The sequence below is a fragment of the Vigna umbellata genome, chromosome 5, assembly GCF_029865625.1.
Source record: "Vigna umbellata cultivar VRB3 chromosome 5, Vumbellata_1.0, whole genome shotgun sequence".
NCBI lineage: Eukaryota > Viridiplantae > Streptophyta > Magnoliopsida > Fabales > Fabaceae > Vigna > Vigna umbellata.
The window spans coordinates 62,687,620-62,975,977 of NC_142169.1; the positions used below are offsets into that span (position 1 = coordinate 62,687,620).

Here is a 288,358-nt window from a genome sequence, read left to right on the forward strand (position 1 = left end):
AATCTCATACAATCGAGATATAAAACATTTTCTGAATCATCTTTCAATGAATCATATACGCATGTTTGAAGAAATTTGTCTTCTTTAATATCTTAAATCATATCTTCCATGCGATCCTCATAATCTAGATTGTACTTTTGACCTTGAATATAGTTAGAAGGTGTGCAACTTCACCATACCAGGTCCACATTGTATAACTCTTTAAGATACCATCACATAGAAAATGTTCTCACATCAACTTAATTTCTTATCTCTTTTGTTCAAACAATTAACACAAGGACAATAATACTTTCTATTCAAGGCAGTTCCATAACGTTGAGCAAATTGTAGAAATTCTTCATTGCCATTCTCATACAAATCACTTATTCGAATCACATTCATCCATTACTACACAACATGAGAACTTGGTTTAACATATCTAACGTTTTACACTAAAACTATCTCAACTACATTTTGAGTTTTTTATATATCTAAGAATGATATATTAATACCATATCAACCATATATTATTATCAAAGCTACTTCGTGACCATTGTGCAAAGGAACTTCAACGAAAGAGTCGTATGTGGTGGTGTGGTGTGGTTGGATTGATGCAACAACATAGGCAGAGCGACAGTCCAATGCAACAGCGATGGTCCAATGGAGGTTGGTGATGAATGAAGCAGCGTAATGGAGATATGGCTCTTAGTTGGCGACGGAAAGCTAGGAGCCAAATGGTTTGGTGAAGTGCGAAGATAATGATGGTGAACAATGGAGGTGCGAGAGATAAGAGGAGGAACTTGACGAAAAATAAAAGAGATTTCATGCCTGGATAAAAAGAAGACACATTAAATCGGTTGTATTTTTGGCTGATCTAATACATGAATATTAGATCAATATTTTCAAAACTATCATCATATTTTGCACTACATTTATTCTTACACAACCAATTTAATAAGATGTTTTAGTATCCCTATTTTTTACTTAAAATTTATTTTGACAAAATCTATTATACCTAGTAATTTCTCACACCATCAAGATAATTTATTAGTTACATGTGATTTTGTTTATAAATAAATATTTAATTTTTTGTTATCTAGTTTGACCTATCTATTAGTTTGGTATTATTAATATATAATTTGTATAAATGAAATTTTCTGTTTAGACAAGTATCTAAACCTTGTCTAATAACATGCTTATAACAACAACTCATAAATTTTAGTAACATCAAATACAGTTTCATATTTTGTATTAACACTGTTTTTCCCATCGTTTTGGTTCTCAGTATCACATGAACACATTGTAAAAGGACATTATGTAGCTCTTATAATGTGCTAAATTAGGTATTTCCTTGATGGTTAACAAACATATTTTGAACTAGTTTAACTAATATAATAGAATCTTAAATATTTTTTAAAATTCAAAAACCATTTTAAATTTTTGGATTGAAATAATAATTTACTGATTTTAAATATATCCTTACATTAATATAGTAAGTGTATATTTTTTGGCACATAAAAATGTAAAATTTAACCTCATACGGCCGAAAACCTTTGCCGCCTAACTTTTATTTTAAATTTTCACCTGTTTATTAGATTTTTTTCCGCTACGTTTACAAAATTTATTATCACTATTATTTCTTCTAATAATAGTTTCTTTAATTTAATTCAGAAAATTCTAACTTTATTTAAAAAATGTAAACCCAATTGCACTAACTCCATCCACTATACAAACATGTTACTGCTAGTACATAAGGTGATTTCAAAAATTTAATAAAAAAAATGATTACTATGATGGTTGTAAATTAAAAGTTATTACACTTTAATTAGCAAAATCTTACACGTGATTAACGGTCGACGTCAAATCGACGCAGCAAGCGTGGGTACTTAAACAAATAAAGTGGATTTGATTTGAAACTAACATCAAAACAACTGTTATTCATCGCATGAATGTTTAACAGTTGTTCATGTTACATTAAATACTTAAAAAAACTAAGTATTTTCAATGCTATGAAATTCAGAAAGACATTCATTTATGTTCAAGATTTCACATTAGTTAAAAATAAAGTTAAATTATAATATAAATATATCAAATATTTATTTTCTAAACCGTTTTAGTACTGATTAATAAGTCAAATTTAAAGTCGATATCAGAGCTTTATCTTAACCTAGATTTAGGTTTATATCTTAATTTTCTTGTTTCTACTATTTGATATATTCTCAATCTGAATGTACAATTTTCTTATATAAGATAATGTATTAAATATTTTACATCAATTACAAATGACACCAATAGTTTTTTTCTTAATTAATGGACCATACATTAGTTGCATAGCAAGCATATTTTTTTTTTCACTTATATTATGGAAATCTAGATTACTTGCATATGAAAGCATATTCTTTTCCCACTTATATTTTGGAAGTGTTGTTCTTAAAAGATCCATAGAGGAAAATGTGAGGTTGAGGAAGATTAAGCAAGGGCAATAATGCAAATGGGGTTTAAGAAAAATTGAAAAGAGATGAGGCGAGGCATCAAAAGACTAAAGGGAATTATTAGGAAACATGTTTTAAGAAAAAAAAGCAGAGAATGATTAAGGTTTGTAAGTGTGTTAGGGATTGATGATGAGTTTGGTTTGGTTTTTGAAAATGATGAACTACAGTTAGTCCCACAAGCTAAGTTGCATCCTTATTCCTTGAAATCCATAATGAAAGACTCTTACCCATCAATCAACTAGCCAGCAGAGACTGTTGTTTTCTCTACTCATTGAAGTGACTTCATTTGTTGTAGAGCAAAAGAATGGATTTCACTAAAGTTTTTGGATTTGACAAGACTAAAGCCAATAACTTAGCTTCAGACAAATTTAAAGTTGTCTCCATTATCAATAGATTCAAGACAAACCCTCCACTACACCTCCACACTCATCTTTTGCTAATCATAACATGCATTTCAGTATATTTCACATTAACATGCAAACATTACAAGACTTTTATCTTCATGTATTTTGGACCATATATGAAAAGATTACAAGACTTTAACCCCTCACCTATGTTATCATAAAATCCTTTGAAGATATGAATCATGATTTAACCCTCCTAAGAATAAAATCTTCCTACTTTACCACTTTTTTTAATCACATCAGGCTGCAACTTTTTCTATTTACATGAGATACTGTTTTCCTATTTTCTCGGGGCATATCACTATATAGAGACACATTATATCCTTGTACAATTCAGTGTGAAACTCCTTTGCTATTTTCAGCATTTGGCACGTTTTAGTAGGTATTAATCACCATTCACAACCACTGAGAAACAAGGACAACAAGATAGGAATATATAAGAGCATAGAATAATTTCAGATCTAATAACGATCATAACATCTCAAATGGATTACTTCTTATGCTACCACTTTCCTTTATAAACAGAGTTTCAGCCACTTGCATATGCATTTCTACGTACTATTCATATTACACTTTCTAAACCAAATATTAACTATCAAAGTGCCCTTCTACAGGACCTTCCTCTCCCTCCACAACAACATACTTTGAAGAATCTACTGTCACCAATTACTTTTAATCATTGCATAGGAAAATTGCAAAAACCACTCAGAATATATATTATCCGACAAATCATTCTTAGTTCACATTGTTAACCTCCTTCACCACAAAACATACTAAATTTCAACATTTGTCTTACTTTCATAATTAATCTCTACAATTAGACAGATTTTTTCTTTCACTGTTGGTTAGTAAACACTCTTGATGCTCTATTCTATCTCACTCGTATGTATATATATAACTTTATAAAATTATAATTTCAATATTTAGAAAATAGTCACATTACTTAATATAATATTTAAAAGTGTTTAAATTTTTTTATTAAGTAATACATTTATAAATATGTGAATTATGTAAAATTTAAAATAAATAATCACTATAGTATAAATATCATGAAATTCAACTGTTAGATTCATTAAATTTGCATTTTATAAAAAAAAATGTTCCAGGTGTTTGTGTGTCTATATATATATATACACACACACACATGTCTATTGTGTATGAAGTAAAAGGAAGTTTTAGCAACAGTTTCCGAGAGTAAATGAAACACTTTCACTTAATCTTAGTAAGAAAAGGAACCCTGACAGCATAAAATCAGTTCCTTATGATATGGAGCAGGGAAGATATCCTTAAAATGGATTAGAAAATCTTATAATGTTAGAAGTATGTGCAAAACTTACTTCTATCAGAACAATGTACCATGATATCTGCTATCGATATTTGCATATTCGTGTTCCAGATTCCGATTGCTCAAATAGTACGTCTGTTTTTCTTTTCTCACTTCAAAGGTTTTAGAAACCTACAATATTTAAACTAATATCGTATTAGAAAGGAAAAAAAAAAAGATTAGGTATTTCTTTATGTATACAATACCATAACTAAAAGATAGTGTGAATTTTCTTTGACTTTTCTGTTTGATCTTCTTTTGAGTTTGATTTTTCTGTAATTATTTTCAGTTAAATTAAATTATCTGCTATGCTGTATGCATACTCTTTTGTATGCCATTACACACAACCTCAGCGGTAGAAACTAGCATTGTAATAATTATTTAGCCAAAAAGGAAAAGATGAAAAAAGGTCAAAGAGCAGGTACAGTTTATGAACATACACACACTGTAGGGTTTTCATATAAGTTTTGGATTTAGGTGTTGGTATTGGTCAGGCAAAATAAACTCTTCAACTTAAAATATATATACCCAAAATAAACATGCATAGAAGCATGAAATAAAACATCTAGGTTTTAACATAGTTGTTACAAAATCTGATTTTTATTATACACTACGTGATCTCTAACATCATGTTTCATATATATATTGCGTTTTCCAAACTTATTATTATATTTAAACGAATGGAGGATTGTACATATAATTATAAATATTCATGCACAAATAGGCGAGCATGCACATGCGAAATGATTAAATGCCAACCTCGTTTTGCTGGATTTTATTATGAAAACTACGGATGCTAACAGATAAGAACCAGTATATAAAATGACAATAATTTTGAATGATAGAACAATAGAATCAAAATGTAATTAATAACTAGTGTAAGAAACAAATAAAGTAATCTCATCTCATTCAAAACAATGAACATGAGTTGGTGGATAATAAAAAACAGAAAGCCGAGGAACCAAAGCATGCATTTCCCTCTCACGTCACACATCCTAGAAATGACTGATATGAAAAGTCAAGCTCTATATTATAGTATTATATAATATAATATAACTTAACTTTAACCCTATATTTATATATATATATTCTTTTGTCTTCTTTCATAAAATTCATCTCAGCAAGCAAATCTGTGATCTCTCTCTTTTCTTTTTTTCACTTTGTATGGAAAAGCCCACATGACAAAGGGTGTGGTGTGGCTTTTAAATAATTTTTCCCACTTGAAAAGATGAAAGGGCTAGTCCCATCCCATTATCATCATCAATCTACTCACTGAGCTTTCGAGTCATGTCTATAGTGAATGTACTTCTTTTAACTGTTGCAACCTTCTGTTCCTCAGCTTTCTGTCCCATCCACCAATATTCCAAAAGGAATGTGGGACTCCTTGAGTTTGCTTCCAATCAACCAGCACTCTCTTTTTTTTCACTCTACTAATTTATCTCCCTGACTGTTCTGGTAAATAACAAGAAAAAGAAAAGGTAGTAAGCAGAAAAAGTGGAGATCTCTCACACCCTCCCCCACATCACACATTTTTCAAACCAAACACGAAAGAGCATAACATGACCTTCAATGATATTTGCACCTCCAAATGAAACTTAAAAGGATGATATTAAGGTGTTTTTTGAGGGAGGTGCTGCATGCCTTTTTCTAGGTCTTGTTATAACCTTCTCTTTGCATTAGGCTCTTCAAATGAACCGGTGTTTGTGCTGGTATTGTTGTCTCCTGACCAGTCAAACAGATGGAATGGATCCAAGGCTTTGGATTCTTCCCTTTGATCATCAGCCGCACCAAAACCTTGGGTAAACAGAATATCCAGCGGGTCAGCTTCTATTTCTCCCAACTCAGCAAAGAAGTCCTCAGATTGATTATTACTCTGATCCATCAAACAAGGCTTGTAAGGGAGTCCATCACTGAACTCTCCCTCATCCATCTCAAACTGCTTCTCTATGTCCTCCATATTCTCTTCCTTCACAGATGCACTGTTCGCTGATGAGTTCCCAGCAACAACTGGAGACATATTGCCCTCACTGTTGTTGCTCTCCTGCTGCTGCTGCTCATCCTTTGCTTTTGATATTGTGCTCTTTTGGGGGTTTGACGCTTCTGAGCTCTTTGAATTTCCAGCATTGTTCTTGGATGGCTGTGACCTGGTCGAACCAGCCAGAGCATTTCTTTGAGTTGGCCATGGATGGTTGTGCTCTGATGTGTATGTAATAACCAACATGTTTGGGTCTGTTCTGCTCCGCTCAACTTGCTTCCTCGCAGAGCAACCCTTTGAGCTGCTGCATCTGTAGTAACCCCTGATAGATATAACCACAAGAGAACGATGTATAATAAGAAAAACCATAACAACACCCCAGATGAAAATGAGAGAAAACCAAGACCTATAATAACATCACGATGATGCAAAAACCCCTTCATTAACAATCTCTTGTTCGTTTGTGCAAACTCATTCAATTGACCTAAAAGGCGGTTGTATGAAAATCCTCATTAGATTTCAAAGGGTACCGTCACTGCTCTCCAATGAATTCGGTTCAACTTAATTATTTAAATGAACCATTTGCTTTTGTTGGCAGTTTTTTAAAAGAACTTAAAGAAAACGACGAATCTTTAACCAGACGTGTGCTCGTAGTGATTTTTCTCTAATAAAAAATTGGGTAAAGAAAGCCTTCTGAATGGGAAAGCCTTTAGCCTAGTTGTTTTTTAAACCTCGAAGTGTGACCGGTCCATATTTAATGGTCAAGATTAAAAATATAAATAAACATCGAAGAAATTAACACGATACATGTATAGTAAGCTACAAAAAATTGAGTATATGGGGGGGAGAGAAGTTGTGATCTATATTTTGTGCAGTGTGGCCAATATATACCCACAGTGATATTATTCCTAAAATATCCAATCTTACAGAGAATAATATATCAATCGTATACCTAAGGCTAAAGTATGAGGCTAACCTGGGATAAGGTGAACCTTTAATGGGTTTCTGACCATATTTTCTCCAAGCCCACAAATCTGACGGAACAACCTCTCCAGTTTGTCTGCTGTTTGCAGCTGCTGGTGCAGGAATACAAACAACCTTTTTGGCCTGGTTCTTCCTGCAGCAATTACAACAATAACACATCAAATTAACTTTAACTCTGACCAAACAAGCATGATATGAGCAAGAAATAAGAATATTACAAAGAGAAATAGAATATTCGAGAATAAGCATGAGATCAGGCCGTTTTAATTTGGCTTCGAACGAAGGAATACGGTTCTGTGTGATGAAAATGAGGATAAAAGGAATAGGAATTTTCAGGTGGTTTAAGATAAGTTGGGTGAAAGCTAAGTGTGTGACTGTTATTGTGTGCGTGACACGCCGAGCTAACTCTACTTTTCAGGTGGATTAAAGCCTACGAAAAGCCTCAATGAATAAACCATGTTTAGTTAGTCTCATGACAATGAAACTACTGTTTCTCATTCTGAGCAGCTACCTAGCTTAACTGGGCCAGTCAACGGAACCGATTTGGAAAGCGCAAGAAAAGGAACACGAGTACCTAACTCATGCCAAACCCTACTTTCTCTCTACAGTACAAACTTCACCGTAGCCACTTTCATAAAATTTCACCCCACCGCACCTTAAAAAAATCAAAAGTATGTGATTCATAATTTATGACGACCCCATGAAATTAATACACACGAGCATAAACTAAGTTTAGTTCTGTGAAGATATTAATTAGCCAAGCAATATCTTATTATTCTGACCTTCGTTTAAGACCCGGATTCCGTGGAGACGAGATCTGCACTCCTATGGTGTCCACAAGGCAATCCTTGGAGGAGTTCGCAGTAACCATGTTGGGTGAAACAACAGCAGGAGGTTTAATTGCCCTTGGAGAAGGTGCCACCGCTGTGGTGGAATCATAGGGTGAGACCGGTAACTTTGCATTGGGAGAGATCTGAATCATGTTGGAGAATATGTTTTTACAAGGTCTTCTCATGTCATGCTCCTCGAGAATCTTGTGTGCAGCAAAAACAGTGGTGCTAGTATTAGTATTAGTACTGGTACTAACAGCAGAAGCACCAAAACTCGCAGCTGCTTCTTCCAAGCCCCCAGTGAAGTAGGAAGAAGCGGAAGGCATGTCAAGCTCCTGAAGGAAGGGATCTCTCATGGTGGAGAAGGGATCACCAAAGTTGGTGAGTCCTCTGGGGTCTTGAAGCACAGAAGAGAAGGTGATGGGATCAGAAGAAGAAGAAGAAGAAGAGAAGTGTTGGTGCCAGTGATCATTACGAGAGAGGGTGTGAGTAATAGTATGGTGATGAGATGTGGTAGGTAATTCAACAGATGAAGTGCCTGTGCTGCAGCTGCTGCTGCCACCACCACCACCACCATATGCTCCACCACTGGCTCGGACTATGTCAGTTAAATCACCTTGGTAATTGTCCATGATTATTGGCCCAAAGATGCAGCTGCACATGCTTTTTCTCTTCCTATTAGTGGAACAAGAGATTGTTGTTCAAGTATAAGGAGGGAGAAGGTTGTGTCTGTGACATGTTTGGGAGCATAAATGATGGAGATATGTTGGTGCCTGAGAGAATAAGAGAGAGAGAAAAAGAGATGAAATTGTAGGAATTTTGTTGGGTGTGTGAGGAGGTAGGTTGGGAGGATTAAGAAGGGGTTGTGAGAAGAAAGGCTTTCTCCTGGGAAGATGGGATTTTGGCTGTTAAGAAGCAAGAAAAAGCAAATTAAGGAACAGGTTTTTGGAGGTTGAAACTGATTGTTCCTCTCAATAACAAACAAAAGAGAATGGGTTTATAGAGAGAGAGAGACAGAGACGCTGACTTTTCACACAAAACAGCTCCATTCCATACGCAACATCAGGAGAGAGAAGGAATTTTAAATCACAAAAACTGCTTCGACTAATAAAATACCACAACTCTTGAGCTGGGACATTTATCAAACACCATCTAAGGCTCTATTTTTTCCCACTCTTTTCTTTATAACTTATAAATATATTCTCCCTTCTGTCCTTCTCCAAAATATTAATAACAAAACCCCTCTCATTTCAATACCATCAAATACGCCTATTAATCAACACAACATCTTTTTATTTAATACTTAGATTCAAATCCCACTTCAACATATATAAAAATATCACATGTTTTAGATACTTGTATTTTTTTAGTATATATAAATCATCAACAAGTAGTCAATATATAAGAAGTTATTAAATTTTAAATCTCACAAATATATAAAATAATTGTAATTGTAATAATACAAGTGTGAAAACTTGTTAGATATTACAATTATGATAGAATTAGGGCGAAATCAATAATGAATAAAAAAAAAAGAATGGTGTTCTAAGGAAAATAAAACAATGGAGAAGAAACAAAAGATGCGGCAAGTAGCCGCATTTCGCGGAGAAACGTTTCGAGGCATTCAATAATCTGAGTCTCCCGTTTCTTTCCGTAAGGAAAGAATGTTTTAGCGTGGCACCAATCTATGTGTCTCTTCTTCCTTTCTCACACACCATTACCCTCTTCTTAAAATCATTCCATTTTTTTTTTCTTTTTTCTCTTCAAAACAACATTTTCTTTTTCACTCTATCCATTTTAGGAAATACCCTTTTCTTTTTAATAAATATATTCTTTAAATTTTGCAACTATTAATGGGAATGTTCACGCGCCTTGGAATTTTGCAACTTTAAATCTCCAAAACACAATCATCAATGTTTGAGTGAAGCAACTCAAGAGTGAAGAAGTGCTTTATTAGAAGGTTTTACGATCGTGTTTAATTTGGTATTACCATATTTAGTTAAACATGTGATCGCATAAGGTCCTATCACGTACCGTTCGACGGGAATAAGAAAATTAATTTTGTGTCCTTGGAATTGGACTACATTAATTAAAATTGTGCATGTGCTACATGTAAAAGTAATAAAGATATTAAACTATAAGATATATATTTTTTTTTTTACGAAAAATATGAAAATTTGTGGCCCTATATCAGAATAGATTAGATGTTTGATGATACGTGTCTTACGTTAGGTATAAAGTCTATGAACTCTGAAAGGACGTATGAAAAGTGTCATTTTTTTCATGTAAAATTTATTATCATATTAATTGCATTGTACATTCATTATTATGCTTCGCAATTATAGCACAAAAAATCTACTTAGTCGTCCAATCAGATTCCATTAATAATTATTTAAATTAAAGCTTTAGTGCCATTCTTAATCACTTTTATCTCTTACTTTCGTTTTCTTTAGCATGGTAAATGCGTATTCATTTGTATTGATAATTGAACATGATTATATTATATCAATAAATACAGTATTTTTACCAAGTTATTATCTAATTAATTATTATACATTATTGTGTATATGCTAGATTATTAACTTTGTTCTATGAATAAACGAAACAAATACAATAAAATATGAAAAACTTAACCCTTTTTTTTGTTTTGTTGAATGAAACATTTTACATAGGTTAAAAGATTGGATGGGTAAAATATAAATGTCATTTTCAAAAACATGCATAGCATGGCTGCATTATTCAAATGCAGATTCATGGAAGACATCATGATCATGATTGTTAATACATAATCCAAGTGCTATGAAACTTATATACATACGCAAAATGTTCAATTACTATCAAAGCCATGTTCAGTAAAGTCCTTTTTCTGGCTTTTCAACAATTTTGCAAATGCAGTCACTATCCTTTTCTTTCTCCATCTGCTCTGTCTCTCTCTATCCATTTTATATGTAATTAGATTATAACTTTACTTTTTTTAAGGATGGAAAATTGATAATTTTAAACGAAACTTAATCATTGAATAATCTAACTTTAACAATCAACTGATTTTATATTCAATGTCGCGAAGGGGTTCAAAAAGTTTAAAAATTATATAGTTTTTGCTGGGATTACTTTCATGTTTTATGTTATTTTCATAATTAAATTAAAATTATTGTCTTTTATTTGTATGTCCTTTCAACCAAATTAAAATTTGACATTTAATTAGAAATTACTTTCTTTCTTGATTATATTATGTGAAAGGATTTTCCAGCTAGCTTAACGCATTAGTATTCTATGAATTGATGCACTTGTGGTAATAGACTTATTAAAGTGTATATTTTTGTTAAAAAAAACAGTTTATAATTTTTTTGTGTGGTGTTACATAAATTATTCGTATACTTGTCCATTGTCCTTTCATATTCTGTGCTTAGTACTCTTTAATTATCTTGAAGTAACTTTTGATTTATATAAAGTAAACAAATGAGCTCTTATATTTTAAAATTAGTAAGTGGGATTCTAATTATAAAATTTCAATTTTATAATTAGATCTAATATTAAAGTTTTGAATACATGATAGATTTTCAAAATGATACATGGTCTTTCAAACATGGAACATGGAACAATCAGAATGATACATGGTCTTTCAAACGATAAATTTTTTAAATTCCTTTTCCTCAAACAAAAAAAAATCTATAACATAAAACTAAGACAAAATATATTGTTTATAAAATATGTATTTGGATTTTAATTATGTCCGTTGATTATCTGATTAAGTATAAACACAAATATTTTCATATAAAAAATATTATACATGCTAATTTATTTTAGGTCTTTCATAAGCAAGTACAGTTCTTTTATACCTTATCTGAATAGTTTTCTTTAAACCCTAACTTTTTTAAAACTATTTATTAAAACCTTTTAATAAAGTATTCTCTGTAAAGAGTAATATTTTATTTAAAAAATGTCTCTTATTGTATAAAAAATAATAGTGTTTTACAATACTTTTTTCTCTCTAGAAAATAAACATTAGCTCAACTTTTTTAAACTATTCTCTGGAAAATTTATTAAATTTGCAGTTTCTATTTTTCGATTACACGAGATGATTTGTAGTTTTTAATAGAAAAATTGTACGAGATGGTTGGTAATTTTTATCAAAAAAATTGTACGAGAAAGTTTGGCATTTTTATCAGAAAAGTTGTATAAATGTTTGCATTTTTTGTAAAAAAAATTATTTGTTGAGTAAAAATATTTTTTTAAACAAATAATTTTTGGTTGAATATTCGTTATATACACTTTCAAGTGCCGAATAACTTTAAATTTCTAATGTGTTTTTATTTAAATTTATACTCTTATTTGTGAGTGTGTGTCTGTTACAAGAAATTATTTTCTTATTACGTGAATAGAACAACAATGGTGGAGATGACAACTTCTCTACAAAAAGAAATGTGAAAAGGAATGAAAGAGGAAGAGAATACAAGTTCTCTACAGTGAGACAATGCAACAAGGAGATGGAACAAGAAGATGACCAGAGTGTAAAATTTCATAAAAATTAACCTTAAGCATATGTTTATACTTCAATTTTAAAAATAACTGAAACCTAAACCTCTACTAAAAAATAAAATAAAAAATAACACTGACCTTTTTAAAATCAATGGAAACTTTTAAGCCTAAGCATATATAAGGTTCGATCCTTATGAGAATCAAACTCTAAACATTTTCAATAATTTCAAAAGTACCATCACGTTTTTGCCCTGTTGTGTCTTAGGTTTCGCTTTATTGTTAATTAATCTAATGCCATTAATAAATGGGACCAAATGGATCTGTTCATAAAACATTAGGCAGGAAAAAAAATAGAAACAAAAATAATTATAAATCTAAATACATGAATCAAATTACTAATTAAACTTAAAAATAAATTAAATAAAGTAACTAAGCTAATAACATGCAAGAGATTAAAAAACCCCAATCATAATCATTTTGTAAGATTATTTAAAACATCCTAAAAATTATTTTTAAAAACAATAGTCTTCTAAGATTACAGTATAAAATTATGTACTTTTAAGAGATTTAATTAATAATTTGGTCTCTATATTTAGTCAAATAATTCATCTTGGTGTCTATATTTTTTTTATTCAATTAAATCCTAATATATTTTAAATAGAACAAATTTGGTCATTTATTAAATTGTGTCAATTGAAATTTGTCATTTGTCAAAATCTAAATCATCTTTTACTTTGAAACCATTATTGGTTTGACATGTGACACTTTTAAAATTTTGATACATGACACCTTATATATTTTGACACGTAGAATTTATGAATGTTATTAACTTAAATTTAATAGAAAAGAAGTTGATTTTATTTATCATTGAAACTCGATTAAGTAAAAGAATATATGAACAAAAGTGAATCACAAATCTAATTATAAACACCAAATTACTAACTAAACATTTAAAAAAAAATTAAAAAATTGCAACTACTGAACAATCTTAATCTGACAAACATTTGTACAAATTTTTATTGAAAAGCAAAAATGATATATTGTGTATATAACTTTTTTTTTCTTTTATCCTAGAAAATGATTAGAAAATTTGTGGTATTTTAAAAGGTGTGGACAGGGATTTGTGTGTTCATGATAGAAGAAGAGTTTTTTACGAAGGTGAAGAAGTAGTGACAGATAAATGAGGTATTATGTAGATACTGAGTCATGGTGATCCCAGTGAGTGATTGTAGCTATTGAATTAAGAATCGTTTTAGACGTCAGGAATGAATTATATAGTATTAATTAATATTGAAATATATTATCTGGAAGCAAAGTTTTTGTAAGCACATAAAGACAATGAAATTGAAGAGCACCAATGAGTAAATGGCTTTGAGCTTTAGAACATTCAGGTCCACTTACTTGATTCAAAGTCAAAATGAGCTGACTTTCCAGGCCACATGGAAAATTCATTTGAATTTTCTCTTGGTGGAGACAAGTTCTATCTTTGGAAATAAACTATTTCAGAAGCTAATGGGAATCAGGGTCGCTTTTTTCATTATCTTCTGAGGTCACAATTTGCAAGGTAGCTTGCGATACAAGTAGAATTAATAAGAGCCAATTCTTGAGGCTTTTTGTGGACAATTAATCAAACATCTAAAAGTGATTATGATGAGATTGCAGGATTATGCAATATAACTAGGAACTAATAATATACTATGTCGGAATGATAAAGGACAAGGATTATAAAATTGAGAAAAGCATAATCTAAGTTTTATAAACATAAATTAGGTTTTGTGTTATCCTTAAAGAGTCGTATTAACGTCGACTTTGCCGTTTGTTTGATTCCAAAAGTTATGCACATAGTCTTGCGAACGAACACGTTCAAAGATGATGCTCCAAGAATCATTTTGTTGATAAAATGATCCAAGCATGATAAGACACTTTCGAAGGCTCTAATTTTATTTTATCTTTTTTACTTTGGAGAAGGACGTTTCGAAACGTTTCTCTCTCTTTTTTTTTCTGGTTTGTGTGCAAATTTTTTATACGAGCCATGATGTGGGCATGTTGTGGGGACAAAGGGTGGTCTGAATTTTGTTTATAATTTGAAAGGTTCAAGTTTTCAATGGACCAATGATCGTGGAGAGAATCACCGACCCCTTATGTTTGATGAGACATTTTGAGAATCTACTACATATATATAGGTAAGACAACTATTACCCCCTACCTATGTTTCTTTCTCTCTCTTCTCAAGTTGTCACTGCATTTTTATTTTCCTATCATATGCTCCAAAACAACCACTATTATGCCAACTACATCTTCCACTGTTCATCACCCATACTCTTTTCCATACTTCATTAGCCTTCAAATCGAGGTGTAATCCAGTCCCAACAATAATCATCACTCCAGACAACATTTCCTATACTTGTACTATAATCACTACTATAACCTTAGCATCGCATTCTCATATATATCTACACATTCAAACACTCAAACACTCAAACTCCATTTTAAAAATAATAATTCTCACACCAACACAAGTCATTTCCCATTGTGCCATATGCTGTATGTGATTTGGCAAAGGGTTTAATACGTAAGATAATTAACCATGCTGAGATAAGTTGCTTGTCACCTGTGCATTTTGAACAATTCCACTCACGTGCTTCATTCTTTATTCTAATCACATTGCAATACATCATGTATATGTAATCATGAATTGCCTTTTCTTTTCTAATGCTCATGTTGCAATGGCAACAGAAATTGACCTAGTTCTATAGCCATGTGGCCGAATGCTTTAGATTGTGTTTTTTTTCATACACACCATATTCAAGTTATTGATTTCAAGGTTCTAATTTCAGTTAGGGCAAGCATTTTCACCTCTTCCTCCATCATTATTCTTTGAAATAGTTTTGGAAATTTTACGTATGATAATGTTCTACAAACTATATGTTATCGTTTCTCTACGTGTACTTTCCTTGAGAAAAAAAGAAGATAATTTAATAGACCGTGTCCCTCATTTTTTTCTCCCGAGTTTGGAATTTATGATTATGAGAAGAATTTTAATAGCGTGGAGTCAAATAAAATATATTTTTGAAGTCGTTTTAATTTTCTCATAATTCTTACTTGACAAGACAGATTGATCAGTATTTAACTCTTTCGCAGACACGTTTTTATATGAGCAATTTTATAATCTGACACTAACCTAGATCCAATCATCAATTAATGAAGGTTCACTTTGCGAATGGTTACGATGTTTGTTTGGGAAATGTGATAACGGTGAGATTTTGTTGTGGTTTTAGTTCACATTTAACACTAATTAAAGTTAAGTAAATATTTTAAATATCTTTTTTATATTATTGAAGAAATATTTATAGACTTTTAATGACTTTTGTAACGTTTTAATATTCAACATGACAAAAACACACTTAATAGTTTAAAATATACTATGTTAATTAGATGGTCCTATGAAAAACCAAAGGTTGAAACATGTCTCTGTAATCGGATCTGTAATTCAAGTAATGAAGTTCAAGAAGTTTTGGTAATTAAATAATATTAAAATGCGTAATATCGTAATTTTATGATATTAATCTTTTTAAAATGTTATTTTATGAATTTTAACTTATAAAATACACATAAATTACTAAATAAAGAAATATTTATAATTAAAACACTACTGAGTACATTCTTTTTATTTGACTAAAACTCATTAAAAATTACAGTTTAAGCTGCTATTCATTATTTAATAAGGTTCACTTATGATTCTATAATATTAATTTTAATCAATATAACAAGAGGCGAATGTGTTGATAGAAGTGTCTTAAAAATAGTGTATTGATATAACTCGTCAAATATATAAACAGCATAAGATATTTTAATCATAGTACTCGTATGCAAGTTTAAAAATATACAAGAATATTCACTAACAATAATAAGTTCATATCTAAAATAACATATATCGTATGTTGATTTTTTTATAAAAAAAATTAAATTCGTATGTATTAATATATTTTTTTATCCTAGAGAACTTTCATGTTTTGATCACTTTTTTAAAGTAGCTAAAGTTGTGATTTTACTTATAGACCAAATACGCTATTTTTTTTCTCCAAAATCGATCTATCTGGTTTCAAAATTATTATTATAATTGAACAAATAGTTGGAAGTGATACAGTAATTTGATTTCGATAACTTTTTTTATATATAAAAAAATTCAACGAATCCAATCTTTAACAGTTAGATTGAATCAATTATTAGTTTTCCTTTTGTTTGAAGAGAATATAATAAATACAATATCAAATACAGGATAAAAAAATCGTAATATTAAACATCTCATAATATAAATGCCAATATAATCCCAAACGAAACTCAACAACTACATACAGCAAATCCCTTCCTTTTTTTTTTCATAAACTTTTAACTCATTTTTTGTTCTATCAACTATATATAAAAATTAATTCCTCAGTGTAAAACATAGAGTTAATAGAATAGTAAACAAACATAAATTTCAAACAAACTAAATTAAATAATAACACAAAAAATACATTAACAGAAATTTTAAAAAACATCTCATTATCATGCAAATAAAAAGAGATGATAATTTCAAAATAAAATTATACATATTTATAAGTTTAATTTGAATTAAAAAATTTGTAAATTGAATTTGTTACCCTCTAAGATTTAACCTCGTCAAGAAAAGACAAAAAGGAGAATGAGGGCATCTCTCTTCCTTTATGTGGCAAAAGATAACGAAATATAAAAACTGAAAATGTGTAATAGAACGTTGATTCTAGGGTTCTACCTATATTGATGTTATGAAAGTATAGTATATACCCTAATAACATTCACTTAGATATAAAGCAATGGAGTGATTTGAAGGGATTAAAAGTTGTCGTTTGAAATGAAGAAGTTGTTTAATAGTAGGGTTAGTAATTAATTAAGGAATCAATATAATAGAGAGGTATCTTGTGAAATGTAAATTATGGATTGAGTTGAGAGAAACACGTTCCTGCATGACAGGCCAATGACACACAGATCCCAGAAAGCAACAAAATAAAAGTGGGATTCTCTGATGAACACTTTTGTCTTGCCACGACCAATCAGCCTAGCATGTGAAGCAGGCCTATAATTTAATGATAGAGAAGGAAGATTAAATAATAGATTAATTACTTAAATAATTAAGATTGAGGAAATAATAGTATAGAAAGAATGACTGGTAGGGGTGTTAAAATGGCAACCCTTGACACTGGCTTAACACTGCCACTTTCCCATTAAATAATGTTGTTGTTGATGTTGGCAGTGGCTGTGTGCGTTGATGGGCACACCCAAGGCCCATCACGCCTCCATGCGTCACTTCTCTCCATCCTGGCCCTCCAAATCCACGCCTCTCATCATGCACGCCAACTGTTTGAGCTTTCGAACAAGTCACCAACGCCTTCTAATGCACCACCACTACTTCTATTTTCTTCCAAACTCTTTTTCTTTTTCCGTTTACAATCAACTTCAATTAATTCAAACAGATTCCATAAAACCATCCACTTCCTTCATTTCATATTCTTCTTCCTAGTCTGCACTGACTAGGTTCTACACCCACACTGTTCCCTACTTTTCCATCATCTTATGCTATTGTTTCACCCTTCGTGAATTGCTCTCTTCCCTTTCTACTTGTTATGTTCATTTTACATTTTCATTCTATAAAATTCCTAATTTTATGTTTTTATTCTTCATATATGTCCACACTTTCTAAAAAATTTCTATACATTAGATTTTGCATATTTTTAAAGATGATATTGATATTTTGTTTCCATAGATTCCACGTATCAACTATCTACACTCCCCATCCATAACATATTTCTTTATGGCTTATCAGACGTGTTTTATATTTTAATAACTATTTTATAATTAAATAAGTTTTAAGTTTAACTTATTAATTAATTTATAAAATAATATTTATAAATTATAAATTAATCTTATATTTATTTTATGTGAAACTTTTAACTGGTTCGCAATTTTCTCTTAATGTTAACATAAGATACATTATGCAAAATATTTATTAGAACACATCTTGACATGTCAATTAAATACATTCATTTCACGTTATTAATTTGTAAAATGGTATAATGTAATTGACGAAATAAAACCATTATTACGATCCATAACGTGTCATTTGAGTATTAAAGTTACTATCCATAAACTATAAAAACAAAAAATAGTGAATTTTCTGCATTACAAATACCTTGCAACTATGCCATTTTAATCACGGACACCTTATCTTCTCCATCAACTCACTCCCACTATCTTCCTCTGTCAAATATTATCCTTTAATGTCTTTCATAAATGATTCAAGTCGAAGGTTTTTCAAATGTCCCATTTCCATCTATCACGGTGTTTAAAAACTTAAACTAAATTTAAATGTTGAAGGTTTTTCAAATGATGTTCTCTTCCAAAAAATGTTGATCCATCTTTTTGAATGATATGAAGCATCATATAAAAGTTTTGCCCGAAGAATTATTAATAAGCCATGATTATTGCCTAGTTAGCATGTGAATTATAGTAGAAAGTTGGTGTAGATAGGGTGTGTTTTGTTCGTCCTAATTTGCACTTTAGAAGGAGTGAGTTCAATTTATAATTAAGAAGAAAGAAGGCAATAGGAAAAAGACAAAATCACTTTATATCTGATGGGGGTGGGGTTCTTGCACCCGACCACCAACCACAGTGCCTACTTATTAGGCTTAGCTGTAGAATTTCATGTACCATCGACACACACGTACATTAATTCTCTAACATAAAACCCCCCAAAACAATATTTCAACACTCACGTATATCATATATGTTATATATAAATAATTAATGTTCGTGATCACCACACACGTTTCGCTTCTTCATCTATCGTAATTTTCTTTGGGTATTAACATTATTTATATATCATTTGCCATAATTATAATTATCTTTGATTACTTGAAAGACTTAAAGAAAGGGTAAAGCAAGCAATTGAGTATAGAAATGTGGTTAGGTTAAGTTGATGAAGATGAGGATCTTAGTTCATAAGAGATGCACATTGGGAGTTGCAAAATAAGATCCCTTCCATGTGAGCAATCTTAATTTAAAGTTTTATACAATTAATATTTTGGGAGTCGTTTAGAGATCCTATGCCACAAGCCTTTAAGTGCATTTCAAGCTCTCAAGAAAAACCCACGTATACTCTTTCTTCACATCTCTTTGTCTTTTCTATTCTCTCACACACAACTAAAACAATTTAGACCGAGGAAGCACGTTAGCAACTAGCTTCTAAGCTATTTTAATTAGATATTAGTAGCCTAAGATATTGGATTATGAACTTCACATAATCATTTATCATTTGGGTCATCTCAATTGAAAAGACAACACATCTTTTTAAAGGAAATATCTAAGTTTATCATGCTCTCATTAATGACAACAACTGTTTAATGATCCAACCCTACTTAATTCCTTTTGCTTATACCATTAGGTTTCCTTGTCTGATCTGCACGTTTTTTTCGAATGACAGAAGCTCTGCGGATTTAAATTTTGTTCGATCGAATAAAAAATTAACTTTTCTTACTTCTATTTGTTGTGTATCATTTAATGAAAATTATTATTTTGTAAATTGATATTAAAAATTCACGGATCATATGACTTATTTTATATTTCTTAATTGCATTCGTAATATATACAGAGTGTTTTATGCTCTTGTGTAGTTGCATTTAATTGTGCATGTGCTTCAACCTAATTTAAGTGATGGAACGCGGCCATCTTGTAAATTTTATTAAAATATAAGGAACAAGTAGTATATTTGAAAATTCACTAAAACAATGGACATTAATGTTGAGGGATTAAATTAAAATAAAGTTTTTTTTATAAAGTGGGTTTTTGTCTGCACACTTTATATTTGAAATGGGCCAAGCTAAATGGGCTGAACCATCAATCAGTTTAGCTGAAAATCCGTTTTGAAATTCATTTGATTTGCTTAGAATAGTTTTCCTCGATGTTTTGCGTTCAACTAATGAAAAGTTTCTGTAGAGAGTCTCATGCACACATTTGATTTTTAGCTAGCACTAACTATAATGCTTCTAAACCTAAAAGCAATAACTAGTTATTGGTAACCCACGTTGGAGTGTTTTTCAACATGAAAATCAAACATGTTCTTCCTCTTAGTAGTAACAAGTATATATTCTACTTTTCTTTTTAACACCAAAAACTTTAATCAAATAAATAGAAAAAAATTGTTGAAAAAATAGTATTATTATACTACTACCACATACAAAAACTCTTCACTTCTAATTATGTAAACTCTCACTACTTATTATTCTTCAAACTGTGATGGCTATAAACTCTTCACTTCTAATTGTATTATTAACTAAATTTTAATGTGAAATTAAAATTAGTTTATCTTTTAAACTTTGATATATTTGGATCTACAACTTTAAAAAATAAATCAATATAATCTTTTTAAATTTAATTATGTTAAACTTGTTGTGTTAAATGTTTTTTTGAAAAAAAATGTATCAAATAGTGTAAACAATTTAAATATTATCAAATGACTTATAAACGATGACCACAATAAAGTAACTCAATCATCACTGCAACTGAAGACGCAACGACAACTATAAATACAGGATGTTAGAGACTATAATGATGCACTTGAATCCTAGTTGACGATGGAGAAACTATAAACGATGATGTCTGAATCCTAGTTGACGATAGAGACTATAAACAATGATGACTTGATGACGAAGAACGAGCTCTCTTCCATGAGCAATGAAAAGGTTGTGCAAAAACTTTAAGAAAACCAAGAGCGAACTGTGTTGTTTGGAAAAATGAAAAGGTTAAGCAAAAAGTTTTGAAAAATTTGGGTGTAAGATATTTGGGAGAGGAGAGAAATGTCAGAAAAAATGAAATTTTCTTATAAGAGGTTTGAGAAAGGAAGAAAATATGATAGATAGAAAAATTTCAATGTAAGAAGAAAGTTAAAAGAATTAAAATTGTATTTTAATCTCTGGAGTTCATAACATTTTCAAAGCACATTATTATCGATTTTGTGAAAGGTTTTTATAACCCCACAAAATAACCTCACTAAAATACCAACTTTTTTTTTATAGTAAACATGTTTGATAAATAAATAAAATTTAACATAATTAGATTAGAAATATTATATTAATATATTTGAAAAGTTGTAAAAAAGTTATCAAAAAAAGTTGTTAAAAAAACTTTTTTCATTGGACCATGATATTTTAACAACTTTTTTTAACAATTTTTTGACAATAAATTATGTGTCACTATTTTATTGGTTCATATATTTGAAACAGACCAATCACAAGCTATTACATAAGCGGTTGTAAAAAAGTTGTAAGAAAAAATTATTAAAAAAACTTTTTCATACTGAGAACTTATGTACATGCAATGTTTGGAAACTTCTTGAGTAAACAAAAGCAAACCCTAATAGTGTAGACAACTACGAGGTATCATGTGTGCGAAATGATAGGAATACCCCTTTATAAGTTGGTTATATAATAAACATCATTGTATGTGCTATTTAATATCAAATGCTTCTTATAAAAATTATGAGATAATATTGTATATTGTGTGCAATATATATGCTGTCTAACTTATATATGTTTTCTGTAAAAAAAGAAACTATCTTTTCTACTATGGTGCAAATTCATCCTCAACAATTATTTAAATGGATAGTTTTATTTTAAAATAAATTACAGAGATGAGAAACTCGTACTAAACTGACACGATTTCATATTGAAAAAAGTTTAATGCTAACACAAATTCTTACTTCTGAAAGTAAAATTATTTTAGCTTTCTATGTAAATAATGAAATTATGGATCACACATTACTTAACTTAAGATTAATCAAATTATAATAAAGTCATTCATATTTATGGTTATCTGAATGCTAAAATCGTGCTATTCTCACACAACTTCATTAACTAGTCGGGATCCTCTATGCTGGTTTTGTATTTTTAAACATTAAATTATAGTGATCGAAATTATCCATTCAGTGATAAACAAAAATCAGAATCTCTACTCTTCTTCAACATGCATTGGTTCAAACTGTATTCATTTCTAAATAAAATTGTAACTAGAACTATACCCATGTCTATTTCCCTATTATACTTTTATTAAATTAATATTTACCTATTATTTTATTACAAATAAGATATTGACAAAAAAAAATATAGAGAAAGTAAAAATGGTATAACGAAGTTAAATATTTTAATGTTATATTTTAACAACATACAGAAATTTAATTGTGATTAATTATATGTATAACTTCAAATTATATAACGTGGAATTATCTCTGTATGTTTTCTTTTTTGTATTTTAAAACTACCAACGCAAAGGGTCCAATAAAGAAGAAATCATGAAAGCTCACAAGAACTTTAACTAATGAAATGGTTTCGGGTGTTGCTCCCTCCACCACCACACCTTTCTCCTTCCACCTCCCATTTATTATTTTGTCCTTAAGTAAAATTTTATTTTTAGGGTTATTATTTTTTAATTTTATCCATTCACAACCTATTTCACTAATAACCTATTCTAGTCCCCGTACATGAGTAAAATACTTTTCTTTCATTTTAACATTATATTTCTTCCTCTCTTTCTTTCGTCGGTGTGAGATACTACAAGTTGCAAAGGTTGGTGGTGGTGGAAAGAATTATCAAGCAGTCTCCCTCTCGTGGTGCAGTGCCGCTCTCGTGGTGCAGTGTCGCTCTCGTGATGCAGTGTGTTGCTTCCTCCAGGTGCGTATTCGAATAAACCTTCAAATAAAACCCTAAAATAAAAAAACGTAACCTTTAAACAGAGGTGACATCCTTCAACGGATGTCAACATCCTTCAACGGATGTCAACATCCGTTTAAGGTAAAACGGATGTCGACATTAGTTTTTTTTTAAATGGATGTTGACATCCGTTGAAGGATGTCACCTCCGTTTAAAGGTTACGTTTTTTATTTTAGGGTTTGTTTTATTAGTTTATTCTTTATTTTGAAAATATTTTAATAATTTAATTTAAATGTGTAAGGAAAAGGAAGAAGAAAGAAACTGAGGAGAAGTGAAACGGAGAAGACAAATAGGATTGGAGAGTAAAACAGAAGACAAATTGTTAAACGAGAGATGAAAAGACTAGGTGTAGGAAGTAAAGTAGAAGAACTAGGTTTGAAATAAATTAAAATAATAAAAGTAAAAAATTTTAATCTGAGAATATAATTGGAATTAAAAAAAATTGAAAAAATGTAGGGAGAAAGGTGTGGTGGGGAAGGGAGCAACACCCAATGGTTTCAACCGTGTTGGTAAAAAAAGCCGCCATCTCAAGCCCAAACGTAACAATAAAACAGGGAAACTAAAAGTAAGATTTTAACAGATAAAATTGAGATAAAAAAAACTCAATGTATCGAAGAGGATTTGGATTCTTTTTAATTTTCTACGTCTTTCAAAAATTTGGCTCACGCTCTTTTATTCTGAAGTAAATATTCTAAAATATAATTTTCGGATTATTGTACATGGTAAATACATATATATGTTAGTTGATAGACATATAATTTTATATCACTGTACATGGTATATACATTTCTAAAGACCTTTTATAAAATTTCTTTAAATTCATGGTCTATTCGAACAGTACTGATCTGGAAAGCACAAGGAACACAAGAACCTAACTCATCCCAAACCCTACTTTCTCTCTAAAACTTCACCGTGATAACTTCCACAAAATTTCATTCCAGCCGTTTTTAAAAAAATAAATTAAAAGTATGTGATTCGTAATTTATGATGCCCCATGAAATATTTATCATTGTGAGGAGGGTGAGTAACAGTATGGTGATTGGATATGGTAGGTAACTCAGAAGATGAAGTGCATGTGCTCCAGCAGCTGCTGCTACCATATGCTCCACCATTGGCTCGTCGGACTGTCAGTTAAATGGCCTTGGTAGTTGTCCCCGATTATTGGCCCAACAATGCTGCTGCACACGCTTTTTCTGTTCCTAATATCGGAACAAGAACTTGGTGTTCAAGTCTGAGGAAGAAGGGTGTTCGTGTGACATGTTTTGGAGCATAGATGATGGATATGTTGGTTGCTTGATAGAATCAGTGAGACCCATGCAATTGTAGGAATTTTGTTTGGTGTGTGAGTAGGTAGATTGGGGGGATTACGAAGGGGGAGTGAAAAAGAAAGGCTTTCTCCTAGGAAGAAGGCTTTTGGCGGCTGTTAAGCAAGAAAAAGAAAATTGAGGAATTTCATGTTTACCTCAAGTCTGCCTTTATAAATCTTCACATAACCTGTTCCAAAGAGCAACTTGTCATATCATGTCCCCTTTCATTTAGATTATTTGAATCTAAATCCAATTCTGCATTACAATTATAAAATCGATTCTTCACCCTCCTGTTCCTTAAAATCACTTCTGATTCCTTCATCAACTTGATGTACTTCTTCCTTACCCTCAATAGAGGATGCTTCTCAATAGCTGAGTTACTTCTGTAAGCTTCCTTTAGAATGACTGTACAGGTTTTGTTCCTGAAAGATAGATAAAACATATGGGGATGTCGCTCAAACGCTTTATGCACTTTCTGTGGCAAACCAAAATACTTCTTGAGGCAAAACAACTTCTTCCTCTCGGCTGAATGCTCAACAAAAAGGGAAAGTAGTTCATGAAGAACTCCTACAAGTCTTTTCTCAACTATGTCACTATTTCGATGGAAGCTTGAAATATCATCATAAGGTGAAATATAAGGAAGCTTCTGAAATTCATTTAGCCAGTTCTCAATTTTTGTCCTCAACCGTAAACCCTTTGATGGGTAAAATGGAAATTCAATGGCTTCCATTGGACCCCCAGTGTACAAACCTCTTTTCATGGCATTTTTCTCCATTGCAGAATAAATCTTTTCTCCACTGTCAAGAGTCAACCCTTTCAATCCATCTTCCATCTCTATAAACTTGAAAGATTCATCAAGATTTTGCTCAGGGTACTGCAGAAAATCATTAGGCAACCCCAAATACCACTGCATCCCTTGAATTATCTTCAAAGGTAGCACATTCTCTCTGGTCATCAATATCATCTTCCTCAACCTGGCCTTTAACTCCCCTCTGCATTCTTCATATACTCTCTTCTCATCCTTGTCAATCTCAGCAGCTTCCGGTGTCAACCTGAACCAAGGAAGATTGTATTTGGGACCAGTAAACTCCTCAAAGATGGACGGATATTGCCTCAGAAATCTTGCAACCTTCACGGGCACATCTAACTCTAACCCCCTCTTTGACACAGTGGAGATAGGAATGCACCCATTGGGATCCCGGACAATGCAGTTTTTCAGGGCAATGATAGGCTTGAGCTGAATGGACTCATGGATGTGCTCAATTGAGTCAAAGTACGAATCCTTTTTCCATTTCATATACACATTCACATAACTGTACCTCTGGAAGTTCAAGAAGGGAAGACTCTGGACCTTGTATTTATAGGAGAGTTTAACTGCTTTGGCTGTAGATTTCTTAAAGTTGAAAATCATGGAGAGAAAACTTCAAGGAAAAGTTTCTAATGAGATGAACGATGAAGCTAATAAAAATATATGGGTTTGTGATTGAAAACTACTCCTTGAGAGAGCGCATTATTATTGACTAGGAAGAGAGAGAAAGAGGGCTAGACCTGATGAAGATTAAGGAAAAGGTAATGATCAGGTAAAAATTAGAACAAAAGAACAAACCTCTATAACAATAATGGAACTATGATCGCAAAATAGTTAACAAACATGATGCACATTCCAAACAGAGCCAAAGCCTAGAAGCAATTGTCAGCTAACAGAGGAAATACTACACGTTAATTCTTCCTTTCAAAGCTCCACCATATTAAACTACTCCGTTCAGCCCTCTCATCTTCACTATGTAAACAACACCAGAATTTTCTTTATCCAGAAAAAGTATACTACTTCACCAAACTCATTTCTATGTATTGAACCATTCAAAATTTCTGCACCATTAAAACAAGTAACTCTACACTTAATTCTTCACCAAACAGCATGTACTCATTTTTTCTGAACTAAAAACAGCAAGCTAAAACAGCAACTATTTCTACTCTTAAATCTGGACCAAAAACAATTATTGAGTCAGCTCTACAAACTGAATTTCAGAAACCAAGTCCCAGCAGTAGACGTTAATCCCAAGGTATCATTCAATTTAGCAACACGCATAAATGAAGTAAATAACATCCAGGATTCATCCAATTAAAACCACTATGAGGAAAGCTAGAAATTACACCCTCAACTACTGCCCGTTTAATTAAAGTAAAAAAAAAAAAAAATTTCCTAAGTAGGCTAGAATCAAATCTGCACCGGCAGATTTCTAGACTTCACGTTTCAAGGTTCGAAACTGTTTTTTTCTTTTTCTTTTTACATCTAAACCTCACTGCCCCAAGGCCAATAAAACACTTATTTCATACATGAACTTTCAATCCAAAGATATGCATTTGATTAGATATACCACCATTTATTGCACCAATTAGATAATAAGTCAGAATAATAAAACCAGAGAATACTTCCTAAGAGGAATAATGGCTGCATCAATTTTATAGGGAAATAAATACAACAATACTAGATAGCGAATTTCAAGTGAAAAGGTCATATGAGATATATCAAGCAGGTATCAACCCACGAAGAAGCACATATGCACTGGATGAGGCAGGGCTTACCAACTAGGGCCAACAAGTAATACTCAGGTGGACACCACTGTCACCATAACCCCTATATCCTATTCAGTTTTGGCTTTATTGCAACAGTTTGGCATGATTTACTATTTGAATCAGAATAGAGGCAGTAAGGCATGGCCAATATACTCACCACAATTACTGCATACTGCTCCCAATACCAGTATACGTATACTTCTCAGCCCACTGACCAACTGTATTATTCTAAAAACCCAAAATTCAATACTTAGAAGATCCATTTATGAGATACCAGGTTGGTGTATGTATCACTTTTCAAGTCTGCACCATAGGTCCTACTAGGAAACTCATTTATACTACATTCTACCTCACTATGCTTAATTAACTAAGGTTTATATTGTTGGGTCTATCGAGAAGGAAGTTCACCGGAGAAATACAAACACCAATGACATCTGAGCCCAACCATATGAGGGATTGACACCACTCTTTACCAAAAACCTTAAGGTTATGGGTTAATGGGTCTTTTACCTTTATATAATATGCTCTACTTTCTCATTTCTATCCAACGTGGGACTGACTCACACTTGGATTTCCAACATATATATATATATATATATATATATATATATATATATATATATATATATATATATATATATATATATGCTGAATTAGGTACCGTAACCAACTCTGCAGGGATTCTCCATCTCAGTCAGAAATTCCTAGCACCTTGAGTGTATACATCTAACTCCAATTTTCTAACCACATTTCTGCTATACTATACTATTCTCCCTATCAGACCAGTCAATTGCACTCACTCAATATTTACATACCTTAAAGCATTACTATACCCTGTCTATTTGGCTAACTACCAACTCTGCATAACATCCTTCCTTTCACAGATTCTTTCATAAGTCACAGCCAAAATGAATCACAATCACCCATTAAAATTCACTCTTATCAATTCTAACAACCTACCAAGTCAGACGTATAGTTCAATAGCTAAAAGGCAGGCCTCCACATAACAAGTCTAAACTGCTACCAAGTATATAAACAACTGATGATCAAAGTTCGACTGCCATATGAGTTTGTAAGGTTGATTAATAATAGCCTTAATTACTTCTAAGCACACTAGCCACCACACCTGTTAGTTACCGTATCAGCCCCTGTATCAATTGCATCAAGTATTTCCCACGGTTCTCTAAACTTTACACTATATCAGATAGCACCTTAAACATCTAAAGGAAAACTAATTAACCTAGAGAAAGAAAGACTATTCCAAGTCTCGTTCTATTCATAATCGGCGTTATATGTTTTCCAAACTAGAAACCTACTCAGATGCTTAGACACACCACCACCAGCTTACCTCACGGTTTGACCATCAACCAAACCCCTGTTTAATCCCTTCCCTTCACCAACCTAACAACAAGACTGTTTCAAAATCACTAAAACAGAAGGGATGTAATTCTGCACCAGAAACCAGTGTGTGAAAATTAATTGCTACTATCTTACTAGTCATACGAAAACCTAACCCTTCATATCAGCAAGTTGATTGTTTTTGCTGAGTAGAATGAGAATATAAATATACCACACGTTGCACAAGACAGACATTCTTTCGGACCAGCAAAGTTTGCATTAGGGGCTTAATATTCTCGTACATATTTCATGCTGAAAGGATTTTTCGGAATATATAAACAAAGTACAATATGGTTCATGTCCACTAACACTTTTCATTGTCACTATCAATTACACCCCATATAAACCATAAGTAATCCAAGTGAGAAAAAGTTATCGGAAAATGGAGAATTTGAGTCTAAAAGCAACAGTGGAACAAAAGAATCCAACAAATTAATATTAAGTTACTTGCTAAGAATTTTGATTACATTTACATGCCAACCATTCTAGTAAAAAGCCAAATGAGCCTACCTTAGTTCGAGCCCGGCGTTCGCTGGTACTTTAATTGTGCAATCTAGATTAGTTCAGCCGGTGCAAACACGGATCTCTGCTTCTTCGCTTCCTGGGCCAAAAGCAGTGCAGTCTCTGACTTGGTCTTAGAATCGTAAGTTTCAGCTCGTTCCCTTTATTATTCTACCACTACAATGCACGCCAAACATCATCAACCCTGACCAACATGTCTTCTGAATTCATTAAGAGACATCTACTTTTATTAAAGTTTCTGTAGATAAATGGAATCAAGCGTAAATGGACAAAGTGTACCTCTGAAGAAGCCACGAACCTGCGATACTCTTAACAGAAAGGGCAAAGTGAGAAATTAATGGGAAAGTGAAAAGAAATTTTCAAAAGCCAAAGAGGACAAAGGAAAAACCATTACCAATTGGAAGCTGCGATTGACAGCTGAATATTCGAAGAGAGAAATGGAGAGAAATTGGAAGCTGCTATTAACACAGGGCAAAGAAAGCTATTTTACAGAGATGAAGATTTGAAAAGAAATGTTGGGGAGCGAGCAGAACAAGAGAGAGGAGTGACAAATTTTAGCTTCGGAAGAATGAAAAAGGGGATTTGTGAAAAAATAAGGACAGAAATGAAATTCAGCGAGCTTCATTGAAAAACCCCAGACACTTAAACCTGTTTAAACCGACATGCTACGTAAAGATGAATTTAACTGGATTTAAAAATAAAATTTGTTTTATTACTTTTAAAAGAATGTGTTTTTGAAAATGTAATTAGTCAAAATTTGTACGTAATTTAATTGAAGTGATAGATAATTTTTTTTAATAAATAATAAAAATAATTTATCAAATTACTCTTAATAATAAAAGTAACATGAAATAATTTTTAGATAAATGAAATTTTCTTTTTTTAAATTGTTATCCAATAATTTTTTTAAAAAAACTAATAATAGTAATAAATAAAAAGTAAATGGTAAAAAAAATATTTAAATATAAATTATTATAGTATATTATTATTCTTTATTCTTTATTATTTATTATTATTATTATAATAAGTCTGAAATGCATTAAAATAAAAAATCGATTCTCATATTCGAATGGATTCTCCCACTTATGGAATTGGTTCCTTTTTTATGAGATTGATTCTCATCTCACACGAACCACTCCAAAGTTCATACCGTTTAATAATGTATTGTTGGATGCACACTAAATCAATCTCTTCACACCTAAAAGTTAGTTACTACACATTTAATTTAATTTTGCTCTAGCCAAGTTGGTTGTTTTCTTTTCTTGGTTCCTAGGCAGCCACGCTTCAAGGTTTTGTGTCCATCAAAAACACTTTGCAAGCAAGATAAGAGCTTTACTCTTTCTTTTGATGTTACTATGATATTGCATTTGCCGCCAACCCAATACTTTTTTATGGCATCACATTCTCCGCGATTTCTATCACTCACCCGAAGGGCCTTTTCTTCGTCTTCTTCTTCCTCTCTAGGAGGGGTTTCTATGGTTCAAGGAGCTTCAAGAGGAATTGGCCTTGAATTTGTGAGATTTTTTCCTTTCTTTTCTTACTTCTGCATCACCCATTGCTTTCATACAATCTGGGCATGCCCACATTGTCGAAATTTTATCTTAGTGTCTGCATCGTAGTATCAGAAAGAGGAGAAATTGCTTTTCGCCTTTAAGCTTTTTACTTCTCTAAGTATTAAACCAGTAATTACTGTAATTGGGCCCTTAAATATAGTTATACAAGAGACATTAGGATGCTCAACCCATATAGATATAGCAAATATTGTCATTGTAGTTAATTTATGGTACATTTCAAAAGCAGAAGAAGTCTGTTTTAGTTTATCCATTTTTCTTAAGAGCCCAATATCAATGAATTAATTACAAGTTAATGATTTTTTTCTAGAATGACAACTGACCTTTCCATAATCTTCAGCAGTGTCGTGCAATCTGTACAGTATATTTGTTTATTAATAAGGCTACGCAATTTGTTGTTTTGGCAAACAGATAATACATGAACTTAATTTTTCATTTGAAAAGCTTAAAGCAATCTGTGATGGCTTATCCTTTGATTCGCCTCCACTGGCTCCACATGTCAGTGGAGTTATCAAGAATCTTGGTTGTGACATTTATCAATTCTTTTTCTGAAACAGTTTTAACACTGCTTTCAGTTTCTTCCATCTGCAGGTAAAACAACTTCTAGAGAACGATGATAAAGAGCGTGTTATTGCTACTTGCCGTAATCCTAGTGCATCAACTGGGCTTATCCATCTGAAAGATAAATTTGCTGATCGACTTAGAATTTTGCCATTGGATTTGACTGTTGAAAGTTCAATTGAGGTTTGCTTCCTTTCCCTAAATCGTTTTCCTCTTCATTTGCTCCGACATAATCATAGCTTAAGATTTTAGACACCAAGAGGAAACTTCAAGCCTTTTTTGTTCTTCCTTTCTTCCCAGTCTCTGTGCATTTTTAAGGTTACCTAGTTACAGGGTTAGATGGTAGGTTCTGTGAAGGTCAATATAGATATTATAAAAACACTATTTAAACCTAAATGGTATTGCACATGTCCATCCTTATCTTTTTGTCAGCTTCAATATAGGAGCTAGAGTTAAGGGAAAATTAGCAAATCTGATGGCCTTTTCTTTCTAAGACTGATGTTAGGAAATTCAACTGTTATCACCTGTTATTGTTATTAAGGATGGATGTTATGTTATGGAGGCATGCCACGATTTGTATTTTAAGGGGAATGGGTTGTGGTGATAGATGAGGGTGGGTGGGTGCAATTTTCATTTTTGACCGTGTTTACATTCAAAAACATAATTAATGAAATTATAGTTCCTGATTATGAGTTCAGACAGTTCACTGTTGGATTTAAATAATTCCAAACTCGTTAGTGACTTAAGATCTGTATATTCATAATATTTCAGGCATCTGCTTTGTCAATAAAAGATACATATGGCCGTCTAAACCTTCTCATTAATGCGTCTGGCATTCTTTCAATACCTGAGATAATTCATCCAGGTAAAAACTAACATGTTTCTTTCTTTGGTATTGCACTAATAATATCCACTGCCTACAGTAGCATACTGTAAGTTTTAAGGTCCTAAAATCTCTGATTGCTGTATAAGCTTTTCTGCTCATGTATCCCCCAGCCCCTCTAAAGGAAAAAAAATAAACTGAAGGGTAAAATATGGAAAGATAAAGAACAAATTATTAGCAGATTTATGTAAAACGGGAAGAAAAGAATTTGCTCCTACAAAGAAGGAAGTGTAAATGGAGACTAGTAATATTAAACTATGAGCTAAATTAGAGAGCTATTATCTTGTTTTGAGTTTATGCTTCTTACAAATACCAGGCAGCTGATTATATTAGTTATCTGTACAAGTACAGAAACAACACTGAACAAAGTGGAGAAATCATCTTTGATGCTTGCTTATGAGGTTAACGCAGTGGGTCCAATCTTAGTTATCAAGGTAACATCAATCCAATTTTCATTCCAGAAGTTATTTATTTATCTATTAATGATGGTTTTAGAAGTAAATTTCTTTATGTGTGAGGCGTTATTCATGATTAAAAAAACCTATTTCGCACCATATTGAGGCCCAATAAGCTCCATCCTGCATTTGTGTAATTCACTCAGTTATGTAATTCATTCCTTCCATAGCAGACAAAATATTACCGATTGTCCACAATAATTTTTCTTTAAATATTACCTTATTTTTGTAATTTTATGCAATAATTACAACATTGGCATTTATCCTTGTTTGTGTCTATGTTCGTTAGTGTTCCTTTATCTTTGATTAATGTATGAATATGTCTTCAATAATTTGAGTCAATAATTTTTATCCAATTCTGTCAATTTTAAAACCAGCACATGTGGCCTCTTCTAAAAGTGGGAGGTGGCAATGGAACTGGAAGAAGTACTGCAGTTGTGGCTAGTTTGAGTGCAAGGGTTGCATCTATTGGGGACAATCGTCTTGGTGGCTGGCATTCTTATCGATCTTCAAAGGCTGCTCTTAATCAATGTATGACTTCGTTATTATTGTTATTATCTTTGTCATGAGATTTTCAATATTATAAGTCTAACTCATTGAATCTTACATATGCCTCTGATTATGGTACTACTAAACACATAATCAAGTCCTGTACTAGTGTATTAGAACTATTACACATGACTCATCCAATGTCACCTACAAGGATCTGGCATGATCCAACTGTTCATCATGAATCCTGCAAATCTTCGGATTTCCGTAACATTCTACAATGCTACAACTGCAATTATCATCTAAAAGCACACACTATGTTCTGTTACACTGATCACTTTGGATGCTGATGACAAGGCATTTCTTCAGTTTGACAGTGTATGCGTGTAATTCTAATAAATACTTGTTCTGCATTGGCGGAGAAGTATAAATCAAATGATTTTGCAATTGTAGAAGCTGTTTGAAATGGTAATATTTACAATCTTCACCCTTTAATTCCAACAGTATCGAAGACTGTCTCCTTGGAATTCGCAAGAAAGAAGGATCCAATTACATGCATTCTACTGCATCCTGGTACGGTTGACACAGATCTCTCTAAGCCTTTTCAGAGAAATATTCCCCCAGACAGGATCTTCAGCAAAGAATTCTCAGTCCAGAAGCTGCTTAGCATCATTAACAATGTGAAGAGCCATGACAATGGCAAGTTCTTTGCCTGGGATGGTCAAGAAATACCCTGGTAACCTGTCATAACATATAAGAAATATATCGATAAGAACCACAGCTACTCTAAAGACAAAATAGTATTTCATAAAATTCATTGATTCATGGATGTTTGTGGAATATGAAAGAAAGATAGATACTTTTTTCTTCACTTCGAAAAGGGTTTGTATTATATTTGCAATGCAATCACTAAAGTAAATAAAATTCTTCACTTTTACTTTCAGTCATTTGATGGCCTGTTATCGTGTTCTGATACCTACTCTCAATGTATATCATCTTTTTTTATTATACAATATAACAATGAACTCAATAGTTGAAACGAGAATTGAAACATAACTACTAAGTTTTAACCGAGTAAAAAGTGAAAGGTAAACAATTGATAATCCAATGTCATAAAAGAATAAAAGAAAAAAAGATAAAAAGAAAAAGTAGTGTTTGAATTATGGTGTGTAAAATAAGATTTAATCAAGTTCTAAGTACCTCATTAAATTGAATATTGTCAATTATGTCCCTTATCTAACTTTTTTATTTTATTAAGTTCTCAAAATATTTTTATTTTTGAATTCAACTCAGTTTTCTTTCTCTTATATTCTCCAATACACTTGTTAATTCGTCTTTAGAGAGGACATGTGCAATCACATCCATGACCGTCAGATCAAATTATAGATAACTTAGACAAAATTAAAAAATATTTTAAATACTTAATAACTTCTTCTAATAAAAATTTAATTAAAAGTATTTAAATTCATTAGATACTTTAAACTTAATATGTATTGAAATAATATTGATTAACAGGTTTAAATCCTAATTATTTCAATAGAACTTTAGAGAATAATCAGGTAAGTTCATGTACAATATGTTAGTCTCTTTTTTAATGTTAAATAATCACCATTTATATTATGATAAAAAAAGGTAATATTCTTCTTATGTCATCTCAAAGTTGAATATACATTGGTTTGATTTCAAGCCAAAAAAAAAAGGTAATATTCTTCTTATGTCTTCTTCTTATTACAACATGTATGAAACTCTTTATGATATGATGGTGTTGTAAAAAGGCAATAACTATAAATTAACTATTTTCTTTTTATTTTTTTCTAACAATTAAACTGTTTAAATTACTTACTAAAGATTAATTTTGTAGGTAACATCTCCGATATTTTTCATATAAATAAATTTATATATATATATATATATATATATATATATATATATATATAAGTAAATATCTCCAATTTAACCAACTCAAAATTACATCCACCTACAAAGTAATATTTTATTAATAATAAACTCATAATGTGAGTAATCTCTCATAATAGATGTTCTAAAGTTGCTAATAAACTCTTTAGCTTAGTTGATTGAAAATGTCTTGGTAATTTTTATCATATCTATATTGAAAAGTGTTTTAGAAAAATAGTGAATTATGGAAGGGTATATATGTTTGGATTTAAGTTTAGTAAACAGTTTTATAAATTTAAATCCATAATATTGAATTGTAATGCACCAAACGAAGAAAAAAAAACGTGTTTGCTTGTTTACAGTAAAGTACATTTTATTAAGTTTAATTTAAAATTGTTCGTTATGATTTAATCAAGTTATAAATTTTCTACGTTACTTCTGATTAATCTGTTTAATGCTAAGTCCTTTATTAGTTTTTTAGAAACCACTTTTACTATACCATATTTAAGTTACTTTTATTAATGGGCATAAACTGTTTCAGAATAACATAAATAGTTTAATTGTTATGTGTGTTATTTTAATTTCTGAAATAGTTACTTCACATTTCACATCTATAAAATAGAAAATGGAATCAACATTTCTTAATAAACCTTGGAATAAGTAAAGATTCAACACAAGACAAGATCAATGGCTACTCTAATCGGTGCAAATGATTCTTCTCCCATTGAAGACGCTCAAAATATCAAGAATGCATGCAAAGGTTATATTTTTCCAATTTTATGTTTCTTTATGTAACTTTTATGGTGCATATATAGTATGCTTCTCTTGCACAATATACACATACATCACCATACTATATGTCTCAATGAGAAAAATCAATATATTAACCATACTTTTTTTCAAAAATCTCTTCAAAAAATTAAGTAAAAAAAATCATAAATATTAAACTTAAAGTTTTTTTTATATATATAGAAATATTGTGTAAGATCTTTTATTTGAACAAACTAACTTTATATATCACGTTCATGAGTGTAGAAACTAACTTGTGAAGACATCTAAGCATGTTTTGTTTCCAATAATGCATGATTCACAGGATTGGGGACAGATGAAGCAACCCTTATATTCATACTGGCACACCGAAATGTTAGTGAAAGGAAGCTTGTGAGGGAGGCTTATGAAGAAATTTATCATGAAGATCTTATCCAACAACTCAAATCTGAACTTTCAGGAAGTTTTCAGGTCAAACTATATTACAATTCATTGCATTATAGTTTTTTAAATATAGGTGCAAGATGAAGTAACTTGATCATTATCTTTTTCATTTTGAATAACATCAAACTTTTTGGATACATGTATCTGATAACTGACATTGTCATTGGTAAATATGATACCTGAATTAAAATCAGAGAGGTATTTGCAATTGGACGATGGATCCAGCCGAAAGAGATGCTGCATTCATTAAGGAAACACTGAAAAAGGAGTATGTGGATTACAAAGTAATTATTGAGATTGCTTGCACAAGAACTTCTGAAGAGTTTTTGGCTGTGAAGCGTTCATACCAACTCCTGTACAAGCATTGTCTCGAAGAAGATGTGGCCTCCAAAACAATTGGTGATATTCGTAGAGTAAGTCCAATTTTACAACAAAGCATTGTCATGCTTTTATGAATTTTGCTCTTGTCTTATGATTCCTTTATATGCAGTTGTTGGTTGCAGTTGTAAGCATACATAGGTATGAAGGAGAGGAGTATGACGAGAGTCTGGCCCATTTGGAAGCAAACATTCTCCATGATGCAATTGAGAAGAAGGCTTTCAATGATGAAGAAATCATAAGAATTTTATGCACAAGAAGCAAGAAGCAGCTATCTGCAACTTTTAGTACCTTCAGAAACACTTATGGCACAACAATCACCAAGGTAATATGTTGTGTTTATTCCATTTAGTTTTGCTCTTGAAGATTAGCAAACTCATAAAGTATATGAAAGTAACCATACATTGGCATTCTTGTGCAAATTTGTAGGGATTATCATCTGATCCAAGTGATGGATACATGGTAACACTGCGTACTACCATTCGTTGCATTAAGAACCCTAGAAGATACTTGGCAAAGGTAGCAATAGAGTCATCAAATTCTCTAGTTTATGGTTTATGTTAAATAAGTTGTATTGATGATGTATTCACTGAATTAATTAGGTGTTAGGGTACGCCTTGAATGATTTGATAGCTGAAGAGAATGCATTGAGCCGTGTTATCATCACTCGAGCAGAGAAGGATTTAAATGAAATCAGTGACATTTACTTCAAGAGAAATGGTGTCACACTTCATAATTCTGTGGCCAAGAAGACATCAGGAAATTACAAGACTTTTCTTCTTGCTTTGTTAAGAAAAAATTCAGTTTAATCTATTTATGTTTAGGGTTGGCATGAGTTCATAAAATTATGTTTATCTTTAATCCACTCTGTTAAATAAATTATCAAATCATTATCTTCAGTTGAATAAAATTTATTAATCTTTCTTTGTCCATTTTCTGGTAACATTTTCCACCATTCCAGTATTTTCAAGTCCTCAAGAACATGTTCATCAATTATATAAGAATTATATAAGTAAATCACTTTTTTCTAATAATAATCGTAAGATGGCATATTTTATATTTATTTGATATATAATACAAAGGCAAGATGGTGATAAAAAAAATTTTATTTTTCAAAAATTAAAAAATAAAAAGTATAAAAGAATAATATTAAATAAATGTAAAAAATTATGTGTATAAAAATATATTTTTTTAATAATATGTATAAAAGTGAGATCATTTAGAGGTAAAGGTGGAATGTTGACTTCTCAAAACTTTTCTCTCCCTCTGATTTTTTTTTTAATATTTTCTAAAAGATAGGGCTATTTTGACATCTAAAACTATTTTACTGTAATTTATTAATTGTATTTGTAATATTTTTTCTCCACTAACGATTCATTATCATACATTAATATTATTAAAGAATTATCTTTCACTGATTCTCAAGTGCTTTTAGAATTTTGAAACTATAAATTTCCTTTTTCAAGTTACAACACTTCCTCCCTACAAAAGTTTTATCTTTTAAAATATATTAAGTGGATAGGCCGTGGCTATTCAATGGTAAAAGATAAATGCTATCATCTCTTCCATCTATCATTATCCTTTCCAAAGATTATTATTATCTCTTTTAAGATAATAATATATTTTTTTATTATTCATTAAAATCAATTCAAAAGTATAATAAGAAAACTTTAGAATAAAAGGTTAATTTAAGACTCATTTTTTTTGTATTTTTAATAAATTTAAAAGATGTTAGAGAAAAAAAAGCTAAAATGATTATCAGATTTTTATAAAAAAATTTAATTAGATTCTTAATTTTTATTTAGTTGAATTTATTTTTTAATTTCTAAAAAGATTCAATTATATCTTTTATATTAAACTAACGTTTTTAGATTTATGTTATAATTTTTACATCAAATTAATTTTAATTTAATTTTAATTTTAATTTAATTTTAATTTTAATTTTAAAATAAAATTATTTAATGTATAGATTGTAATGAAAATATAATATTAATATTTCCATAATTAAATTATTTAAAAACATTAAATGATTAAATTGAATAAAATAAACTACTACATAGTCTCAACCAAAATCCAAATATAAGTGTTATCATTATTATTTATGAAAATTGAAAAATTCAATTACATGTCATTGGATGAATTATATTATACTGATAACACAACAATTCTATAATTTCTTCTGAAAAATGTCTTATTAATATTTTTATAAATTAAACCCATTTTATTCCATTTTAATATTTTACTATATCTCTGTTTTTATCTAACACCACACTCTTTCTAACACATTCTACTTTTTGTTGAAATTTATTCAAAGTTAGTAAAAGAACAAAGATAATAAAGAGACCTACACAAATTTCTACTTTCTAATAAATATAAGTCAACAATAAAAATTAGAAGTGTTATAAAATATGATGCAAAAGAAAAAACAAGTTTTGTAATGTAAAAAGTTAATTTAACCTTTTGCTTTTTAAATTTGGCAGTGTTAACACAGTTTGATAAAGTGTACACTTTCACAATTTGATTAAGAAGAATATGTATATATTAATTATTAATTTAAATCTGAGTCCAGTTTATCTTAATTAGGTTGTTGTGTTCTATATATGTTTTGGATTGAGCTATGTCTACAATGTACAGTATTTGTTAGCAATTTATTTATAACAGTATTTCCGTAGAAATTGATGTTTTATAACTGGTGCAAAGATTTGACATAGTTGTTTACGAATACTCAAGTTTATTCCAAGTTGAATGCAAACATTCTATTCATGAGTAGCTAATAGCAAATGGAACATAGATTTATATAAAACTTAGTTTATTCAAACAGTTGGATAAAACTGAAAAGACAGCAACAAAAGACAAATGCTTGACAGACTATCTAGATCCCTGCTTTTATTTGAAGGGAAGCTTGCAGATATATAGCTTCTTATGAAGAAGAGCCATTGTCACATGCTTCCACTCTTCCATGCAAAGGATCTTGCACACCAAATTTACTTCACTTTCTTGATCCTTGCCAGGCAGTTGTCAATGGGCCTTGTGTGAGGAAGGAATTTCATGGGAGCAAGTGGATTAACCTGTTCAAGCCTGAAAAAATAACAACATTTGTCAACACAAGTAGAATGAATGAAGTAATAGATGTAATAAGGTTGAGTGGATTAAGGATGGGGAAAATGTTTACTGGTAGCCCAGCAGAAAATGATGAAGGAAAACTGAGATTTCCAGCTTGGCAAGATCATTCCCAGGACAAAGTCTAGTTCCTGCTCCAAAGGGAAGAAATTCTCCAGCCTTGCGCACCTCCTATCATTTATGGATCATCATTAATCAATAAAATAGTCAAAAACACAGAACCATACGTTAATCTGTTCATTTCAAATGTATAGATTGAATCTTTCCAACTTACACTAAATCTCTCAGGATCAAATTCCTTAGGATTAGGATATATAGTGGGATCAAGGTGAACAGACCTAAACCACGTCATTACTTTCCAACCTTTTGGAACCAGGTAACCTGTAAGATCAAAATCCATGCAAGTGTATTAATGAATAACATGTTCTATGAAAAAAAAAAAACAAGCATATCAGGTGTATCACTACAAAACTCAGAATCCAACTATAACAAGTACATAATTGTATGTTCTATGAACTAACCATTGATATTGACATCATTTTTGGTAACCCGAAAGACCATTAGTGAGAATGTGATTATCCGCATTGTTTCATCAACCACCTTTGCAATGTTAAACAAATCAAAAAAGATATATCATATAATCACAAGACATCAATTATAGTTGAAAGTAACCTTTAATCAACCATATGTATTGTACCTTGGATAGATATTCCATCTTCCGAACTTCTGCAAGTGTCAACCCTTTCTGTGTTGGAGGCCTTTTCCTTAAAATTTCTTCTTGTTCTTCCTGTTCAAACAAATGAACAATGCTAAGATAAATATGAATTTGTTGGGTTAAGGTAAGGGTAGGACACAGAGACCTATCCAGGTTGATATTATAAGTACACGTGAGTTGATGATAATGAAGAAATTTGGTACATAGTTGATACCTTAGCCTTCTTGAAATATTCTGGGTGCCTTTGGAGGAAATAGGTTGCCCATGTAGTAATATGTCCAGAGGATTCATGACCAGCATTCAAGTACATCAACATGATATCAATCACATCTTGGTCACCCAATTTTTTTCCATTTTCATCTTCAGCATCAATCAGAGCATCCATCATATCTTTGGGCTTTTTGCCAGGTAATCTTTCCCTCCTTTCACTTCTTCTTTTATCCACAACAGATTGAAATATGGCCACAAGATTATTCCTTGCCTAAAATTAAAAATCAAAATTAAACCATAAGATATTGGCTTGCATCTAAAGAGGAAGTTCAGGAAGGTGATAAAAACAAAGTTACCTTGAGAGCTGTATGGAAGGCAAATCCAGGAATGTTAATTCTCATGGCTCTAACTCCATAGTTGAGTTTGGTGTATTCTTTTTCCAAACTCTCCATTACTAAGTCACTTTCTGCACCTAGAAAAATGTGTATAATGACTTTGAAAGTAAGCCTGCGCATCTCAGTCAAAAACTCAATGTTTCCCATGGTAGTCCATTTCTCCAGTGAACCTTTGACAACTTCTTCAATAAATGTAATGTAAACAGAGAGAGCTTCATAACCATTGATGGAAGCAGATGTTAGACGCCTAAGGCGTCTGTGTTCATCATAGGGTATTGAAATGAAAGATTTTTCTCCCATAAGCTCTACCGTGGAACGAGGCCATCCAGGTTCGAAGTTGTCATCATCTGTCAACACCTTTTTGCATGTTTCTGGGGTTGTCACGATTACACTTGGTTTTCCAAACATCAACACCTTGTATATCCCAGTCTTTCCATACCTGCATTGTTCAATGCATTCAAAAATGTTACAAGTAATTGACATTCATTATAATAGTGGGGTTTGATGCCATTTGAGGTGAGAAGTCAACAATATTAAAAACTGTGAAAATCAGGTTATATTTATAAAGCCATAAAATAGTTGACAGCTGTTAAATAATTAGAAGTCAAAGAAAAGGTACTAATAAATGCAATATCTAATACAATTTTTTCAAAGAATTTTCTAAAAAACTGCATCCATTTTTTGGTTTTAGCAAAATAAGCACAGTTTTGTTTGAGTCCCTCAGAGTGACACAAGAAGACAAAAACCACCGGAACAATGTTTATGTTGCTGGTGTTTGAATTGGGCTGGACCACCTTAATCAGAAGATGGTGAGAGGCCCACATTCACATGCTGTCTTTTACGTGTTAGGATAAACGTCAAAAACAAAACACAGACAAATGAATGTATGCTTTCCAACACAAGTAAATTAATGATGCTGATATAAGATTTCAAAAGATGAGAAAAATTCATGTGTGAACTACAACAGAATACAAAATCATTCAAAATAGACTTTACACTCTGAAGCAAAAACAATATTTTGATCAAGGAATTAAACTTTTTAATTAGCATATGTTTAGAAAAAGAAAACTGACAGTTTATGCAGCTAATATGATACAAGGCAATCTAGTAAGGGAAAACCTCTGGATCCAGAGCAAGTAAGAGTAATCATGGGGACAGCGTTTAATTTCTGTCCAAAAGCTTGATTTTAGAAGAAAACATGCATGCATTTGAAAAAAAAAGTCCACCTGAAGGTGAAAAGTTTGGATAATATGTACAATATATGAGTGAGATTTTATATAGAAACTTTGAAAACAGACATGAGATTGCATGTTCTCAGTACACCTGGTACAAAAAACAGTACATGCTGTCAAAAAAGTGTTTGGTAGATCTATAGAAGATCATGAGTGAGATCTTAATAACGAAGAATTTGATATATATACAAGATCATAAGCTCAAATCAAGCACAATACAAACTAAACAAGAAAAAGAAAAGGTTTTAAGAATAATAGACATGAGATCAAGATTGAAATCTTAGCACCGAAGAATTTGGAGAACATGCATGGTATTATAAACATGAAATGATGAGTGAGATCTGAGTTTTGGTAACATGCATGAGGTATATGTAAATGAAAAAGAGTGTGTAGAGTAAATAGTTTACTTGGAATAAAAGGAGTCTATGAAAGTATCAGGATTAGTGGTTTTGAAAGCAGAGAGGAAAGACCACATGTTGCCGATTATGGGCCACCCCATATCACCAGGAGGAAGAAAGTATTGCTTCCCACCCAGCTTGTATTCATAGAGCAACCAGTTTACATTCTTGAGGATGAACCTTAGGGCTAAAAGAGCACCACCAGCATACAGTAACCACGAACCACCCTCCATCTTCAACATAACTCACTCTCTCAAAACCTATCTAAGCTAGAAGAGAAGGAGTGAACTGCAACTCAGAATGAAAGAAACTATAGCAGTGGCCTGTCTTATATACTGATTTCTCTTCAGAAATTTTACATTTTTTAATATTTTTTTAAGTCTTAATCACTTTTTTAATTGAAAAGGTTCAGAAGTAGAGATATATCAGAGGTATATCAGAGGTCATTGCTAACGTACCACTGACAATCTCATGCAAAGGGTCTTTTTAGTCTTTTTATTTTTACTTCTAATAAGGGATGAATAACAATCTCATATTTTTCTACTTTTTTTAACATAATTTAATACCGGTAGGTAACTTATCCTAATTAGCTTTTATATATTCTTTATTATTTTATCTTTATATTTTGTATTCTTAACTAATTTAAAAATATTAATAAATTTATTTTATAATGATCTCTGCTATTTCTATGTTGTGAAATATTTTTTATTTTTTATTAGACTCAAATGCTTTGCAAGAAAAAGCTGTGTAAATGAATAACAATGAAAAAAATTGTTAGGCTAACTTTTTGCTGAGTGATTATAATTTAAAACAAATGATATGTTAACTTTTTTCATGTTATTATGAAATTATGTATTCAGAGATAATAAAGAAAAATTATCATGTTAATGAATTATGTAAACACATAAATACGCAGCCACTCAACCACTTCTCTCAAATTTAAATACTCAATTTGTAAAAGAGGGAAAAAAAATAAAGAAATAAAGAAAAATTATGAAAAATTATGAAAAATTAAATTATTTGGATTAAGGAAAAGCTTTTTTTTAGTAAAGAGTGAAGAGAAGAATGTTAAAAGTTTATAAGTGATTTGAAGTGATTTGATTTACGTAATATATTGACTTTTTTCTATATTATATGTTTGAAAACTAATTTAATGTAAAAAATAAAACTTAAAAATATAAATTAAAGTTAAAATCAATTTTAATTTAAAATAAGAAATTGTTGTTAAATCTTAATAAACAAAAATGTTATATTTTAATATAATGTTATATTAAAATAAATTATTTTATAAAATATAAAAAATTTAAATTAACTAATTTTATTTTATCATTTTTATAAGTTAGAAGAGTGATGATACTTCTTTGTTTTAATATATAATATTATAACATATTAATAAAATATCAATAATACAACTATGAAAAATTATTTTGAAATATATTCCAGGGTGAAGGAAAATAATGATCTTTGATGTATCTTTTATTTTATCGTTATTCATATGTATAATATAACATAATATATAAAAATCATCTGCAGATCATTGTTTCCTGGCTATGAAAGTTTAATGTGCAACAAATCATTGTTTTTGGAGAATTCACAGTGAATTGATTATTTTTTGTGAACTTAAATTTAAAAGTTCCATCTCACTGTTTCTTAAACAAAATGGTGATAATAAAACATCCTAATCAAATCACTATGTAAATAAATGTACCTGCAACAAATTTCAAATTTGTTCAATAATTATCCCATCTCATTCTTCATATATCTTAAAAAATGGGCCAATAATAGTTTAAAGTGATTTTAAAGAATTACACTGAAACCAAACAAGAATTTAAATATAATCCTGATTTTTTCCTCCATCCCACCACAAATGTGTTGGATTCTATCATCCCTATTTATGAGATAACTTTGTAAATTGGAATAAATTATAGGAAATTATCTATAAAACAATTTATATAAAACTGTATAAAATAATATTGCCTACGTCCCCTTGTATTCGATAACATGATTTATCATATTTTATAATTCTCTATTTTTAATCACAAGATTTATAGTATTAATTATTCTAAAAATAAAACTTTCAAAAAGATTATATTGATAATATAATTTTTAACCTTCGATGCGCCAACCTTGGATAAATTAAATTAGGTTTTTAACTTAGATTGGGAAACTTACTTATGACAACTTGTTTAACATATTTAATGTAAACAGAGACTGTTTCATAGCCATTGATGGAAGCAGACGGTGGATGCCTAATGGATCTGTGTTCTGAAATGAAAGACTTTTCTCCCGTGAGTTCCAATGTGAACAGACCATCGTTATCATCAGTCAATACACTTTTTGTGCATGTTTTTTCACCACTACATTTGCATTTCCAAACATCACATTGTACATCCCAGTAGTCTTTCCATACCTCCATTGTTCATCATACCTCATGGTTTTCTTATCTCCCATGTTCACTTTTCATTTTTTCCAAGGTAATGTAGTATCTAGAAAACAGCCACACAGTCAAAACTAATTAAACTTAGTTAAGAAAATTATTTATATAATGAATGTAACATTTAACATTATAAAATGTGTCTTCATTTATTATGATGTTATAACTGCCATACTCTGATAGCCTTGCACACCAATTGATGATATAAAGACAATATTCAAAATAATATAATACATTAACCCTTTTTAATGATGTAAAATATTTTATTTATTTATTAAGAGGGAAGTAAACGACCTATGCTAGTTGAGGTGTGTGTAAATTAGACAGATATAACCTTTATTACAGTTATAAGATAATTGACAACTTTTTAAATAATTACCAGTAAAAAAAATACTAATAAATGCAGTATTTAATTCTTAATTTTCCTATGTGAGAGAACTCCCAAAAGTCCTGCACGCTTTTTTTGGTCTTAGCAAAATAAGCACAATTTTATTGGGAAGTGGATGATGATTTTGAAGTAACAGGATGAACCCCTCAACTTGATACTGTGCTGTGTCTCTCAAAGTGGCACAAGAAGACAAAAGTCACCGCAACAATGTTATGTTACAGGTGTTTGGACTGCACTAAACCATCATAATCACAATATGAGAGGCCCGCATTCACATGCTGTGGTTAATGTGTTGAGAGCCTAACATAAAAAACAAAACAGATCAATGAATGTATGCTTCCAAACAAAATCTTTTTTTTCCAGCAAAGATCAAAATACTATACATAGGTACAATGGGTACCAAGCCTTCTAAGGAGCAACATTTGACAAACTCTAAATAATAACAGATCAACCTGTTCCATATACAGCATCAGTGTTACGTACAACATGTCTGTTATTATCACTATTGTTAACCCGACCTTATCTAAGCCTTCATCCTAAAACTGTGTATCAGCTTCTACAGCAGGGAAAGAAGCATCAAAAAGTAGGTCCAACCTAAAAATTTTACTGTTACCTAGACATGTCCTATACTAGATCCTCTTCACACTCTTCAAAACCTCCTCTGCATGAAACATCACTGTCACAGTAATACTCCAGGCCATATTTATATTCTCTATGCGTAGACAGGTAACACCCCCAATCAACTACCAGCCGGTTGCTTTTGTCAGATCCCCCAAGCACTGATCAGTCGTCACACCATTGCATGAATAAAGAACATCTGTCCTTATCTATCATCTTATTCCACTTCCAAGCATATCCCTTTTACTTGTTGAATTACTTCCTATCGGCAAAACTCCTTCACCTCCATCACACATCTATACCTTTCTTCCACATCTCTTTGTTAATAGTCCACAATTAAGTTTATCTGCCATATCTCACAATTTAATGGTTTACTCCTCTTCCTGTTGAGATACTGATGGAAGAATTTTGTGCCATTATCACCTTCCTCTAACCACCTAATTGCTGATTGTGATGTATGCTTCTGAAACATTGAGAAAACTTCATGTATGGACTGTAATAGGATAAATAATCATTAAAAAAATGGATTTTCACTCTCCAAGCAATTCAGAACTAATATTTTAATCAAGAAATTAAACTTGTTAATTAGCAAAAGAAAATGGCAGTTTATGTGGTTAATATGATACAATTTCAATCCTGTAGGGAATAACCCATGGATTAGAGCAAATGAGAGCAACCTAGGAACAGTGTTTAACTTTCTTTTTTATCAAAAGCTTTTTAGAAGAAAACTTCATGTATTTGGACAAAATTTTCACCCAGAGGTGGAGTGTTTGGATAATATGTATGATATAATGCGTGAAATTTTTTTTACTTGAGAGTTTGAATAAGAATAATATGTATGAGATAAATTCTAATCTAACTCGGTACAGCTAGTATGTAAAAAGTATGTGCGGAGAGTTTGGTTAATATATAATGGAGAGTTAGGATATATGTAAGAGATCATAAGCTCTGATCAAACACAATACCATTAGTTCAAATATAGTGTGTTATTTTAACTAAGTATTAATAAAAAAAATTTCTAGCCAGCGTAATAATATTTTATCATTATTTGAGATATTTAATATTTTTCACTTTTGCTAATTGTCATAAATACCAGTCACAAACTTATTATTCTTAGTATTTGTATTTTGTAATGCTCTTTCATTCCAAGGATGTGAAAAACATTTTGTTTTTCATTAGCCTTATATGTTCCAAAACAAAAAATAGTGTTTAGCTTAAACGGCTAGTAATAAAAAATTCATGTTAGTCTGACGTTTTTTCGGATCAATTATATGAAAAATTAAGTTTGACGTTTGAAGTTTCATACTAAATGAAAATGAGTTATGAAAGCAAGTTAGATGAACAAAATATAATAGAAAAAATCACAAAATCATTATTTCAAAATTTTGGATTGAAGTTGTTTGAAATTAACTTGTTATTCCTTTCTCTTTGTCAGAAGAGCATTTAAAAGTTGTTTCTGCCGCCTCTCATCGAGTCTGTGTGCTACCATTGCTGTCCAGTTCTTAGACAAGTGGAAATAGTCTAGGATCTCAAAAAAAAAATATAAAGTTTTGGGGTTAGGGTGATAATATGGTCCTAGTTCAATCACAATCCATTTTTATGGAATTTTGGAGATCATGTACTTTAAAAAAACCCCTTTAACATTAGGAATGATAATGGGTCGGATAGAACACATATAGTTTATACTCGCAATCTGATCTGCAGAATAAAATTGTATCCATCCGTTGGATACCTGCAAAAAAAAATCTATGGATTTTTTCAACCCGCGAGTATTCGTTGGATACCCGATTTCAACTGACCAATATTTTAAAAATATTATTTTATAAGTTTTTAAATGAAATTCAAATTAAATTGCAAAAAAAATACAAATAATATTTAAAACATATATCTCCTCTAGTATTGTATTAAGCTTCATGTTATCCACTTTCAATTTTAAAGAACTTGAAAAAGGAAAATAAATTCATTTGTCATAGCCAATCATTTGAATGAATATAAATATGTAATTTGAATTGTCTCTACAGCCAATCTTGAACACACATCAATGCCTCTAAAGTGTCTGGGTGTAATCTACTCCGATGTGGAGTAAGAAATCGACCACCAGTACTAAAAGAAGACTCAAAAGCAACTGTTGAGATATGAATGGCTAGAAAATCTCTTGCAATCATTTGTAAGATTGGATATTTTAATTCATTAGTCTTCCACAAAATTAAAATATCAAATTCTTCATCTGAATCTCGTAGTGTCAGTTCCTCCAAGTAAAAAATCAAGTTCTAACTTATAATTCGATGGTTCATTTTTCTTTGCAATCTGATGTTTTGCAAAATCTCTCCTCTAAGCATCTTTTCTTCCATCAACAATTTGGCCTACATTTATGTTCAGATTATGACATAAAGAAAGTGAATTCTTACCTTTCATGTACATTTCATACTCTCTTACCAAGTCCTTAAAAGGAATCTTCACCTTCAATTTTACAATTAGATTCATTGTCATATATGTGAGAAAAAAAATAATCCAACAAATCAATTTTGTACCTGGGATCTAAGACAATACTTATAGTCATCACTCCACTAATCACACTCCAATACTTATTAAACTTTTAAACCATAGATGTAGTCATTTGGTAAATAATAGAATTGGGAGAGTTAAGCCATTCCATTGAAGCCAACTTAATTTCACATAACTTTGGAAAGAAAATGTTGATAGTTGGATAAGAGGTACCAGAAGTGTCACATCATAAAATATTTCCAACTTTTGGCAAATTTCAATTGCCATTTGCCAATCATGTGCGATAGGCAAAACTTTTTATTGACTCTCTCGTTGTGATAAATGATCAAATACATCTTTGTATTGTATGTCTACTTGAAGCATTAAAAATGTAGAATTCCACCTAGTGTTGCAATCAACAACTAATTTTCTTCTGAATGGAATATTCAATTGAGCACATGTCTCTATAAATTTCTCTTCTATTTTAGGTGTAGTTGTCCAAATATTAGCACTTTCTCTAACCTTTTCAATGGCATTAGCAATTATAGACAAATCATCCTTCACAATCAAATTCAATATATGTGCACAACATCGCATGTGAAACAATTGGCCACCCAAAATAAGAGACATAGGTGAAATCTTGTCTAAAATGCGATCAACCATAGCATCATTCATAGTGCAATTATCAACTGTCAAAGTAGAAACTTTTCTACCTAGATTTCAATCCATTAAACATTCAACCAACAATTCATCAAGAACTTGATTAGTATGAGGAGCAGACACATAAATAAACCTAAAATTGAAAGTCATAGGTAAAAAAATATACCTATTTAAGATAGGTCACGACTGATCTTGAGACTAAAAAAGTTGTTTCATCCTGAACTTCCAAACATTTCATCCTACACTTTCAATTTTCAAAAATAACTTTAAGAATTATATTTTTCTTATCGAATTTCAAAATCAGATGGATGCTTTATTTTCATCAGATTTCGAAATTCAATGAAGAATTTTTCAAAAGCTTCATCAAATTTCGAAATTCAATGAAGAAAATGAAAAATCTTCATCAAATTACTTCTATCAAATTTCAAAATCTAATTAAGTACAAAAAAAAGGGGTGTAGGATTTTTTGAATTATAGAGGGTAGTTTTTAAATTTTAAATTTTTTAAAGTGTAGGATGAAATGATTAGAGATGCACGACAAAACAGCCAAAAAAATTTTACAGCTCTAACATATATGTAAGTCTTTTTCTTTTAAGTCTTTCTGGTATGCAGGATGAAATGATTAAAGTTTGATTTCCATATCTCAAAATGCTTAGTGAATGGTATTTAAGTATTTTTCTTTTATTGTGGGATGCCGTTAGTAATTATATGGGTGCAGGAAGCAATAGTTAGAGTCTTATATTATAAAGCCTACCCAAGTCGGAGCCGTCCTTCTCCAAAATAAAAAAATCATTATGTGGTCGGAATTTATAAAGTAATAGAAACTATATTTTTTTATTATTTATTTTATGATGAAATGGATTCTGAAAAGTTCATTTCAAAATGAATAAAGGGAGTCCAAAATTTAGAGGTTAAATAGTCTTATATGAATTGTAAATAAATTTCATTAAATGTCATAATTTTTATAAATTTCAACTAATATAGTAAACATTCATTTTGAAAACACAACTACATGGAAAAGTAACAAGACTAGATAAGGCAAAACGATGTTCCAGATTTGGCTATTCTTGCCTCTTCCCACCACAAGTAGCAGCTTCTCATCCCAAATACACTTATTCCTAAGCCATATTTATTGGCCCTACGAAAATTAAACAAAAGGTGTTAATATAATTTGTTCGTTCATACACAACAACCTTAATTCTTATATTAATCAAGTAGGCACCAATAAACATTTAAGTAAAATATATGAAGATATTACTTGTAACATAAAATGTAAAATAATAAATTTGTGAACTTTATTTCTTGAAAGTTATATTTTTTATTTTCTTTTTTATTTTGGTGCAATAAACATTATATTTAAAATCTTAAAAAAAGTAATGAGAAGTGATTGGAGTGTGTTGGAAGTCTCACATCGACTAAAGATAAGATCAAATTATAATATATAAGTGGGATGTAAATCTTATTTTATAAGTTAATTTTACGAAGATGAGTTAGGTTTAAAGTTAAGTTATTAATATATTGAACGAAGGAGCTGAACGCAGTTGATATGTGAACATCATCATCAATAAGAAGAATGGTGAGTGAGTGGGTGAGTTGAGTGTTAGCTTTTGACTGCATACATTCGCTCCAGTTATATGGTTTTATCTCAACCAGTAAGTTTAATGTATATAGACACTAACCCATCATACATAAAAGATTCGTCCACCCTACTTTCAGGGACCTTGTTCCAATTTTGTCACAATCACTTCCCACTCTCATTACTATTCATATAAACCACTTCTTTCTTTCTTACAAATAAATCAAACTCTCTTCACAACTAACATTATTTTAACTTCTCTTCCTTTAAAGTCATATATATGTATCTTAACTTTTTCAATCTTATCCGGCATTAATGTCACATATTCCGTCTAATTACGAATTCCATTATGTGGCCAAGTTAATCCAAATCTTAATCATGATTATGGAATAATTATTTTATATAAGATGGCTCAATATGCGAAAAAAAGGGCAATATTAAGAGAAAGTAATTTTTTCACGTCACTCTCCCTGCCTGTGGAGGAGAAGATTCATATCTTTAAAGCAAATATTTGGATAAAAACTCACTATCTAAGAATTTGCAGTATTTTAGGTTTGCGTTCTTTTCATAATCTTTTAATGCAGGCATTTAATCCCGCAAATTTAGGACACTTGTGGTTTGAAAAAAAAAATTCAAAACTTATTTAAAATAAGATAATTTTTTAATATTAATTACAAGTTTATATGGATTAAAAAACTTAAAAGTTTTACTTTTGTTTAGTATAGAATTTGGATTTTCGAATTTAGGTTCAGAATGTGAAGAAGAAAATTAAAAAATAATTTAAATGGGGATGATATGTCTGTTCTTAATTGTTAATTTGATCCTAGTACAAATCAAACATGGCCATTTACTGTGTAAAGAAAAAGTATCTATTTAGATTGTTTAAACTACAAAAGCCAGGCTACACTGTTATCTTATTCCTATTATTATTGTTTATGGTGATATTTTTATTGGTTTTTTCAACGTTGATTTTCAATACGTAAACATTTCAACTGACTGAAGAGACTTGCGAGGGCCAACATTATAAAAGTATGTGAGCTTTTTGCAATTAAGTTATCTGATGATTCGTTAAGGATTAGCAAAATTTAACAACTTTTAACTGGCAACGTATTATTATTTTTTACTTAATTAAATTTTAAAGTAAATTTTAATATTTATAATGAAATCTTTATTAAAAAATTTTATTGAGTATTTAAACTTTTATATTTTTTAATTAAATTATTTTTGTTTATATTTGATTAGGTAAGTAAAATATATCTTGTCTTATTATTGTTTTCACATTAAGAAATTTTAGATTTTATAATTAAATATAAAATTCTATTTAATGTGAATTTGATTTTCATTTTATTAATTGAATATATGTAACAGAGCAAGATCATTTTGGTCATCAATGATATCATTGATGTAACAATGCAAAATAATAGGTGAGAATAAGTAAACAAGATAACAAAATAAAATAATAATCACATGATAAATTAAATGATAAAAATTTAACTAAAAAGTATAAAAATATTTTAAATGCGCAATTTAAAAGAATTAATATAGACTCAATTAAAACCACTAAAATTTATGTAAAACTTAAAACTTAATTATATTTATTTCTATATCATATATTTATTCTAGTTGTACGAGATATATTTGAATGCACCATGTAATAATCTTGAAAATATTACATTGAGCACGAGTTAGAACAAATGACCAAAACAACAAATATTTTTGTGATTTTATAAGTGGATTTCATGTTGGCTTATGAGATTGAAATGAACACTCATTGAATTATAATGTCGTGAAAAAAATGTTATAATATAGTGTACTGTATAACTCGAATGATCTCAAATAAGCGGCAATTGTACAAAATCAAATAAATGACTAAGTGATCCAAATGTTAATATTATTAAACATCATTCAATCAAGATTATTGATAAATGTTGTTTATTAGGCAATGGATTGTGATTAGAAGTTCATTAATCATAAGTTCATCTCAAAACTTAGGTCAAAGGTAAGAAGATATATGATTGTATTCATTGCGAATTTAAGATTTTAGTATGACTCCGTGTTAAGATTACTAACTTGAGCGTCAGAGTGTCTTTGACATGTATCCGCTTATACAGGTTGAAACTTAAACATCAAGAAGACAAAAGGGAGTTAACTAAAAATGTTTAAGATAACCTAAGCTGAATCAGAGAAAGTGTGAATGAGTATATTATAGAGATACTCGGCTCTATAACTGAAATACCTAGGATTTTGAATTAAGTGTGTTGGTCTTGCCTAATCTAATGTGCATTACTTGTTTTTGTTTTTACTCAAGTGTAAAGATTTACTAGATATAGATAATTTTAAAATAAAATACAAGGTTTGGACAAGTCGGGCTCTAATTACATGACTTTATTTTTGAATTTAAATTAAAATCGTGAGTAACTAGATATAAGTTTAGACTAAATTTTCTAAAATCACGAGTCGTGATCTATGTACGGCTTTTGTGAAATGAAATAAAGAGGTTGATGATTAGAATTTTCTTTGGTCTTTGTAGTAGTAAGTTATTGGTTGAATGTGAGAATCTGCGCATGTAGAGAGGAGATATTTTCGGTGGTTAACAAAATAAATTAACTCACTACCATGTGATTTTTTTTTAAATAATGTTAAATATTCTTAATATTTAAAAATATCAAAACGTGAATTTACATAAATGAAATGTTAACATCAAAATAAAGAACCATATTTAATCATTTTAAATAAAATGGGAACTAAGTTGATAAAATAAAAGTAAAGATTGCATTGAATGAATCTCATAAATATTGAAACCAAAATATTAATTAAACTTTTGTTTTTCTAATTCATTTTATATATTTATCGTAATACAAGGAAAACATTCAAACAAATATATTAACCATTCAAATTATTCAAATATTCTTAATATTAAAATATATCAAAATGTGAATTTACATAAATGAACACATTAAATAATTATGTAAAAGAATAAAAAAAATTATTTATGAATTATGATCAACTTACTTCAATCCGGACTCAAACTCAAAAATTCGTTTAATCTTCTAATTAAGTAAATTAAGTTTAACTAACGATTAAAAGAACTATTTTTTATTAAAAACTAACCCGTAATAAAAACCTATTGCTTATTGAAACTTATTCTGATTCCTTTATATGCATTGATGGTTGGAAGATGATTTGAGGTAAAGGGGCCCTTGGGAGAGTCACATTATCTTGTTCCCTAAAGTGAAAACAATGAAACAAGTTCCCAATAGTTCAAATCCAATTGCAAAATCTCATTCATTGCCAAACATCAATTTAAATGAAACAGCACGACCACATACAAAGATTGGGATCTAATGGGCCAACAAACAAAAAAATAAGGAACAATTAATCAAACCTTTGAGTGGTATTCTCTTCTTAAATACTTATCAGTTTCTTATTTATTTATTTTCTAGTAGTATCACTATATAACATTTTATACTTATTATAACACGCAAGAAAAAAATCACTATAGTTGACTTCAGGTAAATCATTTTTCCAAATTTTCTAAAATATTTTAAAGTTGTTCTCTAAAATGAATAAAAAAATTTGCCTTAATTTTCTTTTATACAACAATCGTGAATCATTTATAAATGTTTAATAAAAAAATATTTTCATATTTAATTTTATTTTTTAATTATGTATTTTTATTTTAATGATCATCTTATTTTTAATATGTATTCTATTAATTAAATATTACATTTCGAAAAAGAATGTGTTGCTTATCTTGTGAGATAACTTTGTAAAATAAAGTAAATGATATTAAAATAATTTGAGACCTGTTATTACTTATAAGACGAGTTTTGTAATGTTCAAAACAATCATTAATTTTTTTTTTCTAAAAATCCACACACAACTAATAATATTAACATTACAAGATCATGAAACCAAATCCTACATATTATTTTTAATTAGAGCACCAAATTTAATTGCATGGTAGATTTTCAATTAGTATTTAATAAACTAATGGCTAAATTTTTTAGAAGAGGTGATATCATTAGATCGACAATAGAAACAGAAAGGTTAAAAAGCTTTTTGGTTTGGCAGACACTGGTTATGTTACGGGTGGCCATGGTCCTAGTAGGAAGGAAGAGTCGTGATAGAGGGATAGGGTTTGGAGGCAGGTTAGGCTAGTATGAAGTAGATAGGTTGGTCGTGGTGGTTGATGTGCTAGATGAAAGGGAATGTAATCATGTAGGTTATGGGTTAGGCAAAGGCTCCTAGTGAGTGTTGGCCCATGGATGAACAAGGGACAAATGTATGTCATCAGTGAAACTACCATAAGTATAGATAGGGGAAGAAGGCATATGGATAAAGGAAATTGTGTTTCATCAAAAGTGACATGCCACAATATTATTACCTTTTCGCGAGACATATCAAATCATTTATAACCTTTGTATTAAGGGGATAACCCAAGAAAACACACAGATCATGTTCTTATGTGTGTGTATATATATATATCTTCAATACATAAAGAGACACATCTTCAAATCCTCTTTCTTTCTCACGTGGTATCATGAGTCTCTCTCTGATCCAAACCCCGCCTCTTTGCATTTGACGTCGTGTGCTCATTCTCTTTTCTGCAGGCTCTCTCTTACTCTGTCGTCGCTCCTAATTGTCGTTGTGCCTCCCTTCCACTAACAACTTGTTTTTGCACCCTTACTCTCTTTCTTCTCTAACTTATGTGTTGCCCCTCCTTTTTCAATAGTTGTGAGTCATCCCTAGTCCTAGCAATCGTGCTCTACTGCCTGCCAGCCCAACTATTGTCTCTTCTTTCTGTCATACACTTGTGTTCCACCGTTGACGCCATGTCTTCAATCAACTCTGATCTTGGCTCCTCCTCAAGTAAACCTGATTTCACCTAACACTCACTGTCATTATTACAAAAAAATAACATCTCTTTTATATTGGGCATGAGTATTAGAAAGTGGGTTTTAAGCCTAACTCAACCCCACAAAACCAGCTAGTAAGGTGAGGTTTGCACCTCACTTATATATTATAATTTGGCATTATCTCTAGTCGATGTGAGATTTCTAACACACCCCTTTCACGCCGAGGTATAGACATCTCATGCATGATAGTAGAAATTGGGTGGTCCGATAACAGCCCGATAGCGGGTGGAATAGAAATGTCCAAGAAATAAGAAATATCGCTAGGATAGGCTCTGACCATGACTCTGATACCATGTTAGAAAGTGGTTTTAAGCCTAACTCAACCCCACAAAACTGGCTTGTAAGGTGAGGTTTGCACTCCACTTATATATTATAATTTGGCTTTATCTCTAGTCGATGTGAGACTTCCAACAATGAGAAGTACCATTATGTTATGTGGGTTGAACTTTTTGAAACTCATGCTCGGGCTATCAAAATTATTCACCATATCATCCCTTAACTTGGGAAGGAACGTTTGGTTCCAACCAATGCTAATCACTAATAATGGATCACTCTTGATTTGATTGTACTTCAGTGAATCTACTCTACCATCCATTTTGGTCTCCTCGCCATTATCATGGAGAAAGGCTCCATAACTTGCAATCGTGTGGTTACCATTTTTCAGGACAACCAGAATTCCCTTATTGTTGCTCTCGAGCAAAATTTCTCTTCCACTCGCATGGATAAATTTACAAATATTTCTACATATTGTCAGCGACTCAAACAAAATTATGACACCATGTAAGAAAGAAAGATGATTTGAATGTGTCTCATGTATTGGAGATAGATATATAATGAAAGTATGATCTAAATCAAAAATGTAATACAACATAATTTTAGAATATTTAATAATCTAATTACAAGAATAATTGGAATTCTATTAGTAAATGTGTTTTGTTTTTAATTGATGTGGAATCTCCAATACACCTATTAGGTCAGGACATATACATCTTGAATGTGATTATGTACAAGATAATTACACAATATTTAATAATTTAATTAGAGGAATTTGATTAACTTAGTTACAGTAAATTAATTGCTGATTGACTTAATTTCATAAGAATAATTTGGATTTTATCAAGTTTTATTTTTAATTGATAGAAATATCCAATACATCTATTAGGCACATCTCAAATGCAAGATTAGTTCAATAATAATAACCTAATAGACTCAACAAAAAAGTAAATATTGTTTGAATAGATTTTATATGACTCTAATAAAAAAATGAATTTTAAATTTAACTATTTTTTAAAAAAATATTTGTAGATAAGTGTTAAATTACCTTATCTCTTATTAATATAAAATCTCCAACAATAATATTTAACTATTTTGATAATCATAATTACACTATATGATACTCAATTAATATGTACATCATCTTGATTTGAATAAATCATTCTCAAATCAATAACAAACATGTTAAAATAACAATTGCATTAAATAGTGTCCGCTAACGGAAAAATCGTAAAAGTAATAAGAAAAACCTAGGGTGTGTTCACTTGAGGGAGAGGAATTGAGGGAGAGGAATTGAGGGAGAGTAATTGGATGGATTTGAGGGGATTTGAGGGTGAATTAATTGTTGTTTGTTTGAGTGGATTTGGAGGTAAATGAGAATAAATTTGGAAGTAAAGTATATGAAAATTAGTGTAGGATTTGATTGATGTGAAAAATTAAAAAAAAAATTTAATTGGAAGAAATTAAAGATTACCAAAATGCCCCTAGTTATTAAAGTAATATAAAATGATAATAGTTAATGTTATATTTAATTGTAAAAATGTTTATAAAGAGTAAAAAATTAACATAAATTATTAAAATTAACTTTTTAAATGTAAAAAATTATAATTTAGTAAAATGAATTTTATTTTAAATATAATATTTTCTGTAATATAATTTACTATCAAATGGTATGATTTTATTTAATTGTAAAAATGTAAAGAAATTGTAATTTAATTATTTCTTTTAAACTTCACAAAAAAAAATAATTGCAAATAAACTTCACTTACATAAACCACTGTTATAAATATTTTATTAGACTCAAATATAAATTTCTCAATTATAAAAATGCATAATTTATAACAGTGAACGAAAAATAAGTTGAAATATTATTTGGAGTTTGTTTTCTTCACTCCTAAATTAATGATTAAAAAAAAGAGATTAATTGGATGATGGAACAATTTTATGAGTGGTGAAAGAGGTGTGTGAATATGTGATTTACTGGTGCTGTGCTGGAATACGTGTGGAACAGTGAAGATTGAATAAGGGCAAATTAGACTATTCATCAAAAGTTGTTTCAAATCCACATAAATCCGCGCAGAGAGTGAAGATTGAAATTTTCATTAATCTCGCAAATCAGCGCAATGCATCGCTTCTAAATCCATGAAAACAAACCGAATTTTACTCGCAAATCATTGCTCGCAGTTTCTCTTCAACAGTACTTTCAGTGCATGTGAACAAGGGAACTATTACTATATATTTCGTGTGTTTGAATTTTAGTTGGAAAACTCAAACCTACTTTCATCTTCCAATTTAAATTCCATATAAATTAAAAACCATAATAAATTGTTTTTTGAACTCTAGTGAAGTTCAACCTACATTAACTTCTTAAGTGAAGTGCAAACACACATTTAATTACAGCTTCAAAAAGTCATGCTTTTTTCTAAGAAAACTTAAAAACCTTGAACATACGGAATTTTAAGGATCATTATATTATTAGAGATTTTATATTAATCAAAAAAATTATAATACATAATTAAGTATAAATCTCATGATTTTGTAAAATAGATTAGAGATTTAATCTAACAATTTAATCTAGTATCATAATTATTTGAAATTTATGATAATGAAATTTGTTGAACTCATCATATATTAGTTAATTATTAATATTTAATCTCACATTCAAAATATATATATTTCAATAAAATAGTTAAAAATTCTATATCAATTTAAAGTAAATAAAACTTACAATAAATAAATAAATATATATATGAGTAGAAAATTTATTTAATAAGTCAATATTTGTAAGGTTTGGTATGACTTAAGATATTTTTTTCCCAAAGTTTCAACTACAAGAGCAGGAAGAGGAAGCATTCATTGACACTTAGAAGAAGCCTTTTTCGATAGCAACAACAACATGGCTTGATTCAGAGTTTTCAAATCCAACAAAGAAGCTGAAATCCAACACGAATTGATACGAAGATAGCATACAGAAAAAAAGTCAATTGTACTATTTGCCGCAACCACTATCATTGTGAGCTTTATACATAATTTCACAAAAGAAGCATAAAAATTAGGGATTTTTCTGGATTTCATCATGTCCACTCTTGCTCCTGTCTCTTAATGGTTCTAAAGTTAACACATGACCTCTGATAAGGACCAGAGAAAATTTCCTTTCTTCCTCTAATTACTAACTTTTTAACTTTCAAATCATGCAACTTAACATGATAAGATTCTAGATACAAGGCCACAGAACACTCCAACCCTACTGATATATAATCAATGATGAAATTATTCATTTGATATGATAAGGAAAAAGAAGATAACAAGAGTCAAATGTGTGTTGCATTGTTAGGTCGTCAAGAGTGCAACAAATCAGAACTCTATCCAAAAACTTTGCAAACATGGCTCAGGGTGTCCACCATTAGTTGGGAGAAGAATTCTCAAAGACACAAACAACCATAACACAAACATAAAATTGTTTTCAGCATGTATCCTTGTTAACAACCCAAATTTTTGCTTATTCTTAAAACACTACTTATAGAAATACTAAATTAATCAATTGTATTGTCCACAATAAATAACAAACTTACATCATTGAAAATAACAAACATTTATCAATTTCTTTTTTTAAAACCGGAGCTAGTGGAATCATTCCACATACACAGTATGAGTTGATTTGTAATTAGGTACAGAACAAAACAAAATACAGGAAAAGAAAGCCGGCCACCTCTGTCTATGTTCTATAACTTTACACAATTTCATTTTGGCCACTCAGTGCTCTCACCAAATTCACTTTATTTTTTTTACAATCTCCTCATCCTCCCTCTCTCTCTCTCTCTCTCTCTCCACATCTCAAACCCCAAGTTTTCTTATAAATACAGAGAAAGATAGTGAGTGAGTGAGTGAGAGAGTTGTCTAAGTTGAGTGAGTATTGAGTCACTAGTCACTGTTGGGTGGCCTGAAGTTGAGTGATTGATGATGATGATGATGATGGTGATGGAGATGGGAACCATGTGGGTGGTCCTTGTGGTTGTGGCCATTGCTGGTGCTCTTTTAGTCCTCAAGAACTTAAATTGGTGGCTCTATGAATCCAAATTAGGTGTGAAGCAGTACTCTCTGCCTCCAGGTGACATGGGTTGGCCCTTCATTGGCAACATGTGGTCCTTCCTCAGAGCTTTCAAGTCCAAGGACCCTGATTCCTTCATCTCCTCCTTTGTTTCCAGGTAATTACCATTTACCAGTAGCAAGTAATTTTAACATTTATCATCCTCTGTATAAAAAAATGTTTTTGATACATAGTTTTTTCATAAGCTTGTTGTTTGTTTAATGTTTACTACCTTTGAGGTGACTCTGTATTGTGACTTGTGATTGTGATGAATCTGAGAGGGCTAATGGATATCATGATCCTCACCTCATGCCACTGACACAACCACACCCCTAACCAAAGCTGCTACTGCTATTAGTGGTCCAGGAAACATAAGATAATGTACTTTTTCTACTTTATATCTAGTTTGGCACAAAAAGCTGCTGGTTCTTTGTGAAAGTGAAATTACCATTATGCTATCTTTTCAGTTTTGGAATTGCAGCATGACCCTTTTCAACCTTATGAAACAAACAAACCATTGATAGGGAATAAGAGAAGAGCTGCATCTGTTTGTCATTTTCACTGTACTTAACCTCCTTTTCTCTTTCTCACTCACAACATTGTCCAGAGTTTTCTTCTGCTATCTGACACTGACAGTGGCGCAAGAGCCACGATTTCTGGACTCTGATACTCCAACTTTCCCTTTCTAGCTTGTAATTTATAAATTTATTATGTATCAATTGCAATTTTAGAAAATCTTTAGCTTGAATTTTCTTATACTTTTTTTCAAAATACAAAATCTAAACATTAAACGTGAAATTTACGTTGAAAAATTATGATGCAATACGTGCAGTATATACGTTTTGATGTCCGGACACGTACGTCAGAATGTGCAGTCCATGTCAGCATGGGCCCTCCATGATTAAGATGGTCTATAAAGTATTATAATACATTTTAGAATTTTTTAAACATGATTAATTAAATGATAAAATCTACTAACAAATTGATTATACTGCTTATACTATGTGGGTAGAATTGTCTACTAGTAGTCTCATAGGATTAAAGTGGAAGAAGAGTTATAAATGAAAGTTCCAAGGAGAGAATAGTTCTCTCACTAACTCTTTACCCCCTCCAAGATTCTGCAATACAATATTAATTCAGAGCATTTCAAATCATGCCTATCTGTGATGATGTATGAAATACTGATACGTGGCATTTGCTTAGCTAACTAATGTTAAATATGTATAAGATACTTACTCTTGGATACTTCCAAATGTTACTGAGGTGAACTATTCAGTGTTTGACACCACCTACCAACTAAATAAAGATTAACTTTAAAGCAGTTCACTTTTTTTATGATATGTATTTTGCTGTTAATAACAATCATAATCATTCAACGCATCGATGGCAGAAGTATATTTATTCACTAACAATTATTCTTTTGTATACATATCTAATAGAATTATGATTATAACATGTTCTATGTATCCTAAATATGTGAACAATATATGTATCATATATCATATTTGTGCATTATAGTTGGTGATACTAACGTTTTTTTATTGAAACAACAAATCATGAAGATTTGGACGAACTGGAATGTACAAGACCTTGATGTTTGGAAACCCAGGTATAATTGTGACGACACCTGAAACATGCAAAAGGGTGTTGACAGATGATGATAAATTCACTACTGGTTGGCCACGTTCTGCGATAGAGCTCATTGGAAAGAGGTCATTTATTTCAATGCCTTATGAAGAACACAAACGCCTCAGGCGTTTGACATCCTCTTCAATCAATGGGATGGAAGCTTTGTCCCTTTACTTGACATATATTGAAAAAAATGTGATAAGTTCATTGGAGACATGGGCCAACCTTGGACAAATTGAGTTTTTAACTGAGATCAGGAAACTTACTTTCAAAATCATTATGCATATTTTTCTTAGCTCAGAAAGTGAACCTATAATGGAGGCTTTGGAGAGGGAATACACAGCACTTAATTATGGAGTCAGAGCCATGCGGATTAATATTCCTGGATTTGCATACCACAAGGCATTCAAGGTAATTAACTTCAACATTAAGTGTGTTAAAACACCATATTTGGTGGTTTGATTTGAAAACTAGATAACAAGGATATAAAGAACTTTATTTAAGTTTTGCCTTGTATGAACCAAATAGCATGTTTGTTAGAATTTCCTTGCTTTTAATTTGAAAGAAATGGAGAATAGAGTTTGTCTTGTTGTATTAACCTCAAAATATGAATTGGCGAATGATAAGGTTACTTTTCATCTTTTCAGGAAAAGCTTATTGATATTCTTATGTTTCATTTGTTTGATTTTGACTACATGATTTATAGTTTATGCAAAATTGAAACCATTTTAGGTAAAAGCAATCAATTTCAACCTACTAGACTAAAAACATGTGTTGATCTACCAGTTGCCCCCTGAGATCTTTGACGTTATAAGTAAGAGATTTCAGTATCTTCACAATAGAGTTGGAATTAGAGCATATTCTATCAAAGCTAACGTAAAACCAAGTAAAGTCTAAATTGTTTTGCTGTCAGTTTTAGAAAGAAGTGTCTTAGAATTTAAAGTGTTTGGTCTAACTCAACTTCAGACATATATGACATTAAGTTTCATCACTATACATTTGTTTGTGATTCAGTAAAGGTCCGACATTGGGTCTTGATATTATTAAAATGCTCTCAATATCACTAAGATTCTAATATTTTTTTATAATTTGAAATTTAAGTCCCAAAAGTTACTCAGAAAACATTTGTTTCTCACCTACATATTATTTTGACCATATCAGTAGTGATTGTGAGCAAAGTATGGCAAATTTTTTCATTCTTTTATTGTGGTCACCAAACAAGCATATTCTAGGATGCTTAAATCATCAATGAGATTGTCAGACTATTATATATGTTCCACATGAATCAGAAGTTCCATTCTGTCAGACTCTGATTGCAACATGAAGCAACAAAATATAGTCTATTCAAATCTTGCAGTTATACAGGTAGAACATCTTACCACTTGATGCTTTTATTTTAGGCAAGGAAAAATCTAGTGGCCATATTTCAATCTATTGTGGACGAGAGAAGAAGCATAAGGAAGGGATATTTGCCTGGAAAAAACAGAGATATGATGGATGCTCTGATAGATGTTGCTGATGAGGATGGAAGAAAGTTGGGAGATGAGGACATCATTGATATCATGTTAATGTACTTGAATGCAGGCCACGAATCTTCAGGACACATTACCATGTGGGCAACCTTCTTCCTGCAAAAGCACCCAGAATATCTCCAGAAGGCCAAGGTAATAGGTTATTTGATTATCATAGTCCACCTAAATTTACAAATTACTAAGGCACAATAAACATGAACATTAATCACTTCATCTTGGAAAATGTATCCTTGTTCTACCCTCTATAGTAGAGTAAGATCAAAACTAACATTTATCTTTACGCCTTGAATAGGCAGAACAAGAAGAAATAGTACGGAGAAGGCCTCCAACACAGAAAGGGTTGACACTAAAGGAAGTTCGTGAAATGGATTTTCTTTACAAGGTAGGTAGCTATTGATCTGAAGTTAATATCAATATCTACTGTGTCAACTATAATAGTACATGTTTCTATTTTCCACATTGTTTAGGTGATTGATGAAACAATGCGTGTGATTACATTCTCACTAGTGGTCTTTCGGGAGGCAAAATCTGATGTCAATATCAATGGTCAGTCCGTGTTCTTCCTATTTATTTGTTGTCAGTATCAGAAATGAAAGAAGTGAAAAAACAAAGCTAGACTCTTCTCCGTTGTTGAACTTAGTTTTGTATATTATATGATGGCAAGTGGCTAGTATGATATTTGTTCACTGCATGAATGTCGAAGAACATCATGGTGTGGTATTAAGTATAATCTTTCACTCATGTTACAAAATATTAACCGTATATGGGGTGATACAGGGTACTTAATTCCAAAAGGTTGGAAAGCACTTGTGTGGTTCAGATCAGTTCACCTTGATCCTGAAATATATCCTAATCCAAAGGAATTTAACCCTTATAGATGGAATGTAAGTTCCCAAGCTTCATCTTTGCCTATTCTGAATTGAGTCATGCAGTCTGCAATTGTATATGTGGTTTATGGTTTAATTTTGAATTTGGTGATGCTTATTCACAGAAAGAACACAAAGCCGGAGAATTCCTTCCCTTTGGGGCAGGAAGCAGATTGTGTCCTGGGAATGATCTTGCCAAGATGGAAATAGCAGTTTTTCTTCATTATTTCCTTCTGAATTACCGGTGAACATTCTCACTCTACCATTGCATACATCACTTTTCCATAATAAGTTATATTTTACCATAGTTTGAGTACTATGATTGGACCTAAGTCTAATGTTTCTTTTCTTGCTCATTCTAGCAATAGCAGATTGCTGAGTAAACTGTTACACATAAGCAAGTTAATCACTTATGAATCAAATGGTAAAAACATTGAAATTTGAGTTTTTTTTAACTGAAGTTTTGTGTTACTTTTTTATTCAACAGTTTTGAACAGAAAAATCCTAATTGTCCTGTGAGATACTTACCACATACAAGGCCCATGGACAATTGCTTGGGAAGGGTGAAGAAATGTTGATCTACAACAACCTGAGAGCTGTAGTATATATGGCTCTTTTCAATTTGAAATTCTGTCTCCATGTTATCTTCCTCAGATAAATGCTTGCAGATCCAGTCTAAGCTAAGTTGACATGGCTTCAACAAAAAAAGGAAAACAAAAAAAGTTTTTCACAGTACATACAAATAAGTATATTTTCCAATTCTGCATCTTTCATATTCTCTTTAAGCACTAGCTAGGAAGTCTTCTGTCATATCTAAATGTTCTGACAAATGAACAAAAGAACTTTGTCTCATTAGGTATTTGTCCAATTTTTTGTGCATTAGACTGTTTAAAATTGAAAAAATAATGTATGATTGAACCGAATTCCAGATAAGTATTGTATGTAAAATAATGATGTTCCAATTCAGAATAGCCAAGAACATGAAGGTGACATTGATCATATCACACGATAACCTCCAATCAGCATATTTGATAAAGTTAACTCAAAGGATAACTGAAAATTAAAAAACTAAACTAAAAGAGTTTACTAAAATTAGTTAAAAGTTATAACATTCTTTTTCTTTTCACTATCAATTGTTAGACTTAAAATTCAAAGTTCTTTCATATTTGTCACATATTTTTTCCTCTTATCACGTCTTTAAGTACACATTTTTTTTTCTTTGTATAGTTTTGTTCAAAGAGTGTATTGCATTTTAATAAACACAAACCTTAATTTTAATTATTCAAATATAGTTTTTAAAATAAATATTTTATTATTTCTATTCTTTTTCAAATATTTTTTATTTATTGTTTACTTTTTAATATGAAAATGTTTGATTCTCAATTTTAAATGTTTAAATATGTAAATTTATAGTTAACTTGATAACATGTAAAAGTTTTTGACACCAATTATTTTAGATATTTTATTTTAGTTCAACAATAGAAATATATCAAATAAAAAATTATGACTTCTTTATTTTGGTTATCAACCGAAATATAAATTTTCACATTAGACTTTAGTGTTTTTTAATAATCGAAACTTATTTCCTTTCTGATTTTAAAAATAATTTAATTTTAAATGTATTAATCTTTGTATCTAATACTCTTAAAATTAAATTATTTTTAAAATAAAAAATATAATTTTTTTTATTAAAAAATTGAAACTTAATACTTTTAAAATCAGAATAGTATTCGATTATTTAAATAACTGAAACCTAATACCTTTAAAATTAAATTACTTTTAAAATTAGAAAAAAAATAATCTTCCGTTATTACTAATACCGAATCATATTTCCTTCTTTATGCATAAAAAGCTTGCATATTCGGTTTTCTTTTATGTTTAGTTTCGTGTTTTATTTAAAGATATTTATTTTATTAAAAAAATCATTCACATATTTGATTATTTCTATTTTTATTAATAAATATTTAAAATTTATGACATTGTTATTTTATTTTCTAATCTAATTTAATATTTACCTAACTAGATGTTTTTTTTCTTTTTTGATATTTGGATTGAAGGAAGAATATTTATATCTTTTAGAATTGAATCTATAATAATATTATGCTTATTTTGTTCTATTTTTTGAAGTAATGTATGTATTTAATTAATATTTAAAGTAATAGTATAAATAGTGATCTTACCTATAGAAAGAGATGAGACAAAGTTAGGCATTATTTTCTCCACCTCCATAAAAATGATGAAAATGGAAATTAACTTTTAGTTAAAAATGGAGGAGAGATACTAAAACCACAGTAATCCGCAACCAAAATAGATTTTTAAGTATGGCCAACACAAAAAAAAGAGTCTATATACATAAGAAAATTAATATATTAGTCTTAAACATGCACGGTTCAAAGGTTTGAGCATCTTAAAATAAATTTAAGAATGTATTATTTTTATTAAATTTTATTTAAAATTTACCTTTTGAATTTTTTTTATGTTATTTTCCTTAAAAGCTTAAAACAATTAGTAATAAAAAAATTTCGAAACGTTTTTTTTTCTTGAAAGCCTAAAACAATTAGTAAAAGAAAGAATGTTTCTTTCTAATCATTCCACATTTTTCCTTGCACCCTATATTTTTTTAAATTTCAAACGCATTTAAAAAAACTTTATATCTTTTTTTTTTAATAAATTTTGAAATTTGTGAAAATTTTTGAAAAAATTTTCAATAAATTTTTATATTTGTTGAAGGAATTTTTCTTCAACGAATTTTTTTTAAATTTTGTTTTTCAATGAAGTTTAAAATTCGAAGGAATTTTCAACGGATTTGAAATTTGTTGAAGAATGATATTTTTAAAATGTAGGGGTAGAGAATGCAGGAAGAAACACTATAAAAGAAAAGACTTTTCTAAACAAGAATTTTACATGGGCCTTGAGCTTGTCGTCGTCTAGAATAGGCTTTTTAGGTATTGCCATCGTGGTTATTGTAGCTATGAATGAAATATTGGTGGAGCTTTGTGGTGCACTTCTTTTTTGACACTTTTATAATAGTCTAAATTATTTGGGAATAATTCAGGAAACAAGAGAATAGCTTACGAGATTATTATACAAAGTGCTTGTATATTGAACAAAGAATTTATTAATTACAATTAAAAAATAAAGAAAATTTATATTGACGATAAATAAACAGAAAAACACAATAAAATTAAAATAAATTATACTGTTGCAAGCTCACATAGTTTTATAGCTTTTAAAAAACCTTCTAAACTACATTTATTGTGATGTTTTTTTTTATCTCCATCATTTGTTATGAACGTTTTACTACCTTTCCTTAAAATTACTTGGGAGATAGCTATATGTAATTGTAATTATCAGTAAGAAAATATATACTATTTCTATTTACCATGAAGTCTATAGCTTGAATTTATGGAGAACAGTTTTGAATTTTAGATCAAATTTTACCACCAATATATTTTTAATTAAATATTGGTTTACCTTGTCGTAAATTTAATTTAAATCATATGTTTTTATGTAATTAATGTTTACAATATAAATTATTATAAACATTATGTTTTATTACAGTCGGTGAATTATATTTGGATGTATTTTAATATGATTAATGATATTAAAAGAATATTACTCAGAACTAATTTTCAACTAGATATATGTACATTGAAGATTTCGACATATTGGGTATTCTTTTTTTTTCTTCTAATTAAAATTTTTATTTTTTAACAATTTAATTTCGTGAAATATTATTTTTAGTCTTTGATATTAGATAACTTGATAAATAGTAGTTTGATAATGTCATAAAAAATGATTTATCAATATTTATTACATGGATTTAATTAAGTAATATGACTTATTTGGAACTTATAAAAAAATAATTTTTTAGTCCTTTAATTTTGATATATTATTTCTTTAGTACTTTAATTAAAAATATCATCTTTTTTATTTTATTTTATATTATCTAATACTATTTTTAATTTCTGGATTTAAATAATGCTAATTAGGTGTCTTTTGTGTTATTATTCTTCAAGGTGATAGCAAGTTAAAAAAAAATAACCGTTTGCCTAGTAAACACTTTCACAAACACAAACTCAAACTATCTGATATGAATGTTTTAAGAAGAATATGTAAATATTAATTATTAATTTAAAGTTTTGTAAAGTTTATATTAATTAGGTTGTTGAGTTGTATATGTATTTTTGAATTGAGCTATGTCTAGGATGTTCAGTATTTAGGTGGAAGTTGGTGTTTCATATAACCAGTGCTTACATTTCTCATAGTGTTGTTTACATGCAAACATTCTTTTTATGAGTAGCTACTACCAAATAAACATAAATTTATAGAATCCTTAGTTTATTGAGGCAGTTTGATAAACCTGACAAGACAGCAACAAGAAATGAAAGTTTGATACGATGAAGAAATAAGTTTCATTAGATTAGATCCCTGCTCTTATTGATGTGAAGCTTGATACGAAGAAGACCATAATCTTTTTCCATGCAAGGATCTATGTAGCAGACCATAATTACTTCGCTTTGTTGATCCTTGCCATGCAGTTGTCAATGGGTCTTGGGTGAGGAAGGAATCTCATAGGGGCAAGTGGATTAAGGCGTTCAAGCCTGTGACAGACATATATAACTCAGATTTCCACCTCTTCATGGTAAAATAAAATAAGATTAAATATCTTTTATTCCTTAAATTTTAAGATAAAATTTTAATTATTAAAAAGTGTTTACTCGTAATTCAGCAGAAAATGATGCAGGAAAACTGAGATTTCCAGTTTGGCAAGGTCATTTCCGGGGCAAAATCTGCTTCCTGCTCCAAACGGAAGAAATTCTCCAGCCTTGTGCAATTCCTTTGTTTCACATGATAAACTTTCCATCAAAATTCAACAAAACACATACAATCATATAATTAATCTGTTCAATTCAAATCAGCTGTCAACTAAATCTCTGCAACTTACATTCCATCTCTCAGGATTAAACTCTTTTGGATTAGGATATATCTCGGGATCAAGGTGAACAGACCTGAACCAGACCATTACTTTCCAACCCTTTGGAACCAAGTAACCTGAAACATGAACATCCAGTTAGTGTATATATGTCTATAGTGCTATAAATAAAATATTTTAAGCTATGTTGTGCTGATATCTAGCTACAGCATAACTATAAAGTCTTCATTATTCATAATACAAGTAGATTATTCTAATATTCATTGGAATGATAAATTATGACTGAATACAGAAAGTAACCATTGATATTGACATCAGATTTTGCCTCCCGAAAGACCGTAAGTGAGAATGAGATCAGTCGCAGTGTTTCATCAATCACCTTTGCAATGTAAACAAATCAAAAACGTGTTATAATCACAATACATCAATTATAAGTTGAAAGTATAACCTTTGATCAACCATTTATTTTCTACCTTGGATAGATATTCCATCTTCCGAACTTCTGCTAATGACAACCCTTTCTGCGTTGGAGGCCTTTTCTTTAGAATTTGTTCTTGTTCTTCCTGTTTAAGCAAATGAATAATGCTGAGAAGTAAAGTTGAATTTGTCAACGCAGACCTATTGAGGGTGATATTGTAAATGCACATGAGTTAACGATAATTAAGAAATTTGTTACATAGTTGATACCTTAGCCTTCTTGAAGTATTGTGGATGAGTTTGGAGGAAATAGGTTGCCCACATGGTAATATGTCCTGATGATTCATGACCAGCATTCAAGTACATCAACAAGATATCAGTGATGTCATCAACACTCAATTTCTTTCCATTTTCATCTTCAACATCTATCAAAGCATTCATCATATCTTTGGCCTTTTTTCTGGGAAACTTTTCCTTCCTTTCTTTTATTCGTTTATCCACAACAGGATGAAATATGGCCACCAGATTTTTTCTTGCCTGAAATTATAAAATGTTAATTCATAACATAACATGTTGCATTGCATCTAAAGAAGCACTTCAAGGTTTAATTTCTCAGGCAGTAAGTTACATATCAGCATTTGTCTTCCATTGGAAGGTACTTCTGGTTCATTTGGAAAACAAAGTCAAGAATACGAGAATTCTATCAATAACATTCTGCATTTTATTTATATGAGAAATGAACAAATTAAATTAACACTGACAAACTATATTTACTTTACTATAGTATTCCTTCCAACTACGATATTGATTATTTAATAGTGTAGTTTTTAATGATATTGATTATTTACAACATTCGTAATTCTGCTTGAACATTTCAGTTATGTTTTTAGATATTTATAAATTGATTTAAGATTGTTTTGAACTTTGATATGCAATTAAGTAAATATGTATGGATTTAAAATAATGTTGGACAATTTCTTTGGTGTTAACTACAGCCATCCTAATTAGTTGTGATTTAAATGATATGTGATATTTTACTAAATGTAAGTTATTAAAAGATAAAAAAAATATATGTACGATAAAAGTTTTTACTCTAAGTATTGTCATGTCACTTACAACAATACTTATAATTATAATTGTTATAAATATAGTAATAATAGTCATAAAGTATTCACAAAAGATTTAAAAATAAAAAATAAAAGGTAAATATAATAATTATTTTATTAAGAATATCCTGGGACAATATATGAATATGGTTTTAGCTATATTCATCATCAAAGTTAAAATGAGAATTCTAAATGATGGGATTTTTTATACAGAGATTTATTAAGTTTGATTATATATATATATATATATATATATATATATATTAAAAGTATTTAAAATTACTTTTAACTAAAAAAATTAAAGTAATATTAAAATAATGAGTTTATGAAATTTATTTATATGATTTAATTTTGTTATTTATTTAATATAAAACTTTGACTTATATTTAAATTATTTTCTAACGATAAATTAATGACAACTCTAACCTTTCATAAAATTTCTTTTTTGTGATAATTTTATGTTAAAACTATTTCAAAAGATTATTTTTAATCTATTAAAAAGTATATTGTCTTTATGATTAATGAAAATAACTATATCTTTTAAATTGATTTTATTCACGTTTATTAAATATTGTAAGTAGATAGATATTATCCAAATAGATAGATTTTATATCTAATTTAATTTTATATAAAACTTTAGAATTATATTTATACATATTAATCTTAAAAGTTATTGAAATTTTTTAATTAAATTAAGATATTTAAATTAGTTAAAACTTCTTTATATTTAAGACAATTAAATATGATTATTTTTCTATATTTAAATAGAGACTTATTTGATACAAATTGAATACATGAAGTTACCTTAAGTGCTGTATAAAATCCAAATCCAGGAAGGTTAACTGGCATAGCTCTAAGTCCATAATTAACTGCAGTAAATTCTTTTTCTAAAATCTCCATAGCATGTGCATCTTCTTTTCCTTCACCAAGAAAAATATGTGTAATGATGTTGAAAGTAAGCTTTCGCAGTTCAGTCAAAAACTCAATATCTCCCATGGTGGTCCATTTCTCCAATGAACTTATCACAGCTTCTTCAATATATGTAATGTAAACGGATAGTGCTTCATAGCCATTGATGGAAGCAGATGTTAGACGTCTAAGGTGTTTGTGTTCTTCGTAGGATATTGAAATGAAAGACTTTTTTCCCATCAACTCTACTGTGGCACGAGGCCATCCAACAGTGAATTTGCCATCATCTGTCAACACCCTTTTGCATGCTTCCGGTGTTGTGACTATCACACTTGGATTTCCAAACATCAATGCCTTGTATATCCCAGTTTTTCCATATCTGCATTGTTCATTGAATGTAAATGTGTGTTACACTGATGCATCAAGTTCATGGTTTATGCCAGCATGAAATGATGAACTATATGTTCAGCTTGTTACTGAGGTTATCTTGAAGATTACAGAAAAAAGAAATTTGTGACACAATTACTTAGAAAACAGTCATCTAATACAAACTGTTAAAACTTAATTAATAAAATACTTTATACTGATGAGGTCCTAATGTTATCAACAAGTTTCACCAACAAGAATAAAGGAATAAGCTAGGATAAGAGAAAATAAGAAAAGAGAGGAGAGTTGGTAAATATATATTTAAAAAAAAAGAAAAGACACTTATCTACAGGAGATTAAAAGTTGACATCACAAGCTTCTACAATTGTTGGAAGTCCGACCTCGACCAGTGATAAGGCCAAAATATAATATATAAGTGAGGTGCAAACCTCACCTTACAAGCCGGTTTTGTGGGGTTGAGTTGGGCTTAAAAACCCACCTTCTAATATGGTATCAGAGTCATAGAATCTATCCTAATAAGTTTTAAATGGGCATTTTATTCTTCTATTCTACCTACTATCCCGGACCGTTATCGGACTATCCAATACTTTCTAATAACAATGCCAATATTAACCAAAGGAGGAAAAAAAACTTGTAAAAAGAAAAAAATCATTTCAAATAGTGTACAGATTTTTGTTTTGATCCAAACAAAATAAACACTTTTGTTGTGAAACCTGCACATGATGCTTGATGTAGTGTCCCTCATACAGAAGGAGACAAAAACCACCGAAACAATGTTATCTTATGCTGCAGTTCTTGGACTGCACTGAACCATACTCATCATGAGAGCCTTACATTCACTGTCACTTTGTGATGAGACGTCAAAAACAAAACAGACAAATGAATATATTCTTTCAAATACAGTAAACTGGTATATGCTTTCAAAACATCAGTAAAATTTATGTACGGGCTGTAATAGAATAGAAACTATTACATTGTCCATATCTTTCCGTAGCCAAAATTGAGAACCAAAATTTAGATCAAGAAATCAAAGATGTTAATTAGCATGTGTTTAGCAAAAGAAAATGTCAGTTTATGTGGCAAAACTTTATTCTCTGGATCAAAAGCAAATGGGAGCAATCATGGGACAGTGTTTAAGTTTTGACAAACTGAGATTAGCCAGACGGTAGAGAATTTAAATAATACGTTTGATTGTAAATATATATGAATCTAAGTTTATATTTTACCGACATAATTGAACACTATTGAACACTAGTCTATTGAACACTAGAAGATGTTATTGTGTTGAATCTTTCCGTGTCCTCAAAAGAACCATTAGAGATCTTAATAGTGGATTGTTCCCATAACATGCATGAGATCATAAGTTATAATGATGTCATGACTGAGATTTTAATAGTGAAGAGTTTGGATAATCTGCAGAGATATTTTGAGTGCAGAAAATGCAAAGAAAAAGAGTAGTGAAGAGTGAATGGTATACCTGGTGTAAAAGGAGTCCATGAAGGACTCAGGGTTATTGGTCTTTAAAGCACTAAAGAAGGACCACATGTTGCCGATTAAGGGCCACCCCATATGACCAGGGGGAAGAAAGTATTGTTTTTCACCCAGTTTCTGTTCATAGAGAAACCAGTTTACATTTCTCAGCAGAAATCTTAGGACAAGAAGAGCACCAAAAACATAGAGTAGCCACATTGAACCACCTTCCATGATCAACACAGACCAGAATTTTCACTCTCTCTTTCTGTGCAATATTCACCTAAGGATGGAGTGGAGACAAAATGGAATGCAGGAACAGTAGTGACCAAACTTTCTTATTTATTTCTAAGAAAAGGATAATTTTGGAAAATTATAGTGTTCAGAAGTGAACATAGATATCAAATGTTTGGTTTAGAGGACATGACAAAGAGGAGATATTGGGCTGTTTATGAAAAGAGAGAAGAGTTTTCAATTAACTTTTATAACTTATATTGGATTGGAATCTTTAGATATTATTATGTCATAAGAAAAAGTCTTACCAAATGTTAAGATTAAGTACTAATGATATGACTTGTTAGAACTTCTCAGAGATTTTTATGATTAAGATTTTGTAATTTCAATTTTAATGAATTTTATATAATAAAAATTTAAAATATTTGAAATAATTTTAAAGATTTATGAGATTGGAAAGAAATTTATCATTTTTACAAATTGTTTACAATTTTAAGAGATAATAAAAAAAATATATAAGATTTAGATAAATTGAAAATATATTCATTCTAACTTCAGACTTATTATGTTATTTAGCATATAAAAATAGGTGTATTAAATTGAAGAAAGATAAAGTTAAAACGTAGAAACATAATATAATTAGATTTTATGTTTAGTAGAGATAATTTAAAAACATAAAGGTCAAAATTTTAATTTATGCTTAATATGTAAATTATAATTTTAATTATTTAGTATTTTACTTTACAAGTTTTATCATCTCTTTAAATTCCTTATTTTAACATTCTCTATTTTGTTTCTAAAATTTTGAAATCGTTTCTGATTAAAAAGTTACAATTTAGAAGATAACTTAATTTAAGATATTTTGACATTATGAAATTATGTGTACTAAGTAAACTTTCTTTTCCTTAAATCTGTAACTTTTTCTTTTACTGTGTAAGTTGTAATGTCTGCATATAAACTTTTAATTAAATAAACTAATTTAGACTTAAACTTTTAATTAAACAAATTAATTTATACTAATTTAAATATGTAGTGAAATATTGTATTTATAAATCAAGACTTTTAATAAAAGTTAAGTATTAGTTTTGTCTGACTTTTGATTCTTTCCTACTAAAGTACAAACATAGAAGCAAGAGAAATTAATATATTAAATTTTTATTTATAATTTGGTATATATTAAGGATATAACAACCTATGAAGAAAGTGAATATCATGGAATTAAATCTCTATACAATGGAACTGTTTTGGGTTATAATAACGTTATGTTAATTCTGAGATTTGAGTAGACAACAACTTATTACATCTACAATAGGTATATTAGTATAAGCTTAAATTAAACTTTACTCAGTTAAAAGAAAGGAAAAGGTACGTTTTTAGTTCTTGCACTCTTAAATTGATAAACTCAACCTTTAGAATATATAATTCAAATTTTTCTTTTAAATCTAAATTTAACATTTAATATGATTTTTCGCCATCATAAAATAATAAAACATTAAATTCACACATTTTTTTTAAATTTGAAAACTAATTAATCAATTATAGAAAACAGTAACCAAAACCAAATTTGACCAAACAATAATACGTAAACAAACAAAAAAATAACCTAAAATCAATCTTATCACAATAACCCTTATCTAATTTCTCTAAAAACTATTTACACGAGTTAAAACTGAATTTATTCTACCACTTTGTCATTATTCTCTCCTAAAAAAACTAGTCTGCCGTTTTCATTTTCTGCTCCTAGAAAGGCATGAGAAAAGGTTTCTCCAAATACAACTTAAATCCACAAATGAAAAAGAATGGTTTCCATGCACAACATAACACTTTCAACTCTTAAAAAGGCTGGATAACAAGTCAAAGGATGCACATGTATGCTTCAGAAGAAATTTGAACGAATTCCCATTCATCTAAACATCAACATTCTGTAAATGGGTACATGGCCAGAGCGCGAAGGTAACAATAGCTCTAAAGAAATTACAAGAAAGATTCAAACAATGCTTCTATCTACAAGGACATTTTAAGACCCAAAAATTCAGAATAATCTCCTAAACAAGGTGAAACCTGAACAGTAACAAGAGCCTATTATGTGTAAAATGTAGACCATGCCAGCAAATGATATGTAGCTGGTTGGCTTCCCTACTCAATGCCACGGCTCATCCCTCCTAGTGTCTAATTCTTCAAACTTCCATCAAGCATGGATCTACGATATTTAGAAATGCCAAAAATTAGAATACTACAATATTTTATTTTGATAACAGGGAATCAGTAAGCAGCCAAATGGAATGTCTCCAAAATGATAAAAAAATGTTCTTATCCTTAACCAAATCACAAGTCTCATCAATATGAGAAACTGATTTGCTCCTTTCCCTCATCACTATCTTATATGAAAAATAAAACAAAATTCCCATTTCCTAAGCATATTTAAAGAAAAATATGTGCCTCTGTCCTTCTACTTTTAAGTTGTAACAAAAAGAATTTTTCTGCGTGCTCTACAGACGTATTTTAGTATCATGAATGAGAAAAGATGGAGAAGGAAGAGATTTTACCCTCCTTGGGGATTTCCTTCCTTTCCCTGATTTTGTTGTAGCATCTGCAAAAGCTTGTGCCGCCTCTGCATCGGCTTCTGCTGCTTCAGCCTCCTTGGCTGCCTCCTCTGCTTCTGCTATGGCAGCTTCTGCTTCTGCAACTGCTCGAGCAGCAAATGCAGCTGCCTCTTGCGGAGTCATGGACCTTATCTTCGCTAACTCTAAATCTATCTGAGATTTAGTAAGAATGTTGGTCTCATCCTTGTCCATTTTCATGGAGGCTTTTTGCCTCCCATCCAAAAATAACATGGATGAGGTTCTTCTTCTGTCAGAATATGCTGCTGTAGGTGCAATCCTATACTTGCGGTTTACCTGAAATATCAAAGTCAACCCAAAAGTAAGATCTCTAACAGAAACAACTTGATATAACCGACACAAAATGAGACAACATCCACAATAGTTGTAAAGCTAACATGAAAACCAAATGTATAAATATGAACTCAAGCTAATGGATTCCCGAAAATTATATCATAAATATGTTTATAGTTCATACCAAAACTGATAGGGGAATAAAAGTATATGTGAGGAAAAATAAAGGTGGGAAGGAGAGAGTGTCTGTTAAAAATTAGGAGGGAGTTTCTATTAGAAGTTAGTTAGAGGGAAAGGGGAGTATAAATAAGAATTAGTGGTAAAGGGCGGGGGGGTATGAAATTAGTATTTTGTTGTTAACTGGAACATTAGTCCAGTGGAGGGAGATCGGGCTTCCTTGGGGGTGATTACTATACAATTGTATTCTCAGTTCATTGAATAAGAGAAGTATATTCAGAGAAGTGCATTCTGTTCGGTGTGATTTATTTGCTTTTCTTGACTTCTTGATTTAAGAAGTCCAACAATATTGGTCCGACCTGCCGGATCCAGATTGAAGGAGAGACAAGATGGAGAACAGGGTTAGTGCATTGGAGGGAAGATTCGATGCCATGGAAGCGAGGTTGGAGGAAATTCGAGCAGAGATGAGGGGAATGGCTCGAAACATGAATCGCGACCGTGGGAGAAGAGAGAACCAGGGGAGGAGTTCTGAAGGCAATCATTCAGTTAATGGAGGTCGGGATACGGAGGGGGATGAATCAGATGAAGAATCGGATGAAGAACGCAACATTCAAAAGAGTTGGATGAAGAGAGTGGAATTACCCACTTTCGAAGGGATTGATCCGATGAGATGGATTGCTAGGGCGGAGAAATTCTTCGAATTACAAAATGTGACAGAAAGGGAGAAGATGAAGCTGGTGTACATTTGTATGGAAGGGGGAGCGAATTATTGGTTCCGTTTTTGGCGGAAGAAGGTGCAAAATCCTACCTAGGCGACATTGACGGAGGCGATGGTCAGGAGGTTGGGAGGTAGACACCGGGGAATTATTTCTGAAAAATTGGCGGCGGTTCAACAGAAAGGAGCGGTGGAGGAATATGTACAGGAATTCGAGGTCCTGGTGGCTCAAGTGGCGGGCGTGACGGAGGAACAACTTCTTGGGTATTTCTTTGCTGGATTACAAGAAGGATTGAGGGATCTCGTTAGACCTTATGATCCGCGCGATCTGTTAACTGCGATGGAAAGGGCACGGGACGTGGAGCAATCGGGACTAGTGGCGAGGATGTCTGGCGGTGGTGGGGCGATGAAAGGAGGATCGACGTGGGGGAAATATGCGGCCAGCGCGGGCACGGTAGCGAGAACGGAGACCTATCGCGGGTCATCGGAGGGGCATGGGAGTAGCGAGGGAGGTCTCGGTCCAAAGAAAGAAGTGACGACCAGGACCGCCGGTTCAAAAGTAGAAAGCAATGCAAGCGGAGGCGGGCCGAGTTGCGGAGTGCGAACTTAACCATATCCGGAATACCTAAAGAGGAGAGAAGAGGGTCGTTGCTTCCACTGTGGGGATCCTTATAGCCCAGGCCATCGTTGTGCGGAGAGAAGTTTAAAGATAATGAACATGGGGGCGGATGACGACGAGGAAGAGGCAGAGACACGAGAGGAGGCGGAACAGCTTTGCATGGAATTGTCGGTGTATTCAGCTGGAGGAATAGCGCAATCCAACACCATGAAGTTGCCCGGTTGGATTCGGGACCGGAAGATCGTAGTGCTGATCGACAGCGGGGCGAGTCACAATTTCATTTCGACGCGCTTGGTCGAAGAGCTGAGGTTAGAGAAAGAGAAGACGACATCATATCGGGTAGGTTTGGGTGATGGCCAGAGAAAGGAGACACAAGGATGTTGCATGGGGTTGTCCTTGACACTGGAGGGAGTGGAGATCCGAGAGAACTTTTATCTTTTTGAGTTGGGAGGAGTTGATGTAGTGTTGGGAGTTGAGTGGCTGGCGAAATTGGGGGAGATTAGGGTGGACTGGAAGAAGATGACGTTGAAGTATGGGCCGGCGGAGGTTGAGGTAGTGATAAGGGGGGACAACACATTAATGAGGAAAATTATTACCCCTGAAGTGTTGCAGAAGGAAACCAAGATCGAGACACTGGCGGTGGTGTGGGGTTTGAGTAAATCTGAAATAGCAGAGAAAATTTAATAGCAGAGGATTTAACGCCCATGCAGGAGGAGAATCTGGAGAAGATTTTGGGGGAGTTTGAGAAGGTGTTTGAGGTGCCACAAGGACTTCCTCCTGTCAGAAGATTGGACCACCAGATAACCATTAAAGAAGGCACTAAACAAGTCCATTTGGCCCAGTAACAGCCCATTTTCCAGTAAAGTTGCTGTTTTTAGTAAAGATAGAGTGGTAGGTTGTGGTGGGTATGCCAAAACAGTGAAGAAAGGAGAAGAATTGTTGAGGCCTGGGATTAAAGCAGTGTTGTCAGGAAGTGACCCAGCTGTGGTCTGGGTGTCCAGGGGTGCATCCACTAGGGCTGTTACAAGTCCATTTGTTGAAATTACTAAGGTTATAAAACCTGCAGATCTAGCTTCTAGCATTGGCCACAAAGGAATTTCCAGGTTGCTTGCAGAATCTTTATTAACTAGCCATCTTATATTACTCACAATGGTAAAAGGTAAAGATGGTAGGAAAGAAACTTCAGGACTGGAAGTAATGCAGACAGTTTCAGAAACAAACTATAATACTTGTACTCCACAAGGTAAGAGGTCACAAGTCAGAAAGCAGCATACAACAATCATATGGTTTAGGGGAATCTTGGAAAAGGAGCAGTTCTTATTAATGGAACAGAAGGAGTCAATAATTTTCTCATATAGACCACCACCCAAGCCTCCAGACTTGAATTGGAGGACAGTAGCTAGTGGGTTCTCTTCATATGATAACACAATGATGAAGAGGAATCATGAGATCAAGTTTCACGGTTCCAACAGTGGAATTACAGGTGGAAGGTCCATTATATAGACCTTGAATTGTATTACAGAGGAGAGACAAAAATCAACAAGGAGAGGAGGTATCTCAAATTCTGATCCAATGGCAAAAGGGAGGAGTGGAAGGAGCAACCTGGGAAGAAGAGATGTACGTCAAGCAGCAGTTTCCGAATTTCAACCTTGAGGACAAGGTTGCTGAGATGGAGGGGGGTATTGATAGGGGAATAAAAGTATATGTGAGGAAAAATAAAGGCGGGAAGGAGAGAGTGTCTGTTAAAAATTAGGAGGGAGTTTCTGTTAGAAGTTAGTTAGAGGGAAAGGGGAGTATAAATAAGAATTAGTGGTAAAGGGTGGGGGGGTATGAAATTAGTATTTTGTTGTTAACTGGAACATTAGTCTAGTGGAGGGAGATCGAGCTTCCTTGGGGGTGATTACTATACAATTGTATTCTCGGTTCATTGAATAAGAGAAGTATATTAAGAGAAGTGCATTTTGTTCGGTGTGATTTATTTGCTTTTCTTGACTTCTTGATTTAAGAAGTCCAACAAAAACACAAACTTTATGCAAGTCTACACGGTTTGTAGTTAAACAACGCATGGCTACCTACCATAACCCTGACTAATTACACAAAACAAAAGAGAGTAAGCAACAGTGCATAAAATAAAACATGAGTAATACCACCACCACCACCAGCAATGGATTTCAAATTAACCATATGAAATTATGAATCCCGAATAATAAGTGGGTTAGAATTGTTTCTTGCTGTTTTAATTTGTCAAAAACGATTATGCCAATTACTTCATTCACATCTCTACTTATTCCCTTTTGTCATCTCCCCTAATTCTCTTGTCCTGGCATACAGCCTAACATCCAACCCACACACTTCGTCAGTCTTATAATGAGTAACTATAGGTTTGTCAAATCAACACAGCTTCGGGTAAATGCTTCAGTGTTTGTCCATGAATAATAAATAATACTAAAATCAACGCCCACTCCTCTAAATGAAAGTTCCATATTTCAATTCATTCAATATTCATGCTCCTACATCTAATCCATAAGGTTGTAAAAAAAAGCAACCCATTCACACTGGTGAACGAGCAAACTGGGTTTCATACCACCCAATTTAGAGAAAAGCCCGTTCCCAAGAGCCAGGAAGACTACCGAAGAGAGCCTGGTTCAGCATTAATAGGAGCTTCATTTCTCACATGCAACTAACTACAGAAGTCTGAACCAGAAACTAATTTGCATCCATCTCTTGAGATCATTAATCAAAAACAACAGTGAATGCACCAACAACTTTTATTGCGTGTTAGCATCAGAAGCATCTGAGCCGGGACATAATTAAACGTGTAGAAATATACCTTGATCAGTTTTCCACTTGCTGTCAAAAACTTTAATTTTGCAGACAACATCCTTTTTAAGTCTGGCAGTGCCCAATATTGGTCCTACAGATTTCAAAGCAATGAAACTGATAATGAATACAAACATAATATATCATACGATGTACCAAAGAAAATGGAAATTTGAACAGTAACTAAAAGACATAATGCCATTCCTTAGCCATAAAAATTGTGGTTATTTTAAAGTCTGAACGTCAACACATTTTCAGTATCCTTACTATCTGGGTTCCTAACACGATCACATGAAATGTATCTATGGTTACATGTGGGGGACAAGATCATTCAACCATTGAAAGATCATAGAATAGACCAAATGTGCACTGAGACTTAAGATCATGATCTTGTGAAAGGAGATTACTTGCACCTCTTTGTTGATTGAGATTAAATAAGTCACCTTACTGCTGCCAAAATTGAGATGTGACTAAGGATCAGGAGAGGGGTGAATTATCATAAATGAAAGATCGTAACATTGATTGTAAGATGCGACCAGAAGTTGAAAAATTATAAATAAAAATACATATGATAAAAAAAAAGACATGGATAAGGAAAACATCTTGTAAAGCATAAGCTTGAACTAACTTAAACTGAAAATATTCATAGATTATTATTCAATTGGTAGGTCCAAAAACATCTCATAGTCCATCACACAAAAGACAAATATAAGCTTTCAAAATTCACCAATACTCAGGTAGCCTGAATCCCTAAAGCAAATCCTGCACCCATTCCTAATCAGGTGCATGGGCATATTTTGTTCAAAAATTGTCCCAGCTTATCAGCACAGCCTGAAAAAGAAAAATTGTCCCAGCATATCCAGCAGAGCACAATGTTGAAGGAAGTACTACAACCAACACAGAAGAAAAAACATAACCCCAGCATCCCAACTAAAAGGGAGGAGAAGAAGATGATGAAGCAGAAGAGAGAAGACGAAGCACAACAATGCTATAGCTGAGAGAGCACAAATGACAGGAAGAAAGAGACAGCAGGATAGGGAAGAAAAAATAATAATTTTAGGGATGTGAAACATGAAATGTTGGCTCTATATGACCTGGGTCACAAAATACTGACCCAGAGAAACAACTCCAGGATCAGTGTGGCACATCAATCCCTCAACTACACAAGGAACATTTAATCCAATAAGACAACTATGTTATCTCTCAACACTCATGTTTTCCTTTGACTTTAGGCTTCAGAAGCTTTTCATATATATTTCCTCCGACTGATCTAAACTAAAAGGCCTTCTATGCCCACAAGAAAAATCTTACATAGAACGAATAATTTTGTTTTATTAATTTAACAATTATCTAGGGAAAAAAAAGCTAACAAAAGTTAGGCTTAGCACTCAGAACTATACCTCTATGAAAGCAGCAATAGCTGTCTTATTAGAACCACCATTCTCCTTCAAGCTAGTGATTGCTTCCATTATAAGTTTATCCAAACTGTATAATGTAAACAGGGTAAAACATATACAGTCATGCTAGACAAACCAATTAAACAAAAACTATAGTACTTGTTAAACATTAACAATTCCTTGCTAGAAAACAATTACAGATAGCACCACTAAAGCATCACCTTTCAAGAAAACCAGGTAGAAAATATAATAGAACAAAATACCATATGTAATAAAAAATAAAAAATCCAACCTTAAATTAGATCTTTTCGGACCCAGAATATGCACTGTATCTCTAGAAATTTGAAGAGGCTTAACATCAACAATGTCTTCATCACTTGGAGCAACAGGAGTGATAGACATGGAGTGCTCATCCTGTTTTGGGGTATGATGCACCCTTCTGACCGCTAGCCTAGACTTCTCCCTAGAGCTCCATCCATTTGCCATCACGCTCAGATTTCGCCATTTATCCTATTCAACACCCCATATCAGAACCGCACAAACATGTTATGCATGTAGGCCAACATTAGTTCATTACAGTGTAAAGATAATGAAGTAATGAACCTCAACCTAACATAACATCAACAAAGACAACTACCGAGATAACCGGACCTTGAGATCCACATTTGACCGCAGGTATAAGACATTATTAAACTCTGGATCCTTCAGTATGGTGCGCCATTTACCAACACCATGCTTGATAACTCCAGCTTTGAGTGCTGCTTCCTCTTCTGCAGTCCATTTCTGCTTTGGAGCACCCATCACGAGTTTATCAGAAGCACTCTCAGCTGGCAAGCAAATGTAAACCACATAAGCATCGACTTTAGCTCTAAATACATAATCACAAGTTTTGCAATCACAACACTTTGGAAGCTCTTCTGATTAGTTTAGCTTATGCCCAACTAAGTATTTAATTTTACAAATTCTAAACTCGAGAGTAATAATATAAATTATATGTGAAAAGTTCAGCCTAGGGCTTGTTTTTATTCTTAAAGACCACCTACAGTCCAATAATTGTACAAATCACGCCACTTGTGTCATAAAAATGGTTAAATTTACCACTTCCATTCCATTGATTTGGGACACCAAATAGTCAAGGATGTGTTATACGGCCATAAATGGCACTAAAACAATAAATTCCACGTAGCATGCAAAGAAATCCAACAAATTCATTCTTGATTTGAATTGAGGGAACATAAGCTACAGAAACACGAAAACCACTGTCCAATCAAATAGCAGACTTCGAAATTCGACACTATCAGAAAATATAATCAGAGTTATACATAAAAAATAAAAAAACAGATTTCACAATCGGACTAAAACAATTAAATTTTGGTCTGTTATACGAAACCCTAAGAGCAGAATTTGAGAGATATCGACAGGGAAAACGGAGAGGAGAAACCTTAATTGGAATAGGGAGGAAACGATTTGATGGAGATTGGAAAGATGAGAAATTGGTGATCTAAGGTCCCCAGTTTCGATTGCATCCCTCGCCAAATGCCCTAACAGGAACAGAGACCCAACTTGTGCATTCAACAGATGTATTCTATACCGGTAAACAACAAACAAAAAATAAGACAAAAGTTACATATTTCTTCTGTACTCTTTTGTAATGTCATCCTTCTTCTAAAATAGTGTTACCTTCACAATACTTTACATAATATAGATGTTTGAGTTTGTTACGAAACTTTAAATTTATTAGATAAATACACAATTTCATTTATATATATGTATATATATACCAGATCAATTTTGTATGTATTGTTACGTCTCTTATCCCAAATAGTCACTTTGGTCCAGTTAATAAAAAAAATATAACACAAATAAAATAGAATTAACAACATATGAGAAAAAATTTAAATTGAAAAAATAGAAAATATATGTATTTTTTCCAATATTTTTTTTTGTTTGGCTAAGCAAACTCTAAAACTATTAAATAAACAATTGCAACTTCATTTATAAATAAATAAATTAAAATAAAATATATTTATTTTTAGTGAACATCAATTGTTAATGAAAAAATATATTAAATAGCCACCTTTTATTTTTCGAAAATTTTCTTTTAATCTACATGTTTTCCTTAACACGTTTTACTTTTTTATCACTTACTCTCCCACCTACATTTCACTCATTCATCCTTTCTTTCTATTCTAACCAACTCATTTTCGTTTTCTCTTCACAAATTATCATTTCTTTTGTTTATAAGATAATAACAAGACTGAAAAAAAAAATTATTAATTCAAATACCTAAAAGTATGGGTCACAATATAGATAGCTGTTTACATGCTTAAAAGCTCTATAGAATAATGTCTTTTGAGAATTACACTTAACATACAAAAATATAAGTTGTTGCTCAATAGCAGTTAAATGTGTAACAGTCCATTCATTTAGCTTGTTATTAATTATGAATATATTCAGATTATAATATATCAGTAACTGCAAATTTGAAGTTGTAGTAAGTTGCACTTTAGCTTGTTGAATTTGTGTGAAAAAACGTGTTGAAGATTCTGCCTATCATAAATATAATTAAAAAGTTTATTCTATCAAAATTTAGAAAACATCATGTCCATAGTTATGAATGTTAGTTATTATTAATAATATCTTTTATTGATAAATTTTATTAACTGATTTTTTATTATTAATAAATTTTAAGTATTTTTATCATATTTAATAGTCTCACATAATTATTGAGAATTTAAGATCAAAGATAATTTAAATATAAATTCCTTCTTATTTTTCTTATTTGTGTTTTTTAAGGACAAACTTGTAATGAAATATATATTCCAAAACTAATAACATATCAACTAACGGGTGATTAACTTTAATAATATCATTTCATATCAATTTGGAATCAAATTTTTAATGTCTATCACGATATCTAATTCAAATAACTAATTTTTGTAGTGATTTTAACAAAATTTATAAAATAAAAAATATTATAATAATATAAGTGTATTATATGACTGTCCAATTAGACACAAACCAGACGGTCAACCACCACTCAAATAGTCCAATAACTATTAATGAGATCGATCAATCAAGAAACAGACCAATTAATCATGAGTCAACACAATTAACCTTAATTTTAATTAACTTAAAAAAATTAATTACGCACAATTAGGTCAATATTAATCAAAAATTTACTCCAAAACTTATAAATATTAGTTTAAGATAAAAAAAAAATAAGTAATCTTACATTTACCATTTTTAGATGTCAACTTTAAAACACAAGAGTATCTTATACAAATACCCTCTGAGTTGTTAGACTCACAATTTAGACTTTAAGACAACTTTCGAGTTTAAAAAAAATTATCAAATCTTATATAGTTGATTCGATTCCGAAATTCAAAATCCCACAATTTTAAAAATTTTATAATAAAATGTTATAATAACTATAATATAAGAATAACAGGAGAAGCATGATGATAATAAAATATAGCTAATTCTAATAACTAACTTTTTTCAGTAATATATAATTGAGATTTTGCATTTATAAGAAATATTTATTGTCTTCAATAATTGATAATTTCCTTACGGAAAATGACAGAAGGTAAGTGCAATGGCCCAGTGAAATGTATCATAATAAAAGAGTGATAACTTATGCACTTTATGAGTAACCTTAAGTTTTAATTATTGAAATATTTTTTGATTATCAGTAATTATTTAAATTTAAAAAATAGTTTTAAAATAATAGACGAGTAAATAATTTATTTTTATAATAACTAATTATTTGAATTTAAAAAATAATTACTAAAATGATAATATAAAAAATACATTTTTTTCATTATAGGTAATTATTTAAATTTAAAAAATATTATAATAAGAAGGTAAAATTAGAAAAAAAGGTACAAGAAGATGTATCATTCATTAACATACAAAATTTGCAATATTTTTTAGGGTTAAATATGTTTTTGGTCCCTTAACTTTCAGCGAAAATTAGTATTAGTCCCTCTTCAAAACTTTGGACTAATTTAGTCCCCAAACTTTAAAAATGTGTGAATTTAGTCCTTTTAACCAAATTTTGTTAACTTTATTTGATGTTTCAAACGCATTTATCAGTGAACGTTGAAGCAAAAATGTGTCAAACAGTGTAAACAACTCAAATGCTATCATGAAACGCACTTAAAACATCAAATAAAGTTAACAAAATTTGGTTAAAAGGACTAAATTCACATATTTTTAGAGTTTGGGGACTAAATTAGTCCAAAGTTTTGAAGAGGGACTAATTCCAATTTTCGCTGAAAGTTAAGGGACCAAAAACATATTTAACCCTATTTTTTATCTATTTTTTTTGAAAAAATAGCTAAAAGTATCGATTATCTCATTTATATATCATTATACATATATGTCATAAAAAATAAATTTATACAACTTGGTCGTTGCATTTTGACATCTTCTCAAATAGTTAGTAACAATCTTCTTTAATTTAAGGTTTAATACACCATTTGGTCCCTACTTTTAGGGGTTTGGTTCAAAGTGATCACACCTTTTAAAAAAGTTCACTAAGACTCCATATTTTGTTCAAAAATATTCAATCAGGTCCTTTTCGCTCACGCCGTTAAAAACATAACGGTGCAAATGTCACCGTGGCCAAGCCTAAATGAGTTGTGCAGTTTGATGAATACGTAACACGTTTGAAGAGGTTGCACTGTGTAAATATTTAAAAATAAAATAAAATGACGTAAGTTAGGTGCAAATCCCAACCGTCACACCATCTGCAAATCCTCCAACCTAGTCCAAAATCACTCTCTAATGATGATGGAAACAACGCCATTGCATTTGCATCAGAGGGCTCCACCACAATTATCCTCAACTTTGGATTAACCTTCTTCACATAACAATCACCGCAGAGCAGATAACTCCCTTTTCCAACAACTCCCTGGGAAGCTTTGGCATCATATTATAAGCTCCACGAATCTTAAATGAGAAAACGGGTTGCAAATCCTCTCTCTTGAGCCAAACCTTAACCCCGAGTTTCCCAGAAAGCTTTGGCGCCAATTGTAGAGAGGACTCAATTGCTATGTCGTAGACCTTCAAAGTGAGAATATTCGTGAAATAACTCAACGCATTCATCACGTCGTCACCACCACTGTCGGACCAAGATCGGTGGGGAACCGCACTGACATATCCCCGTGGGTACTTGAGGGAATCCGGCAGACCCGGGGGCGTGGGGGAGCCACTAGCTGGGTATCCTCAACAACAGCGGCAGCAGGGGAGGAAGAACACACGACCTCCGACGGCTTGTGTGCGAAATAAGAAGCAACCCTAAGCTACATTCCAGAACAACTCGAGAGGGTACACAAGAGAGAAACCACCATTTTTTGTCCTCCACCATAAGTGTAGTGAGTAATAGAGAGAAGATTGTGAGTACCAAGGAGTTGTGCAGGGGCCTTTGTTGCAGTCACGGGATTTTATAGGAACCAAGGTGCCTTTAAAGAATTCACTAGAAAACCCAGGTAAGGGGAGTTAACTTTTTGACGTATTGATTGAACATGATGTGTTTCCTTTGAAACTTGATAATCTTGAGAAACGGTGTGGATAGATAGTATACCCAATTGGAAGGTTGTGGGTTGATAAGGAAAAAAAATGGTTTGGGATATTATTCCCAAAATATGAATGCACGGGTTGAAAGATTAAAGTGCATGTGGTTTTGTAGTAAGAGATAAATGCATATCGTGAATCTTTGGAGAGTAGTCGTGAATTGGCTAGGTTAAGAATGTAAATAAGAGTAGGAAGTGTTAATGTGTTGTATGAGTGAAATATGACAATAAAGTGCATTGGTTATAATAAATTATTATTTTGTAATTGCATGAAATGTTTGATGGGTATTAAATGTATGGAAGTGGTATAAATGTTGAGTAATGCACTGTCATCACATAATGGTATGAGTGCATGTTTTCTTTTTGCAAGTGAAGAGTTTCAATGCATGTGGGGCCACGATAAGATGAAGAGAAATATTATATTTTCTTCCTGTATAGTGTAGACGTTGGAATTCAGAGAGTTAGAAGGGGTTCTTGATATTGGCATTTAATGGTTTTCATGGTACCTACCTTGGGAGGGAAATCATACTATGGTTAATACCAAGTGCATGAAATTGTTGTTGTGCATGTGTTGCTATGTCCCTTGTTGATAGGTAAAGTGCGCACATGATATTCTGGGGTTGCATGGGTGGATTATAAGAATGGTGAAGGGTTATAGGCTAAGATTTTCGTTGTGCAGATTTTAAATTTTGGGTCTATAAGATAGGTCTAGGGAAGCTAAAGGAGTTTTCTTTGAAGATATAAAGATTGATGAGAAAGGTGCAGAGGTTATCTAATGGCCACGATTTTGTTGTTAATAAGCAATTTGTTTTAGTTATATTGATGTTGTCCTAACAGTGAAATATCTAGTTTTATGGGTTTCGAAAATTATGTCATTTTTGAGTTATTATTGAGTGGAATAGTATATAGAGTGATATAGGGTGGAATCTGGAGGTGGGTGTATAAAATTGGTGCATTGTTGGCTAGTGTCGAGAGAAATATTCTCTCTAATCAATACATCAATATCATTTAATTTTTTCAGCTACGTATTCATCAAACTGCACAACTCATTTAGATTTGGCCATAGTGGCATTTGCACCGTTATGTTTTTAACGGCGTGAGCGAAAAGGACCAGATTGAACATTTTTTAACGAAATATGGGGCATTACTGAACTTTTTTAAAAAGTAGGATTACTTTGAACCAAACCCCTAAAAGTAAAGACTAAATGATGTATTAAACCTTAATTTAAATATGTTTTTTTATGGGTTTTGAGTGATAATTTTACAAAAAAACACGAATAAAAACATACACATACAGGTGGGGTTTAAATTGGATCAGTTTCTAAAACGATCCATCCAATAAAAAAATTGAATTTTAAAATTTGTAAATTGTTAAGTTTTCAGCTTATTCAGTTATCACGGGATTGGAAGTAAGATGACAACGAGTAACAACTTGATCTACTACTCGTGTGAATACCCGTTTAAAAAATACCTGCGAGTGTTTTAAAACTTGCAGATACTCACAAATACCCGAAAAATAAAAAAAAATTATATATTTTTAAAATAAAATTTAAATAAAATAACAAAAATTATATATAATATAATATAAATTAAATTAAATATAAATTAAAATTTAATTTTAATTAAATTTAATCTAATAAAATATAATTTTATTTTATTTTTAATTAAATTTAATTAAAAAATATATAAATTAACCTTTTATTATTTTTGCGGGTAAAAATCGACTAATATACTATCTGTATCTAACCACGTGTATTAAAATATTCATTACTAATAAATATTTATTACTAATTATTCGCGAATAATAAATATTCACGTACAGTAATTACTCGAGCAAATTTTACTCGCTGTGGATTTTTTTCCATCCGGAATAATAATATATCCTTAAATAGTTAAAAAATGCATTAACGTTGACATTAAAAAAACGTTTTTCTTTTTAATTTAAGAAACGAAGAGGGAAGAGGGAAGAGAGGGCTATGCACTCGATATTCAATCGAAAGGACAGACAAAGACAAAAGTACCTTGGAAGAACATGATCACCATGTGGTCATACTACACCTTTACACCCTATCACTTTTAAACATATTGTATAAAAAATTTAGAATACCAACTGATATATCTTGTATGTGCCAGCTGATGAATGAAGCAATAAAAGAAAAGAATCAATCACTTCAGCACCTTCCACTTTTTGCTTGAAAGATATTAACTTTATGAGTCTTTTCGCTTGGCTTTTGATTCTACCTTATCAGGTATGCACGATGACCAAAAAGTTGGCACCATAGTGCATGCAGCTTGTATCAGAAGTGCATGTGGAAAGCCTGAAAAGTCACTTCCAGTTATCTTAATATACGATGCAAGTGCAACACCAAGGTATCCACTCACAATGAATGCCAGTGCTATGGAAGACATAAGAAAGGCCATTATAGACCCCTCACATCCTGGTGGACACATCTGTGCTATTAGAACACTGAATGGGAGAATCTTGAAGAAAAACAGAACCTCCAAGAATCCTGAGAAAATCACCACGTAGACTGAGTCTGGCACACCCATTTGACGATAAAAGCCTCGCACAAACAAGAAATCTGAAATCATGAAGAATGCCATCGTAGCTTGAATGGCTGATATCAGTTTTCTTGGTGGGACAGATTTGAAGTATTGGTTGTATATGATTCCCCATAGGAGCATTGTTGCCTGGCCAAACACCTTGGAGATACCCAATACTGATGAGTTTATTTTCAAATGTTGTGTCTGGTAAAAGAACATGGTGCCTGTAAGGGCAGGAATAATGGCATAAGATGCTGTAAACCATGATATTGAGTATGCAATTTCAGGCTTTCTTAGAGCAACCAATAGCTGTGAAAGTTGATTTCTTATCCCAATAGATGGACTCTTTGGAAGCCCAAGAGAACTCTCAGGAACTGAAATGGTTATGAAAAATTGGAGAGCAAGGAGGAGACCGAAGTATAGAAACATGGTTTGTGGTTGGAACCGTCCAATAAAAAGGCCGCCTAGAAGATTACCAAGAACTCCTCCTGCAGAGCCAACTATCCAAACAAAGGATTGGAGGTTGCCTGAGGAGGATGGTTGCCGGTGCTTGGTTGAGGAAGGACTCTGTTTAGCCATCTCTGCAACAATGGCATCATTTGCAACCTCAGCTATCGAAGCACCTAGGTTACTAAGGAGGAGGTATATGGAGATAGTGAAAATAGAAATGTTTGATGGAGAGATTGCTATGATTATCCATGACAGTGCCTGCAAGAAAGCTGCATAAACAGATTCAGAGAAATATTTTAGGAACTAGTTATATCATTGGTAGAAATTAGAAATGCCATAAAACTACAAACATTAGTAACATGGACCGACTATCCCAAAAGCTTAACCTCATAGTTCAAGACAAATGAATGGTTTTATATTGTGTCTCTAACATGCCCTTCATACATGAGCCCTACAGACTCTAACCATGAATTATGAACAAGCTCACCTGACTTCTGCTAGAATTCAACTTTTTATCAGAAGAGAATGGGGAGAGGCAAGGAGTGAATTCTCTTAGAATCTACACAATTTGGTCTAGAGGATCCAATGCCATGTCATAAAACAATTATCCCAAAAGCTTTAGTTATCAAGTGAAAACAAGAGAATGGTTTTACATTATATCTCCAACAAAACTCTAGCTGATGAATTTTCCTCCATGATATCAAAATCCAAGAATCAGGGTGGTTGCAAAACACATAAAAATGCCACAAAAAGTTGTTCTAACGGATGAGAACTTAAATGGAGAAACTTTGATACTGATTCCAATTTTAGCAACCAAGAAACTATGGATGAATTTCCACCGATAAAAAGAGGGGAAATTCCTGAAAAGTCTGGCCAGACAACATATCAGACCCAGATGTCACTATTGATGCTAATTGTTAAGTCATTAATCAAATCATACAACTGGTTAACTATTTGCCCCTATATGATAGAGACTCATTGCTTAAATTGAAATGGTTGATATTGCTGAGCAGATGGCTCAATTTTGAATCCTTGAAGGTTAAATTACATACACTCAACAACCACCAACAATATCTGGGGAGGGGAATGTTCTTTGGCATTTAGCTACTCATTAATATCAAAAGAATTCAAAGAATCTAGATTCAGACTTAAGATAATATATCAAATAAGTCCCAACAAAAGCAAAAAAGTAAGATACAAAAACTCTATCTGGTTTTTTCTTTCAAGTTCAGAATCTCGATCCTACTCTTTCTTTATGCTTTTTCCCATTAAAGCAACTTCACACCGAATGGACAGATTCTTTTATTCATAGTTATACACAAATAATCAATTCATCCATCCACCTATTCTTTTATCTATTCCAAAGCAGAATAAGAAGGAACACAACAGAACCAATTCTCAATTCCCAACACCCAACAGCAAGGAACCAACAACTATCCATTGACAGCAGTAAAAGTATGCAACTTGGCTTTAACATGAACAAATCAGAGAGAGAAGGCAAAAGGGTATAGAGAAATGAAAAGAGTGAAGACAACTTTACCTCCAAAGGCGATGTAGGGAACTCGGTGCTGGCCAGAGATGTAAACAGAGTCTGAAACGAGGCCATAGAGGGGCTTCCCAACCATGGGAAGATTAGCAGAATTCTGGAGAATTTGAAGAGTGGAAGGGTCCACATTAAGACCATCTTTGAGGTAGAAACTCACAACCAACCATGGAAAACACCTGAATCCTTGCACCCAGTATCCCAAACCCAGAACCTTCCTCAATTTCCCACCATCGCCACCGTCTGAAGTTACCATTTTTATTTCACTTTCGTAACCCTTAAGGAAAAGAGTTATCGAGAGAGAGAGAGAGAAGTGTTTAAGACTAAATAGAGATTTAACTTTATCTAAGGATTTGTTGTTTCAAAGAGGTTTGAGCTTTTTAAGGAAATGCATTCAGGTGCTGTTATGTTTTATGGAGGAACACCACTGAGTGGGGACACATTCATTCATAAACTGACATATGTTACTGTCATTGAACTATAACGTTTTCTAAACAAGTGACACCTGTTCCCACCTTTCTGTTTCTTGCATCTTTAACTTCTCTTTTTAGTAATTTAATATTTACTTTTCCTAGTTTTTCTTTTTTCAAGTAACAATTCTTTCATATTTACATTCTCCAGAATACTCCTGCAGTAGATCTGATATGGGTCCTTTTTTTTTTTCATTTTTGGTATTCGTAGACAAGAAAAAAGGGCATGGGACCATACCTGTGAACGTGGCAATCCTAAGTTCTAACAATGTTTTAGACAAAAATTAACATTTTTGTGAACGTTGTTAGAAAATCATATAAAATTATTTTTTATTTGTGTATAAGGAATAAATCATAATTTATGTGGTAATAAAACAAACAGCGATATTGAAAACGTCCCACTAAAACGGAAAGTTAGAGGACAGTTTAGTTTCTTATACTAATTGTGTGGATGTCACTGTCAAAATTATTAAATTAGTATAATATGTGTAGTTGTTAAAACATACTATCTAGATCATAAATAAATTGATAAATAAAATTTTGATAAATTTACGTTATATGTATTTGATAAAGTAGAAGTTTTAATAATTTTTAGCTTATTTAATTTATTTATATTTATATTTCTAAATAATCTACATAGACGAAATTTATACCATCTTTTGCTATGTCTTTATACTTGTTTAATAATGTTAAATTAGTTTATTTTGTTTTAATTTATCAAGTTATTGTTTTTATTAAAAAGTAATAACTATTTTAAATTATAAAAGAATATTTTTACATAAAAATTCCATAGTTTATTTATTGTTTTAAAACTTTTAGTTGGTCAATTAATCTTATCAAACATTTTTAATTTAGTTTTTTTAACTTTAAACTAAGGATTTAATTTCCAACTGCCTTTTCAACAAATTTTATCAAACATAATCAATATTTTTAAATTGTTTTATTATAAAAATAAGTAATAATTTATTTTTACACTTTTGTTTGTGACATTTTCAAACTGTTGAAATTACTATTAGATTATCTGAAATTATTTCATATTAAATAAAAGAAATCATATATATGAAGAGCAACTATCTTATATTTGTAAAAATTAAAATAAAGGGCACTGTATTGGTAGTTAAAAAAAGGAATACAAATTAATAACATATATAATATTCTCACGACTTCTTTGTCGTCGTCACCAAATCAAGTAATGGTAAAACAAAGCCCTTTTCATGAAAAGTTCCTTTAGGAGAATGAAAATAATTATACGAAAGAACAATGATAAAAAAAAAAAGACTTGTGTACCGTGTTGGACACAAATTTCATGGTCATTCGATATACTAAATAAGAAAGCAAAACATATATTACCTACTCTCAGACTAATCACAATATCTAAGCCAAATGGCCAAGCCATAGCCATACAACTCATCATTCTTTTCCGTATCATATAAGAAGGTTTATAGAACAAGAAACAAGTAAACTAATTGAGTATGAAAAGAGGTATAATGCTTCATATGAGGTTCACCAGGCACCAGTCCAAACAGAATACTAGCAAGTATAGTGTATCAACGACAAGAATCTCAAAGAACTACAAGAAAATTCCATAAAATAATTTTGCCTATGAACCTAGAAACATTTCACTTGGAAGAAAATATGTGAGCAGAGGATAGGCAGACTGTTATAAGTGTCAAACCAACACTGCAGTTACAAGTGATACAGTAATGAACCAGAGAGCCCAACTAACAAAAAATGGTTCAAATAGATTATTCAACAGCTGGTTCTTAATCGTTAAATCTCTTTCGTGCCATTAGAATTTTCTTCTAAAATTCATTCACGGATAACCATGAGATGGGAACTTAAAGACATACATTAAAGAAAATTATGATCTCAACCAAAAATCAAAGTTCTACTCCATAACTGCAACTCCTCCAGCAGCTTTTATTTTTTCTATTATGTCATTTGCCTCCTCTTTTGTGACCCCTTGTTTTAGTACCACTGGAACCTTTTCAACAAGATCTTTGGCCTCTTTCAATCCCAGGCTAGTAAATGCTCTTACCTCCTTAATTACCTTGATCTTTGCGGCAGCATCAAATTTCTCCAACTTCACATCAAAAGCTGTTTTCTCTGCCTTTTTCTCCTCGACCTTTGGTCCAGCTGCACCACCTTCTGAACCCATGTCCAAGCCATCCGTGGAAATTGGCTGCAACTTTGGAAGATTTAATCTTTCTGACAAAGTAGGCATAATTTGACCACGTTCTTCTTCGGATAATTCTCCAATTCGTTCTGCAAGCTGAATGATCTTTTCTGAGGGTGGAGGTCTGGGGCCATAAGGATCATAGAATTGAGGAATTTTGTACTTTCTTGGCTTAGCCAGAGAATCTTTAGGAACCGAATTAGTCTGTAAGGCTCGAGATTGCAAGGGACCACATATATCCCGCTGAGGGAGACGGCAGATTAATCTGGAAAGGGGGATAAACCTCATCTCTTTGTTCAATCAAAATAGTGACACATGAACCCGATATATTGGAAAAGATGCTCTTTCAACAAAGTAGGAGCACCAACCTGTAACAATTTCAAAACTTACTAAGGTTGAGCAGTGAACCACACGACATATAACATATATGATCGCAGATACAACTTCAGGTATTCATACACATTCTCTCCCAGTCACTTCAAACAGAAGAGATCACCATAACATAAAAGAAGGCAGAACATACTACACACGTAAAACATCAACTTCAACACTTCCAATTTAAAAAAAACAACAATGATGTGTGGAACAGCCCATCAATCCAACCAAACAACCTAACAGACCTTTCGCATCTCTCCTCCTATCAATCATATCACCTATGTAGCTGCACTTCTCTCCATTTATCTCTTAAGGTGTCAATTAACATTTGGGTGTCTACTCATCATTTTCCTTTTAAAAACATCCCAAAATAAAAAAAACGAATTTGGAAGTGTTCTAAACTCGAAACAGATATTCCACGAAAATCTATAACCACTCTTGTTAAAATCCAAATCCAAACATCAAATGCCCATCACATATTTTTCTCCCCCAGATACAATATGCATATTTCACAATTCATACAGAACAAGACAGCAACTATAATTGAATCACAACCAGCACGTAACAAAAAAAAAGTAAGCCAACTTAACTTAGAAGTTACCACTGGAATGAAACACAACAACATTTAAAAATAATTAAATTTTACATCCCTGCAATCTTCGATGCAAAAAAAATAGATGGAGCAAGGCCACTAAATCAGGGGATTAATTAAACCAAACCGAGTTTAAAAGTACATTATTTGGAATATTTTCATGGCGCTGAGAAAATGTGCCGAGGAGTTAATAAAAATACTGAGGGTGATTAGCGAATTGAAATGGCGGGTTCTATCTATCAATCCATGAAAACAGAAACTTTTCTTCATTTAAAAAGAATAAAGTACAGAAAGAAAGTATGTGTTACCTTCAGGAAGAAGGTGTTGGACTTGCAATTTTGGCGTACTGTGGTAGCGAGGTGAAAATTGGGGAAGGAAGGAAGAATGAAAACTGCGGGATTAGGGATTGTGGAGCTGTGAACAAAGCAGGCTTTAGAGGTGGGCTTTCAAAGTTGGGCCAGCTTAAGAAAGTCCAACGATCACTTTCTGCACCACCATTCTTCGTCCTACAGCCCCGATTATTCTTAAATAAACTTTGCCCTTTGTAATAGTTAGCAAATAGTACACTTCAAAATACAATACTTCATTTTTTATTTTTTGAATTAAATAATCTGTTAAAAAATCTATCATTCAATTTTGAATCTTCTTGATGAAACTAATTTTTTTATATAAAATTGATAGATATATAGAGAGGAAAAAGTGTAGGAAGAAAACATGTAATGAAAGAAGTAATTAGAAATTCTTAGGAATAAATAATTTCAATTTTTTTAGTAGAAATTTCTATGGATGATATATATTTAGGGGTATAAATCGTCTGAGTGAATTAATTTTACGTAACTAAACCTCCTATATTTTATTAAATAGAATTTTATGGAAACACAAGAATTTTAAGAGTTTTCTTATTCAATGGAGGCAAAAATATCTCCTCTCTTGTGTCTAATAGTTCTAGATGAACAAACAGGCATTTCAAAACTTGCAATGAAAACTAATAAAAATTAAAACCAAACATGTCAGTTTTTCAGAACCAATGGCTGCGTCTTCCCGTCACTCAATCTCTATTCTCCAAGTTGATTCCCAGAACCTATGCAGCAGTGTTATCCACAAGACAATGTCCCGTTTGGTGTCATTCACTGGCTCGTAACACCACTGTGCCCTCTACTCCAGGTTCATCGTTTTCCCTCGCTTTTCTTCTCTTATGATACCCTTTTCCCCCGTTTGTTACTGTTATTAGTTTGAATTTTCTGGGCAGCCAAAGGATTCAGCTTTTTTAAGAGTTTAATATCTATGCTCTGTTGCCTTTAAAAGTTTAACGCTTTCAACGAATCAGAAAATGTTATTTTGACTTTTAAGGTAGTCATTGAAAAGTTTAACAGATTTAAATTCATGACCTTTTGTGATTTGTTTAAGATGTGAAAATAAATAAAACCCTCCTATTAGTGCATAAACTAATTTTTTTTTTATTTTAGAAAAAATATTTATTGAATTTCCCTTATATGATTGTTCGTGTTATTTTTAAGGTGTTGTGGAGCAGGTTGTGGACAATACTTCTGATGCACCTAAAGTGAAAGTATTGAAAGAGAGAATGGAACTTCTGGGCATCAGCTTGGGAAACTCTTGTTTGCCTGGGCAGTACCATAATCTGTTTTGTCCAAAAGTATCTACTTTTATTTTCTTCTAAAACTGCATTTTATTTCCTGCCCCTAGTCTTTTGTATGTATTTGGTTTTAAGTAGGTTTCTGACTTTTGATATTCTAGTGCAAAGGTGGGCAATTAAAGGAGAGGAGTTTGTCTTTTCACATTATCTCGAATGGGTATGCTTCGTGTAATTGCTTTGTGTGTGTGGTGATAATTGCGTGTTTTGATGTAATGTATTTTGGCAAATGTGCGATGTAGCGAATTTGCAATGTGGAGATGTTTTCGATCTAAATGTGGTTGGGCTGGTCAGGTGACATAACATGGATTTATAAATTTACGTCTCCTTTCAAGCATAAAACTTGTAATGAACAATGACATACTGCTTCCGCATGATTATTTGGTTGTAGGTTTTTGCAGATGATCAGGAATTGTACAGTGGGGTTTGTACCACCGCCAAGTTTTCTAGAAAATTAGCGGATGAGAGCTTAGGATTGGAACCACTTGGTCCTAAGGTATAGAACTTGTTTTTAGCATTTTTAGTGGGCAATAGCAGTAGAACAACTGCCAAATTCTCAGAATGATCTATCTCATTTTTCTGGTAATTGTTATGATAAAGGATGTCTTTTATTCAAATGAATTAGTGAAAAATGATTATCCTCTTAAGTGTGCTGGCCTTCTCGTTGTTCTCTGATTCAACATACAAAGTATGCACTCTTAAGGGTATCGAGAGTGGAAATGCGTTATAATTACTATTTTTAGCTGAAATAGACACAGGGCTTGACTTTCTTGTGCTTTTGGCTTTATTCTCCCAATTTTTAAGGCAAAATAACTGAGGAATTACTTGACACTTTGAAATAAGGTTCACCTGGACTTATGCTCAAGTGTTAAATCAATTTCAATAACATATAATTTTTCCCCATGACCCTCAAGCTCTTAGCATAAATATCTGGTCATTTTCCATAACCTGTGGCATGTTAATTAATATCTCAGTATCAAAGGTCCAGTAGAGGTTTAGAAATATGATGTAATGGGTACTAAGTAATATGGCCTTAGAAGCTTCACTATTCAATCATGATTGTGAATCTGGTTGATAATTTTGGAATGGCCAAGTGTGAGCATGCAAAACTACTATTTTGATTGAGTGTTGCCTCTTCAAGATGTTAAAGACTGTTTCATTAGGTGCTTGTGTCAATATATTGCAACCTTTAAGTATTAGTCAGATTATTTGCTTATGTATTGATTTTGTTTTTCCTTGTTTTAGCTTGTTGCGTACTTTAGAGAGAGATTGATATCAGAGAAAACCCTGAGCAGAAATGCTGTTAGGCAACTGTCTGACAATAAGGTATTTCCACAGTTCTGGTTTTGTAATTGTAATATTTGTTCCTTTAAATTGCTAGATAAACGGAATCCAGATCTGTAATTGGTGCTCTGTCCCGTATTGTGCTGGGACTCCTATAGCTGCTTCTTTGATTGATATATACCCTTTCAAAAGGGAAAAAGAATCTTCAGTGATCTTGCCATCTTGAATTCTTGAAATCTGAACTAAAAGACCAATATCATGGATTTTTAACTTAAAGCGGTGATTTTAGATTTTTATATAGTTCTGGCAATGTCATGATGGCTAATTGACGTTTCCTTAATAGCTCTAAAGCTGGAGTTCTAATGGCAAAATTCATTATTCGCAATTGAATTGAATGATTACGGCCATGAATTGATATATTTAAAGTCCGTGTTTGTTTCCAACCGGTCTCAACTACTGCAATTGAACCTTAGTGGGGCAATAGTGGAGGGAAACATAAATCCATTTACATGAACCAGAGTGGTAGTGCGTATATATTCTTTTAGAAGTAAACTTTGCTTTAGTTGTCATGGCTTCAAGATCATCAAAAAAATCTTAGCAATGATCATAATTGTTGTGGTTTCTTCTCTTTGCTGTCTTATAAACATTTCTATACGTGCTTTAGTTCTTAAGAACTTAACTAGTTAGAAGTTCTAAACTTCGTTGTGTACTACAAATTTTGTGCAGGCAGTCATTGCTTTTACTTATAAACAAAATGGGTTGCTTGTTGGTTGCAAATACAGAGCACTGGAGAAAAGATTTTGGCTGGTAACTTTTCCAGTTTGCAAATAGTATTCATTACAATGAATGATGTATTTTGAAATGATCAGTAGCGTTTCATGTACAATCAATGAAAGAAAAGGACAACTGTGGTGTTAGAAATGAGAAAAAAAAAGAATGCAGGCAAGGCTACATTTTCTCCTTTCTTGCCTACACTTCCTTTTTGTAGAAAATGCTCGGGGAAAAAATTTACAAATTTGTATCAAAAGGTTCTGTCAAAAATTGAGTATCACTCCTTGATGCTATTTCTTGTTAGGAATTCAAAATGAGTTGGAAATCTCAAATTGGGTAAAAAAAAGTAAGATGAATATATAAGTAGAAGAAGGATCCATAAATCACCTTAAGATTTTGGATTGAAAATGGTGTCTTGATTCATTATATGGGTTTGTTCACGTCTCTTCAATAACTTTTGTTTTGAGAAAATGAATAATACAAAGCTGTAAGCCACAGTATAAGTCGTAACTCCCTTCCTGAAATAAAACAATTTATAATAACTATCCTACAAAAAGAATAAGCGTAAATGGGTACTTTGGTCTGTGAAAGTGTAAACTGCTGCAAATTTAGTCGTTGAAAGAATGATAAATCTAATTTAGTCCCTAAATATGTAAAAGTTCAAATTGGTCCCGAAACATCATAACTTAATGTCAAATTGGTCTTAAAAATAAAATCCAACTGGTTTTTAAAAAATCCGTTCAATACCATGATTATAAAAAATCAATTGGTCATACGAAATACAACTTAGTGTCATGAAAGCTTAACATCATCACAACTTAAAGACAAAATGGTCCCACGAAAGATTAACAACAAAATGTAATTGTTCCACTTTTTAAACATCGAAGGACTAAATAAAAATTTGAGTTGTTTGATGGGTTAATTTGACACCAGTTTATACTCTCAGGAACCAAAACTATCATCTATCCAAAAGAATAATTTAGGCTACTTACAGTGATTACAAACAGAGAATGTGAGACTGCTGTAACAATATTTTTGTCACTAAATTAATCCTTCAAATTAGTCCTTTGGAGATTTTTACTAAATTATTCCATAAAAAGTCTAATATTTATTTCATTTTATTCATTCTCGTAGAAGACTAAGTGGTGACACAGAGGAGTATGGTAACTACTTTTTATCCTTGAGGACTTATGTCATGACAATTTTTTGGGGGTAATTAATGTGGTGATACCCTAGTTTCTAAGGGACTAATTTGTGACAAAGCTTTGGAGGGATAATGTGATGGCACCCTATTCTTTAGAAGACCACGTTGAGGGTTCAAAAATGTTGATATGAAGTTTAATTGATCTAGATACGAAGTAACTTATGTTCATTCAAATGCTCGATTTGATTTTCAGGAAAGAGGCACGGACAAGATACTATATGGAATTGATGACATTAGACAAGTATCTGAAATAATCATTGTAAATTTTTCTCCCTTAATTCTCCATCATAATCTTCTTTTTGTCTGACAATTCCCAACTGAAAGCTGGAAAAGGAAATAATTGAAGATATTCTTACAGTCCAATGATGATGATAGGTTGAAGGGGAAATTGATAAGCTTTCACTTGAGGAGGCTGGCTTTCGGAATTGTGTTAGTGTTCCAGTGGGTGCACCAGTAAAGGTTTCTTCAAAAGATTTGCCACCAATAGAGAAGGTTTGTGTGTGTGGTATTATTAAAATTTGTTTTCACTTCTTTTAAAGCCGAGTGAATATTCAATGTAATATGCCTTATTAAATGCACACATCCCTAATGCTTCTTGTCTTCTTCAGCAAAATCTATCTGTCTCTCTTATCTATCTATCTAATGAAATAGATTAGATGTGGTCTATCGAATGAAACGTAATTGACCCTGTCTGTAGTTTTGTCCGTGTGTTCATTCATTATGATTATTAATTGTCTGATTGCAACTTACCCTTTCGGAATTATTTCAAATACCTAGACTAATTTGCTCATCTAATTTTTCATTTTTATTCTGATGCAGTACAAGGTTTATGGTGGTTGTTGTACTTTGGTAATTGAAAAATGTACTAACAAAGACTCAGTACAAATCATTTAGTGATGTTGATTCTAACTATCTCAAGGGAGATCTTTGTGTTTTAAGACCACTTTCATCCTAATAAATTTACTAGTTATAATCCTTAACTTTGAAAAGAATAATCTATCTAAACGTTTTCTGCTTTTTCCTGTTACCTACAAATAATCATAACTAATTTCATTTTACTGCAAAAGTGTCCAAGTATGGAGCCTTATTCTTTGAAGATCTGTTATACTGACGTTGTGTATGAATTCTGTTCTTGTCGACTCACCTTTTGTTTATGTTTTTGGTTATGGACCATAATCACACATCACTTTCGTAAGATTAACATGAGAGAAAAAACAAATTGCTTCCAGTCATTCTTTCTCTGGCTTAACTGATCCATGGTTATCTTTCTACATCCTCAAAAAGTATGTGTTTCGGTCAATTAATTGATCGCATTAATAGTATCTGTGCATGCTTATGAAATCAGGACAATGCATTTCAGTACCTTTGGAACTGCAAAGAGTACTTGGATAAGGTACACACATTTGATATCTTCCTATTAAGTTGAATCTTTATAGCGCAGAAGTGAACTGCTTATTAGCTTGGTTTCCTCTTTGTTCTTTTAGGCAGTTCGCATTATCCTGGCAACTGATAATGATTCTCCAGGTCAAGCTTTAGCAGAAGAACTGGCACGGCGCCTTGGCCGAGAAAGGTTATATACGATGTCATTTATTTTCTCTGTCATTGTGTGCATGTACCAAATATAAAGTAAAACTTGAGACTTGGATAGCATGCTGCATGAATAGTTTGGATATAATTCATAAAGCTCAGCTATTAAGGTTCAAAACACACATTCATGGTACCTAAACTACTTAATGCATTAGGTTTAAATTTCATGCATGCAAAGGAATCCATATCCTACTAAATAAATCAAAATGGTTACCAAATCTGGACCCTAATAATGGCTCAGAAAGTTTATTGGATCTGACTGTTTATACATTCTGTTCCTTTTCCAGCACTTGAGGCGTTTTCCAATAATAAATGTTCTCTTCTGCTTTACTTTTACTTTGTGTTTTCCTTCCTTTTTTGGTTGTCATCAGGTGTTGGCGTGTGCTCTGGCCGAAGAAAGATGAATTCAGCTCTTTCAAAGATGCAAATGAGGTATAACTGGATTTTCTATGTTATCAATATTTTCTTAGTTCTCTGCAGGGCAAGTGAAAATTCAGTTCACTAATGGCTTGTGAAGTTTCTAAGAAAAAATAACTTTTCAAGGTCCAATGACACGAGAAATGTTAATCACACACTTCCTGAAGACACTCTTTATTATTGGTTCATATTCATTGGAGATCGAAATATTTTATAGGTCTCAGTTCATGCTTAATGATCTCTAAGAAAGAGTGTTCATTAGAAAAAGTGTGCTGCTAGTATTGTTAAATATGATTTGCATTTTTCACTTTTCAAATGCAGTATATTTATATACCTTTAGGACACAATAATTTATTCATGGCTTATGACCCTAGGTTCTCCAATGCCTTGGAGCTGATGCTTTGAAGAAAGTAGTTGAGAATGCAGAGCCATATACAAGTGCCAACTAGGTAATTCCATCCATGGAGCTGGATATTGCTTTCAGTGCTCAAGATCCTGAACTACTATTAAAATTTAGTCATACCAGAAAATGTAATGAAAATTGTGGTGCTCATATTCATATTCTTTTCAATTAAATTGGTATTGAGATATCTCCTTTTTATGGTAGCTAAATTTTAGTTGTTTATAGGATTTCAGAAGTGTGAGCAGGTGCGTGTGGTTGTTTTTTAACAATACTAACATCACACTTTTTCTAATGAACACTTTTTCGACAAATATATTTAGTTTATTTTCTACGTCAACATATTTTTAATTTTTTTAAAGCTTATAATTAATTTTTTCCTTTTACAAATTGAAGACTCTTTATATTTTTTACAAAATAATTAATAGAAACATTTTGACGAAGCTTATGATTATACACATGCATTTATATCAGTGGTAGTACATGACTTTGTAATTTCAGGGTTTTCTAAGAAAGGCGTTTAGTGTATTTTCTATGTCAATGTATTTTTATTATATATTTATTATTTATTTTGAAAAAAACATAATTAAAAATATTTGTTTGAATTTAAGACGAGATTTTTAGTTCCTATAAAATGAGTGAATTTTAATTTGGCCCCTATGATACTTTTATTTATTTTTCACCTCAATTAACAAGTATCATAATACTAGGATAAAAAAACAACTATGTTCAATTTTAGAAGAACTAAAATCAAAGAAAAAAAATTTAGGGCATAAAAATTTATAGGACCAAGATTAAAACACATTCATCACAAATGTTTAGGTTTAATGTTTCAATAGGTCCCTGTTTTCGTTCAGAATTTCAAATAGGATCTCGTTTTTTCGGCGTTTCAATTAGGTCCTTATTTTTATAAAAGTGAATCAAATATGACCTTTTCGTTAAATTGATGAAACAGCGTTAATACAACACTTAACGTCGTTTCATCAATTTAACGGAAAGATTCTATTTAATTCAATTTTACAAAAATAAAGACCCAATTGAAACGCAAGAAAAGAAAGGGTCTTATTTGAAATTTTGGATAAAAACAGGGACCTATTGAAACATTAAACCCAAATGTTTATAACACTCTCATATTTGCTTAACACAATTTCCAATTATGAGATAAAAAAACACTTTGCGTTACGCGTTTTGGAGATATTATACATTTAAAAAAAGGTTGGAAAGGAAAAATCTTAAGAAAATTTCAAATTTCTAGAATGTGCATAATTTAGAAACCTTTTATTACATGTTAGATACCATTTACCAGAGAATTATAAATTTTGATAGGCCATTTTCATTACGAAGGTGCTAGAAACAACTATGATGGTGCCGGAAGCAATTTTCTACATGAATGCTTTTTGAAAAACTTCCCCAATCCTGCTTCAAATACGGGCCCACCTACCTTTGGGTTAGGGATTGCTAATTGGGTCGGGTAAAGCACAACGGCCCAATATTTTTAAAATCAAATTCTCAGTCCTGAAAACTCTGTCGATGTTTTTGAAATTACTAACGCATCAAACGGGCGCAAAATTTGACCGTTGAAATTCACAATTTTGCTGTCTCCTCTCTTTCTCTTCTTCCAAACTCAAAGTTTCTTTTTTCTGAATTTCACAATGCAGAAATTCAGAAAACCAGAATCTACTGACGTCGCTTTGACGGAGCGCCGAAATTGGGGTAATATCTTCAAATCTCTGGTTCAGATGGTGCGCGACCAGCAGAACCAGCTTCAATCGTTCGCTAGCCGCCACAAGTTTCTCGAAGACCGTCTTCGGATGCAGCACGAAGGGTGGATCTCCGATGTTCGCTTTCACAAGGATCAAATTTCTCAGGTAAATAGACTTCTTTAAGGGCTCCGCTAAAGTTAAAAAAAAAAATAACTTTTTCTTTATGTGTTTTTATTACCACTGTTTCTTTAGTTGAATGGGATTTTGGCATTTGAGGAGAAGAAACGGTCTCTGGAGGAAGCAAAGGCGGATTTGGCGCTGGGTTTGAAGCACAGAGAGGCTGCTATATTAACATGGATTTTAGGTCAGTGAGTTTTCTTTGATTTCTTGTTAGTAGTTTTTACTTTGAGCCATTCTTAGGGAAAAGGTGTTTGCTTTTGGTTCTTGGTCTTAGGTTTTTGCATTTGTCGTTTTATTCCTTAATGTTTTGCTTTCAAGAAGCAAATTTGGTTGTGGTTTTTATTAAGGATTGAGAATGGAGTACCTTGACGTGGTGTAGATATTTTGTTTTTTGAAGTACCTTAGTTGAGTTTTGGGGGACAGTAGAGAGTAGCATATGTTTGTGATATGATTATTTTTGGACAATTGTCTCTTTTTTGGGGGATCAAAAGGTTTCTCTTGAGGCATCGCATCGCATTTGAAAGTTATCCAAAACAAATACTGCGGAATTAATTGCATAGGAGCAGAGTTAAATTAATAAGTTTTGGATGAGAACTGGTTTATGTGACCCGTCAATCTTGGGATGGTCCTTGATGTAACATGATTCGGATTATTTTCATTTACCAGATGTAAATTTAAATAACTTTACATGATACATGAATGTAAGGGTTGGCTGAGATGGTTAAATGCCTGATTGGCTGAAACATCAAGTTCCTGCTCCTGGATGATGTATCACTCCTAGCATGCTACAGAGAATTTTCTTTTCATTTTCTGGTTTAAATTATTAATAACTTCGATTTTTTCAACTCAAGGGAAAGTTTTTGTTAATTGTTGAAATAATAGGTGTTTGAATGAATTTTTATTTGACATTATTCTAACTGCATTTATTTATTTTATGATTACAGAGCATACAGAGGATGAGTTGGGGGATTTTAAAGAATGGTTTGAAATTCTTTCTCGTAAATCCTCTGTTAGAGAAGTACGTAATCTGTCAGTCAGCGTTGCATATTTGTTGGGTTTTCTGATATTTCTTATGTATTACATTATGCTGAACAGTCACTTTATAACAGGACCAAGGAACAAAATCTAAGGATACTGGCAAGAAGAAAAAAGGAACCACAGATAAAGAGAACAAGCCCATTTGGAATACTGCAGAAAAAGATAAATGTTCTTGCCATGAATTTAGTCTGTTAAAAGGTGAATATGATAAGCTTTCTCTAGAAAAGTATTCGGAGGTGTCTGAACTCTTGGCGGAAAAGAAATTTGTGTGGAATCAATATAAAATAATGGAGAATGACTACACTGCTAAATTAAAGACCAAAGAAGCTGAAGTAGAAAAGGCAAATGAAAAGATAAAGGTACTCGTTTCCGGCATGGAGCAGCTACGGTCTGAAAATTATGAAAAAGATAGTAAAATTTGCGAATTAGAAAGTAAAATTGCTGAGATGGAGGCTGAGACAAAAAGCTTAAACAAGGAAATATCTGGACTCTCAGTGGAGTTGGAATCTTTAAGAAAACTCCAGAACAACCATGTCACACCTGTTTTAAATCATTGCTCCGATGGGAATAAAGCATCTGGTTTGGGAAAGAAGAGCAGCAAGATTAGAAGTATGATTGTGCAGAAGGAAATACGTACACCGGATCAACCAGCTGCAAAATCTTCTGAAAGGGTATGGGATGTTCTTCTTCTAATTGCTTATCTTCCTTGTACTCTTGTTAATTCTGCCGGCATTTGTCATTTATGTGCTTTTCTGGTGGCATATTGATTAATGCTGGCTTTCTTTTGTTCTTGAACATGGTTGTATTGAAGTAGCATCCTGCTTCCTAAATTACAAATGCTTGAACTATGCATTCATTTCAATAGAAATATGTATTCCCATGGTTCTAAAATTGAAAGTTTGAGAAAAAAGCATGCATTTCCTTGTTTTTTATATGTTTTCACTTCCTGAATCTTAATGTCCAGCGGAAAACAAGCATGAAGAGGAAAGAGCCTCCAGTTATTCCCATTGTAGCTCCTAAGCTGTTCTCTAGTAGCTTCAAGGTTCCAAAACTGAAGTCCTCTGGGAAGGTCAGAGATGAAAGATGACTCCTTTCGGAAATATGTGAGTCTTACATGGCCTTGCACGCTCTTTATGTAAACTATGTATCATGTATGAGCTTTTAGTAATTAAAACATTTGATTTAACTTTGGAATAGATAATGCTATTCCACTCTTTTGTTGTAAATTATATTTAAAACAGCCTTTAGTATGTTAATGTTGTTATCATTCTAATGAAGTAGATTTTAATCATGTCAATCTTAAATAACTGGTTTAATTATTTATTACTAAATAAAAATGTATATGAAGAGATTCACTGTTTTCACTATACATGAATGTTCGATTTTCTTTTTTGATTCAGGGAATCTTAAAAGGAGCAATTGCACAATAAGTACAATATTTTTCGGATTTACTTGCCTTTGAACTATAATTTTTTAATATAAATCAAAATATAAGTACAAATTTTATAAGATAAAACTGAAAAAAATTATAGAAGACTGAAAACAACAGGTATTTACTGAAAAATAAAACAGAAATGAAAGAATGCACTGTGTCACTTAGTGGCATGTCATTTAAGAAATATATTATCATTTAAAGGATACTAGTAAACAACACATACAAAAATATTAAAGTTACGTATAACTACATACAAAATTTACCGGTTTAATAAAAGTAAAAAATTTATTTAATATTTTCTACCTACATAAAGATTTTTGAAAACTAATTACTTTGTTTTGAAAAGAAAAACATCAGTAACATTTTGTTTCATATAATCTTATTAACGGAAATTCAGCATAAACTTTTATGAATTCTTACTTAAATTCAAGAACATGTAGTTTATAATTAAAAATTAATTATTAATGAATATTTAAAAAAGGTATAATGCAGAATATGCTATTGGCATTCTTTTACTAAATTAGTTTTATAATAAAATTATTTATATTAAGAGCATAAACGTTATTAGCCAAAAAGTTTGAGAAATGCATTTTTTTTAAGTGTAAATAAAGGTTTGCCTTATCTTTAAAAATAATACTAGTTTGTGTTAATATTTGAAATTTTACACATACCTTTTATCTCTTTAAGAGGACTAGTATATAGGATCACGTCTATACAAGATGATGTATGGTGAATCATTATAATCTACCATTAGACAATTTTTTTTCCCAATTTTATTATAATATAATAAAGCATGCGTTTAGATTTTTGTCGAAATATCCCAACTATTTTTTTTAGTTTGGATCAAATAGCGTAGAAATATATTTGACACTTTTTTTAAGTATAATTAAAAAAATTATCCAAAATTCTAAATTTCTTACAAATTATAATAAATTATGTTTTAACACAACATAAGCAGAGGTTAGTGATTTTTAGTTATAATTAATTAGCGTAAACAAACAGAGACTTGTGTATATGTATTTCTTAAATATTTATAAATTATTTATATTTTAAAAATAATAATTAAAAAATAAAATCGAAACAATAAAAAGTGTATATGGTTATAAATATAATTATAGATAAAATAAATTTTAGTTATTGAAATAAAAAAATATTATAAGTAGTATTGTGTAAATATTTTTATTATTATAAGTAATTATTTAAATTTGAGAAAATAATTTAATGATAAAAGAGTAAATAAATTTGTATAATGAATAATTATTTAAATTTAAAAAATAGTTATTAAAATGATGAAACTGAAAAATAATTTTTTATTATGAATAAATATTTAAATTTAAAAAGTAATAATTAGAAGGATAAAATTAGAAAAATAAAAAAGACAGGTGTAAACTCTTTATATATAATTATAGAAATTATTTAAATTTTAAAATAAAGTAATTAGAAGGGTAGAATTGAAAAAACAAAAGGTGTTTATAGTTATAAATATAGTTATAGATAAAATAAAACAAATTATAGTTACTGAAATAAAAAATATTATAATTATTCATGTAAATAATTTTTCTATTATGAAAATTATTTAAATTTGAAAAAGTTGTCAATAAAATGATAAATCTAAAAAATAGTTTTATGTATTATGAATAATGATTTAAATTTAAAAAATATTAATTAAGAAGAACATTAAATAAGTACATTTCTTTGTATATAATTATAGGTAATTATGGATATATAGTTATAGATTATGAATTTAAAAATACTTACCAATTATAAACTATAATTATATACAAGCACATTAATTTGTTGCAATACACAAATAAAAAAATTAGTGGACTTTTATTTTAAATTTTTCTCTCAGTCGTATATTGATTAGTTGAATATACTATTTTCTTCTCAAAACAAAATAAAATAAAATAAAAAAATCCCCATAAAAATTCACGAGTCATTAAGGTAATAGTGTAAAAAAACTAAATATTATAATATGTTGAATATTAAAAAAATTTAAATCTCTGATAAAGTTTTGCAAATATAAGCAAATTATGACATAAATTAATTTATCACAGCCCTACATAATTATGAAAGTATTGTTGCCAAAGTTATTGTTTTCAATATTATATAAAATGACTTTTATTTTTTTATAATATAATTTTTTTTATATAATAACAATAGGTTAAAAGTGAACTCATCAAACATTATTATAAAAAAGAATAAAATCAAATAGAATCTTAAAAGTATATTATTTGTAATAAAACCTTTTAAAATAACACTGTAAAAACAATATCATTTCTAATTAATTACAGGATAATATTAACTGAAAACTACATTAATATTCAAATGTGTTTGCTCTTTCTAACTCACTATGATGAAAATCCCTCTTTGTTAAAACATTACTATAAACCAACAGTTACATCTTTCAAATAACCAATAACTAATTATGAAATAACATAAAATGTTTAAGTCAAATAAAATTATCCTGTGTAAACTCAACACCAATGATTTGATGCTCACTGCACTCTGTTTTTTAGACTTCAAAAACCTTGAAAGCCTTAAAACCAAAACCCTCTCCTTGCCACTTCTACTCTCTCTGTGGCACACACATGGAACCCTCTTAGAGAAAGACACAAAACCAAGACTCTCTGCATCAAGAAAACAAGAAGCATGCGCCTTCGTTATCCCTACACTCTGCGTCCCCTCTTTTTTTCTTCAAAGCTCTCTACCATGACCCCTCAAACCCTCTTTGATTCTTCTCCATTCTCAACTCTCAAAAACATTCATTTCTGTCAAAGACAACTTTTTCTTCCTCATAGACCCTTCTTCACTGTGTTCTGTTCCAAACCCACTTCAAGGAACCCTTCATCGCCTCTCAGAACCAACGGCTTCCATGGTGTCTCTCATGCCAGTATCCCTGGACCGGGTGAGGTGCCCTTTTCCGTGGGGGGACAGGTCAGCCTTAAATGTGTTTCAAGTTGCTAACTTTTGTGTTTTTGGATTGGTTTTCTGAAGTTCAATTGGAGAACCCCGTGACAAAGAGTGCGGAGTTGCAGTTCAATATTTTGAGGAAGAGGTTGGAGGCTGTTGGGATGGAAACTGGAATATGTGTGCCTGGGCAGTACAATCACTTGATCTGTCCAGAGGTATCTCCTACTTTCCTTCAAAGTTGAACAGAAGTTTTTTTAAATATGACTTATAAACTGTGATGTTTTGATCCTTTGGAAAGTTTTTCAGTTTTTTTAGACATTGTCCTCAAATTGCTGTTTCACTTTATGCATGAAAATTTGGGTATTTGTTATTAATCATGTCTATTTAAGGTGTGAAGTTGTGCAAATATTTTGTTGTTTGTTTGGCGAAAGATGATTATACAGTGAATTGAGGAGTGTTGATTATTTACTTCAAACCAATGCAATTAACTTGTTTGTATCTTTTATTTTCCATTTTATCTGGGATACTGGGACTCTGCAGTGAGAATAGTTCATTCATTCTCTTTACACGAATCCCATTTATACGTCCCAATAACATTTTTCATTTTTATGTATTAAGTTTTGCATGTGTTTGTCATTTAATATTTCTTTTGTTAGTGCCAAGGTGGCGATCGATCAGAAAAGAGCCTATCTCTTTACATTGCACCAGATGGGTATGGTATTTATCAATTTTTTTCCTAAACTTTTCTGATTCTTTTTTCTTAACAGATTGTATACATACTTTGTTTTAATTTTTATTTTTCTTTTTGAGTTTTAGGGGATCTGCTGCATGGGTGTGTTTTCGTGGAAAGTGTGGTTGGAAAGGCAGCACACAGGTTACATTTTTTTTCATTTTCAAGCGGGTCAGATTAACACAGGCAGATGTGGTATTTGGTTCATTTTCTACCTTCTGCTGTAGGCTTTTGCTGGAAGTAGATCTGCAGCAAGTATAGTAACCCCGGTTAACAAGAAAAGAGAAATTACGGAGGAGGAATTACAACTTGAACCACTTTGTGACGAGGTAATTAGATTATACGTTACCTAATTTTGTCCTGCACTTTTATGAATTTTGGATATGCTATAACAGAGGGGCAGATAGTGCTCATGACAAACTCCTGTCCTCCATTACTTTGGTGAATGTTTGGGTAAGTGTTTGTTTACCATCTTAGTTGAATTTTACAGTGATACACATTCCAATATTAGATTTTTTGTTAAGATAGTTTGACAATCCTCCCAATAACATTAACTGTTTCAAAATCAATACTATCAAAATCATTTCTACCAATCTCTCTTTGAAAAGGGCGCTTACAATGTGTCTTCTTTTTTTTTGCATACAAATAGATCATCTAGCTGTATTGAGTTTTGGCAAGCAATTATAATTAAATGCTAATGTTTAACTGGCTTTGCTTGCATACTCCTACTCTGCACTCAATAAATTTATTCTATATGTCTTGGAAGAAGAGCCATTGTTTCCTCTGATTTTTCTCATCTCTGCAGTTAGTGATTTATTTATTCTGGATATGCATAGAGCTAAAAGTGTATTTATTGAAAGTAACAAATACGGAGTGGTGTGTTGTTGGTCACAATAAACAGAAATATAAACAAGCCTTTGGAAATTAGAATCAAAGTCTTTGTTTATTTTCATCTGTTTGCTTTATACTAGTTAGATAGTTTTTCAATTGTGTTGAGGATGATATTTTTTGTTCATTTCCAGTCAATGCGGTGAATTTGACTTTGTTTGCCCTGTTTCAGCTGCTTGCATATTTTTCAGAGCGCTTGATTTCGAAAGGGACTCTGGAGAGAAATGCTGTTAAGCAGAGAAAATATGCAGATCAGGTGCAATTGACCACTAAATTGTGAATATGTATCTTCAATGCGTTGATAGTTCCTCTACATTAACAATCCTTATGATTGCTTGATTTCTTTGGTTGTTAGAAAGATCCTGGAGTGAACATCTTAGGTTGGTTATGATTTTATTAACCAGAAAATGCCTCTTGGCGTATATGTGATAACTTTAATTTGATATGATTTATGCTAGTTACACCTACTATTAGCCGATCATAAAGGCAGTCTTAAAAATGAAAATTTTCTATTTAATGTATTACCTTGAAAAAAACATGTTTTACATAACGATTAATTAGGCAGGGATTGCATTTGATTTTCACGTAACAAAGTCGTACCTTCAAAGTTCAACTATTTCCAAGGGTAGTATATAATAAAATTTACTTTTTTTTAGTGTTCTATTTTCACACTTTTGCTTTAAAAGTGATTTACCTGTTACTGATTGTTTTTGTAACATTTGTATGATAGATTGTGATTGCTTTCACGTATCGTCGAAATGGATCACTTATTAGTTGCAAGTATCGAGATGTCAACAAGGTGTTTTGGCAGGTATGCTGTACATATTTAGATTGAGTGCGAAAATTGATAAGCCAAGAATTAATTAGTATTAAAAGTTAAAACAACAGTGATGGCACTGTCATATTTTGGTGAGCATAATTAAACAAAATATATTCCACTAGCAATGTCAACATGTAACTATTGTTTTAGATTATTAGTGTTGGTGCCTTTTACTTATGGACATGTGCTCTGAGCTCCTACTCTTACAGCCTTACAATTTTTTTAAAGGTAGAGTATGCAAAAGCATCACAATATAACATATGATCCCAACTAGGTCCCTTTGTTACATCTATTATTTGCAGCATACCCAAATAGCATAAAAATAAAGAAAAGAATATACACAAGTAAGCTTTGCAATCTCATTTATTTATCTGATTTTATGACATTACTTCTTTCCAGTTTCCTCTAAATATCCTTTTATTTCAGGAAGCAAACACTGAAAAGATCTTTTATGGATTGGATGACATAGTAGGACAGAGTGATATAATCATTGTATGTATTCTGCTCTCTGTAGAAATTATGTAAAGTTTAAGTTTTGCTTTATGCTTAGCATATTGGTTTAACAATATAGGTTGAAGGTGAAATGGACAAGCTGGCAATGGAAGAAGCTGGCTTCTTGAACTGTGTCAGTGTTCCTGATGGGGCACCTGCATCAGTATCCTCAAAGGACTTGCCTCCTGAAGAACAGGTCCTTTTTTAATTCTCAAGACATTATATTATTATGTGTGTGCATGTTTGTAACTTTTGAATTTCTTCTCTGTTGCCATTTTTTTCACCGTGGTAGCATGTGTAATGTTAGAATCTAATGCTCTTGTCATATGTCTAATTCTGTAAAGCTAGGACAAAAAGTATCAGTATCTGTGGAACTCTAAAGATGAACTAAAGAAGGTTTGTTAGATTTTTTTTGTTTTTTTTTTTTCTGAATCTGCTAAAATATATAATTTTCTTAAACTTTATTTGTTTTGTCAATATTTATATTGATAGGCAACTCGAGTTATACTTGCCACTGATGGGGATCCACCTGGTCAAGCTTTGGCTGAGGAGCTTGCACGCCGCATTGGGAAAGAGAAGTTAGAATTTTTTTGGTCTTGCTTCTATTACATATATAACAATATTTTGTCACTTGTTTCATTTTAGTTTAAATGTTCCATGTATTCATTGTATATGATATTTAATTTTGAAGTAAGAAGAGTTAAACTGTATAGATCAGCTATTTTTGAGTTGCTTTTCCGTATTTTGTTCTAAAGAATTGCTTTTTAAGATAAATGGTGTCTCTGTAAATCTTTTTTGCTATGTTGATGTTGCTGTTGTTTCAAAATCTTAATGATTAGACAAGACCGAATGACTTTATTTACTGTTCTATATAGTCAGTTTATTCATATTATTTTCCTCTTTTCATGCTTGTTTCACATTTTCTTTAACCTTTCTCTGTTCAATGGTTGTAGATGCTGGCGAGTCAGGTGGCCTAAAAAAGGGAGATTAGACAATTGCAAAGATGCAAATGAGGTCAGATATCAATTTGCGTGTTCATGTTCCCCTTCATCTGCATCCTTCCTCTCATCCTCACCTAAAGATTAAACCTCTAAATATTGAAAACAAATAATGCTTCCGTAACTTTTTCCAGACCCATTTAGGTTATATTTATACATTTTTCTATCTGGTGTATGCTATTTATGCTGTCTAGTGTGCATTGTTTTGTGGACATGCATGTTTGGATTAGCTTATTTTAAAGAAATGATTTTTTTCAGGGAAAGCTTTCTGAAACGTAAGGGAGTATTTCCTTCTTATTATATGTTTCTGAACACCAACATAATTTTCCCACTTGTCTGGTTTGTGTATGTCACTTGTCATGCAGAGTTATTTGAAGTTGTTTGTATGTAATTTTGATAACTGTCGCGACCTTATGACATATTCACAGGTTCTCATGTATTTGGGCCCTGATGCACTCAAGGAAGTGATTGAGAATGCAGAATTATATCCAATACGTGGATTGTTTAACTTCAGAGATTACTTTGATGAGATTGATGCATACTACCATCGAACCTTAGGATATGATATTGGTATCTCAACTGGGTGGAATAATCTGAATGACTTGTACAATGTAAGGGGGCCGTTATTGCTATATTTTTCCTTATGCGATTAGCATTTTTTTATATATTTGTTTTTTCTTTATTTACTTTATGCATTTAATTACAGATAATAATATATCAAAAACAACATAAGGAGTCACCCCTAGTCTCAGACTCTAGATGACGCATAGGTACAACAAAAACAGCTATTAAAGAGTTTTTCAGAATATAATATAAGCTGCTCTAACATGTTTCATCAAATGCTTTTTTTAACCAAAGTACAATATTCGGCATATAGTAATAATTAAACATTTTTTCTGTGCGTGGACTTAGACATCCTGATATTATCTATTAAATTACTTTTATCAGGTTGTACCAGGAGAATTGACCATAGTAACTGGAGTTCCTAACTCTGGGAAGAGTGAGTGGATTGATGCTCTTCTCTGCAATCTTAATGAATTGGCTGGCTGGAAATTTGCACTTTGTTCTATGGAGAACAAGGTTAGATTGTTTATTTGTGACTTTCTATGTTCAGGATATTTATTGCTCACTTCTAGGTAACTATGAATTGGTAGATCATGTCTAGATATTTGTGGTAATATGATGATACCTGCGCTTACTCATGTACTTTCATTGTGGTTGGTTTCTGCTTAAGGGATCTTTTTCTCAGAGAAGAAAAGTAAATGAACTATTTCTCTTTCTTCCTCGTGTTTTACTTTATTTGTTGCATGTAAAGAAGTTATTTGTTGGAATGCTAGGGAATTGAATGTGTTTCAAAAACCATTGGTTTACTTAACTTGTTCTGTATGCTCAATATTACATGAACATTATTGAGTGAATAAAATAAAACTATTCTATTTGTCTCTAATCAGCAGTATATTTCTTCATATTAACTATAAACGAAAGCTCTTCTCCATTTGGTGGGGTTGGCTCTATTGATTAAATTTCTGAGAATCAGGAGTTTTGTCAAAAGCTTCATATGAACTATGAAATTGTTAAAATGTTTGGGAAAACATAATCCTTCAGAGTAGAAGTATAACCTGGTACAGAATGGGTGGAGGCAAAACCACAATAATTTCAAGTGCATGTTCTTGTGAAAATTTATCCTGTCGTTCTTATCAAAGCCTTATTTTTCATGTGTCAAGTATGTTAAGTGCCACCTACAATCTTTGACCATGAAAAAAGTAGTGGTTGACATACACCCAACGTCCACCCTGAATGCGTGGTTAACTTTGCAGCATAGATGGTGAACTACTATTAGACATTTTAATAATCTCATGACATTATTTATCACTTGTCAGGCAAAGTAAACCACGATTAGACATTTTAATAACCTCATGACACCATTAACCATATAGTAATAATTGTATGCAATCATGTTCATTTACTCTTAACCAGTTGTTACAGGTAGTTAACCATATTTATATATGTAATTAACCACTGAGACAATTAATATTCTAAAGATTCTATTAATCACTTGTGAGATAAAGTTAACCACTATTTGACATTTCAATAAGCAATATTGATAACTACAATCGTTCATTTACTCGAGTCTTAACCACTTGTGAAGTAAAATTGGTCATATTTACACATGTACTAAACCAAGTATCTAGGTGGACACCAGGTGGATAATTCCAGGGTGTATGTTGCACTTTTTCCTAAAAAAGAGTCAGTATAAGGTAAGGTGGTTCTCTGTTCGCATCTCAAGCTCAAATGTCTGCAGTAAATCACTTTTAGGAGTGCTATATACGCAATATATGTGGACAAATTAGAAAGCTCTTACAACTGCATTTTTCTTATTTAAAAGTACTATTTTATTTGGAGGATGAATTGATGTACCTCTTTTCTTGTTAGTCCCATACTTTGGTCATCCCACGATATCCTCAAAAGTGAGTGGTGGTTGCGTAGGGATTTCAGATTCAGTATTGAGTGTCTGTTCTTAGTAATCTTTATTGATTTGTTTAGCTGAAGTTCCTGGTGGAGTTGGACATGTGTTATAATATCTGTCATTTCTCTTATACTTCCGTTATGTATGTGGTTGTACCAAATTACTATGTCAACAGTATTTCTATTTTTAAATAGTCGCCTCTTACATTCCAGTTAGAAGGTTGTTCATTTTTCTGACTTTTTTATTGACTATCCTATAGGTCAGAGAACATGCTCGAAAACTTTTGGAGAAACACTTGAAGAAACCATTCTTTAATGAACGGTGAGCCTTGCATATTACTTATGATTTATGTACTATTGGTGCCTTGTTGATTATTTCTTTATTATTACTACAAAATTGACCATATTCCACCATGTGAGTTTAGGTACAGGATTACGTGACTTTGTTAGGCTCAATTCTCAAGAATATTATTAACCATGAGCTCCCTTTCAACAATTTTTTCCAATGTCATTATTAGTCTCCCTTTACTACTTTTTACAGAGCTAAAATCCATGTGATCTACACCTCCAATTCTCCAACATTAATTAGTGTTTATTTCCAGATCAAATAATAACTTATGGTGTTGTTTTCCTACATCCTCTGTTGTGTTATGTGCTCGATTTATTATAGTTTTCATTTTTTTTTCTTATCTGTATCTCATTAATGATTCATATTTTACTCTTTTCTTTCTATTAGAAATACTATGGCTTACATTATTTTATACCAGATAGCAAATTAATTAGTTCTATCTTGCTTGTATTTGTTGAGTTCATGTGAAGGCATGAGACATGTGTGGGATATGGGATTGAAAGTTTTATACTACTAGTTATTTGAATTATGGATGATATAGTACTCTATGCCTATGGATTGGCATTTATTACCGTGGTCCAATAATATCTTAGGACTTTTCCATTTGTGAGTGTATTAATTCGGTTTTTGATTTGGTGTTATGCCATTTTATTATACTACTGGAATCAGTATTACTTTTATCATTAATAATTTATAATTCTTTATCCTCTGCATTTTGCTTTATAATATTGCAATTTTACTTTCATTCTAAGGAAACCCTTATATTGGTCTAGTGGATGATAATATTCATTAATTTTCAGTAATTGTGATTGTTATTATGCATATATATTTGATTATCTTGATTGACTTGTTTATCTAATGTTAGTTATGGTGAAAATGTTGACCGAATGAGTGTGGAGGATTTTGAACGGGGCAAGCTCTGGTTAAGCGATACTTTTTCTCTCATAAGGTAAGTCCATTAAAAGGATCTCTGCTGGTAGTTGTAACTTTTGGCATGCCACATTCAATTATTTGTACAATCATCCTCACATTTTGGGCTTGACTGCTGTTATCTTTTATACATTTGTTAAGTTGATTTAGTTTACCAGTTTCCTTTACAGTTGTCTGTAATTGAAACGTGATGATGCATGCTATGATTAGAGGTGCAGTTGATTTTTTATTTATTTAAAATAGGAAGGGTTAAATCTTTCGAAATAAATATGGAAGCAGGCAGTAGCAACTTTAGTGCATTTGGCTCATTTATTAGAACAGTTCTTGATTGAAAATTATATGATAGCGCATTAAAACAATAGTAGTGGAGTGCATTTTTTTAATCATAATAAAAAAATTTCTCCTTTTAATTCCTTAACTGTTTTCCTTAAGGCACTGGTTAGTATTTTCCAGTTTATATTTGTTCTCTTGATGTTGGGTATTGGGGTGGTGCGGCTGTATAGTGGGTCAATATATGCCTGCGGCTGGTGGCCATATAAAATGATCAGACTGGGATTTTGAGCCTGGTTAGGTACCAATGGTGATGTATAAATTTTCAGGTCTCCTTAATTTATTGGAAATGTTTTACATAGAACTGAATGACGAAGGATCCTAACATGAACCTTTTGATCTTGGCTGTGTATTTGAATTATGTTAAAATCTCTTGCTTTAGTAGTGATTGTTGAATAGACTGCCGTCTAATACTACCCACATTTCTTAAACTGATGAAATCTAGTGCTTGGCTTTGGCTACATGGTTGTTGATATTAGGTGTGAAGATGACTCCCTTCCAAATATAAGATGGGTCCTTGACCTTGCAAAAGCTGCTGTATTAAGGCACGGGGTGCGAGGACTTGTAATTGATCCTTATAATGAGCTCGATCATCAGAGACCTCCAAACCAGTAATTCTCTTAAAAGAACTTATTCTAAATTTGTATTTTTCTGAGTTGTATTAGAACACTTTAGAATGCTGGGACTTGCTGGAGATTCCTTTCATATGAATATGTATTAGACAAGTACAAGAGAAATTACAGAATGGAAAATATACTTGAATGTTGTGTATTGTATATCAGAGAAGTGAATGTTATTTATAATCAAATTAAAGGATACATCATAAATAAATCTCTCTCCAAGAACATGCTGTTACAAATCATTCTCTGTTGCCAAGCTGCCTTTGTTGTTGACTAGATAATGGAGGATGAATAATTAAGATTAATCTAGTTGTTGCAAAAACTTGCAGGACCGAAACAGAATATGTGAGTCAGATGCTTACCTTAATCAAACGCTTTGCACAACATCATGGATGCCATGTTTGGTTTGTAGCACATCCTAGACAGGTTGGTAACAAACAGCTTTGGTTTCATCTGTTGTCATTTTACTTTTTCTGATATTCTTTCTTCTCATTTCATAGCTGCATAATTGGGTTGGGGATCCTCCTAATCTCTATGATATAAGTGGAAGTGCACACTTCATAAATAAGTGTGACAATGGAATTGTGATTCACCGAAATCGGGATCCTGAAGCTGGACCTATGGATCAAGTACAGGTGAGTGATTGCAGCACATTGTACTTACTTTGGTATCTTACAAGTAAAAGATACTGAATTGGGCTTGTCTCAGGTTTGTGTTCGAAAGGTACGTAACAAGGTGGCAGGGACAATAGGGGAAGCCATGTTGTTGTATAATAGGTAAATATATTTTTGCCTTGACTATTGTGCTGAAATGCTAGTTTCCTTACACTGTAGTAGATGATCAGGGATTATGATGAAACTTATCCTGATCTCTTCTTTCTAATATGTAAATGGCTACAGAAAAGTCATTGACTTGTGCTGGAGATTGAGGGGTGCAAACAATTTTCTCCTGTTTTGCATAAGCTTTAAGTCTTCATGGTTAACTCATTTTCTTTGGGAAATGGCAGGGTAACTGGTGAATACACTCCAACAGATAACAAGAGACCAACTGATAGAAGGAAATAGCAGTGAGACAAATCATTTTTCAGTAGGTTTGTACAGTGGTCGACAACAACTACGTCCTCAAACGAAGTTAACAACTGATACTAGGATCTTGTCTTAAAACACATTGGGGTGCCAAGTTAAGATCAACAGCGTTGGATTCAATCTTAACATGGGTTGTGAAAATTGATACTATAATATCATTGATTTGGCTTTCATTATTTGTATCCTGTAGTTGTCCTCTTATACGTGTTACGCTTACATCTTACTTTAATTTTGAAGTTCTGCATTTTAATCCTTGTATAGCGATACGGAGAGATTTTGTCTGTCACATTTTAATTCTTTGGTTATAAAGTGTTATTTGCTTTAGTCCTTCTTCTATATAATATAATGGTAGGTAATGTTTGGACAAGTTTTTTACTAACAATTTTACAAGAAAAATTTTCCAAAACTGAAATTATTTAAACTTTATGTATCAATTTTTTAACATATTAACAACTGTCCAAAATCCCACAGGCCAGACTGAACATTTAATTGATGTCTAGACGAATATTTGACATAGTTTTTCTATTTTAAACCAAAAAAAGAGAAGAAAGGAAGAAAAGAACAAGTCCTTCCAGCTTCGATGGTTGACTATTTCCCAAAACTAACATGGATGAATGATTCCAAACTGGAATTTGATAAATGGGGTAAAATAATGCAGAATGAAACTTTAAAATGTTCTTTTCTTAAATTAATAAATAAAATGCATGTCTGTGTCAGTGATGGCCAAATCTTTCACATGTTTTGTGATGTCGTTAGACCGAGTCAAACAAACTACCTAATATTTTTTTGTAATCATAAGATACCACATTTCAACATTATTCAACGGACGGAACTCTATTCTTGGTACACGTGGAAATACGACATAAACTTCTTTTTCTTCTTCTCCATTTTGCCCTCAAAATTTAAACTCCTGACATCGCCAGTGAATTTACAGTTTTTAATTTCCATGAAAAATACGCCAAAATACATGTTTTGTAAGTATGTATGTATATGTGTATATAAATTAACATTAGAAAGAAGTGAGTATATTATAGAGTAGTACTATGTATATTTTACATTAAGAGACTTTAAATGATAATTTTTCTTTTTAAGAAATAACTCGAAGAAACTTATCATTGAATATTACAAATAAAAGTAGATTATTTTTTTGTATTTAAAATATTCAATATTTTTTTTTCAAATTAAATTCTTGACTTTTGGTGCGTAATAAACTTGCAAGAATTAAACAAAGCACGAAAGCACGACTATTAAAGAAATGGAATGGATTTTGTTGCAGTCACGATCAAAACCATTAGAAAGTTTTAAAATTTGTTAAACAAAAACACCCCCATTAACCTAATTAGTAAGTATGCTTCAGTGCATAGTAGCATCAACGCAACCATTTTTATAGGTATCAATAATATTATAGAGACTTGTAATAATACAAGGTAAAAAAAATTATCTAGAGACAATACTAAGCAAACATAACCTGAAATGTGATCCTATGTTGAAACAAAATAGAAGGGATACAATTAAGGTAAAGAAAGTAGTGCTTAAAACATGTAATTATCGTGTAATATGTATTTGACTTACTTGCAACAACAAGATAAGTTTAGAGCAGAAGCCGACTAATAGCCTTTGCAGTAGCTTCAACAAACAATAAGACTTTTCCTGCATGTTTTGTGCCACTATTAAAGCCACAAGAACATTCCCCTTCCTCTTTATTTGGGGACATGTACAACACATTGCCCTTGCAACAATATCAACAATCCTCACCCTAAATAAGATGTCATTTGCAAATTGTAATAGACCAACCTAAATACAAAACAATTTCTAAAATAGCTTTGAAAGTTTTCAAATGCAGTTAATCAATTTAAATAAACTTTAGTCTTAAGAGAATAAGCCAAAATATTTCTTACATAGAAAAATACACCTTTTACACTATTTTTGAAATTCCTAGTTTAACCTCTTTATAGCTATTCAAAATTCAATTTTAAACTTAAAAACAAAATTTTGAAATAACCTCCCTCCCATATTCTATTTTAAATTCAATTCCTAGTTTCCCTTTATAATACTATAAACAACATTAAAAAAATAACGGTTTTTTCATATTAAACACAAAATATATCTTTTCTAGTTATATAACCATATCACAATTGCTTTAAAAAAATACAAAGTGATACTATTTATACATAACGTTATCTTAATTATTTAAAGCAATATTACAGTGCAAATCCTATAGAGAAATATTAGTATAACATCAACTAATATTGGATTATACTATTGTAATATATGTGTATGAAAGATTACTGATCTTTATAATACTTTAATGAATTTGTTTAAAACTATTCATGTTTAATTAATGATATGAAAACATTTCATGTTTGAGGAAGAAAAGAAAAAAAGAGAGAATAAAAGTAAGGTTGGACAAAAAGCAATAAAGAAAGAGTATGATTGTGATTGATGGGGTGAATAGTGATGGTATCACGCCTTAATGTGCTGGATGCCAGAGCAGCATAACTCTCGGGAAAAGGAAAATCCCTAACGGCTCCTCTGTGTTGGATCCATTATGTGACCGTTGCTGCCATAAACCCTTTTTCCAACCTTTCAAATTACTATATATTACCCTCTCACCTCTCTCACCACCATGAACATAGCACACACATTCACAAACCTTTTTTTGATTTCTATATTCTGATTCATAACCTAGGTGTGTGCTTGTTTTCTGAATACTAGATCTTTCATTTACCCTTTTTAAGTATCTGGGTTTTTTCAAGTTTTCTTTTTGTTCCAATTGTAACCATGACTGCTGAGGTTATGGCTCAAGAGGAGACCCAGACAGCTGAGGTTGTTTCTGTTGCTGAGCCCCAGAAAGAGGAGAAGGTTGCTGGAGAAAATGTGGAACCAAAGGAATCACCTTTGGATGAAAAGAAGCCCAAAACGGTGGAGAAAAGCTCTTCTTACAAGGAAGAAAGCAACTTCCTTTCTGATCTCAAAGAGTTGGAAAGGAAGGCTTTGATTGAATTCAAGTCAAAGCTTGAGGAAGCTATCTTGGGAGGCACTCTTTTTGAGAAAGAAGAGCCAAAGAAGGAGGCTTCTGCTGAGAACGAGGCAGAAGAGAAGAATGAAGCTGAAGAGAAGGAGGAGGGGAAAAATGTGGAGGTTGAGGAGAAGGATGTGTGTCTTTGGGGAGTGCCCCTTTTGCCAAGCAAGGGAGCGGAAGGCATCGATGTGGTTCTGTTGAAGTTTTTGAGGGCTAGGGAGTTCAGAGTCAGTGATGCGTTTGAGATGCTGAAGAAGACCCTTAAGTGGAGGAAGGAATCAAATATTGATTCTTTGGTGGATGAGGAATTTGCCTCAGACTTGGCCTCTGCAGCTTACATGAGTGGAGTTGATCATGAAGGGCACCCTGTGTGCTACAACATATTTGGTGCATTTGAAAGTGAGGAGCTTTATCAGAAGACTTTTGGGACTGAGGAGAAGCGCAGTGAGTTCTTGAGATGGAGGTGCCAGATGATGGAGAAGGGTATTCAGAAGCTCAATTTGAAGCCGGGTGGCGTGTCTTCCTTGCTTCAAATCAATGACCTCAAGAACTCCCCTGGTATTTCAAATAAGGAGCTTAGAGTGGCCACAAAGCAAACTGTTGCAATATTGCAAGACAATTATCCTGAAATGGTCGCAAAAAATGTAAGTTCTTTGTCCCCTTTTTTAACTCTCTTTTATCCTACAGTGCTCACAATAAGCTGTGATTTTGATGTTTAAGGTATTTGATTATGAATGTGATGTTGTTTCATTGTAGATTTTCATCAACGTTCCTTTCTGGTATTATGCTCTCAACGCCCTTTTATCTCCTTTCTTAACCCAAAGAACAAAGAGCAAAATAGTGGTGGCTCGTCCTAACAAGGTCACTGAAACATTGACCAAGTATGTTCCTATCTCATCCATTAAATTAGCCATTTTGTTCATTGGATGTTTCATCAGCATCCCGTTAATGATCTTAATTTCTTTGCACTCAAAAAGGTACATTCCAATTGAGGAGATCCCAGTTCAATATGGTGGTTTCAAGAGGGAAGATGATGCTGAGTTTTCTTCCCAAGATGGTGCTGTCTCAGAAATCATTCTCAAGGCTGGATCAACTGCAACCGTTGAGATTCCTGCATTAGAGGTACTAACTTCACAGATCATTCATACAATTTCACATAGTTGTTTTGCTTTTGGTTTACAATCAGAATTGAAGTTTTAGAGTAAACTTTTACATATGTGAGTTATTGAAGTTTGAAAGTAAACTTTATGATAAAAAAACAATGCCAAATCACAAAGCACATAAGGAACTTTATAAAAATTTATCATTATTTTTCATTTACTGGACTAAAGGGTGGTTGCATCTAAACAGGTTGGAAAGAGTGTGTGCTGGGATTTGACTGTGCTGGGTTGGGAGGTGAGTTACAAGGAGGAATTTGTTCCCAGTGATGAGGGTTCTTACACAGTTATTGTTCAAAAAGGAAAGAAAATGGGGTCACAAGAAGGGCCTGTTAGGAACACTTTTAGGAACAATGAAGCAGGGAAAGTTGTCCTCACTATAGAGAACAACACAAACAAGAAGAAGAGGGTGCTGTACCGTTACAAGGCCACCAAGAGCTCCTTCTGAGTTAGTGTGTGAGAGAGACTGAAGAATCCTGAGCCATTCTTTCATTGTTATTCATTGGTTTATATATCATTTTTTGCCTCAAGAGTGAAATTGATTCAAAGTTCATTAAATTTTTCTGTGCCAATAATGTATTTGATAGTTTGATGTAAATGTTAAGAGTGTTTCCACTTCAGTTTTTAGCTTATGCATTTTTTTAATTTTATTGATATCATAATTTACACTCAGTTTTCCTATAGTTTAAGTAATCTGTTATATAGCAAAAGAAAAAAATATCTTATTTTAATATTTTTATTAATAAAAATCGTTGTAACGTGATTTTTTTTTTAATTCATAAATTATACTAAAATAGTTTTTTAGCCAGACGGGTATTATTATAACTAAAATCAGCATTATTCAATTGTTTAAACATACGGTCGAATTATCCACCATGGAGAAAAAAATCAGTGAGTTAAACTGAGAAAATGCGTTATTTTTTAATTATTTTCATGATGTTATTGCCGTTTTTTATATTTCAATATTATTTTCTACAATGTAACTGTGCACAGCCTTTTTTTTTTTTAACCTGTTATAAAAAAAATTAAGTGACCTTGAAAAGGATAAGGATATTTTAATAACATTTTTTTTACAATATTTTAATATCATTTACGTGTCATTATGTGATTGATCCAATGTTTATGATTATTATTATTATTGATTGTAGAATAATTTTAGACCAATCACACACGTAGATGATATTAAAATCTTGTAAAAAAATATTTTCAAATATCATTATTCCTTTAAAAAGTACATACATAATCTGGAGACTCAATTATCTGTCTAGCAAAACACAAATGCCTTGGGCCTCAATAAAACATAAGTTGGGCCTTTAAAAAAATTTGGTACCAAAAACCGCATACATTCCCATGTTTTTTATCTGTACCCTATCTCTAAGTAAAAGACTAAAATACCTTTGACTTTTTTATCTGTACCCTATCGTGTTTTAATTAAGTCAACTTTGGTAACCAGTAACAGTTTCAATGTGTTGGTAAGGCTTAGGCAAATTCAAACACGCACCACGTAGTTTACGTACGTACTCACTTTTCAATACATATCTGAATTCAACTCTCCTCCAAACATGACTTTCTTCTGCAATAAATTAATATATAAATATAATCTAAAAAAAAATGCTTATTTGACCACCAAATTTAATCATTCTAAGAAATTCCACCACCTGATTTCTGCAAAAAGTATTAAATTTGATCATTACTAAGATAGTGAGGGACCAAAGTAAAAATAATCGAGACACGTAATCCTCATCTATATCATTTGTTTCACTAGAAAAAGTAATATTTATGTAAATGGATCCCTTTCTAATGACCATGCATTAATGAAAATGTATATATTATGAAATTTTAAATATTGAATCATTCCAAAATTAATATAAAAGAAGGTTTAATAATTTAAAATGTAAATGTTGACATTTTTACGTTGACATTAATAAAGATGAGATAGATGGCATTAAAGATAAGAAAGAAAGAATAAGGGTAAACAAAAGGAGAAAGATAATATGAAAGAGGTTGAAGAATAGGAAAGGAGACATTGATGTAAAAGTGTGTATATATATATAGATTAAAAAAGAGGGCATAAAGCATGAGAAGACCAGGTGAAAACTCGTGAAGTTCGTATTTGTTTTTAATGATGTCATGTTTAATCAAAGGAGGAGATGAATCATATCATATATTACTCCTTACCAAGATGAAGTCAAATAACTAACAATGTTTCGAGAATCCTAAAATCCAAAATTGTTATTAACATCCAAATTTCGTGAAATAATTAGACTGAAATTAAATACAATAAAGTCTCCTATCAAAAGCCATCAAATCTTAACAATCTTCTTAGAAATATAATAGTCTTTGTAAAAAGGATTTTCGTAATTTTAGTGATACTACATTCACACATTTATTTCAATTAATTATTTTATATTTTTCTATCTTTAATATGGTATTAAAGTTAATACGAATTCCTAGACAAGTTTAATTTGAGTATCATTTATTATCAAGTTTTTTTATTTATTTTCATGTTTAACAAACTCGTTTGAATCCTCAACAAGAGAGATGTGTACTGAAATCTCATATTAACTAAAAACATAATTAAATTATAATATATAAATAAATACAAACATCTTTTTATTAAATTAATTTTATAAAATTAAATTAGACTTAATTTTATTTGTATAAATTACAAGATAACGTTAAAGACTCTTGCAAACAGAAGCATAAAATATAAAATATAAAACAATAGATTAAAATAAGAATGTAAATTACATAAAAAAATAAATAATAACAAACATATTATCAAGCTCAATAAAAAATTATTATATAATATCTAAAGCCAAAGTAAGTAATTATATATAATATTTAATTATACCTTATTCTAATAGTTTTTCAAATTAATAAATAAATCTTACTGATTTCCGACTCTAACATGTATGAATTTGGTCCTGTAAGCAATTTGTCTTGTAAGAATGTCTATTCTGAGATTTTCGTAATTTACTTTTAGCTTATTTTCATAAAAAAAAAAAGTATCAAAAGTTTGTGTGTTTTAACGAACATTGTGGAAAAATCAAAAGTTTAAACAATATTATTTATTTTTTGTTTATCCTTGTAGTTTTGTTCTTTTGGAAGTGGCTTTATCGGTCTCCGTTTGCAACTTTTGATGTAAATCTGACCAACAATCTAATCATTTTTTCTTCAATCGTCAATTATTTGTTGTTTGTGGAAGTAGTTCATACTGGCGCCGCATTCAGTATATGAAACTTCTTGGATATAAACTACGTAAACCTCTGTTCAAAACTTTTCTGCCGTTTTTAATCAACATTATTTTCAACGTTTATGTTTAGCATTACACTGCAAACCACGTAAAAATTTCTGTTAAAGAATTATTTTTTATTTCTTTGCTAATAACACTACGCATGCAAATACATTTGCTTGATCAAAAATATGTTTTGAGCTTACACGGGCTTTGTCACTAAAATAGACAAAAATAGATCATATATTACGAGAACAGACAAATTTAATTCAAAATACTAAAATGGAGAAGTCGTGGAGGCCAAAACGACTTCAAATGAAAGTCGTGCCCCCTGCACGACTTCACACTGTGCATTTGACCAGTGGTGAAGTCGTGCACCCCAAAAACGACTTCTAGGTTCTGTAATCGATTACAAGGTACTGGTAATCGATTACACAATGTTGAAATCGTGACCCCCCTGCCCGACTTCAGTGTAGTAGGCAAAAATGCTACTGGTAATCGATTACGACACTTCTGTAATCAATTACCAGTGTTTTAAGTGTGCAAGAACCACCCTGGTAAACGATTACAAGCTTCTTGTAATCGATTACCAGTGTGTTTTGGTTGGTTTATGAAAATTATTTTGTAGTTTACATATTTTATGTATTGTTTGTTATAGGAAAAAAGAAATTGTGGTTATTATTTAATGAATGGAGACAAATTTGAAGAAAAGAGAAAAAAAATATTAATAAGAAATATTAACAGTAATATATTAATAATTGATTTGATTACAATTGGGTAAGATTAAGAAATAACTAATGACGAAATGGACAATTTCCCCTATGATGATCTTCGTTGCGGCACTAAGAGCATTTTTTTTTTGTTATAAGAGTCTTCCCAGTCTCCAAACTAGCAAGAGCCTTTTGTTTAGCGATCCAAACTTTTCTGTATGACACAGAATATCCGAATCGAGCTTTAATATCTGCGTCGTCATTTTGGTCCACATGGTGGATCATCTTCCTAGATACCTTTCAATGTGTACTGTCGTTTTTTTTTTTTAATTTAAGCTTCTTCCTTTTGTAATGCATTTTGAATTCAATAAAAGACTACAAATTTCATTTATGATTTTGTCTTATGATTTTACTTTCTTTGTTCTATTTACATTAAATTAATTACTCTTCCTATACATAACAATACATTACAATGTCATCAACAACAATGTGTGCTTACAAATATTCAAATCATTACACATAATTAAATTCAAATAATGCTTTACAACACAATAGAAATTTTCATAAACCAACCACAACACACTGGTAATCGATTACAACAAGCTTGTAATCGCTTACCAGGGTGGTTTTTGCACACTTAAAACATTGGTAATCGATTACAGAAGTGTCGTAATCGATTACGAGTATCATTTTTGCCTACTACACTGAAGTCGTGCAGGAGAGTCACAATTTCAACATTGTGTAATCGATTACAGGATCTTATAATCGATTACAGGACCCAGAAGTCGTTTTTGAGGTGCACAACTTCATCACTGGTCAAATGAACAGTGTTGAAGTCAGGGGGCACGACTTCTTCATTTGAAGTCGTTTTGGCCCCCACAACTTCATGTTTGGTCAAAAATTGCCCCCTTACGTAATATTCTAGACAAATTGGTTGGAAAAGCCGCTTACACGGTTTAAATATATCTGAAAATCATGTGAAAGTGAAACTGGAATATATTAGTCGACTTATTTCCAAAAAGTTGACTGCAGGAAGAGTAGAACATTTAATTCAGTAAAGATAAATAAATAAATTAAAGAACCTTAACCAATGTTTGATTTCACATGAGATATTACAGAATATGCGCAATCATATTAGCAAGGTCAAAGAATGATTGAGTTACGTTATATATTTCGTATATATGAAAAATATTTTGTCAACTTGGGAAACCCTAGTCATCTTTTCATTTGTCTTTGACGATTTCTTCCTCCACTGGTTTTCATTATAAAATCCAATGTAGATCATGCTCATTTACAATAACCAAAAGCTTCTCTTTCTTGTTACCTCCATCAGATAACAAAAAATGGAAGCTCTTTCTCCTCCGAGAATGCTACTATCAGTATTTTCCATTGCTGTGTTACTTTCTACGATTCCCCAATCAGCTTCAGCTGCAAATTCAGCTCACAACACTTTTCTTCATTGCCTTGTAAACCATTCAGAACCCTCTCACCCCATAACTTCAGCCATTTTCTCGCCACACAACTCTTCATTCTCCTCCGTCTTGGAAGCTTATGTCAGAAACCTTCGTTTCAACACCTCCACAACCCGAAAGCCATTTCTTATAATAACTGCATTGCATGTATCACATATACAAGCATCCATCATTTGCGCTCAGAAGTACAACTTGCAAATGAAAATCCGAAGTGGAGGCCATGACTACGAGGGTGTGTCCTACGTGGCTGAAGTCCCTTTCTTCATCCTTGACATGTTCAATCTCCGAAAAATTGAAGTTGATATAGACACCGAGACAGCTTGGGTGCAAGCTGGTGCAACGCTTGGTGAAGTTTATTACAGAATTGGTGAGAAGAGTAAAATTCATGGTTTTCCAGCAGGGGTTTGTCCCACTGTTGGGGTGGGAGGCCACATAAGTGGTGGTGGCTATGGTAATATGATGAGAAAATACGGTCTTACAGTGGATAATGTTGTTGATGCACAAATGGTTGATGTTGAAGGTAGATTGCTTGATAGAAAATCTATGGGTGAAGATCTCTTTTGGGCCATCACAGGTGGTGGTGGATCTAGCTTTGGTGTAGTCCTTGCCTACAAAATAAAGCTTGTTCGAGTTCCTGAGGTGGTGACTGTTTTCAGAGTAGAGAGAACCGTGGAGCAAAACGCCACCGATGTTGTTTATAACTGGCAGCATGTTGCACCAACTATCGACAACGAGCTTTTTATCAGACTTATATTGGACGTTGTAAACGGTACACGAAATGGAAAAAAGACTGTAAGAGCTTCTTTCGTAGCTCTATTCCTCGGTGACTCCAAAAGCCTTGTTTCTCTCTTGAACGACAAGTTCCCTCAGTTGGGATTGAAGCAATCTGACTGCATCGAAACAAGTTGGCTTCGGTCGGTGCTGTTTTGGACAAACATCAACATTACAACACCTGTTGAGGTTTTACTTGATAGACAACCACAATCACCTGTGAACTACTTGAAAAGAAAATCTGACTATGTACAAAAACCAATTTCCAAAAAGGGTTTTGAAGGACTTTGGAAGAAGATGATCGAGTTGGAGTATACGCTATTTCAATTCAATCCTTATGGTGGAAGAATGGCTGAGATTCCATCAACAGCAACTCCTTTTCCTCATCGAGCAGGGAACCTGTGGAAGGTTCAATACCAAGCCAATTGGAATCGGGCTGGGAAAAAGGTAGCAGATCATTATATAAACTTGACAAGAGTACTTCATAAGTATATGACTCCTTTTGTCTCCAAGAATCCAAGAGAGGCTTTTTACAATTATAAGGACCTTGACTTGGGAATTAATCACAATGGCAAGAACAGTTATGCTGAAGGAAAAGTTTATGGAGTCGAGTATTTCAAAGATAACTTCAACAGGTTGGTTGAAATAAAGACCAAGGTTGATCCTCATAATTTCTTTAGGAATGAACAAAGCATCCCTACGTTGCCATATCGAAAGAGTTAGGATAATAGCAACTCAAATGTCATTAATGTTTCTAGTTTGTTGATTTTTAATTACTTTGTTTATTAATGTGGTGGAAAAAATAAGTGGGTTAACAAATTATGTTAGTTTGGTATTAAATTATGAAATGTGTTATTTCTTAATTATGTACCTCTTCTTTGTTATGTAAACAGTCATATAATTTGAGATGCAGTTTTAGTAAAAGTCTTCTCTAAATAACATGAAAATATTGAATTTATTAACTTATGATTGTGTAAAAGTTTAGACAATGAAAAAAGAATCATATTTAAAGAATAGTTAATTATTATAATTGGTGTTACTTTAGACAATAATTGAAACAAATATTATTAATGTTAAAAAAATGGTGGAGATGACAGATTGACAATATTGGTTGGAAAAGACAAATATGATAACGGAAGATGGAGAGGAGAGGAAAGGAGGTGCATCATGAAATGGAAGATAACCTAATAGTTGTAAATAATAAAAGAATATTTAGGATTTAATTGAATTAAAATAACATATTCAAAGAAAAGACTGAATTCAAATTAATATAATAATATTTGACCTTCAAGCTTCGTTTTGGTCATGGTCATGGATCACCCAAGTTCAGATCTATAATGAAAATTATTTTATGAAGACTCGCTTTCGCTTCCTTAACTAAATCATTATATATATATATATATGAGTCGCCAGCTCATTCTTTAACATGCATGCGAGCTTAACGGACCAGAATAATTTAGCTTTGTAAGTGGTCTTGTTGATTTACATAGAATTCCACATATTCATTGCTGACACGCAAATAATATTTTTAAAATAAATAAATTACAAATTTAAAAATCATAAACCAAACACGTGACTTTAATATTATTATACAATAATAACGTAAAAGACCAGCTTAGATTGCATTTTTAAAAATAGAAATATATTTGGAAAAATTAAAAATTAAGAAATCTATTCGATATTTTCATAAAAAAATAATACCAAAATCATAGTCGAACCAACAATATTTAAAAAAAAAATACAAACGCTAACAATAATAACACTCTCTTGAAAAAATTTTATTTGTTAAAAAGTGCTGTTATATATATATATATATATATATATATATATATATATATATATATATATATATATATATATATATATATAAACTTTACCCCTACAATTTTTTATAGATTTTAATCAATAACGAAATGTTATCTCATCAGTATCAAACAAAAACATAAGTATTTTTAATTGTGTATAGAAATAAAATTTCGTGTAATGGGGGCATGATCCCCCTTAGACAATAGTACGTAAGATCTATTCCAATGGAATTATATTTTGATGAAAACAAAACTTTTCTTTTACTATTATTATAAAAAGGATTTCACATTATTTTAAAAATATTTGCTTGTTGATGTATTCAATTAAAAAATATTAGGATTTGTTGAATTGTTGCAGTTGATACTTCTCGAGAAACAAAACTCAGAGAGGTGGTGATTTGTTGGTGCTGCTGGTGATGGTCTGATAGTGGTCGCTGCTGCGGCTGTTGCAGATTTTCTGTTCTGCAATTCGTCTCTTGCATGGTGATGGCCTGGTCTTCTGCTGCTGCTGCTGCAGCACTGCTACTTGCCCGTTCTTGCTGCTGCTATTATTCTACAAAAGTCATCCAGATAATTAAATAACTTGTAATAAGCGCCTCCATAATTGTTTGTCATCATACAACTGAATATATATAGCTCTTCCAAACACAGCTTTGTTTCAAAACTTTTTTTTTCCATCGTAGTTGTTATATTTTTTTCCTTAACATAATCATTTAAAATGCATGTACAGTATAAATGTTTCATTTAAGAATAATATTTATTTCTTTCCATTTAAAAATATTAAGCTTACTTGTATTTATAATTTTTCAGAAACCAAAATAATGTAAAAGTGATTTTGATAATGAAAAAAATGCAGAATCATAATTTTCAAAATGCTTATAAATCAAATAGAGATGATGTTGAATGGACTCACTAAAGATCCTTTTCTTTGTTTACGTTATCAAACAACGTCATTCGGAAAAGAAAAATGGAAGTGATTTCTCCTCAGAGAATACAACCATTGTTACTTTCCATAATCGTTGTCTTGTTTTCTATAGTTGCATTTTCAGTTTCAGCTGAAAATTCAGCACACAACACTTTTCTTCGTTGCCTTTTAAACCATTCAGACTCCTCTCACCCCATACTTTCAGCAATCTTTACAACAAACAACGACTCATTCTCTTCGGTGTTGCAAGCCCACATAAGAAACCTTCGTTTCAACACCTCCACCACCCGAAAGCCATTCCTTATACTAACTCCATTGCATGTATCCCATATACAAACATCCATTATCTGTGCCAAAAAGCACAAATTGTTGATGAAAATTCGTAGTGGTGGCCATGACTACGAAGGGGCGTCTTACGTGGCTTCACAACCATTCTTCATCCTTGACATGTTCCGACTCCGGTCCATTGAGGTTGACATAGACTCCGAGACCGCTTGGGTTCAGACCGGTGCGACACTTGGGGAACTTTATTATCGAATTGCTAAGAAGAGTAAAACTCACGGCTTCCCAGCTGGGGTTTGTCCCTCTGTTGGAGTGGGAGGTCACATAAGTGGTGGTGGATATGGCAACATGATGAGAAAATATGGTCTAACAGTAGATAATGTTGTTGATGCACAAATGGTTGATGTTGAAGGTAGATTGCTTGATAGAAAATCCATGGGTGAAGATCTCTTTTGGGCCATCACGGGTGGTGGAGGATCTAGCTTTGGCGTCATCATTGCCTACAAAATAAAGCTGGTTCGAGTTCCAGATACAGTCACTGTTTTCAAAGTTACAAAAACCCTCGAGCAAAATGCTACTGATATAGTTTACAAATGGCAGCATGTTGCACCGGCTATCAGTCACGACCTTTTCATTAGACTTATCTTGGACGTTGTAAACAATGCACAAAAAGGAACAAAGACCGGAAGAGCAACTTTCGTAGCTCTATTCCTTGGTGACTCGAAAAGCCTTGTTTCTCTCTTGAATGAGAAGTTCCCTCAATTGGGAGTGAAGCTATCTGACTGTATTGAAACAAGTTGGCTTCGTTCAGTGTTGTTTTTCGCAGACATCAACATTTCAGAGCCTGTTGAGATTTTACTTGACAGACAACCAAAATCACTCATATACTTGAAAAGGAAATCTGATTATGTAAAGAAAGCAATTTCGAAAGCAGGGTTGAAAGGGATTTGGAAGAAGTTGATTGAGTTGGAAAATACAGTAATATTATATTTCAATCCTTATGGTGGAAGAATGTCTGAGATTCCATCAACAGCATCACCTTTCCCTCATCGAGCTGGGAACCTATGGAAGATCCAATACCAAGCAAATTGGAATCAGGCAGGGAAACAATTTGTTGATCATTACATAAACATGGCAAGAATACTTCACAAGTACATGACTAGTTTTGTCTCCAAGAACCCAAGAGGAGCTTTCTTCAATTATAAGGATTTTGACTTAGGAATTAACCACAATGGTAACAACAGCTACACTGAAGGAAGAGTTTACGGAGTGGAGTATTTCAAAAATAACTTCGAGAGGTTAGTTGAAATAAAGACAAAGGTTGATCCTCATAATTTCTTTAGGAACGAACAAAGCATCCCTACCCTGCCTCACATGGCAAGTTAGAATAATAGTTACTCTGAATTGTGTTATACAAATGTTTTGCGAGGAATAATGAGAACTAAGAATGTTTTGTTATAAGTCTCGGATGGATTAATACTTATTAAAGTTCTAAGTAATGTTAATGTGACTCTTTATATTTCTGACAATTACTCAGAATTTCTAAGGATTGCTTCCAAAGCATACAACACAACTAAGCTAAAAGGTAAAGAAATTATCTTCCTTTGATTTTAAATTTTATGTTGTAAAATTTTGTGTCTCATTTATAAAGTGGTATTAGAGTTGTAGATCTTGAATAATAACACAAACAATTCTTTAGTACCGAAGAACAAGATTGATACTAATGTCGAAGCTCTTTTATTTGGAGAAAATTATGACTTGGGCTACGTACGACAATTATCTAAGAAAAACAAAAAGGAGCTCTTCAAGTGTTCTTTCTGTACCTTCAAATTTTTTTTTAATGTCTAAATTATATTTTTATAAGGATAACTTTTTTTCTCTCTTTTATAATTATCTCACCCACCTACCACCTAGTTTTCTTAACTTCAATTTAAAAAATCACGGAATTTCGAAATCTAGTATAAAAATCCATCAAATTAAATTTGATTAAAATTCATCAAATTTTAAAGTTTATCAAATTTTAAAATTTGATTAAAAAATTTGTTGAATTTAAAAATCCGGTTAATAAACTCACTGAATTTTAAAATTCAATTTAAGAAGTCAACTTTCAAAATCAATTAAAAAAATCACTAAATTTTACGAAAATTATCAAATTTTAATATAAAAACACCCCATTTTAAAATTCGGTTAAAAAATTGACTAAATTTTCACATCTAGACGAAGAACTCATTGAATTTCAAATTTAATATTCAATTCTTCCATATTTCGAAATCTTATAAAAACTTCTTCAAGATTTCCAGTTATTAGAGTTTTTTTAAATTCAATTATAATTTTGAAATCCCACATTTTCTTTTTAATTTTTTAATGTTTTTTTAAGGATTTTTACTTGTTTTACTTTAATAAATTGTATTTTAAAATATTAACATATTTTAAATTATATTAAAACATTAACATATTTTAAATTATATTAAAATATTAGAGTAAACTAAATAATATGTAAACAAATTTTAAAATCCGTATATAAATTTTGATATATATTAACATATATTAAATCTGATTTATTACTATCATTATCATTAGTATTATCTTCATCATCTTTATTATCATCATTATTATTATCATTATTATTATTATTATTATCATTATTATTATCATCATTATCATTATTAATATTATGATTATTATCATCATTATTATAATTACTATTATAATTATTATTATCATTGCTATTTTCTTTATTAGTATTATCTTTATTATTATTACTATTATAATTATTATCATTATTACTATTATTATTATTATTACCATTATTACTATTATTATCATTATCATTAATAATTATTATTATTACATTATCAATGACTATTGTTATTATACTCTTTATGGTTATTAATAATAATTATCATTATTATTATTATTATGTTTTTTTATTATTTAATATGTGTTAATTAGTATATTTTAATATAATTTAATATGTGTTAATATTTTAATATTTTAAAATATGATTCTTTAAACTAAATCAAGTATATTTTAAAAAATAAAACAAAAAAATAAAAAATAAAATAAATAAAAAATTATGTTTCGGATTTAAAATCAATACCAGATTTCAAAAACAATAAAAGTGAGTATTTGGATTTAGAAATTGAAAGGAAGTGTTAAACGGATTCTGAAACCTAAAAGAATTGAACGTTTGAAATTCGAAAAAAGTGTTAGTCTAATTTCGAAATTTAGTTAATTTCTTAAGTAATTTTCAAAATTTTGTTAGATTTTAACCAAATTTTTAAATTAATTTACTTATGTAAAACAATAAAAATAAATACAAAATTTAAATCCTGAAGGAACAAAAATCCTTATTCTTAGAATATGACTTGGAGTGAAGAAGAAGATGAAGGTGAACAGAGAAAAGGAAAAAAATTGCTTTTGTGATGAAAACTCAAAAACACCACCACAAAGAGATTAGAGAGAAGAAGGATAGAATCTGCTTATCTAATTTTCTTATATATATATATATATATATATATATATATATATATATATATATATATATATATATATATATATATATATATTTATATTGAATGATAAAAATGTCAACTTGGAGGTGTGAAGAGAAGCCTCCGAAAAAAACCAAATATACTTTTTTGGGACAAACAATATACAAAGTAGAATGGTCCATAAATATATTGTTTAAGATTTTTTTATGCAATGTTTTTATTTTGTGTGAGTTTGTCCATGATTCATTAATATTGAATTTCAAAGTATTAGCAATTAAATGAATATTCAATAAAGTCTCTGTTTTATATGAAAAATTAAGTTATACAAAACTATTATAAAAATTGAATTGATGTTTGAGAGTCGTCATCAAAATTCAATAAGTCTCTTAGGTATAGGAAGAATTTGAATAATTTTGTATCATTCGAATGTTTACCATTTTGCATAAAAAAACATGAAAAGATTTACAATTTGTTAAAAATGTATAGAAAAGTTTCTAATTTTCCCTAGAAAAATATTGTTCGTGATGTTTGTAATTTTTGTCATAAAATTTGCATGACATGATTTGTAATTTTTTTCTACAAAAATTGTAAAAACTATTATTATTTTAGAAAGATTGTTTGAAATTTTATAGTTTTTGCCAAAAATATATATATTAAATGAGAATATTTTGTTTATTTATAGGATGTGAAACCTATATTATGTTTTATTTTTGCTCTTATTCATAGGTGTGTTTTCACTAAAAAAATTATTGTTTTATTAAATGATTGTAAATACAATGAAGAAGTATTATTACAATTGGTGTACGTAAATGTATATGATCCAAGAAATACCCTTTTAAGTGTTGAGTAGTTTATTTTATTTACTCATTATTTAGGTAATTTATCTTATTTATTGATGATTTGACTTGCACAATATGGGTTTATTTTATTGATAAAGTTCATATTGTTTGAGAAAGGAATGTATAATAAGTGTTTATCATAAATGGTTGTAAAAAAAGTAATTTGAGTGACACTTTTGGAAAGATTGAATGATATTAAAGATATAATTATTCTAAGGTGAGACAAAAGAAAGAAAAAAGATGAGTTCGTATTTTGTGATAGACTCTTGATGCCTTTAAAATACACTCACTTATTTAATATTATAATATTAAAAGAGAAAATTAAATTTAAAAAAAAAAACTATGAAAGATTATTGAAGTAAGATAAATTATAACAATATATATTAAGAAAAAATATTAAATAATATATTACTGTAAATGTTTAATAAAAATTAAATATTTATTAAGGGCCTTTGAAGAATATTTAATAATATTAATATAACTTTTTATAATAGCTGTTAGCTATCATATAGCTAAATGATATTTCTAAATAAAATGTTGGGAAAGAATTAAATAGCGGTAAAGAAATGCTGTAAATGGTTGAATTTATAAAAAAAAATGCAAATAAAGCTATAAGAAAGTAAACGAATGATTAAAAATATAATTCATGTTATGAAAGATTGAAAAATATTATCTATGTTGTTTCAATATCAACTTTACTAGTGTTGACCAAACCAATACAAGATGGAGGTATAGGCACAATAAATACCTAATATTTGAATTAGCTTCTACTTTAGTTAACTCTATTTAACGTCTCTTTAATGTATATACGAACAGTCCATTGTATACAAACTTTTATGTGGGTGATCCTTAATTTTCATAAAACTTGGTAAACTTAAAATTAACAAAACTACATTAAATAAATTTATTTTAAATTTTAAAATCTTATCATAATATATTGATCTATATCTTTATAATAGTAGAAACTTTTTCTTAGTCACAATTTTATAGTTTAACCCCTACACTTCACTAGCCGATAATCAATGGTACTTAAGATATAATTACACGAGAATATAAATGATTCCGTTTCCTAGAAATTTAGAGTAATATGCATATTTTAAAACTAACAAAACAATTCCTTGAAAGTAAAATGCATGTTTCCTGTCTTAGCATGTTCTCCTTAAAATAACCATTATTAATTACCGATTTCGTGTCAAACTGATTACAAAGTCAATTTTATGCATAACTAATTTAAAAATATATTATAATAATTAGAGCTATCAAAACCGACTATCCGGCTCGATCCGGTCCAGTCCATCACGGGTTGATCACTTAGTGAACCAACTCAACCCGGTTCATTTATTAGCGAGTCAGAAAAATTCGAACACAATTCGACCCACCACGGTGGGTAAACGGGTTGACTCACTGACTCACTTAATTAAAATTTTTTTAAATTAAAAAAATTATAAACTTTCTATAATTCAAATCTAAATAAGTTTCACTCTCAAATTTCACTCTTAACATGGGGTATTTAATTAATTTTAAAAATACAAAACTTAAATAATTTTTTTAAGCAAAAAAAAATAATAGATATTTTTTTATAAAATTAAAATTAAATTCTAATAAAATAAAATTAGATAGGTGGGTTGGTGGGCCAACCTGACCCACCACGAGTTCAACCCACATGAACCGGGTTCAATGAGCATAGTTGAAATCTGATCCGCATAAAAAAAATACAATATTTGCTCACGGATTGTGATCCATGTTTTGACCGCTCTAACAATAATGATGAAAATTAGAAATTATGAATTTGCTCACCATAAAAATTATTTTGAATTTGACACTGTACAATAAATAGCTTAATTTATTGCATTTAATTAGATTGTAACAGATTTATTATGGTTTGGTAAATTTTTCTTTAACTTTAACAACAAATCGGAATGATATGGACCAAGTAGTTGAAGTAACGAGTTTGTCTTATTAGTTATGGAATAAGTTAAATTTGATCTTAACTATCCTTTAGATCATGTAATAACTTCTTATAATCATAAGTTATTCATGTATGGATTTCTATAAATATTTCTTCAACATATTGTACAAATTTGACATCTCACTCACTTCTTGATCATTAAAATAAGAAATATTTCTAATATTAATTGTAGCTTTAACATGACACCACTTAGTTCCAACCACATTCATTAATGAAAACAAGGATCACAAACCATATTTTTAATATATGTATTTCATTATATGAGTTTCCTTTAACTTAGAAATAAAAGTAGTCAAACCTTCCATTTTTTACAAAACTAAGTATAGTTTAAGAAAAAGCATCTCAATTAATTGTAAGATTTTTTTGAAGTTGACTTTTAAAATCAAACAATCCCTTTTCCTTTCCTTGCAACACATTAATTACACAAACTCATCTAAAGTTTTCCTTTTAGAAAGTAAGGCAAATGGTCAAGAAGAGATAACTAAGATCAACATTTTAGTTATTACTTTATAAATACTTTTGATAAAAAGAGACCAAACTATGCATAGAGAGGAGTGATGGTGGCCTTTTTTAACATCAAAGTCAAAAAAAAAAGGAAGAAAAACTTTTAGGCAACTTTAATCTCTTAATTTATCAAACCCAAATTTAAAGCCATTTAGACTAGGAATTTTTTTTTGACGTGTTTCTCCCTTTCCAGCCATCTTCATCTTCTATTATTTCCTCTATATCCACAACTAATGAATAAACAATCTTATAAAAAAATAAAAAATAAGAAAACTCCAAAAGCGAAGCCCACATTGTGGTATTTTTGTTTAGCTTGGAAGAGATATTTTTTTCTCAAATATTTATTGAATCTATATGTTTCTTTATCTACTTTTACCTTTCTTTTATTCTTAGAATAAAAATTTGTTGTAATATCCTTTCATAAATTAAAAAATATTAATATATTACACAAAGTGATTTTTAATATATACATTAGAAAGTGGTTTTTAAGTCCAACCTGACAAAACTGACTTGTGTAGTGAGGTTTGCATCCACTTATATATTATAAATTAGTTTTATCTCTAGATGTGAGACTTCCAACATAATAAATAAATAACTATTATTTTTAAACATTTTATCAATATTTATTATTTTCGTTTTTTAATTAATTAATTTTCTAAATTACAAATCTGAACTTGTTTTTAAAAAAATTACTTAGAGATCAAGTCATACCAAACAAACACGATTTTGTTACGAAAAAATCATCATAATATTGAACAACTTTTTATCCGTGTAAGTAAAGTCGTATAACTATTGAATGACTTATGTGTCAATGAAGTTGTGAATAATAATGGACAAACACAACTTCAATTTGAGTTAATTACGTTGAACCAAACTTAATCAAAGTAGTGAAAACTAAAAGAAATTATGCTTAAGCTAAAGTTGTGAAAGCATGACATGATTTCTTAGTAAATTTAAAAATAATGAAGTTTTTTACTTTCTCAAAAATTTTGATATATATCTTTTACTTTAAATTAATGTTTAATCATTTAATTAATTAGTTTTCAGCTTCATCACCAAATTTTAAATAACCCCCTACAGCCATAGATTCTTTATTTTGAAATATTTGTTAATGAATTAAAAACAATGTTTTTTATTTCCTTTATCTTTAAATTTTGTTGTTTTTTTAAATTTTATATAACAATATTTTGTATTTTAAATTTTTTAGATAATTCTATTTTTGAAATTATATTTAAAAAATTTACTTTTAAAAAATAAATATATTTACTTTTAATTTTATTTTGTTAATGAAATCATTAAAAAAAGTACTATTATATAATTTTAATAATATAAATTTTAATTTCAGATTTTTTAATAATTTGATGAATAATTTTATATTTTATTAGAATTAGAGTCCAATGCATAATTATTTTAAAATCAAATCCAAATCCGTAATTTCGAAACTAAATTTATTAAAAAAAAAATTCCCTTCTAATTTCATCACAACACTTGCAAAAAAAGTTTATTCTCTCTCTCTCTCAGTGTTTTGAGTTCTATTTAATGTTTTGAAAGTTAATACTTCCCTAAATACAAAGTCAAAATAAACCACTACCATATGTTTGACATTTCTTCTTGGATACTTATAAAATCTCATAGATGATGCCAAATATACTCACTACAAATCTTCTCTTATTTGTTCTCCATTGTTAAAATAACTATAAATGGAAGTCCTTTCTCTTCATAGAATACAATTATCAATATTTCCCACTTTTGTGTTTCTTTCTCTTGTATGGTCATCTTCCTACGCAAACTCAGTACATAACACTTTTCTTGATTGCCTTGTAAACCAATCAGAGTGTTCTCATCCCATAGCCTCAGCAATTTTTACACCAAACAACACCTCATTCTCTTCAGTGTTGCAAGCATACATCAGAAATCTTTGTTTCAACACCTCCACAACCCGAAAGCCATTCCTTATAGTCACCCCATTTCATGTTTCCCAAGTGCAAAGAGTCGTTCGTTGTGCCAAAAAACACAACTTGCTCATAAAAATCCGTAGTGGTGGCCATGACTATGAAGGGTTGTCTTATGTGGCTTCACAGCCATTCTTCATCCTTGACATGTTTCATCTCCGATCCATTAAGGTTGAGAATGAGACTGAGACTGCTTGGGTCGAAGCTGGTGCAACGCTTGGTGAAGTTTACCATAAAATTGGTGAGAAGAGCAAAATTCATGGTTTTCCAGCAGGGGTTTGTCCCACTGTTGGGGTGGGAGGCCACATAAGTGGTGGTGGCTATGGTAATATGATGAGAAAATACGGTCTCTCAGTGGATAATGTTGTTGATGCACAAATGGTTGATGTTGAAGGTAGATTGCTTGATAGAAAATCTATGGGTGAAGATCTCTTTTGGGCCATCACAGGAGGTGGGGGAGCTAGCTTTGGTGTAGTCCTTGCCTATAAAATAAAGCTAGTTCGTGTTCCTGAAACAGTCAGTGTTTTCAGAGTTCGGAGAACCTTGGAGCAAAATGCCACTGATATAGTTTATAACTGGCAGCATGTTGCGCCAACTATCGACAACGATCTTTTCCTGAGACTTACCTTGAATGTTGTAAACAGTACACAAAATGGAACAAAGACTATAAGAGCGACATTCGTAGCTTTATTTCTTGGTGACTCCAACAGCCTTGTTTCTCTCTTGAATGAGAAGTTCCCTCAATTGGGTTTGAAGCAATCTGACTGCATCGAAACAAGTTGGCTTCGTTCGGTGTTGTTTTGGACAAACATTGACATTATAACACCTGTTGAGGTTTTGCTTGATAGACAACCACGATCACCTGTAAACTACTTGAAAAGAAAATCTGACTATGTGCAGAAACCAATTTCTAAAGAGGGTTTTGAAGGGATTTGGAAGAAGATGATTGAGTTGGAGAATGTAGCATTTCAATTCAATCCTTATGGTGGAAAAATGGCTGAAATTCCATCGACAGCAACTCCTTTCCCTCATCGAGCAGGGAACCTATGGAAGGTTCAATACCAAACAAATTGGAATCAGGCAGGGAAAGAGGTAAGAGATCATTTCATAAACTTGACAAGAATACTTCACAAGTACATGACTCCTTTTGTTTCCAAAAATCCAAGAGGGGCTTTCTTCAATTATAGGGACATTGATTTAGGAATTAACCACAATGGTGAGAACAACTATGCAGAAGGAAAAGTTTATGGAGTAGAGTATTTCAAGGATAACTTCGAGAGGTTGGTTCAAATAAAGACAAAGATTGATCCTCATAACTTCTTTAGGAACGAACAGAGCATCCCTGTACTGCCAAATCCTATCGAAAAATAATTAAGACTTAGCTTAAGGCTTATCATGGATGATTAAGTTTGTAACCCAAATTAATGAGAAATTACTATAAATATTATAGTTATTAAATCACATTAATGAATAATTTATCATATATATATTTAACAATATCATTAATTTACTCACAAATTTTCTTCTTGGATATTTGCTTAGCTTTTTTTCCTTTCTTATATGGAAATGAATTTTAGATTATGTAATATGAAAATTGAAGATATATTTTAAATTGTATAATTTTAAATACATGTTTAAATTTTAATTGTACAAATTATACTGGATTTTAAAATTACACAGTTTAAAATACATTTTTGAATTTCATAATCTATAATATATGTTTCAATTATGAAAAATATATTTCATGATCTAAAAATATATTTTAAACTATATAATTCAAAATATATTTTTAAATCATATAATCTAAAAAAAAATTGGAATATTAGATTATAAACTACAAAATGTATTCTGAGATTTGTGATTATCTCTCATAATTTAGCGGTTTTTGTTTCATAGTTTAATTGTCTTTATTGTTAACGTTATAGGTGGGATAGTGCCTTTCAACACATTTATTTAAGCCTACCTCCACAAAATGTATTCTGATATTTGTGATTATCTAGTTGATCTTTGTTTCATGATTTAATTTGTCTGTATTTGTTTTCATTATTATAAAATCACTAATGTTTCAACAACAATGTTTTTAATATTTTTAATTAAGGATGATAAGACGAGTCATCCGCGCAAAAAGATTGTAATATAAGATAAATAAGAAGGTTAATCTTTTTAAATATACAACATGATTTCGATAATGCAATGTGATTATATTCTAGTGTCGATCTTAATGATTGGATAGTAGGTTCATTAAAAGAAGGTGTATGTATAAGTTATTGTTCATTTATGTTTATTTAAAATAATTATTCATTTGTATTTATTTTTTTCTCTATGTAAAAGTAATTTGGTCATTTGTGTTCGGTTCATTTAAGAATAATGTCCAGTTTATCTAAGAATAAATTTCTTATTAAGTTTCCTCTATTGTTTTAGTCCACCTCAAAATCATTTTTACTTTCAATATACTTATACTTAAAAATTATAAATTATAAATATTATTTATTTTAAGAAATAAATTTATAAAATTTATTACAATTTAATTAAATAAAAATAAAATTATTAAAGTTTTTATGTGAATCTTGGACTAGTATGCAAACTCACAAACAAATATTATGTGAGACGAATTAACTCCGTTTTCTTTTTGACCAAATACAGGTGGATCAAAACAAGATGAACAAACCTGTATTTTCATCCATATTTTTAATCCAAAGTAACAACCCGTTATTTAGAAGAATATATGATTTTATGTAAAAAAGAATTATTTTTATGAAAAAAACCTTGTTTCGAATTTTTATCAGTTATATAAAAAAGTACAAGCGGTGTAATAAGATAGAAACAAACAAAAATTTATTAAATAATGATACATATTTATATTTATTTGATACACATTATAAAAGTAAAATGATTATAAAAAATAAATTTTTATATTTTTAAAATAAAGTAAAAAATATGAAATAAATATAAAAAATTATGTGTTATATAATTTTTCATGTGTTTGTGATGCAAAGGGTGTGACGTGTGTTCTAACCACAACACAAGTTTTTTTACATCAACGCCTCAATGTTGCGTGATGCATTACATAATGACAATGAAGTGTTTACTTTTGGTAGGTTCCACGTGATGTGGAAACAACAAACCTGGAGCCACATGTAGTTGGCACTTGTACTATAATGTACCAGAAACTCATCCTAGTCAATTCATCTATGGTTTAATAGCCAATTTAGTCCCCACTTTGGTTGAAAAATCTCAATTTAGTCCCTCGTTATAAAAGTGTTTTACATTAGTCCTAACTTTTAAAATAGTGGATCAGATTGGTCCCTTTCGTTAAATATAAGTTAACGAAATTAATGGATGATGATGTGACACAGCTTAAAGCTGATGTGTTAGATTGGTCCCTCGTTAGCTTTAAGTTGTGTCACATCATCATCCATTAATTTTGTTAACTTATATTTAAGAGAAAGGACCAATCTGACATTTTAAAAGTTAGGACTAATTCAAAACACTTTTATAACGAGGGACTAAATTGAGATTTTTCAACCAAAGTGAGGACTAAATTGGCTATTAAACCTTCATCTATAGTCTTGCAAAAGAATATATATTCTCCATTTTATACTTTTATCTTTCTTTTCTTTAGCAAAATTCTACTAAATTTTTAAATTTTAAGGATAGTTTTTATACCAATAATTAAATCAAGCAATGCATGTGTACAATAAAGTTTATATATACCTTTTCTTACACATCTTTATGTAAATAATTTACTTGAAAATTTGTTCTCTACTCTTTGCTTGGCCTGATGTTTTTAGTTATTAGATATTTTTCCATTTAATTTTGTACACCCGTTTTTTTAATTTCCTTTACTTATTTTTCTTGCTCAATTGCAAAATGTGTCTCTGATTTCTCTTTTAAATTTTTATTTCTCCACATAGTTCTCAACCCCTACAATGGAACTGCTTTCTTCTAGAACACTACTTCCAATTGTTCTGTGGCTTTCTCTTCTTTGTTCATATTTTGCTCCAAATTCAGCTGACAACACTTTTGTTCACTGTCTTGTGAATCAATCTGAGTCATCTCTTCCCATATCTGCAGCAATTTTCTCACAAAACAGTTCTTCATTCTCTTCAGTTTTGCAAGCTTACATCAGAAACCTTCGTTTCAACACCTCCACAACCCCTAAGCCATTTCTCATTGTCACCCCATTTGATGTTTCCCATGTCAAAGCAGCAGTTGTTTGTGCAAAAAAACACAACTTGTTGATGAAAATTCGCAGTGGTGGCCATGACTATGAAGGGGTGTCGTACGTGTCTTCACAGCCATTCTTCCTCCTTGACATGTTCAATCTCCGATCTATCGACATTGACATCGAATCCGAGAGTGCCTGGGTCCAAGCTGGTGCAACGCTTGGGGAAGTTTATTATAGAATTGCTGAGAAGAGTAAAACTCATGGTTTCCCAGCAGGGGTTTGTCCCACTGTTGGGGTGGGTGGTCATATTAGCGGTGGTGGTTACGGCAATCTCATGAGAAAATATGGCACTGCAGTGGACAATGTTGTTGACGCACAAATAGTGGATGCTCAAGGTAGATTCCTTGATAGAAGAACCATGGGTGAAGATCTCTTCTGGGCTGTTAAAGGTGGTGGAGGAGGTAGCTTTGGTGTGATACTTGCCTACAAAATAAAACTAGTTCGAATTCCTGAGAAGGTAACTGTTTTCAAAGTAGACAAAACCTTGGAGCAAAATGCCACCAACATAGTTTACAATTGGCAGCATGCTGCCCCTAGCATTGACAATAACCTTTTCATTAGGCTCATCTTGGAGGTGGTAAACTGTGCAGAAGTTGGAACAAAGACTGTGAGGGCTACCTTCATAGCCCTCTTTCTGGGTGACTCCAAAAACCTTGTTTCTGTCATGAAGGACAAGTTTCCTCAACTGGGTTTGAAGCAATCAGATTGCATTGAAACAAGCTGGCTTCAATCTGTGATGTTTTGGGACAACATAGACATTGCAACCCCAGTTGAGATTTTGCTTGAGAGACAACCTCAGTCTTTGAAGTACTTGAAAAGGAAATCTGACTATGTGAAGAAGCCAATTTCCAAGGAGGGTTGGGAGGGGATTTGGAAAAAGATGATTGAGTTGGAAAAATCAGTGATGTTTTTCAATCCTTATGGTGGAAGAATGGCTGAGATTCCATCAACAGAAACTCCTCTCCCTCACCGAGCTGGGAACCTATGGAAGATCCAATACCAAGCAAATTGGTTTGAGGCAGGGGAAGAGGTAGCACATCACCACATAAACCTGCTAAGAGAACTTTACAAATACATGACACCCTTTGTCTCCCAAAACCCAAGACAGGCTTTCATGTGTTACAAGGACTTGGATTTGGGCATCAACCACCACGGTTTTCTTGGCTACCTTAAAGGAAGAGCTTATGGAGTTCAATATTTCCAGGATAACTTCAAAAGATTGGTTGAAATAAAGAGCAAGGTTGATCCTACCAATTTCTTCAGGACTGAACAAAGCATTCCGGTACTTAGCCATTTGGAGTTCAGAAAATTTATTACTGCAAAATCTATACTTTCGGTTTTGTTCGGCTTGTTTGCAATACATTGGATTCGGAACCTCAAGTAACACATGCACCAGATTTCACTTGTAATTGTTTACTTTATGTATATTTTTTATCTTCCCGACAATATCGTGGTATCAGTGAAGAACTTGAACGGATTTCGATCTTGAAAAACTTGGTATTGGAAGTAATACTAAGAAGCATTGCTCATATTTTAGTTAGAAAAGACGGTGAAGCCTCTGCTATGTTTATGAGGAGTATGGTGAGTCAGACTATACTTCATTACGTTGAAAATGACATTGTTGATCATGTTTTTTTTACCATGAATAAAGTCTATTGTTAGCTAGCTGTTATTATAAATTTAAGGTTGTGTAAAATTGACATCTTCACAATTTTCTTGCTTATGCTCTAAAATTATCTTATTTCTACCTTTAATAGCCTTAACAAAAGACTCAACCAACATACTTTGAAACTCAATTCCTTAACTAAATTCTTCTGCCCAGTTTATTATTCGTGTTCAAAATTGATGTGCTTTGAGTAAAGGAGTTGAATTACAATTACGAATACTTTGATTTTGTTTATGAATCTCGATAAATATATTAGGAATATATTTAAACTATTAAATTCACTTTAAAAAAAACAGCCAAAAAAATAAAGTGACAAAAACAACTCACACATGTTGATTAGACTGATGAGAAAAAAAGGAACGAAAGGACACTATTACTCTGATATTTCAGTGGTACCCAGTGGATGCAAGTCCTGTCACTATTGCGGGTGCAGACACAATAATTTCAGGATCCTATCAATAATTCAGCAGTTTGAAAAACCAGTTGGATTAAGAAGTAAAAATAAAAAAGGAATGAAAAAATTGGGTAAAATTTTATGAGCAATTTAGCAGATTTAATAAATTAAAGCTAATATTATTTTTCCTTTTAATAAATTTTTACACATATTTTATGCTTACTATTTTATTTTTTAATCTTTTTTAAATTTTTTCATGGCCAAAATACTCCTAAGAATTATAATTTTATATATTTAATTAATTTGAACAAACATCAGTATATTTATTTGAAATATTTAGTATATTTTTTCATAAATTATAATTTTTTTAATTAGATTAAGATATAAAAATTACAACTTTTTATAAAAATTAAAATTTTAATTCAGTTACACTAACTAAATAGAACTTATTAAAAAATAAGTTAAATTAAATTTAATATAAAAATACATAAATTTGATCCAACCAAATATCTTTTATACTAAATTAAACAATAAGCTTATTCAAATCCTATATAACCCATCCCAAGAATACCCATCAAGTACATGGCTACTTGTGGAGTTTTCTTTTGCATTATTAGAAATTAGAAGAAAGAAAACGTTTGTTTGTGAGGAAATGTTGCAGGTACATTTACAGCAGCTGTTGGTGTAATCAGGAGTTTGGTACCTATTAACTTAAGAGGAGTCACATCCTTCAGTCTGTGTAGCATACAGTGAATAGTGATAAAATGATATATATATTTATGTTTATTTTATATATTATAAGAATAAAATTTATTTAACATATATTATAAAAAATAAATTTTATATTTTTAAAAAATAAAAATAAAAAGCAAAAAAATTAATATAAATTTTTATAACATTCCAATTATATAGTATTAAAAATATAAAAAGCTATCAACATAATTAATAAAATAGATAATTTAATAAACAAAAATATAATATTAATTTATAATCATCTAACATAATTATAAAATCAAGTTTTATATACAAAGTACTGACATCAAAACTATACACATGAATGATTATCTAAAATCATTAAAACTAATGAGCATAAAACATTAAAACTTTTACATGGGTCACTCCATCTAATGCTTGTACCACCATCACATCATCACCCTCTGCTTATACTTACAAGATGATCATTGTCAAAACAAATAACGCACAAGAGTATTCCAACAAAACATAAGCAAGCGGGGTAAACTAGTAACACAAAACAATTTATAATATACATTAACATTTATTTTACAAGAGTCATATTTCACATAAATCAATACAAACATCTTAATCATGTTAATACCTAGACTAGACTATCCAAATTTGGTATGAAAGCTGAACTATGGCGAGTTGTGCACTTGTGATGGATTTTATTGTTTTGTAAAATCATTGTCAATGAGTTTCATCATATCACACTCACAATGTTAGTTTAGACTAAGACTTTATGCTACTTTCACCACATGCATCAATTCTCTCTACTTGAGAATGAATGATCATTACAGTTTTAGGATAACTCCCAAGATTGAGCTTCCTGCATTCATAACAACAACACTTTGTTACATCCATTAAGAATCCTCCCTAGGACTCTTACACACCTCATTCAATTTAAACATATGTTCAAACCCTTACCACAAATAATACAACAAATCATTATAACTTCTAAAACCATACACATAAATGAAAGCATTCAAAAACACCCAAGAACAAAGACTCACTCGCTCAATGAATAGCCTCTACTCGCCCAACGAGAGGCAAAACAACAAACCTTCCAAGCTTAGCAAGCTGATTTGCTCAACCTCTGGAACTCATTGTCAAGAGTCCCTTAAACTCGCCTAGCAAGCCCATTTTGTTCGCCCAGCCTTACTGCATAATTTTGCACCACCAAAACTATGTAATTAGCATTGTTAAAACATATATGACATATTCTAATCATTTTTACCAACTTCTAACACTCCTAGATTGAATTATAAACTATTATGGACCTAAAAAAAAAAGTGTTAAACCCAACTTAAACTAGTTATCAACTATTTCACCACAAGATTTTACTTAAAAGCATCTAAAATCTTTCATTTGAGACCAAAATTGAATTCTACAAGTTCTAGCTCATTTTTAAGTAACTTAGGGACTCTAAAAAGATAGAAATAACTTACCAACACCCTCTAAAAAGACCAATTTGATAGAGAACTTATAATTCAAAATTTCACTAATCCAAACCTCCAAAAATTAACTTAAAACCAACCAAAATGCTACCAATTCACTACTACTTTTTTTTAGATCAGATTTCAACTCATTCACCATCCTAACAAGTCATAAATCACTTTTAACTAGACTCAAAAACTGAAGTTTATCTTTTATTCCTTTAATTCAAAATTCACATACTCAAAATCTCTTGCTAGTTCAATACTCACAAACTTCTACTACTCATACTACTTCAATACTCCTCCACTTTTAACAAACCTCAACACAATCAAGAACATCTCAACAACTTAAAACATCACAATTATAAATTTAACAGTGAATCATACAAATCCACAATCATCATGTGATTAAGCATAAGTTCATAACCATTATTCACATTAAACAAGAATTCAACATAAATATTCAACATTTACAGATCACACACCCTAAATGCTATCAATTCATGTTTTATAATTTAACATAAGACAATGATTAGCTTCGTTTACCTTACACCGAAGCTACCAAACTCTAAAAACACTAAAACTTTTGTTTTCGACTCAAGGAATCCTAGAAATATCTACAAATCGCGAAATTGGAAATAGAGTTAGTCCTTAGGACATTGATTAACAAGGAATAAGAGAAGAGAAGTGGATGTACATCACCCTTAAACTAGAGATTTTAGGAACAAAATAGTGAAAGAAAAAAGGAACAAAAACTTACTCTATACAATAAATTGATTAGGTAAAAACGTAAAATTCGTTATTATGGTCGTCAAAAGGGTGACCCGAGAGTTAAAAAAAGTAGACAATAAGGAGAGAAGATTGAGAAACAAATTTTATAAAAAGAGACTAATGTTTTAAATAATAAGACGAATTTAAAAAATTATATTTATGTTATTGAATTATTTTAAAATATAAAAATACTCTATCTCGTTATTTTAAAACACTTCAGTTCTAAAATTTTTAGATATCAGTATATTTTTTCATTCTTTTATAATATATTAACACCATCTTAATTGAATTATTATTATTTTCGATGTTGTTTCTATAAAAGAAAACATGAAACTTTATTTGTATTTTCGATTTTATTATTTAAATTTGTTTGTTAAATGATATTTATTTGTTTAGTGGCATATCAGCTGTCAGTATATACTTTTTTTTCTTTCTGTGCTTGATAAATTTGTTCATATTATTTTTTTTCTTAATAAATATATTTTCATTTTGGTGTCTATGATATTTTTATTTTATTTTGATTTTGACATTTATTGACATCATTAAGATATGAATTATTTGTTAAGTGATTAGTGGTTTAGAAGAACTAGTGCATTTATATTTTAAAAAATATTTTTTGGAGGAGAAAAATAATAAAAATAGAACAAATGTGTCATTTTCAATTATTTAAGGGTTTTTTTATCTTCTTTCTTTTTTTTTCCTTTAAGCATTTCCTGTTTAAGTATAAAATCGAAAGAAGTTAAAAAGGTATCATTTGAATGATTCATCACTTAAATTATATGATAAATTATAGAGGGACCATGTAACATCCTAAAATTATACAGTCATCAACTATATACTTAGAATAATTACACGTATTAATAATCCAAAACAGTTTTAAACGTAAAGGAACAGATTAAACAAATGGCCGAACGGCCTGTTATATAAAAATTAACGAGCGTTTACAAAAATAAGGACGAACGGTTTACAAAATAAATACCGCACGTCAAACTATAACAAACGATAAAAGAGCGCTCGCTCACAGCCGCTCGACATCCTATCTACACTAACTAAAACCGAACGCTTTTACTGTTCGGCCTTCACCTCGACGTCCACTAAGTTTTCTTCAGCAAAGAGTTCTCCTTCAAGTGTTTGCTCCAAAGACATATCTCCCTCTGCTCACATCCACACGGATGATCATTGCATTTGACAAGACGGATATACATAGACAAGACAACACAAAGGAATTGCAAGGGTAAGCTTATTGAATTTAATTCAAGTCAAACATACAGTTCATACATATCAAACATATCAATTTATTCATAACACATACATTCAAATCATACATTAATTCAACCAAATCCCTGATACTAGACCGACTGTCCGGACTGTATGAAACCTGTGTAGCTAAGGCGTCCATGCACTCAGGTGGGGTAACTGGAATGCTCATCAGTATCCACCTGAGGTTAGTCTTTTTGCCAAGTTACAGTTATGGTCTAGACCTCCTGCCATTCCCACGCATGACCTACTCCTCTCTACTTGAGAACGAGCACTCACGGAATATCAGGATGGATCACCATCTAAGCTTACCACGTTCATACTACAAATATCAATATCCAGTCAAGAGTCGTTCCACCCTGGAACGCTCGTTCAAATTCCAAAATCATAATATCATATCATATATGGTTCGCACAATTTATACTTCCCTCAACATCACATTTTCATTCTTAATTACACTTCCATAAAAAGACGAACGTTATTTCACTGTTTGGACGAACGCTATTTAAGATCAGAACGAACGCTATTTAAAGACCAACGCTCGACAGAAGACGAACGCTATTAAGGATGTACGCTCGACAAGGGTCGAACACTATCAAATACAAACGCTCGACAAAAGAACGAGCGCTATCACGAACGGACGCTCGACATAAGGTCGAACGCCACCAAAGACGAACGCTCGACAAAAGAAAGAGCGCTACTAATCGTTTGCCTTTTTGAACGAACGTTCGGTCTAAGACCGAATGCTACTTAGGACGTACGTTTTTTTAGATCGAGACTCTTGGCTGAATTCAAAATCATAGAAATTGGGATTTATATAAGATGAGATATTTAAAGTTTATGTTTCAATAATTTGACTAAAAGTTCACTGGGATATTATCAAAATTCTCAATTCTCACACAACACTCGTGATGTTTACGTCTGGCCGAAAGCACAACGTAAAAATATATTAGAGGGCGTTCGTTCTCGAAGGGAGTCCTTTCCAAATGAAAGGGTCCGACTAATACAAGAATTTACTGATAATACCGAACGGTCAATGACCGTATCAATACGAACGTTCAATTTCATGCACTTTTCATATAAATCTTCTTTTACAGTAACTCATTTTCCAGTATAAACTTTCATGCATTAAATCAATCTTAACATAGTATTTTTCCATGCTTCTCATGCTTTTAATCAACATCATATACTAACATTCAAATATCAAAATCATCCACGTACAACGTCACAGACCATTCATACACTCAGCATATAATTCCCAGTACATACATGCAACATTTTCATATATCATCTCAGAATCATATTCCTAAACTCCAAAGTCAAATATCATAAATCATACTTTCAAACATTACGTAACGCGCATGCAGTACAGAGATCATGTGAATTAAATTCTAACAAGCTTCCCTTACCCGGATTAAGTAGCGTGCTTTCGTTCTTCAAAAAGAACACAAGATTCCAGTATATTCTTCTACCCTTAACGTTCAAAACCCCAAAACTCTTCCAACTAAAATTACAGAAAACCAATACTGGTTCAGAGAAGGTGCATGCAGATTAAAACGAAGCTTGCATGTTGAAAATGAAGAGTGGTTGAGGACGTGAAACTTACCCGTTTCAGAATCCAAAACCGATCGGTTTGATGGGAAACTCACGGTACAGGGATGCTTCTCACGGTGCTGAAACGTGAACGGAGCAAGGGATGGTGAGTTACCAAAGAGAGAAGAAAGAAAGGTTTTAGAGAGAGAATGGAGAATTTAGGAGATCAGAAATTTGAGGAAGAAGATGAAATGCACAGAGAAAGGAAAGAGTTTTCCAGAAAATCATTTCTTTCCCCACGCAGGACGATCGTCCAATCGTCTGCTGCCACTTGGATTCCATTAACGTTTTTAGAACGTTCCAAAATGACACTTGTCAGCATGCATGCATCGTGAACGTGAGTGCGTTTTAAATGAAGGGTGGGCGTGTCAATGGAGGTGTAAGCGTGGCAAGGTGCATTTATGAAAGTAGAGAGGTGAGTCAGCAGAAAGATTAATGGGGCGTGACAATCCCCTTAACTACAAAAATTTTCGTCCTCGAAAATTGAAGACTTACCAGGAAATAAATGAGGGTATAAGTCCTTCATGGCATCTTCAACTTCCCACGTAGAATCGCCAGTCTTGTCGTCCCACAACACTTTCACCAGTCGAACGTCCTTCCCTTTATATAATTTAGAGCGTTCGTCTTCAATGCGTATCGGCTTCATTTCTATCGCTCGGTCTTGTCGAAGACGAACGTTCTCCAGCTCCAATATGTGCGAGGGATCAGATACGTACTTCCGGAGTTGAGACACGTGAAATACCGGATGAAGGTTGGACAATTGTGGAGGTAGGGCTAGCTCGTATGCAACAGGTCCGATCCTTTTCAAAATCTGATAAGGTCCCACGAATTTAGGAGATAATTTCTTTGAACGCAACGCTCTGCCCACTCCAGTAGTCGGATTCATCCTGAGAAAAACATGATCGCCAGCTTTGAACTCCAGTGGTCGTCTTCTCCTATCGGCGTATGACTTCTGCCTGCTTCTGGACGTTCTCAATCTTTCTTGTATCAATTTCACCTTATCCGTTGTCTGTTGAACGAGCTCTGGTCCAGTCAATATGTGTTCTCCTTCTTGAAACCAACAAAGTGGCGTGCGACATTTGCGTCCGTATAGTGCTTCGAAAGGAGCCATCCCAATGCTGGACTGGAAGCTGTTGTTGTAGGTGAACTCTATTAACGGCAGTACCTCATCCCAAACGCCCATGTGATCGAGTACGCACGTCCTTAATAAATCCTCGAGCGTCTGGATTGTTCTCTCGGATTGACCGTCCGTCTGAGGATGGTACGCTGAACTCATTTGGAGTTTGCTGCCCAGCTCGCTTTGCAACGACTGCCAAAACCGAGAGGTGAACCTTGTGTCTCGGTCAGAGATGATGCTGGACGGCACTCCATGCAGACGAACGATCTCTTTGATGTAGAGCTTGGCCAAGTTGGTCATGGACATCTTCAAGTTGACCGCTAGGAAGTGAGCACTTTTGGTTAGACGATCCACTACTACCCAAATGGAATCGTGATTCTTGACCGTGCGAGGCAAGTGAGTCACGAAGTCCATTGAAATGCTGTCCCACTTCCATTCGGGAATCTCCAAAGGTTGTAGTAAACCACCCGGTCTTTGATATTCAGCTTTAGCACGTTGACATGTTAGGCATGATGCCACAAAACGTGCAACGTCATTCTTCATCCCTGGCCACCAGAACGACTGTTTGAGATCGTGATACATCTTAGTCATGCCTGGATGCATGCTAAGACGGCTGTGATGGCCTTCTTCTAAGATAATTCTCTTCAGCTCGCCATCATTCGGAATGCACGTACGTCCCATGTAACGTAACATGCCGTCCGTTCCAGCGTTAAAATGTTTGGCTTGATCCGTACCTAGCGCACTAAAAATTTTCACCAATTCTTCGTCCTCTCGTTGTTTCATCCAAATACGATCAAACACGCTGCTCGAAATACTAAGGTTACAGCATTTGATAACGTTCGTTCCCAGCTCGAACTGTAACCTTAGGTCTCGGAAACTCTCCACCAAACTTAGCTCTTTCACCATCATTACCGAGACATGAACCGCCTTTCTACTTAGAGCATCCGCCACAACGTTCGCTTTACCAGGATGATAAAGCAACTCGAACTCATAATCCTTTAGGAACTCAAGCCACCTCCGCTGTCTCATATTCAATTCTTTTTGATCAAAGAGGTACTTGAGGCTCTTATGATCACTAAAGACTTGGAAGACGGATCCATACAAGTAGTGTCTCCAAATCTTTAGAGCAAAAACGACCGCTGCTAGCTCTAGGTCGTGCGTTGGGTAATTCTTCTCATGTATCTTCAACTGCCGTGATGCATACGCCACTGCTCGTTTCTCTTGCATAAGAACGCACCCCAAACCTTGGTGAGATGCGTCACAGTAAACTTCGAAAGGTTTGGCGGTGTCCGGAATTACCAATACTGGAGCGCTCGTCAGCTTCTGCTTCAACTCTTGAAAGCTGGATTCACACCTATCGGTCCAAGCGAATGGGTGATCCTTCCTAGTCAGCTGGGTTAACGGTGCTACTATCTTAGAAAATCCTTCTATAAAACGCCTATAGTAGCCCGCGAGCCCTACAAAACTTCTAACTTCTGTAACCGAACGCGGACTCTCCCATTCCAAGACCGCTCGTACCTTGGCTGGATCAACTGAAATTCCTCCAGCGGACACGACGTGACCCAAAAATTGTACTTCTTTCATCCAGAATTCGCACTTAGACAACTTAGCGTACAACTCCTTTTCTCTCAACACTCCAAGTACCACCCTTAAGTGTTCCTCATGCTCTTCACAACTCTTGGAGTAGATGAGAATATCATCAATAAACACCACCACAAACTTGTCCAAATACGGCCTGAAGATGCGGTTCATATAGTCCATGAATACTGCTGGAGCGTTCGTCACACCGAACGGCATGACCACGTACTCATAATGTCCATAACGCGAACGGAAGGCCGTCTTCTGGATGTCTCCTTCCTTGACCCGAATCTGGTGATAGCCTGACCTCAAGTCTATCTTAGAGAAAACGCTCGCTCCATGCAACTGGTCTAGTAGATCGTCAATGCGAGGCAGTGGGTATTTATTCTTGATGGTCAGCTTATTCAACTGACGGTAATCAATACAAAGCCGAGAGCTGCCATCCTTCTTCTTCACCAATAACACGGGCGCTCCCCAAGGTGACACGCTTGGACGGATAAACCTCTTGTCCATCAACTCTTCTATTTGCTTTTAAAGCTCCACCAATTCAGCGGGTGCCATTCTATACGGTTGAACTGATATAGGGGCCGCAGTAGTTACCAAATCTATGGTAAATTCAACTTCACGAACGGGAGGCAAACCAGGCACTTCATCCGGGAAAACATCCGAGAATTCACCCACAACCGTTCGTCCTTCAGCGTACTTTTTGAACGAACGTTCACAACTCTTATCCGCCAACTCTCGGTCTTCATGCGTCATGATCAAGAAGCAACTGGCGCCCTCCATGATATCTTCTTTAACTTGACTGAGCGTCACTCCTAACTCTTCTTCACATTCCTCAGGAAAAATCAACTCTTTAGCCCCACAATCTATGAGGATGCGATTGGTATTCAGCCAATCCATTCCCAGAATCACTTCTAAGTCCTTGAGAGGCAAACATATCAAGTTTACCTTGTATCTACGCCCCTCTACTTCAACAGAACATCTGACGCACATGGTAGACGTCCTAACCTCTCCAGCAGCTGGGGTTGACACCACTAAGTCGAACTGCATCTCACTCTCGGTTAACCCCAACTTATCAACGCACGCCTTCGAGATGAAGGAGTGTGTTGCCCCAGAATCATACAACACACAGCAAGGAATTCCATGAACTAAGCAGGTACCAGTAACGAGCGTACCTGAGCTCGCTGCTTCTGCACCAGTGATCGCATATACTCGCCCTACAGCTTGGGCTCGTCCACCTCTTCCTTGCTGAGTCCTTCCAGCGTTCGGCGGCCTCATCACTGTACGTCCGCCCATATTACACTCGTTCTCCAGGTGACCGTTTCTTCTACAACGAGTGCAATATTTCCCTCCAACCAATTGAGGGCATGATGATCTAAAGTGAGGTCCTCCGCACTGAAAACATCTGACCGGCCCTTGTTGATTTGCTTGTCCAGCAACTACCATAGTTTGTGAACCACTCGACTGGGCTGGACGAGCGTATGGGGTCCGGTTCCGATTTACATTAGGTCTCGACATAACTGGTCCTCTCGACGCCTGTTGTTTCTTATGTTGTTCCACCTCAGCCATATTTTTCTCAAGTACTTTAGCCCTTTCAACCATGGCTGGGAACGTCCGGATACATAGACTGGAAATCAACACCTTGAGATCACTCCTTAATCCATTCTCGAATTTTCTACACTGCCACACTTCACTTGTGGCCATAGTATTGAACCTGACGAGATGTTTGAATTTGTTGGTGTACTCCGAGACGGACATATTTCCTTGAACCAATTGTAGGAATTCCACCTCCTTTGCAAACCGCACGCTGTCAGGGAAGTATTCCTCATAAAATTTGTTTCTAAATACTTCCCAGGTGATCGGTTGCTGCGCGTCCGTAAGAATAGCCCTAGCGCTCGACCACCAATGGCTCGCTTCTCCAGTCAGTAAATACTCAGCGTACGCCAACCTGTTCTCATCAGGGCATCGTTTAGCATTAAAGATCTTCTCTATATCCCTCAACCACTGATCCGCTTCGTCTGGGAGACCCTTCCCATTGAATTTAGCAGGATGGTGTTGGAGGAAACTCTCCAAGCTCCATTCGGCAGTAGGCGGGGCAGCGTTGGAAGAAGATGCTCCAGGCGCACCTCTAGTTGCAGCCAAGATCTCCATCAACTGCCTCTGCGTGTTTTCAGAGTTGACACGCGAGGCCTCCAAACCTTGCATAGCAGCTTGGTTTTGCTGCATCAGAGTGGCGTTTTGCTCCAGCAACGTGGTGTTCTGTTGATGCAATCTTTCCACCACGGTTTCCAACAATCTAGCATTGCTGGACGTCTCGGACTCATTCGGTTGAGGAGGAGGAGGCAATCTAGGTGCCATTTGTTCTCTGGATACAGAGAAAACAAACGAACGTTAGTAATGTCTAAGAGTTAAAATAGTGATAACTCATTAAACATGCAATAAGCACACAGCAAAACACAGTGCACTCATAACCCTACAGTGTCCTTTATTAGAACAAAACTGCTCTGATACCAATAATGTAACATCCCAAAATTATACAGTCATCAACTATATACTTAGAATAATTACACGTATTAATAATCCAAAACAGTTTTAAACGTAAAGGAACAGATTAAACAAATGGCCGAACGGCCTGTTATATAAAAATTAACGAGCGTTTACAAAAATAAGGACGAACGGTTTACAAAATAAATACCGCACGTCAAACTATAACAAACGATAAAAGAGCGCTCGCTCACAGCCGCTCGACATCCTATCTACACTAACTAAAACCGAACGCTTTTACTGTTCGGCCTTCACCTCGACGTCCACTAAGTTTTCTTCAGCAAAGAGTTCTCCTTCAAGTGTTTGCTCCAAAGACATATCTCCCTCTGCTCACATCCACACGGATGATCATTGCATTTGACAAGACGGATATACATAGACAAGACAACACAAAGGAATTGCAAGGGTAAGCTTATTGAATTTAATTCAAGTCAAACATACAGTTCATACATATCAAACATATCAATTTATTCATAACACATACATTCAAATCATACATTAATTCAACCAAATCCCTGATACTAGACCGACTGTCCGGACTGTATGAAACCTGTGTAGCTAAGGCGTCCATGCACTCAGGTGGGGTAACTGGAATGCTCATCAGTATCCACCTGAGGTTAGTCTTTTTGCCAAGTTACAGTTATGGTCTAGACCTCCTGCCATTCCCACGCATGACCTACTCCTCTCTACTTGAGAACGAGCACTCACGGAATATCAGGATGGATCACCATCTAAGCTTACCACGTTCATACTACAAATATCAATATCCAGTCAAGAGTCGTTCCACCCTGGAACGCTCGTTCAAATTCCAAAATCATAATATCATATCATATATGGTTCGCACAATTTATACTTCCCTCAACATCACATTTTCATTCTTAATTACACTTCCATAAAAAGACGAACGTTATTTCACTGTTTGGACGAACGCTATTTAAGATCAGAACGAACGCTATTTAAAGACCAACGCTCGACAGAAGACGAACGCTATTAAGGATGTACGCTCGACAAGGGTCGAACACTATCAAATACAAACGCTCGACAAAAGAACGAGCGCTATCACGAACGGACGCTCGACATAAGGTCGAACGCCACCAAAGACGAACGCTCGACAAAAGAAAGAGCGCTACTAATCGTTTGCCTTTTTGAACGAACGTTCGGTCTAAGACCGAATGCTACTTAGGACGTACGTTTTTTTAGATCGAGACTCTTGGCTGAATTCAAAATCATAGAAATTGGGATTTATATAAGATGAGATATTTAAAGTTTATGTTTCAATAATTTGACTAAAAGTTCACTGGGATATTATCAAAATTCTCAATTCTCACACAACACTCGTGATGTTTACGTCTGGCCGAAAGCACAACGTAAAAATATATTAGAGGGCGTTCGTTCTCGAAGGGAGTCCTTTCCAAATGAAAGGGTCCGACTAATACAAGAATTTACTGATAATACCGAACGGTCAATGACCGTATCAATACGAACGTTCAATTTCATGCACTTTTCATATAAATCTTCTTTTACAGTAACTCATTTTCCAGTATAAACTTTCATGCATTAAATCAATCTTAACATAGTATTTTTCCATGCTTCTCATGCTTTTAATCAACATCATATACTAACATTCAAATATCAAAATCATCCACGTACAACGTCACAGACCATTCATACACTCAGCATATAATTCCCAGTACATACATGCAACATTTTCATATATCATCTCAGAATCATATTCCTAAACTCCAAAGTCAAATATCATAAATCATACTTTCAAACATTACGTAACGCGCATGCAGTACAGAGATCATGTGAATTAAATTCTAACAAGCTTCCCTTACCCGGATTAAGTAGCGTGCTTTCGTTCTTCAAAAAGAACACAAGATTCCAGTATATTCTTCTACCCTTAACGTTCAAAACCCCAAAACTCTTCCAACTAAAATTACAGAAAACCAATACTGGTTCAGAGAAGGTGCATGCAGATTAAAACGAAGCTTGCATGTTGAAAATGAAGAGTGGTTGAGGACGTGAAACTTACCCGTTTCAGAATCCAAAACCGATCGGTTTGATGGGAAACTCACGGTACAGGGATGCTTCTCACGGTGCTGAAACGTGAACGGAGCAAGGGATGGTGAGTTACCAAAGAGAGAAGAAAGAAAGGTTTTAGAGAGAGAATGGAGAATTTAGGAGATCAGAAATTTGAGGAAGAAGATGAAATGCACAGAGAAAGGAAAGAGTTTTCCAGAAAATCATTTCTTTCCCCACGCAGGACGATCGTCCAATCGTCTGCTGCCACTTGGATTCCATTAACGTTTTTAGAACGTTCCAAAATGACACTTGTCAGCATGCATGCATCGTGAACGTGAGTGCGTTTTAAATGAAGGGTGGGCGTGTCAATGGAGGTGTAAGCGTGGCAAGGTGCATTTATGAAAGTAGAGAGGTGAGTCAGCAGAAAGATTAATGGAGCGTGACAGACCACAGTAAGAAGAAGTTTCAAAACTATGAGACTGAACTGAAAAAAATTGCCCACCAAGAAAATATTGAAGATTATAAAATAAAAATTTGAAAAATAAAAAGATTTATTTTTAAAGACCATTATTTTTGTAGGTAGGGTAGAGAGATACACTTACACAATTTTAACTTAACTTTGATTTTCATTTAATTCTTTTATCTTCTCCAAGCTATGGTCGGTACTATGATACTAGTTAAAGGTAATAAAAAACTTAAATTAATTTTAGATTACTAATCAGTTATAATAATAATTTTTAAGTATTCAATAAATATAATCATTTACTTTTTAAAAATTAATATTATTTAAGAGTCATAATTAACTATTCTATATATCATATTGTAGTTTTTTTTAATTATACTTTTATATGTAAAATTACATCGGTCGCCATAGTATAATAATTTAATTTATTTAAGTAACATCTAAATAATTTTTTTCTTAATAAAGTTATCGTCAGTATCCACGAGAAATAAAACCATTTATATCATGATTTGTTGTAAACAAATATAATTTTACAGTTTCTTTCAAGATTAAAAAATAATATAGAAAAATAGTACATTCTAATTATAATTGGGTTGAGATTGTCTGTGTCTCTAGGAATGTCCAGGCATCACATATTACGGAAATAGATAAACAAATTTCAAAATAGAAAAATAGATAAATCGTGAAGGCCAAACAACTTCTAATTAAGAAGTTATGTTTCCCTATTAAAAACAATAATAACCATGCATCTTCATATGAGATACACATATTCTACATTTTCATATGTGGTTAAATTAGTAGAATGTATTAATTAAATTAATCTAACTATTGGATAACTTATAATCGGAACAATTATGTCAACAGTAACACGTCCAAAGAGTGGTGGAGTTTCTCATAATTTGGGGGGACTTTGTCAATTTTTTTTTATATATTTATGATAATATAAAAAATAAATTATCACTTGATTATTATAGAAATGAAATAAATTAACATCTACAAAAAAACAAAACTAAAACTGAAACTGCTGTTAAAAGAAAGACTTATCACTGAAAACAAATAAAGGAAGAGCAGTAGCTTAGCTGTGTTGCAAGCGGTTCTGCAGAGAAAGCACACCAGCTATGCTGCAAGCGGTGCCACCGACGAAGAATTTATCAGTTCTTTTGGTAAAAAAGAAATCATGTTTCTATTTAATCCAATAAAATTGATATTTATATTTTCTAAAACATACAATACATCATTTAAATATATGGTAAAAAAATATAATTAAGATTATCATAATTAATATAACCAACTCTTTAGAGATTTGAATGAATTTAATGGATATTAAATAAGTGGAAATGTTTTGAAGCAAAAGAAATAAACATGTTTCAAACAAAACAAAATCAATGATTAAAAATAAAAGTAAAACTAATCTTTTCACATTACTTAAAAAAAATATGATTCTTTTAATCATTTAAGACAAGAATAAATATGAGAATGAAGATAAATGTATAAGAATAAATATGAGAATGAAGATAAATATAAGAATAAATATAAAGTTTATCAACTACTATGAATATTATTGGGAGAGAATATAAATAAAATTGTCATTCATTTTAATTTTTATATAGAATTTACATATTAACTAATATTGATATAAGTATAGATAATATATAATCCTTAAATTTGAGTATGACATGAGAATTTGTATATTGATCCGAACATTGATCTACAAACTTAAGTGCAGAGTTTTACTAATTAAATAATTATTTTGCTAGCACTTTTTTCAAGTGCAATGCACTACGAATTATATATAATAGTAAGGGAAATTGTCATTCTTAATAATATTACAGAAGAAGATAATCACCGAGTTAAAATAACAAGGACCATTTATTTTTAAGTTGAATGATTTGCGTTTGGTTTTCATTGTTTTATCTACAATCACATAAAAATATTAAATATTCTTATTATAAATATTAAATTATTCAATTCTAATTGAGAAAAGAAATTTGATTTCGATTGAAATAACTTAAATATTTTCCGTTTAATAAAAAAATGTTATGTTTATATTTATTTCAAAATAAAAATATGCAACATAAATAACCTAATGATTGATTAAATGATTAGTTGATCGAATGATTGAAATCGAAAGGTGGACGAGAGGATGAAATTAAGTGACAAAAACAGAATGGTCAAGCTAAAATGTTAAGATTTAGAAGTTAATAAAAAAATTAATATTATATAACTGATCAAATAATTGAGGCTGAATAGTTAAGGTCGGATGATCAATCGAATGATTTAAACTAAATGATCAATTGAGATGTCAATACTAAAATATTATAGAGAATTTAATGTATAATTAATATTTCAAGAAACTTATTTTAAACTTTTATATATAATTGATGTTATGTATTTTTACTTTAATCATTGTTGGTTAATTTGTAATTATAGTTTGTTATCAAATATCAATCTGAATTTTATTTTTGAATCAGTTGATTTTGCTATTGATTCATTAATCGATAAGGAAAAGTCAATTGATTGATTGGTTTGTGAGTCAATGAATCAAAAGGTTAATTCATATGTCATATGTTTTATTGACAAAAAATAAGTATAACACATTAGCTAAGTGTTAATCTATCTGTTCTATTGAAAAAAAAAAATAATATCATCGTGTGTATGTTAATTAGTAGTAGTAGCATTTTCGTTGGAGACTTCTTTGTTTTTTCAGAAAAGAAAAAGAACATCAACATGTTAGGGTTTTAATAGCAATGTAGAGTTTACCAAAAGAAGGCCCAAAACCTTTTAGCAAACAAGAGTTACAACATATGTCAGAGACGTAGGTATTCTAATTTGGATGGTCCAACATGTAAGGTCTATAACTTGTTGGTAAGGAATTACTAATACTTTACTTATTTAGATATGATAGGATAAAATATAATAATAATTATAAACTATTATAATTTGTTTTTTTTGTGTGTGTGTTGATATGATATAATAGTGTGATTTTATTACTATCCCAATATATATTTTTTATGACATGAAAGGTGAGTTAAATTTAAGAAAATATCATAAGATTTGTGTCCCTTTTCTCCAGGTATAGTTTACCTTAAATTGTTTAAAAGAATAACAGATCGAAATCAAACAATTATTATGAGTTTATAAAACTCAAATTCAATGTATAAAGTAACTATCACTAGATTAGTTTGGTTAGATAAGATTGAATCTAATTGTTTATCAATCAATTAAATCGTTTCAAATTATCAGATTGGTTAGGTAATTCTGATCCTATAAAATGAGTATTCTTAGTTCTAACTTTTAAATGTACGTACTTATGAGAATGACAGAGCTAAATAGTAAATAAACCATTCCATTAAACATTTAATCTAATTTAGCGTTACTAAATGCTTTTTCTGATCTTAAAAATGACATTTTATCATTTTAAATAATTATATTTTTTAGGTAATTAAAAATTAAATAACCTAGTGAAACAATTTTTAGTGCTCACAACAACAACTTTATATTTTTTTTTTTTGCAATTATATAGTAAATAAATTGATGTATTAAAATAATATTTATGAAAAGTTTAAAAGTAAAAATTTCGGAGTAGAAGAATAACACGATGTCTTTATGCAACATCTAAAAAATGTTAAGAATTATAAATCTCGAAAAAGTACCAATTCCTGCAATTTTTTTTTAAATCTTATATGTCTGAAATAATTTCGAAGAGTCTTTTAAGGCTAAATTCAGTCAATTTCGGAGAATTAAATAAATAAAAATTATGGTCTTTCAACTCTTCCATACTCCAAGTTGATACGATTTTTTTAAAAATATACTAAAATAACGATTTTCCAAGAAAATTACACAACATGCCAAAAAATGTTTATTTGTACCGAAAATAATTGATATTAGATTTCACACTTGTACCTCTTATGAAAAAGGATAGTGCAATTCTCAATCTGAGAATACAATTGTAATTAAAAATAAGCACTTTACTTTTAACTACACCATGAAAACCAAAATTTGTTTGATATGAAATAGAATTTTAGAATACCTAATTATTAGGAGTATTGAAAAAAAAACCCTATAATTCGTAATTGGTAGATATAAATTTTTAAAAAGGTGGGGACAAAAGATATAAGTCATGGACCAAAGCAATCACCAATAGTAATCAAACGATGCACGCAATTTCAAAGTTTCAACGGCTTGAAGCAAAGCAAGTGGTAGCAAAGTTGGAATGAAACACAAAACGACACAGTTTCTTCATCTTTATCATTGCTTCATCGATCCGATGAAGTCAAGGACTTTCGATTTTCGAAGGTGATGATAATATTTTTTTCTTAGAAAAGAGTGACAAGAGGAAGCAACCATCCAACGATACAAATGCATGATGAATGGAGTAGAAGAAAATAAGAAAACAATATCCAATCTAATTTTTTTGCCGTATATTTTATCATTGCATTTTTTGACTTTTCTTATTATAAAAAAAGAAGAAAACAAAATATAATGTTGTTTTAGACATGATATCCCTACATATTTAATAAATAAATTGGTAAATGTAAACTTAATCATAAAAAAACACGTGGGAAAACATTGGTAGTTGGTTCCAAGAAGCCAAGAATGGTCCTCTACATACAGTTCCACCAATCACCTTCCTTTCTTTCTCTGTCTCCAACGCGAGCCAATGTACATAATGAATCTATATGCTATCATTTTCTATCTCTTCAACTCTCAGACTATGGCTACACCATGGAACATTCAACTCACACCCACTATCTTCACTGTTTGTGTTTTTCTCATCTTCTCCTGCGCTTCACCGACAGAAGAAAAACCAGTTGGTTATGGCTACACCATCTCAACCGTTAACAATTATCCCATAATCAACTCTTTGATTGCAAACCTTAACCTTATCAAATCCTCCTCTGTTTTCGGACCCGACATACCACACCTCTCCCTCTCTGCTAGGTAACAACAACAACTGCTGCTGATTAATTAGCCTCATTCAATGTTGTTCGTTTACTCCTCTACATGTTTCGTACCCTTAATTTGACATATTTTTCTATTATCTATATAGATAAGTAACTGTTTTTTCTGAAATGCAGTTTTGAGAACAAGGATAGGTTGAGAGTGAGAATCACTGACTCTAATCACCAAAGATGGGAAATTCCACAGCATGTCATTCCCAGAGCTTCTTCTTCTCCGTATCACCCTCTTCGCTTCCTCAATAGCAAACAAGGTTTCCAACACTCTCTCACTCTTACACGTCCAGACTCAGACCTTGTTTTCACCCTCCACAACACCACCCCATTTGGCTTCACTCTGTCGCGCAAATCCTCCAACGATGTTCTCTTTAATGCCGCACCTGACCCTTCCAACCCTCAAACTTTTCTTGTCTTCAAAGACCAGTACTTGCAGCTCTCCTCCTCACTCCCGCTACAAAGAGCCTCTCTTTACGGCCTCGGGGAACACACCAAGAGTTCCTTCAAGCTCCGACCCAACCAGACCCTTACACTGTGGAATGCAGATATTGCAAGCGCCAACCCGGACTTGAACCTTTATGGCTCTCACCCTTTTTACTTGGACGTGAGATCACCCTCCCCAGATGGAACAGTGAAGGCTGGCACCTCACATGGGGTGTTGCTGCTCAACAGCAATGGAATGGATATTGTGTATGGCGGTGATCGCATTACTTATAAGGCCATTGGTGGGGTTTTTGATCTCTATTTCTTTGCTGGATCCTCCCCAGAGCTGGTGTTGGAACAGTACACCGAACTCATTGGCAGGCCTGCTCCAATGCCTTATTGGTCCTTTGGTAAGTCACAATACACCCTTGTACTTAACTTCAAGTTTTAAATTGCAGCCACAATCGTAGCAATTTCCTTCCAATCTTTTATATTGCTAAAAGTTACAGACAAATGCGATTGATGATGTCAAATAAAATCCTAAATATTGCGGTCAAAATTTCAGTGCCGACGGTTTTTTTAAAGCTTTTGAGACTTTGATTACTTTATTTTTAACTGTGGTTATAGTAAAATAAAGAAAGAGGAATATAGAAGTGTCAAAGCTTTGAAACTTGAAACTTGAAAGGAGATGAAAGTTTCTCTACGGTTCTATACTGTATCATTAACAGCGAATAAAGTCTCTTTTTCTTAGCATTAACAAGTTATCACATTTTTTGTTTTGTTTTTGTTTTGTTTTTGTTTTGATAACGATGAATCTTGTTACTCTGTTTCCTCCAAGAACAGACGCGTGATTCATTGTCTCATTGAATTAAAAATTTATCGGTGCATCCTGTGAACTTTATGATTGTACCCATGGATATTTACTTCCCTTGTTAACCCACATCAGTAATATCTCTTGTGAAGGTTTTCATCAGTGTCGATATGGCTACAAGAATGTAAGTGATCTCCAGGGTGTGGTTGCTAACTATGCAAAAGCAGCTATACCCCTTGAAGTAATGTGGACAGATATTGATTATATGGATGCATATAAAGATTTTACATTTGATCCCATCAACTTTCCACTTGAGAAGATGAGAAGTTTTGTTGACACTCTTCACAAAAATGGTCAGAAATACGTACTTATCCTGGATCCAGGTACATAGTTTTGACACCATAGAAATTCTTTCAAATCTCTAATACTATACTCTGCTCTTAGTGTTTGATGATGCATCATTACATATTTCATTAATTTGAGGTAGATTTTGGAAACAGGTATCAGTGTAAATGAGACATATGAAACCTACGTTAGAGGTTTGAAGGCTGATATCTACATAAAGAGAAATGGAAGCAACTATCTTGGTAAAGTTTGGCCTGGAGAAGTTTATTACCCTGATTTCCTAAACCCTGGAAGCCAAGCATTTTGGGGTGGGGAAATCAAATTATTTAGGGATCAGCTGCCTTTTGATGGTCTCTGGATTGACATGAATGAGTTATCTAATTTCATTACTTCTCCCTCCATTCCGTCTTCTAGTCTTGATAACCCTCCCTATAAAATTAACAATGTTGGAGACCAACGACCCATTAATGACAGAACGGTCCCAGCAACATCTTTGCACTATGGTAATGTCACTGAGTACAATGCCCACAATTTGTATGGACTGCTAGAATCCAAAGTTACTAACAAGGCATTGGTGGATATAACTGGTAAAAGGCCATTCGTCCTAACTAGATCAACTTTTGTGAGTTCTGGTAAGTATGCTGCCCATTGGACAGGAGATAATGCTGCTACATGGAACGATTTGGCATATTCAATTCCATCGATATTAAATTCTGGAATCTTTGGAATTCCGATGGTTGGAGCAGATATCTGTGGTTTTGGTGAAAATACAACTGAAGAACTTTGCCGGCGCTGGATCCAGGTAAAATCGTCCCTCAGGTGCAGTGGTATGGAGTAATATTTTTATAGTGTGAAATGTTGTTGTGTTCATAGCTTTCCTAGCCTAAAGATAAAACTAGTCACTTGTGAAAACCCATTGCTTTGTTGGAAATGCATGCAGAAACGAACAATGAAATGTCATGGCATACATATCTAACAAGTCTTGTTTTTCGAACTGTAGTTGGGGGCTTTCTACCCCTTTGCCAGAGATCATTCAGATAAAAACTCCATCAGACAAGAGCTTTACATTTGGGAATCAGTTGCGGCATCAGCTAGGAAAGTGCTTGGACTTCGTTACCGTCTTCTCCCTTATTTCTACACACTAATGTACGAAGCACATACAAAAGGGATACCCATTGCACGGCCTCTTTTCTTTTCATTCCCTGAGGATGTCACAACATATGAAATAAGCTCTCAGTTTCTATTAGGCAAAGGGGTTCTGGTATCACCTGTACTACAATCTGGGGCAACCACTGTTGATGCATACTTTCCTAAAGGAACCTGGTTTGACCTATTTAATGTCTCAAATTCAGTGATTGCAGAATCAGGCAAGTATGTGACTCTCGATGCTCCACCTGATCACATAAATGTGCATGTTGGGGAAGGTAATGTTTTGGCTTTGCAAGGAGAAGCATGGACAACTGATGCTGCCCGGAAAACTGCATTTGAACTTGTGGTAGTTATGAGTGGCAGTGGAAATAGTTATGGTGAAGTGTATATGGATGATGGGGAAGCATTAGACGTAGCAGGGGTGAAATATGAGTGGACATTGGTAAGGTTTTATGGGGCTATACAGAACAATATCGTTGTTATTACATCTAAGGTGACTAATGGAAGATTTGCTATGGACCAAAGGTGGATCATAGACAAGGTAACTTTCTTGGGGATACCCAAGCATCAGAAATTCAATAGAATGGATTTGTCAGAGAAAGAGTTGAATATTGTGAATAGAACAAGTTCATTGACTAATGCAGTTATGAAGTCACATTTTGATAGCTCCTCTGAGTTTGTTAGTGTACAAATTTCTAAATTGTCACTTCTTATTGGAGAGGAATTCAAGCTGGAGATAGAAATCAAGTAGAAGGGTACCTTTTAAGATTGCGAATTCCCACCGAGAATTTGTGCTTTCTTTGTGGTTGCATCTCTGAGTCCTTTTTTCTTACCAGTGACATGGTTACTGTTAAGGATTTCTATTTCTCAGGTCACAGCTCCAACATCCATAAAATGTCAATTTTTGTGTTACAAATAAATGTTACAGAATAGAAATGAGTATTATCTAGTAATGGTAATTGCTCACAATTTAGTTGCATGCAGGCTAGCAGTGCACTATTCATATGGATTCACATGATTTCCACAAAAGCATCCTATAACTTAAACTCTATTCTTATTATAAAACAACATTATTTTTTAAGAGAATATTTTCTTGTTATAAAAATAAATTAGACTTAAACTCTCTTTTTCTTAATGACATCATAAATCCAGTATCACCTTTAAGAAGTAGGTGGCTTAACTAAACATAAATGAATAAATTTATAATTGAAGAATACAAAGTATATAAACAACACAATGACAAAACTATAAATACATTCAATAATCCAATGATTTAGAATTGAGGTAAATGACGGTGTAAATATTTACTCTCCTCCCATTCTTTAAGAAGTATTTTAAGGATGAAACGATGACGGGTTTTGTATTTTAAAGTGAACAATATTTCATATACGACCTAAAAATGTTATTCAACTGATTTGGATAAACTTATTTTAGTATACTAATAATTTCACATTACTTAATAGTCGAGACTAATATCACTTTAAATATTTCTTCATTTTCCTTTTCAATGACAAAACTGTCTCTGTATATTATGTTTATAATATTTTTCAACATATTTCAATGACATATTACAAAATCTATTTTACTTTTCAATTTTTTTAAATTATAATATATATATATATATATATATATATATATATATATAAATTATCAAATCACAAAGTTAGACTAAATATATTATTTATCGATATTTAAATTGAACTTAAAGATGACGCAATTTTTTTTAATAAAAAACTTTACTAAAAATATTAATATTTTATTTTAAAATATCCTTTAAATGTTTAATATAAGTTAAAATTATTGCTTTTGTTGATGATTATTTTTAAGAATTTGGTTATCTAACATCAGTAAAATCTCTCCATTTTTTTATTCATAAATCCATTTTTATTAGAATTATAATTTTGAAAAGCATGATTTCCAATTATTAACATTTTTGTACTTATAATAATTAATACACCTACTAGGATCGGCTCAACAGTAGGTTAAAAAAAAAGGGATTTGTTATACACTAAATATAGTAAGAAGAAGAATTTTTTATACTATACATTGAAGTACTCAATTTTATTTTTGAAGTCAGCAACGTCGTTGTATACCCATTCCAGAGGGCAAAATACAAGTAAGCATTACACTCAATTATTATAATAAAATATACTTAATAAATGTTATTTCAGAAAGAAAATTATTAAATTTATTTAAGTTATTCGCTATATTATTTTAATCATAGAAACAACTTTACATATTATCGTAATAGTTAATTATTACAAGGATAGAATTTACATATTAGATGTGAATGAATACATGTTCTGAAACATGTATAGTTGGGCGAACAAACCTTGGTCGTTGGTTCCTAGAATGTAAAGGTCTTGTAAGAAGACATGTGCGTCAACTCAGCTTCTATTCCTTCCTTTTTTTGATGCCTCCTTCCAACATCATTCCCTTCATTTTACACTCAACACATGGCTGCCCCCACTTTCCTTCTACTCTTCTCTCTCTCTATCTTTCTTTCTCTTATCTTCTGCTCAGCTTCATCACCACTTGGATATGGCTACACTATCTCGTCTCTTCATGCTTATCCAAAAAACAACTCTTTCATTGCACACCTTAACCTTATCAAACCTTCATCTCTGTTCGGACCCGACATTCCTCACCTCTCCCTTCATGCCAGGTAACAACCACCAATTAGCTTTTCTTAACACTTTATCATCTTTGTACTTACATAAATCACTGTTTTTTGTTTTGGATATGGAAGCTTTGAGAACAAGGATAGGTTCAGACTCAGAATCACTGACTCCAACAACAAAAGATGGGAAATTCCGCAGCATCTCATTCCCAGAGTCTCCCCTTCTCAGTATCAACCTCTTCGCCATCTCCATGGTTCCCCAGAGTCTCTCACTCTCACACATCCAGACTCAGACCTTGTTTTCACCCTCCACAACACCACCCCATTTGGTTTCACTCTGTCGCGCAAATCCTCCAACGATGTTCTCTTTAATGCCGCACCAGACCCTTCCAACCCTCAGACTTTTCTTGTCTTCAAAGACCAGTACTTGCAGCTCTCCTCCTCGCTCCCGCCACAAAGAGCCTCTCTTTACGGCCTCGGGGAACACACCAAGAGCTCCTTCAAGCTCCGACCCAACCAGACCCTTACACTGTGGAATGCAGATATTGGAAGCGCCAACCCGGACGTCAACCTTTATGGCTCTCACCCTTTTTACTTGGACGTGAGATCACCCTCCCCAGATGGAACAGTAAAGGCTGGCACCTCACATGGGGTGTTGCTGCTCAACAGCAATGGAATGGACATTGTGTATGGCGGTGATCGCATTACTTATAAGGCCATTGGTGGAGTTTTTGATCTTTACTTTTTCGCTGGATCATCTCCGGAACTGGTGTTGGAGCAATACACTGATCTCATTGGCAGACCTGCTCCAATGCCTTATTGGTCCTTTGGTAAGTAAATGAACTTATTATCTTGTAGTTTCCATGTGTTACTGATAACATAATTTACTTCTAACATGTGCAGTTAATCACAATCTAATTGTTAATTAGTTGCAGTTTCCTTTTATCTATTCATGTCAATCCGTTATATTAATTGCCTTGTTATTCCACATTATTTTTGTCTCTTCTGAAGGTTTTCATCAGTGTCGATGGGGATACAAGAATGTAAGCGATATACAGAGTGTGGTTGCCAACTATGCAAAAGCAGCTATACCCCTTGAAGTTATGTGGACGGATATTGATTACATGGATGCATTTAAAGATTTCACCTTAGATCCCATCAACTTTCCACTGGATAAGATGAGAAGCTTTGTTGACACTCTTCATCAAAATGGTCAGAAATACGTTCTTATCTTGGATCCAGGTACTTAACTTTGACACAAGATAAAAATCATATTATGCTCTAAATGGTTGAGGACGTATATGCATCTTTTATTAATTGTTGGCAGATTGTGGAAACAGGTATCAATGTAAATGAGACATATGCAACCTATGTCAGAGGCTTGAAGGCTGATGTCTACATAAAGAGAAACGGAACCAATTATCTTGGTGAAGTTTGGCCTGGACCAGTTTATTACCCAGATTTTCTTAACCCTCAAAGCCAATTATTTTGGGGTGGGGAAATCAAATTATTTAGGGACCTTCTCCCTTTTGATGGTCTTTGGCTTGACATGAATGAATTATCTAATTTCGTTACTTCTCCTCCCATTCCATCTTCTAATCTTGATAACCCTCCTTACAAAATTAACAATGGTGGAGTTGTACGATCCATTAATTACAGAACAGTCCCTGCCACATCTTTACACTACGGTAACATCACTGAGTATAATGCCCACAATTTGTATGGATTACTAGAATCCAAAGTAACTAACGAGGAACTGGTGAATATAACTGGTAAAAGGCCATTCATTCTGAGTAGATCAACTTTTGTAAGTTCTGGTAAGTATGCTGCACATTGGACAGGAGATAATGCTGCTACATGGAATGATTTGGCCTACTCAATTCCATCGATATTAAATTCTGGAATCTTTGGGATTCCAATGGTTGGAGCAGATATATGTGGTTTCGGAGGAAATACAACTGAAGAACTTTGCCAGCGCTGGATCCAGGTAAAATCGATCCTCAATTGCAGTAGTATAGAAAAGTATTTCTGTAGAGTGAAATGTTATAAAGTATTAAATGTTTTCCTTGCCTAAATATACAAGTAGTCATTTGTGAAATCTTAAAAGTACTATGGTTTTTGTCTTGTTGAAAAAAATGGAGAAAGAAACTTTGAAATGCCATTGCATACACGTCTAATTCGTTTTTATCTATCAATGTAGTTGGGGGCTTTTTACCCCTTTTCCAGAGATCATTCAGAAATAAACTCCATCAGACAAGAGCTTTACATTTGGGAATCAGTTGCAGCATCAGCTAGGAAAGTGCTTGGACTTCGTTACCGTCTTCTCCCTTATTTCTACACACTAATGTACGAAGCACATACAAAAGGGATACCCATTGCACGGCCTCTTTTCTTTTCATTCCCTGAGGATGTCACAACATATGACATAAGCTCTCAGTTTCTATTAGGCAAAGGGGTTCTGGTATCACCTGTACTACAATCTGGGGCAACCACTGTTGATGCATACTTTCCTAAAGGAACCTGGTTTGACCTCTTTAATGTCTCAAATTCAGTGATTGCAGAATCAGGCAAGTATGTGATTCTCGATGCTCCACCTGATCACATAAATGTGCATATTGGGGAAGGTAATATTTTGGCCTTGCAAGGAGAAGCATTGACAATTGATGCTGCCCGGAAAACTGCATTTGAACTTGTGGTAGTTATGAGTGGCAGTGGAAATAGTTATGGTGAAGTGTATTTGGATGATGGGGAAGCACTAGACTTAGCAGGGGTGAAATATGAGTGGACATTGGTAAGGTTTTATGGGGCTATACAGAACAATAGCGTTGTTATTACATCTAAGGTGACTAATGGAAGATTTGCTCTGGACCAAAGGTGGATCATAGACAAGGTAACATTCTTGGGGATACCCAAGCATCAGAAATTCAATAGAATGGATTTGTCAGAGAAAGAGTTGAATATTGTGAATAGAACAGGTTCAATGACTAATGCAGTTATGAAGTCACATTTTGATAGCTCCTCTGAGTTTGTTAGTGTACAAGTTTCTAAATTGTCACTTCTTATTGGAAAAGAATTCAAGCTGGAGGTAGAAATCAAGTAGAAGGGTAACTCAAGAGGCCAAATTCCCACTAAGAATTTGTGCTTTTGTTCATGGCTGCATTTGGGTCTCTTCTTTTTTCCACTGCGAAGATTACTATCAAGAAGTCCATTTTCTCAGTGTCACTACACTAAAATTTATAAAATATCATGTTTGTATCATAAATAAATGTCAGAGAATAGTTTCATCATGGCCATGAAACTCAAGCATGAACATATCTGCCTATCAATAATATTTGTGAACTATATATTATCTATTACAACTGGAGTTGGCCATTCATAGTATTAAAATTAGCAGTTAACTTTATCCAATATTTCTTGGATCGTACCCTTATAGCTCTAGACGTTCAATCCCTAATTGCATTCAGGCTAACAAGTAATGCAGTATCCAGATGACTGTATTTTTTATAGAATAAAAATGATAACAAGAATTTAATACTCAAACAATATCAGTTGAGACTTGAGAATAGCCACCTTCATTAACACACTCTTAATTTTTTTAACAACTATTTTAAAAAAACTTCACCTCAAATTTAAATTTGTATTTTATAAACTCATCGCTTTTAATATTTGTGAATTTTTTGATAAGTCAACATTTTATTATGTCCTTAATAATGTAAATATTTTTTAGTTGAGGTGTTTCTAAAACTGTCACAAATGATAATTTTGTAATAGTTTTAAGCCACGAAAACAGTAACAAAGAGTGTTTTTTTTATCCCCAGGAACCGCGACGGAAAAACAAAAAAACCCTTGAACAGTGAAGGGTTTAAGAGTATAGGCGCTTTTGTGGTGTTGAGCTGAGTAGAGTGTCGAAGCAGACGAGGTTTCTCTTACTGAATTTGTTTCGACCATGTTTTCTCGCACTCGCACCTTTCCTTTCATTCCCATCGCCTCAAAAGGTATTACTTCTCTTTTGTCTTCTCTCTTTCTCTTTCTTCACTGACCTAACGCCGTTTCTCTTTCGCGATTCCCAATCAAGTGTTTGCCTCTCCACTCGAAGCTTTCTACTCCACCCACATTGTCGGCGATAAGCCCGTTCTGGTAAGTAATCCATTATCTTCTCATGAATTCGAATTTCTTTGCCATGCCTGCGCCATTGCCACCCACTGTTGTTCCACCAGGTTCGGGATTTTATTCATTCCGCACTCTACCACCCCTTACATGGCTACTTCTCCCGAAGATCGGGCTCCGTTGGAGTTCTTCCTAATGCTATCAAGTTCAATCAGCTTCAAGGTCTCGCTCTATGTATTTGTTTATCTGTTTTCGGTTAATTGATTTTCGAGAATTGATTAGTACTGTTACTAGTTATTGTAAACTAAAATGAAGTTAATTTTGTTTTACTTTGTCTGAAGGAAGGTGAATATTGTACCTCACCCTATTTATAATGACCTTTTTACAATTTTGACTGCCGGTTATAAATCATAATTTCGGGAATTAGCTTTAAAATATTTGCTTTGAATTGTTTCAGTTCAGACAGTTGATCTGTTCTCTGGATTCAAGGCAAAACATTGATTTTTACATTGGTTATAAGTTTTCCGTGGTTTGTACTTATGTAAGAGTGGTGACATTTCAGGCCGTAAAGCTTATATGAGATACTTGGATAATATTTACAGGCAGAGTGATATATCGTGGTTTACACCAGTGGAACTTTTTAAGGTACCCTCTCGATGTGATAAAGATTTTCCAGTCCTTAATTTATAGAATAATGATTCATAACGTGGTTTTTATGGTTTTCAGTTTTGTATGTAGAAATTTTCTTTGTTTTTAAATAATTTATTTAATCAAGAATTTATAGTTTCCATGGACGTTGAATCTTAAGAGCTATTTTTGGTCAAGCTCAAAACCTTCTTGTCAACAGGGGGCTGCAAACAATAGAAATTGATTTAAAGGATTAATTGCTCTCTGTTTTGGGGATGTGAGCATTACCTGCAAATTTGCGGTGTTAAGATGGATGCATTTAGGGAAAGTTCAGGCAAGAATTGACTAGGTGAGGCATCTAAGTTAAAATTGAAAACAAGAAGAAAAATTAACCTAGGTATCACACAAACAATGGGGCTGAAGGACCAGGTCTGAATTAGATTCCGAAACTAAAAATCTCACAAGGAAAAATTGGATGTTGAAAATATAGTTTCACAATTCACTCAATTCATTGTTGGAATATAGATGGAAAATCAAGCACAAATTGGACATGAAAACTTCGGCATGCAATTTTTCAGTATTTGTGTTAATTTTTTTTCTTTGGTTTATCAATTTATAGTGAAATTAGTTTCTGGTGCTTGAAACAGCTGTAGAACCTCAACGAATATTTTTGTTTCTCTTAAAATTTTCCATCATGTATGTCTAAGCAGTGCTCTAGCTCTTTCATATTTATTTATTTATGTATTTACTTTTGTAGCCTTGGTATGCTCATGCTATTGCTGAAGCCATCATGCGCACTGCAAATTTCTCTGTTCCTCTAAAAGTAAGTGTCTTGCAATCTTGTTGCATTTGATCAGTGTTTCTTGTCTAGGTTCATCTGGTATTTTTCCCCAATCTAAACTTCTCTCTTCGTCCAGCAACTGGGCTATATGAGAGCCCTGCATGTGCTGCTATTCAGCACTACACCACTTATCAGATAATGTTTCACTTATTAGATAATGTTTCACTTCTCTATAAGTATGTTTCATACCTTTATATTATCTCAATAAGCCTCGTATTTTCTTTTTGATAATATAATGTAGTAAGTATCTTAAATTTATCTTGTTTACACAGGCTGTTCCTTTTTACTACTTCAATCAGTAGTTGATACTATCCTCTAATTTGCAATCAGATATATGAAATTGGTGGTGGATCTGGAACATGTGCCAAGGGTATAATGGATTACATAATGTTGAATGCTCCTGCAAAAGTTTATAACAGTATGACTTACATGTACGTGCCTTGATAGTCAATGTAATATATATTTATTATAAAACCAAATTATAGTGTTAGACATAGTTTTTAATTCTTATGTTAAGATAGTGGGTTTAACTTTTATTGTATGTACCTCTTTATCTGTGTAATTCATATCTTGCATAATTCTCCCATTAGTAACTTCTACGTAGGTCAATCTTTACTTTGGTGATTTTAGTAATTTCATTGCAATAATATTAAAGGTGAATGATGTACAGAAAATTTGAAATTAGGAAGCTGTGTCCCTTTTTATTTTACTTGACTGTATTCCATTCTCAGCCAACTTGGATGGGATGGTTTGGACCAATTCTGAAGGTAATTTTCTTGTAAATTATAAATTATTTTCAATTTCTGGTGCACTCAACTACAATTGTCAAAATTGGTCTGTCCCAGCGGGCCAGACTGGGCTGAGTTGTTAAATATTAGGCAAGAAGTGTACTAGACCAATGTGACATGGGTTTGATGGGCCAGACTGTTGATAGTTGCGGCCTTACAGGAATAATGTATATCCATTGAAAAGAAGACAAATATTGTGAATGTCTAATTGAGAGAGTGAAAATAATTAGGCTAGGAATAGATTTGTGCGGGCAGTATTAATATTATAATTTTTTTACTACATTTTAAATAGTAATAATAATAATAATTTATAGTTATGCATGTGTTTTTTATTTACAAATGTTAAAAAGTTAGTTGGGCAGCTGCCCCACACTCACATGTGGATCCATCCCTGAGTAGGTTCACCATTTAGTTAATTTGCCTTGTGTATCTTTCACTAGAATCATATGGTTCAAATCTGAATTACTATTCTTCTTTTTACCACAGCTCAGTTGAGATTAGTCCTTCACTTGCTGAGGTCCAAAGAGAAACTGTTGGTGAAGTGCGCAGCCATATACCAAAGTTCAGGGTAGAATGTCGTGATGCTTCTGACCGGAGTGGATGGGGTAGACTGCTATTATAATTCTTCCGAATTACATACTATTGCAGCTTCCAATTATAAAGTGATTTAGAATCTAAAGATTAAACTATCCTATAGTTTTGTATTTACTATTATACTATTTAAATTTTTCATTATTATTGCTTAGGGTCTGCAATGGTAAGTCTGTCTCCATTTGACCTGGAGGTAATGTGTTCAAATATTTGAAACATCCTGTTTACTTGTGGGTAAGGTTGTGTACATTTTTCTTTTCCAACTTTGACTAAATGGAAGCCTCATGCACTAGGTGTATTCCCCCCCCCCCCCCCCCCCCCCCCTCCCCTTTTTCTTATTAATAATTTATAACAAAATGGCAACAATGGAACAATAAATATGTTCCTTTTATTTTTCCCTATGCGTGCTACAAGGATATATCTATTTTTATAACATTTTATTATGTTTATCATCTCCATTATTTACTTAATTTTCCTATTCCTCATTTCTCTAGTATTCACGATCCTATTAGTCTATCAATACTTGTGTTAGAAATCTTAATGCTTGAGGAATGCTTCAACTGGAATAACTTGTTGCTTTATTGTGTCTTGCCAACTGTTTTAATTCATATACGAGGGTATGGACTTCTATTTTTTCTTAGGGAACAATGTTGTGGAGGAGGGGAGGAGGTAGTGGACATCTATGGGTTGAATGGATGATGGTGCACTTTCAGATGCTAGAAAAGCTTTAGAAATTGCTTTTCACACCTGTTGCAATTATTGGGTTTTGGGTCAGAGGGATGAAAAGGAGAGTTAGACTTTGGATAATATTGAGTATTTTGACGGATTACAATGAGGTATAGGTTCTTAAAACCTATAACACTAATACTTATTTATACTAACCATAGCCCCAATTTAAAAGGATTCATATCATGAGATAAGGGAATATTGTAACCAATAGTATGGAATAATAAGCAAATAGGGAAACTAAATTAATTCTCAAGAATAATACAATACGTTCTAAAATATGATCAAGATAATGCTGAATGAATATTTTTGTATATTCTCATAACGCCAACTGACTGTTCTAGGTTGATGGAGTTATTATGGTACATGGATCTCAATTATTTACCTATCTTGCCCTTAAAACTTCCTGCCTCTTATTTTGGACGTGTGGTAACTTTGCTGGATAAATTTATGCAATAATGCTAATATTGTTCCCTTCTTTACAGGGAATGTGGAGCAACAACCGTGTTGGGTAATAATGCTTGAGGTGTGTTTTATATTATTTCAATTGTTTCAAGCGGATGCTCTAAAACTTTGTGAAATGGTCAAAGAAAAGTTTCAAATCATATTCTTCTAAAGCAAATAATGTATTAGAAAATGGGGGAGAAAGCTCGTTTTGTACCACTAAAACCCTAAACTATGATGTTTTGGGGGATAAAATTGGTTAGAAGCCTATATCATGGTAGTGTCACTATGGCAAACAAAAAGTCACATTTTGGCTGACGTGGCCACTATTGAAAACTCTACTATTTTAATTCCATAGCTGCCCATGGCCCTTGCTCTGCTGTTATGCTATGGTGCTGCTACTGGGCACTATTCTGTTGCACGATGCTCAACTTTCATTGTGATTTCAAATAGTTAATTAGTTTGTACATGTCAATGAACTAAAATTCCCAAATTTGGTGCTGCCAGTGTATGATATTTGTTTTATTGGCTGCCTGTAATATAGTGGCTGTTAGCTGCTATTGCTGCACTCTGAACTGCTATTAGTAATGGCCAACTACAAGCAATCAACCATTTAGGTATGGCTAGCAGCTGCTTTAATTCATACATGTATGATAATGGCCAATGTTGGGAACCTACCGAGACCTGATTAGCCTGTTCTCATAGTTCAAGGCACCATTTTACTGTTTTTGGCATTAAAAATTTGAGCTGGTAGTTCCCTGTCAGAAGCTAAGATCTGGCAATTGGCTATCTGCCATTATCAGTGCAAACGCATCATAAAAAAATTGAGTCAATTCTGTGTGTTTTGCTAAGAAATTTGGTATTTAGATGTTGCAAATTGGAAATCTTCTTTTGCTGGTGCTTTCTTTCTCATTAATGATGCATTTTATTATAATTTAGATATTAACAACAATTACTTTACTTTGTGTAGGTACTTGATAATCTTCCACATGATCTTATCTATGCAGAGAATCAAATTTCTTCATGGATGGAAGTCTGGGTTGAGAGGCAACATGACCAGTAAGTATCAGCTTTATGTTTGGATGCTGAACATACTGGTGCACATAACCCTTGACACATTCTAGTGCTTCATTTGGTAGTAGCTATTAGAAAATCTAACAAATTTCTCATGATATTTTTTTTATATCTTAGAATATTTTAGAATATCCTTGATAATGTTTTTTTATTTTATGATTTTGCTTTCTTATTTAATCAGCATCTTTGTAATTATGGGTCTAATCGTATCATAGGAATGGGAATATTATTTCGTATATTTATTTGTTTCATTACTTCAATACAGTGTACTCACGGTTTCAATATTTCTTGCATTGTATTTGCTCTTTTTAAAACCCTCATATTAGAGCTGTACCAATTAGTCTCCTCTTCCATCGTGTCTCTTTTTTCAATGTCACTATCATTTTTCTGCTGTCCTAATTGTTTTACCACTGCAAAAATATGTGGCAAGTGTTGTTCGGCAACATTGACTTTCCCAATAGGTATTTGCCAGCACCAACTTTTCTAGCGACACACATTGTGCTTGCCTCCTTTCAGGAGTTTGCCCTTTTGTTTCTGATCATGGCTTCCTCTAGTACTACACCTCAGTCCATTGATAATCCCCTGACAACTTTTTCTATGTATAAAGATTTCCTCTACTGGTATGAGCATGGCTAGACCATTGTTTCTACTACCGTGGTGTTTGTTATGCAACTTTTTTCTCACCAATGGTCATTACAGTACTTCTATTCCCATCCACGATCATTGGCTCTTTTGCCCCAAATCAACCATATTTACGGGTAGTCACTTCTATTCCTGCGGATGATTATTTTGATGGTGAATTGTCATTTATGGTTCATAATAGCATAGCTCTCTGTCCCAGATGTTGTTGTCAGACTTACTTTCACGTTTAAATATTTTGGGTCTCCAGTTATATTGCATTTAAGATTACAAATGAGGTTGAGGAAGTTGGACCTTGCTTTGCTTGATTGTTTGCGAAGAAATTTCTCAGTTTGATGATTATTCTAGCTATTTGGCTGCGCCATCTTTGTAGTAATTCACTCTCGGTTCTCCAGCATCCGAATTACCTTTCCAACAATTGTTTTTGGTGGAACTCAGTTTTTATGTTTTCTAACTGTTTTTTATTTGTGGAGAATTGAATTGTTTTTCTTGCAACAAGTTGAAAGCTTACTAAGATATAACCCGAGGGGGATTGTTAGAAAAATATAGGTAATATTTGATGATACTTTTTCTACACCTAATAGTACTTTGGAGTATCCTTGACGATATGTTAGGATTTATTTTTATTTTCTATGCTATGATATTTTTCCTTATTTAATTAGGATCTTTATAATTTTAGGCCTATTATATGATGTGAATAGGAATATTATCTCTAATATTTATTTGTATTGCGTTAATTCTATACAAAATGTACACCAATGTGTAGTCAAGAAGACACAGTTTCAACATTATCTATTTTTCTCTTAAGGGCAGTAGCCACAAAGTAAAAAAGAACAAAGATGTTTTCATTTATCATTTAAGTGATTATTAAATCATAACATTATTGTTTGGCCTCAACCTAAATGAGAATTACACATCACCAATCATTTTTTATCTTTATTAGTGAAACATTCAATGAGTTATACAAGCCCATGCAAGACTCACTGATCACGCGTTGTGTTGAGATCATGGACATGGATAAAACCAACACAACTCATAGCAGTACAGTTTCTACTACACTGAAAAGCGTTTGGTCTAAGGTTTACCCAAAACCACGTAGATGTTGGTTGCCGACTGGTTGCTTGGTAAGAGTCTCTTAAATCTTCCTTAAGTCTCACCTATAAATTGATTTTTGCATTTATTATCGTCTCTCTTTCCCAGAAATTACTTGAGGTTCTCCATGAGGTGTTGCCAAAGATGTCTTTGATTGCTTCTGATTTCAGCTACCTGCCAGATGTGAAGTTACCTGGTGAAAGAGCTCCCTTGGTTTCAACTAAAGTACATTCTTGTTATACATTTTAACAAAACCACTGTTATCTGTTTTTGCATCTTGTAGACTTTAGAGATAAGTTTAATTAACTGAGTTTCCCTTATGAATGGCAGAAGGATGGAAGCAGCACAGATTATGACAATTATATGGAGGCTAAGGTTCACTTTACCTCTACCTTCTTTCACTTTCAACTTTTTTTTCCTTATTCTCACTTGTTCACTTCGTCTAGTGTCGTACATTATATCGGATAGTTTTGTTGCTTGACACAATCTTACTTAAATTTATTACTATGTTTTAAGTATTATTTTGTAAATTATGCTGAGGCACTCATGATTTGCTAAAAGGTAATTGCTACAAAAAGCCGTTGAACGTACTAGAAGTTTTACATTTAATAATTTTATTCAATAAATTCGTATGGCACGATAACTTGTGTTTAATAATATGGCATGTATGGCCTAAGAAGTAGGCACTTCTTTTTAAGATTGTTATTTGTTAAAAGATGTTAAGAGTCAAATGTACATCCGAGGGAGTATAATAAATTATATAAGTGCGAGCCAAAGCGGTTTAGAAGAACCATTCTTTAACAAGTTTCTCTAAATTGCAAGATTAAATGATGTTTTAAAAGTTTTTCCTGTGATTGATATTACTTGCCTTCTCTTACTAATCACAAGTGATTGAGTATTTCATAGTAATTTTTGGATCGTTTTGTTGCTTTCACTTGCGACATATGACTATTTAAGCTCAATTACCATTTCACACGAGTACAGAACTAATTACGCATGCTGTCTTGTCATAGAACAATTTCTTCCTTTAACTTCTAAAAATAAATGGTTTTACTAAAGCATGTGTTTATCTTTTGCAGGGTGACGCTGATATTTTCTTTCCTACAGACTTTTGGCTCTTGGAGCGAATAGATCATTATTGTTCTGGGTGGCTAAAACTTCATGGTGATCATACGTCAAAAAAAGGAAAGAAAAGGAGAACAATTACGGTAAGGCAATACCAGATGTGTTTTGCTTCAAATGGTTAGCAACTTAGTGTTTTCTTGCTCAATGGTTTATATTTGATGTAGCTGGAAACATCATCTTTCATGGAGGAGTTTGGTTTACCCACAAAAACGAGAACCAAGGATGGATACAACCCAATCTTGGATGACTTCAAAAATACCAAATTTTATCTTAGTGTCCCTACACACAATACTAAGTAGGTATGGTCATGCTCAATACTAGTACTCTCATCCACAAGGACGTGCGACGGACGTGTATACCATCATTCATGGTCTTTGAGCATGAATGAGTTTCAAAGTACCGTGTCTGCGGTCATACGTAATCGATGGGCATTTTTTCCTTGGACATGTTGCCCTCCTCTCTGATACCCCACAAATTGTTTGATTTAATTGTAATACACATTTTTACATAGGTTTTAGAACAACACGACTTTCACAATAATCTTTGTAATGTCGTATTTGGTAGTATTCTAATTTGTACACTTGCAAGATCTTACTCTCAAGATATATACCTCGCCAAGTGATACTTCATCCTCAAGAATTTGAAGATAAAAAGAAATATCTACTCTCTCGATAAAAGTTGAAAGATTATAAAGAATTTACGAATGAGAGATCAAAAGTATTATTTTTATTATTAATAATGATGACATTTAAGTTTTTGGGAGTCGTACATAGGCTTCAATATTTTTAATAAGCTACAAGGTAATTAATACTTTGTAGCCGAAAAACTTGAAAAAAAATTGCATAAAGAGGTGACCGCGGAAGAATAATAAATACTATAAAAGCTTCAATATTTTTAATAAGCTACAAGGTAATTAATACTTTGTAGCCGAAAAACTTGACAAAAAAATGCTTGAAGAGGTGACCGCACAAGAATAATACTATAAAAGCTTCAATATTAACGAAGATATAAAACCCATGTGTTTAAACTAATTGAAGGTTTTCAAAAGAAAATTAACAAAGGCACTATTACAAACTCAGCTTCTAGCAATAACAACTCAGCTTATCAAGGAACCACTACAAGCTACAATATAAACACATCAGCTACATTCAACATAAGCATTTTATTTTATAGAGAATTTCTACTATCACTATTTGAAAGTGAGATGGAATGCTGTAACTGAGTACTTATAGCTCCCTTCTTGGAGAAGAACATGAACAAGCATCGATGAGTTTTCTCACAACCATGATTCAGAACATGAACAGCTGAAATTGAACATATTCAACAATTAATTACCCAATTGGTGGTTAGATATAATATGTCTAATAATCAAAATGATTACATATATATATATATATATATATATATATATATATATATATATTTATATTACATGGAAGAACAAAACTAAGAAAACTCACCAATTACTTTTTATTGTACCATAGGTACAACCTTTTGAGTACCATGACTTTGACGTAGAATATCCATCCCAAGGATGCCAACTCGTGCAAGCTCAACTTCGTCACCTTTTTTCTCTGCATTACACTTCCTGACCAACCCATGAATCCCTTCTAATTCAAGTGTGATCTCTTTCATAGTTGGACGTTTCTTTCCATTCAACTCTAAGCATCTATTTGCAAGATTAGCAACGGCAATGATTTGTCCCTTCTCTGCTTCTTTCATAACTCTTTTGTCAATAATGTCAAACAGATTGTCCTCCTCCAGACACTCAACAAAATATGATGCTAGACTCTTGAACTCTCCAGATCTTGCTGGTGATATTGCCTTTTGGCCTGTTAAAAGTTCAGCAAGAACTACTCCAAAACTATAGACATCACTTTTCTCTGTAAATTGACTAGTGTGAAAATATTCAGGATCCAAATAACCGAAGGTACCTTGAACAACTGTTGTAAGATGAGTAGCTTCAATAGAAATTACCCGGGATGTTCCAAAATCTGCAATTTTTGCCCTATACTTTTCATCCAATAGTATATTTGTGGATTTGATATCTCTATGATAAATGGGTTTAGATGCAACCGAGTGCAGGTAAAAGAGAGCTCCTGCGATCTCAGTGGCAATTCTCAAACACATCTCCCAAGTCATTGGTAATAACTCCTTTGTCTGGTCATGCAAATATTCAAAGAGATTACCATTAGGAATGAATTCATAAACAAGCAGGGGAATTTCTGTCTCCAAACAACATCCTAACAATTTGACCACATTTCTGTTGTTGATTTGTGACAGAATGACAAACTCATTGATGAACTCTTCAATATTTCCTTCCACCTTAAATTTTTTCACTGCAACAATTCTACCATCTACTAGCATTCCTTTGTAAACCGTACCTTGCCCTCCCTTTCCCAGAACTCTATCCATGTTAAAGTTGTCAGTGGCTTTCTCTAAATCATCTAAGCTAAAGAGAATAGCTTTGTCTACATTAGCTTCATTAGATGACATTCTTTGTTGCAACAACAAACCGCCATTCTTTTTGAAGAACTTCTGTTTACGTTTCTCTATCATTCTCTTCCTTGCAACCTTATACAACAACCATAGACCAAGGAGAAAAATGATAGATCCCAGACTTGACGAAACTCCTACACAATTTGTCACAATAAATTCATGGATTGTAATTTGTCCAATTATAAAAGTCATTGTGCATGCATCTATAGTACTAACAAAGCCAAAATTCACAGGGATGTAGTTAACGATCTGGAAAATAGAAAAACTATATAATCATATTTAGATAATTATTTTCATAAATACTAAACAAAATGAATTTCTATCACAATAAAATTACCTTATACAAGTTAGTTAGTAGAAACTTTTTTTTTTTAGTTTTCTTCTGCTATAATTAGAAAATTTTATTAGTCTAAATGTATATTTATATTTATATATTAGTCCTGATAACTGCCTTCATAAATTTAATACGTACCTACTATAGCCCACTTCTTCGCTTGACTGTGCTTGTAATAACCTGGGATCGCTGAAATATCAGAAACCAAGTTAGGTTATAGGTTTTAACTTACATGTACATATATATTAATCTCGAGGTAAACTTGAACTTATGAGACTGCATGGAATTAATTAATTTGATAGCAAAAGTGGAACTGTTGTATGATTTTAGAGCATATTTTAAAGATGTATATGCATATAACAATGACAAAACGAAAACATGAGGAATGTTAAATACAATAGCAGTCGTACCCAAAAAAATGGCATATGAATTATTTTATATAACAGTACGACTATAGAATAGTGTAAATTAAAGTTACTGCATAGAGATCACACCAGTGCAGCCTCCTGCAACGTAGGGATTGCCATAGAAGCCTTCTAAACAGTCGCATCTCCAACCAGAGCTTGTGTTTTGCGAAGATCCAACATTAGAGCGATTACAATCTAATTCTGAAAGGGATTGACGGGTAGAATTGTCAAGCGTGTTGTCCAATATCTCCCACTCAAGCACTGCCTCAATATAATCCGTATCGTTAATCGAAAACGTATCTTGCCAGTACGAGTATGGATATGCAATGAACGCATAAGTACACGGTTCACTCACAGTATTATTGTTTTCGGTGTTAAAATGTTGAAGTGTTGCGTTATATTCTGAAAGATACTTGGGCAGTGAAGTTTCACAGCAGTACCTGCCACTGCAACCATATTTTCCTACCAAGTTGAAGTTTTCATTGACTTCTTCACTGTCATCACACATGGACGCACAACAAGCAACAGTGGACCCATTGGACTGCAAAAAGGCAAGGTTGTTGCAACCAACGGCCACAAACGTGTTGGCTACCGGGGAATACACAAAAGGGCTTCCTCTCAGGTTTATTACTTCTGGCGTTGCTCTTCTGCCTGGGCAGTTCCAATAGAAAATCGGATTCTTGATATGAACCATATTCAAGCCAACTCCCATCACCTCCAGATTTAAAGACTTTAGGAAGGGTTTTTGGCCGCGGGAAGTTTCTCTGCATTCTACTTCAAACCACTTGCCTCCGTAGCATTTCGGATCTTTCATTCCAAAAGGGTACGAGATGTCAACACCTCCACATCTGAAACTACACCCAGGTTTTGCTATAATATACCCTTCTTTGGAATCTTGCAGTTCAAAATATGGCAAGTTATAATAATAATATGGCTGAGCATATATAGGAGGCAATGTTATGAACATCGTGATGATGACGAAAAATGGTATTTGCAGAATCATTGTGGCTAAAACAGTGATCCCAATATCTGTACCAGATAATTACATGAAGCATATATTTATGCATAATCTAAGATAACTCCGCTTAATGAATTTTTAAGCATTTGATTGATCTACTGGGAGTCAAACATTGACTTGCAGTAATACGGGAGGAGCTAGTCTTCTTTCTTTCTGTTATTTTCTTTCCGTTTTAATTCAACAATATTACGTGGTTATTTCTAGTGGACAGAGTCAACATAAATTAAAAACATTAGTTTTCAAAAGAAAAGAAAAAAACAGCCATATGTTATCTTCTTTGGAACAGTATTTTATAATATTACCTTAACAAAAAGTTTGCTTATTATGGTACATCTTTTCGGTCAACCAATTAGTAGGTCAATAACTCTTGAGCTGATTATTCTTATTTTTGTCAATTATTCTTGCCGACGACTCTACTTAATTATTTATGGGTAGATCACTATTAGGTTGATATTTTTGTTTATCAATTTAGCTCTCTGACAGGACTAACATCCTATTCGATCTTGATGATCTTGACTGATTATCTTGAACATCGTGATTGATCATGATCATCGTAATCAATTGATAGACTAACCGATTTAGGAATAAAAGTTCAGATTGACATTGAACTTCTTAAAATTCCTGAATTATTTCAATTCAAACACTTGCTATATTTTTAAGAAGTTGAATGACTCAATTTTACATTGGTTATAAGTTTTCCATGGTTTGTACTTATGTAAGAGTGGTGACATTTCAGGCCGTAAAGCTTATATGAGATACTTGGATAATATTTACAGGCAGAGTGATATATCGTGGTTTACACCAGTGGAACTTTTTAAGGTACCCTCTCGATGTGATAAAGATTTTCCAGTCCTTAATTTATAGAATAATGATTCAGAACGTGGTTTTTATGGTTTTCAGTTTTGTATGTAGAAATTTTCTTTGTTTTTAAATAATTTATTTAATGAAGAATTTATAGTTTCCTTGGACGTTGAATCTTAAGAGCTATTTTTGGTCAAGCTCAAAACCTTCTTCAACAGGGGGCTGCAAACAATAGAAATTGATTTAAAGGATTAATTGGTCTCTGTTTTGGGGATGTGAGCATTACCTGCAAATTTGCGGTGTTAAGATGGATGCATTTAGGGAAAGTTCGGGCAAGAATTGATTAGGTGAGGCATCTAAGTTAAAATTGAAAACAAGATGAAAAATTAACCTAGGCATCACACAAACAATGGGTTTGAAGGACCAGGTCTGAAATAGATTCCCAAACTAAAAATCTCACAAGGAAAAATTGGACGTTGAAAATATAGTTTCACAATTCACTCAATTCATCGTTGGAATCTAAATGGACAATCAAGCACAAATTGGACATGAAAACTTTGGTATGCAATTTTTCAGGATTTGTGTTAATAATTTTTTCTTTGGTTTATCAATTTATAGTGAAATTAGTTTCTGGTGCTTGAAACAACTGTAGAACCTCAATGAATATTTTTGTTTCTCTTAAAATTTTCCATCATGTATGTCTAAGCAGTGCTCTAGCTCTTTCATATTTATTTATTTATGTATTTACTTTTGTAGCCTTGGTATGCTCATGCTATTGCTGAAGCCATCATGCGCACTGCAAATTTCTCTGTTCCTCTAAAAGTAAGTGTCTTGCAATGTTGTTGCATTTGATCAGTGTTTCTTTTCTAGGTTCATCTGGCATATTTCCCCAATCTAAACTTCTCTCTTCATCCAGCAACTGGGCTATATGAGAGCCCTGCAAGTGCTGCTATTCAGCACTAAACCACTTATCAGATAATGTTTCACTTATTAGATAATGTTTCACTTCTCTATAAGTATGTTTCATACCTTTATATTATCTCAATAAGCCTCGTATTTTCTTTTTGATAATATAATGTAGTAAGTATCTTAAATTTATCTTGTTTACACAGGCTGTTCCTTTTTACTACTTCAATCACTAGTTGATACTATCCTCTAATTTGCAATCAGATATATGAAATTGGTGGTGGATCTGGAACATGTGCCAAGGGTATAATGGATTACATAATGTTGAATGCTCCTGCAAAAGTTTATAACAGTATGACTTACATGTACGTGCCTTGATAGTCAATGTAATATATATTTATTATAAAACCAAATTATAGTGTTAGACACAGTTTTTAATTCTTATGTTAAGATAGTGGGTTTAACTTTTATTGTATGTACCTCTATTGTCTGTGTAATTCATATGTTGCATAATTCTCCCATTAGTAACTTCTATGTAGGTCAATCTTTACTTTGGTGATTTTAGTAATTTCATTGCAATAATATTAAAGGTGAATGATGTACAGAAAATTAGAAATTAGGAAGCTGTGTCTCTTTTGAGGGTGTTACTCCCTCCACCCCCACACGTCTCTTCCTCCACCTCCCCAATTTTCTAAAATGCCAATTATATCCTTCTAAAATGACAATTATATCCTCAAAAGTTAAAATTTTTTATTTTTATTATTTTAATATTTTAATTTATTTAAAACTTCTGATTTACTTCCCTCTGCACCTCTTCCTCTCTTCCATTTTCGTTTACCTTTCTCTCTTCCGTTAAGCTTCTTCTCCACCTATAACAAATTCATATTTTAACAAATTCATATTTTAACAAAATTATTACGTTTAAAAACTAACCATATATAACATTTAAAATTATAAATTTAAATATAAATTACTGTAAATAAAATAAACAAATAAAATAAAAACGAAACGTAAAAGGAACACTGCCTGGACGGATGACATCCTTCAACGGATGTCAACATCCGTTGAAGGCAAAACGGATGTCGACATCCGTTTTGCCTTAAACGGATGTCGACATCCGTTTTGCCTTAAACGGATGTTGACATCCGTTGAAGGATGTCATCCGTCCATAGGCAGTGTTCCTTTTACGTTTCGTTTTTATTTTACTACGTTTTGCGGCTCATGCAAGGATTATAGGCTTGGATATTAAAAGGATTATTGGAAGTATGGGAAGGATTTAGGGTTTAGGATTATTGGAAGGATTATGACTACGTACCTGGAGAGGAACCACGACAAGGACACTACACCATAAACGCACTGCACCACGTACCGAGAACAAGAAGAAGATTGTTTGATAATTCTTTTCACGATCACCAAACTTTGTAGAAAAATATTTTACTCATACAATAAACTACGTAGGTTATCAGTGAAATATGTTATAAATGAATAAAATTAAAAAACAACAATTTTAAAAATAAAATTTTACTGAGGGGCAAAATAGTGAAGGAAAGATGGAGGAAGGGGCAAAATAGTAAAGGGGAGGTGGAGGAAGAGATGTGTGGGGGTGGAGGGAGGAACACCCCTCTTTTGATTTTACTTGACTGTTCCATTCTCAGCCAATTTGGATGGGATGGTTTGGACCAATTCTGGAGGTAATTTTCTTGTAAATTATAAATTATTTTCAAGTTCTGGTGCACTCAACTACAATTGTCAAAATTGGTCTGTCCCAGCGGGCCAGACTAGGCTGAGTTGTTAAATATTAGGCAAGAAGTGTACTAGACCAATGTGACATGGGTTTGGTGGGCCAGGCTGTTGATAGTTGCGGCCTTACAGGAATAATGTATATCCATTGAAAAGAAGACAAATATTGTGAATTTCTAATTGAGAGGGTGAAAATAATTAGGCTAGGAATAGATTTGTGCGGGCAGTATTAATATTATTAATTTTTTACTACATTTCAAATAATAATAATTTATAGCTATGCATATGTTTTATATTTACAAATGTTAAAAAGTTAGTGGGGCAGCTGCCCCACACTCACATGTGGATTCATCCCTGAGTAGGTTCACCATTTAGTTAATTTGCCTTGTGTAGCTATCTTTCATTAGAATCATATGGTTCAAATCTGAATTACTATTCTTTTTCTTACCACAGCTCAGTTGAGATTAGTCCTTCACTTGCTGAGGTGCAAAGAGAAACTGTTGGTGAAGTGCGCAGCCATATACCAAAGTTCAGGGTAGAATGTCGTGATGCTGCTGACCGGAGTGGATGGGGTAGACTGCTATTATAATTCTTCCGAATTACATACTATTGCAGCTTCTAATTATAAAGTGATTCAGAATCTAAACATTAAACTATCCTATACTTATTGTATTTACTATTATAATATTTAAATTTTTCATTATTGTTGCCTAGGGTCTGCAACGGTAAGTCTGCCTCCATTTGACCCGGAGGTAATGTGTTCAAATATTTGAAAAATCCTGTTTACTTGTGGGTAAGGTTGTGTACATTTTCCCTTTCCAACTTTGACTAAATGGAAGCCTCATGCACTAGGTGTATTCCCCCTTCTTTCCCCCCGCCCCCCGCCCCCCCCCCCCCCCCCCCCCCCCCCCTAATTTATAACAAAATGGCAACAATGGAACAATAAATATGTTCCTTTTATTTTTCCCCATGACTGCTACAAGGATATATCTATTTTTATAACATTTTATTGTGTTATCATCTCCATTATTTACTTAATTTTCCTATTCCTCATTTCTCTAGTATTCAGGATCCTATTACTCTAAATCTTAATGCTTGAGGAATGCTTCAACTGGAATCACTTGTTGCTTTATTGTGTCTTGCCAAATGTTTTAATTCATATACGAGGGTATGGACTTCTATTTTTTCTTAGGGTACAATGTTGTGGAGGAGGGGAGGAGACAGTGGACATCTATGGGTTGAATGGATGATGGTGCACTTTCAGATGCTAGAAAAGCTTTAGAAATTGCTTTTCACACCTGTTGCAAATATTGGGTTTTGGGTCAGAGGGATGAAAAGGAGAGTGAGACTTTGGATAATATTGATTATTTTGACGGATTACAATGAGGTATAGGTTCTTAAAACCTATAACACTAATACTTATTTATACTAACCATACTCCCAATTTAAAAGGATTCATATCATGAGATAAGGGAATATTGTAACCAATAGTATGGAATAATAAGCAAATAGGGAAACTAAATTAATCCTCAAGAATAATACAATGCGTTCTAAAATATGATCAAGATAATGCTGAATGAATATTTTTGTATATTCTCATAACACCAACTGACTGTTCTAGGTTGATGGAGTTATTATGGTACATGGATCTCAATTATTTACCTATCTTGCCCTTAAAACTTCCTGCCTCTTATTTTGGATGTGTGGTAACTTCTTTGCTGGATAAATTTATTCATTAATGCTAATATTGTTCCCTTCTTTACAGGGAATGTGGAGCAAGAACCGTGTTGGGTAATAATGCTTGAGGTGTGTTTTATATTATTTCAATTGTTTCAAGCGGATGCTCTAAAACTGTGAAATGGTCAAAGAAAAGTTTCAAATTATATTCTTCTAAAGCAAATAATGTATTAGAAAATGGGGGAGAAAGCACTTTTTGTACCACTAAAACCCTAAACTATGATGTTTTAGGAGATAAAATTGGTTAGAAGCCTATATCATGGTAGTGTCACTATGGCAAACAAAAAGTCACATTTTGGCTGACGTGGCCACTGTTGAAAACTCTACTATTTTAATTCCATAGCTGGCCATGACCCTTGCTCTGCTGTTATGCTACGGTGCTGCTACTGGGCACTATTCTGTTGCACGATGCTCAACTTTCATTATGATTTCAAATAGTTAATTAGTTTGTACATGTCGATGAACCTAAAATTCCCTAATTTGGTGCTGCCAATGTATGATGTTTGTTTTATTGGGCTGCCTGTAATATAGTGGCTGTTAGCTGCTATTGCTGCACTCTGAACTGCTATTAGTAATGGCCAACTACCAGCAATCAACCATTTAGGTATGGCTAGAAGCTGCTTTAATTCATACATGTATGATAATGGCCAATGTTGGGAACCTGATTAGCCTGTTCTCATAGTTCAAGGCACCATTTTACCGTTTTTGGCACTAAAAAATTGTGCTGGTAGGTCCCTGTCAGAAGCTAAGATCTGCCATTTGGCTATCTGCCATTATCAGTGCAAACGCATCATAAAAAATTTGAGTCAATTCTGTGTGTTTTGCAAAGAATTTTGGTATTTAGATGTTGCAAATTGGAAATCTTCTTTTGCTGGTGCTTTCTTTCTCATTAATGATGCATTTTTATTATAATTTAGATATTAACAACAATTAATTTACTTTGTGTAGGTACTTGATAATCTTCCACACGATCTTATCTATGCAGAGAATCAAATTTCTTCATGGATGGAAGTCTGGGTTGAGAGGCAACATGACCAGTAAGTATCAGCTTTATGTTTGGATGCTGAACATACTGGTGCACAACCCTTGACACATTCTAGTGCTTCATTTGGTAGTAGCTATTAGAAAATCTAACAAATATCTCATGATTTTTTTTTTATATCTTAGAATATTTTAGAATATCCTTGATAATGTTTTTTTATCTTATGATTTTGCTTTCTTATTTAATCAGCATCTTTGTAATTATGGGTCTAATCTATCATAGGAATGGGAATATTATTTCGTATATTTATTTGTTTCATTACACTCACAGTTTCAATATTTCTTCCATCTTATTTGCTCTTTTTTAAAACCTCATATTAGAGCTGTACCAATTAGTCTCCTCTTCCATCGTGTCTCTTTTTTTCAATGTCACTATCATTTTTCTGCTGTCCTAATTGTTTTACCACTGCAAAAATATGTGGCAAGTGTTGTTCGGCAACAACGACTTTCCCAATAGGTATTTGCCAACACCAACTTTTCTGGCTGACACACATTGTGCTTGCCTCCTTTCAGGAGTTTGCCCTTTTGTTTCTGATCATGGCTTCCTCTAGTACTACACCTCAGTCCATTGATAATCCCCTGACAACTTTTTCTGTGTATGAAGATTTCCTCTCCTGGTATGAGCATGGCTAGAGCATTGTTTCTACTACCGTGGTGTTTGTTATGCAACTTTTTTCTCACCAATGGTCATTACAGTACTTCTATTCCCATCCACGATCATTGGCTCTTTTGCCGCTAATCAACCATATTTACGGGTAGTCACTTCTATTCCTGCGGATGATTATTATGATGGTGAATTGTCATTTATGGTTCATAATAGCATAGCTCTCTGTCCCAGATGTTGTTGTCAGCCTTACTTTCACGTTTAAATATTTTGGGTCTCCAGTTATATTGCATTCAAGCTTCCAAATGAGGTTGAGGAAGTTGGACCTTGCTTTGCTTGATTGTTTGCCAAGAAATTTCTCAGTTTGATGATTATTCTAGCTATTTGGCTGCGCCATCTTTGTAGTAATTCTCTCTGGGTTCTCCAGCATCCGAATTACCTTTCCAACTATTGTTTTTGGTGGAACTCAGTTTTTATGTTTTCTAACTGTTTTTTATTTGTGGAGACGTGAATTGTTTTTCTTGCACAAGTTGAAAGCTTAGTAAGATATAACCCGAGAGGGATTGTTAGAAAAATATAGGTAATATTTGATGATACTTTTTCTACACCTAAAAGTATTTTGGAGTATCCTTGACGATATGTTAGGATTTATTTTTATTTTCTATGCTATGATATTTTTCCTTATTTAATTGGGATCTTTATATGATGTGAATAGGAATATTATCTCTAATATTTATTTGTATTGTGTTAATTCTATACAAAATGTACACCAATGTGTAGTCAAGAAGACACAGTTTCAACATTATCTATTTTTCTCTTATTTGAAAGGGCAGTAGCCACAAAGTAAAAAAGAACAAAGATGTTTTCATTTATTATTTAAGTGATTATTAAATCATAACATTATTATTTGGCCTCAACCGAAATGAGAATTACACATCACCAATCATTTTTTATCTGTATTAGTGAAACATTCAATGAGTTATACAAGCCCATGCAAGACTCACTGATCACGCGTTGTGTTGAGATCATGGACTTGGATAAAACCAACACAACTCATAGCAGTGCAGTTTCTACTACTCTGAAAAGCGTTTGGTCTAAGGTTTACCCAAAACCACGTAGATGTTGGCTGCCGACTGGTTGCTTGGTAAGAGTCTCTTAAATCTTCCTTAAGTCTCACCTATAAATTGATTTTTGCATTCATTAGCGTCTCTCTTTCCCAGAAATTACTTGAGGTTCTCCATGAGGTGTTGCCAAAGATGTCTTTGATTGCTTCTGATTTCAGCTACCTGCCAGATGTGAAGTTACCTGGTGAAAGAGCTCCCTTGGTTTCAACTAAAGTACATTCTTGTTATACTTTTTAACAAAACCACTGTTGTCTGTTTTTGCATCTTGTAGACTTTAGAGATAAGTTTAATTAACTGAGTTTCCCTTATAAATGGCAGAAAGATGGAAGCAGCACAGACTATGACAATTATATGGAGGCTAAGGTTCACTTTATCTAGCTTCTTTCACTTTATCGTCTAGTGTCGTACATTATATTGGATAGTTTTGTTGCTTGACTCAATCTTACTTAAATTTAATACTATGTTTTTAAGTATTATTTCGTAAATTATGCTGAGGCACTCATGATTTGCTAAAAGGTAATTGCTACAGAAACCGTTGAACGTGGCAGTTTGAACGTACTAGAAGTTTTACATTTAATAATTTTATTCAATAAATTCGTATGGCACGATAACTTGTGTTTAAATAATATGGAATGTATGGCCTAAGAAGTAGGCACTTCTTTTTAAGATTGTTATTTGTTAAAAGATGTATAAGAGTCAATTGTACATCCGAGGGATTATAACAAATTATATTAGTGCGAGCCAAAGCGGTTTAGAAGAACCAATAAGGTACTTTATCCATTTATTTATTTATCACCGATAGAAACAACCTTCAAACTGGCTAGGACCTGCTTTTATGCATTATCGAGAGGAACCATTTTCGTAGTTACTAATTACAAACATATATTTCCCTAAAAGGAACTTAAAAGGCTGTTTGGGAGCATAAATGCCTTGGTGGTATAATAATATGAAGAACCTGAAGCATAGCATAAATGTCTTGGTACCAGTGTAATTTAAATTGCCATTCTTTAACAAGTTTCTTTAAATTGCAAGATTAAATTATGTTTTAAAAGTTTTTTCCGTGATTGATATTACTTGCCTGTCTCTTACTAATCACAAGTGATTGAGTATTTCATAGTAATTTCTGGATTTTTTTTGTTGCTTCCACTTGCGACATATGACTATTTAAGCTCAATTACCATTTCACACGAGTACAGAACTAATTACGCATGCTGTCTTGTCATAGAACAATTTCTTCCTTTAACTTCTAAAAATAAATGGTTTTACTAAAGCATGTGTTTATCTTTTGCAGGGTGACGCTGATATTTTCTTTCCTACAGACTTTTGGCTCTCTTGGAGCGAATAGATCATTATTGTTCTGGGTGGCTAAAACTTCATGGTGATCATACGTCAAAAAAAGGAAAGAAAAGGAGAACAATTACGGTAAGGCAATACCAGATGTGTTTTGCTTCAAATGGTTAGCAACTTAGTGTTTTCTTGCTCAATGGTTTATATTTGATGTAGCTGGAAACATCATCTTTCATGGAGGAGTTTGGTTTACCCACAAAAACGAGAACCAAGGATGGATACAACCCAATCTTGGATGACTTCAAAAATACCAAATTTTATCTTAGTGTCCCTACACACAATACTAAGTAGGTATGGTCATGCTCAATACTAGTACTCTCATCCACAAGGACGTTCGACGGACGTGTATACCATCATTCATGGTCTTTGAGCATGAATGAGTTTCAAAGTACCGTGTCTGCGGTCATACATAATCGATGGGCATTTTTTCCTTGGACATGTTGCCCTCCTCTCTGATACCCCACAAATTGTTTGATTTAATTGTAATACACATTTTTACATAGGTTTTAGAACAACACGACTTTCACAATAATCTTTGTAATGTCGTATTTGGTAGTATTCTAATTTGTACACTTGCAAGATCTTACTCTCAAGGTATATACCTCGCCAAGTGATACTTCATCCTCAAGAATTTGAAGATAAAAAGAAATATCTACTCTTTCCATAAAAGTTGAAAGATTATAAAGATTTTACGAATGAGAGATCAAAAGTATTATTTTTATTATTAATAATGATGACATTTAAGTTTTTGGGAGTCGTGCATAGGCTTCAATATTTTTAATAAGGTACAAGGTAATTAATGCTTTGTAGCCGAAAAACTTGAAAAAGAATTGCTTAAAGAGGTGACCGCGGAAGAATAATAAATACTATAAAAGCTTCAATATTTTTAATAAGCTACAAGGTAATTAATACTTTGTAGCCGAAAAACTTGACAAAAAAAATGCTTGAAGAGGTGACCGCACAAGAATAATACTATAAAATAAAAGCTTCAATATTAGCGAAGATATAAAACCCATGTGTTTAAACTAATTGAAGGTTTTCAAAAGAAAATTAACAAAGGCACTATTACAAACTCAGCTTCTAGCAATAACAACTCAGCTTATCAAGGAACCACTGCAAGCTACAATATAAACACATCAGCTACATTCAACATAAGCATTTTATTTTATAGAGAATTTCTACTATCACTATTTGAAAGTGAGATGGAATGCTGTAACTGAGTACTTATAGCTCCCTTCTTGGAGAAGAACATGAACAAGCATCGATGAGTTTTCTCACAACCATGATTCAGACATGAACAGCTGAAATTGAACATATTCAACAGTTAATTACCCAATTGGTGGTTAGGTATAATATGTCAAATAATCAAAATGATTACATATATATATATATATATATATTTATATTACATGGAAGAACAAAACTAAGAAAACTCACCAATTACTTTTTATTGTACCATAGGTACAACCTTTTGAGTACCATGACTTTGACGTAGAATATCCATCCCAAGGATGCCAACTCGTGCAAGCTCAACTTCGTCACCTTTTTTCTCTGCATTACACTTCCTGACCAACCCATGAATCCCTTCTAATTCAAGTGTGATCTCTTTCATAGTTGGACGTTTCTTTCCATTCAACTCTAAGCATCTATTTGCAAGATTAGTAACGGCAATGATTTGTCCCTTCTCTGCTTCTTTCATAACTCTTTTGTCAATAATGTCAAACAGATTGTCCTCCTCCAGACACTCAACAAAATATGATGCTAGACTCTTGAACTCTCCAGATCTTGCTGGTGATATTGCCTTTTGGCCTGTTAAAAGTTCAGCAAGAACTACTCCAAAACTATAGACATCACTTTTCTCTGTAAATTGACTAGTGTGAAAATATTCAGGATCCAAATAACCGAAGGTACCTTGAACAACTGTTGTAAGATGAGTAGCTTCAATAGAAATTACCCGGGATGTTCCAAAATCTGCAATTTTTGCCCTATACTTTTCATCCAACAGTATATTTGTGGATTTGATATCTCTATGATAAATGGGTTTAGATGCAACCGAGTGCAGGTAAAAGAGAGCTCCTGCGATCTCAGTGGCAATTCTCAAACACATCTCCCAAGTCATTGGTAATAACTCCTTTGTCTGGTCATGCAAATATTCAAAGAGATTACCATTAGGAATGAATTCATAAACAAGTAGGGGAATTTCTGTCTCCAAACAACATCCTAACAGTTTGACCACATTTCTGTTGTTGATTTGTGAGAGAATGACAAATTCATTGATGAACTCTTCAATATTTCCTTCCACCTTAAATTTTTTCACTGCAACAATTCTACCATCTACTAGCATTCCTTTGTAAACCGTACCTTGCCCTCCCTTTCCCAGAACTCTATCCACGTTAAAGTTGTCAGTGGCTTTCTCTAAATCATCTAAGCTAAAGAGAATAGCTTTGTCCACATTATTAGATGACATTCTTTGTTGCAACAACAAACCGCCATTCTTTTTGAAGAACTTCTGTTTACGTTTCTCTATCACTCTCTTCCATGCAACCTTATACAACAACCATGGACCAAGGAAAAAAATTATAGATCCCAGACTTGACGGAACTCCTACACAATTTGTCTCAATTAATTTATGGATTGTAATTTGTCCAATTATAAAATTTGTTGTGCATGCAACCATAGTACTAACAAAACGAAAATTCACCGGGATGTAGTTAGCGATCTGGAAAATACAAAAACTATATAATCATTTGATCATTATTTTCATAAATACTTAATAAAATGAATTTCTCTCACATTAAAATAAACTTATATGGTTAGGATAAACGTTATTTAACCGTTACTGTGAGCGAAAATGTTTTAATGTTTTAGGAGAGCGAAAGCCAAGAAGTTAATGTGTTATGTTTTGGTATTAATGGTCATTACAGTGCTTGTCTTTTGTAATAATTGGAGACATTATGCCTGAATATGAAAAATCAATCAAATGCTTTTCCTGTAGATTGTAGTGTTAAGTTGACATGAAATAATACACTTGAATTAAATCAGTTTATACACAGAGTGGAATTTGCTAACAAATTTGCATCAGAGCTTCGCTATCTGGGTGCTTGAGAAAAAGTGTTTGAGAGTTAAAGAGATGGCCAACCAAGCTTGCAAACAGTGTGTCATTGCCTCCGTTGATAAAAAAAAAGTCAAATATGATAATTGGAGTTTGCAAATGAAGGTTCTCTTTGGTTCCCAAGACGAATATGATGTAGTTAAAAATAGGTACTAATAGTTTGTAGACAACGAAAAATAGGTTGCCCAAGTTACTACGTTGAGACAAACACGAGTAAAGAACAAAACAATTATGTACGTGTTGTACGGAGCAGTAAATGAATCCGACATTAAGAAGATAGCAAATGTTACATCTTTAAGAAAAGTGTGGGAGATACTGGAGAAGACATGTAAAAGGGATGACCGAGTAAATTAGGTCTGGTTTCAAACTCTCAAAGATGAGTTTAAAAGCTTGAGGATGAAGGAGACAAAGGGTGTAGCCGAGTACATAACTCGAGTTGAAACCGTGGCTAATCAACTTGGCAGAAATGGAGATTTGTTGCCTACCAATCAAGTTGTAGAAAAAATTTTGAGGTTGTTGGCAAATAACTTTGAGAATATCGTTTGTGCATTAAAGAGTCCAAGGACTTGTCGATGCTCTCGGTTGAAGAGCTTATCGGGTCGCTTGAAGCACATGAGCAGCAGAGTAGGAAAAAGAAGTTGGAGCTACTTGATCAAGCACTTTAAGCAAAGTTTGACGTGTAAGGAGAAGCTGGGAACAATTAAGGCCGATGTCCTGGTGGAAGAGGCCGAGAAAGTTGAGGATGAGGAAGTCGAGGCCGAGATGATTATGAAGCTTACAAAGAGCAATCTAATCTACAAAATTGATTTGGTTAAGGACAAGAGAGAGGTCGATGTCGGTCAGTCAAGCAACTTAGGAGTTGACTACTTTCAATGTGGCAAGTACAACCACTATGCAAATGTTTGTAAATTTATCAAATGCTATAATTGTGGGAATGTCATTCACTTCGTGAAGTATTGCCAGTTTGAGAGAAAGAAGGAGACAAACTTCCTTATTGAAGAAGTTGAGGAAGAAACGAAGATATTCATGATGTCGAGGAGATTGAATGTCGAGCTGAGTCCAAATTATATGATGGCGATGAGATTGAAAGCCAAGCTAAGTTTAAGCGATCAGGTGTCGAGTTAAGTTTGAGTTGTTCAAACAACTCGGTTTGGTATCTTGATAATCCAAAGAAAAGGTCGAGCATGTATCATTTGGAAATGACTTCAAGGTGACGGTAAAAAGGTAAGGTAAATTTTGGTACTTGCAAAAGAATGACTAAGTTGGAGAAATTAAAGACATGTACTATGTACGTAATCTCAAGAGCAATATACTAAGCATGACTTAAATGATGGAGAAGGGCAACTCGGTTATGATGAAATACCGAGTACTATACTTAAAAGATAAATTCAGCCTCTTGATTGTTTAAGTAGAAATGAAGAAGAATAGAATGTACAAGCTAGAGTTGAAGATAGTACAAAAGAAGTGCTTGAAGCTTGATGTGAAGGATGAAGCCATGGTGTGACATTTTTGTTTTGGTCATTCACATTTTGGCACACTAGCCAAGTTGGCGAGAAAAAGGATTGATTCACAAACTATCGAGTATGGAATTTGACAAAAGGTTTTGTGAGGAGTGTGTACATGGAAAACATCTGAGGACTGAGCTTCCAAAGATAGTTGAGTATCAAGCAAAGGTACACCTCGGACTAGTCCATACTAACCTGTGTGGGCTGATTATCCCTGAATCCTTCAATGGTAAGTGGTAAGAGGTATTTTATTTCACTCGTGGATAAATTTTCATGAAAAACATGTGTATATTTCTTAAAGAAAAAGTCTGAGGTATTCGAGGTATTTAAGAAGTTCACAATGATGGTTGAAAAGAAAATCGATAAGCACATTAAAGTTGTTCTATCTGACAAGGGAGGTAAGTTCACATCAACTGAGTTCAGGAAGTATTATGAGGATCACAACATAAAGAGATACTTGACTTCTCCGTACTCACCACGACAAAATGATGTAGCAGAGAGGAAAAATTGAACTATTCTTGATATGGTTTGGACCATGCTAAAAGGTAAAAATATGCCAGAGAAGTTCTGGGCAGAAGTAGTCTAATGTGCCATCTATATATGTTAAATGAGAAGACACCACAAGAAGCTTGAAGTAGAAAGAAGCTGAGTGTGACTCACCTTAAAGTGTTCGAAAATATGGCTTATGGTCACATTCTAGCTCAACACAAGACCAAACTTAAAGATAAGAGTAAAAAGTATATTTTTATTGGATATGATGAAAAGGTATAAGCTTACAAATTGTTTAACCTAATAACAACAAAGGTCATTGTAAGCCGAGATGTTCAATAGATGAGGAGAACGAATAAACCTGGAACAACTTGGAGGAGATGTCTACTAGAAGCTCGAAAATTGGAAGAAGGAGTTCAGAAACTGAAAGAAGGAGCTCAAAAACTAGTAAAAGCCCAAAATCCATTGCTGGGAAAAATCATGAGATACTTTTGAGAACACAAAGTTTGCAAGACATATACAACTCCATTAACAAAGTGCACATTGTATGTCTCTTGGCAAGTGCTAAAGACTTGAGTTTTAAAGAGGTAGTGTAGGACGAGAAGTGGTAGAAGACAATGGATAAAGAGATCGGGCCAATTGAATGCAATGATACATGGGAGGTGACCAGATTGTTAAAAGGAGCTCAACCTATTGGCGTAAAATGGGTGTATAAGAGAAAAACCAATGTTGAAGGAGAAGTTGAGCGATATAAAGCTCAATTTGTGGTGAAGGGTTACAAGAAAAAGAAAGGAATTAACTATGACGAGGTATTCGCTCCAGTGACGAGGATGGAAACAATTCAGCTACTGATCTCCTTAGTAGCCCAACACAAATGGATAATTCTACAGATGGATGTGAAGTTTGCTACATGCGAAGAGGAGAAGAAACTAAAGTGTTGAGATTGAAGAAGGCGTTTTATGGCTTAAAGTAGATACACCCAAGCATGGAATGAAACTTTTAAGAAAAGTGGGTATGAGTAATGTCCAAATAAACATGCTCTATACTTAAAAAATTATAGAGGAGATATGATGATCGTTGCCTTGTATGTTGGTGATCTCATCTTCATCAGAAGTAAAGTCAAACTGGTTGAAGAATTCAAAGAGGTGATAAAGAAGGAATTTGAGATGACCGGTCTGGGTCTCATGAAGTATTTTCTTGGTTTATAGGTCGTTCAAGGGAAGTAAGACATTTTTTCATCCTAGAAGGAAAGGTATGCTGAGGAGATTTTAGAGAAGTTGAAAACGACAAAGTGTAACCTGGTTTCCACCCGAATGGAGCCTGACACAAAGTTGTCTAAGTATGGAGAGGGAGACTAAGTTGATGTAGGCTGAATTTGATGTTAATTGGAAGTATAAGGTACTTGACAAATACAAGACTGGATTTGATATTAAGTGTTGGGATCACAAGTCGGTACATAGAAGAGCTCAGGTACTCTCACTAGAAGGCTCTGAAACGAATATTAGGGTATGTGTGAGAGGAACAATATCTCTTGGCCTATTATATACCAAGTCGGAAGATTATCAACTTAGTAGCTACTCGAACAGTGATTATTGTGAAGATATTGATGATCGAAAGAGCACGACATGCTATGTTTTCTTCATGGCAATCTTGACATTCACTTGGCTTCCAAAGAAACAATCTATTGTACGTAATGTTGTCAACCTGTAAGGTCGAGTACGTTGCAGCATCTTGGAGTGTATGTCATGTTATTTGGCTTAGGAATCTTCTAAGCGTGTTGGAGGTGAAACAAGAACAAAACATTGTGGTCTGAGTTGATAACAGGTCAGCCATTGAGTTGGCGAAGAACTTGACCAATCATAAAAAAAAGCAAAATATTGATGTTAAATTTCACTTAATCCAAGAACAAGGAAGTATGGAATTAGAATACTTGGGAAGTCAAATGTAAATTGATGATATATTTACAAAATCACTACCTAATGTGTTCGATAATTGTAGGAAATTGATTAGAATGAAGGATGAAAGAATTTGTTCGAAAACTATAGATTAGTGTGGTATGTTTTGATATTAATAGTCAGCTGTGCTGTGTAATAATTAGAGAGATTATGACTTGGAGATGAAAACGCTAAATATTTGTCCAATGTTCACTTTACATAAAATAATACATTTGAATTAAATTAGTTTTATACACGGAAAGTGTGATTTGTGATTTGCTAACATATATAAGCTAATCTGTAGAATTTTATTATTATTTTCTTCTGCTATAATTAGAAAATTTTATAAGTCTAAATGTATATTTATATTTATATATTTGTCCTGATAACTGCCTTCATAAATTTAATACGTACCTACAATAGTCCACTTCTTCGCTTGACTGTGCTTGTAATAACCTGGGATGGCTGAAATATCAGAAACCAAGTTAGGTTGTAGGTTTTAACTTACATGTATATATTAATCTCTTGAGGTAAACTTGAAGTTATGAGACTGCATGGAATTAATTAATTTGATAGCAAAAGTTGAACTGTAGTAAGATTTTAGAGCATATTTTAAAGATGTATATGCATATAACAACTGACAAAACGAAAACATGAGCAATGTAAAATACAATATCAGTCGTACCCAAAAAAATGGAATATAAATTATTTTATATAACAGTACTACCATAGAACAGTGTAAATTAAAGTTAGTGCATAGAGATCACACCAGTAGTGCAGCCTCCTGCAACGTAGGGATTGCCATAGAAGCCTTCTAAGCAGTGGCATCTCCAACTAGAGCTTGTATTTTGCCAAGATCCAACATTAGAGCGATTACAAGTGACGTAATCTGATTCTGAAAGGTGTTGACGGGTAGAATTGTCAAGCGTGCTGTCCAATATCTCCCACTCAAGCATTGCATAAATATAATCCGTATCGTTAAGCCCAAACGTATCTGGCTGGTATCGATATGCAATGAACGCATAAGTACACGGTTCACTCACAGTATTATTGTTTTCGGTGTTAAAATGTTCAAGTGTTGCGTTATATTCTGAAAGATTCTTGGGCAGTGAAGTCTCACAGCAGTACCTGCCACTGCAACCATCTTCTCTTACCAAGTTGAAGTTATCGTTGACTTCTTCATTGTCATCACAAATGGACGCACAACAAGCAACAGTGGACCCATTGGACTGCAAAAGGGCAAGGTTGTTGCAACCAACGGACACAAACTTGTTGGCTTCCTGGGAATACACTAAAGGGCTTTCTCTCAGGTTTATTACTTCTGGCGTCGCTCTTCTGCCTGGGCAGTTCCAATGGAAAATCGGATTCTTGATATAAACCCCGTTCAAGCCAACTGCTATCACCTCCAGATTTAAAGACTTTAGGAAGGGTTTTTGGCCGTCGGAAGTTTCTCTGCATTCTACTTCAAACCACTTGCCTCCGTAGCATTTCGAATCTTTCATTCCAAAAGGGTAAGCGATGTCAACACCTCCACATCTGAAACTACACCCAGGTTTTGCTATAATTTGCCCATCTGAAAAATATTGCAGTCCAAAATATGGCACTGCATATATAGAAGGCAATGTTATGAACATGATGATGAAAAATTGTATTTGCAGAATCATTGTGGCTAAAACAGTGATACCAATATCTGTACCAGGTAATTAGAAGAAGAGTATATTTATGCATAATCTAAGATAACTCTGCTTAATGAATTTTAAGTATTTTATTGATCTAGCGGAAGTCAAACATTAACTTGCAGTGATACGGGAGGAACTTGTCTTTCTTTCTTTCTGTTCTTTTCTTTTCGTTTTAATTCATCTATCGTATGTGGTGATTTCTAGTGGACACAGTCAACATAAATTAAAAATATTGGTTTTCAAAAGAAAAAAGAAACAGCCCTGTGTTATCTTCTCTGGAATAGTATTTTATAATATTACCTTAACAAAAGTTAAATCAGTTTGTGTTTGTTTATAGGATGGTACATCTTTTGGTTCAACTTGAAAATCAGGACATATTTGGGTCAATCACTTTTGAACTCATTACTCATAGGCTAACTGGTCGATCATTTTTGGTCGATCATTTTTAATCAATTACTTTTGGATTGATCGCTTGACCTAATCATTTTTATCGATCATTTTTATTGATTATCGTGATAAATTATTCTAGTCGATCATTTGGACTGATTATCCTAGTCGATTATCATGATCGATCGCACTAGTTGATCACCCTAATCGACTGACAACAGATTAAAGGTCAAATTAACATTTAGCTAATGATAATCATGAATCAATCAATTAATGCTGATTAAAGTATGATTGGACTATAATTAGACCAATAAAAAGATAAAAACATATAACAACTATAAATAAAGGTTTAAGATATGGTTGTTTATATACATGCATGACTATCCAATCAGACACCTACTAACTTTAGCACCAGAATATCTTCTACAGGTTCGATCAGAGCGATTTTATAGTCAAATAAGACCTTGAAGACCGAATAAACAAAAGATATGAGCAACACATGATAAGCAATTGAGAGTACTCGACCGACCCTACATAAACATTTTAGTGCTTACCGTGGAATTGATTAAGCACTCGTCTATTCTCAATTGATTATAAGGAACACGACAAGCAAAATTGTGGTAGAAGAGGTAATCGGCCTGACCTTTGAGGTCGGCCACTCGGCTCGACTGGTCGGCCTCATTTTCTCGACTCGGCTAATCGGCCTCATCCAGCCATCCTTAATCAAATAGCCTCAATTAGTCGACCTATTCATTCACTCAGCCTCAACCTTTCAACCTAAATTTTTTTGTCGACTTTTTAGTCCTGACATTTAGGCCCCAACCGACTTGACTATTTGACCTCAACCATTTGACGTCATCCTCTCGACTTGTTTAACCAGTCGTCCTTAACCATTTGGCTTGAATTTCTCTATCAACTTTTTAGTTTGGACATTTCAACTTCAACCATTCATCTTCAACCATTCAGCTAGTCGGAATATACCAGTTGGCCTCGACCTCATGCTCTCGCAATCAGGCTAAAACATTTAGGTAATGGTGAGTTCCAACCAAGGAATCCATCTCCAATCAGACTAAAAAACATTTGGGTATGGACAAGTTCCAACCAAGGAACCCCTCTCAAAAACTCCATCAGGTAAGGGCGAATTCCAATTAAGGAATCCCTCCTGATCGAACTAAAACATTAGGCTAAAGGCGAGTTCCAACCAAGGAATCCCTTTCCGAAAACTCCATTGGTTAAGGACGAGTTTCAACCAAGGAACTCCTTTCAATTAGACTATAAAATTTACATGCACGAGGCTCGAGTATCTTTTTCTTTTCAAACCCTTTTTCTTTCCAAACCTCTTCGTCTCTTCAATTACAGGTACTTGGACTTCACGAACCAGTGTATGATACATATCCTTTGGTCAACTAGACAGATCAATCAGTACATCTTTGGACTGATAATCATTGTTGATCATCCTTGTCGATCACCCTGATCAATTACTCTTAGATTGATCATCCCTGCCGATCACCATGACTGATCACTTTGGTCAATCATTAAGGCCGATCACCCTGACCAATTACCAAACCCACTGGTTGTAGAATAAAGATTTTAGATTAACATTAATAATCACAAATTGACTAACAAATTCTAATTACAGTATACTTAGACTGTGATTAAGTTAGCAAAAAAGTAAAAGTGCATAACAAGTTTAATGTATGATTCTTCACACAATGTTCTACTAATTTGAATATCAAAATACTTTTTTATACCATTAGAATGATTTTGAAGTGAGAAAAGATCTTAGAAACCAAAAGGACAGAAAATAAAAACAATATAAAACAAACAATTTAAAGTACTCTATGCAGGAAGACTTATCTATCTCAGTCAGCACACAAGTGGAGAATTATTATTTGTAATGCTTTCTCACTGAAAGTTCGTTAAATACAAAATCATGACTGATTTGAACCCTAAATTCAAAATTTTGACAGAGAAATGGACAGGTTTGAATAATTCTCCATTGCCTAGTGGTGACGTATGAAGACATGCTGGTTTGATTGAGATGGATGGGTAAAATTCTCATAACAAATTCAGAGAAATTTCCTCGTCATCTTCACTCTCCGAATAGCCAAAATGTCATGTTAAGATATCTATATTTAACTCAGTCTTGTTTTATCAAATATATTATCAAATATCCATTGTTTGAACAGTATTCATTTATTAGCGTAATTGATTACGGAAGGACAGATATATAAAAGATTGTAGCAATAACATTGAACTTGTAATTGTTTATATAATTGCATACACTTACATATATTCAACATACCTATTGATAAACTATTTCTGTTGTCACCATTTGAATTTGATAATAACATAAATGCTTCGTCTTTCGGCGTCAAATGGCACAAAATGTCACGTTTCATGCTTCTACAACATTGCTATCGACTGATTTAACTTTCATGTAAATATGTATTACATGGTTCGTTTACATTATTGATTTAACATTTTAGAAGATAAATAATATGATTCATTATACTGAATATTATATATATATATATATATATATATATATATATATATATATATATATATATATATATATATATATATATATATATATATAGGGGTTTGCTAACGCGCGTACGCCTGTTTTTCAGTTGGTACATTTTAGCAATGTGTACCGGGTTTTAGTAGACAAAAATATCCTTATATACAATGGATTCTAAGTTTTAAGGTTAAGGGTATTTTAATAATTTTCATTCTCAAAACTAAAAAAAAAAAAAAGAAACCCCCAAATCCTTACTCATCTCTCTCATTCCTCTCAACCCTTTCTCTTTCATCTTTCTCACTGCAATCTTTTCTCTGTCATCCCTACTGTAGCCCTAATTGAAAAAATCAGAAACACCTTAGTGTAGCCCCAATTGAAAAAATCAGAAACACTTGTTGTTAAACAATCTTACAAAAAAATGATTTTATAATGAGTTTTGATCTTATAATTTTTGTCTTATCTAATTTTATCCAATTTTCACAAGCATAAAGAATTGGTAATTGACCTGGAAAAAATCAGAAATACTTGTTGTTAAACAATTTCTTACAAAAAAATGATTTTATAATGAGTTTTTATTTTATAATTTTTGTCGTATATAATTTTATCTAATTTTCACAAGCATAATGGCATCCGAAAGAATTAGTAATTGGTTGATGAAATTAGAGATATTAGTGAAGATGGTGAAATTGAAGAGATCTTGAATGAACCTTTGCCTGAAGGTGAATATGTCAATGACTCAACTCTTTACAAAGACAAATCGTTTAAAGGCAAGTGTTTCTGATTTTTTCAATTGGGGCTATAGTAGGGATGACAGAGAAAAGGTTAGAGTGAGAGAGATGAAAGAGAAAGGATTGAGAGGAATGAGAGAGGTCAGCAAGGGTTTGGGGGTTTGCTAACGCGCGTACGCCTGTTTTTCAGTTGGTACATTTTAGCAATGTGTACCGGATTTTAGTAGACAAAAATATCCTTATATATCATGATTCTAAGTTTTAAGGTTATGGGTATTTTAATAATTTTCATCCTCAGAACTTAAAAAAAAAAAAGAAACCCCCCAAACGCTTACTCACCTCTCTCGTTCCTCTCAATCCTTTCTCTTTCATCTCTCTCACTCCAACCTTTTCTCTGTCATCCTACTGTAGCCCCAATTGAAAAAAAATCAGAAACACATGCCTCTAAAAAATTTTCCTTTGAAAAGAGTTGAGTCATTGACATATTCACCTTCAAGGCAAAGGTTCATTCAAGATCTCTTCAATTTCACCATCTTCACTAACCTCTCTAATTTCATCATCTGTATTTGTTGAATCATCATCTCTAAAAAAGCCTTCCAGGCCAATTATCAATTCTTTCAGATGTCATTATGCTTGTGAAAATTAGATAAAATTATATACGACAAAAATTATAAAATGAAAACTCATTATAAAGTCATTTTTTGTAAGAAATTGTTTAACAATTGAGTGTTTCTGATTTTTTTCCAGGCCAACTACCAACTCCTTTGATGTCATTATGCTTGTGAAAATTACATAAAATTAGATAAGACAAAAATTATAAAATAAAAACTCATTATAAAATCATTTTTTTGTAAGAAATTGTTTAATAGCGAGTATTTCTGATTTTTTCTTCGTTTATGCTTGTGAAAATTGGATAAAATTAGATAAGACAAAAATTATAAGATGAAAACTCATTATAAAATCATTTTTTTGTAAGATTGTTTAATAGCGAGTATTTCTGATTTTTTCCAGGTCAATTACCAATTCGTTTATGCTTGTGAAAATTGGATAAAATTAGATAAGACAACAATTATAAGATGAAAACTCATTATAAAATCATTTTTTTGTAAGATTGTTTAACAGCAAGTGTTTCTGATTTTTTCAATTGGGGCTACAGTAGGAATGACAGAGAAAAGGTTGGAGTAAGAAAGAGGAAAGAGAAAGGGTTGAGAGGAATGAGAGAGGTGAGTAAGGGTTTGGGTTTCTTTTTAAGTTTTGAGAATGAAAATTATTAAAATATCCTCTTAACCTTAAAACTTAGAATCATGATATATAAGGGTATTTTTGTCTACTAAAATCCGGTACACATTGCTAAAATGTACCAACTGAAAAACAGGCGTACGCGCGTTAGCAAACCCCTATAGGGGTTTGCTAACGCGCGTACGCCTGTTTTTCAGTTGGTACATTTTAGCAATGTGTACCGGATTTTAGTAGACAAAAATACCCTTATATATCATGATTCTAAGTTTTAAGGTTAAGAGGATATTTTAATAATTTTCATTCTCAAAACTTAAAAAAAAAAAAAGAAACCCCTCAAACCCTTACTCATATCTCTCATTCCTCTCAATCCTTTCTCTTTCATCTCTCTCACTCCAACCTTTTCTCTGTCATCCCTACTGTAGCCCCAATTGAAAAAATCAGAAACACTTGCCTTTAAACAATTTGTCTTTCTAAAGAGTTGAGTCATTGACATATTCACCTTGAGGCAAAGATTCATTCAAGATCTCTTCAATTTCACCATCTTCACTAATTTCTCTAATTTCATCATCTACATAGGTTGAATCATCATCTCTAAAAAAACCCTCCAGGCCAATTACCAATTCTTTCGGATGTCATTATGCTTGTGAAAATTAGATAAAATTAGATAAGACAAAAATTATAAAATAAAAACTCATTATAAAATCATTTTTTGTAAGAAATTGTTTAACAACAAGTATTTCTGATTTTTTCCAGGTCAATTACCAATTCCTTTATGCTTGTGAAAATTGGATAAAATTAGATAAGACAAAAATTATAAGATCAAAACTCATTATAAAATCATTTTTTTGTAAGATTGTTTAATGGCAAGTGTTTCTGATTTTTTCAATTGGGGCTACAGTAGGGTGTTTCTGATTTTTTCAATTGAGGTTACAGTAGGGATGACAGAGAAAAGATTGGAGTGAGAAAGATGAAAGAGAAAGGGTTGAGAGGAATGAGAGAGGTGAGTAAGGGTTCGGGGGTTTCTTTTTTTTTTTTAGTTTTGAGAATGAAAATTATTAAAATACCCTTAACCTTATAACTTAGAATCCATGGTATATAAGGATATTTTTGTCTACTAAAACTCGGTATACATTGCTAAAATGTACCAACTGAAAAACAGGCGTACGCGCGTTAGCAAACCCCATATATATATTTTTGTTTAAAGGCAAGTGTAAGATCCTTGAAAATATTTGTAAGTTAGATACTAGATAAAAAAAAATTTTAAAAAAAAAATAGTGAATAGTAAATTGTGAATAGTAAATAGAAAAAAGTGAATAGTAAAAAAAAAAAAAATAAAATAAAATTATTTTTGGAAAGGATAAGTGTTACACGTAGCTTTGAGATCAGAATTCACCAATTTGCAAATAAAAAATTATTTTTGTAATAGTAAAATGAATAAAAAAATGAATAGTACAAATGAATAGTAAAAATGAATAGTACAAATGAATAGTAAATTTTTTTACTATAAATAGCCAAGGGGGGAGGCTGAAAATTTACACCAAAGAACTTAGAAAAATGTTGAGAGAAGAGAGTTGGAAGAATTTCTAACTGCAAAGGGGATATTCTGGAAGTTTTCAGAGAGCAAGGAAATTAAGTCTGTAATAGAGGTAAGGGAAGCCACTCTTATACTTTGCTTTTCTCTAATCCTAAATCTTGAATATGTAGTATTTTGTTGCTGTATGGTCTTGAATTTTGAATGAGAACATTTATTTGTTTCTTTTGTATTTTTGGAAGGACGAGAAGTTGTCTAACCGGCTCTGCCAGATTCAACTTCTTGTTTCCCCAAAACTTTGGTTGTTTCTTATATCTTTATATTGTATTTTTGGAAGGACGAGAAGTTGTCTAACCGGCTCTGCCAGATTCAACTTCTTGTTTCCCCAAAGCTTTTGTTGTTTTTTTTTTTATATCTTTATATTGTATTTTTGGAAGGATGTGAAGTTGTCTAACCGGCTCTACCAGATTCAACTTCTTGTTTCCCCAAAACTTTGGTTGTTTCTTATATCTTTATATTGTATTTTTGGAAGGACGAGAAGTTGTCTAACCGGCTCTGCCAGATTCAACTTCTTGTTTCCCCAAAGCTTTTGTTGTTTTTTTTTATATCTTTATATTGTATTTTTGGAAGGATGTGAAGTTGTCTAACCGGCTCTACCAGATTCAACTTCTTGTTTCCCCAAAACTTTGGTTGTTTCTTATATCTTTATATTGTATTTTTGGAAGGACGAGAAGTTGTCTAACCGGCTCTGCCAGATTCAACTTCTTGTTTCCCCAAAGCTTTTGTTGTTTTTTTTTTTATATCTTTATCTTGTATTTTTGGAAGGATGTGAAGTTGTCTAACCGGCTCTGCCAGATTCAACTTCTTGTTTCCCCAGAAATTTTATTGTTTTATCTATTCTTTTTATTTCATCTTTGTGGAAGGATGAGAAGTTGTCTAACCGGCTCTGCCAGATTCAACTTCTTGTTTCCCCTGAATTTTTATATTAATATTATTTTGATGGTAAGGGCAACTAATTATTTTGGTATGAATTTATAAATATACGAATGTTGAACTGGTGTTCTCTTGCGAAACTGTTTTATGACTTTTATTATATTGGGTGTTATAACTGAAACTGTTAAATTGTACATGTTCTGATGTGATGAATTTATTGAATGAGTTTGTTGGCTGAAATTGATCTTGTTAGAAGGTCTGGAGTAAGGGTTCTGTAATAGCTTATATATGAGTATTAAATAGATATACAGATACTGTTTGAGGTTGTTGTGAGAGGAAGTAAAAATATTAAAATTAGGCATTTTAGATTTAGAGCATAAGACAACAAGGTAGATAAATTAAATAAATAAATTGATTAATTATTGAGGGCCTCCCTTTGTTGGTAGGATAGAGGAACCTTAAAAACCTGAGTTGGCACATCCCTGATCATAGAGCAGCCCTGGTCTGGTCCAGTCAGTTGTGACTAGTCATATGTGCTGGCGTCGAAGGTGAGTTTGATGCGTTCAGACATCTGGGTCCTCTCCGGTGACCAATTGGGGTAAAGAAAAATCTCTACTAGGATGAAAATAAAATAAAACAAGTTGATTGTAGATGCATAATATTATCATGGTAAAAATTTCATATATATTTTATTTATCATTACATTGAGCCCAGACTTTAATATGTAGTTCCTACGATATGTTGATATATTTTGGTTGATCCATGATCTTTGTTTGGTGAAAATATGTTGAGTTATACTCGTTATGGGCAAAATGAGTTTATAATATGAAGCATGATATATGGCAATATGTTTAATTTATTGATACCAAAACGGGTTATTATGAATTCATGATTAAAGAATGAACATGATTGAGTTAGGTGGATAAGAGGGTATGAATTGTTGGTTTTATGAAATGTTGGAGTGAATATGAGAAATCATTACTTATGAAATGATGTTTACTACTGGGAGTAGTATGTTCGAGTTATACCATGAGAGTTTGGTATGAGCAATGTAACACCTGAGGTTTATGAAAGCAGGCAGAAAGTGGTCTGACCATAAGGCTTTGACATAAACATATGATTCGTAAGTTATATAGAAGCAGGCAGAGAGGGGTCTGACCATAAGGCTTCAGAAAGTAAGACATAGTATATAAGTGAGGCTTAAGGAAGCAGGCAGAGAGCGGTCTGACCATAAGGCTTCATGAGTAAGCATGGTACACTTGTAAGATTTATAGAAATGGAAAATATGATTTTGATAATGATGAATTAATGACATCGGAATAATGATATTTTATCAATTGCAGAAATACATGATTATAATATTTTTATTACAAGTTTAATGATTTTATGATATGGTTGGCTTACCCTTATTTGTTTGTACTATGATCATATAACTCATGTTATATGTGATTAGATAATGTTGCAGATGCGGTTGAAAAAGCTTAGAGATGAGAGAGATGCGGGAAAAAAAACTTTCAGGGATTTTTGTAAAAAGAATAAATTTGTATTGGGAAGATTATGTTGTGTAAAACTTATAAGTTGAAATTTCAATGGTGAAGACTATATTGTTTAAAGTTTGTAAGTTTAGTACTGTACTTTGGAGTAATTGAAATAAAGTTTGATTGTTTATATGAGATATCAAATTAATTTAGTCTCTACTATTAGTAATACCCTTTAAAATATTAGGGTGTTACAGCAAGTGTTTCTGATTTTTTCAATTGGGACTACAGTAGGGATGACAGAGAAAAGGTTGGAGTGAGAGAGATGAAAGAGAAAGGATTGAGAGGAATGAGAGATATGAGTAAGGGTTTGAGGGGTTTCTTTTTTTTTTTTTAAGTTTTGAGAATGAAAATTATTAAAATATCCTCTTAACCTTAAAACTTAGAATCATGATATATAAGGGTATTTTTGTCTACTAAAATCCGGTACACATTGCTAAAATGTACCAACTGAAAAACAGGCGTACGCGCGTTAGCAAACCCCATATATATATATATATATATATATATATATATATATATATATATATATATATATATATATATATATATATATATATATATATATATATAAATTTAAACCTTTAATTTGATTTCTACCGCTAACTGATGCCATATATAATATTAAAAACAGAAAAATATTTTTTTACACACTTACATTTTTACATTTATTTGACATTATTCTTATTTATTTTTTTCTTTAAAAAATATAAAATTCTATACTTTTATGACTATTTTACCAAATATTCTGTAACATGCAAAAGTATGTGATAATATCATTTCTCATAAAAATATATATTATATATTGCGAATACCACCTGCCCTTTTTCTAATCTTTACTAACCGCACCCAAATACTAATAGAGAAATATTCTTCCTCATTACACCACATCTGCGCTGTCACTTTTGCCGTTGCCACTGTCATGGTCTTCATCATCGCTGCACCATCCTTGTTGCAGAGGAAGAAAAAGAGAGAATGCATTGCATGAAAAAACTCATTCCGAAACGCATTTTAAATGTTATGAAAAGCTTATTGAAGCAAACTTGTTCTGAAAAATATAAAAGATATCACTTATGTTTGAAAAACTTATTTCAAAAACTCTATTTCAAAGTGTTCAATCCAAAATGCATCTACGTATTACAGAAGCCTTGTTCTAAAAATTCTATTCCAGAATTCATCTTCTAAAAAATTTGGAAACATGGGAAACTCTGTTCTATAACAGGTATCACTTTTATGAAAGATAAATAAAGTGTTCGTTGTAAAAATGATGGGGTGCAGGAAGAAAGAGTATTGTAGTTTGTTTGCGAAGCACGCAGGGCTTGTGGATGAGGTCCAATTATTGTAGTGGGCTTTGGTTATAAAAAGATGAAGGGTGTTGCTCCCTCCACCCCCACACATCTCTTCCTCCACCTCCCCTTTACTATTTTGCCCCTTCCTCCACCTTTTCTTTACTATTTTGCCCCTCAGTAAAATTTTATTTTTAAAATTGTTGTTTTTTAATTTTATTCATTTATAACATATTTCACTGATAACCTACGTAGTTCCTTGTATGAGTAAAATATTTTTCTAAGCTTGGTGATCGTGAAAAGAATTATCAAACAATCTTCTTCTTGTTCTCGGTGCAGTACGTGGTGCAGTGCGTTTATGGTGTAGTGTCCTTGTCGTGTGTCCTTGTCGTGGTTCCTCTCCAGGTACGTAGTCATAATCCTTCCAATAATCCTAAACCCTAAATCCTTCCCATACTTCCAATAATCCTTTTAATATCCAAGCCTATAATCCTTGCATGAGCCGCAAAACGTAGTAAAATAAAAACGAAACGTAAAAGGAACACTGCCTATGGACGGATGACATCCTTCAACGGATGTCAACATCCGTTGAAGGCAAAACGGATGTCGACATCCGTTTAAGGCAAAACGGATGTCGACATCCGTTTTGCCTTCAACGGATGTTGACATCCGTTGAAGGATGTCATCCGTCCAGAGGCAGTGTTCCTTTTACGTTTCGTTTTTATTTTATTTGTTTATTTTATTTACAGTAATTTATATTTAAATTTATAATTTTAAATGTTATATATGGTTAGTTTTTAAACGTAATAATTTTGTTAAAATATGAATTTGTTAAAATATGAATTTGTTATAGGTGGAGAAGAAGCTTAACGGAAGAGAGAAAGGTAAACGAAAATGGAAGAGAGGAAGAGGTGCAGAGGGAAGTAAATCAGAAGTTTTAAATAAATTAAAATATTAAAATAATAAAAATAAAAAGTTTTAACTTTTGAGGATATAATTGTCATTTTAGAAGGATATAATTGGCATTTTAGAAAATTGGGGAGGTGGAGGAAGAGACGTGTGGGGGTGGAGGGAGTAACACCCAAAGATGAATGAGAGAAAAGCAAAGAGAAAGAAGGCATATGCGAGGAAGATCCTTTCCTCCACTTTCCCTTGCGACCTACAAAACCCACTGACATCCTTTTTGCTCTCATCACAAAGCTACCATTCTTCAACATGAATCCCAAGTTGAGCTCTCATCACCTTCCATGGCATGAAGGGAAGAAAAGGAAAAAGGATGATGCTCTTCGTTTCTTATACTAGTCACCTCATACTTCTATGCCTTAACCTTTAAGGGCAACCAACCATCCTTTGGCAATCTTTACTGTTTTTTCTCTTATCTTCTTTCTTCATCTATTCATCTTATGTTTCTCAGTAACATCGCTAATCTTCAAAACTTCACGGCTGTTCAAACTATCTGTTCACTCAGAAATTGTTTTAGTTAAAGCCATTCATTATTTTAATTCTAATTTTTATTAGTATTTTTAATTTTGAATTAATTATGATAAAGGGATTGCCTAACTGCACTTTACTTTTTGAGTGCACCGAACTAATCCTATGAATTACAATAAAACTCAACACAAAACCTGCCATTAATTTTTAACTAATTATTTTAATTATTGTGAGTTTTCTTTATTGGCATATTAAAGAACGAATATCATTGTATACGTACGCGGCGCATGTTTATGTTATTCACACAGATTACATAAATATTTTTATATTAAAATTGTTATTTAATAAACATATTTTAATAAAAAAAATCTTGCAAAACACAGGTCTTAAGTTATTCATAGTTGGTAATAGACAGATTAATGATTAGGTGATGAATTTCTAATTTACAAATTTTGGTAAACAATATTTTATTAGATTAAAAACATTAAATAAAACTATATTATAAAGTAGTCAGTAAATGTAGAATCATATAACTACATAAATTTTAGTATATAAATAAATAAAATTTATGTTTTTACACAAAAAAGTATTATTACATAATTTAATTTTAATTTTTTTAGCAAAATTAAATTCTTATTAAACTTTTCAACGCTTTTATTTGTTTGTATATGTTTTTTGTTTGAACAAGTCATTTTATGTAAAATAGTTTATTTAATGAGTATTAATCATATTTTATTTTATTTTTTTCATATTTTGTTTTCTTAATTTAAATTATTATTATATTGAGTTTTCTTTTAAAATTTCACTGAGTGTAATTATAAATAATAATAGGTGGAAATTTAAGAGTAATACAAAATGTTTTAAAATGTAAAAAAATACAATAGTTTAAAGAAATTAAATAAATTTCAAATTAAACATTAGTTGAAATAGTTTGTAACTTGTAAGATAAAACTTTTTTAAAATAAGTTTTTTTAAAATTTACTAAACCTTTGTATTGATCAAATCGACGTGAGTCAAATAAATCAATAATTTTTTGCATTAATGGATTATTTATACAATAAAATTTAATTTAAAATGTAAAAATTATAAAAATGTATTGTATGAACTCGAATGATTCTATGGGAATTAGTCGGGTAGAATTTCACTAATCGTTTGAATAATTGATTAGTTGAATTGAACACCTAACATCATTAAGAGTATTTACAAAGATTAACACAAATGAATCTGATAATTGCGGTCAATAGGTGATTAGGTCATAATAAAGTCGATAATAAGTCGTTATAATTTATATAAATATATAGGAAATTTAGGTGCAATAGTTATAATAATTGATTGTTGTATTTAATATTGAAGTGACTGAACTCTTTTTAACTTAAAGCATCAAAATATATTTTATAACTATCATGCAAGTTATTGTTTAATGAACATAGATAGCATGAAAGCGAACGAGAGAAAAAAAATTAAAAATCAAATCAAAAGTTACTAATATTCACCTGGTCGAATAAAAAAATATATAAAAATAAGATCATTTTTATTAGCAAAATATAAATTTGATACCCATATGCATAATCACAAAAGAAGTAGGAACCCATTAAAAACAAGCTATTAAATCTATTTACTTAAAATTTAACCAAAATGTTCACTGCCAAAAAAAACCACACTGAAAAACAAGATAATAAATTTTCATTGGCGAGGAAAAAGAAACTCAAGTAACCTGTGTACCAAAGTTAAACATTCAATTGCATAAGAATGTATGACCTCGGGTTCTTATCTCACATAGTAAACAACAGAGAATCACTAGGACTAAATCTAGGCTTTTCTTTGTGCATCTCTGCACTTTTATATATAAATTTGCTAAAATTACGGTTTTAGTGACACAACACAAGGGCGACTTTCAAATGACATCAACTTAAGCATATGGGCTCATTTTAAATAAAATGGAACTCAATTAAGAATAAAACAATTGAGATATCACATTCAATAAACTCTTATTTAAGATAAAACACTTATATAACATTTTATTTAAATGGTATAAACATTAATAAAAAATTATCACAAAATCAATAAAGTAAAACAATTTAAACTTAAAGAATATATAAAATATTCACACATTTATCTAATATAATTATAAGTTTATTTTATATTTATAATATTAAAGAAGAATAAAGATCTTAAAATATAATTATACAAACTAATTATTTTACTGAAGCTATACATGTGTCATTGTCATTTCTCAATGCTTTCTCCACAGATAAGTCATCTTCTTTTACTCACACTAATCAAGTAATCATTATAAAAGAAACCAAACACATACACAAACAAAGAAAGAAACACATAAAAAGTAAACTAATATTAAAAGAAACAAAGGCACAATATTAGAATTCATTGTATATCACATTTCATGTGTTTGTGTAATAAGTCTCATGGAAAGATGCAAAAATTGTTTTATTGTTCATAGATTAGTTTAATTGTCTTCGTGTGTTTATTTTGCAGATGAATAAGAATTGGAGAAGATAAAAAAAAGTCCCTAAAAATTTCACTATGCATTATTCATCCGTTGACCAACACTGTTTATGCATTGACTTTCGTTCCAACGATTTTCAAGACTCGCTTCAACGAGTTGACTTTTCCTAGAACTCATTAAATTGCTCGAAAACAAAGAAAAAAGATAGTTTTGGAAAGGGAAACGCTCCCAGAACTCAAGGACGAAGATTTGGAGGCATGATACCACTGTTGGAGCTCATGGAGGCCTCTTGGGGCATGTGAGACATCCTTATCTCCTCCTTGGGTCTCCTTCCTCTTCCATCCGTTATGTTTGTAAGCTTAAGGTTCTCCATGAAAGTGAAGGACCAGATTCATCTTGTTAGGGATTATTGTAGCCTTTAAATTCTTGTGTAATGGATGATTGATTTGAATATATATATATATATATATATATATATATATATATATATATATATATATATATGCCTTTGCTATCAATTGTTAATATTCTTGTTTCCAATCTTAAAGGTTGCATGTAATAGGAATGTTCATGGCTTGATCTTTGATTTATGGGTATGAAAACATACTTTGTATGATTTAGAACTCAAACAAGAATCATTGTAGTTCATTGGAAGATGATTTACTTGTTGTCTTAAAATCCTAGCTCTTTAATGTGGGTTTTCTTGTTAGATTTTCTAAGGAATCGGGGTTTAATAGGAAAAAGCTCTTTCACCTAAAGAATTGGGGATTGAGTAAATTTGTAAGTTGATTTTAGTTAATTGATGGAGAGGAGATGAAATTGGGTAAGCACAAAAGTGATATAGATAAAAACTAACCTTATCAATGTCAATTCACATCATTTCTACTCTAATCCATGTTTAAGTGTCTTCACTACCAAAGTCCAACCTTGTAATTATGTGTAAATTTATTTTTTTTGTACTTGTTTGTAAATTGATCTTATGTTCTTGAATCTAAATGAGTTGGGTTGTTAATCCCACAATTTTTTAGTATTACGAGTCTTTTGTGAAAACGACACTTGATCTTTATCATTTTATATTACTTGAAACAATTCGAGATACGTATTGTATTGTATTAGATAGTAAGATTTATTTACGTCAACAATATTTTATTTGTTGCTCTAAACTATTTATAAATTCAAAATCACCTAACAACTATCTGCAATGCAACTGGAATTAATTATTTTTTTGTAAACAATTTGTATTCAGTTGTCAAATACTTTTTCATACGTAAAATGAAATCATTAAAACTTTAATTAATGCATATTTATTAATATAATATACTAATTAATTAACTGCATTAATTATATTATTTTCTTCATATTACTTTTATTGTTATTAACGGCCTTAATTGTATTAATCTTTTCTTTTAAAGAATTAATTTTATTGTGGTTAATTGCCTTAATTGTATTATTTTGTTGACTTTTAAGAAATTCTTTGTACTTATTAATTTTATTCAAATACATAAAGAATATATTAATTGACACGCATTAATATCTTTAAGGCTTAATAAAATTTTAAGTTCATAATTTTGAAAGAATAAATGAAAATTTTCTTGATGTATTTTAAATACTAATGTATTTTTTTATATTCATAAATTAGTTTTTTTTTTAAATATGTTTGACTATTCGTAGTTATAATTATATTAAATGTACTTATTTTATTGCATTAATGACAATAATATATATATATATATATATATATATATATATATATATATATATTATGTTCCTTTTTCAAAATTATTCGTTAAGATATATGGAAAGCATGTTGATTATGTTTGAAGTAAATAATAAAAATTATAAAAGGAAAAGAAAAAAATAAGAGAGAAAAATGCAACAATCTTTGTTTAAAAGGGAAAGAATAAAACTTATAATTTTTCTGATATTACCTTTAACGTTAACTTGCTTAAGCATTTCCATATTTATAAGTTAAGTTTATATATACGTTATAGGAAATTGACCAGAATTTATTATTCTTCTAATTTTATGACATGATGTGTTAGAGAATACATCTCACACTTTTTTCTATCAACATGTGAATGGGAAATTACTTTCACCATTTGATCTTTCCGTCTCATTTTCTTGATTTCTTAATTGTCGTGTTATGTTTAAAAAGTAATTGTGTAAGTGTTAAACAGATAATTTTCAGTAATTTTGATGTATAAATTAGACTCTTCTCACGCATCATTGTCACCAAGTCAGAAGCCCTAACAATGGCGAAGACTTGTTTGGTTTATCTCTATGGTGCTTCTCTTCTGCTAACGCTCTCCACATCGTTGGCAGCACCATCGTCAAATCCCTCACTCTATGACAATTTCCTTCGCTGCCTCACACAACAAACAAAGTCCTCAACTCCACTCTCCAACATAGTCTTCCCTCAGAACAACCCAGCCTTTCCCACCGTCCTCGAAAACTACATCCGAAACTCACGTTTCAACAACTCCCAAACACCAAAGCCGTTACTCATCGTCACTCCCCTCCAAGAATCGCACGTCCAGGGCGCTGTAATATGCGCCAAAGCTGCAAACGTTCAAATCAAAATCAGGAGTGGAGGCCATGATTACGAGGGTATCTCCTACGTCTCCCAGAAACCCTTTATCATCCTCGACATGTTCAATCTTCGTGCAATCAAGGTGGACATAACAAACCAGGTTGCTGTGGTCCAAGCTGGTGCCACGCTGGGAGAGCTTTATTATGGCATCTGGAAGAATAGTAATGTCCATGGCTTCCCTGCAGGGGTGTGTCCCACTGTTGGTGTCGGCGGCACTGTCAGTGGAGCAGGGTACGGTAACATGTTGAGAAAATATGGCTTATCTGTGGACAATGTTATTGACGCTCAGATTGTTGATGTCAAAGGAAATCTTCTGAACAGAAAATCCATGGGGGAGGATCTGTTTTGGGCAATCAGAGGAGGTGGAGGAGCGAGTTTTGGTGTGGTAATCTCGTATACGTTTAAGCTAGTTCCCGTGCCGGAAACTGTTACCATTTTCCGCGTTGAGAAGACTTTGGAAACGAATGTGACTGCCACTGACCTTGTGGTGCAGTGGCAGCAGGTGGCTCCAACCACTGATGACCGGCTTTTCATGAGGCTCTTATTGCAGCCAGTGAGTTCCGAAGTGGTGAAGGGAAAAAAAACGATGAGAGCGACGGTTGTGGCTTTGTTCCTCGGAGGCGCAGGTGAGGTTGTGTCAATTTTGGGGAAGGAATTTCCGCTTCTTGGATTAAAGAAGGAGGATTGTATGGAGGTGAGATGGATCGATTCTGTTCTGTGGTGGGACGATGATGAGAGTTTGAAAAACGGTGAGAAACCTGAAACCCTACTGAATCGGAATCTGAACTCTGGTGGTTTTCTGAAAAGAAAATCCGACTATGTTGAGAAAGCGATTTCAAGAGACGGGTTGGTGTCGATATTTAAGAAGATGATTGAGTTGGGGAAGGTGGGACTAGTTTTCAACCCTTATGGAGGGAAAATGAGTGAGATTCCGTCTGATGCGACACCGTTTCCCCACCGTAAAGGAAACTTGTTCAAGATTCAGTATTCTGTGAACTGGAAGGATCCTTCAGCTGGTGCCGATCAGAATTTCACGAATCAGGCTAAGATGCTTTATAGTTACATGACGCCTTTTGTGTCTCAGAATCCCCGAAGGGCTTATCTGAATTATAGAGACATTGATATTGGAGTGAACAACTTCGGTAAGAATAGCTTTGAAGAAGGAGAGGTTTATGGCAGGAAGTTCTTCAATCAAAATTTTGATAGGCTGGTGAATATCAAGACCAAGGTGGATCCCCAAAACTTTTTCAGGAATGAACAGAGTATTCCAGTACGTCCCACCAAACCCTAGAAATCACAATCTCAAGAATACTGCTTTACTTAGGGCATCTCTTCAGAATCTTATATATGTCCTGTTTAGACAACAGAACCTTATTATATTTCGTTCAAAATAATGACATGAAAATATAACTATGAATGTTCTCTACAAATTTTAAAAAAGGGATAGTTTATCCCATAAATTATTATAGAAACGGGATAGTTGACTCTTTTTTTTCCTCATAATAAATCGTCATAATTTCTGAAAACTTATCAATTGAAATCGTCCTGATTCAAAGTTATAATAATTTATGATGATTTTTAATTTAAATTAAAGTCATCAAGATTCAAAACAAATTTAGTTCAAATTGAAAGTTATTAGTTTAACGATTTTCATTTAACAAATTTTAAAAACAGTCGTAATGAATCATAACGATTTTACTTTTTCAAAATTTTATGAAAAAGTCATCGTAACTATAACAACTTCAATTTAAAAGTCATCAAAATTCATAATGACTTACTCTAAATTTGTAAAAAATAAATCAATTATTCAGTTTCTATAAATTACAGAGAAACTATTACAATTTTGAAAATTTACTAATGTTATTAATAATTTGTTGGTTTGGGTCTCAAAAAGGTATAGACATCTTCCCAGAACCTCGATTAAACTTGTCTATCAACAAAACTCACATAAGAGGAGTTAATTACACAAATATTTTGTTCACTGTATTATATCATTTTTGTATTTTCATATATTATCAATTGATTTTCTTCAAGCTAAATATCTCTCTATTTTTCTTTAGGAAAAATTCGGCAATGAATCTCATTCTTCTATATTTTTTCATTCATCTTAACTTAAATTTAACACATTTTACCAAAAATAATAAATATATGGTATATTTTAATTAAATAAAAAGGTTTAAACCTTTTATCTGATATTTATTACATTATAATAATTATAAAACTAAATTCTTACATGTAAACAAATGTTACATGGCATCACTATATTCATTTTTTTCGTGTAAAGTTTATTGACTTCTTTTATCACATAAGATCATATTCTTATGTTTAAGAACAATAATTAAGGTAACAAATAAACATTTTAATTATGATAACTAAGGAAATAGTGCCTTTATATTAAAAAAAATAAATAGAGATTAAGGTTGGTTGAAATCCGTGAGTGAATTGAGTCTTTCGTAAGTTTGAGGCGGATAGAGGTAAACAAATTAAAAGTTTTGCTACTAACTTAAAATCGAACCTCTAAAAATTTATGGTGAGTCTCGAAGTCACCAATCCTTGATAAATCTAGAAAAGATCAGCAGTCTTGATGATAATTAATACAGCTTATATACTAACTTAGCACCGCAGGGTCTAAGTCTTAACTCTTTTTTAAGATTCCATATGCTGAGAAAGATAAAAGTCAAGCAAAGGTGAATAAATGGTCAATTATATTTTACTTTTTATGGCTTATGAGGTTCACTTCAAAGTTGCTATAATTTGCCTTCAACAATACAAGGCATAATTGACTAATGATATCATAATACATTTATACATTCATTTTATATGATTTATAAAGATAAAATAGTCAAAATAGTTTAAACTTTTATATTGTTTTAAGAAAAAAAAAATAAAAAATAAGTAAGACAGTGTCAAATGAATCTAAAATATTTAAGTGTGTTAAAAATTCTTTATTCTACATAATTAGTTAAAATAATGGTATCATGACACACTTTTATATTCATTTGACATATATAAAAGAGTAAAATATTATAAAATTATAAATATTTGTATTATTTAAAAAATAGAAAACAAAAAAATAAAAATAAAAACAGTATCAAATAAATATAAAAAATTTACGTCTCTCGAATAATCAGAATTAGTTAAAGGTTAGCATAATAAAACCTTTGGTTACAACCGTGAGGCTGACAGAGAGCTGATACATTTCCACGAATTCTCCTTCTATTTTTGTTCTCTATTTTCTATTCTTGTATGTTTCTATAGATACGTTGGTTTGTATAGGCATGCATGTATGACCTATACTAAAGACGACAATGACAGTGAAAGTAGCGAATTGTTTTGGTGGTTATGTTCTTCTAACTTTCCTCACTTTGTCGGTGGTAGAAGCAACAAATCCTCCAGTACACGACACTTTCCTCAAATGCCTCAAACAGAACACAAAAACCGCTTCAGAGGAACTCTCCAAGATAGTCTTCGCCAAAAACAACCCCTCCTTCACCACCGTCCTCCAAAACTTCGCTCGAAACAAGCGTTTCAAGACGCCCATGACGCCAAAGCCGTTACTCATCGTCACTCCCCTCGAAGAATCGCACGTGCAGGGCATCGTAATCTGCGCCAAAACCGCAAGACTTGAAATGAGAATCTGAAGCGGTGGCCATGATTAAGAGGGTATCGCCTACGTCTCCAAGGAACCCTTTATGATCCTCGACATGTCCAAGCTTAACGCGATCACTATCGACGTAAAAAAGGAGGTTTCAGTGGTCCAAGCTGGAGCCACCACGGTAGAACTTTATTATAGGATCTGGGAGAAGAGTAAAGTTCATGGCTTCTCCGCAGCGGTGTGTCCCACTGTTGGCCTCGGTCGGCATATCAGCGAAGGAGGGTACGGTAACTTGTTGAGAAGTTTTGGTTTAACAGTGGACAATGTGGTTGACGCGAAAATTGTTGATGTGAAAGGAAATCTTCTCGGTAAAAAAGGCATGGGAGAAGATCTGTTATGCGCTATTAGAGGAGGTGGAGGTGCGAGTTTTGGAGTGGTAGTGTCATTTACCATTGACCTTCTTCCTGTGCCTGAAAAGGTTACAACTTTTTGCACTGAGAAGACTTGGGATGATAAGACCGCTAACTTTGTGCTGGGGTGGTAGAAAGTTGCATCAATGACTGACAAGAGACTTTTCATGAGGTTACTATTGCAGCCAGAAGGGAAAACCTTAAAAGCCACGATTGTGGCTTTGTTTCTGGGAGGGGCAGACGAGGTTGTGTCGCTTATGGGGAAGGAGTTTCCCTTTCTGGGGTTGAAGAAGGAGAATTTCAGTGAGGTGAGTTGGATCAAATCTGTTCTTTGGTGGAACGATCCGAAGAGTTTAAAAAATGTGACAAACCTGAGATCCTATTGGATCGGAAAACGAACAACGGAAATTTCCTGAAAAGAAAATATGATTTTATGGAGATGGGTATTTCAAAAGACGGGTGGGAAACGATATTCAAGAAAATAGTTGAGTTGGGGAACACGGGGATTCTTTTCAACTCTTACGGAGGGAAAATGGATGAGATTGCTCCTGATGCGACGCCGTTTCCTCACTGTAAGGGGAACATGTTCAAGTTTCAGTACTCTGTGAACTGGGTTGATCCTTCGGTTGAGGCGGATAGGAATTACACGAAACAGACTAAGAAGTTGTTCAATGTGATGACACCCTATGTTTCAAAGATTCCCAGAGGCGCCTTCTTCTGCTACAGGGACATTGATACAGGAGTGAACATCTTTGGTAAAAATAGTTACAAGGAAGGACAGGTTTATGGGACCAAGTACTTCAAATCTAATTTTGAGAGGCTCGTTAAGGTTAAGACTGCGGTTGATCCTCAACTTCTTCAGGAATGAACACAACATCCCTGTGCTTAATGCCAAAGCATCCACGCAATCCTTGTATATAGATTAAATTAACTATATTTTGTTATTTAAAATTCTTAATGAAATTCTTTATTAATAGCAATTCCTATGAAACCATTTATCAACATAAAACATTTTTTATTCGACATCAACTCGACTACTGCTACGACCAAACATCTGGAAAACTATAAGGTGAATGCATATTTCATCCATCTGTTTCACCGTATGGTTCCTTGCATCATAATTTAGGGATACTTTGTTCATTTCTGAAATAGTTTTCGGGGTCAACCTCAGTTTTAATCTTCACCAGTCTATAGAAGTTGTTATGGAAATACTTAATACCATAAACCTCTCCTTCGTGGTAGCTATTGTTATCATGATGATTGATACCAATGTCAAGGTCCCTGTAGTTCAGAAAAGCTCTCCTTGGATTTTTTGACACAAAGGGTGTCATATAACTATGTAACCTTCTAATCTGTGTTGTGAAGTTCTTGTCTGCAGCATATCCCGGTTCCTTCCAATTAACAGAATATTCAATTTTGAACAGATTTCCTGCTCGATGAGGAAATGCTGTAGCATCTGTTGAAATCTCACTCATTCTTCCACCATATGGGTTGAAAACAATACTTGTTTCTCCCAATTCAATCATCCTTTTCCATATCCATTCTAACTCATCTTTGGAAATTGGAGTCTTCACATAATCAGATTTTCTTCTGAGGAACTTTGCTGAGTTTAGCTTTCTGCTAAGTAGAGCATTTGGGTGGGTACCATTACGAAAACTAGCCCACCAAAGTGCAGACTCAATCCAACTCATTTCGATGCAATTATCTCTGTTTAGACTCAGAGTTGAAAATTCCTTGTCCAAAAGTGACACAAGCTCATCTGCTCCTCCGAGAAACAAAGTCAGAACCACAGCTCTAATAGTTTTGTGCCTCCCTCCAACGTCGGAATTCACAGGCTGCAACTCCAGTCTCATGAAAAGCCTTTCATCCGTGTGTGGTGCAACCTGTTGCCACTGGACAACAAGATCAGTGGCATTTTGGTCCAAAGTTTTCTCAACTCGAAAAACAGTAACAACTTCTGGCACAGGAACCAATTTAATAGTGTATGATAATATGACTCCAAAACTTGCTCCTCCACCTCCTCTAATGGCCCAGAATAGTTCTTCCCCCATGGACTCCTTGTTGAGAATCCTACCTTTGACATCAACAATCTGAGCATCAATGATGTGATCTATAGATAACCCATATTTTCTCATCATGTTGCCATACCCTCCTCCACTAAAATGACCACCAACGCCAACCGTGGGACACACCCCTGCAGGAAAGCCATGAACATCACTCTCCTCCCATATTCTATAATAAACTTCTCCAAGCGTGGCACCAGCTTGGACCACAGCAACTCCTTTTTCTACATCCACTGTGATGTTGCGGAGGTTGAACATGTCAAGCATGATGAAAGGTTCATCAGAGATGTATGAGAGACCCTCAAAGTCATGGCCACCGCTTCTCGTTTTAAGTTGAATATCGATGCTTTTGGCACAAATGACTGCTGTTTGGACATGATATTCTTGCAATGGTGTGACAATGATTAAGGGTTTTGGTGTAGAGCTGATGTTCAACCGGGCGTTACGAATGTATGCACGGAGAAGGGAAGCATATGATGCGTTGGTTTGAGCAAATACTATGTTAGAGACGTTGGGAGAGTGAATATTGTTTCTTAGACAATCAACAAAAGCTTCATATACTGAGTCTGTTGGGGAAGCACGCGAGGCGTGTGAAAACACAAGAACAATAACAAAAGGAAGCATAGAAGCCATGGAAATAACCAAAGGCCTTGGTTTTTCCATGGTGGTGGTTCATACTAAAGTGTAGGTGAAAGGAAATAGTAGAGGCTAAGTATGGTTGTATCGAAAGGGACAGAAAGTTATGATTTGGGAGGCCTTAGAACAAGGTATTAAATGGTTGAAAAGTTTTTTTGGCATCACTGTTTCATAATTTTTGACGATGAAATTTAGTAACTATACATTTCTGGAGGGACACTAGTGAGTGATGAAGATTCTTCTTTGAACTATTGTCGTTTGCTCAGCCGGCAAAACCAACTGGTTAAAATATTCCTCAACAAAAACTAAAAAACACAGGGAACCGAACGCTTATGTAGTGTAGTCTAAAATATATTACATGTTATTGGGAGATAATGAAGTCGTTTTCTCGTATATTTATACATGGAACTCAAAAATTACATGGACCAACTACTACAAAGAACTGTAAGATATAATAGAATGCCGCAGGAAATAGGAATTAGGCAAGGAGGCAAGATATCTAAGAGATAATCCTCAACTAGGAAACTTTATATACATTCTTTATTATTACATCTGAGGAATTTATTAGATATTCGATAAAAGATAGGATAAGGAAAAAAAGAATTTTAAAAATTGGGGTTAAAATCTAAGAAAGTTGAAAGATTATTGGAAGAAGAGCAGTGAGCCTTTAGAATCTAAGAAAGTTGAAAGATTATGCTTTGGAGGCACGTACCGGAATACTCTGCTCGTTCCTGAAAAAGTTTTCAGGATCAACCTTGGTCTTGACATCCACCAACCTATCAAAATTCTTACCAAAGAACTCGGTCCCATAAATCTTCCCTTCTTCAAAGCTATTCGGACCAAAGTTGTTGACCCCGATATCAAGGTCTCTATAATTCAAATAAGCACCTCTAGGATTACTAGACACATAAGGGGTCATCACACTATGCAACTTCTTAGCACCATTGGTGTTTTCCTGAGCCTTAGCAGGCGAAGGATCGTCCCAGCTCACAGAATACTGAACCTTGAAGAGGGTCCCCTTACGCCGAGGAAAAGGCGTCGCATCAGAAGAAATCTCAGCCATTTTCCCTCCGTAAGGGTTGAAAACAAGCCCTATGGTCTTCAACTCAATCATCGTCTCAAACATCGTCTCCAACCCTTCTTTTGGAATTGCTTTCTCCACAAAATCGGATTTTCTTTTCATAAAACTCGAAGAGTTCAGATTCCGATCCAGCAAGGTCTCAGGTTTGTCACCATTTTCCAAACTCTTACCATCGTTCCACCACAGAACAGACTCAATCCAACTGACCTCAGTACAATTCTCCTTCTTCAATCCAAGAAGCGGGAATTCCTTCCCCAAAATCGACACAACCTCATCAGCCCCTCCCAAAAACATGGCCACAATCGAAGCTTGGCCAGTCATCTTTCCCTTCTGAGCCTCCGAATTCGCTAACTGCAATAATACCCTCATGAAAAGCCTGTGGTCAGTGGTTGGCGCCACTTGCTGCCACTGCACCAAAAGGTCAGTGGCAGTCACTTTCGTTTCCATAGTCTTCTCAACGCGAAAAACGGTAACCTTTTCAGGTACGGGAACTAGCTTTATCGTAAACGACACTATCACACCAAAACTCCCTCCTCCACCTCCTTTGATAGCCCAGAAAAGATCCTCCCCCATGCTTTTTTTATCCAAAAGATTTCCTTTCGCATCAACAATTTTTGCGTCAATCAAATTGTCAACGGTCATACCGTATTTTCTCACCATGTTACCGTAACCTGCTCCGCTTATATGTCCGCCGGCGCCAACTGTGGGACACACTCCCGCAGGGAAGCCATGAACTTTACTCTTCTCCCAGATCCTGTAATAAACTTCTCCCAAAGTGGCTCCAGCTTGGACCACTGCAACCTCATTTTTTACGTCGACAGTGACTGCTCTAAGGTTGAACATGTCGACGATGATAAAGGGTTCCTTGGAGACGTAGGAGAGACCCTCGTAATCATGGCCACCGCTTCGCGTTCTGATTTGAAGTTTGGCTGTTTTGGCACAGATTACAGTGCCTTGCACTTGCAATTCTTTGAGAGGAGTGACTACAAGTACCGGCTTCGGCGTCTTTGTGGTCCTGTAACGCTCGTTCCGGGCTAAGTCATTAAGGACGGTGGTGAAGGAGGGGTTGTTTTGGGCAAAAACTATCTTGGACAGTTCCCCTGAAGCCATTTTTGTTTTCTCAGTGAGGCATTTAAGGAAACTGTCGTGGATTGCAGAGTCTGCAGCTTCTGCTACCGACAAAGTAAGGACAGTTAGAAGAAGAATAACAAAAGAAAGATAACCGAAACATGGTTTCAACGTTGCCATTGTCATCTATGTTTTTAGTGTCATGAACACAGATGCAAACCAATATATCTATAGAAACACAACAATAGAAAATAGAAAACAACAAAAATAGAAGGATAATTGGTGGAAATTATAATGTTCCTATTAGCCTCACAACTAGAACCAAAGTTTTCACATGCTTCTCTAATCCTTAATTGATTCTGTACCTCTGCTTGAAAGGCAAATAATAGAAACTACTCTAAGGAAACCTCACAAGACATAACATATCTAAACTATAATTGACATCTCTTCTCCTTCCGTGATCTGAACCGGACAGTGCTTAGGTATAAGCTACATTATCATCAATAATGCTGATCTTTTTTTAGATTTATGTTATTTCACTGCAACAATTTAAGATGATCTTCCTTTTAACATTCTATAATTTTAAATGTTTAAACTGATAAAATAAAATAAAAAATTATAAGATTAATAAAAAAAGAATATCCTAATATATAAAATATATCTAAAACAACTAAAAAAATGGAAAAGAAGAATAATCTTTAATATGATATTTTTTATTGGAGATACTTCAACATCCATCCTTTGTGAAAAAAAAAGTTTTTATAAAATAAAAATAGAGATATTATGATAAATCTCTCAATATGCAAACGTAGATATACAACACTACTTACATTTTCACATTATTCAATTGATATTTTATCCAAAAGTGTCACGTTAAAAAGCATTCCCGAAGTTATTCCACAAATCATATTTAAATAATAAAGTAACATTGATTTTTCTTTTAAGTAAATACTGAATTTAGCCTTTAAAAAATATATTAGTCACTAATCATCGATAGTTAATTTTTTTTTTCTCTCTCGTTAAGAGAAAATATCAAGTCAGACTTCATTATTTTAAATAAAATCTAATAAATATTTAAGGAGAAACACAAAATTCACTGGAAAAAATGCTTAAAAAATCATCATATCAAATCCTATCTTATTTGGTTTTTACGTCATCCATTCTAAGATTTCCGTCCTGCACATATTTGGGAATATATATATAAATTCAAGAATAATAAAAAATTAAAATATATCAGTTTCATATATTATAGGTTCTTATTTTTCTTTTTCTGACGGTCCAAACGTAATCTCCAATGTTTGTTTTAATAATTTTTTTATATCATGAATCCATTTTCGGGATTTGAATATAATAGTAATAGTTTATTCTCTTATGTTATGTTATGATGTGTTCGTTTGGAAGTGAAAAACTCTAGTGAAGATGGATTTGAGGTTAAAATCACGTTAGTATATATTTATATATTTGAAAGGGAGAAAAAGTGAGAATTTATGGACTGGTTTTTTAATCTCTCCTCAAGTAATTATGTATGAAAATATTTTTTTATTTTTAGTTTTGTTTTCTTATGTGCATGAAAATATATTTTTGAATTTCTCATTATGAGTTATGGCTTTTAATTCTGGTTGGAGATCAAATAAGGAAATGTATTCCCATACAAACTGGAACGGATTCTGGTCAATGCAAAGGAGGTTAGAATAAATTTCATTGAGGTTATAATTGATTATATGGATATGATGAAATAATTGGAATTGATTCCAACGTGTATGCGTGTAACAGATGTTTGTGTTGTAGATTGTAACACTGCTATATGTAAAGGGAAAAGAAGAAAACAAAAACAACGAGACTTCGCACTTCTGGTTGTAAAGTGTGAATTGTTAGTCTATCGAGAAGGAGGTTCATCGGAAAGACACAAACATCAATGATATCTGAACTTAATTATATAAGAGATTGACACCACTTTTTACCCAAAACCTTGAGGATGTTAATGGCTCTTTCACCTTTATTTATTGTTTTACTTTCTAATTTCTATTCAACGTGGGACTTAGACTCACATTTGGATTCCCAACCATCTCTCCCTCAAAGGTGAGTCCCTTCCACATAGATACACTCCCCATCGAGCGGAAACATTCCCAACCAACCACAATCACGAGTAACCATTTCTAACCGCCGTTCATCTTAACAGAATTCACTTACCTGCCCTTTGTCAGGAAGACTTTCGGTATAAGGATCATTATACTCGTTCGAGTCAGTCACCAAGACAAACCATCGGCTTTGATACTACTTTTGGGTCTATCGAGGAGGAGGTTCACCGAGGAGACACAAACACCAATAACATCTGAGCCTAACTATATAAGAGATTGACATCACTCTTTACCCAAAACCTTAAGGCAATGATGTGTGTGTGTTGAACCTCCCTACAAATGGTATCAGAATCCATGGTTTAAGTCTGGTGATCGGGCTCAAACGAGTACGTCCCTTCATGGTAAAGTGAAGCCTTGGCAGGTGGCTAGTGGCAGATAGTCAGATGTATCACGAGAGGTGGGGAGTAAGAGATACTCAGTATTGTGTGACCATAGATCGTGAAAGAGGACAAAAAGAAATGTTTGATGTTGATCATGGTGTACTCAAGGATAACAAAAACTTCTGTTGTAGGGGAGGTAGAAGAATCATAGTCCTTTATTTGAGAGAAGATGTCTCTCAAAGTGAAATAGAGCATTCTAAGGTCTTATTTGTCATGCAATAAAAAGTATTAAACATATTTTAAAAAAATTCTTTCTTTTTAATTATTATTATTAATTAATAACATAATTTTGAAAAGCTTTAAGGATAGATTCTAGATCCATTCTTATAAATTCAATAATCATATCTTATCTCAAAAAGCTGAGCTTCATATATATCCTGTTATATATTAATGAATTTTATAGTGAAGCTTGATCACCTTCCTAACAACAAAAGGGGGGTCCAAATTTACAAAAAAAAAAACAAAGAATTATTCACTTGTTTAATTACACACTTACTTGAATTTTGACCTTAGTGTCCGTATCCTATATATTTGGAATATACTCATGAATATAAAAAAACAAAATTAGCTGTCAACCATACAGATTCAATCGTAAAAACAGTATTCTATGAGAAGAATTATATTATTTTATCGAAATTTTCTTTTCACTAATAACTCTAGAACAACATATGTCTTCGTCATAAGGAGTATCAACTAAATTCATATTCATTCTTATGTATTAATTAGGCATTAATTAATTTTCTTACTAACTTAGGACATCAAATTGTCGTTATCATTTGTAAGTCGACCTCCTCTTATTGTTTGCTCATATTTTATTAGAATAATTATGTCTTCTTCCAGACCATGATTAACCACTCAACCTACAAATTTCAAAGGTTCATTTTATTAAGTATTCATCCAAAAGCAATCAATTTTTAATAAAAACATTTGTTCATCTTTTAAGTATAGGTTGGAGAATGAATTTTACTGATTTTATTATTTATCATTTGAATTCGTTCGTTAATTTATTGATTATTCTATGCAAAACATTTTTTTTATATATGATAGGAGGAAATACGTAGTATTAAAATTTAAACTTAATTATTGATTAATCTCTCAATACATATATCTTATTTTTTTTTATAGTAAAACGTACTTATAACATAATAATAATAGTAGTAGTAGGTAGGGCTGAGCATGATTAACTAAATTATACTAAACTATGGATTATCTATACTATTTTGCACTATAAAAACTAAACTACTTTTTATAAAAATTGAATTATACTTATTTGTAGTTCAGTTCAAAAAATCTGAACTTCTTTTATTAACAGTTTAGTTAACTACTTCAAACTATGAACTTTATTTTACTTTTGTTTATTTAATTGTTTTGCTCTTCTTCTATTTCCAGCAACACAAACATAAGAAATAAAGGCACGGGTATATATATATATATATATATATATATATATATATATATATATATATATATATATATATATATAATTTAGATTTTATTAATTTTGTTTTCTGTGACGACATGAGACAATTTTTTTACGTCACTTTTATATATATATATAGATAAATAAATAAATGTTCTTTTTCAAGTTTCTTAAAAAGTTAATTATTATTATAATAATTATTAAAATAAAATGATATTATTAAATTTATACTAAAATAGTTATATATTTTTAAAAAAACTAAATTTTATTGTAATTATATTTCAAAAACTGGTAATTATTTTTATAACTTAATAAAATTAACTATAATTGTAAAAATAAAAAGATAAAAGTACTTATGTAAATAATTATAAAATATAATAATATATATATATATATATATATATATATATATATATATATATATATATATGATAATTCAGAAAAAGGTGAGAAGAGAAGAAAGATGAGAGTTTTTATATTAAACTAGATAATTGTCAAAATAAAAATATTTCGAATAATGCAAAACAGAGATAAACAGAAATATTTTTTAGAGATTAAGTTTTTAATCTATATAAAATAATATATAAACAAATTTATATTATTAAATTAAACTATATTTAATATGAGAATCAAATTTTAGACATTTTATATTTTTAAATTAATAATAAATAGTAATGATAAATAATTATAGTTATTAATTTAATTTTAATAATATGATAAAATAGTACCAATAATATTTCATTAATTTTTTTAAATTTTTTATTATAATTATTTACTAATTCTAATTATATAGATTTATAATTTAATTTTTTTAAATGTTGTGATGTTATTGAATATTAATTTATTTGTTTGTAATTATTAAAAAAAAATCAAATTGAACTAATTCTTTTAACTCTATCGATGATTAGCCATTTACAGTTGTACTAGTGCAAAACCACATTTATTTATTAGAAAAAGGTGCATTGTAGTTAACTGAATTGTTTTGTAGTTAACTGAACTAAAAAATAGTTTAGTTCAGTTTTTTTGAACTATTTTCTAGTACAGTTCAGTTTTTTTAAATTATTTTATAATTAATTGTAATAGATTTATAGTGCAGTGCAAATAGTGCAGTTTGCCCACCCTTAGTAGGAAGAATAAATGATATTTAGAGGGAAAATTTAGTTCTATGTACCGGTTAAAGGGACGTTGAAGTTAATTTTTAATTACCGATTACAGTTAAGTATTAAATGTCTAATAAATAGAATTATTTATTTTTTTATCTTATTTATGTATTTATAGATTTCGAAGTAGACTTTTGATCTTTAGTGACTAAATTGTGGCATAATATCATCTATTTTTATCTTAATCAAGGAATGAAATATTTATATTAAACACTCACATAATTAAGTATTCGACGATTAGGTTTATCTAGTTGTGATTTTTTCTAGAGTTAATTTTCTCTGTAATTGACCGAGTTTATAAGCCTTAATTTTATAACCCAAACCTTTAATTTGATTTTTGACAGTAGTATATTTTTAACATATGCAATCCATGTATTGAAGTATGAGTTGTAGACATCCATAATTATCATGACACGAGTTCAGTCAAATTTAACCATCCAACTTGAACAAACGTGTTCTAATACGTAAGACTTGACGTTTATGCTTTTACAAGATTTTGAAGTTTGACTTACTTGATTTGACAAACACTGATTATAAGGAATATAAATATCATTATTAATCTTCACATTAACAAAATTAATTAATTTTTCATTTCATAAAAACAACTAAAATAAGTATCAGTTGCAGGTAACAGAAAGCAATTGCTGCGACTCATTCCAAGGAAATCTCTTGATAATTTGGTATGTCTGGTTTAAACTAAAGCAGGAGGAATTATAAAAATATATAAAAAAAAAAAAAAAAAGTGGAGAAGTTAAAAATCCATTAGAGAACATCAGGCATTAAAAAAGAGGGGACAAAAGTCACGAGAAATTTAAAGACAAAACCGACAAGACAAAATAAGAACCACAGAAGACGTGGTCAGCATGAAAAGGAAGAGTTCCACCAGTCACGCAAAAAGTATAGTTGGGAAAATTCAACCAACTTCTCAACTTTCATAGTGGGATTTAACGGATTTTCATAAGCCCCGACACAAGCCATGTGATTCATATAAGAAGGATGAACGTCGGACAGGCATACGGCTACTCACGACAACGGATATTTATTTAAAAAATATTCGTATGTATTTTAAAATTTGTCGGGTATCTATATATATTTGCAAAAAATTTAAAAAATATATATCTTTTATATTTTTAAAATAAAATCTAAATAAAATTATAAAAAGTTTATATATTATATAATATAAATTAAATTAAATTTTAAATTTAATTAATTTAATCTAATAAAATATAAATTAATTTTATTTTTAATTAAATAATTTTTATTATTATTTAGAAGAAGGTATGAAAATATCTATAAATCATTATACATAAATAATATATATTTACAAATAATTATCCGTCACTTGACATTTTCACCATGTTTTATATTAGCAAGTAGAAATGGAAAATTTCTAGCACGCCCTGTGATTGAATATTAAACATTGTGAATCAGTCTCCAACCATTAATTCAAAGGGGAGGGAAAAAGGAAAGAAGAAAGAACACAGGAAATAACGTAAATGAAAGCTCTGAAATTCAATGATGTATAATAGAATCAATAATGGGCAATGTATGGCAACCATTAGAATAGAACTACAGGAACAAAAGTTAAAACTAAAATCTTACAGATATTCTTCAGTGTATGATTACCTATGCTCTGCTCATGAGTACAGGAACACTCTGTTCATTCCTGAAAAAGTTTTCAGGATCCACTTTGGTCTTAATGTTCACGAGCCTCTTCAAATTCTGATCGAAGTACTTGCTCCCATAAACCTGTCCTTCTTGAAAGCTATTCTCACCGAAGTTGTTCACTCCGATATCAAGGTCTCTATAATTCAAAAAAGCTCTTCTGGGATTGCTAGACACAAAAGGGGTCATGTAACTGTAAAGCCTCTTAGCCTGATTCGTGAAATTCTGAGCCGCACCAGTTGAAGGATCGTCCCAGTTCACAGAATACTGAATCTTGAAGAGGTTCCCCTTCCGGTGAGGAAACGGTGTCGCATCAGAAGCAATCTCTCCCATTTTCCCTCCGTAAGGGTTGAAAACAAACCCCGTTTTTCCCAACTCGATCAGCCTCTTGAATATCCATTCCAACCCGTCTCTTGAAATGGCTTTCACAACATAATCGGATTTTCTTTTCAGAAAACCAGCAGAGTTCAGATTCCGATCCAGTAGGGTCTCGGGTTTGTCACCGTTTGTCAAACTCTCATCATCGTTCCACCACAGAACAGAATCAATCCAATTCACCTCGGTACAATTCTCCTTCTTCAATCCAAGAAGTGGAAACTCTTTCTCCAAAATCGACACAACCTCATCAGCCCCTCCCAGAAACAAGGCCACAACCGAGGCTCTTACGGTTTTGGTCCCCTTCACAACCTTGGAACTCACTGGCTGCAATAAGAGCCTCAGGAAAAGTCTGTCGTCAGTATTTGGCGCCACCTGCTGCCACTGCACCACGAGGTCAGTTGCAGTCACATTCGTTTCCAAAGTCTTCTCAACACGGAAGACGGTAACCGTTTCAGGCACCGGAACTAGCTTTATAGTAAACGATAATATGACACCGAAACTCCCTCCCCCACCTCCTCTAATAGCCCAGAAGAGATCCTCCCCCATGGATTTTCTATCAAGAACATTTCCTTCCACATCGACAATTTCAGCGTCAATCACATTATCGACAGATAAGCCATATTTTCTCATCATGTTACCATACCCTCCTCCGCTGAAATGCCCACCGACACCGACAGTGGGACACACCCCAGCAGGAAAGCCATGAACTTTACTCTTCTCCCAGATCCTATAGTAAACCTCTCCCAGCGTGGCACCAGCCTGGACCACTGCAACCTCGTTTTTTATGTCCACCGTGATTGCGCGAAGGTTGAACAAGTCGAGGATGATAAAGGGCTCATCCGAGATGTAGGATATACCCTCGTAATCATGGCCTCCACTCCTGATTTTGAGTTGAACTTTGACGCTTTTGGCGCATATTACAGCGCCCTGCACATGCGACTCTCGGAGGGGAGTGACGATGAGTAACGGCTTTCGCGTTTGGGAAGTGTTGAAACGCGCGTTTCGGATGTAGTTTTGGAGGACGGTGGGGAAGGAAGGGTTGGTTTGGGCGAAGACTATGTTGGAGAGTTGGGTTGAGGAGTTCGTGCGTTGTGTGAGGCAGCTAAGGAAAGAGTCGTAGATTGAGGAATCTGGGGTTTGTGCCGACGACAAAGTGAATACAACTAGAAGAAGAAAAGCGACAGAGAAATAAGCCAAACAAGGTTTTGCCATTGTCGGTTGTGAATGGCTGAGTCAGTGACTTATGCGAGGATGAGTTCTGTTTTTATATACACTACAAGAGGGGAGTGTTTGGGACGTGTTGGTCTTAGTCCACCTTTGCGCCTAAGGGAACATGAGAATTTTCAAAGACACGAGTTTTTCAATCATGGAATCTTCTTGTGATTTTCATGTTCTCATGATTTGCATACAGAAAAGTTGAAAAAATAAAAATCTGTTGAGATTAGGTTATGAATTATGAATCATGAACCAATCAATGCCAATTTGATAAACGCCAAATTGGGCATTAAGTTATCCATAAAAATATCAAACAGAGAGCTACTTATATGTTTGAGTTAATTTGGTTTGGAGACTGTGGACGGCACATAGAAATAAGTGATTTTAAATCCTTCTATTTGTGACTATTTGGTCAGTAATCCTATTTTATCTATTATATATGTTTATATTTTAAAATAATAAATACATTTACTTTTTATTCAATATTTTATTTTATTTATAATAAAAAATATAAGAGAACTTGTAAGAGTGAATTACGTTACTCGTTAGGAATGTATGGTTGGTGTCTTTGTTTCCTGGGTTCTTGAATGGTTGTGATCCTGCAAGAATTGTGACTTATCTTCGTTGACAAATTGCGCATATTATATAGAAAAAGTAAAAGGAGCTGTTTTTTTCTGGTACAATAGTACTAAGTTTCAACGAATAAAATAATGTCAAGTGTAATATTATATGATTATATCTATTTTTGAATAATAAAAATGTTGACTTTGTAAAAGTCTTTAAACGCAAAGTATAAGTAACTCAACTTAATGTCCGGCGCTTATCAATAATATTAAGCATAGTGTATCCGAAACTTCTGTCTTAGTTTTCTCTCAATCAAGGGGCAGCGTAAAATGGTAATCTTTTAAAAAATAGTTATTATAGTTAATTTTTTTCGTATATTATTCTTTATTTAAAAGCCTCCTATTCTTTATTTTAGTTAAATAATTGGAATTTTATTGTGAATTTAAAATATAAAATACTTTAAACAAATTAAAATATAAAGCAATGGAAAAAGTTTAATGAAATGTAAAGAATTTCATAAAGTATAAGTTTAAAGTGTCTTTTTATTTCTTAGTCCAATAAGAGGCTTAAGATGTTCTTCACGGGAAGAGAAAATCATTTTTTTATTATTTTCAACAAATTCTTTGGAGTTTTTCACCCTGGACTGGTTTAAAATAGTTTAATTGCCTTGGTATTAATTTAAAAAAAATGAAGAGTTTTATAGAAAATATATAAACGAATTTAACTGTAATGTTTCAAATTAAAAATTAAAATTCTAAAAAAGGAAAACTATTAGTAAACCTCAAAATAATGAAAACATATGGAAGAAATATGTATGCTTAAAACTCCTAAAACTCACCAAAAAGAAAGTAATAACTTTTATGATGATATCAAATAGTTATCTTTACTTAATCTAATGGTTTGTTTTGTATTCGTTGATTTGATTTAGTTTTGTTTTAATATTAAATTTATAAACAGTGCTATGTTATTTTTTTTTTTACAAAAATAACTAAAATCTTAGAATTTGTTTATTATTAAGTTGGTAGTGTTATACATGTGACTTAATCATAATCAATAAGAACTCAATTAAAAAATATATTTTTTAAAAATAGTTTATACATATTTTAAAAAATTATTATATACCAAAGGTTTAGTACCACCTTTCAAAGGTCAAGATCCACATAACGAAGGTCGATTACTATTTTGAAATGTTAAAGTTACTTGTTTAGTGTTACACAATCAAGGATCTGATATGATTGTAATTATTGTCAAATATTGTAATTAGCTTAAATTGGGATATCTACTTAATATAGGAAAGATAGTTGCCTAGTTTCTAGAGATTTAGCTTATTTCTCTCCTAATGTTATGTAACGGTCAGTGTATTCACTTGTATATATTTTGCCTCTCGATCAATGAAATATATGCTCTTGAGGTTAGGTTTGCACCTCACTTCATCCACTCGTGCTGACCAACGTAATGATGCTGTGAAAGATCCTTTATCTGCAGATTCGTTACAGCAACTTCTTCGCCTATTAAGGGAGGTAAACCAACCTAAGGCCAATCTCACAGGTGCGTCTCTAGCTCTTTATTCTGCTCTCTGTATGCCTACTGAATGGGTTATTGATACTGGCGCAACAGATCACGTTTCTTTCACCCCTTCCTCTTTTCAACAGCCACCTATTCCTTCTTCTCTTCATAAATCTATTTGTGTTCCTAATGGTCATTCGGTTCCTATACATGGCTTTGGAAATGTACAGATAACATCAGATATCATCTTGACTGATGTCTTATTTGTACCCTCATTCAAGTTCAACCTTTTATCTGTGCCAAAACTCACCCAGACTACTAATTGTTCTGTTTTCTTTTATCCTGATCATTGTGTATTTCAGGACCATTTGACGAAGAAGGAGATTGGTCGGGGCCATAAAAAGGGTGGACTCTACTTCCTTGATGTCTCTACCTTTGTTGCCGCCGTCATCACTACCTCATCCACCACTTGGCATGCTAGGTTTGGTCATCCATCATCAAGTACCCTCAAGTGTTTAGCTCCTGTTCTTGGTTTCAATAAAGACTCTTGTGACCATTGTGAAGTCTGTCATTTGTCAAAACAAACAAGACTCCCTTTTCCTTTACACACACCCACTAGCCGTAGTTTGTTTGAATTAATTCATGTTGATGTTTGGGGAAAGTATGCCACACCTACAAAAAATGGTCATCATTATTTTTTAACTATTGTTGATGATTTTTCTCGTGTCACATGGACCTATCTCATGAAATACAAGTCGGATGCTTATTCTTTGTTAGTTCATTTCTTAGCTTATGTTCGAAATCAATTTCAGACATGTGTAAAAACAATTCGCTCCGATAATGGCACTGAATTTACAAATAATTCATTTCAGAAAATTCTTTGTGACTCTGGGATTCTCCAACAATTCTCTTGTCCAGGTACCCCACAACAAAATGGTGTCGTCGAGCGTAAGCACCGACATCTTCTCAATGTTGCACGGGCTTTACGTTTCCAAGCCGATCTTCCACTAATTTTTTGGGGTGATTGCATTCTTACTGCCACTTATTTAATAAATCGAACACCATCCAAAATTTTAGCCGGTCAAACTCCTTATGAAAAACTCTATGGCCATCCACCTGATTTCACTCACTTGCGTACATTTGGTTGTTTGTGCTATGCATCCACTTCACATGATCATCCAAATAAATTCGCACCTAGAGCTAGACGTTGCATCTTTGTGGGGTACCCTACTGGTCAAAAAGCCTTTAAACTATATGACATTGATCATCATAAATTTCTAGTTAGTCGAGATGTCATCTTTCATGAAACAATATTTCCATTCAAGAATAGTAAGGCTTTGCATGATTTACACATGGAACGACACCCTCTTCCTCTACCCATTTGTGATCAAGAACCCATAAATTCACCCACCCCCACACCTCCTAGAAACACTTCTCCACTCCCTCCTACTGCAGAACCCAATGATAATGAACCCACACATACTGTTGAACCCTTGAACCCCTCCCTGCAGGTGACCAACCTTGAACCCACACATGCGGTTGACACCCCTACAGTGACTACCCTTGAACCAAGACACTCCGAACGTCTCAAAAAGCCTCCAGCGCACCTTGCTGATTACGTGTGCAATATGGCCTCCGCTCAATCTTCTTCCTCGTCTCCAGGTATGCAATATCCTATCTCAAACTCTCTTTGCTCAAATCCTTACTCAAATAACCATCTCCATTTCATTAATTCTATTATCAAGCACATTGAACCCACCTCATATACTGTTGCCCGTAAAGATCCCCATTGGAGACAGGCTATGGAGGACGAACTAAAGGCATTAGAGGCTAACAATACCTGGACTTTAGAGTTTTTGCCTCCCGACAAAACAGCTATAGGCTGTAAATGGGTGTATCGTATCAAATATAAATCTGATGGCTCCATTGACCGATATAAAGCACGTTTGGTTGCTAAAGGTTACTCACAACTAGAAGGATTTGATTTTACTGACGTTTTTGCTCCTGTTACTAAATTAACTACTGTGAGGACTGTTCTTAGTATTGCAGCAGCAAAAAATTGGCCAACTCATCAAATGGATGTTTCCAACGCCTTTTTACATGGCAATTTACATGAAGAAGTTTACATGCAGCTTCCTCCTGGGTTTCGTAAACAGGGGGAGAGTCGAGTTTGTCGACTCAACAAGTCACTTTATGGCTTAAAACAGGCACCTCGCACTTGGTTCACTACCTTTTCGAGTGCTTTGCTTGAGGCTGGCTTTACTCAGTCAAGGGCCGATTACTCCATGTTCTTATTTACCCGTGCATCCCATATAACAATTTTACTTGTTTATGTTGATGATATTGTAATTACAGGTGATGATGCGTTGGTTATTTCACTCTTAAAGAAATACCTTTGCAGCCGGTTCAACATAAAAGATTTGGGCTCATTGAAATATTTTTTGGGAATTGAAGTGGCACGTTCCAAGGCTGGAATTTTTCTTAATCAGCGGAAATATGCATTAGAAATTTTGCAAGACACAGGTCTTCTTGCTAGTAAACCAGTCACAACTCCACTGGATTACAATCACACTTTGGTTGCTGATCATGGTGAAGTCCTATCTGACCCTGCTTCATATCGGCGATTGGTTGGTAGATTGCTATACCTTACAGTCACCCGACCGGATATCACTTATGCAGTTAACTTACTGTCACAGTTTATGTCTTCTCCTCGTGACACACACTGGCAGGCAGCACTTAGAGTGGTGAGATATATCAAATCTGTCCCGGACCATGGTATCCTACTCTCATCTAATTCTTCTTTACGCTTGCATGCTTATTGTGATGCGGATTGGGCTTCTTGCCCCACTTCTAGAAGATCAACCACTGGTTATTGTATATTTTTGGGTCCAAGTCTCCTCTGCTGGAGAACCAAAAAGCAGTCAACAGTTTCTCGCTCCTCTGCCGAAGCAGAGTATCGAGCCATGGCACATGCGGTTAGTGAGCTCACATGGCTGCACACTCTTCTTCATGAATTGGGTATTCCACCACATCCTGCAACTTTATCTTGTGATAATCAAGCTTCCCTCCATATAGCAAACAATCCAGTCTTTCATGAACGAACAAAACATGTTGAAATTGATTGTCATTTTGTTCGAGATAAAATTCAAGAAGGAAAACTTCGAACCACATTTGTCTCCTCAAATCAGCAATTGGCAGATATCTTCACAAAGGCTCTTCTTCCAGCTTCCCATACTCAGTTAATTTCCAAGCTCATGTACCTTCCTAGTTCTTGAGCTTGAGGGGGAGTGTTACACAATCAAGGATCTGATATGATTGTAATTATTGTCAAATATTGTAATTAGCTTAAATTGGGATATCTACTTAATATAGGAAAGATAGTTGCCTAGTTTCTAGAGATTTAGCTTATTTCTCTCCTAATGTTATGTAACGGTCAGTGTATTCACTTGTATATATTTTGCCTCTCGATCAATGAAATATATGCTCTTGAGGACTACTTTCATTTAGGATTATAAATCGACTTGTTTCTATCTGGCCGCAAGCCAACCTATTCTGTTCGGCCACACGTAAGTTTGTGTCTACTTAGCCACATGCTAGCCTATTTCTATCCGGTTATAAAATGGTTTGTCTGACTACTTTTGGATTAACAAAGCTAATGGCATATTATTTTTTTACTTGGCATAATTTAGATCAAAGAATTGACTCATGAGGTAAATAGGTCATTGGATCTACCCTCACCCATATAGGTAAGGGGACCCACAAACATCATACTTACTATATAAATAGTGTAATTATCAAGGTCAAATAATTTACATTCAACTAACTTAAGCGATAGCATTTTCTACAAGCACACCACTTATCCATTTAGTGGAGGACGAGTATCGAGAGAAGGAAGAAAGAATAGTTGACGAAAAAAAGATTGAAGAAGTCTTTGAAGTTAAAATCTTTTCACAGGATATTCTCGGCTATATAAGAACACTTATTATGTCAAATCTTCTAAAATAATATAACATTTTTTAAATAAGTTTATATTAGGTTTCACTATAAATTTTAACATTTTGTCTGTGTTAATATCTTAAAAATTCATCCGTTATTTGTTATTACATGAAACTTTATTAAACTAAAAAAATACAAAACATCGAAAATCATACAAAAACTTATTTCAATATATTCAATAATCTCATATTAATTAGAAGTCGAGATTTATAACAATTTAAATATTCATTCATCTTATAATCTTTTTATATATTTTTTAAGAACAAAATTTTGATGGAACTCTATAATCCAAAACTCATAATAAACATTACATATATATTATGAAGAAAAAAAATCTAAATAAAGTAAAATATTATGATATTTTAAAAATACATATTTTTTTATTTTTTATTGTAATGAAAAGTATTAAAAATGAAAGGAATATTTTCTTTTCAATGTTTTTATTTTAATAGAATATAATATGGATTGCTAACACAGATAAATATTCAATTATTTCTAAACCATACACAGTTTTCTTTGATTAGAGACTAAAGAATTCATGATTGGTAATAATAAGAATAAATCATTTTGTTACATAGAAAATAAATTTTGAGAAATTAATTAGCAAGTTATTCAGATAAATTATCATTTATCATGACAATCAGGAATAATTCATCATTAATGGCTATAATTAATTAATTAGTCTTGTAAATTCTTATAAACTCTAGTAATGAAAATTTTGTTATCTTGTAGTCATTGAAGGTTTTTTGCTTGGAGAGAATTAATCTTTCATATTTTACACACACACACACATATATATATATATATATATATATATATATATATATATATATATATATATATATATATATATATATGTATGGATTTGCTAACGTGCGTATGCCTGTTTTTCAATTGGTACATTTTAGCAATGTGTACCGAGTTTTAGTAGACAAAAATACCCTTATATATTATGGATTGTAACTTTTCAGGTTAAAAAAGAAATTTTAAAACCCTTACTCACCTCCCTCATTCCTCTCGACCCTTTCTCTTTCATCTCTCTCACTCCAACATTTTCTCTGTCATCCCTACTGTAGCCCCAATTGAAAAAATCATAAACACTTGCCCTTAAACAATTTGCCTTTGTAAGGAGTTAAGTCATTGACATATTCACCTTCAGCCAAAGGTTCATTCAAGATCTCTTCAATTTCACCATCTTCACTAACCTCTCTAATTTCATCATCTGCATATGTTGAATCACATCTCTAAAAAAAACCCTCCAAGCCAAATACCAATTCCTTCGAATGTCATTATGCTTATGAAAATTAGATAAAATTATATACGACAAAAATTATAAAATGAAAACTTATTATAAAATCATTTTTGTAAGAAATTGTTTAACAACGAGTGTTTCTGATTTTTTCCAGGCCAATTACCAATTCTTTTGATGTCATTATGCTTGTGAAAATTAGATAAAATTAGATAAGACAAAAATTATAAAATGAAAACTCATTATAAAATCATTTTTTGTAAGAAATTGTTTAACAACGAGTATTTTTTATTTTTTCTAGGTCAATTACAAATTCCTTTATGCTTGTGAAAATTGGATAAAATTAGACAAGACAAATTATAAAATGAAAACTTATTATAAAATCATGTTTTGTAAGATTGTTTAACAGTCAATGTTTCTGATTTTATTCAGTTGGGCTACCATAGTATGACAGAGAAAATGTTGGAGTGAGAAAGATGAAAGAGAAAGGGTTGAGAGGAATGAGGGAGGTGAGTAAGGGTTTCAGATGTTTCTTTTTTTTTAGTTTTGAAAATGAAAATTATTAAAATATCCTTAACCTTAAAACTTAGAATCCATGATATGATATATAAGGATATTTTTGTCTACTAAAATCCGGTACACATTGTTAAAATGTACCATCTGAAAAACAGGCGTACACTTTCCCTTAAATAAGTTTGATTCAATCTTATTTTCACTGTTCAATATATTTTTTTTCTTCAAATTACTTAATAAATGGTAAATTTTTTTTTCTAAATTTCTAGAAAAATGTTTATATATGTGTGTGTTTTTTTTACATTTAATATTTATAATTTTTAACATTATATTATGTTTTAACTTACCGACGTGTTTGACTCAAATAACTTGAATAAAGTGTTTAATTTATTAAATAAATAATATAAAAATATTATTAAATACTTAAAATATAAAAGAAAAGTTATTTGTTAAAGATTTGGAATTTATTTAGTTCCGTCATTATAAAGTTAGTATATAATAATAATAATAATAATAATAATAATAATAATATATTATTTACTTTACTATTAATATTATTATGTTTATTATTTTGTATTTGCATCTAACTTTTAAGTTTATAAAATAGAAGTGGTAGAAGCACTAATATTGAAGTTTCCTCTGAATTTTATATTTTGCAATATATCACAAGTTTAAATCTAAGCCATATGAATGCTCCATTAATGCACAGAGAGAAAGAGAAAAATTGTTGAGGATAGTGAAGAGGTGTAGGGTATTTTTGGAATAAAAGAAAATAGTGGGAACGTGTAGAATATTTTTAGAATAAAAGAAAATAGTGAGGAGGTGCAAAAGCACTTGGGGTGGTGGAGGGAGCAACACCCCATAAAGAGGCATCTTTTTTGTATTTTAAATTAGTTATTAAACCAATTGGGCTTGGTATATGAGTCCAAAATACTATATATGTTTACAGGAAAAAGCAGGATCAACTCTTAAATTGGAGGCTCAAACACTTGTTAAGTGCGTTTAATTTGTTAAACAAGTATTTCAATTGAACACTAGCAAATTATAAAACAACTTCTCATTCTCCCCAAAATAGTTTGGAAATCTTTATAATGCTTATGATAAAAATTTAAATTGATTTGATTTAATATTTATATTTTAAAAGGGAACCTATAAGTGAAAAACAAAATAAGTAGTAAATTATCTCCATGTTCACGAATTTATCTTATATTAAAATCTTTTAAATTCTAGACTTCATTTTTTTTACCAACTTCTGACTGATAATTTTCACAGAAATAAAAAAAATGAAAGTTACCTAGCATAGTTTGAAGCTTTTTTTTCTAGCATTTATATTTATTTAATTAGATCCTAAGATATAGAACAAGTGGACTTCACATTCTTCCAATTAAATGGAAGTTCCTCTGAAAGTGTACATTTATTTATGCATATATAGTATCTGATTTGACAGGGTTGGTGTTAGAACGTAATGAATCCACTACTGAATTGAATGGCACGTTATCATCCACTCAAAATTCAAAATTTCAAAGAATATTTTGATTCATCTTTGGTGGCCATGTTACACTCCAGATAATTAATTTGCCACAATATTTCTTGTTTATGTTTTGTTTGATCATAGTGGTTTACTTGAGTTTGTCAGTTTTCAAAGATTGACCACTTATTAGTGGATTCTCAAAGTGGTTCTGAAGGTTCATGCACACAACAACAATGGCTGCATCTCAACTTGTCAAACACTGTTTGCCTTCCAGACAGTGCTTTTTAATCTAAGTGTAATCATACAAAAAAACAACTAATGTTTATGAATTTCACAGAACTTTAAACATGATTAGCAGAATTTGTTTAATCAGAAGTGTCAAAATTTATTCTTTGTTAAATTCATTATATTATTCATTATTAAAGATTATTTATTAATGTTTATTTACAAATTCAAGATGTATATCTAAGATTCTACCATTATATAAGACAAAATTAGGTTTATATTTTTTATCCATAATTTATAATTCATGTATGTTTCTTTGTTCTAGTGTTTTTCTTTTATATAACTTGAAATATACCCTTTTGTTTTTCATTTATTTTAGATAAAAAAAATATATATTTACACAGTTTTGTTCACGGTCTTGTTTTCTTCTCTCTGGGTTCTTTTATGTATCTTTCTTCATCATTGAAGAAAGTGAAATTTTGTAGATGAATTAACTCGTTACTTACCATATCCACGATATAAAATAATAAGGAAAAGATAGAGAGAAGAGAGGAAGGGTTCTTTTTCTATTTGTTTTTTAATAAGTCAATGGTTTATTTATATACAAGTGCTGGAGTTATGATAATAAAGATAAAAATATAAAAAATATATTTTAACTACACAATCATGCTCACTATTTAAAATTCAGTAAATTATTGTTGAAATATTGGTAACTAACTAATATATTAATTTAAGTTTCCCAAGATATTTAGAAAAGATTCTAACTTAGAGATTATTATTGGTCAATGTATAATGAACAAGATGATCTATAGGAAAGGATGCAGGCTTCCAAGCTAACATACAACTAGAGTAAGTTAAGATAATATTTTCTTTCTTTAGTTAATTACCATGTAGAAAGACAAAACTTCAATCCTAAAAATAAAAAGAAAACAAGATTCTTGATCTCAAAAATATTATTAAAATAATCTTAACAACATTGTAATATATATATATATATATATATATATATATAATATTTATAAACTAATTATTTTAAAACTTTAGAATTAGAATTTATATCAAAATATTTAAATGAATTGACTTATTGCCCGTCACTATATTCAAACCTTCCTCATTATCTATAAACTCTTTATGATAGGTTAAAAAAAGTCACTCTGATTAGGATCTGTGGATTACTACCTATATTGTTCACCAAATAAAATTTTAAATGTTAATTACTTATAATTTTATAGTTTTCTTTATTTATAATTAAGAAAGTGATATAGTGAAATGTAATTATGTTTAGTTAAAGTATGAAATGATAAGTTGATATATTATAAAAACAAGTATTAATCATCAATTATTTTTTATAACTTCTATAATTTTTATTATTATTAGCAATCGATAGATAGAAATTAAGTGATGTTTATGAAGATAAAAAAAAAATAGTTTATTTAATTATTAGAAAGTTTATTTGATTAATTGGTTTAGTTTTGGTCAAAATATAGATCATGGTTATATAATCATCATAATCATCACGAGGTTAATCTAATTGGAAGTTAGTTCCAACCAACTTAATAGTTTCACATGAGTAAATTGGTATAATATAAAAGAAGTACTAAGTATCAATTATTTTTTATAACTTCTTCAATTTTTTAATTATCAACTTAAGTGATATTTATGAAGATTAGAAAAAAAAAATTAGTTCATTTAATTATTAGAAATTTTATTTGACCAACTTGTTTACATTTTGGTCAAAATAGATCATGTATAGTTATCTAAGGTTAATCTAATTGAAAGTTAGATCTTATCACAATGAATAATTTCACATCAAGCTGATAATCAATTATTTTTTAATTATTAGTTCATGGGTTAACGGGTAAAAATTAAGTGATATTTATAAAAATAAAAAAAAAATAGTTGATTTCACCAACTGGTTTACATTTTGGTCATAATAGATCATGGTTATATACTTATTTTTAGGTTAGTTTTTTACGTTCAACAATTTCATATTATTTAATATTTAAGATTTAATATTGTTTAAATACTCCTTTCAAACCGCGTTTTAAAAATAAACAGTGATCGAGTTTTTTACTTAAAAATAAACAATACTTAAAAAACACAATGACTAATTCTAATAATATTCGACGAATTTAAGATCAATAACCATTAGTTAGCAATGAAAATAAATTTTGAAAGAGAGATTTTATATTTTAAATATATTAAGTCTGGAAACCACATAATTAAAATTACAATTTATTAAAAACTATTAAATTGTAATTGATTAGGTTTCATATGAAACCCACAGTTTTTTTTTGGGAAGCATTAGCAAAAATATATAAAATGTTAACATTAGGCTTTTGAACAAATTGGCAATTTTTTATGCAGAATTAGTGTGTTGCGCATGCTACATGATTCTATCTATCCCCAATCGTAAAGGAAGATGAACCTCTCACTTTCTTTCATTTTCCTCTCTTTCCGTTTCTTTAAGCCTTCATTTCTTCTTTTTCTCACCTCACTGTCAAAATGGAAAAACTGCTTTTCATATAAAAATATTTACATTGTGAAAGATTATACTACATTGGACTATAATAATATTTTCCATTAACAACAAACCTAACAAATATTCCCACTCCAAATCAAGAAATGCATTCTACCAAAAAACATTTTTATACCCCCAAAATTGGAATATTGCACATTGTTAATATAACACTTTTTTCCAACATAATTAACTTCTCACCTACCTTATAAATAATCTATATATATATAATTAAGAATAACTTTCTTTCAACCCTCTGATATATTTTTAAAGACGAAATTGTAATAAAATTTTAAATTTCAAAAGTGATTTATCTTCACAAAGTGGTGACTGAATAGAGTGTTATGAAATTTGTAGAATGTAATTAAAAAATTATGCAGAATTTTCTTTAGTTGTTGCATGATCATAAAATGCTGCAAGAATGCAGACAAAGTTATGGCTAGTTATTAAAAAATATTTGGAAAGTAGTGGGGCCAATGAAGACAGTTGCTTTGCTTATACCATTCTTTTTAGGAACTATGAAGCATAGGGAAGTCCTCTCAGATTATCTTAAATGCGAAAGTGGTCGATGTTCTTGCAATCAAAGATATATCAGAAAGCTCATGTTCCACAATGTCATAATTAAGAATAGAACATTAACTACAAGATAATGCCGATACTCTTCATCTGTATTGTGACGTTTTTCTTAGCTCAATTATACGTAAACTATAGTATTACACATTGTGACCTTAGTTCATTATAGTCGTATAAATATAACATGTGATAACCTCCTTAAGCACAAAATATACAAACACAAACCTCAGAAACACAAAACCATGTTGTCACCAAGCTCACACTTAGCAATTTTAGTCCTCCTATTATCAGTTTCGTTAGCAGCTTCAGCTTCATATGATGCAAACTTTGTCCAATGTCTCAGCTTCTATTCAGACAAAGCAGCTCCGTTTTATGCCTTAATTTACACCCCAAAAAATGTTTCATTTTCCAGCATCCTTGAATCCTCTGCACAGAACCTAAGGTATTTGGTGCCTTCAGCGCCAAAACCAGAGTTTATATTCACACCCTTGACTGATTCACATGTCCAAGTGGCAGTGACTTGCTCAAAGAAACTTGGTATTCATCTGAGAGTTCGTAGTGGTGGCCATGACTATGAAGGACTCTCGTATGTTTCTGGAGTCGAGTCCCCTTTCATGATTCTTGATCTGTCCAAGCTTCGCGCCATTGATGTTGATATAAAAGACAACAGTGCTTGGATCCAAGCTGGTGCCACTATTGGCGAAGTATATTACAGAATATATGAGAAAAGTTCAGTTCATGGTTTCCCTGCAGGCCTTTGCACAAGCCTAGGTGTTGGAGGGCACATCACAGGAGGTGCATATGGATCCATGATGAGAAAGTATGGTCTTGGAGCCGATAATGTTCTTGATGCAAAACTGGTTGATGCAAATGGCCAAATCCTTGATAGGGAAGCCATGGGGGAGGACCTATTTTGGGCAATTAGAGGAGGTGGAGGAGCAAGCTTTGGCATCCTTCTCTGGTGGAAGATAAAACTGGTTACTGTGCCAGAAACTGTGACAGTTTTTACAGTTACAAGGAGCCTAGAGCAAGATGCAACAAAGATTCTTCATAGATGGCAGGAAGTGGCACCCTCTATTGACGAGGATCTCTTCATCAGAGTCATCATTCAACCAGCCACTGTTGCAAACAAAACTGAGAGAACCATCACAACATCTTACAATGCTCAATTCCTTGGAGGGGCTGACAGACTCCTCCAAGTGATGAAGGAAAACTTCCCTGAATTGGGTTTGACAAAAAAAGATTTACTTGAAACTAGTTGGATCAAGTCTGTGCTCTATATTGCTGGTTATCCAAATGACACTCCTCCTGAAGTTCTGCTTCAAGGAAAGTCAACATTCAAGAACTACTTCAAAGCCAAGTCAGATTTTGTGAGAGAACCGATACCAGAAACTGGACTTGAGGGACTCTGGCAAAGATTGCTAGAAGAAGACAGTCCCTTGATGATTTGGAACCCATATGGTGGAATGATGAGCAAATTTTCAGAGTCTGATATTCCCTTTCCTCACAGGAATGGAACACTTTACAAAATTCAGTACTTATCTCTTTGGCAAGATGGGGATAAGAATGCCACAAAGCATATAGACTGGATTAGGAAGCTTTACAACTACATGACTCCTTATGTGTCTAAGTTCCCAAGGGAGGCATACGTGAACTACAGAGATCTTGATTTGGGAATGAACAAGAACAGCACAAGTTACATACAGGCAACTTCTTGGGGCAATATGTATTTCAAGGATAATTTCAACAGGTTGGTGAAAATAAAGACCAAAGTGGATCCTGATAATGTGTTCAGGCATGAGCAGAGCATCCCACCACTTCCAGTTTCAGGTATGAAGCTACAAGACAAGAAAAACAAGACCTGGGAATAAGGCACTGTCTTGATGGAGTCATTAGACTGGTTTCTATAAATTTGTTGTCGGTTTGATTAGCAAATTTAGATGAATAAAGGATATAATTGGATTTTGTTGTGTTTTTTGGTCATTTTAGTGTTACAAAACACTGTTGAAGTGCTTAATCATTTCTATCTATGTGGTTGTGCGTGTGACAATGTTGCAAGTAACAAGTGTTGTATCACTGCTACCAAGAGTCCTGTAACTTGTAAGAATCCACTGCCTTGAATACGCACCCAAGTGACAAATGGAATGCATTTTTAAGCGCAAAAAGAACTCATCAAGCTAGTGCTGCTTTACTTCCAAAATACGCGAAGAATTTTTCAGAAAATATTTAGGGAAAATATAAAAGAAAAAAGAAATAATGTATTTTTAAGATAAAATTAACTATACATAAAGTCATTTTTAAAAACTGTCGTTTTTTAAATCATATTTTTACTTACATGCAAATTAGTTTGTTTTTTCTTAATTTTATATTTCAAAAAAATTATTTGAGCAAGCTACATGCAAATTAGTTTGTTTTTTCTTAACAAAATCGCCTACAATATTATTTTATAAATTAAGAGATAAAAAAAGTTCAAGTCATTTTTTTGCAAATTATAAATTTTGTATTTTAAATTATGCAATCTAGAGTTTTTTATTTTCTATTTTAAAATATACAATTCAAAATATAAAAGTGCATGATGCAAAATATAAATTTTTCATCGTAAATTATGTATTTTGAAATACAAAGTAAAAAATACATTTCAGATTGATAAAATGTATTTTTAGAAATAAGGTGAAGATTGAAGGTATAAAGGAGCGGTAGTGAAGGAAGAAGGTGATGAGTGAGGGAGAGAGAGGTGGCGGTAGAGGAAGAAAAGGGTGATGAATGGAGGAGAAAGTTGCACTGGTGGAGGAAGAAGGAAAGAGAGAAGTTCGGTGATAAAAGAGAAAGAGAAGATAAAAGTAATGTTAAGATATCTGTGCTGTAAGAGTATCAAAGCTACAACAGAAAGGAACATGCACAAGGTGAGCTTTCCATCATAAATCAATCTGATACAATAAATCAATTTATACAGAATGTTTACTTCTAGCTAGAACTTTGGCACCACAAAAATTGACAAACGATGGCACGCTAACACCCAATAAACATCAATTTTGGGGGTCAAATAAATTAAGATAAATAAAAGCAAGACTTCTTGAATTTGCTATTATTTTCACCAACGAATATTGCTATCCTTGACAGTAATTTACATACTTTTGGCATCAATTTTTGACGGAGGAAGTGTTCCAAAAATTTTATCCCATAGTGATGAAGTAATCCCAAAGCCTTTATCCTGGATCCGAAAGTGATGATTCAAGTGGTATTTCTGCGGAAAAAATGAAAAAAAAAAAAATTATTTTGTTTGGCAACAAATATCAAAGCAATCATCATAATGCAATCGCGAACCATAGTTGAAGTATTTTAACCTTGAGATTTTGGGGCACTTCAGTCTTCGGCTGACCATGGTGCAAGTAATAATGGGTGCAATCATACATTACATAACCCAATAAACCGCCACCAAATAAAGCAGGAGCTATTGAAGGGGTTGCCATGAGCTTCACCATGTTCCAGAACTGAACGCAGCATACAAAAACAAACATCACTTCAGGAAACCTTCAACCTATGTTTATCAATATACATCTGTGTTGCAGACTAATCAAACAATTTTATTAATCGTCAAAAGTCTTCTGACCATTTTCAAAGGTAACTACAGATTTTGGTATACATATGTCGTGAATTCAGAAAGCAAATCCAGAAGCAATAATTTCTTCTTAAGATTTTCTGAAATTACTATCACAAAATAAGGGTATAAACATCACTGAACGATTAAAACATCTATGTCCAATCAACATCTCTTGCATTTCCCTCTCGTACCTGGAACTGTTTCACTTATTCCAATGTTTGTCCCATTGGTGACTTTCCGTCAAAACTATTACATTTGATATGTTATATCGCGTAAAAATAGAGATATACCGTCGTCTAAAACTAATTCATCAATAGTATTTGACCAGTTGATAAAAGAAAAATTCGATGTGACACACTTAACTATTTAAAAGAAGATTTAGATAGCATAGGAAACAAGAAAAAAAAAAGTACTCTTTTGGTCTTTCCAATAATAGGAAGCACGCATGGTAAAAAAGTAAAACCTTGGTGAAAATTTAAATCCCACAATTCCCTTCCAACCAAATAAGCGTGGGAAAATGTTTAAAATAGTATGTCAGAGAAGAGATACCGGCATCAATAATATAGCAGTTGCAGCAGGGGGAAAAACGAGTCTCAAGCCATCCATTGGGTGCTTATGGTGGCAGCCATGGAGTAGATAATGCAAGGTATTTCCCCTACAGCAGCATTCAATATCCCCAAAATAAAAAGAAAATAAACATTTAGTGTTATTCTAAAAAAAATGGATATAGTTGAACACAGTTACAAGCATAAATAAAAATATTATTTCACACTATGAAAAGGAAAGGAAAGGAAAGGAAAGGGAAAGAAACAGATCTAACCAGTAGGTCTTTGTTTTAATGTGAAAAAGAAATCTGTGCAACGAGTACTCAAGCAATGTCCAAACAAAAATGCCAACAACCACCATTAGAGCCACATGAGGACAACTGAGGCCCATAAGTACAGAGCTATACACAAAGTAGCATACAACTGGCAGCCAAATGACTGGTATTGCCCACCAGACTGTGCGCGTCAAGAACTGTTTCAAGTATTAACTCAAGATTACATGAAAATTATCAATATATTTCCTGAACATAAATTTTAAATCTTTATCCGTAAAAGAATTGAACATGAGATTATAATCACAATTTTCATAATTATCGAAATAAGTAGCAGATCATCTAATAAAATTATAATATGAATTATATGTATTATGAGAAATACTTTTATTTATTCTTATGATATATCTTTCTATTAGAGAATATTAAATCATTGTATTTATTATATTGATTCCGTTTTTTCAATATAAATTAAGCATTCATGTTGTCTCACATGCACACAGTTTTAGGTCAGTGTCCCTTCCTTTCCTATAATTTAACAAAGTATCAAGAACTGGGTTCATTATCGCGTTGGTTTGGTAGAGCCGTCTCTCGAGGATATTTTGTATTTTACAAACCTTTCTCTCAGGTTTCACGTGCAGTGTTCTAGCGATGCCTTCAGCGAGTTTTCCAACAAGTTTTAGGCGGAAATCATTTGCTCCAATCGACACGGGGTTGGGATCGCGTCATGCCAATTTATCCAATGGGCAAACACCAACGCAAACCACCCATCCATGAGCATCTTCTCTACTGTTCTAACTGACGCCTGATGCACGTGCGTCAACACCTAATGGCCTTATGCCCCTCCATGTACTCCATCAAAGTTTGTTTGGAGGTCTGATCTACTTTTCTCCCTCCTAGGATTATTTTATTATCTTTTCCCATACTTCAACGAAAACAAAAAATGTCTTCCGGCGCCCCATAAACATCCAGAACAAACTCTCCTATTTTTCCTAACCTTAATATTAGTATTACATTGAGAAGATGAACACGTATAACTATTGAACTTGGACTTCCAAAATCAGGTTATGGTTAAGTGGGTTGGATTACGAATCTCATCCCACTACAATGTTGAATCCGTTCCTACACAACATGTTAAGGGCCCTATGTCTGCTCATCTCAAGCTGCTTCACGTTGCTTACATGATTTCTAATGAACTTCTTGTACCATTTGTAAATGCAAAGGAACCTGAGAACCATCATACGTTTTTATGACCTCGAACTTGTACGGTTTGCCACAAGTGTATGTTGCAATCCTAAAATTAGGATCACCAATAAACCCTACTACGAATTCCACATCATCTATGTTCATTCGTATAATTTGGCAAATAAACCCGGAGACACATACTTCAACTGCGGGAGAAAATATTGCCTTTGTATCATAAAAGCGAGTACTCTAGGCACTTCCACACAGGTAATTCTAAAAATCGTCCAAAATGTGAACATTGGCAATGCATTGTACATATCATCGATAGGTGTTTGGAAGTTGTATAAGAAATCCTCTCATTACCCAATATTGCCCATTCATTTACTCTTGAGTCACTTGTTGCTTCAACACCGTTAGCTAATCTACCTCATGTATCTAAGATCGACAAAATTGCAGAAAATGGTGTTGGGTTTAAAGCATTTGACTAGTTTAAAGTATGAATCATGTCAGTTAGAAAAACATATTCATCAGTTTTTTTTCCTAATAGCCTTAGTAGTCAAGTTTTATCTCTCTTTTTAGTTCACCATGATATTTGGGATCCCTCCCGTACTCTTAGTTATTCTGGTTTTAAATATTTTATTACCTTTATTAATAATTAATCTATAGGTCCTAAAATTTAGTTAATGAATAATCCATCAGAAGAATGTCTATAATTCAAAAAAATTTAATAAAACGTCGTATATCTTTTGTAGTGACAATGTCCGAGATTATCTATCTCAACAATTTCGGCCGTTCATGGCATCTCATAGTATTATTTATCAAACATTGTGTCCTCATACTCTTCAACAAAATGGAGTAGTTGAACACAAAAACAGACATCTTATTGAAACTACATAAACACTTCTTCATAGTCATCTTCCTCACTGTTTATGGTGAGATGTTGTCATTAGTACATACTATCTCATTAACCAAATGTCATCATCTTTCCTTAATGATCAAGTATCTCACTCTATTATTTTCCTCGTTCACATCTATATAGTCTTCCTCCACTTGTTTTTGGTACCACATGTTTTGTACATAACCTCACATCTAGTCAAGACAAACTTCCTAAGTGGTTGTTCAAATGTGCCTTCATGGGACATCATCGTTCTCAAAAAAAGGGTATCGATGTTTCTATCCTTATCTTGATCGATATTTTGTGTCTATTGGCATCTCTTTCTTTGAGTCTGTTATACATTATACACATATAATGATGACATATGTAGTTACTTTATTACACTACCAATCTTCCTTCATCACTACCAGATGACTTTGTCATAACTTGAGATGCTTATCTGGTACCTCTTCAGGTATATGGCACCTATCTTCGATGGATAATGATATAGAGGTCACGTTTGATCCTATCTCAACACTATCTAACATATTGGATCTGGTCTCCTCTAAAAATGAATGGGCAACTGCTGTCTGAAAAAGTACACAATCTACTTGTACCGTAACCCTTCTCCCCAGTATACTAAGCTTACCTATCATCAACTTTCCACCATACATCATACTTTTTTGTCCTTGTTATCTTTTGTTGCTATACCTAAGTCTCCAAGTGAAGCTTAACCCCGCCTAGAGTGGTGACAAACTATGATTGATGAAATATGTGCCCTTCAAAGTAGAGGTAGTTGGGAGTTAATTCCTCTTCCAATTTGGCGCTTAATTGTTAGGTGTTAGAGGTTATACACTCTTAAAACAAGAACTTACGGTAAAATTGATTACCATAAAGCTCGTTTTGTTGCCAATAGATACACACAAATCTATGACAGATTATAATGACTCTACTACAAAAATTGGACATGATGGTAAAATTGAGCATTATTAAACAATAACGGTTTAAGCTTTATGTCTCTCGTTCCTATAGTTTAACAACAATCAATGTCTAAAAACTATGAAAGCATAAATTGTCTATGTTAGTAAATGTAGAGCATTGAGCATTAGCAAAAGTAAAACATAACTCAAGTGATGGCAATGCTGAGGAGAACGAATGAACTGAAAAGTAGACATAAAACAAATGAAAAATAAGATTAAGAGTAAATAGTCACGGAGAAACTCGGATTAGCAACTACTCATAACAAGATGACTTAAACTCGCCTGATAAGGTTTATGTAGAAAATCAATTGAAGATTCATGACAGAAAAAAAAGATCAAATGGAAGATGGTCAAATTAAAAAGGCAGAGTAGCTAGGAGAAACCATTGAAAATAACTTTGCTCTAAATTGTTTTACCACAACCTTGGTTTTAGATAAAGTCAATGGCATCAATTAGTCCAGGCTTGGATGTTGAAGTTTTTTCTGTAGTTAAAAGACATACCTCCAGAATTTCATTTTCAAAGAAACGAGGACCCTCCTTGCTAACAATTGGCTGGTGAACCCACTCTTCATAAGCTTCCCCAAGATGTCCCACCTTTAAAAACATTGAGAATTCAGTAAGATTCAACAGGAGATCACTTCGTTACAAACTACCCACACAAACAGAAATAGGGCCTATATGAAAAATTAAAAACTAGTTGAAGATGGAGTATGGAGAACACGTTTGAAAGAAGACTATAAGGTTTTGCCTTTACCTGGAAAACAAGGGCCTTGTTCAAATCAACTTCAAAGTTCTGCACAACCATCCTGGAACTGAGTTCAAAGACCAAAACAAAAATGTTCAGACCCAAATAGGAGTGAGTTTAATGATGAAAAACAACAACGTCCTGTATAAAAGCATAACATGCACCGCTCACAACAGGCCACATGGGGTCAGGAAACTTCATAAGTATTGGTTTATTTTGCCTTCCTGACGGCAATTATTTTAACCTTTATTGTAGGGAACAAGCTAGGAAAGCGAGTTGCCAAAAAGAACAAGGAAACAATTCATTTTTAATAACCTCATTTGATCACAATCTTCTAGACTTATGTTGCAAAAAGGTTCTAGTTATCATTGCTTCAGGCCAAAGCTTGCGTGGTCTTTTCTCTAAGGACTTTCACGGTGCAAACTTGCAAAACAATGATAAGCCGCACCTTCTTTTTATAAAAAGAAAAGGAAACGTACAACACCCCTATAGCTACCAGAAACGACCAGCGTCGTTTTCATCCAACTAGAATCATGCAAAACAAAGGAGCATCAACGTCAAAGAAAAAGTAAGTAATAATTTCACATGCACAAATACCGCCAAGATTTATATTCTACAAAGTAAAACTAATAAAAACAAGTAAAAAAAAAGTAATTAACATTTTCTATTCCTCAACAATCATCATTTCCCAGAATATAATCGGATAGCTGTAGAACAAAAGCAAATTTCCAAAACTGCCACTTATGTACAATACAAAAGTGGAATTGAACTCTAATCAACAGACTTTAACAATGCGAACAAATTAACATGTATCTACTAATGTAAGGATCCCATCGAGTAGCAAATTCAAGCGAAAAAAAACCTAAAAAATCATCATAAACAAAAGCCTTGAAATTCATATCTATCAAATAGGACATGATAACTCTCAAAACACGCATTTACTTCGCAATGTAGAAACGAAATCCTTAAATCAACTCCAGATCCAGAAACCGCACGTGAATCGACAAAACAAAACTAGTAGCAGAAGGCAATGCAGTGAGATCGGAATCTAACCTAACCGGAGAGGGACGCTGTATGCACGCAGCACCGCACCGTACCCTTCTCCACGTCGAGCAACGGAAAGGGATATAGAAGTAGGAGAAAGAGCTCTCTTACGAGTTTGTAAATCGTGCGAGGGAATCTTAACCGTTCGATTTCACAGCATCAACGAATATCTCTCCTAGCGTTGGATTCTAGCACGTGACAGCCTGGCACTGTGGCAGGATCACCTGCGGGGAGGCTCACCTTTGTGATATTCTATTCGAGCCAGGAGTCTAGTTTGGGACTAAAGTGTTCCCGTTTGGATTTGAGTCACTGCAGTTGTTCATTCAACTTCATGGGATGCAATTATAGATCTAATGGTGGATAATTTTTAAAAGACAATTTCATTTTTTATTTTAATATAAAATAAAAGTTTTCCTGTGATGCAATTATAGGTCTAATGGTGGATAATTTTTAAAAGACAAATTCATTTTTTATTTTAATATAAAATAAAAGTTTTAAATGGTTAAAATGTGTACAATTTAAATGTAAGTGTAGAATATCTTAGTCTGTTTCAAAGACGTTTTGGTCTTTTCGGTGGGACCAGCCGAATCTCAACGTGTAAATGTGACAGTGTGAGATATTTCGAAGTTGCTTGCAAACTAGTTCGGAATAAACACCTTTCCTAAACGTCCCAAATTGAATAATATGTTGTAGTTTCTGTCTTTTCTTTATTACTGTTATTGAATTTTTATTTTCAAAATTATTAACAAGTTTGGTCTTGGTTATTTTTTGCCTTTAAAAATTTATTAAAATTACAAAAAATGAAAAGTTCATAAAATTTAATACAAACTTTTAAGATTGGGTTCGTGTGAGTAACCGCATGTAAAATGTAATTTCATTTTAAAATACTTTAAATGGACAGTACAACCGCGTTATTAGAGTTGCTCCCTCCATCCTCCAAATACTTTTTGCGTTTTCCTACTACTTTTTTATTCTAAAAATATCTTACGTTAATTTAATTTTATTTATCCTTTTTAAAACTCCAAATCTCTCTACATCCATTCATTTTTATCTTTATCTGATTACATACAAACTACTTTCTCTCGTCCTCTGTTCTTCACGCATAGACACAGATATAGAACCCACCTCTGTTTTTCTCTCTTTGTCCTGACCCAGCTGATTAATTACCACATTTTCCTATTTAACCAAATTAATTTGTTTTTAATTTTGCTCAAATTTCATCCTATCCCCTCTATACATCTCTTTATCTTTCTAACTATCTGTCTACGAGTTAAGGCAAGGAAGGGAGTGTGGAAATTGTCAAAGGTTAGGGGTTGGTAAATGTCGATTAGAGGAGAGAGGAGAGGGTCTGCGTTCTTGAGAAATCGGAGCGCGATCTCCACCTTGCCTTCACACGAGAGTGAACGCGCCACTAAGTGCGGCACCACCACCATGGCTCATGAAGGTGGAACATGCTTGGTGCTCCAGCCTCTACTCTTGCCCGGTTTAGAGGATTCGGTTAGGGATTCAGATGCAGAAGGGTTTGGTGAGACCTTTCGGATCTTACGGGGATGAAGGGGGGTTTTGGAGGCAGGGTAGTTTACGTGTGGAAGGACATTGTTTAGTTCTAAGCCCACCTGAGCGTCGTCAGGGCCAGCGATGGAGGAGGAGGGAACTGGGTGGGATTGAGGTTCGATAAGGGGTTGTGCTTGACCTAGCGTGTGTTTGCCCATAAGTATGAGGTTGAATAAGAGATTAAGGAAAGTGAAGAGTTTGAAGTTAAATGAATGTAATGTGATGATGATAATGGTTAAAACTCATTCTCCTTTAATCCAACTGCACCACCCTTCTCTAATTCCCCCTCTACTTGTACCCTTTCTTCTTGTCATTCTCCCTCCACTCTTCTTTTTATCTCCTCTTATCCCTTAAACAACTTTCTGATGCAAACTTCCTTTAATTTTCCTGGTGCACCCTCTATTCTTAAACAGATGTCAACATCCGTAGACGGATATCGACATCCGTTTAAGAATCCAACGCATATTCACGTTCGTTTAAATATTATTGAAGGATAAAAGAGGAGTGCGGAGTGCAGGGAGTAGTGTGTGGTGGTGAAGGGAGTAACTCTTATAAGTGAGTCGGGTTGGGTTGGCTCACTGAGTAACCAACCCATGGTGGAGTGGGCCGGGTTACCCGTTTTGACAGCTTTAGTCCCATTGTTGGTTTCTCGCATAAACTCTATTGAGAGTTTTTTTCCAATCTTTTCTCTTTTACATTTCTCGCAAGCAAACCCAAAAGCTTCAAGTTCTTATTTATCTTTGTTCTCGGGTGGACAACTCAACATGGGAAAATCATATGTGGCTCGCGCAAAGGAGGTGGTCTCGTGGTGATTTCCTCTCCCTTCTCTTTTTTCTGGTTCGTCTTGCAGAGGGAGGGGGTTCTACGTTTCGCGACGACTTCGCAATATAGGGGTCTGATTCTCGCGTTTTGCTCACAATTTAGAGATTGAGTTTTTTTTGTTTTTCTTTTGTCGGTGGTGGCAAAATATTGAAGGTTCTTATTTGGGATTGAGAGTTTTAAAATTAGGAATTTAGGGTTGTTGTTTCTCACGATTTAGGGTTATGATTCCTGTGATTGGGGTTTTTCTTGATCTTGTAGCAAGTTTAGAGTTAAGATTTTTGGGATCTTTGGCTTTTTAGTGTTCTGTTTTTTTCTTTTTTTGCATGTGAGTTTAGAATTTTGTACTTACAATTTTTGTTCTTTGCAAATTGAAAACTAGATTAAATTTAATTAAAATTTTAATTTAATTTTAATTTATATTTTATATATATTATAATTTTATTTAAATTTTATTTTTAAAATATATAAAATATATTTTTTTAAAAATTTTGAGTTAAATTTTTATTTTAAACTCAGTATTTCTTAAACAAATAGTCATACAAAGAATTACGAGTTAAATTTCCGTTTTATAAATCTATTGTGGATAGACAACATTTGTGTTCGACCGACCCATTTTCTTCCTATTCCTTATTGTTAATGAAGTAAATCAATAAAAATTCATAACTTTTTACACATGACCCAAAGTCTTTCAACTGTTATGTTATGTCAATGACATAAAATCATCACTCAAGTAAAAAAAATAACGGTCAATACATTTTTCCTTACAGAAACAATATTTTGTTTAATCACAGTTTCTTTAAATTTGATGGTATGGTTTGATTTAAACAATTTCTCAATTATAAAATTACCTAAAAAAATATAAATAAAACATTTTTACGATAAAATTTGAAATTTATTTAATTTTATTTTATAATTACAATAACAACAATAATAATGTTTATAATAATGTTTATAATTGATTCTTTTATTTATTTTAGTTCTATGTTTATAATTCATCCTTTCTTTTAAAATTAGAATTGCACTTGTAGGATCTTTTATCTTGACTTCCCTTTTATTGTTTGAATCTTCTGTTTTTTATTTTAATTATTATGTCGATTCACAAATACTCTTAATTGTTACTGAAGTAAATCAAGAAAATTCATAACTTTTACCCAAAGTTATTCAACTGTTATATATCATTAACATAAAATCATTAATCAAGTAAAAAAATAACAGCCTTGTTTGGGTATGTAGGGGCTGAGTCATCCAATGTCTCCGCGTCCTCCTCTTCTAATCACGGTCCTAAATTCAGCCCAATAGCTTTTAACTTCAATTTACCTTAAACCTAGTTAATTAGCGGTATGGTCGGCCGGTCTCCCAAAGTTTGGCCTTTCGGCCAGCTAATCCCTATAGACGGCATGGTTAGCAGGCGGTATGATCAGCCGGCCTCATGGTTACTATTTATTCGGATGACGAGTGAAAGGATAGCGTGGTTGGATCGTTATGGTTTTGCGGACGTCTGATCTGTTCGACATCAGTCCCCATTGGTACGACGTCAGGTCCCTATTGTTACAAGCCTATACATTTTCCTTTTACAAACAATGTTGTTTTAAATATAGGATTGAATATTAAATGTAATAGTTTAAAATTAAAAAATAAATAAAATCAAATATAAAGAAAATATAGTGTATTTATAATTGTGTTATATTGCAAAGTAAATGAAGAACTAAGCAAAAACAGAAGTAAGAAACACGGAATTTTTCATCAAAGTCTATCCTTTTTTGACAAAAATCACTCTTAATAAATAGATGTTTTACATCAATAACAATTATTTAAAAAATCTTATTATATATTTGAACAAGTTACATGTTTAAAGTGGTTTAATAAAAAAAAATGAGAGTTACAATAATAAGGTGAATTTGCAGTTAATTTGTTGATTCATCCTAAAATAAAACATTATTGAACTAATCATTTAAATATAAAGTATTAATAAGTACAAACAACACAATGAATAAAATTCTCTAAGATTTAGCAATTTACTATCACTCACCTTAATGTGAACCATTAATTAAAAAAAAAATGTTTGACACAATTTTATTTTTATAACATTTTGATATAATATACGTATTATTTTTTTACTGTTTCACTATTTATTGTTGTACTAACTACTCTAAGCCCAATAAAAAGCTGTCACATGTGTTGTATTAAAATATTATTAAAAGATTACCTTTTAATATATCATTGTTTAAAAAAAATTAAGAGAACACTTATCTAAAAAATAATTTTTCTTAAATAAAACACCATTTTTTACATCCAATTGTTAACGAAAATGAAATATTATTTAAGAGAAAAACTATTTTCAATTAATTTATGTACAGATAAATAATGGTACTAATAATTTCCAAATAGTGCAAAAAGGAATACTTAGAGGTGCCCGAACATGTTGTGATTTAGTTCAGCCAAATGGACTACAGTTGCGTAATCTGGTGTTAAGCCCACATCAACAGTTTTTAGCTGTAACTGATCAAGGCTCATTCTTTCTACACCCTCGTAATTTACTCTTGCACCCCCATCTTTTTCCTTTTCGTTTACAATTCATTCAACCTCTAAAAAACATTAATTTTCTCTCCATTGGTATCCTTAATTGTGACCTTTTTAATTTGACAAAAACTAATGTTGAAAGTGAAGGTTTTCTAGGTGTTGAAACTCATTAGCTTTGATAAATTATTTTAAGTTTGTAAAGGATTTAAGCAATTATGAAGATAGAACTTATTTTCATGTCTTTTTTTTATGCAATAAAAATAATAGTTTTATCTTCGATTATGATGGATTAAATTTTATACTGTACAGAGAACTACCACACTACAATAATTATAGAATATGTATTCTATAGCTGTAATTCTTAATATGAAGTATTTTCCGGAGCATCAATCTATAAATATAATTATAAGTTTTTTATTGTGAAATTTAAAATATGTTTTGAAATTTATAAGCTTTATTTATATTTGATGTGTGACTTCTAACGATTTAATTAAATTTTACTTTAATTTAATGCAAATAATATATTTTAAATAAATGTCACATTGCTAATGAAATTTAATTACAATGTCAATTGCGTTTTTTCTAATGAAAATGTGTTTCCAACATTATAAATTTGCGATGCTCTTATTAAAATTCATCTAATTGATTTGTGAGAATGACCTATAAAAGGTTGGATTTATTTAGAATAATTGAACGTCTAATTATTTTGACTTATGTTATTATTTTTTTACTAATTATAAATGATACAGTGTATATAAATTTTCTAGATTTAAATAGAAAATATAATATTAAAGTTTGAGATGGAAATATATATATATATATATATATATATATATATATATATATATATAAATTCGTTTTAAATGACTAAAATATTTATAGTTCGTTAGAAAAGTTAAAAAAAGTATTTTCATTAATTTTTTTCTTTAGTTTCCTTTCACTTAGAAAAGGCTTGTTTTGCTTGTTTCGTCACATATTTTTTTATTTTTTTAATTTGTTAAATATTTACAAAGTTTCATGCGAAATTTTAATACATTTTTCTTGTTATAATAATCTTAATTTAATAAAATGGTTTTAAAATATACATTTACTTTTTTAAAAATATGAATATAAAACTGTAAGTGTTTAATTGTATAAATTTTTAGAGTATGTGTTATTTTACATTAAATTTTTGAGAATAACATTTTTTTATCACTTTTATTTTTTATAAAAATATATAGTTAATATTTAAAATAGTAAAAGACTACAATTATACCTCTTATTAACAGAGACGTGGATGTGACCAAAATTCATACTTTTGAAGTATGAAAACGTATATGATAATGAATTAAACAACAAATAAAGACGTGATAATAAAACACAAATTAGTTTAAAATATAAATTTTATTTTTGTGATAGTAAAATATGTAAATTATAAAGTACAAATTCAAATTTAAGTTTTAAACTTTCACAAAACACTTGACTTTTTTTATTTGTCATCTTTGAGAATCAAACTGGAATATTTTGAAGTTACTAGATATGATAGTTCGATTTGAATTTGAAAACCAAAATACATAATAATATTCGAATAAAAATGCATTGTGCGAACAGATTTTATTTTACTCTCACTGTCATATTATATTAATTTTAAGATCCTTGTACAAGCATTGCTTAAATTATGAGATTTCATAAGATTTATCTTTTTATTTTGTTTTGTTTTTTACATCTTAAAAATAAATTTATTATATAATTATCTTAAGACCAGTATTTTCATACTAGCGTAATTAGAAAACAAACATTTAACAGGTAACTACAATAGAAAAAAAAACTACTATAACTTCATTAAAAATAATAATTTACAACTAAGAGGATTAAAATATATATTTTAATTTAAAAGCTTAAAATAAAGTTTGACCTGAATTTCTGATATTAAAATAATATTGTATTTACAATAAATAATCATTCGAACTTACCTGTGGAAAACATTCTTAAAATTTGTTATTTGAGCGATTCTCCCTGCACCTCCAAAACATATTTTAATTCCGAGGATACCCTTCGTCTTTTCACACAAAGACAATATGCGGCATCTCAAACATCTCAAATTCAAACCCTACACCCCCTTCCAAATCAGTTCTCATTCTTTTTCTCTCCCTCATTCTGCTATTCTTCTCTCTGCCGTGTACCAGTACCTTCCATTTTTCTGGCGTCCAGGTTAGTACCTTCCATCTGCTTTCTTTGCTGTTCTATGCATGTGCTTGGTTGGGTGTTCGTGCGCCGGAGGTTAGTTCGTGTTCGTCGGAGAGCGTTTGTTGGAGTTGCACAGGGAAACCGCAGTTGGAAGTGCGGTCAGGGAAACCGCATTTCGAACTGCGGCAAAGACAAACCGCAGATTCACGAACCCACTCACCGCAGTTCGAAATGCGGCACGGAGAATCCAATTATTTTTTTGAATTATTTTTTTTCTTTTGTTAAATTTTGTTGAATTTGTTATTTTTCAATAAATTTAATTTTCATAATATATTATTTATTATGTATTTAATTTTATTTAAGTATTTTAATTTTTTATGAAATTGAAATAATTATTAAATTGTTTATTGAATTAAATAATAATTATTATCTGTAAGTTAAATATTATTTTGGATTTATTTATAATAATTTAATTATTATATATATAGTTAAAATACGGTTAAAAAAATACAGTTAAAAAATAAAATCAAAAAATAAAAACTACATTTCCGCACTTCGAAGTGCGGTTAACATAAAAACCATATAAACAACTCACTTCAAATGAAACACACTTCGAAGTGCGGTTAGGAGATTAGACATTAATTCTTTAATTAAGTTTGACTTGTTCTTTTAATACTCAAACCGCGCTGTTCCGTTATTTGCAGGTTTCTTTTCGCTTTATTAATAACAATAAATGCCCTGCAAGTTGTATGCACTTTTTGTTAGGTGTTCACGTCTTCTTATTCTTTTATCATATTTTTATTTGTTATCCACATAAATAAAAAAACTTCTGATGTTTTTTTCTTCACGCGGGTAATCTTTTAAATAACATTGTTCAACCCGTCGTGAACCAAAAGATTCAAGACAAAAACCTGTAAAATTCTCTCGGCTGACAGGTAAAATTCTTTCGGATGAGAGGTAAATCCTTCTCATTCAAGAATAAATAAATTGAGAGATAAATCGCTATCGTCAATCAAAAGATCAAAGACAAAGACCGGTAAAACCCTCTCGGTCGATAGGTAAATCCTTCTCGTAGAAGAATAAACTGAGACGTAAATCCCTCTCGTCAACCAGAAGATTCATGTAGAAGATCGAGAGGTAAATCTCTCTCGGTTCAAACTGAAGACCGAGCAGTAAACCCCTCTTGGCCGAGAGGTAAATCCCTTTTGTTGAAGAATAAATCGAGAGATAAATCTCTCTCGTCAACCAAAAGGTTGAAGACAAAGACCGAGCGATAAATCCCTCTCGGCAGAGTGGTAAATCCCTCTCGTTGAAGAATAAACCAACAAGTAAATCCCTCTCGTCAACCAGATGATTCATGTAGAAGACCAAGAGGTAAATCCCTCTCGGTTCAAATTGAAGATCGAGCGGTAAATCTCTCTCGTTGAAGAATAAACCGAGAGATAAATCCCTCTCGTCAACCAAAAGGTTGGAGACCAAGACCAAAAGGTAAATCTCTCTCGGCCGAGAGGTAAATCCCTCTCGTTGAAGAAGAAACTGAGAGGTAAATCTCTCTCGTCAAACAGAAGATTCATGTAGAAGACCAAGAGGTAAATCCCTCTCGGTTCATATTGAAGAACGAGCTGTAAATCCCTTCATTGAAGACAAAGACCAAGCGGTAAATCTTTCTCGGCAGAGAGGTAAAGTCCTCCCATTAGGAAGTTCTCCACGAACTCCTAGTGTAAAGCCGAACGGTAAAGCCCGTTCATTAGGAAGCACCCCTAGCTCAAAGACCGAGCGGTAAATCCCTCTTGGCAAAGAGGTAAAGTCCTCCCATTAGGAAGTTCTCCACGAACTCCTAGTGTAAAACCGAACGGTAAAGCCCGTTCACTAGGAAGCACCCCTAGCTCAAAGACTGAGCCGTAAATCCCTCTCGGTAGAGAGGTAAAGTCCTCCCATTAGGAAGTTTTCCACGAACTACTAGTGTAAAGCCGAACGGTAAAGCCCGTTCACTAAGAAGCACTCCTAGCTCAAAGACTGAGCGGTAAATCCCTCTCGGGAGAGAAGTAAAATCCTCCCATTAGGAAGTTCTCCGGGAACTCCTAGTGTATAGTCGAACGGTAAAGCCCGTTCACTAGGAAGCACTCCTAGCTCAAAGACCAAGCAGTAAATCCCTCTCGGCCGAGGGATAAAACCCTCTCGATGATGTTGAAGATAAAGGCCGAGAGGTAAATCCCTCTCGGTCGAGAGGTAAATTCCTCTCGTCAACTAAAAGAGTTGATGCCAAAGAACGAGAGGTAAATCCCTTTCACCAACAAATTGAAGTTTTAAACCGAAAGGTGAAGACAGTTCCCATGTACTATAAACCGAACGATAAAACCTGTTCCTTGGGAAGAACTTCGAGGTAACATCACAAAGCTGAGAGATAAAGCCCTCTCACTAGGAAGTTCTCCAGGAACTCCTAGTGCAAAGTCGAACGATAAAGCTCGTTCCCTAGGAGGAACTCCTAGGTCAAAGTCAAAGCAAAGAGGTAAAGTCGTCTCACTAGGAAGTTCTCGAAGAACTCCTAGTGCAAAGCCGAACGATAAAGCCTGTTCTCTAGGAAGAACTCCTACATCAAAGCCGAATGGTTACAAACGTTCTTTGTGGAATCTAATCCTGCCTTATAAAATGGCCGCTCGGCCTATTGGAAAGATCAAAAGAGAAGTTATAAAGTCCACCGTTTCGCCAGTCGCGAGCAACGACTAAAAACAACCTCTCTCAAACTCATAAGTCCTATAGTTAACCACGGCTAAAACTGAACGCTTAACTCGGACTTGGGGGGCATAATGTATCGTACCTAGTGGAGACCGAACGGTTAACATTCAGCACCGTTTGGTCCATCCACCCAGGTCAAAGATTGGGCCACAATTGGGCCAGCGCTTAAGTTATTATTGGGCCAGTGATCCAGCGGATGATAAAATAATTAAGAATATCTAGTTAAAGATATTGATAAGCAGGTTATAAACAACCAACCAGATTTTTAGGTAAGTCTGTTTATATTTTATTTTGTTAATATTTTATTGGACTTATGTCAGCTTAAGATCCATGAGACAACTTATAAATAGAGAGCCAGGGCCACATGTCAAGGACGTTCCATTCATAATCTACTCACGCTCGCACTTCATAACACCCAAACATTCAGTAGTGATAATCCTTCAATAAATATTGAATCAAGAGCCGAGGTTCTTCAAATTCGCGCCTAACTTGAGCGTCAGAGTATCTTTTGCAGGTACCTCCCCCCTTGGAGCATGAAGGCAACGATCGACCAAGACTGACGTGACCGAATGACCTAGACAAAAGTTAACCGAGCGGTCAGACTATAGAAGCCGAGCGGTCTCAGCGGAAGGAAGGCAGGCAAGCCAGACATTCGGAAGCAAGGAAGACACATCAGAAGGTTGGTCTCTCGGTTCCGAAAAAATCTACCGAAACACACGGTATATTAAATGTGGACCTCTTCTACACACTGATAATAAAGACATTCATGGGAAAGGAAAAATAAAAACTCAAATTTTCACAAATTATAGAGGATATCTTGAGGTAAATTCTTTAGTGTATTTTTTGTTTGGTTTAAACCCTCCCTTGGTCCTCATTTTTGTATGGAAATCTCAGTTCGGTCCTCATTTTTTCATCTGTCTCAATTGGGTTATATTTTTTGTAAAAATGAACACATTTTATCCTAACCGTTAACTGGTCTCATACGACCTTAAATTAAGGTCGTGTGGTGCAGAGAATGTGCTGATGTATGATGTGACATTATTTACTGGAGTGTTTTGATTAAATGAAGGTGATGTGACATTATTTACTTCTATTTATTTAATATTTTTAAAAACAAGTTTTATTTATTTTCTATTTACTTTATAGAAGACTTTATTTTTAAGTTTCACCACCTATAGGATATAGGGTTAGAGCAGAGTTATTCTTGAGAATTAAATTAGTTTATTTTTAATATTTATTTTATTTATTTGATAATTTTTATTTAATATTTTAATTTTCAAGTTTTTCATAATATTTTAATATTATCTTTTTTCTTTAAATATAAATACATAAATATTAATTTTTATAAAAAAACTATTTAAAATAATTTTTTATTGTAATCATTATATATATAATTTTATTACTTTGAAAAGTTAAAAATATAATATATATGTTGAATTTATTTTAATTTAAAAATAAAATAAATTTAAAAATAAAATAAATTTTAAAAAATATATAATAAACATATTTTAGTTTAAAAAGAAATTTTTTCTCTCAAATAGCGATCTAAAAAATATTAAATAAGTTATTATTTTTATATAATAATTTGATATAATATAAACAATTTTGTATATTAATATTCAATTAAAATACACATATATTTAAAAAATTTAAAATTAGAAAGTCAAATTTATAATAATTTAGTTCAAAATAATAACTAGTGAATATGATTAAATTGAATTATTAATTAAATTAATATATTATCTTAATATATTTTTCTAATATTATTAAAATAAAATAATCAACATATAAAAAAATCATAAATTAACGGTAATAGATAGGATTTTAAGACTTTATAAATATTTAATCATATAAAATTTTTAATAAAATTATTTTTACTTCTATTAAGTTTTTTTATCCCAACGTGTATGGTTTAGGATTAAGTTCTATAAAATGAAATAATTTAACAATATTATATTAAAAATTCTAAAATAAATCTTTAATATATAAGATATGATGTTTTGTCTTATGATAAAATAATATTATTATAGTCAATTACGGTATTTTATATATTTTTTATTTATATAAATTTATTTTTAAAGGAAAGCTTAGAAAATAAAAAAAAAACATATACTTAAAAAGTTTGCTTATTGATTGATGTACAATAGTTAATTATTTATCTATATTATTTTTGTATGAATTTCATTAAAAAAAGATATAATTAATATAAAAAATTGAACAAAAAATATGGTGATGTGACTTTAAAGATATCTACTTTAGGGATTTCATTTCCTTTAATGAAAACACTCTACGTAAATGAGGAACACACATCAACACATTATTTTTGCACCACGTGGTCTTAATTTAACGCCGTCTAAAACCAGTTAACAATTATGGTAAAATGTGTTCATTTTTACAAAATGAATATGATTCAATTGAGACAGATGAAAAAATGAAGATCTAACTGAGATTTTCATACAAAAATGAGGACCAAGGAGGGTTTAAACCTTTTTGTTTTACATGGAATCAAGTGGATATTATTCACTCGGAAGAGTTTATTTATTATCTTTGTGTTATAATTATTTTTATTTAGAAAAATTAGAATTTCCTACACCGAAAATATAATTTAAATAATAGTTTATAATTTAAATAATAGTTAATTGTGTGTGTTGGAGTTTTGCAAGCTCGCCTCTAGGCCCACAACAATAGTTTCATTTAATTCATCATAACACGGGCCCATCCAATTTGGATGAAATTCAAATAATTTTAATCTTTCTTGTTGAAATTATATACCATTACTCAAAGTTATATATGCCCTTTTATATTTCTGTATTTTGTATTTTATTTGTTTTTTCTACTTTAGTAACATTAATATTTTGCTTAGTGAGTGGTAGAAAGTTTAAAACTTTTACAGCATATTTGATTTAGCTGGTTGCTTCTTGGATTACTTATTGCTTCCAAAGTGATTTTGTCAATTTATTTCGTTAATCCAAACGTATTTGTACTATATGGTGTGGAAGATCAGTACTACATCGAACAGACAGTCGACCGAAAGTGAGCTCAACGGGAAAGAGTCGACCGACGGACAGTTAATAGCATTAATAGGTAATAAAGGTGAGCAATTCTTACATCACGCGAAAGACATTTATGGCTAATCAACAACGTATATCAAGCAGATTGTGCTGGATATAAGGAAATTAGCGAGTGATTAGGCATGAAATATATTGCATTAAATGTCATTCAATGACGTTCGATGGGCTGGACAATTACAAAGCCTATAAATACAGAACTAATGACCAGGTAAAGTTTGATTTTTTGAGATTATTTAAGACCTTAGAGGACACCTCACTGACTTGAGCGTCGAAGTGTTTTATTGCAGGTCACACCTTGCTGAACGGATCGGAGGAAGAGATTTGAACCCTTAGTCGTACACCGGAAGAGAGGAGATACGTGGAGTAGAGACCTCAGACGCATACTAAACATAAACCGTATTCTTAATTTATTTTATTATTGAAAATTTTGTGTATAGAGTTAAACATGGAAGATTTCAATAAAACAAAACAAGAAATTAAGTTATTAATTCCAAAATCAAAGAGATTTAAATTGTTGAAAATATTAAAAAGACTATAATAATGTGTTATTTACCTGATTTAGATACATATTTGTATTCAGATAAAAGGTACTATGAGCATGATGTTCAAGTTTCAATTTATCAATTACAAAATAATTTCAACAGCATCAGTCTTTTTGAAGTACATAGAATAGAGGGAAAACAAAACTTTGAGACATTTCATTGAAAGGTTCACCATTAGTATGATTGACATACCCAATTTAACCCACTCGATAATAATGCACTCCCTTGTTTATAATTTTTAGCTCAGATCGTTCTCAGATTTCATCCTCAAGAAGCAGCCTAAAAACATGAATGTCTTTAGAGAATGTGTCGTCAAATACATTACTATTGAGGAAAACAAGTTAAAAAGAGTACAAAAGTCCGATTTAGTTGTCTCAACAAAAATTCGTTGCGCGAGTCTATCAGTCCTGATATGTGAAATTGAGTATTTAATCATATTTTTGTGAGGATTTTCATCATTTCTCATTCTTATACGAATAAAATCACCTAGGGTGTATGGGAGAGGCTCTTAGAGGTTGTTTGAAGTGTTTGAAAGTTCTCCCTCTCCTCCTTGAGTTTCCTTTTTCATCCATGGTGGTTTTTGTCAGAATGCTCTCCGTAATTAGTTTTTTCCTTTTTGTTCCTATTTTACTGTTTTTTTATTTGCTCCTCTGCTACCCTATATATAAGGGCACTCCTTTACTTTTCAATACACAATATACATTTTATATTCACATAATATCATTGTGTAGATTCTTCTTTCTTGATCTTCTGCTTTTCCAAGATTACTTTTGCCGCTTCTGCCTACTCTGTAAGTTTTTCGTCTTCATTGCTTGCTCATCATGATGCGCACATTCTCACACACGAATCACTCAGTTCATAGACATGATTCTTCAAGAGCATCTTTCGTCGCTCTTCCATGATGGTATCAGAGCTCTTCCTTTGAAGAGCTCTGTTGCGCCTCTAAACCCTATTTTTTTTTTGGTTCCTCTTTTCTTCTCTTTGCCTATTCTTTTACAGGATATTCCACGATGATGGAGGAACATACTCTTTCTTCCGGTCTCCTGTATCTCCATCCAAGCGAACCTTTTAAAGTTGAAGAGGAAGATGAGTTGTCGATTAGAGGTATTGAGATGAAGGAAAGGTGCAATTGAAACATAAAGCATGTATTAAAAACCTTGCAAACGGACTTAGATCTTTCTACTCGGACTCATACATAAAATAGATAACAAAAATATTTACTTAAACATCAAAATTTCTTTTACATACTTAACTTTCCCTTGCTGATTTGTCTCATAAAACCTTTTTGGTCTAAACATATAATGTACATTAAAACTTTGATTGATCCATAAAAAAGAAATTAATTTTCTAAAATTATTAAGTTGTTTTTTTTATCTGTTTATATTAGAGCTCAAGATAATTTTATTAATGTAAGAAAGTACGCCATTAAATTACCAAAGACCCTTTCATTTTTTTTTTCTCAAATTTCATTAAACTTGTTAGTATGTTTAATATAAAAGTTTGATAAGAATATCAAGTTACCTAATTTTATAAGTTACTTTAATTAACTTTTATCTTATTCAATTATTATCTCATATATTTTAATATTTTTATTATTTTTTACTTAACTTTTTTATTTTGTAAATATAATCAAAGCTTAATTAAGTTTTGAGTTCTTGATATATTTGAAAACCTTCCATTGAGTCCTTATTGAATTTTTGTGGTATAATAAGTCATCAAAATTATAAAACTTTTCAATTGAATGTTTTTAATTTTTTATTAACAATATGAGGTAACAATTCTATTGCTACGTGACCTTCATAACATAATATTTTTGTACAAAAGACTACGATAATGAGTATTTAATAATTTTTTTAAATTTAATTAAAATTATAAAATTATAGAATATAGATTTTAAAAAATTAAAAAATATAAAATATAAAATTAAAAGTTTATAAAATTAAAAATTAAAAAAATATAAAATTCTGAAATTATAAAATATAAAAATAAAATAAATTACAAAAACATAAAATATAAAATTACAAAAACTGCAAACATATAAAATTATAAATATATTTTTATAATTTTTTAATTTTTTTAAATCCTTAATTTTACATTTTATATTTTTTAAATTTATATTTTATAATTAATTTTATTAATTATATAATTTATAATTTTAATTTACTTTAAAATAATTTCTTTAAATACCGTAAATCTTTGAAAGAAATCATCGTTATAATGGTTTTTTAGATAAATATTATGAAGTGACAGGACAAAATCGGTTAGACATCATATAATTAAAAAAAAAATCTAACATCATCTAATTGTAGGGATTTAATTAAAAAAATTTAAAATTTTGAGCACTCAATAGACAATAAAAATTTAATAGAAACTCACTTGAAAGTTCCCAAAAGGAACTCAACTTAATTAAACCTATAGTTAATAATTGTACTGTTTTTTATTATGTATGTTTTTTTTCTTCCAAAGTTTAAATTAAAAAAATTAACATAATAAATTTATAAAAGATACACAAAAGAAAAAATCATTACAACAATACTTTAAGTTGGGAAATAAAAATAAATAGAAATAAAATATAATCAATACTCATTAGATGAATTAATTTAATTAGAATAAAATTGTTAGAAAATACAAACAAACATAAGTGCTAACAAGTTTAATAGAAATGTTATTACTTAAAAAAAAACTATAATCATAATTAGGTAAAAATGTATTTTAAAAAAATAAAAATCTTATTTATATATTTAAAAAAGTTGTTCACATGAATATTAAGTTTCCAACTACTTTTTGTTAAGAAAAGCTTATCTATATGGAAAAGGGATAGTTGAGGAGGTAAATGGTATGCTTAGAATTGGAAATGGTAGTTGTCACTGTCTGAATTGCAAGAGTTTGAGAAAAGTAAGCAAAAGTTGAGTTATTGGAGGCCTTATACCTTATCCAGTCCAATAAATATACCCAATTCAAGAGGTAATTCACTCATCTTCACGAGAATCACCAACTCCTAGACTTGTCTTCTTTCTTCTTTTATTTCTCCCTTTCACATAAAGTTCAATGTCCTCTTTATTTTGTTTCTAGATACCTAAAATCTCACCCCTTCCACCACTAAATGCCCACCCAAGCTCTTGCTTCCTAAACCAACCACTAACCACTTTTTTTTTCCTCTTTCCATTCAAATTCATCACATAATTAACTTATTTATAATTATTAATGAAAATACATGTGCGTGAGAGAAAGAAAAATATTATAGTGATTAATAAAATTAATGAGATTTTTTAATTTTGTTATAATAATAAATTTTAAATATCATGTTATTTTCTCGGATTCTCATGCAAAAATGACAACGAATGAGTTAATGTTCATATTGTCGCTCAATTTATAACAAAAAAAGTTTATTCATTATTTATTTTTTATTTATCGGATATTCATTTACAAAATACACGTTAAAACTCCATACATGTAGATATCTAAAAGAAAATTATAAATTTTTAAAATAAAATTTAAATAAAATTATAAAAAAATATAAAATATAATATAATATAAATTAAATTAAATATAAATATAATTTTAATTTTAACTTAATTAAATTTAATAAAATATAAATTAAATTAAATTTTAATTAAATTTAACTTAGTAAATTATAAATTTAATTTAATTTTAACTTTTTACAAATAATGAATATATGTATATATAAATAATATGATACTTTTATTTATTTATTTATATATATATATATATATATATATATATATATATATGTATATGTATATGTATATGTGTATGTATGTATAAATAAGAATATAAGATTACTTTTACTATTGTACTCTGTATGAATGTCTTAAATAAATTAAATACTAAATAACTTATATTAAAAATCATTGAATAAATCATGACATGGTCACGTAACACTTTCATAATTATTCAATTCACTTATTTTTATTAATATGAAATTTCCAACCACACTTAAATTTGACTTTATTTTATAAGGCTTACAAATATTTTATTCTTGGTAGTATTCCTTTTTCATATGTACAATAAAAGTTAGTACTCTTTAAAATCTTTAAAATGTGTATTGTTGAGTCCTTATTTATTTCAAATTAAATGAAATAAAGTTCAAAATTTCCGTTGACAAAATATCAAAATAATAGAAATTTATAAACAAATTAAAGACAAACCTTCGAAAATAAATACAATTTGTAATTATTATATGTATAATACGCACGCTATTATTAAAGTTTGTCTTATATTTTCTTTTTGAAAATTGAATTAAAATAAATAAAATGATTAGATTTTAATATTTTTAATATTAAGGTTTTGGAGGAGATGTATTTATTTTAATTATTCAACAACGAGGTGTGCGGTTAGTTTGTTTTAGATATTTACACAAACAGTTGGTGGGTGTTCAGGACCGGGGATATCCGTTTTCTGGCGTCTACTACAGCAATAAATATTTAGACATGAAACATGTGTTGCAATGACTGGACAGTGAACAATGGATTTTCCTCATTTGTGTTATGTTATTGGTAGCTGTTTTTATATTTACTCCTTTTCCTGTATGTCGTTGGTTTAGTGCGCAGCAGATCTCACTTTATTTTGCCGTGTTTCTCTTTTAATAAATTCTTTCTGGTTTCTTCCGAAGGAATTTTTGTGATTGGATAAAATGATTTCAGGATTATCTTGTTAATGATTTATATCTATAGATTTAAATAAATTATTAATTTATAATATATTCTATCTGGTCTAACTACTCGGACAATTAGCATTCCATTAATGGAATATGTGAAATTTTTATTACAATTCAAAATACATTTATACCATAAAAATCTAATGATCAAAGAAGAGTGCATTAACTCATAAAAACTATTACAATTAAAAGATTAATTATAATTAGTCAGATTTTGATTATAATTAAATAGTTAATGATAAAAAATATATTATAAAAATTATAAATAAAAATTTTAAATAAGGTGACAAATTATTCATCAATTATATATTTATTATTTTTATTTTTAGTAATTCTCACGTCCGAAAAGTATTTGTTAAGGAACAATACTTAAACTTTAGTTTTTGAAATTTGTTATCTATTTAATTATCCTTAATCAATCTATGGCTAACAAGATTTATTTAGCAATTTGAGTGGAGTATATTATATCATGAAATGTTGTAAGACATCATTAACTTAAAAGTTCATATTTTGATGATAATTTAAACGGATATGATTAAAGTAGGTCAAAAGTTATAAAGTTTTGAAGATTTATTATATTGAAATTTTTCTGATGTAAAAAGACATGTTTTATAGTAGAATGATAGTGTATTATTTTTTGAATTATTAAAATAAAAGTGTATTAAAAAATATTTCTATTAAAGTTTTGAATTGAGTATGATATATTATTTTTTGTGAGTTTATTCACAAGTCATTGATGATCAATCTCAATACTACAATAGAAATCCTTATTGTTTTAAATATATTAATTTCGTATAATACACAAATATAAAATATAATCATTTTTATTTAATTTCGATTTTAAGCATGATTATTTTTTAAAAAAATACGAATTTATAAATATATTTAGCACTTTATCATAATAAAAAAAATCCATTCTTATTTATATATAATATCATTAAAATTCTTAAGAAAGTTAAAATTTTATATAAGAAAAGGACCACAAATTTAATGTTAAGAAATTTGAATAATATTTTTGTATCTAATAGAGGCTGTGACAATCACTTTGTCTCCTAAAGTGAATGTTATTGTCATCCACTGCAATACAACCTCCACCCTTCAGAACAATTCTTAGGAAGTGTTTCACATGTCATAAAGAGACGCGTATGTCTTATTATAAAAATAATAATTTGTTTTACTGTATATTTGAGATAGTTAAATATATTTTTAGTTTTAAATTTTAACATAAAATTAAAATTTATTTATATAGATAAATTTTAGTTTTTAAACTTTAAAATTAAATAAACATAATTATATTTATTTAATTATGTTAAATATTTTTATATGTTAATCACATTTTTTAATTGACATTAAATCGAAAATGTATTAATTGTATAAAAATCTTAAATATTAACATATGAAATATATTTGAATAATAAAATAAAATAATATTTATTTTAAAATTTGAAAATTAAGATATATTAAAATTTTAAACAGAAATAAATATTAATTTAATATCAAAATTTAAAGAATAAAATATATTTTAAAAAAAATAACGATATCCAGTTATGCTGTATGGCAGATTCTAGTTATGCTATATGGCAGTCCTCTGTCGTTAACTAAAGATGTTGATATAACATTGACAAATATAAAAAAATGAAGAAATTTTTTGAACTATTCTAAAGCTATTTTTTGAGAATTTTTTATATTATGAAATGTACTAAAGCAGTAAACTTTTTATTTTGTATTTGAACACTTCAATGTTAGTGAATATAATAAACATTTGTTCTGGTCGCGTAAAAAAATCATTTTGATCCAAGGATCTGTAAGACATTAGCCTGGTTTAGTATCTAATATTAAATTTTAAATAATGGTCAAGTAACTTTTGTATTTCTACTATAATGCAAATTAGTTTTTCTTAATGAGAATATACTTATAGAGTCAGATAAATATCTACATTAATACCTCGAGAGACTGAAACATTACAACAATACAAAATATTCTAAAATAATAATAAAAATTAATCAAACAATTGCATCTCACAATGGTGGAGATTAATTTACATAATGAAAAAAAAATGAAAACATTATTTGACCATTATTTGAGTTCAGGACACTTCACTAAGAACACATTGTCCTTTAGTTCCTTAGTAAACCCCAATGGCAGGGGCTAATTTGCCTAAAAAGAAAAAAAAATAGAAATTCACTGGTCACATTGATTAAATTGAGGTCACTTCACATGTTGGCAAACCAAAAAGAGTATTTATTGGAGTGAATAAAATGGCAAGAACTATAAGTTTATAATAAATATAAATAATTCCATAACCTATAGCATCCTTATTTCCCAATCTGGAAGACAAAGCAACAATCCTTATTAGGAATACTGAGGGAATAAGGTCACAAGATCCATTCCTTCCAATCGGCATTGTTTGTTTTTATAGTCATTTTTTATTATAACCCATCTACATCTTCTAACATCTAAAAAAAATTGTATTCCTTACCATCTCATTTCATTTCAGCCTTTATCTTTCATACACATCCCTCACAATTAGGTTCTTATGGAAGGAGATATTCTTCAGTCTCCCACGGAACCTCCATCTCAAGAACACCACATCACATATGCTGTAATATTCTCTTTGTCACGTACTTCAACGTGTCAACCAAATGAACCCTAACAAAATCTGCTGAATAAAAATACACTTCATAGACATTCTCATCCCTATTTAATAACATCAGGAGAATAAACCATAAGTTTCATTCCTATCAGCATCTTCTAACATCTAGACAATCCTATTCTATCATCTCAACCTTTTCATCTTTAACAATCAACGTTATCACTTAACAACACTGAACAAAACACACATGACACAAGTAACAACGAATATCTGCACATAAGAATAACAACAACAATTCACATCACTATAGTCACAATAGACAAAGGAAAAGAATGTAACTTGTTTGATTGGTATCTATCTATACATTTACATTTCAGAGTTCAACGCATGAAGTTGGATTCCCAACAAATGGTTGGAGTTCCTTTCCCGGGAATGATCTCTCTCCTCTGTGTTTTATAAACTACCATGAATCTTTACCATCTAAGTATCATCTAGAAATAAAGTGGGAAAAATAAATAAAAAACTTGTTTCCCCAACATCCCCATCAAGAGTTTGAAACAGAGCACTTCTTCTGAGACACTCTGAGTGATCTCCGTAATGTTCTAACTATTTTCACCGTGCAACACCATGAAATTGAAAGTATCAAAGCTGGGAAACGACCCAGAAGAAGTCCAACAAGGACAATCATAACTAGAAGCATAACCGTGGAAGAACCTGAATTCCCAACTCTAGCTACTCTCTTTCCTTTATGGGAACAAGTGATGCCACAATCAACCTCATCTTGTTCAGTATTCTCGTTCTTATCTTCCTCTTCAATTTCTAACATGGGTAACTTATCATCTTCCACGGCGCTTGAAACTTCACTACCCGATTCATACTCAATTTCCTTATTCCCCTTATCCTTTTTTTCTTTCCTGGGGGCACGAAACTTCTTAGGCACAAGCTTCTTCACCATCCTCGACCCAAACCTACCACTTCTACTCCCTTTAATCTTGTATTCAGAAACTTCAAGAACATCTGAAGAACAATCCTCAACTATTTCTGGTGCCACGTCACCACTGACAGAACGCATTTGACAACAAATCCCCACATCACTCACAACCTCAATTTCATCAATTAAAAAACTCTCGGAAAAGGTCAATTGACTCAAGTCAGTTAATCCACTCCCCCGAACACGCTCCTTCTTCAGAACCCGAACCTTCCGGAACCACGATTCCACAACGGAACCCGAAACCACGCGCCGCCCCGCGTATTCTAGAAGCAGAAGCGCGAACGTCGACACGGTGATTCCCACGGTGAGCCTCTTCACGCTCGCGACCACAATCAGCACCATCAGAATCTTCACAACTAATATAACGTTCAAAGAGCACTCCGCGACCTGATCCGAAACCGAGGCGACGACGTTCTGTTCAGTCCGAGGGTTTGGGAGACGAGAATCGGGTTGCGACGGCGGCGGCGGCGGCGGCGGCGGAGAGTTGGCCGGAGAGGGAGGCGGCGGCGGTGGATCGGGGACTTCGGGCGGTGGCGGTTTTTTGGTGCGGTGTTTTCTAAAACGGCTTCGGTTTTTTACGAAGAGGTCGATGAGGGAAGTGGGGAAGCCGGTCTCGACGACGAGGGAGCCGCCTCGTTTTGGCGATTGGAGATCCGCGACGATTTGGGAGATTCGAGGGACGCGGTTCTTCTTCCAGGGAAACGGCATGGTGGTTTTTGGAGAACAGTGAAATGCAACGGAACAGAAGAGAAGAGAAGAGTGGGTTTAATTTAGGTTAGAAATAATAAAGTCATTGTTATTATAAGACTGAAATTGCAAGAAAGGGAGAAATTGAAGAAGGAGACAAGGAAGCGGTTCCCACGGAATGAGAGAAAGAAAACAAGGAAACACAGCGAAGGCGCGTGAGTGAGAGTGAGTGCATCTCAAATGGATCAATCCATCGTTTAAAAAGAAGGTTGTTGAGAGTTGAAAACTGACGACTCCAGAATGCGACCTCTTTGGTGAGAGAACACTGTTACCGTGTCCGAACCAAATTTTCCTTTTCTTTTTTTATTCATGCATATATATTTAGAATTATCGAATCTATCTATTTCTATTTTCTCATATTTTCTACTTTTCAACTTAATATTTCTCGTGTATACGTGTGTGTCGGTTCCTTCAACTTGTCGTACACTATCATTTCTTTTTTATTTTTTAGTTTAATTAATGTGTTAAATGATCTTATTTTCAGATAACGTCATTCGTTGTACTGCGGTAGTTGCTTGTTTTAGTTCTTGGAATTAATATTATTATTATCCATTTCAAAAATTTAAGTCAACCATCTAACGTGTGAAACTTGACTTTAATTTAGCTCATTACATAATAGACATCGGTTGTTTTAATTATTACTATACATTACGCGTTTTTGTTCTTGATTTTTGCTCACTGTTGGTTTTTATCTTCTAGTGGAGGAGAATGTGTGTGTTTGTGGACTGCCGATTCTTTTTCTTTTTTTTTTTAAGTATTTTATATTTTTTTAAAAGGTAGATTGGTTTTTGGTTTGGTGAAACAGTGAGTGGAAACCAATAATAAAGAATTAAGTGCTTTGGTTTGAACAGTAGTATACGATTTATTTATATATCTATATATAAATAATGTACTAATAAAATCACAAGATCTAATGAAGCTGTTACTTAATTTTAGGATCAAATCTTAAGATTGTCGCTTCTTAATTTTAGCGATTACTTTCAAATATTTGTTGCAGTATTTTTTCTACTTTAGCTAGCTAGATTTTGTTTTCTTTTACATGTACATTTTGGTTTAGAAAGAAAAGTTATATTTTCTCTACATATTTTTCACTAATATAAGTTGGTGGATTTCGAACCGTTGCTACAACGTGAGGAACACCTTTCCACTCCTTTGCCAAGCATTTTCTGTGAAAGGCTAAGGACGTGGACGACGTAACAACAACAATAATGTATCCTGCTCTAACAAAATTCTATGTAGCTTGTATAAGCCAAAATCAAATTGTAGCTATGTATGATAAAGTTGTGAGCGAGTAAGAAAAAAATCTGTGAATAAAGAAAGCAAAAATACGTGGTGATCCAACCACAAATTAGAGTGTGAAATAGAGAGGTTAATCCAAGTTTGGATAAGTAACATCACAATTGATTTTGTTATTGCAATTATTTAGCAGTTTGATATGGACATGGTTGTCGCTTTATGAGCTGCCTGATTCAGTAACACAATTAATTCCTTTTCGATCTTTGATAGCTTTATAATATGGATTATATCACTTTCCTCCATCGTAATTGGTTGCCAGCAAGAACTCAAGAAAAGTGAGGTTACATTGTTAATTGGCAAAATAAGATAAAAAGAGAAAAGAAAAGTTGTCCGAAAGACTATACAAATGTAACCCACAGGAGCTGCCACAGTGAACTCCAACAACTGTTCTTTCTTTATCTTTTTTTTTTTTCTTAAGCAGCCTTTAGATATCACTTGATTGTGATTGACTATATAATTCTTTCCACTACACAATGAACACTAGGTGCTGCCTTAATAATTGGAGCACCCTAGATAACTGTTTAAGGGACCCATTAGGCCATTTTTCTGTTAATTTCTATATATAATGGATATGTATATGCATGCTTTAGGATCGGAAGAAAGGACCACTAAAAAGATTGACTTTTGGGGTCCCAAAAGAGGGATAAGACCCAAAGAGAAAAGTTAACCCTTCAAGCTAAAAGGAAGAAAAAAAAACCTATGATTATGGTTCTGTGTGTGAGTGAGTGACAGTGGGGTTGGTGGGTATCCCAGGCACGCAGGCAGAGTGTCTTAGAACGAAGGAATCGTTTTAAGACACAAACAAAACCGAATAATTTAGCATGTTTTCTTGGAACTTATAATACAAGCCTTGTCGAGCACAATAACAGGAGATGTAAATGCCAAGTCAGAATCATTGTGGAACATTAGAACATGAAGCACGTGGAATCATATGGAATTTGACTCTTCTTGGTCTCGTGCTATGAGAAAGTGACACCTTGTCTACTCCTTTCATCCCCTACCTTAAGGTTTCACTCTCATTCCTCTGAGCTCCATATTCCATCTGTCACAGGTTCAAGCTTTAAAATCAGTGCTTTATTTATTTCTATATATATATATATATATTTATTCTTTTGTTTGTGGCGTATTAGGTTGATCTTTTACCGATGAAGTGTCACAGAATACGAACTAGTGGACCAAGAAAAAATTGATTCTCTGGTCATACGGCACCGGGACCAGAATGCAATGCAGAACACGAGAGATTCTATTACTACTAAATCATTGATAATAATAAACCAGTAAGTAACGTTAGTCAGTGTAATTTTTAATCAATAAAAGTTAATGATTTGTGAATGGTTTATTAGTTTAATGATAAATCAGTTGAATTGAGTAAAGTAGGGTAATGAAAGAATTTTTGAGCAGTGCAATCTGATTTTGAAGGTCTGAAACAAAGAATATCCTCCCTAAAGTGGGAGGAAAAGAGAGAGTATCACAGTGAGAGGGAAATGTCGCATGGAGAAGGTGCCACCATCAATTATTGCAAAGTGGAGACCAACTTTGAACATATAAGACATGGCCTAATCCAAAAGGTATTCGAATCCAAAACATCATCAATGAGATATGGAGTTTCCTTGACAGACCCGCCAATTCAAACCCTTTTCATAATTTTCCTTCCCTACCAAATGCCATGCTTATGACCAGCATTTTCTATAACAAAATGAATCAAATCATAAGTACTCAATCACGTTTTTTCTTATCAATTTGTTGAACAGAGATTTGTCATAATAGCCTCTAACTCTGTCTGAAATTACTGATCATGTTATAGTTCAAAGACTTCAAATCCTTAAAATATATACTGTGTTCCATTCTTTTGTTTTATTTTATTTATTCTTACAATTCCGGCTAAGCCAACTAATATTTTCTTTTACATTACTTTTGTCCCTACCAAAAGCTACGAAAATATAATGCAAGCCTGTTATCTTTGATAGGATGCTTGATAAAGATTGAAGTTTGAGAAATGACCACAAACTTTTGAAAATTTTCTTGAAAGTCATGTAAATATAGTTGGCTATTCATTTAAAGCCAACTACACCAAATACTGTGATGATATATCAATCTAAACGAATGGTTAAGCCTCCTTCTTGAACTTTTTTTCCTTCGACCAATAACATAGTGCCCTGCTCTTCGACTATTATAACTTCCTCACTTTATCTTCAATGAAAGCACG

General features: G+C 32.2%; 24 protein-coding genes, 2 long non-coding RNA genes and 10 pseudogenes across 39 annotated transcripts; 19 read left to right on the forward strand and 17 right to left on the reverse strand.

The window, feature by feature from the left end:
* Positions 1-5,078: 5,078 nt before the first annotated feature.
* Positions 5,079-8,973, reverse strand: LOC124849084 (putative WRKY transcription factor 14). Its single transcript, XM_047326944.2, has 3 exons — positions 7,941-8,973; positions 7,151-7,291; positions 5,079-6,496 (listed from the first exon to the last, which is right to left on the reverse strand). The coding sequence occupies exons 1-3, from the start codon at positions 8,648-8,650 to the stop codon at positions 5,857-5,859; spliced, it is 1,491 nt and encodes a 496-aa protein (XP_047182900.1). The 5' UTR covers positions 8,651-8,973; the 3' UTR covers positions 5,079-5,856.
* Positions 8,974-24,003: 15,030 nt separating this feature from the next.
* Positions 24,004-29,697, reverse strand: WTF9 (Ubiquitin carboxyl-terminal hydrolase family protein). Of its 8 annotated transcripts, none has more exons than XM_047326933.2 (4): positions 29,444-29,697; positions 29,329-29,347; positions 29,038-29,205; positions 24,004-26,100 (listed from the first exon to the last, which is right to left on the reverse strand). In XM_047326933.2, the coding sequence occupies exon 4, from the start codon at positions 25,961-25,963 to the stop codon at positions 24,731-24,733; it is 1,233 nt and encodes a 410-aa protein (XP_047182889.1). In that variant the 5' UTR covers positions 25,964-26,100; positions 29,038-29,205; positions 29,329-29,347; positions 29,444-29,697; the 3' UTR covers positions 24,004-24,730. The 8 variants fall into 8 exon arrangements, with proteins under 8 accessions (XP_047182889.1, XP_047182891.1, XP_087947510.1 ...); XM_047326935.2 differs by having other exon boundaries at positions 29,038-29,233; XM_088091384.1 differs by having other exon boundaries at positions 29,038-29,246.
* A 598-nt stretch (positions 29,698-30,295) lies between these two features.
* LOC124849088 (NAD(P)-binding Rossmann-fold superfamily protein) lies at positions 30,296-33,951 on the forward strand. Its single transcript, XM_047326947.2, has 6 exons — positions 30,296-30,563; positions 31,212-31,364; positions 31,953-32,046; positions 32,416-32,498; positions 32,897-33,050; positions 33,513-33,951. The coding sequence occupies exons 1-6, from the start codon at positions 30,405-30,407 to the stop codon at positions 33,746-33,748; spliced, it is 879 nt and encodes a 292-aa protein (XP_047182903.2). The 5' UTR covers positions 30,296-30,404; the 3' UTR covers positions 33,749-33,951.
* Positions 33,952-35,591: 1,640 nt separating this feature from the next.
* Positions 35,592-37,303, forward strand: LOC124849089 (annexin D8). The gene is made up of 6 exons (XM_047326949.2): positions 35,592-35,664; positions 35,998-36,143; positions 36,311-36,529; positions 36,607-36,819; positions 36,924-37,013; positions 37,097-37,303. Exons 1-6 carry the CDS (start codon positions 35,592-35,594, stop codon positions 37,301-37,303), a joined length of 948 nt encoding a protein of 315 aa, XP_047182905.1.
* Positions 37,304-39,286: 1,983 nt separating this feature from the next.
* LOC124849069 (ent-kaurenoic acid oxidase 2-like) lies at positions 39,287-42,869 on the reverse strand. The gene is made up of 8 exons (XM_047326920.2): positions 42,574-42,869; positions 40,896-41,373; positions 40,544-40,810; positions 40,312-40,401; positions 40,136-40,214; positions 39,889-39,995; positions 39,667-39,785; positions 39,287-39,572 (listed from the first exon to the last, which is right to left on the reverse strand). Exons 1-8 carry the CDS (start codon positions 42,804-42,806, stop codon positions 39,479-39,481), a joined length of 1,467 nt encoding a protein of 488 aa, XP_047182876.1. The 5' UTR covers positions 42,807-42,869; the 3' UTR covers positions 39,287-39,478.
* A 16,747-nt stretch (positions 42,870-59,616) lies between these two features.
* Positions 59,617-64,909, forward strand: LOC124849081 (ent-kaurenoic acid oxidase 2-like). The gene is made up of 8 exons (XM_047326941.2): positions 59,617-60,121; positions 61,566-62,043; positions 63,033-63,296; positions 63,457-63,546; positions 63,632-63,710; positions 63,942-64,048; positions 64,156-64,274; positions 64,518-64,909. Exons 1-8 carry the CDS (start codon positions 59,874-59,876, stop codon positions 64,606-64,608), a joined length of 1,476 nt encoding a protein of 491 aa, XP_047182897.1. The 5' UTR covers positions 59,617-59,873; the 3' UTR covers positions 64,609-64,909.
* A 3,428-nt stretch (positions 64,910-68,337) lies between these two features.
* Positions 68,338-73,669, reverse strand: LOC124849074 (ent-kaurenoic acid oxidase 2-like). Its single transcript, XM_047326930.2, has 8 exons — positions 73,263-73,669; positions 71,294-71,777; positions 69,654-69,920; positions 69,440-69,529; positions 69,267-69,345; positions 68,979-69,085; positions 68,752-68,870; positions 68,338-68,634 (listed from the first exon to the last, which is right to left on the reverse strand). Exons 1-8 carry the CDS (start codon positions 73,487-73,489, stop codon positions 68,541-68,543), a joined length of 1,467 nt encoding a protein of 488 aa, XP_047182886.1. The 5' UTR covers positions 73,490-73,669; the 3' UTR covers positions 68,338-68,540.
* A 1,695-nt stretch (positions 73,670-75,364) lies between these two features.
* On the reverse strand, positions 75,365-83,764 carry TRB1 (telomere repeat binding factor 1). The gene is made up of 7 exons (XM_047326929.2): positions 83,553-83,764; positions 82,763-82,938; positions 82,404-82,621; positions 82,115-82,199; positions 80,725-80,808; positions 76,036-76,386; positions 75,365-75,689 (listed from the first exon to the last, which is right to left on the reverse strand). The coding sequence occupies exons 2-7, from the start codon at positions 82,910-82,912 to the stop codon at positions 75,678-75,680; spliced, it is 900 nt and encodes a 299-aa protein (XP_047182885.1). The 5' UTR covers positions 82,913-82,938; positions 83,553-83,764; the 3' UTR covers positions 75,365-75,677.
* LOC148198788 (uncharacterized) lies at positions 76,402-80,713 on the forward strand (annotated as a pseudogene).
* A 5,882-nt stretch (positions 83,765-89,646) lies between the features above and the next one.
* LOC124849080 (Major facilitator superfamily protein) lies at positions 89,647-92,607 on the reverse strand. The gene is made up of 2 exons (XM_047326939.2): positions 92,225-92,607; positions 89,647-90,953 (listed from the first exon to the last, which is right to left on the reverse strand). Exons 1-2 carry the CDS (start codon positions 92,481-92,483, stop codon positions 89,899-89,901), a joined length of 1,314 nt encoding a protein of 437 aa, XP_047182895.1. The 5' UTR covers positions 92,484-92,607; the 3' UTR covers positions 89,647-89,898.
* Positions 92,608-94,259: 1,652 nt separating this feature from the next.
* Positions 94,260-96,277, reverse strand: LOC124849082 (Ribosomal protein L12/ ATP-dependent Clp protease adaptor protein ClpS family protein). The gene is made up of 2 exons (XM_047326942.2): positions 96,149-96,277; positions 94,260-95,241 (listed from the first exon to the last, which is right to left on the reverse strand). The coding sequence occupies exon 2, from the start codon at positions 95,159-95,161 to the stop codon at positions 94,586-94,588; it is 576 nt and encodes a 191-aa protein (XP_047182898.1). The 5' UTR covers positions 95,162-95,241; positions 96,149-96,277; the 3' UTR covers positions 94,260-94,585.
* Positions 96,278-96,763: 486 nt separating this feature from the next.
* LOC124849083 (nucleic acid binding protein) lies at positions 96,764-103,344 on the forward strand. Of its 3 annotated transcripts, none has more exons than XM_047326943.2 (13): positions 96,766-97,004; positions 97,358-97,494; positions 97,596-97,651; positions 97,734-97,785; positions 97,883-97,987; positions 98,737-98,817; positions 99,502-99,582; positions 100,944-101,009; positions 101,126-101,242; positions 102,096-102,143; positions 102,235-102,320; positions 102,709-102,769; positions 103,129-103,344. In XM_047326943.2, the coding sequence occupies exons 1-13, from the start codon at positions 96,848-96,850 to the stop codon at positions 103,201-103,203; spliced, it is 1,122 nt and encodes a 373-aa protein (XP_047182899.1). In that variant the 5' UTR covers positions 96,766-96,847; the 3' UTR covers positions 103,204-103,344. The 3 variants fall into 3 exon arrangements, with proteins under 3 accessions (XP_087971304.1, XP_047182899.1, XP_087971303.1); XM_088115177.1 differs by having other exon boundaries at positions 96,787-97,004; positions 97,372-97,494; XM_088115178.1 differs by lacking the exons at positions 97,596-97,651; positions 97,734-97,785 and having other exon boundaries at positions 96,764-97,004.
* A 1,340-nt stretch (positions 103,345-104,684) lies between these two features.
* On the forward strand, positions 104,685-107,435 carry LOC124849070 (cytomatrix protein-like protein). 3 transcript variants are annotated; one of them, XM_047326922.2, is made up of 5 exons: positions 104,685-105,022; positions 105,134-105,221; positions 105,982-106,055; positions 106,147-106,746; positions 107,040-107,435. In XM_047326922.2, exons 1-5 carry the CDS (start codon positions 104,807-104,809, stop codon positions 107,160-107,162), a joined length of 1,101 nt encoding a protein of 366 aa, XP_047182878.1. In that variant the 5' UTR covers positions 104,685-104,806; the 3' UTR covers positions 107,163-107,435. The 3 variants fall into 3 exon arrangements, with proteins under 3 accessions (XP_047182878.1, XP_047182879.1, XP_047182877.1); XM_047326923.2 differs by having other exon boundaries at positions 104,686-105,022; positions 105,140-105,221; XM_047326921.2 differs by having other exon boundaries at positions 104,687-105,022; positions 105,110-105,221.
* A 2,601-nt stretch (positions 107,436-110,036) lies between these two features.
* On the forward strand, positions 110,037-120,455 carry LOC124849078 (toprim domain-containing protein). Its single transcript, XM_047326937.2, has 21 exons — positions 110,037-110,418; positions 110,508-110,638; positions 111,080-111,135; positions 111,240-111,297; positions 111,381-111,482; positions 112,214-112,297; positions 112,772-112,852; positions 113,288-113,353; positions 113,433-113,549; positions 113,702-113,749; positions 113,846-113,931; positions 114,307-114,367; positions 114,780-114,962; positions 115,300-115,431; positions 117,078-117,139; positions 118,032-118,115; positions 118,906-119,037; positions 119,376-119,472; positions 119,547-119,681; positions 119,755-119,822; positions 120,053-120,455. The coding sequence occupies exons 1-21, from the start codon at positions 110,163-110,165 to the stop codon at positions 120,108-120,110; spliced, it is 2,097 nt and encodes a 698-aa protein (XP_047182893.1). The 5' UTR covers positions 110,037-110,162; the 3' UTR covers positions 120,111-120,455.
* A 2,238-nt stretch (positions 120,456-122,693) lies between these two features.
* On the forward strand, positions 122,694-124,930 carry LOC124849086 (Sec14p-like phosphatidylinositol transfer family protein). Its single transcript, XM_047326945.2, has 4 exons — positions 122,694-123,797; positions 123,910-124,034; positions 124,131-124,275; positions 124,504-124,930. Exons 1-4 carry the CDS (start codon positions 122,913-122,915, stop codon positions 124,756-124,758), a joined length of 1,410 nt encoding a protein of 469 aa, XP_047182901.2. The 5' UTR covers positions 122,694-122,912; the 3' UTR covers positions 124,759-124,930.
* Positions 124,931-129,526: 4,596 nt separating this feature from the next.
* Positions 129,527-131,359, forward strand: LOC124849071 (FAD-binding Berberine family protein). Its single transcript, XM_088114832.1, has one exon. It carries the CDS (start codon positions 129,599-129,601, stop codon positions 131,219-131,221), a length of 1,623 nt encoding a protein of 540 aa, XP_087970958.1. The 5' UTR covers positions 129,527-129,598; the 3' UTR covers positions 131,222-131,359.
* A 1,880-nt stretch (positions 131,360-133,239) lies between these two features.
* Positions 133,240-135,011, forward strand: LOC124849087 (berberine bridge enzyme-like 8 pseudogene; annotated as a pseudogene).
* A 6,967-nt stretch (positions 135,012-141,978) lies between these two features.
* On the forward strand, positions 141,979-143,767 carry LOC124849079 (berberine bridge enzyme-like 8 pseudogene; annotated as a pseudogene).
* Positions 143,768-146,055: 2,288 nt separating this feature from the next.
* LOC124849072 (berberine bridge enzyme-like 8 pseudogene) lies at positions 146,056-148,180 on the forward strand (annotated as a pseudogene).
* Positions 148,181-152,330: 4,150 nt separating this feature from the next.
* Positions 152,331-154,787, reverse strand: LOC148198789 (uncharacterized). The gene is made up of 3 exons (XR_015779808.1): positions 154,362-154,787; positions 154,165-154,259; positions 152,331-152,652 (listed from the first exon to the last, which is right to left on the reverse strand). It is a non-coding gene; the product is annotated as an uncharacterized LOC148198789 (long non-coding RNA).
* A 2,787-nt stretch (positions 154,788-157,574) lies between these two features.
* Positions 157,575-158,750, reverse strand: LOC148198790 (uncharacterized). The gene is made up of 2 exons (XM_088115917.1): positions 158,214-158,750; positions 157,575-158,132 (listed from the first exon to the last, which is right to left on the reverse strand). Exons 1-2 carry the CDS (start codon positions 158,748-158,750, stop codon positions 157,575-157,577), a joined length of 1,095 nt encoding a protein of 364 aa, XP_087972043.1.
* A 490-nt stretch (positions 158,751-159,240) lies between these two features.
* On the reverse strand, positions 159,241-162,037 carry LOC148198791 (uncharacterized). The gene is made up of 3 exons (XR_015779797.1): positions 161,626-162,037; positions 161,429-161,523; positions 159,241-159,916 (listed from the first exon to the last, which is right to left on the reverse strand). It is a non-coding gene; the product is annotated as an uncharacterized LOC148198791 (long non-coding RNA).
* A 4,686-nt stretch (positions 162,038-166,723) lies between these two features.
* Positions 166,724-170,740, forward strand: LOC124826563 (alpha-glucosidase-like). The gene is made up of 5 exons (XM_047299403.2): positions 166,724-167,019; positions 167,157-167,866; positions 168,420-168,650; positions 168,768-169,414; positions 169,613-170,740. Exons 1-5 carry the CDS (start codon positions 166,739-166,741, stop codon positions 170,510-170,512), a joined length of 2,769 nt encoding a protein of 922 aa, XP_047155359.1. The 5' UTR covers positions 166,724-166,738; the 3' UTR covers positions 170,513-170,740.
* A 1,433-nt stretch (positions 170,741-172,173) lies between these two features.
* LOC124826564 (alpha-glucosidase-like) lies at positions 172,174-175,753 on the forward strand. The gene is made up of 5 exons (XM_047299404.2): positions 172,174-172,426; positions 172,511-173,211; positions 173,393-173,623; positions 173,722-174,368; positions 174,582-175,753. Exons 1-5 carry the CDS (start codon positions 172,218-172,220, stop codon positions 175,479-175,481), a joined length of 2,688 nt encoding a protein of 895 aa, XP_047155360.2. The 5' UTR covers positions 172,174-172,217; the 3' UTR covers positions 175,482-175,753.
* Positions 175,754-176,182: 429 nt separating this feature from the next.
* On the forward strand, positions 176,183-185,024 carry LOC124826562 (NADH dehydrogenase ubiquinone complex I, assembly factor-like protein (DUF185)). The gene is made up of 14 exons (XM_047299402.2): positions 176,183-176,376; positions 176,457-176,518; positions 176,599-176,710; positions 177,051-177,133; positions 177,873-177,938; positions 178,287-178,387; positions 179,231-179,349; positions 180,547-180,587; positions 181,476-181,564; positions 183,162-183,342; positions 183,419-183,535; positions 183,641-183,685; positions 184,390-184,518; positions 184,600-185,024. Exons 1-14 carry the CDS (start codon positions 176,328-176,330, stop codon positions 184,732-184,734), a joined length of 1,329 nt encoding a protein of 442 aa, XP_047155358.2. The 5' UTR covers positions 176,183-176,327; the 3' UTR covers positions 184,735-185,024.
* Positions 185,025-185,268: 244 nt separating this feature from the next.
* LOC124826565 (wall-associated receptor kinase-like 10) lies at positions 185,269-188,707 on the reverse strand. Its single transcript, XM_047299405.2, has 4 exons — positions 187,763-188,707; positions 187,407-187,457; positions 185,896-187,068; positions 185,269-185,739 (listed from the first exon to the last, which is right to left on the reverse strand). Exons 1-3 carry the CDS (start codon positions 188,676-188,678, stop codon positions 185,906-185,908), a joined length of 2,130 nt encoding a protein of 709 aa, XP_047155361.1. The 5' UTR covers positions 188,679-188,707; the 3' UTR covers positions 185,269-185,739; positions 185,896-185,905.
* A 716-nt stretch (positions 188,708-189,423) lies between these two features.
* LOC124826561 (protein arginine methyltransferase NDUFAF7 homolog, mitochondrial-like) lies at positions 189,424-198,614 on the forward strand (annotated as a pseudogene). Its single transcript, XR_015786689.1, has 11 exons — positions 189,424-189,512; positions 190,251-190,316; positions 190,665-190,765; positions 192,594-192,712; positions 193,906-193,946; positions 194,826-194,914; positions 196,486-196,666; positions 196,743-196,859; positions 196,965-197,009; positions 197,938-198,068; positions 198,150-198,614. The product of XR_015786689.1 is annotated as a protein arginine methyltransferase NDUFAF7 homolog, mitochondrial-like (transcript).
* An 819-nt stretch (positions 198,615-199,433) lies between these two features.
* LOC124826560 (wall-associated receptor kinase-like 22) lies at positions 199,434-206,697 on the reverse strand. Its single transcript, XM_047299400.2, has 3 exons — positions 205,803-206,697; positions 205,448-205,498; positions 199,434-200,597 (listed from the first exon to the last, which is right to left on the reverse strand). Exons 1-3 carry the CDS (start codon positions 206,695-206,697, stop codon positions 199,441-199,443), a joined length of 2,103 nt encoding a protein of 700 aa, XP_047155356.2. The 3' UTR covers positions 199,434-199,440.
* A 16,325-nt stretch (positions 206,698-223,022) lies between these two features.
* On the forward strand, positions 223,023-224,838 carry LOC124840456 (berberine bridge enzyme-like 21 pseudogene; annotated as a pseudogene).
* A 1,836-nt stretch (positions 224,839-226,674) lies between these two features.
* LOC124840454 (berberine bridge enzyme-like 21 pseudogene) lies at positions 226,675-228,297 on the forward strand (annotated as a pseudogene).
* A 163-nt stretch (positions 228,298-228,460) lies between these two features.
* Positions 228,461-230,441, reverse strand: LOC124840459 (berberine bridge enzyme-like 21 pseudogene; annotated as a pseudogene).
* Positions 230,442-230,564: 123 nt separating this feature from the next.
* Positions 230,565-232,670, reverse strand: LOC124840455 (berberine bridge enzyme-like 21 pseudogene; annotated as a pseudogene).
* Positions 232,671-238,805: 6,135 nt separating this feature from the next.
* LOC124840457 (berberine bridge enzyme-like 21 pseudogene) lies at positions 238,806-240,688 on the reverse strand (annotated as a pseudogene).
* Positions 240,689-253,254: 12,566 nt separating this feature from the next.
* LOC124819935 (monolignol oxidoreductase AtBBE-like 15) lies at positions 253,255-255,155 on the forward strand. The gene has a single exon (XM_047291547.2). The coding sequence runs from the start codon at positions 253,433-253,435 to the stop codon at positions 255,059-255,061; it is 1,629 nt and encodes a 542-aa protein (XP_047147503.2). The 5' UTR covers positions 253,255-253,432; the 3' UTR covers positions 255,062-255,155.
* A 930-nt stretch (positions 255,156-256,085) lies between these two features.
* On the reverse strand, positions 256,086-262,600 carry LOC124819931 (dihydroceramide fatty acyl 2-hydroxylase FAH1-like). 2 transcript variants are annotated; one of them, XM_047291540.2, is made up of 7 exons: positions 262,446-262,600; positions 261,402-261,459; positions 261,149-261,241; positions 257,612-257,808; positions 257,341-257,446; positions 256,535-256,681; positions 256,086-256,434 (listed from the first exon to the last, which is right to left on the reverse strand). In XM_047291540.2, exons 2-7 carry the CDS (start codon positions 261,450-261,452, stop codon positions 256,315-256,317), a joined length of 714 nt encoding a protein of 237 aa, XP_047147496.1. In that variant the 5' UTR covers positions 261,453-261,459; positions 262,446-262,600; the 3' UTR covers positions 256,086-256,314. The 2 variants fall into 2 exon arrangements, with proteins under 2 accessions (XP_047147496.1, XP_047147498.1); XM_047291542.2 differs by lacking the exon at positions 262,446-262,600 and adding an exon at positions 262,335-262,430.
* Positions 262,601-283,436: 20,836 nt separating this feature from the next.
* Positions 283,437-285,053, reverse strand: LOC124819933 (ethylene-responsive nuclear protein / ethylene-regulated nuclear protein (ERT2)). The gene has a single exon (XM_047291544.2). It carries the CDS (start codon positions 284,815-284,817, stop codon positions 283,663-283,665), a length of 1,155 nt encoding a protein of 384 aa, XP_047147500.1. The 5' UTR covers positions 284,818-285,053; the 3' UTR covers positions 283,437-283,662.
* Between the last annotated feature and the right edge of the window lie 3,305 nt (positions 285,054-288,358).

What these genes read in the sequence shown, in the direction of transcription:
- LOC124819931 (XM_047291540.2), bottom strand. Translation starts at nt 261,452, where the DNA reads ATGGTTGTGCAGAACTTTGAAGTTGATTTGAACAAGGCCCTTGTTTTC. An exon ending in TTGAAAATGAAATTCTGGAG is followed by an intron (nt 257,809 to 261,148) that starts GTATGTCTTTTA and finishes TACTTGAAACAG; the next exon opens with TTCTTGACGCGCACAGTCTG. An exon ending in AAGTGCCCCAAAATCTCAAG is followed by an intron (nt 256,435 to 256,534) that starts GTTAAAATACTT and finishes TTTTTTCCGCAG; the next exon opens with AAATACCACTTGAATCATCA.
- LOC124849086 (XM_047326945.2), top strand. Translation starts at nt 122,913, where the DNA reads ATGACTGCTGAGGTTATGGCTCAAGAGGAGACCCAGACAGCTGAGGTT. An exon ending in CTGAAATGGTCGCAAAAAAT is followed by an intron (nt 123,798 to 123,909) that starts GTAAGTTCTTTG and finishes GTTTCATTGTAG; the next exon opens with ATTTTCATCAACGTTCCTTT. An exon ending in TTGAGATTCCTGCATTAGAG is followed by an intron (nt 124,276 to 124,503) that starts GTACTAACTTCA and finishes GCATCTAAACAG; the next exon opens with GTTGGAAAGAGTGTGTGCTG.
- LOC124826565 (XM_047299405.2), bottom strand. Translation starts at nt 188,678, where the DNA reads ATGATTCTGCAAATACCATTTTTCGTCATCATCACGATGTTCATAACA. An exon ending in CGTTGCAGGAGGCTGCACTG is followed by an intron (nt 187,458 to 187,762) that starts GTGTGATCTCTA and finishes CTGATATTTCAG; the next exon opens with CGATCCCAGGTTATTACAAG. An exon ending in GAAGAAGTGGGCTATAGTAG is followed by an intron (nt 187,069 to 187,406) that starts GTACGTATTAAA and finishes CAAATTGTGTAG; the next exon opens with GAGTTTCGTCAAGTCTGGGA.
- LOC124849083 (XM_047326943.2), top strand. Translation starts at nt 96,848, where the DNA reads ATGTCAGTTTTTCAGAACCAATGGCTGCGTCTTCCCGTCACTCAATCT. An exon ending in TTTCACATTATCTCGAATGG is followed by an intron (nt 97,652 to 97,733) that starts GTATGCTTCGTG and finishes TGTGCGATGTAG; the next exon opens with CGAATTTGCAATGTGGAGAT. An exon ending in TGGAGAAAAGATTTTGGCTG is followed by an intron (nt 99,583 to 100,943) that starts GTAACTTTTCCA and finishes TTTGATTTTCAG; the next exon opens with GAAAGAGGCACGGACAAGAT.
- LOC124826563 (XM_047299403.2), top strand. Translation starts at nt 166,739, where the DNA reads ATGTACATAATGAATCTATATGCTATCATTTTCTATCTCTTCAACTCT. An exon ending in CGTACTTATCCTGGATCCAG is followed by an intron (nt 168,651 to 168,767) that starts GTACATAGTTTT and finishes TTTTGGAAACAG; the next exon opens with GTATCAGTGTAAATGAGACA. An exon ending in TTTGCCGGCGCTGGATCCAG is followed by an intron (nt 169,415 to 169,612) that starts GTAAAATCGTCC and finishes TTCGAACTGTAG; the next exon opens with TTGGGGGCTTTCTACCCCTT.
- LOC124849081 (XM_047326941.2), top strand. Translation starts at nt 59,874, where the DNA reads ATGATGATGATGATGATGGTGATGGAGATGGGAACCATGTGGGTGGTC. An exon ending in CATACCACAAGGCATTCAAG is followed by an intron (nt 62,044 to 63,032) that starts GTAATTAACTTC and finishes CTTTTATTTTAG; the next exon opens with GCAAGGAAAAATCTAGTGGC. An exon ending in AAATGGATTTTCTTTACAAG is followed by an intron (nt 63,547 to 63,631) that starts GTAGGTAGCTAT and finishes CACATTGTTTAG; the next exon opens with GTGATTGATGAAACAATGCG.
- LOC124849071 (XM_088114832.1), top strand. Translation starts at nt 129,599, where the DNA reads ATGGAAGCTCTTTCTCCTCCGAGAATGCTACTATCAGTATTTTCCATT.
- LOC124826560 (XM_047299400.2), bottom strand. Translation starts at nt 206,697, where the DNA reads ATGATTCTGCAAATACAATTTTTCATCATCATGTTCATAACATTGCCT. An exon ending in TGCAGGAGGCTGCACTACTG is followed by an intron (nt 205,499 to 205,802) that starts GTGTGATCTCTA and finishes CTGATATTTCAG; the next exon opens with CCATCCCAGGTTATTACAAG. An exon ending in GAAGAAGTGGACTATTGTAG is followed by an intron (nt 200,598 to 205,447) that starts GTACGTATTAAA and finishes CAAATTGTGTAG; the next exon opens with GAGTTCCGTCAAGTCTGGGA.
- LOC124849078 (XM_047326937.2), top strand. Translation starts at nt 110,163, where the DNA reads ATGCGCCTTCGTTATCCCTACACTCTGCGTCCCCTCTTTTTTTCTTCA. An exon ending in ACTTGCCTCCTGAAGAACAG is followed by an intron (nt 113,550 to 113,701) that starts GTCCTTTTTTAA and finishes CTGTAAAGCTAG; the next exon opens with GACAAAAAGTATCAGTATCT. An exon ending in CGCCGCATTGGGAAAGAGAA is followed by an intron (nt 113,932 to 114,306) that starts GTTAGAATTTTT and finishes CAATGGTTGTAG; the next exon opens with ATGCTGGCGAGTCAGGTGGC.
- LOC124849089 (XM_047326949.2), top strand. Translation starts at nt 35,592, where the DNA reads ATGGCTACTCTAATCGGTGCAAATGATTCTTCTCCCATTGAAGACGCT. An exon ending in CAATTGGTGATATTCGTAGA is followed by an intron (nt 36,530 to 36,606) that starts GTAAGTCCAATT and finishes CTTTATATGCAG; the next exon opens with TTGTTGGTTGCAGTTGTAAG. An exon ending in CTAGAAGATACTTGGCAAAG is followed by an intron (nt 37,014 to 37,096) that starts GTAGCAATAGAG and finishes TGAATTAATTAG; the next exon opens with GTGTTAGGGTACGCCTTGAA.
- WTF9 (XM_047326933.2), bottom strand. Translation starts at nt 25,963, where the DNA reads ATGATTTTCAACTTTAAGAAATCTACAGCCAAAGCAGTTAAACTCTCC.
- LOC124826562 (XM_047299402.2), top strand. Translation starts at nt 176,328, where the DNA reads ATGTTTTCTCGCACTCGCACCTTTCCTTTCATTCCCATCGCCTCAAAA. An exon ending in TCGGCGATAAGCCCGTTCTG is followed by an intron (nt 176,519 to 176,598) that starts GTAAGTAATCCA and finishes TTGTTCCACCAG; the next exon opens with GTTCGGGATTTTATTCATTC. An exon ending in TATAACAGTATGACTTACAT is followed by an intron (nt 178,388 to 179,230) that starts GTACGTGCCTTG and finishes TTTTTACCACAG; the next exon opens with CTCAGTTGAGATTAGTCCTT.
- LOC124849080 (XM_047326939.2), bottom strand. Translation starts at nt 92,483, where the DNA reads ATGGTAACTTCAGACGGTGGCGATGGTGGGAAATTGAGGAAGGTTCTG. An exon ending in TCCCTACATCGCCTTTGGAG is followed by an intron (nt 90,954 to 92,224) that starts GTAAAGTTGTCT and finishes CTGTTTATGCAG; the next exon opens with CTTTCTTGCAGGCACTGTCA.
- LOC148198790 (XM_088115917.1), bottom strand. Translation starts at nt 158,750, where the DNA reads ATGGCCACAAGTGAAGTGTGGCAGTGTAGAAAATTCGAGAATGGATTA. An exon ending in CAGCGAGCTCAGGTACGCTC is followed by an intron (nt 158,133 to 158,213) that starts GTTACTGGTACC and finishes TTCATCTCGAAG; the next exon opens with GCGTGCGTTGATAAGTTGGG.
- LOC124826564 (XM_047299404.2), top strand. Translation starts at nt 172,218, where the DNA reads ATGGCTGCCCCCACTTTCCTTCTACTCTTCTCTCTCTCTATCTTTCTT. An exon ending in CACCTCTCCCTTCATGCCAG is followed by an intron (nt 172,427 to 172,510) that starts GTAACAACCACC and finishes TGGATATGGAAG; the next exon opens with CTTTGAGAACAAGGATAGGT. An exon ending in TTTGCCAGCGCTGGATCCAG is followed by an intron (nt 174,369 to 174,581) that starts GTAAAATCGATC and finishes CTATCAATGTAG; the next exon opens with TTGGGGGCTTTTTACCCCTT.
- LOC124849088 (XM_047326947.2), top strand. Translation starts at nt 30,405, where the DNA reads ATGATATTGCATTTGCCGCCAACCCAATACTTTTTTATGGCATCACAT. An exon ending in GAGGAATTGGCCTTGAATTT is followed by an intron (nt 30,564 to 31,211) that starts GTGAGATTTTTT and finishes TTCCATCTGCAG; the next exon opens with GTAAAACAACTTCTAGAGAA. An exon ending in ACCTGAGATAATTCATCCAG is followed by an intron (nt 32,047 to 32,415) that starts GTAAAAACTAAC and finishes GTACAAGTACAG; the next exon opens with AAACAACACTGAACAAAGTG.
- LOC124819935 (XM_047291547.2), top strand. Translation starts at nt 253,433, where the DNA reads ATGTTGTCACCAAGCTCACACTTAGCAATTTTAGTCCTCCTATTATCA.
- TRB1 (XM_047326929.2), bottom strand. Translation starts at nt 82,912, where the DNA reads ATGGGTGCTCCAAAGCAGAAATGGACTGCAGAAGAGGAAGCAGCACTC. An exon ending in GGTCAAATGTGGATCTCAAG is followed by an intron (nt 82,622 to 82,762) that starts GTCCGGTTATCT and finishes GGTGTTGAATAG; the next exon opens with GATAAATGGCGAAATCTGAG. An exon ending in CTATTGCTGCTTTCATAGAG is followed by an intron (nt 80,809 to 82,114) that starts GTATAGTTCTGA and finishes TGAAATCTGTAG; the next exon opens with GACCAATATTGGGCACTGCC.
- LOC124849069 (XM_047326920.2), bottom strand. Translation starts at nt 42,806, where the DNA reads ATGTTGAAGATGGAGGGTGGTTCGTGGTTACTGTATGCTGGTGGTGCT. An exon ending in AATATTTCAAGAAGGCTAAG is followed by an intron (nt 40,402 to 40,543) that starts GTATCAACTATG and finishes TTGTTTGAACAG; the next exon opens with GAAGAACAAGAAGAAATTTT. An exon ending in CATTTTCTGCTGGGCTACCA is followed by an intron (nt 39,573 to 39,666) that starts GTAAACATTTTC and finishes TTATTTTTTCAG; the next exon opens with GCTTGAACAGGTTAATCCAC.
- LOC124849070 (XM_047326921.2), top strand. Translation starts at nt 104,807, where the DNA reads ATGCAGAAATTCAGAAAACCAGAATCTACTGACGTCGCTTTGACGGAG. An exon ending in TATATTAACATGGATTTTAG is followed by an intron (nt 105,222 to 105,981) that starts GTCAGTGAGTTT and finishes TTATGATTACAG; the next exon opens with AGCATACAGAGGATGAGTTG. An exon ending in GTAAATCCTCTGTTAGAGAA is followed by an intron (nt 106,056 to 106,146) that starts GTACGTAATCTG and finishes ACTTTATAACAG; the next exon opens with GACCAAGGAACAAAATCTAA.
- LOC124849074 (XM_047326930.2), bottom strand. Translation starts at nt 73,489, where the DNA reads ATGGAAGGTGGTTCAATGTGGCTACTCTATGTTTTTGGTGCTCTTCTT. An exon ending in GATTTTATACAGCACTTAAG is followed by an intron (nt 69,921 to 71,293) that starts GTAACTTCATGT and finishes TTATAATTTCAG; the next exon opens with GCAAGAAAAAATCTGGTGGC. An exon ending in AATACTTCAAGAAGGCTAAG is followed by an intron (nt 69,530 to 69,653) that starts GTATCAACTATG and finishes TTGCTTAAACAG; the next exon opens with GAAGAACAAGAACAAATTCT.
- LOC124849082 (XM_047326942.2), bottom strand. Translation starts at nt 95,161, where the DNA reads ATGAGGTTTATCCCCCTTTCCAGATTAATCTGCCGTCTCCCTCAGCGG.
- LOC124849084 (XM_047326944.2), bottom strand. Translation starts at nt 8,650, where the DNA reads ATGTGCAGCTGCATCTTTGGGCCAATAATCATGGACAATTACCAAGGT. An exon ending in AATCCGGGTCTTAAACGAAG is followed by an intron (nt 7,292 to 7,940) that starts GTCAGAATAATA and finishes TAATTGCTGCAG; the next exon opens with GAAGAACCAGGCCAAAAAGG. An exon ending in AAAGGTTCACCTTATCCCAG is followed by an intron (nt 6,497 to 7,150) that starts GTTAGCCTCATA and finishes TATATCTATCAG; the next exon opens with GGGTTACTACAGATGCAGCA.
- LOC124819933 (XM_047291544.2), bottom strand. Translation starts at nt 284,817, where the DNA reads ATGCCGTTTCCCTGGAAGAAGAACCGCGTCCCTCGAATCTCCCAAATC.